The sequence below is a fragment of the Oryctolagus cuniculus genome, chromosome 8 (genome assembly GCF_051225735.1).
Source record: "Oryctolagus cuniculus isolate XC-2025 breed Fujian yellow rabbit chromosome 8, ASM5122573v1, whole genome shotgun sequence".
NCBI classification, from domain to species: domain Eukaryota; kingdom Metazoa; phylum Chordata; class Mammalia; order Lagomorpha; family Leporidae; genus Oryctolagus; species Oryctolagus cuniculus.
In genome coordinates this window covers 29955940-30205939 of record NC_142874.1, presented here as the reverse complement: position 1 = coordinate 30205939, position 250000 = coordinate 29955940, and the positions used below count along the sequence as shown (strand labels likewise).

General features: G+C 59.0%; 9 protein-coding genes, 2 long non-coding RNA genes and 1 pseudogene across 51 annotated transcripts in view; 6 read left to right on the top strand and 6 right to left on the bottom strand.

Moving 5' to 3' along the window:
• PPP3CC (protein phosphatase 3 catalytic subunit gamma) overlaps positions 1 to 19259 on the top strand; it is a 112348-nt gene extending 93089 nt beyond the window's left edge. For 8 of the 21 annotated variants that reach the window (XM_070047317.2, XM_089302240.1, XM_089302243.1 and 5 more), the window contains 6 exons: positions 353 to 424; positions 10150 to 10176; positions 11073 to 11154; positions 11762 to 11859; positions 17301 to 17330; positions 18760 to 19259. In XM_070047317.2, coding sequence (XP_069903418.2) covers positions 353 to 424; positions 10150 to 10176; positions 11073 to 11154; positions 11762 to 11859; positions 17301 to 17330; positions 18760 to 18947 — 497 coding nt within the window. In that variant the 3' untranslated portion in view covers positions 18948 to 19259. Of the gene's footprint in view, positions 1 to 352; positions 425 to 10090; positions 10177 to 11072; positions 11155 to 11761; positions 11860 to 17300; positions 17331 to 18759 lie in introns of all 21 variants that reach the window. The other 13 variants (XR_016211792.1, XR_016211795.1, XR_016211794.1 and 10 more) reach the window with 6 other exon arrangements.
• Positions 4465 to 4913, bottom strand: LOC149124955 (uncharacterized). Its single transcript, XR_016211796.1, has 2 exons — positions 4824 to 4913; positions 4465 to 4693 (listed from the first exon to the last, which is right to left on the bottom strand). It is a non-coding gene; the product is annotated as an uncharacterized LOC149124955 (long non-coding RNA).
• Positions 19260 to 27772: 8513 nt separating the features above from the next.
• SORBS3 (sorbin and SH3 domain containing 3) lies at positions 27773 to 54464 on the top strand. 4 transcript variants are annotated; one of them, XM_070047322.2, is made up of 21 exons: positions 27773 to 28002; positions 31746 to 31902; positions 32081 to 32198; positions 33440 to 33633; positions 35427 to 35490; positions 38240 to 38278; positions 38606 to 38672; positions 40041 to 40131; positions 40296 to 40385; positions 40484 to 40540; positions 41459 to 41545; positions 41978 to 42024; positions 42406 to 42545; positions 42651 to 42703; positions 42823 to 42869; positions 42988 to 43102; positions 50134 to 50259; positions 51144 to 51449; positions 51879 to 51982; positions 52413 to 52519; positions 53724 to 54464. In XM_070047322.2, exons 1-21 carry the CDS (start codon positions 27896 to 27898, stop codon positions 53783 to 53785), a joined length of 2178 nt encoding a protein of 725 aa, XP_069903423.2. In that variant the 5' UTR covers positions 27773 to 27895; the 3' UTR covers positions 53786 to 54464. The 4 variants fall into 4 exon arrangements, with proteins under 4 accessions (XP_069903423.2, XP_051692700.2, XP_089158372.1 ...); XM_051836740.3 differs by lacking the exon at positions 27773 to 28002 and adding an exon at positions 29516 to 29655; XM_089302245.1 differs by lacking the exon at positions 27773 to 28002 and having other exon boundaries at positions 32126 to 32198.
• LOC149124954 (uncharacterized) lies at positions 28752 to 31555 on the bottom strand (annotated as a pseudogene).
• LOC149124953 (uncharacterized) lies at positions 40676 to 42404 on the bottom strand. The gene is made up of 2 exons (XR_016211797.1): positions 42273 to 42404; positions 40676 to 41031 (listed from the first exon to the last, which is right to left on the bottom strand). It is a non-coding gene; the product is annotated as an uncharacterized LOC149124953 (long non-coding RNA).
• Positions 54465 to 57122: 2658 nt separating the features above from the next.
• Positions 57123 to 66504, top strand: PDLIM2 (PDZ and LIM domain 2). Its single transcript, XM_008249871.5, has 10 exons — positions 57123 to 57278; positions 58577 to 58671; positions 59106 to 59257; positions 60927 to 60990; positions 61074 to 61225; positions 61356 to 61434; positions 64127 to 64209; positions 64341 to 64468; positions 65182 to 65299; positions 66015 to 66504. The coding sequence occupies exons 1-10, from the start codon at positions 57125 to 57127 to the stop codon at positions 66190 to 66192; spliced, it is 1203 nt and encodes a 400-aa protein (XP_008248093.3). The 5' UTR covers positions 57123 to 57124; the 3' UTR covers positions 66193 to 66504.
• On the top strand, positions 66388 to 72799 carry C8H8orf58 (chromosome 8 C8orf58 homolog). Of its 5 annotated transcripts, none has more exons than XM_089302230.1 (7): positions 66388 to 67123; positions 69955 to 70439; positions 70733 to 70873; positions 70979 to 71087; positions 71209 to 71318; positions 71512 to 71618; positions 72005 to 72799. In XM_089302230.1, exons 1-7 carry the CDS (start codon positions 66388 to 66390, stop codon positions 72114 to 72116), a joined length of 1800 nt encoding a protein of 599 aa, XP_089158356.1. In that variant the 3' UTR covers positions 72117 to 72799. The 5 variants fall into 5 exon arrangements, with proteins under 5 accessions (XP_089158356.1, XP_089158358.1, XP_089158357.1 ...); XM_089302232.1 differs by having other exon boundaries at positions 71206 to 71318; XM_089302231.1 differs by having other exon boundaries at positions 71206 to 71318; positions 71536 to 71618; positions 72005 to 72179.
• Positions 72800 to 73302: 503 nt separating this feature from the next.
• On the top strand, positions 73303 to 85109 carry CCAR2 (cell cycle and apoptosis regulator 2). 4 transcript variants are annotated; one of them, XM_089302229.1, is made up of 21 exons: positions 73303 to 73550; positions 74230 to 74325; positions 74631 to 74722; positions 74959 to 75050; positions 75188 to 75302; positions 75432 to 75561; positions 75715 to 75811; positions 79409 to 79528; positions 80276 to 80498; positions 80582 to 80695; positions 80966 to 81129; positions 81444 to 81615; positions 81699 to 81908; positions 81985 to 82203; positions 82649 to 82793; positions 82878 to 82957; positions 83194 to 83340; positions 83576 to 83687; positions 83769 to 83957; positions 84038 to 84243; positions 84335 to 85109. In XM_089302229.1, the coding sequence occupies exons 2-21, from the start codon at positions 74268 to 74270 to the stop codon at positions 84377 to 84379; spliced, it is 2730 nt and encodes a 909-aa protein (XP_089158355.1). In that variant the 5' UTR covers positions 73303 to 73550; positions 74230 to 74267; the 3' UTR covers positions 84380 to 85109. The 4 variants fall into 4 exon arrangements, with proteins under 4 accessions (XP_089158355.1, XP_002722459.2, XP_008248091.2 ...); XM_002722413.6 differs by having other exon boundaries at positions 82875 to 82957; XM_008249869.5 differs by lacking the exon at positions 73303 to 73550 and adding an exon at positions 73773 to 73947.
• Positions 85110 to 85200: 91 nt separating this feature from the next.
• On the bottom strand, positions 85201 to 127495 carry BIN3 (bridging integrator 3). 3 transcript variants are annotated; one of them, XM_017338320.4, is made up of 10 exons: positions 127418 to 127495; positions 106733 to 106874; positions 102416 to 102464; positions 97738 to 97778; positions 97314 to 97375; positions 92369 to 92505; positions 91603 to 91643; positions 87399 to 87540; positions 87169 to 87303; positions 85201 to 85848 (listed from the first exon to the last, which is right to left on the bottom strand). In XM_017338320.4, the coding sequence occupies exons 2-10, from the start codon at positions 106819 to 106821 to the stop codon at positions 85702 to 85704; spliced, it is 843 nt and encodes a 280-aa protein (XP_017193809.2). In that variant the 5' UTR covers positions 106822 to 106874; positions 127418 to 127495; the 3' UTR covers positions 85201 to 85701. The 3 variants fall into 3 exon arrangements, with proteins under 3 accessions (XP_017193809.2, XP_008248089.1, XP_051692709.1); XM_008249867.5 differs by lacking the exon at positions 106733 to 106874; XM_051836749.3 differs by lacking the exon at positions 106733 to 106874 and having other exon boundaries at positions 127436 to 127495.
• A 15764-nt stretch (positions 127496 to 143259) lies between these two features.
• EGR3 (early growth response 3) lies at positions 143260 to 148718 on the bottom strand. Of its 4 annotated transcripts, XM_070047314.2 has the most exons (3): positions 148081 to 148213; positions 147559 to 147611; positions 143260 to 146682 (listed from the first exon to the last, which is right to left on the bottom strand). In XM_070047314.2, exons 2-3 carry the CDS (start codon positions 147596 to 147598, stop codon positions 145673 to 145675), a joined length of 1050 nt encoding a protein of 349 aa, XP_069903415.1. In that variant the 5' UTR covers positions 147599 to 147611; positions 148081 to 148213; the 3' UTR covers positions 143260 to 145672. The 4 variants fall into 4 exon arrangements, with proteins under 4 accessions (XP_069903415.1, XP_008248088.3, XP_051692710.1 ...); XM_008249866.5 differs by lacking the exon at positions 147559 to 147611 and having other exon boundaries at positions 148081 to 148718; XM_051836750.3 differs by lacking the exons at positions 147559 to 147611; positions 148081 to 148213 and adding an exon at positions 147915 to 148021.
• A 550-nt stretch (positions 148719 to 149268) lies between these two features.
• On the top strand, positions 149269 to 150718 carry LOC149124952 (uncharacterized). Its single transcript, XM_089301765.1, is given in 4 exon segments — positions 149269 to 150273; positions 150275 to 150430; positions 150432 to 150476; positions 150479 to 150718. Coding segments are annotated over 4 exon segments (573 nt in total). The 5' UTR covers positions 149269 to 150141.
• Positions 150719 to 169556: 18838 nt separating this feature from the next.
• The window catches only part of PEBP4 (phosphatidylethanolamine binding protein 4), a 218188-nt gene continuing 137744 nt past the window's right edge, over positions 169557 to 250000 (bottom strand). For all 6 annotated transcript variants that reach the window (XM_051836751.3, XM_089302227.1, XM_051836752.3 and 3 more), the window contains 3 exons: positions 181552 to 181597; positions 179742 to 179855; positions 169557 to 169850 (listed from right to left, as the gene is read on the bottom strand). In XM_051836751.3, the coding sequence (XP_051692711.1) occupies positions 169708 to 169850; positions 179742 to 179855; positions 181552 to 181597 (303 nt within the window). In that variant the 3' untranslated portion in view covers positions 169557 to 169707. The remainder of the gene's footprint in view (positions 169851 to 179741; positions 179856 to 181551; positions 181598 to 250000) is intronic.

The window sequence follows — 250000 nt, the reverse complement described above, 5'->3', positions numbered from 1 at the left end:
GAGACAGAGCTCCCCATGCCTACAGTGGCTAAAGCTGGAAGCCAGGAACTACACCCAGGCCCCCCACGTGGTGGCAGGGCCCTAACTGCTTGAGCCATCACTGCTGCCCCCCAGGGTGCGCATGCGCAGGAAGTGGACTCCCTAAGGGAGCAGGACTGGAGCCCGGCACTCACGATGGATGCGGGCGAACCAAGTGGCGTCTTAACTGCTAGACCAGACTGGCACCGGTGCTTCTCTCTAAAGCTGCTTTTTCGGACTATGGAATGTGCGTGTTTACTAGATGCTCACGTTATGTTAGGGACAGTGTCTCACTAACCATGTAACTTGTGGCTGATTTTGTCTTATCTTGTAGTCACAGAGATGCTGGTTAACATCCTGAACATATGCTCTGATGATGAACTGATTTCAGATGAGGAAGCAGAAGGTAAACGTTTCCTTATTTGAACTAAAGAACTTTTGGGTTGGATTTTAGTTTGTTAGGAATAATTTTCTTTGTCTTACTAAAACAGATTATGTTCACTGTAAAAAAATAAAATTTGAAAAATATAGGAAATCATAAATAAAAAAGTCACCCATAATCCCACCATCTTATAGATATCCATTGTTAACATCTTGATGTCTGTTGTGTTGGCTTTCTTTTTTCTTTGCATGTATTTTTCCTTTTCCTTTTCAACAGAAATGAACTCATGTAATGGTATCAAGAACATGTACTTTTTTTTGCATTTGCACACTAGTTTCTGATGGTTACAAAGTTGTCCATGTTGATCGCCAATATCATATACTGTACTGGTGGATATTGGATTTTTTTAAGAATTTCTTTTATTATTCATTTGGAAGGCGGAGTGACAAAGAGGCAGAGTTCTTCCATAGCTGGTTCACTCCAAGATGGCTGCAACAGCCAGGTCTGGGGCAGACCAAAGCCAGGAGCCAGGAGCCAGGAGCCAGGAGCTCCATCTGAGTTTCCCACACGGGTGCAAGGGGCCCAGACACTTGGGCCGTCCTTTGCTTCCTTCTCAGGCCCGTTAGTTGGGAGCTGGATCGGAAGCGGAGCAGCCAGGACTCCAACCTGCACTCTGATGTGGAACACCTGGGTCTCAAGCAGCTGCTTGTCCCACTGCACCTCAGTGCCAGGCCTGGATGGTTGATGTTTTCTAATGTAGTGCTTTTAAAACCCCTGCCATTTTGAAAATCCACATAGATAAATCTTTGCACATGCTGTCAACAACCAGTATTTATTACATGCCTGATATGTACCAAGTACCATTTAGTTCTTGTTCTATTAAGAGCTTATAATTATTTAAAAAAAAAAAAAAGATTGATTTCTCTATTTGAAAGGCAGAATTACAGAGAAAGAGAGAGATCTTCCATTTGCTGGTTCACTCTCCAAATGGCCACAAAGTCTGGGGCTGGGCCAGGCCGAAGCTGCGAGTCTGGAACTTCGTCTGCGTCTCCTATGTGGGTGTCAGGGTCCCAAGCATGTAGGCCATCTTCTGCTGTGTTCCCAGGCTCATTGGCAGGGAGCTGGATCGGAAGTAGAGCGGTTAGGACCAGCGCCCATCTGGGATACGAAGGTCGCAGGCAGCTGTGTGACCTTCTGTGCACAGCACCAGCCCCATAAGCTTACATTCTAGTGTGGGGAAACAAATGAGAACTGATGTCAGCGGGTAGGGGTGTATACAGTGAGACTGACGCACAGCCACTGTGAAATCACTGAGTATCGCCGTGGTATAAATGTCTGAAACCGAGGATCTCTGCCAAATACTTACAAGCTCAATCACACAAACAGCCTCTGGGCAGGCCGCACCTGGTAGCATTTTGGTGGGGTCAGATTTCACTGTGACTGCCCCACTAGTGTTTGTAGAGCTGGGGTTTGGTGTTTTCGTTTTTGTTTGTGTTTTTATGATGGCTGGTGGGCATTTTTTCCTTGTGTTTATTGGCCACGTTTCTTTCTTTTTGAGAACTTGTCAATTCAGATTTTGTATCCATTTTTGTATTGAACTATATGCCTCTATTATACGTATAATATACATTTTTTACGAAAGGAAATTTAAAAATATCTTTATGTTAAGGAGGTGAATTCAACACACTTTAATTCCGTCTGCCCTGAAATCATACTAAAACCACAAAAAAATTGAGCTTTTTGAGAAGTGATATAAACGAAGGAGTTCCACTTTAGCAATGGCAAACTAAGTTGTTTAGATCAGCCCTGTTAAGACAACTAGAAAACCTACACAAAATACTGTGTTTCATTGACTTTGCTCCTGAGAACATTTAGTGAATTTCAGAAGAGGGGCTAAAAGGGTGAGAGCTTTGTGTGAGGAGGCTGAGAAGGCTGCCGTTCAGGGCTTGCTGAGGGCCACGTGAGTGTTAGCAAGCCTCTGCCCGTCCCTTTGGAGCCCTCGAAGGCTGCGTCTGTGCTGGAGTAAAGGAGAACTGGAAACAGGGCCGCCCTGGAAGGGGAGAGAGCCTACCTTCCTTCAATCCCTGAAATTTGAAAAAGCACCTGACGAAGCAAACCTCTCTAGACATAAGGTGGCAGCATGCAGGACTTTCAGTGAAGTCTACACACAGTCTGTAACAAAGATAACCAGGCATGTGAGTACATACAGCAACGGAAACAATAGCAACAACAGCCAGCAGACGCGAAGCCACCCGGACATCGGCTTTATCAGATCACACTTTATGTTGAGAAGCAAAACTATGCTGACTGTGTTCAGGAACATAAAAGACTGTATTGAAATAGTGAAATTTTGGCAGAGAACTGTGAATGGCGAAGGAGGATGGGAGTGGGTATTGGGGTACAGCAGGTTAAGCTGCTGCTTGGGTACCTGCATCCCAAATCAGAGTGCCCGGCTGGAAGCCCCCCTACTCCACTTCTAACCCAGCTTTCTGCTGACTTGATCCTGGAGGCAGCAGGAGGTGGCTGAAGTGGTTGGGTCCTTGACACCTAAACATAAGATCCAGGTGGAGTTCCTGGCTCCTGTCTTTGGGCTAGCCTAGCCCTGGCTGATGCAGACATTTGGGGAGTGAACCAATGGGTGGAAGATTTTTGTTTCTCTCTCTGCCTTTCAGGTAGGTAGGTAGGTAGGTAGGTAGATTTAAAAAATAAAAAGGGGCAGATAGCAGAGTTGATAAAACACCAAAAGAAAATTCTAGGACTGAAAAGTAATCAATTTATAATGAAACAGATGGGGGCCGGCACTGTAGCATAGTAGGCTAAACCTCTACTCCCAGCACCGGCATAGACTCTAGTTCGAGTCCCGACTGCTCCTCTTGCGATCCAGCTCTCTGCTTATGGCCTGGGAAAGCAGTGGAGGATGACCAAAGTTCTTGGGCCCCTGCACCCACGTGGGAGACCTGGAAGAAGCTCCTGGCTCCCAGCTTTGTATTGGTGCAGCTCTGGTCGTTGCAGCCGTTTGGGGAGTGAATCGGCAGATAGAAGACCTTTCTCTCTGTCTCTCCCTTTCTCTGTCTGTAACTCTCCCTGAGATAAATAAAATCTTTAAAAGAATGCAACTGATTCACAGTAGATCCAGTAAAGCTGAACATAGAATAAGTGAACTGGAAAATATGTCTGAAGAAATAATCCAGTATGAAGCATGAAGAAAGAAAAGGGAAAGAAACTTTAAAGCACAGAGGAGTACAGTGGGTGGGCATAGCATGCGTGTGTGTTTGGAGCAAGAGAAGAAGAAAAATCAATATTTGAAAGCAAAATGAATGAAGATTTTCTGAAACTGCTAAGAAATTAATCACAAATTGGAGAAGCTCTGTAACTGCAAAGTAGCAGAAACAGAAGAAAGCAGCATCTAACCGCATCGTCGGAGAAGTTCACACAGCCACCAAAAGCGATGCCTTGTCACAGAGAACGGGTAAGCCAGCAGCTGATTCTTCACGGAAGCAGGAAGCAACAGGGTAACCCATCAGTGCGGAGAGACCGTACCTGGGCACTTGGAATTTCACACCGCAGGAGTGCCTTTGAAGGGTGAGTGAGAGAAGTGTTTTCAGACACCCTCTCCCACGCCTCAAGCTTTCCCTGAGACAGTTACCAGCAGCGTGGGCCAGTGTTGTGTCACAGAGGCTTAAGTCGCCGCCTCTAACAATGGATCCCTCATGAGTACCGGTTAGCGTCCTGGCTGCTCCACTTCCAGTCCAGATCTCTCCTGATGCCCCTGGGAAAGTGGCAGCAGATGGCCAGTGCTTGGGCCCCTGCATCCCTGTGGGAGATCCAGATGGAGCTCCTGCCCGCAGGCTGGCCCAGGTGAACCAGCAAATGGGTGACCCCTCCCTCCCTCCCTCCCTCCCTCCCTCTGTCACTCTGCCTTCAAATTATAAATAAAATAAGTCTGTTTAAAAAAAAAATTACCAGGAATCACATACCAAATGGAATTCCGACGGATACCGTTCAAGCAGAGGGAAAATAGCCAGGGGAGCTGGAAGGTCCAGGAGGACATGAAGAGTTCGTAGAGCACAAAATCTGTGGGCAGATGCGTGTAGACTTTATTCAAGAGTGACTAATGATTTTGGATTTAAAAGAGCTAAAGTACATGGCAGTGGTGAGCTAAATAGAGTAAAAGCTCCCTTACCTGGGAAGCGAGGGAAGGTGCCCGTTGACATTACACTTTCCCATGTGATAGACTCGTGCTGTCCTCTCCAGGGTGGCCTGGGAGGAAGCGCCCCCGTTACGTGGGCACGCCTTGTGTTGTGCCTCGTGGCACTGCGTGTGGCCTGGGAGGAAGCGCCCCTGTTACGTGGGCACGCCTTGTGTTGTGCCTCGTGGCACTGCGTGTGGCCTGGGAGGAAGTGCCCCTGTTACGTGGGCACGCCTTGTCGTGTTGTGCCTCATGGCACTGCGTGTGGCCTGGGAGGAAGCACCCCCGTTACGTGGGCACGCCTTGTCGTGTTGTGCCTCATGGCACTGCGTGTGGCCTGGGAAGAAGCGCCCCTGTTACGTGGGCACTCCATTTGCAGATCCTGCATTGTTTGCACATTGGAAGCCTCTGGCAACCCTAAGTGGGACAAGTCTGTTGCACTATTTTCCCAAAACCTTGAACTTACTTCATGTCTCTTTTTTATAATTCTCAGATGTTTCAACCTTTTCATTATGAGTCTGTTTGCTATGATGCTTTGTGATCAGTGATCTTTATGTTATTATTATAATTGATTTGGGGTGCCATGGACCATGCCCGTATGAGACAATGAACTTAATTGATGAGTTTTGTGTCTCTTCTGATTGCTTCACTGACCACCCTCACACACACACACACACACACACACACACACACACACACCATGTCTCTTCTCTGTCTCTATTTCTCTGTCTCTCCTCTGGCCTTCCTATATTCCATGAGATACAACAATATTGAAAGTAGGCCAACCAGTTAACCCCCACAGTGGCCTCTAAGAGTTCAAGCTGAATGCATCAGAGTTCTCTTGGTTTAAATCAAAGGCTAGAAGTGGTTAAGCTTAATGGAAAAGGCAGGTTGAAAACCCCCGTAAGCTTTGAAAGCACAGCCTTTTGTGCCAAGCAGCCCAGCCGTGGATGCAAATGAAAAAAAAAATTAGTTTTAAGTTTTATTTATTTGAAAGGCAGAGTGACAGAGAAAGAGCTTTTCCACCTGTTGGTTCACTCCCCCAATGACCACAATGGCCGGGGCTAAAGCCAGGAGCCTGGAGCTCCGCCTGGTCTCCCACATGGGTGGCCATCTGCTGCTGCCTTCGCAGCTGCATTGGCAGGGAACAGGATCAGAAGCCACACCAGGACTGGAACTGGTACTCTGGTGTGGGATGCTGGCACTGCAAGCACGGCTTAGCCTGCTGCACCATGACGTTGGCCCTAGGAACAGTTCTTGAAGAAAACCAAGTGTTACTGCAGTGAACACACAGATGATACGAAAGCAAGCCAGCCTCATTGCTGATCCGAAGAAAGCTCTAGTGATCGGGGTCGAAGATCAGAGCGGCCAAAGCCTCGCTCTGGGCAAGGCCCTAACTCGTCACTGTGAATGCTGAAAGAGGTAAGGAGACTGCAGAAGCGAAGCTGGTGCCCAGCAGGCGTGGGTCCCTGCGGGTCAAGGAGAGAGGCTGCCCTGTGGTGTGAAAGCGCAGGCTGAGCAGCGAGCTGCCGCGGATCTGGCGAGACCTTGCATGCAGGGGGCACCTGCAGCACCGGCTGCAGTGTAGATGAGAGGCCCTCATGCTGGGCGGTGCCGTGACGCAGAAGCAGCGTCAGATAAGCACTGTCTTTCGTGTACAGTAGAGCCCTTACACTAACCTAACCTTAGAAAGGGATTTCCTTAATTTGACAAATGTGTCTTCATAAACCTAGAGCAAATATCTTATGGTGAAATGCTGAAAGCTCTCCTTCATGATTGGCAACCAGACAAGGAAGCCTACTGTTAATACTGCTGCACGTTGGGGCCGGCGCTGTGGCACAGTGGGTTAAAGCCCTGGCCTGCAGCGCTGGCATCTCATATGGGTGCTAGATCAAGTCCTAGCTACTCCACTTCCCATCCAGCTCACTGTTAATGTGCCTGGGAAAGCAGCGGAGGATGAGCCAAGTCCTTGGGCCCCTTCTCCCAAGTGGGAGACTCGGAAGAAGCTCCTGGCTCCTGGCTCCTGGCTTCAGATCGGCTCAACTCCTGCCCTTGTGACCATTTGGGGAATGAACCAGTAGATGGAAGACTCTCTCTCTCTCTCTCTTTCTCTCTCTCTGCCTACCTGTCTCTGTAACTCTTTCAAATAAATGTTTTTTTAAAAGTTGCTGCACGTTAGACATCCTAGCCAGTAATACACTGAAGCAAAAGCAAACCACAACAGAAAACAAGGGTTAATGGCTGAAAAGAAAGAAACAGATCTCAGCGATATATGTGATCACCTGTGGAGAAATCTTACGGGAGCCCACAGATTATTAGGGCAACACATACATTAGTTGACCTACTGGATACAAAGTCAGTGTGCAGAAGTCATTTGGATCTCTGTTTACTGGCAACAAGCAAAATGAAAGTTTAAAATGGTTTCCATTACAGTATTATCTCTAATAATGAATCTAACAGATGATGTTTAATAATACCTTTAAGCAACAAACTACCAATTAAACTAGAAATTAAAGCAGATCAAAATAAATGGGAAGAAATATTCATGCATTATTGGAAAGCTCAATACTGTAAAGATGTAAATGTTTCCTAAATTGATATATGAATTCAGTGCAAAGTTAGTCAAATCTTAACAGGAAAGTCTGATCTGAAAGTTTATATGCAGATGCTAAGGACTGACTCAAAAACTTATGTAGTAGTAGCTTGTCTTTTTTTTAATATTTTTATCTATTTATTTGAAAGGCAGAGTTACAGAGAGTCAAAGGCAAAGAGAGAGAGAGGTCTTCTGTCCTCTGGTTCACTCCCCAAATAGCGGCAATGACCTGAGCTGGGCCAATCTGAATCCAGGAGCCAGAAGCTTCTTCCAGGTCTCCCATGTGGGTGCAGGGGCCTATAGGCTTGGGCCTTCTCCTGCTTTTCCAGGCACATTAGCAGAAAGACCTGGATCAGAAGTGGAGCAGCTATGACTTAAACCGGTGCCCATGTGGGTTGCCAACACTGCAGGCAGTGGCTTTACCCACTACTCCACAGCGCTGGCCCCAGGAATAGCTCAAGTCTTAAGGTGAGAAGACTTTCTCTGTAGATGTTTGAATTTTCTATAAAGCCGGAGTAATTGGAATTATTGGTGCAAGCACACTCCCCTGAAGCAGATCTGCACATCTGGGACACTTGTTTATACCAGAGGTGGCATCACAGAACAGAGGAAAATCATAGGAATTTTTAATAAATAAATATTTTATTTATTGTCATTTACTTTTATTTTGTTTGAAAGATATAGAGAGATAGACAGAGGTCTTCCATCTGCTGGTTCACTCCCCACATGTCCATACCGACCAGCTTGACACCAGTACCTCAGAACTCTGTCTGCATCTCCTACTGCGTGGCAGGGGCCCAAGAACTGAGCCAGCGTCTGCTGCTTCCCAGAGTGCACTTTTTCAGGAAGCTGGCTGGGAAGTGGAGCAGCCAGAACTTGAACCGGGCACCGTACTGTGGAACGCATGCGTCCGTGCAACAGCTTAACTGCTGTGCCAAATACCCACCTGAACGCTTCTAGTACATAGTTTGAGGATATCTGTTTTAGAAAAAATTAAATTGTATGCTATCAAATTGCAAATATTAAAAAAAAAACCTGCAGGTGAATTTAGTGATTGAAATATGAAAGCAAAACAGTAAGACTTGTAGTGTTTAGAATGTAGGACATCTTCATGACCCTGGAGCAAAAGAAAATCTCTGAGGACCCAAAAAGTACTAACCTTATAAGAAACTATGACTAAAACTCGACAGATTAACATCAGGAGTTGAGTCCATCAGAAGACTCGAGTAAGCATGTGAAAAGACAAACTGTGCGGTGAACTATGGAATGGGAGAGGATATTTGCAACAAAAAGTCCACTTGCAGGGGGACAGAACTCAGGGCAGTGAGATCTGAACAGACACCTCACCCAAAGATGATACCCACACTGCCGGTGAAAATACATTCAGCCGCGTTAGTCCGCACAGAAATGCAAATGAAAACCACAGTGGCATGTCACCACTCACGCACTAGGTTGGCTAAAATTAGAGATGAGGAATGCCAGTGCTGCCGGCTGGGCAGCAACAGGAAGTCTCTTACAAAGCCATGGAAATTGGCGTGTCCACTGCGGATAATATCAAACTGTGACCCAGAGCCTAACACACGGGAGTACACACCCGTAGCTGAGCAGTCCAGCCCCAAGGGTGTACTCAACAGATCGGGTGTGTCTGTGCAGCAACGAGAAGTGTTCTGGGATGTTCACAGCAGCCTGATCCAGAATAGCCGAGGAATCAACCAACCCAAATGACCACAGCCAGGAAAAAGGACATGTTGTTGGTAGACAGGTCGCGCAATAAGGATGATGAGAATGAACTTCAGCAGCTGGAAACCAAGGCTGAATCTCACGAACAGAATGCTGAGTTACAGAGAGCGACACTAAAAAAGAACATGAAATTCAGAACCGATGAGAACCGTACCGCTGGCGGCAAAGCAGTGGCGAGCGTCAAGGGTGATTCCAGAGAAAGCCACGGGGCGATTTTCTCTGGAAAGGAGAGAAGCTAGGTGATAGGCGTGGACTGCCGGGACGGGCCTCCGTGTCCTGGCGCTGTGTGCTGGTTGACCTGAGTGGTGGCTGTAGCTCTGTGCACTTGCCTGTGTGTTTTTAGTCACAGTGAGAGGTCTTGTTCTCACCTACAATCATGGAGGCAGTTTTGTAAGAATTTTTTAGAAGTGCAAAGCAAATGCATTGTTCTTATTGATGTAACGGATCCAGGAAAACCGAAGCCTGGCTTAGCAGTAGGGAATGCTTAGTTCCTCGAAAAGCAGAGGGATCAGCAGCACCAGGTGCTAGGATTGGGAGCTGCTGGTGGGGGAAGGGCAGCGCTGGGAGACAGCAGTCAGGGACAGACACCACCTTCTGAGGCGCTTAAAAGTCCCCCAGTTGCTGCTTTGAAAATAGACAGGTGAATTAAGTGCCTGTAAGTTGCATACGCAGGTTCCCAACCAGCCACTCGGGGTGAAGTCCAGAGTCGGGCGTCTCCAGCCACGAGCTCTGAGGTCAGGAGGCAGCGCTGAGGACCACCAGACACATAGGGGGGAGGTTGCTGCGAAGCCCCAGGAAGCCCCAGCTTGGAAGAAGGTGGAATTCCAGGGGCCACTTCCAACTTGCAAAGGGAGAGCTAGACTGAGCCCATGACACAGAGGCAGCCCCGGGCGTCTGTTGGTTTCCTTCCTTGCCTTGCCACACAGAGGGTCCCTTTTCCTTTGTCTAATTTATTTCTGTGGTTTGTACCAGGATGGGAAATGTTGGGCAATAATGGTTGCAAACTGATGTTAAACTGTATCCAGAAACCTCTGAACCGTGGAAGCAGCTACTGGCAGTGCCCTCTGTATGCAGCCTTCCGTGGGGACCCCAAGGCTGTGGTCAGGAGCCAGTGCAGCCTCATTGCGTTTCACTTTGGTTTTTTTCTCTCTTCCATGTAAACCTAAAGTTCTCCTTTCACATTTCTGTCTTCATCTGCTTGTTTCTTGGTGTCTGTTCCCCCTGGAGATCACTACATTTCAAGTTCTCAGAAAGGTATCCGACAAAAATCTGTGCTCAGAGCTTGTTTGATCTGGCTGTCTGTTCTGCCGCAACCTCTCAGCGAGACGTTTTACGGTTGGTAGCTGGGTGATTTCCCATGGTTCTCCAGCCTCCCTTTCAGTGTCGGTGGCTAAGTCTCCTTTGCACCTGCTGCTTGATCCGGCAGGATGTCGAGAGCTGGAGGTGAGGAAGGAGCGGCCATGCTTCCTCTGACTTTGGAATGCCGTCACCTGGTGCATGCCTGGCCCTTAGCTTCTCACGTGTGGGCTGTTGCCTAAGTCTTGGTTGAGAAAAAGCCGTAAAATTTTGCACTTTTTCAGTGATGCTTCTTAAGGCAGCTTGCCCGTCCCTGTCCTGTGCTGCTCGGTTGAGAGTAGCACTCTGAGGAAATAACTCGCCGTGTCCGTGAAGAGTGTAGGATGAAAGTGGCCCTCACCAAGTTCAGGAGAGCAAGCTGGCGGCGCTGTTGGCACGCACCAGACAGCTGCTTGAATGACCGCTTGCCGAGGGGCGGGCCAGAGCCTCACCCTCAGGTGGCCACGGCATTCTCAAAAGAGATCCTTGCTGTAGCGACTGTCCTTGTGAGGTCTGTCGGTGTGTGTGTGTTTCACTCTCGGCTGTGTTGTTATCTCAGATCCACGTAAACCTACAGTCTCACTTTCTGTGGCCCTTCCATTTTTTGACTTCATCTTTTGTTCTGGATTATTTTTTTCCTCTTACTCCAGACTTTCTGCAATTTTTGTTTGTTTAGGCAAACTTAGGCTTTGATTTCTTTTTTTGAAAAAAAAAATAATAGTTTTTAAAATCAGAAAAACGCTTCATCCTGCATTTTTAAAAACCAGCTTGTGAATACGTTCCTTTGACTCACCCTGTTCTCTGTATTCTCCAAGGAGGCACTTCAGTTCGGAAAGAAATCATCAAGAATAAGATCAGAGCCATTGGAAAGATGGCGCGGGTCTTTTCAATCCTGCGGTAAGGCTGTCTGTCATTCAGTGTGCTATAAAGGGGTTTTGAGCGTACGTTGGAAGTCCATTTCAGAACAGCTTTTTAAGAACTGGAATTTGGTAGTAGAACTGCCTGCAGGTCTTCAGGTTGCGCGCAGAGCACCCGATTCGCAGAGTGAAGTGACTGGAGATGTCCTGGCAGACCGCCCCGGGCCAGCCTCCGATGCAGTGGGTGTGCTGGCTCAGATTTTGAAGTCAGATTGCCTGTACTCAGATTCTGGCTCTGCCTCTTCTTAGCCACGTGAGCTAATCTCCAGGCCTTGGCTTCTTTGTCTGAAAACTGACCTAACAGGACCTACCTCATAAGCTTGCTAGGTGGACTCGTTGGGATAATATATGGGAACATGAGAACAATGCCTGCTTCGCAGGGGCCTCTAATTGGAAAGCAAGAGCTGTCTGGTCGTGTAAAATGGAAATACTTACAGAACACATGCCTTTCTTGAGTCAGGGGAAGGAGTGGAGGTGGGAGAGCTGCCCTCATCTCTGCTGCTTTCCCTTGCTGTGCGTTCTGGAGGTCTCTGTGCTGCTGAGCCGTGTCCCTGGCGTTAACCCAGGGCTTTGGTCTTCCTTTGCAGGGAAGAGAGTGAGAGTGTGCTGGCTCTCAAGGGCCTGACCCCCACAGGCACCCTCCCCCTGGGCGTCCTGTCTGGAGGGAAGCAGACTATCGAGACGGGTGAGTATGAGGCCGTTTCTTTCTCTGAAGCGTGCGTCCGCACGCAGCAGTCAGCGTGCCTCTGTAAACTGGGGCTTCTCCCGATGAGTGGTGCCAGAGTCGTCGGGTATCCACCTGGGGGAGGGGGGGGATGATTAATCTTGACCCTTCTTCCTAGACACAAAATCAATTCAAAATAGACTGTAACTTAAGTGTAAGAAGTGAAACAATAAAACTCCTAGAAGAAAACCTGGCGAGTAGGCGTTGGGGGAGGCAGGGAGTCCTTAAGTAGAAAAAAGTCCTAACCTTAAAAACTTAATAAATCAAATCCACTAAAATTAAGGGTGTCTTCTCATAAAACACATGATTAAAAGAAAAAGAAGGCAAGCCACAAACTGGGAGAAGATTTTTACCGTGCACATGCCTGATAAAGGACTTGTGTCCTGAATATATAAAAGAACTACAAAGCAGTAAGATGAAAGCAAGTAAAAAGGTCAAAGGGTCATATTAGATACGGCACCAAGGAGGATACCAGAAGGGCCAGTAAGCATATGAAAAAGTACCTGATGTAGTTACAGTCATTCTTTTTGGAAATGGATATTAAAACCACGGTGCAATACCACTTCAAACACACTAGAATTTTAGGACAGTAGAATGGCTAAAAAAAAAAAATGGCAAAAAAAAGTGTCAGTATGCTGGTGGGGAACTGAAACTAGATGCATCGTAGTAACTTGGTTCAACCACTTTGTCAAGCTGCTGGACTAAAAGCTGTCTGCCCTGTAACCCAGCAGCTCCACTTCTGGGTGCATCCGAGAGAAAGCAGTGTCCAGTCCACGTGAGGATCTGCACCACGGCTTTCTCATAATTACACCTGACTGGCCCACGTGTCTGTCAGTAGTAGAATAAATACATCGAGTCATTAATACAGCAGAATATTGCTCAGCAAGTATAAAGCAAGTTGTCTTGGACTCATGTAACAGCATACTTGAACCTCACAGATGGTAAACGAAAGAAACCAGACACACACAGCAAGAGCCGACCGTGGTGATCCTTGATGTTTAAGAACAGCCCGTCCGTGCCGGTCGAAGTCAGAATGGCGCCTCCGCCGATGGTGGACATTAGCTCAGGCACAGGGACATTGGAGTGGTGGGCACGCTCTACCGCTCTGGGCAGTCGCTCTGCGTGGGTGTCTATGTAAAAGCGTGCTGAGCTGCACATTCCACCGTATGCACATGGTACTCCTCACGTGTTTACCTCCTACCCTAACGAGGAGCATTCTGGGAGTTCGTGTGTCTGAGAGGGCATTTGCCTCTGCGTGCAGCCGTCCACCCCAGGGCCACGGCACGGTTCAGTGAGTGTCGGTTCTAGAGACCTGAGGAGGCAGCGCTGTGGAGTCTTGGAATGAAGATGCTGGTGTTTTTCAGAATAAACATGGATCTTGTCAACCAGGGGAAGAGGCAGGAATCGCATCATTGGCAAGAAAACCAGAGTTGAAGTTTTAGTACCTTAAAAGTTAACTGTTTTTGTCCTCTGGCTTTTACTGGACTCTTTCTACTTTTTTCTTTCTGTGGAAATTTTACTGCTGTTTGCTCTAGGGACAAACCCACTGTAGAACTGAATGCCTCCTCCTCTTTCAAATCGGATATTGAAATTGATTTAGCTGTTTAGAAAGAAGACCAGCCGGTGCCGCAGCTCACTAGGCTAATCCTCTGCCTGTGGCGCCGGCACCCCGGGTTCTAGTCCCGGTCGGGGCGCCGGATTCTGTCCTGGTTGCTCCTCTTCCTGTCCAGCTCTCTGCTGTGGCCCAGCAGTGCAGTGGAGGATGGCCCAGGTGCTTGGGCCCTGCACCTGCATGGGAGACCAGGAGGAAGCACCTGGTTCCAGGCTTCGGATCAGCGCAGCGCCAGCTGTAGCGGCCATTTGGGGGGTGAACCAATGGAAGGAAGACCTTTCTCTCTGTTTTTCTCACTGTCTAACTCTTCCTGTCAAAAAAAAAAAAAAAAAAAAGACATTTTCTTCTTGGAAGTACACGATTTGTTTTCTTAATCCCTTTAATTCCCTTTAATTTCAAAAAGATTGGTAAACTATTTCAGATTAAAGGTTTTTTTCCTCTCAAACAAATATACAATTATTTTGTAAGCAAAATTCTGTTCCACCGTTGCTTTGGTAATTACTCATGTTGAGATATTAGAGAGCAGCTCTGAACAGGATTTTTTTTAAAGATTTATTTATTTGAAAGAGTTACATAGAAAAGGAGGCAGAGAGAGAAAGAGAGGTCTTCCATCCGCTGGTTCATTCCCCAAATGGCCACAACGGCCAGAGCTGGGCTGATCCGAAGCCAGGAGCCAGGAGCTTCCTCCATAGTTCCCATGTGGGTGCAGGGGCCCAAGGAATTGGTCCATCTTCCACTGCTTTCCCAGGCCGTAGCAGAGAGCTGGATTGGAAGTGGAGCAGCCGGGACTCGAACCGGCATCCATATGGAATGCTGGCACCGCAGGTGGCAGCTTTACCGGCTACACCACAATGCCGATCCCTGAACAGGATATTTTAAGAGTAATTGGAAGTTACAAAGGTAAAGAAAAAATGGGATGTTCTATGGAATACTTATTTGAAAAGTTTTGAGAATTTGCCATCCCACAAGTTTTTGTTTTTAATTGAAACCACTTTTTTCTAGAGGAAATCTGGATCAAGTAATTGAGAGTATTTTATGTCCACGTTGTTAGTTTATAATTCTTGGCCACGTTTTGGGCTGAGTCCAGTTGTATCCAGTTTCTCTTCAGCCCTGGTTTGATTATGAATGCTTTAGTGAGTACAGATTGCTCATTGATATTTGCAAAGCTGATGGAAATGTTCAGGAATGGTGAGAACAAAACTAAAGTTGGAGCCAGCTCTTCAGAGCGTCCTGCACTCCCGTTGATGGGCAGGTGCTGAGTTTCCTCTGTACTTTCATGTCAGAGTCTGAGTTCCGCAGGTTCATGGGCAAACGGGAGCATCGGCTGCAAAAGACCTTGCGTTGTTGGTGTCACTTGGGAGCACTTTCATCCACCAGCTCCCAGATGGCCTTTTAACACACACTCATGTGGCCCAACTTGCTCCGAGGATTTGAGTGAGTTCTGTCTACAACACAGTGACATGAGGAGAACATGCTTAGAAATGGGAGGACAAAGGCAGTCAAAACCAAAGTAGCAGTCAGCCGCACATGGACTCCCAGCTTCCTAGTAGCCAAATAGAGAGGAAAACTAAGAACAGAGATTAAAAAAAAAACCAGATCCGTTGTTATAAAATGGACTGCATCAAAATGAAAAACCCTTGTGTGCTGTCAGTGGGACTGTCAAGAAAGTAAAAAGACAACCCATAGAGTGGGGGAAGATATTTGGGAATTTCATTTCTCATAAGGGCCTCGTATCTCGAAAATACAAAGAACGCTTACAACTGAAGTAAAAAAGAGACATCCCACTGCAAGGTGGTACAAGCATTGAATTGAGTTTTTCCCGAAGAAGCCATAGAAATGGCACACGCAAAGATGTTCTGCATCATTAGACATTCAGGAAGTACAGATCAAAACTGCAGTGAGAGACCACTGTCCACCCACCAAGGTGGCTGCAGTAAAAAAGACAGCTAAGCAGAAGTGTTGGCGGGAATGCAGAGACACTGGGACTCAGAACTGCTGATGGGGACGTGGAGCAGGGCAGCTGCCTTGGAAAGTGTTCTGGCAGTTTCCCAAACAACCAGAAATGAAATTCCAGCCCTGGTTGTCGCCACCTGCCCAGAGAAATGAAAACAAACCCATGCAGTAGTGTTTGGCGTTCTCCACAATGGCAAAGGAGCTGACGCAGCCCAAGTTCCCGCCAACTGGTTTGACAAACCAGGGTCCATACGATGGCACACCATACACCCGGGCTTCTGCACGGGACGTTGTGAAAGTAGAACCTGTCATCAGGGGGGAGCCCTTGTGTCATTCCAGGTCTGTAGCATACAGAACAGGAGAGTAGATTAGTTGAGCGAGAGGATGAGGTAAGGATGGACAGTGGGCCGTTAGTACTGACGAGCTGGGGGTTTCTTTCTGGGTGATGAAACATTCCAAAGACAGTGGTGATGGCTGCACACCTCTAAATATACGAAACCATTAACTTGTGTAAGTGTATTGGGTAGTTCATGAATTACACTTCTGTAAAGATCTTCAGGAGGAATGAAACAGCTTAGTTTTGTGTGTCTGTTTCTTATCGCGGCCCTCCGTGATAGCAGATGGCTGCTCTCTTAATATTTAATGCAGAGAGCAGTCCTCGGAGCACCGCCCGTGCCCCCTGTACCTCGCGGCTGGTGGACGCTGCTGGGAGCCGCGGCCCAGCTGTGCAGCTCCGGGCCCAGCGCCGCTCTCTCCTCCCAGCAGCGGCCTGGCTGGTGTGCTGTGGGAAGGCACTGCTGCTTCCCTTGCTGTGTGTTCCACTGCAGGAGACTAGGGAAGGTGCGGCCCTGCCCTGACAGTGCCTGCGGCTGGTGGGCCAGAGTCCACGCGAGAAGCCGGCACCCGCTGTGCGTCTTTCACCCTCTCTCCTCGTGCAGGGACATGTAAAGCCTCAGAGGCAGTAACCTGTTGCTGTCCCTTGTTCTTCCCTGCTGCCTTTATAACAGCAGCCCCGGGCAGCTGACAGGGTTCTCCTAATAGGATCTTTCCCGCTACACCCTCCAACCTTTTCGTATATTAGGGGTTTTCCTGTCTGGAAAAAAAAAAAGGCGCAAGGTTGATCTCACGGTACTAATTTGCTTCCTTTTCCATGACTGGAGGAGAGGGGCCTGCTCCCGCCCACTGGGTGGAAGCCGTGTGGGCCGGAAATGTCAGGCGCGGCCGCATCTCGAATCCCAGATGGGTTTGTGAGTTCTCGTGGGGAGCTGAGTAGTTCTGTGCCTTTGCTTGCTTAGTGCTCCACCCCCAGGCAAGAAATGGTCCCTCACTTGGAACCTGTGTCTTCTCTCTCCAAATCCCAGTCTAGTATTCAAAGGCCATTTTTAAAAAATTAAGTAATTCCAAAGGTCCATTGGACCCCCCTCAAATCCCTTGAGAGCAACAGGTAGTGATTGTTCATAAGGTTTTCCAGTAGGACACAGCAGCGGCTCATGCAATGTTACCTGAGTTACGACAAACTAAAGAGTGCTTGTGATGTTACCTTACTGGACAGGACAAATGACTGCGACAGTGAACGTCAGGACAGAAACTGCCAGCTGAGTGTTTGAAATGAATCGAGCAGGTCCCACGCCCCTGAGGTGTGAGTGCAGAAGCTCCCCCCGCCTCAGCTGCCCGGTCTCCAGTTAGGTCCCTGCGGTCCTCCTGTCCTTTCTCCAGCCGCGTGCCTTTCTCGGTGGTGAGGGTAGGCGCAGAGGCGGGGCCGGGGTGTCTGTGCTGTGGGTTACTCACTCTTTTTCTGTCTTCATTTTTGCATGCCACCACTCCTGCCCTCTCACAGCCACAGTAGAAGCCGTAGAGGCCCGGGAAGGTATGGCCGCATTCCTCTGATGGATGTCATTCTGTGTCTGTCTGCTAGTTTTGAAAAGGTTCATGGACATTTCCAGTCGTTTATTTTCACATCACTAGAACTGTAACAGTGAGAAGAGGCGTGTTCACAAAGCAAGTGTGCGCTGTGTCCTGTCCGTGTCCCTCGCGGTCACCTTTGCCAGACGTCCTTACAGGCCTCTGTCAGTGCTCATGCAATGGCTGAAGCTTAAGCAGCCGGCATGAGGGTGTCCGGAGGTTAAGTCCTACGCCCCTGCCGTGTGGCAGAGACATCCATTGGGTTCCAGGAGCCTCTTAATGACCCTAAGGGAGCTCCAGAGCAGAGGCGAGAGTACACTGGAGCTTAGTTTGGTTCATTTCTGAAGTTGCCCCAAGGCAGTCAAGGCAAATTATCTTTGTTTCTATGGAAACATTTTAGGAATGTTATCTATGAATTTGTGGATGAACACCATTGGAATGAATAAACTTACATTATAAGTACATTAGGTAGGATTGCTCAGACTGGGAATGTCTTTCCTTGGTTAGACAGCTTGAATCAGGAGGAAAATACTAGACGTTATTTTGACGGCTTTGAATGTAACATCCCGCACCTGGTTGTGCGAGATAAAAAGCTGGCCTAAACCAGAAGAGCAGCCCTCCTGTTTTGTGTTTTGTCTCGTGGTCAGCGTGATGTAGTCTGTCTCACTAGTTCTGTTATTCTGGTGCGCCCTTTTTCTCCTGTCCAGCACATTTCTGGCCTGTAAGAGAATCCTTCTCAAATGTGGTGGGGCCGAGAGCTGGTTGGCTCTTGGTCAGGTCTACTCCGCTGCCTCTCGGGCCTAAAGGAAGCAGTAGCTTCGGAGAAGGCTGCTTGGCGCACTCCCCCCGGGAGGAGTGCTCCCTGGCCGCCTCTGTGTTCCTCCAGGACCCCTCGGGAGGAGTGCTCCCTGGCCGCCCCTCTGTGTTCCTCCAGGACCTCCCAGGAGGAGTGCTCCCTGGCCGCCCCTCTGTGTTCCTCCAGGACCCCCCCTGGAGGAGTGCTCCCTGGCCGCCTCTGTGTTCCTCCAGGACCCCTCGGGAGGAGTGCTCCCTGGCCGCCTCTGTGTTCCTCCAGGACCCCTCGGGAGGAGTGCTCCCTGGCCGCCCCTCTGTGTTCCTCCAGGACCTCCCGGGAGGAGTGCTCCCTGGCCGCCCCTCTGTGTTCCTCCAGGACCTCCCGGGAGGAGTGCTCCCTGGCCGCCCCTCTGTGTTCCTCCAGGACCTCCCGGGAGGGGTGCTCCCTGGCCGCCTCTGTGTTCCTCCAGGACCTCCCGGAGGAGTGCTCCCTGGCCGCCTCTGTGTTCCTCCAGGGCCTTGCTGCATGCTGGTAAGAACTCGTCGAGCTGGGGCTGCCCTGCCTAACAGCACAACCCACCTTTCCTGTGTTTCTGCAGCCATCCGAGGGTTTTCGCTTCCGCACAAGATCCGGAGTTTTGAAGAAGCCCGAGGTCTGGACCGAATTAACGAGCGAATGCCACCCCGGAAAGATGGCGTGCACTCGGCTGGGCCAGTGAAGTCAGCGACGCCGGCGCACCCGGACACAGCGCACAGGAGCGAGCTGGGGAGGAAAGCCCAGCAGTGACTCCGAGGCCGGCTGTGGCGCAGGGGAGTCAACACCCAGAACAAGCTTAATTTATTTATTGTTGGAAAAGGCGACGGCGGCCACTCAGCCGCACCTGGAGGTGCATCCAGATCCAGTCGGCATTCATTCTGTACGGAAGGTGACCATTTTGTAATTCCTTTTAACTTATGTTCAGTATATATGTACATAGACAAAAGTGCATCTATTTTGTTTTGCCCTGAGTTTTAGAAACAAATCTCGTTGTTGTCGGAACGTATGTGGAGTCTTGTGTATAAAGGGGGCTTCCCCTAATAAAAGGGCCTTGGAAACCTCCGTCCTGGGTTTCTCACTCACACTAGCCATCGCCTTTACTCTTCCTTCTTAGAAGCGCATAGCGTTCATCTAAGACTAACAACTTTTCAGATACGAGAATGTTTCTTCCTTGTCATTTTTACCCGGTCCTGCTGGGTGCCGTGGGAGAAAGTCCTCGTAGATTTCAGCCGGAAGCTGTTTCCTGCAGGTGCGAGACTCGTTGTACCAGAACCTGTAAGGGAGTAACTGGCCCAGCGCTCTCGGGCCGAGGGGGGTGATTTCCATGAGAACCCACTTTTTCTGGACTCCCAGTTCCTTTTACTATGTTCTAGGAGGGAAACATTTAAAACCAGGAAGGATTTTCCTAGAGTTACTTAAAATTTGTCGATCTAACCATGGACATGATTGATTTATAGAATTTCCTTAGAGCCTTGGAGACGATTTTGAAAAGAACTTGAAATATTGCCAGATTCTTTGGCCTTCATTTTCGGCCCCAGGTGACCTGGCCATGTGCAAGGCGGGTTCCATTTCTAAGTTTCTCACAGCGCCCTCCACAGAGCCGTCAACAGCAAGGAGTACGTGTGCCCGCTCTGCTTGCCTGGGCGGTCACTTCTGTCTCGTGTCTGTCATTCCGAAATCACGGGGGCCAGTGGACGCTGATGCACGGGGTGATCCCCCTGGGATCTCAGAGTCTTGCTACAGGGCATCGGACGAGAGAGGATTTCCTGTCTACCAAGCACTGGGGGTTTCTCCGTCTCCAACACTCATTAGGTTGAACCATATGTCAACCTCCATAGCATATTCTGGAATATGAAACCAAGTATTCAGATAAAGGGAATGATCTTCCCTTGTTTTCCACGTGACAGCCAACTAGTGAAGGAAATTTGGGGGACACCTGGGCCCCTGTTTTTGGTTTCTGCTGGTCACAGGTCCCGTGTCATAATTGCCATTGTCAGCTCTGCAGCAAATGCCCGCACTGTGCACGCGGCAGCAGAGCGTGGAAGATGCACGTGTCTGGAACCGCGTAGTGCGCCCTTGGAAGGTGAGACTCCAGCGTCGAAGCAGGGATCACAGACGGTCGTGACGCATGCTGGGAGCTTCAAGGAAACAATAAGGAGACATCATTGCTTTGTAAGTTTTCATAAGAAGAGTGAAGACAGCCCAGCTTTCTGAGTTTTCTTACACCTTTTGCTGATAGCACCGAGTTTGCTTATGCAAGAGATCACAACATTTTGAAGGGCTGGGGTGCGCCTGCGTGGACTGCCCTGTTAGTAAGAAGCTGGGAAGAGACGCAGGTTCCTCCGCTGGTTGTGAGTCAGCGCTGTGAAAGGAGAAAGTCCCCAGCAGCTGTCCTTGCTGGCCTTCCTGTCGTGCTCAGAGGAAAGCAGCCGCTGTGTTTCCTCCTCCTGCTCGCTCCTGCAGCCCCAGGGGGTGAAAGGTGCCTTGGGGAATCTTTCCCGATGGCGCGTGGTGGAGATGAGAGTCCCACACCCCGTTCTTGTCATGGAAGCCAGGGTTACCCACACAGCGCACAGGGCGGGAACCACCCTGCAGGGCCTCCATCTGCAGGCTGTGGTGAAGTAGTTATTGCAAATCCTTAGTAGCAAAGCCGGGTCTATTTAGCTTACCAGGATGAGTACTTGGGAAAGTCTTCGTATCTTCTCAAGTGTCCTGTGATAAAGCCAGCTTCCTGGAGGGTGTGTTCCCCAGGTACTGCGCTGTTGAGGGGTCGGCCACAGGAGACAGGTGAGAAGCCACGATTTAAGATAATGGAGCATCAGCTCTTGATGGAAGCTAGTTTGAAAATTTTGTTGAGGTGTGTTTTTTTTTTTAATTTTTTTTTTTTTTTTTTTTGGACAGGCAGAGTGGACAGTGAGAGAGAGAGACAGAGAGAAAGGTCTTCCTTTGCCGTTGGTTCACCCTCCAATGGCTGCCGCGGCCAGCGAGTTGCGGCCGGCGCACCACGCTGATCCGATGGCAGGAGCCAGGAGCCAGGTGCTTTTCCTGGTCTCCCATGGGGTGCAGGGCCCAAGCACCTGGGCCATCCTCCACTGCACTCCCTGGCCACAGCAGAGAGCTGGGCTGGAAGAAGGGCAACTGGGACAGAATCCGGCGCCCCAACCGGGACTAGAACCCGGTGTGCCGGCGCTACAAGGCAGAGGATTAGCCTAGTGAGCCGCGGCGCCGGCTGTTTTTTTTTTTGTTGTTGTTGTTGTTTTTGTTTGTTTGTTTGTTTTTTAAAGATTTATATATTTGAAAGAGTTCCAGAGAGGGAAAGACAGAGAGAGAGAGAGATCTTTCATCTGCTGGTTCATTCCTCAGATGGCCACAACGACCAGGTCTGGGCCAAGCCGGAGCCAGGAGCTTCTTGCGGGTGTCGCCTGTGGGTAGCAAGGGCTGAAGCACCTGGGCCGACTTCCACTGCTTTCCCAGGCATTAGCAGGGAGCTGGATGGGAAGCAGAGCAGCTGGGACACGAACCGGTGCCTGTAACATGGGATGCTGGTGGCCCAAGCAGCAGCTTTACCAGCTGTGCCACAACAATGGCCCCTGAAAATTCTGTTGAGTTCTAAGGGAACGATACTTCTTTAGAACGGGTGGGAGTGCATTTCAGCATGATACAGGTGGCCTTTTAAAGTGAGGCTCCCTTGGGGCTAGTGCTGTGGCTCAGCAGGATAAGCTTCTGCCTGCAGTGCCAGCATCCCATATGGGCGCTGGTTCGAGTCCCAGCTGTTCCGCTTCCACTCCAGCTCCCTGCTGATGCACCTGGGAAAGCAGAGGAAGATGGCCGAAGTGCTCGGCACCCTTGTGGGAGACCAGGAAGCAGCTCCTGACTGGCCTGGCTGTGGCAGCCATTCAGGGAGTGAACCTCCTCTCTCCTCTCTCTGTGTAACTTTGACTTTCAAGTAAATAAATAAATAAATCTTTAAAAATAAATAAGTAAATAAAGTGAGGCTCTCAGCCGACGTATAGTCCCTACATAGGTGTCTGCACCTGTGACTCCAAACAGGAGACAGCGTGACCCTTGGAGTACCAAGTTCAAGACCCCCTGCGTTAGTGTCTGTGTTCTGAATGTTTTATAGCAGAGGCAAAACAGGAAGCCAAGGCGTGCCCACGCATAGGATGCTAAAACAAAAACCCCCCTCGCTCCCCTTAGAACTTCAGGGTGGCAGCTTGGTTATGGTACAGACACTGCTGATTGCTGGCCTGCTGTGACGAGATATGGACCACAAGGTGAAAGCTGCATCATATACTCTGGGGGCTTGGGGCGGCTCCTTGCCCAGGCGCAGGGAGTCTGTGTTCCGTGCCCTTTACCATACCTGCACTGCCTGTCTCTGTTCTTCCCTGAACAGCTGCAACTCAGTGGAGTACTAGCAAAGGTTGGCTTTCCTCACCGACAGCTAACTTAGGGATGACTTCCTGACGCTGTTCCAAATGGGAAGTGAAAAGCCCGGGGCTGTTTGTCAGTGGAGGAGTAGAATTTAATGTCCTTGGGAAGCGGTGGCTGATTTCTTGAAACTGGCCTTGGCATTGTCCCTTAGATCCTCTTCTGAGTGGTTTATTTTCTTTTAAAGATTCATTTATTTTTATTTGAAAGGCAGAGTTACAGAGGGGCAGAGGCAGAGAGAGGTCTTCCATCCGCTGGTTCACTCCCCAGACGGCCGCAATGGCTGGAGCTGGACCAATTCGAAGCCAGGAGTTTCTTCCAGGTCTCCCACACGGGTGTAGGGGCCCCAGCACTGGGGCCGTCTTCCACTGCTTTCCCGGGCCACAGCAGAGAGCTGGATGGGAAGTGAAGCAGCCGGGACAGTGCCATGTGGGATGCCTGCGCCAGCCCCTTCTGAGTGGTTCAGGACCTCTCAGAAAGATGGAAGGCGTGCCTGCAGGGGATAGGGCTTGGCCATCGCTCACGGGTCTCTGCAGCCCCTCAGAGCGGAGAGGCCGAAATCTGTTCCCTCCGCCCTCCCTCGCTCTGTAAATATTGTAGCTGATCTCTAGAATTTTAGCATACCACATCAGTCAATACAAAATTCAAATTCTTGAGAACTGTGTGCATCCTGACCCGTCGGGGTGACCGACCAGCCAGCCAGCCAGCCCAGGGTGGCTAAGCCCGCTAACACGGGGTTTAGGAAGACCTCCCCGAGACTGACTTCATTCTAGTTTTGCTTTGCATCATCAGCTTCTCCCCAAGCTGTAGAGAAGGAATCTCCGAACCCATGAAGCCTTGTGCAGTACCCTTCTAGAACCCCCAGTGTTACTCTGGTTGCTACAGTAACGACAGAACCCGAGTTTCTTTCAGAGCATTTTTCAGCTTTCTCTACAGAGGCAGAAAAGTCCCCGGCGGGAGGGAGACCCCAGAGCCCCCGTGGGTAGGCAGCTCCGTTCCCTGCAGTATCTGTGGTTATAACTGTGGGTCCCATCTTGTGTGGCACCGGCCCCCGTCTTTCCTGAGTCTGTCAGGAAGGGAGTGAGGGGCAGCCGAGGAAGCCCCAGCAATGGGTTGAGGAGGTCCGGGTTCCACAGGGGACAGTTCCGAAGCATTGTGTTGCCATAGTCCCGTCGGGGCACTGCCGCCATCAGCCGCTCGTTACGAGCGAGCAGATGTGTGTAGAGGTAGCAAGTGGTAGTCGGAGGCCAGGGCTGTCGCAGAGGACTGTGCTAACAACGGGGCTTTGTGCTGCTGGCAGAGTGTAAAAGAGGGCGCCCATGTTACCCTGGGCCTCGGGACCTGGCCTGCCTCTCTCCAGCCCGCCCGAGTGAATGGGGTCAGTGCTGGCTGTCTCATCTATGCAGTCACAAAGGTAAACAGAGGCTCTTCCCTCCGGGGAGGCCTTGGCCTCAGGCCCCAGAGCCTCGGGAGACTTGCTGAATAACACCTTTGTCCGAGACAGGGTTCTGCGTCTTCTCTTCTGCGCCCTCATGACCAATCTAGGTGGCTTAAGATCGAGAAGAGAGGACACGGACGTGGGCCACCCCCTGAGCAGCTGTAAAGTGGGGCCATGCACACTGCCTGCCCGTAAGTTCTTGCCCCATGCTTCCCTCCCTCCACGGAGTTCTCTCTGGATACCCACCCCACTCCCTGCTTTTGTGGGTTCCTCTGCGTGTTTAAGTGAAGTGCATATAATGAGGAGGCCTACCGTGGCCTTGGATTTGGGAGCAATGCAGGTGCATTCTTAGCTGCCACACAACCTTCTCGGACATGCCGTCGTGAGCACTTGACTTTCCCCCTCTCGGTAGGCCGTGGCCCAGAGCTGTTCTTCCCAGCGGGCATGTCAGCAAACCTTTTCCGAGGGAGGCTCCCAGGTGGCCAGCTGTAGGAGACTGGCTGCGGCGTCACTTTTCCTGAGGTTCTTCTGGGTGATGGATAGATTATGTGTTGTGCTTGGAGATTGCCTTGTTTCCTGGTTGCAGTCATGTTAACGAAAATGTTGGCCGTGTTATTTATTGGAAAGAAACCATTTAGTCAGTCTCTTTGTGCACCAGAAATTACTTTGTCGGAACTTTCTTACTGTGTATTAGAAGTTATCTTTAAGATGGGAGGGAAAAAAAAAAAAAACCTTTAAAATTAAATGGTGACTTTAATGGCTCTCGTGTCATTATTTCTTGTACTTCCTGGTGGAGGTGCTTGTTGGCTCTTGCTCGCTTCGTAGTTCCAGAAGTCAAGGGAAGGCCTGGCTTCCGCTGCCTGCGCTGGGCTCTAACCATGCTCAGCCGGTGCCCTCTGCCCTCCGCCCCCAGGAGGGACTTCCAGCGCCGCAAGGACCTCTTTCTGTCACCTGCAGCCGGCTCGTGGGAGAGCAGTCTGGTGGCTGCCCAGCGTTTCTCTGTTGCCCATCAGAATCGGTCCCCTCGGCCCGGCCTCCTTCCTGGCATCTTGCCCCCCACTAACTGATACTCGAGTCGCAGCTGCTGGGCGGCTTCTCCAGCAGAGGCCGCTCCGGGGAGAAAAGGCAGCAAGCTCCCAGTCCTTACAGAGCCTAGAAGTAGCTTCCACGATAGAAGCAGACGCACTCCGCGTGTGCCCCTACGCGCAGGGATGCTGGAGAGGAGTTGGACTACTAAGAACAAAGCGGTAGAGCAGCCCGGGTGCCTTTGAGAAACAGTATCACGGGTGCTGTGGGTTCACACGGAGGAGTAGGCTGTGCGGGGCGAGCTGGGGCTGGGGGCTCGGGAAAGCCCCCGTGGCAGGTGATGCCCGCAGAGGTCAGAAGGCGCCACCCAGCACTGTTGGGTCTGCTCACGGCGACTTTGACATCACACAGACAGCCATGTTATGCTAACGGGCCCGCAGGTGAGCCCACGTTCCTATCTTCAAATAAGGTGAGTGTGCATCTGGGTTCTTCATTATCCCGATCGCATCGTGACGTAGCGATGTCTTTGGACCTCAGCCCAGGCTTTCGTGAAGTGAAGTGACGTTGGCCCGGTTTCGCAGAGTTGTGAAGAACCTTTTAAAAGCCTGGCAGTTCAGGACTTGGGATCAAAGTCGTGCTGACCTCTTGCTGGATCTGGATCAGATCCGGTCCCCACCTGCAGCCTGCTCTGCATGGAGTCTTGAATCACAGTGTCCAGGTTTTAGAAAGAATCACGTGGGCGGAGACAGTGCAGTTTCAACAGGAGAAGTGAAGTCGTCTCTCGGACGGTGCAGTTAGGGAGCAAGTGGCTGACAGAACCCAAGGAGGTGGGGAGACAAGGTTAGTCTTTGTCCGGGGGCCAGAGCACTACCTCATGGTGTCCCCTGGCCAACACCCCGCCCCTTATCTTGCCTCTCTGTTTCTGCGCGCTGGGAGACCTCGTTTTCCCGCTGTTGGTTCTGCGCCCTTCTTTGTGGCCGAGGGGACTTGGCTGGGTTTTCGCTCTGAGCTCATCTCTCATTATCCTCCCCTTACAAAACGGACTGTCTGAAGAGCTGAGCGCCACTGGCCTCGCCGTCCTCAGCGGCTCTGGCCCTGGGTTCTCAGAGGCACCCCATGGCACATTGTACTTGCCCCCCCACCCCACCCCGTGACAAGAGGAGAGGCATTGCTGTGGTGTCGCCTGGAGGACCGGCAAACTAGGCAAAAGACCGTGTCCCCTCACAGCTGTCAGGCTTCGGGTGGGGTCTCAGCCCCTCCCCTGAGACCCTCGTGTGGGTTCCCGTCGCATCCTGTGTGCACAGGGAGGCCCCAAAGCATCACCACCGTCTCTCCATACGGCGCTATGGCGCACACACGCTCCCTCTGCACTGCCGGCTCCGACACAGAGCGTCTTTCACTCACAGACTGTGCCCAGAGGGGCCAGGCCATGTCGCTGCCAGCTTCAGGGGGGCCTTTCAAAAGCCCCAAAGTGGGTCACTTGCATTTTGGCACCCCGCTTGCCCCTGTTCCCACGAGTGGCCCGTGCAGACAAGGGCCATCAGTAGCATTAGCGGGCACCGGAGTCGGGAAGGGGCCCGGGAGAAAGGGAGGGGGCCCGGGGGAGGAGACACAGTGCGGATTCGGGACTTGGTTTCGGTTCCTCCCTGTTGTGTCACTGTGGCCTTCACCCCCACCCCTCCCCCGAGAAGTGCACACTGCTGGAAAGGGCTGGCGCTTCCCTAGCTGGTCCATCCTCTTCTGCTTGCTCAGGTCCCGTCTGCCAGCACAAACACAAAACAGGCTTAAAGGACACCCCAGGGTTCACCCCCTGGGAAGGGACAGGGAGCAGCAGGTGCCCTTTTTTTATCTAAAACGGGAGCACCAAGGGTGCTCAGGGTGGATGTGAAACTGGCCGGGTGGACAGCAGCCTCCCAGTGCTGGGCCAAGACCCCCCTCCAGAAAACAGAGTCCGGCTTATGCCCCTCCTCTCAGCCCACCGTCCGCACCCCAGAGGCAGTTCTCTGTGAGTTGGGGGGGGGGGTTTCCCAGCAGGGGTATCCACAGGTGGCAGCCTCCAGGGGGTGACGCTGGTGATGGGAGCCCCGAAGACCGCAGTTACGTGGTTCTGTAGTTGTGTCTACTGTGGTTGAGATGACCATGGAAGGCAGAGGAGCCCAGAGGTGGGTCCCTCTCACATAGGCAAGTGTGGGGTGGAGAGAGTGCACGTTGGGATAGAGGACTCTGTTGATATCTAGGACAGCCTGCCCTCAACCCGTGCCAGCTGTGGAGGCAGTGCGGCCAGGGGGAGGGGCTGCGAAACCAGACCCCTGGCTCCCGGTCAGAATCCTGACCCTCCTGTTTCCCCACCCCTCTTCTTAATCTGCGTTTCAAAGAGGAGGGATTATTCTCACTAAATATGGGCAGCGAAGGAGGAGCAGGTCAGCTTTGCGAATGTTTTCCCTGGCCCGCGGCCCCACCAGCCTCTTTCCCGCCTCCCTTCTGTGAGGCCAGATGGGTCGCACGGAGAGGAGGGTGGGCTCTGAGCCGGGAGAGGGGGTGGGCGCCGCCCAGGCCAGGCCCAGGTGGACAGGCCCCAGTCCACCGCTGAAGGAATAGGCCCAGGTCTCCGCTCTTCCGAAGCTGCTTACTGAGCTCCCATTCCCACGGAGATGAGGCTGCGGGCCGGCCCTAGCTCTTCGCCCCTTTTGTGAGAAACAGGAAGTTGGGATCTTTGTCAGCTGGCGGCCCCCTCTACATTAAATATTTATCTTGGAGTCCAGGTCAGAGCCCTGGAGAGTAAGAAGCTCGTGGCTGGGCAGAGGGCATGGCCAGGATTCCTGCAATTGGAAGATCTTCAGCCGCACCAACTTTGGAGAACAAGGAAGAAAATGAAAGTGAAATGGCCCTCCTTAGTCCCAAGGAGCCTAACAGGTGGGAACAGCTCCTGACCAGGGAAACGGGCCCCTCCTTGGTGTCAGAGGCGGGGAGGAGGATGGCGCCGCCGCCAAGGGGCCGAGTGGGAATCCCAGCTTCAGGCGTGTGCCAAGGCTCCCCACTCCAGCTGCGGCCAGGCAGGGATTCCTTGAAGGGACCCTACAGGCTACTGGGTGCAACCCCCCTGCACAGTGCAATACCTGCTTTTATAAAGATAACCCCACCCACACAGACCTGGAGCCCCTGGAGCCTTGGAAGCCTTGGCTCTGCGCTCTGCCTGCACCCAACAGTTCTGCATCCGCGTGGCCGCAGGCCGACCCTGGGGAGCGAGCTGGCATGCCCATCTTCTTCAGCCTGCATGGCTGAGCTGTTTCCGCACAACCCAGGGGCTCTTGGACCCGGACCGGGGAAAACACGGCACTAAGTAGCAGTGTTGGGGGTTGGGATGGACCCGGCTCCGTGTCTTCTTGTGAACTGAGTGGTGTGCTGGGGAAACGGAAGCACGCGGTGACCTCCCACGCCAGCCCCTCCCCCAGCAGGTGTGCAGTAGGAGTTGTCATCTTTTCCTGACTCCTGATCGACCGCTCCCAACATGGAGTTGAGGTTGATCAATAACTTTGCCTGATGGCTGCTGTGGCGCTCCAGGGTCCCAGAGGCAAGCCGAGGGCTGGAGGTACTCTGGGGTCAGTGTCCACTCTCAGTGCCCAGTCCCAAGCACCCTCACTTTCTGGAAACTTCAAGAGAGCATGGCTCCAGGGAACGTAGAGCCAGTGGGCGGGGCAGCAGGAACAGCGGAAGACCAGGAACATCAAAATAAACAGGGTGTATGGGAACACCGAGACCCTCCTAACCCCGTCCCCGCCCAAGGGACCCCACCCTCATCCTCTCAGGGGCGCGGCACGCCGGGGGGGGGGGGGGGGGCGCTCCCTCGGGGTGATTTCCTCCCGGGGCTTGCACGTGTGTGAGCGTCCGCCGGCCGCCAGGTGCACGCGCGCGCGCGTGTGTCTGACCCAGGCGACGCGGCACCCACTCGTCCCGCGGGGGCGGGCGGCGGGGTGCTTCCTCGGGTCCTCCAGGCGCCTCCCCAGGGCCCCGGGGCGCACGGCTCGCTCGCGTTCGGCACTCGCGTCCTGTCCTGGCTCCGCCGGCGCAGAACCTCGTTTCCCACACTCTGGAAATGTCGCTGGAAACTCTGAGTGGCCCTCGCCGGCCCGCCCTCCCCCTTCCCGACGCCAGCCCAGCGGTGGGGACCGGGGAGGGCGGCTGGGAAACCAGAGCGGGCTCCCCGGGGACCCTCGGCGGCCCCTCCCGGCGCCGCCTCCCCGCCGGCCCGGCCCCTCGGGCAGGGGGCCACCGGCGTCCCGCGGCGCGGCTCGCCAGGACCGAGCGCGCTCGCAGCCCCGCGGGAGTGAGGGGAGTAGCTGTCGCACACGCAAACTCCACCCGCGCCGCGCCGCGCCGCGCCACTCTCACGGTCCCGGTCCTGCCTCCCTCTTCCTCCTCGGGCGCCCAGTCTGGCCGAGCCCTCTCCTGACCCGGTCACGCGCGCCGCCGGGGCCCGCCAAGGCCGCGCCAGGCAGGAGCCGGGCGGGGATGCCCCTGCCCTCCTCCAGGGCGGCCTCGGCCCCCGCCACCTGCTCGCCAGGCAAGGTAGGTGTGGGGGGAAGCAGAGGGGGCGTGGGAGGAGGCGAGGCGGCGGCGGGGGCGGGACCCACGGCCCGTGGCGACGAAGGCACGGAGCCCCTCCTCCGGGGTTTGGTCCTGAACTCCGCACTACGCAGAGGTGTGAGGTCCCGGCTTCCCAATCCAGAAAGGGCGAACTTGGAGAAAACCCGCCTCGCCCACGTGGACTTGTGGCTGGAGAATACCTGGGACAGCGTACAGGGCCGAGCCCCCACCCCCCCGCTCCCCTTCCCATCAGAACAGCCCTAGGGCGGGGGTGGGGGTGGGGGTGGGGCCGCTCAGAGTTGCCCTGGTGAGAAGCTCTTCCTGCTGTCCTGGGGCAGAGAAAACTGGGACCCCCACAGCCCCTGCCCTGCGCGCTCCTGCGGGGTGCGTCACGGAGCGCAGAGCTGGGGAGGGACAGTTGCGGTAGCCCCTGAAAGTGGGGGCCGTGTGGGGAGGCTCCTGCGGGGGTCAGCCCTCCCCGAGCTGGCCGCTGGCTGGGGCTGGGGCTGGGGCTGGAGCAGGAAGGCGCGGGGCAGCTGACGTTGGGGACCTCGGGGCTGAGCCTGCAGCTTGGCCTCCAGGCGTGGCCCTTTGGGGAGGGGTCCCGGCCAGGGCCGCTGGCTCGGGGCAAGCCTGCTCCCTTCGATCTTCCACTCTTGCCCTGCCTCGATTTCCCCTTCGAGGAGTCAGGGCAGCAGGAATGGGGTGTGTCTGTGTGTTGCTTTTGGTAGGAGTCCTAATTGGTTCCAGCTGGAGAGCAGCCCCTCCTCCAGCACAGCCGGGTCCTTCGTCTCCCCCCGCCCCAGTCAGGGATGGGCACAGAAGGGCTGCAGACCCCACAGCTGGCTCAGAGGCCCCCAGAAGCCAGGGGCTGCCCCCAGCCTGGGCGCTACCCCCGCCGGCCTCCCAGGCTGGAGCAGGAAGTCGGCTCAGGAGAGGAATCAGCCTCCTCTCAGCCCCCAGGCCCGGGCTGCACCGCTCATGTGACTGCCCACCACACACGCACACCCGATTCAGCTGACAGCCCCTGTGCCCGCCCCAGCGCTGCCCACGCGGTCCCCTGGCAGCCTCCCCTCCCCCACAGAGTCATCCCCCCTGCCCCACAGCATCTCCCAGGGAGCCTCCTCGGACGTCACACGCCCATCCAGGATCCAGGTCTGGTTGGGGCCAGCCCTGAAGCTGGCAGAGGCTGGCTCAATCCAGCAAGCACAGGGGAGAAGGGGCAGCTTCTGTGCCCCAGCCCTCAGCCGCTCTACCCCGAGACCCCCTAGCAACCTCCTCTGGGCTCCTGGAGCCCCCCTAGCCTCTGCCCGGGGCCAATCAGGGGTGCTGCTGCCAGAGACCACCAAGCAGCTTGGAGGTGCAGGAAAAAGTGCGGAGGGTGTGTGTTTGCACGCACACACCCAAGGGGGCTCAGCCCCACCCCTCCATGAGCCTGAGCAGGCCCAGCCTGGGCGGCTCTCTCACCCCACCCCTCCCTGGCACCGGGAGTCCGCTGAGTCGTCCAGAGTGGATCACGAGGAGTGGTTCCTGCTGCCGGGAAATGCCCCCCACGCTCTGGACTTGGGGCACCACCAGCTGCTTCCCAGCGGCAGTGGGCGGTGGCCTTGCCCTTGGCGGGGCCTTCCCCCTCCCCCGCCTCGTCCCAGCTGGAGCGATCGCTTGTGCCCGTGGGCAAGCAGATGCTCCCACAGGGCCTGGAGGAGGCAGAGGGAACTGAAACAAAGTCCCCTCTCTGCCTGTGCGCCCCAGTTCCCCGTGCCTGGCCTGCAGGCCCGCAGGTCCTCAGGCTGGCCACCTTCCCTCTCCTCCTCCTCCTCCTCCTCCTCCTGGCCCAGGCCTCCCCTCCCCCCTTCCCACCGGGGCCTAACAAGCAGCCCATTGTGCCTCCGGGAGCCGGCACGGGCAGCCTGCAGGCCGGTGCCCACAGTTTCCTGGGTCCTTGAGCTCCCACCCAGCTGGGCCCAACCCTCCCGTAGCCAGCCCCTCCCCCCAGACTCCAGGGTTGAACCGAGAGGGCAGAGGTGGCCCAGGCCCGAGCTGGGCTTTCCCTTCCTTCCTCTTCCCCGCAGAGGACACTCGGAGGAGCAGCGGGCGCACACCGCGGCCTCTGACCTTGACGCCAGCATGCAGGGCGCCCCCTGCAGCCTCACCGCTGGGCTCAGCCTGGACGACTTCATCCCTGGGCACCTGCGGGCCCGCGTGGGCTCAGCATCCCAGGGCACACGGGTGAGTGCGGCAGCACCGGGGGCCCCAGCTGCCAGGGCACCGGCTGATCAGGTGGCGGGCAGGGGTGGAGCAGGGAGGCGGGCGAGTTCCACAGAGCGGTCGGGCTGGCCGCCTTCCCTCCCTGCCTCATGCAGGCCCTTCTGGGCCCTGAGCGGCCGCTCCTGGCCCCTTCCCACAGGTGCCTGTGATCCGGAATGGTGGCTCCAACACCCTTAATTTCCAGTTCCACGATCCCGCGCCCAGGACCGTGTGCAATGGCTACTACCCACCCAGGAGGGATGCTGTCCGGCATCCAGGTAGATTTGCAAAGACCTGCTCCTGGAGTCCCTGGGCAGGGGTGGGCGGGACCCCGGGCCCACCATGTAGCACCAGCCTATTCCGGGGGTGGGGGAGTGAAGGGGAGTCTCACAGCCATGAGGAAGTTCCCTAGAGGCTTCTGGGAGCCTGCTGACCCTGCGAGAGAGAGCCACAGGAGTGGAGAGAGTAGGCTGACGCATCCCTTCTCTCTCCCGCCTCCTGGAAGCGGAAGGAAGTGTGTAGGAGCCATGAGGGCCAGGCAGAGGGAGTAGGGGCACCTCTGGCAGGCCAGGCGTCACTTGGCTTGGGGCTGGACGGGTGGAGGGGTGTGGGCATTTGCGGCTCCAGGAGGCCTGCAGGTGGAGCCCCTACGAGCCACGTAAGGGTCTGTGCCCAGGCCGCCCCGGGAGCCTGGCAGCCTGGCTCTGGGGTCCAGCAGAGCCTGGCCCTCTGCTGAGGAGGGAGTGCAAAGGGGGCTTTGTTCACCTAACAAAGGATAGTCGCGCACTTGGAGCCCGCTGGGCGCTGTGAAGACAGTCCCCAAGCTTTGCCTCATTTAGTTGCTCCGTATCCTGGCACAGTAAGGGACGGTGATGGATGTCTCCCAGTGACAAACCCAAGTGTCGCAGGCGTGGAGCTGACAGTCAAAGCCTTGTCCGTCTGGCCCCGAAGGCCCCAAGCCGCCGCTCTGGCTGCCTAAGGGGGCACATGGTGGCTGTGTCTTGGGAATCGAGCTTCCGACCTGCCCTGAGAGCCTAGTGGGCATGCTGGGCACAGCAGGTGTCACTGAGTCTTGGCCACGGTCACCCTGGGGTGACAGAAGTGGCAGCCGAGGCCCTGAGTGGGTGATTGACATCGAAGTCACCCAGCTGGTGGCTCGCAGAGCTGGCATCTGACTTGGCACCATTGCAGCCACACCCTGGCTGGGATGTCCCCAGCGTGCTCTACAAAGTTCCTGAACAAGCTCAGGACGGTCCCAGGAAAGCCAGAGTGGGCGGGGACAGGCACAGAGCTCGCAAAACAAAATCCGCTTTAGTTCACTGTAGCTAAGAAGTAAACAAACAGAGGCCTGCGCTGCGGCCAGGGACCGGCTGGCTTGCAGAGGCTGCGTCACTGCTCAGACAAACAAATGTTGAAACTTTGACCCCACGGGGCTCGCTGTTGGGAGCAGCAAGGGGGCAAGGCGGGTGCAGGTGGGCACCCCTGCCTTCGGCTAACGCTCAGCTGCCCATGCCCACAGAGCCTGCCTGGTATCAGACCTGGCCAGGCCCTGGGAGCCGGCCCTCTGCCAGCCCGAAGACCCCTGCCTCCCCGCACGCCCAGAACTGGTCAGCCACGTGGACCAAGGACAGCAGGCGCCGGGACAAGCGCTGGGTCAAGTACGAAGGCATTGGGCCCGTGGATGAGAGCGGCATGCCCATCGCCCCCCGATCCGTGAGTCCAGGGACCTACCCTGACCTCCGAGTCTGTGAGCTGAAGCCTGAGGTGGGGGGGAAGGGTGGGGCGGGGTGGGGGGGGGCACAAGGTGACAAAGGCTGTCTCCATGTCATTCCAGACAAAACAGGGATTCAACTGCCATGGCCTCCAGGGCAGAGTTCCAGGCCCTCTGTGTTTCTGAATTGCACAAGGGCTGTGCTTATGTGGGGGTGGGGTGGAGTGGGGGATGGGTGGGGGTGGGGGGGTAGAGTTCTTATCTAGAACCCTCCCCAGGGTTTCTTAAGATGCATTTGAAAGGCAGACTTAGAGGAAGGCAGAGGAGAGAGAGAGAGAGAGAACCATCCACTGGTTCTGTCCAAATAGCCAGGCACCAGGAGCCTGGAACTCCATCTGGGTCTCCCACGTGGGTGGCAGGGACCCAGGCACTTGGACCATCTTCTGCTGCTTTTCCCAGGTGCATTAGCAGGGAGCTGGATCAGAAGTGGAGCAGCCAGGACTCGAACCGGCACCCATATGGGATGCCAGTGTCTCAGGCTTATTTAACCCTCCGTGCCCCTGTCCCCTAGCCCCGGCTTTCAAAGGTGGAGCACCTTAGCTGTAGGACTAAGCCGGCCAGGGACTCACTGTTACAGCCCCCGGGCCTCAGTGCTGAGTCCTGAGTGAGAAGCCCAGTGCTAGGGCAGCGTGGAGGGATCCTGGGATCCCTGGGAGAGGCAGGCCCTGTCCTTCTCCCTTCCGCCCAGCCTTCGCCAGCTGTGTGTTGGTACTGGGACGCTGGAGTTGGTACCATGCCTTTCCCACCCGACCCAGGGCAGCCTGGAGGCTCAGGTGAGGCAGGTGGCAAGAAGTACCACCCGCTACAGGTTCTTTGTAGAAGCACTAGGAATATAGAAAAGTGAAGAGAAAAACAGGTAAGTCATGGGGGAGGCGTGGCACAGCTGTTGATGCCACATGGGTTGCCCACGTCCCATATCGGAACACCAGGTTCAAGTCCCACCTCCGCTTCCCGTGCAGCGCCCGGGTGCTCACCTGGCAGCAGGTGATGGCTCCAGTACTTGGGCCACTGCTGCCCACGTGGGAGACCAGGATTGAGTTCCTGGCTTCTGCCTTTGGCCTGACCCTGCCATAGCCCCAGCTATTCTAGGCTTGTGGGGAGTGAACCAGCAGATGGAAGATCTCTGTCTTTCGAATAAGGAAAAACAAATAAATAAAAGTGGAAGGAACTGTGCTCTCTCTCTGCCTCTCTTTTCTTTTTTTTTTTTTTTCTAATTTATTTTTACTTATTTGAAAGGCAGAGTTAGAGAGAGAGAGAGAGAGAGGGAGAGACAGAGACAGAGAGAGCTTGCATCTGCTGGTTCACTCCTCAAATGGCTGCAACAGTCGGGGCTGGGCCAGGCCGAAGCCAGGAGCCAGGAGCTTCTTCCAGGTCTCCCACATGGGTGCAGGGGCCCAAGCACTTGGGGTCATCTTGTACTGCTTTCTCAGGTGCATTAGCAGGGAGCTGGATCAGAAATGGGGCAGCTGGGATTTGAACTGGCACCCATATGGGATGCTGACGCCACAGGTGGCAGCTTAACCCTCTATGCCACAGTGCCGGCCTCTCTGCCTTTCAAATAAATAAATAAATCTTAAACAAACAAATAAATAAAAACACACTGTGTGATGTTAGAAGCGAGCCTGCACACCGGGGCTCCAGGGGCGTCCAGAGAGGCCTCACTGGGGAGAACGCTGGGGCTGGGCGTGGGGAGCCTGGGAGGGCGGGGCTCTGACTTGGTGTCTCCTGGTCGCAGAGTGTCGACAGCCCCCGGGACTGGTACCGGAGGATGTTCCAGCAGATTCACCGCAAGATGCCAGGTCAGACCCCCATCCAGGGCCCCGTGCCCGACAGAAAAGGGTACTCGCTGCCCAGGGGGTCCTCCCCTCAGGCTCTGGGGAGAGGATAGTCCCGAACTAGGGCCGGACAGGGCTTCACCCACGCACCGTCTCCCCGAGACCCTTCTCACTGAGCTGAGGGCTCGGCCGCTCCGACGGGGCGCCGGTGGCACTGAGCAGTGTACAGATAGCGTCCGCTCTAAGCGAGTCCTGCTGGTCGGTTTGCTTCGGCTTTGGGGTGTCCTGTTTCTGTGAGGTGCTTCTGAAAACACTTTAGACATGATAAAATGACACCAACAAGAAAGGGCCAGAACACAGTCCGCCCTGTCCCCTGTGGGTCCGTGGGACCCCCCACCCGGAGCACCCACGCCCTCTTCCCCGGTGCCCCCCGCAGGTGCTGGAATAGCAGTGTTTCCCTGAGATGCCTTGCATCCCCCTCTGGGCTGTAATGCCCCCAGGAGTGGCTGATCTTCCTTGCTGGGCACGGCTCACCCTCACCACCCGGAATGCAGCCAGCCCTGGGGAGGGCGTGGCAAGTGGCCAGGCACCCGCTCGGCCAGCTCGGTCAGCCCTTGACTGTCTATTGAGCTCTTGCTGGGTGCCAGGCACTACTGTAGGTGCTCAAGACAAAGGGGAGACCTCCTGGCCATGGCAGGAGGTGGGAGAGACTGGGGGGAGGCAGCGCTAGGGACCCACAACTAAGTGGCCTTTGAGCCCACAGCTGGGGGAGGAATGTCCAGCAGAGGGCGCTCCCACCAGGAGGAGAAGCCTGCCTGCAGGTTCTAGGCCAGCAAGGAGCACCTGGGTGGGACTGGAGTCACAGTGGCAGGGCCGTTGGGGCCAGCATAAGGGCTTTGGTTTTACTCTGCAAGAGATGAGCCACGGGGAGGTTCTGAACAGAGGTGTGTGCTGATGGCGACAGCTGAAAAGGCTCCCCCTGGCTGCCACGTGGAGAAGGGCAGGCAGATGCACCAGCCGTTTGTCCCGTGCTTGGTATGGGCTAGGGGGGCAGAGGCCACCGTGGAGGCTTTGCTTTGACTCAGGCTCGAGACCCTCTTGTCTCAGCCCAGGGCGGAGGCAGTGGACACGGTGGGCGTGGATGGACGTCCAGGACAGTCCCTGGAATCTGTAGACGGATTGGACGGTGCCGTGAAGGGGGAGGAGTCAGGGTGAGCGTCTGCCTGAGCTGGGTGGAGGTTGGAGAGGCCGAGACGCCTGCAGGGGCAGCAGATGCCAGAGGGGTTCGTTTGCAGGTGTGTTTTACGTCTGCAGGCACGTGTCTGCCCCAGTCTGTAGTTCAAGGACGCTGGACTCCTCCCAGGAAGGTTCTCCTGCTTTTTAAGATTTATTTTATTTATTTATTTATATATTTATGTTAAAAGCAGAGCAACGGGGGCAGAGGGAGTGAGAATAGGGAGAGACGGGGGGGGGGGGTCTTGCATTCGTTGGTTCACTTCCCACATGGCCACAGTAGCCTGGACTGGGCCAGGCTGAAGCCAGGAGCCTGGCCCTCCATCTGCGCCTCCTACATGGCTGGCAGAGGCCCAGGCACTCGGGCCGTCTTCCCTGCCTTCTCAGGCATGTTAGCAGGGAGCTGGATCAGAAGAGGGGTAGCAGGGACTCCGATGTGGGGGGCCAGTGTCACAAGCCCGTTGCAACACAACACCAGCCCCACCCCCAAAGAGGTTTTGATGAATAGTTCGTCCGGTAGGTCTAAGGTGCCGCCAGGGCTGTGAATCGGGAACAGAGGGCACAGATGGTCCCTCGGGATCTGCAGGGGCTCTGTCCCAAGACATCCATGGATACCCAGATCCGTAGCCGCTAAAATGTGGCAGCATTTGCTTACCCACCCCCACCGGCTGCTTTAAATCCTCTCTCCATTACTTAAAACACCTGGTACCCTGGCCACGCCACGGGGCTGGCTGCTGCGCTGGGTTGTTTAGGGAACAATGACGAGGAAAACAAATCCAAACATGTTCAGAGCAAGCACAGAGACGCCTTTCTGAGTACTTTGGCTTGGACCCAGTGGGTTGGGGGCTGGGAGGGGGGAGTGTGACGGCATCTTTTAAATCCGTAAGAGCAGATGAGCTGATCTAGGGAGATGGAGAGACAAGGAGTCCCCGCAAAAAAAAAAAAAACTGAGCCCCCAGGCACCTGCAGGCTGAGAACTCCAGAGAGGTGTGTTTCCGGGGCCAGAGTGGCGGGCCGACGAAAGCAGGAGCATCCGGCAGGGGGACAAGTGTGGGCTGTGGCGACCGGGGTGGGGGGTTTGCGTGGAAGGTAGTTACTGCAGCAGGCGTGTGTGAGGGGCAGCTGCACCCTGCGGGCGGGGGCAGGGCATGGGGGAGCGCATCTCTCAGAAGCCCGCGCGCAGAGGACAGAGCCCAGTCGGCCTGACATCCCCGGCTCGCTTGCGAGTGAGGGCAGGCCCGCAGAGGTCAGCAGAGGGCGGGTGTGGGAACAGAGGGGAGGGGCGGGAGGCTTTGGGCCCGGCGCCGCTGCCCGGTTGGCTCGCTCAGGCCCTCGGTCTGCCAGAGGCATCTCAAGCCCTCTCGAGGGCTGCCCTCCTAATTCCTCCCCTCCCTGGGACATTCTTCAGGCCCTGACTCAGCTCTCGGCTCCATGCTGCGGGTGGGAGGGAGGGAGGCTGGGAGCGGCCCAGGCGGCCTCCCAGGGTGCCCGGCCCTGCCTTCTTCCCCATCTGTGACCTGGGCCTTTTCCCTTCCTGCAGACCTGCAGCTGGACTGGACCTCCGAGGAGCCACCCAAAGGTGCGTGGGTGTGGGCACAGACGCTCCCAGGTAGTGCTGCCAGACACGTCCCTGCAGCTCCTGTCCCGTGAGCTCCCGGGCCCCTGGGCGTGGTTTCTCTGCACTTTTCTCTGCTCATCTGCCAAAAGGGGGACAATACCCACCCCAGAGTTGTGTTGCAGGTTCAGTACAGGGTGTCAAGATGTTGGGACAAAACCCGGAGTGCCACTCCATCCCCACAAGCCGGCCACAGAGAAGCTCAGTTGGTCACGGGTGCGGGAACCGGATGTGGCCACCCATCCCGGCTTCTCCCACCTTCAGGGCTTTCTTCCCTTCTCTCATCTGCAGACCCCCGACATCCAGGGCCGCAGCAAAGACCCAGCTCCAGGCCCAGCCCAGTGGGGACTTCGAGCCGGTGAGCAAGGATGGGGCGGGCACTGCCCTGCAGGGACTGGTGCCCCCTAGTGGTCACAGCAGGCACAGCTTGGCACAGGCCCGACAGTGTCTGGGTCAGAGACCCCTCCCCACTGCCAGGGGCAAAGGCAGGTGGTGGGGGGGGTGCAGGATCTAGAACCCTGGTCAGGAATGCCTGGGACAAGTAGGTGCTCAGCAGGAAGATCTCGTTCGTCATCCTGTAGATCCGCAGGTCACCCAGGTGTCGGGGGAAGGGGTGGCCGGAGGTGTGGGGGGGGGGCGGAGGACAGAACCATGCAGGCCCTCTACTTCAAAGCCTGAGGCTGCAGAGAGAGGAGCCCCACCAGGAGTGAAGGGAGGGCTTCCTGTACTATGCTGGCCACCGGGGCCATGGAGGGGCCCAGCCCGACCTTGGGGAATGAGGAGCCTTGCTCTCAAAGTCAAATCCATAAATCCATGACTCTCTTCTTTGCCTGCAGCTCAGTAGCACGGCCCTACCTGACCCGTGGCTCCTGGCCGAATCAGTGAGGCAGAGATGCAGAGCGCTCAAGTTTCGGGCCCAGAGATCTGGGTTCAGGGCCCCGTGCGCTGCTCCTGGCCAGGGCACCCTGGGTGACTTCACCCATCTGAGCCTCGCTCTCCCTGTCACTTCAGCAGGGGTCACGAGGCGACTGAGAGGAGTCAGTGGAATGGTGTGGCTCGCACAGAGCCATCCTACACAAACACCAGCGAGAGGCGGGGGCATGGTGATGACCGGAGCTCTTCTGGAATTAGGAACGCTAAATTCCATATTCATGAGCAGTCTTGTTGTCCTAAAGTCAGAACAGCGTCACAGCCAGCGAACGCTGATCTCCGGTCAGGCAGCTCCCCCGCTTGCTAAGCCGCGTGCAGTGGCTCCACTGGCTCCGCTGTAGCCACTGCTACAGAGACATTGGGCAAGTTAAGGCAGCCAGGGAGGGGTCCCCGGAGGAGGGCTGGGGTGGACGTGACCGCGCAAGTGCCTCAGTGGACACAGATGAGGTCACCAAGTTCAGTGCCTTCAGACGGAGCAGAAGCGACTTTCCCAGGGTGCCTGGGTTTTCCTTGGGACAGCATTGCAGCCCTGTTCCCTGAGGTGGAAGAGCACTCGGTGATGGGAGCCACAGGCTTTGTCAAAGTTGCACAGACAGCCACGGCCACGGCCACAGCCACAGGCCAGCAGGAGGGGGACACACGAGTGTGTCAGGCCTTCATTCCCCAGCCCGGTCATTCCGGGTGTTCCCAGGAAGGGGCAGGGGGCAGGCAGAGCAGGTGGAGGCGGGGCCGGATGCTCACTCCTGCCTCAGTTTCCCTAAAAGGGGCCTGAAGAGACTGCCTTCCCTTTCTCCAGGAAAATCTGGGACCACACTGGAGAGCTACCGAGCAGCACCTTTACCTGCAGTCCTGGAGTGTCCTCCTCTGGACCCCCGCCTCCAAATCAGGTAGCCCGTCCGCGCAGCACCCTTCCCGGCTCCCCTCTGCTGGCAGCACAGCAAAGCGGAGGGGGGAGCACTAGGGGGGCCAGAGAGGGTGGGGCAAGGGCCCCAAAAACCTGCTTTGTGAGCCTGGCCAGTCTCCCGAACAATGCCCACGGACCCCCATCCAGGCGCCGGTACCCAGACACCGGGAGAAAGACAGCGTCTGGGCAGAAGACTCGTGGAACCAGTTTCTGCATGAAATAGAGACTGGGCAGAAGGTGAGTGCCGGCCTGGGCCTCTGGGAGCGGACACGGGGCCTTGGCAGGTGCATTTTGGGGTTCCTCCAGCCTCTGACACGCCCTCCCCTCCCCTTCAGCCAAAGAAACCCCTGGTGGACAACAACCCTGTGGAGAAGCCCTCCCAGCCCATCGAGGTAAGTGCTGGGGGTGAGGGGCAGGGAGACTGTGTGGTCCCGTCACAGCTCACCTCTGCTCCCGGCACCAAGCACGGGGCCTGGTGTCCAGTGGGCACTCGGTGAACACACTGCACAGAAATGGTGGTGGTGGTGTTGTTTTTAAGATTTATTTATTTATTCAAAAGAGTTACCCAGAGAGAGAGAGAGAGGCAGAAAGAGAGAGAGAAAGAGAAAGAGAGAGAGGTCTTCCATCTGCTGGTTCACTCCCCAGTTGGCTGCAATGGCTGGAGCTGGGCCAATCCGAAGCCAGGAGCCAGGAGCTTCTTCCAGGTCTTCCACGTGGGTGCAGGGGCCCAAGGTCTTGGGCTATCTTCCACTGCTATCCCAGGCCATAACAGAGAGCTGGATCAGAAGTGGAGCAGCCGGGACTAGAACCGGCGTCCATATGGGATGCTGGCGCTTCAGGCCAGGGCATTAACCCGCTGTGTCACAGCGCCGGCCCCAGAAACCTGTGTTGACCAAATCAGGAGCTGAGAAGGCAGGCACTAGCGTGGACTGCGACTGGCAGAAGTTCTGGCTGCAGACCTGGTCTCTAAGAAAAGGGAAAGGCTGGGCCAGGCAGACAGGGGCACCCCGGGGGAGGAGCAGAAGCAGCAATGGGGTAGGGGTGTGCACCTGTTCGTGGTGCTGAGCCGCAGGGCCCCACTGGCACTGCCGAGGCCGCGGTGAGGCCAGGCCTCGGGAGAGGGAGCGTGGGGGCCCTGGGGCAGAGAAGGAAGGTGGCAGGAAGGGGCTGTGTCTGCAGCCTGACACCGGGAGCCCCACCTCCCTGCAGGCTGGCAGGCCAGGGGCTGGCCTCGCACTCACTCGCAGGCTCCCGCATCAGACCTTTGGCCACCCCCCCCCCCCACTGCCCAAGTGTGTCCCCACCCCCAGGTCCTGCTGGAGAGGGAGCTGGCCAAGCTGAGCGCTGAGCTGGACAAGGACCTGCGGGCCATCGAGACTCGGCTGCCATCCCCCAAGGTACCAGTTCCCTCCGTGGGATGCGGCCGCCGTCACCCGCGCTCCGCGCCGGCCAACCTCAGCCCAGTCTGCGCTCTCTTTCTCTGAAACTTCAGGGCGGTGGCTTTCCCAAGGGACCCCTAGCAACCCTGCCCCGCCAACTCCACGTCAGCCCGCCGGCTCCCCGCCCCCACGCCGCCCCGCCCACTCGGGGGACCCCGGACCTCCGGGGCTCGGCTGCCTGTGGCCCGCGCGCGCCTTCCCTGTCCGCGCCGGGGCTCCGGCCTGCCTGCGCGCGGCTCACTCTAGGACCCCGCGTCCCTGCCCTGCCCGGCCCTCCTTCCCTCCCGAGCCGAGCCGGCCGCCAACTTTTCCGGAGCGGCGGCGGCGGCGGCGGCTACCGCAGGGCCCCGAGGTCCCGCGTCCTGATCGCGCCCGGTCTCCCCCGCACAGAGCTCGCAGGCGCCCCGACGGACCCCGGAGCCGCGGCCCGCAGCCGGGTGAGTGGCGGGCATGGGGGCGGGAGGAGGGGGTCTGTGCGGGGGTGGGGGTGGGGACGTGGCGCGGAGTGGGGGGAGGAGGGCTCTCGGGCCCGCCCCTCTCCGCAGGGGGCTGCCCTGTCGCCCACAGCGGGCGGCCTGCCGCAAACCCAGGACTCCAGTGGCGGCTCAGGGCGGCCAGGGGAGCCCCGCCGCTCCCCCACTCCTCCCCACGCGCTGGCCCAGCCGCTCCCGGCCCCGGGCCTCACCCTTTCCCGGTCTTGGCCACTACTCGGGAAGTGGGACATCCTGTCCAGAGCCCCGGACCTGGGAGCCGCCTTAGGGCGAGCGGGCTGGCGTGGGACAGCCCTGCCCGGCTGCTCACCCGGTGCCCCTGCGCAGCACGGCCTCCGCCTGGAGCTCCAGCACCCCGCATGCGTCTCACCTGGCTTCCTCGCGACCCCTGAGCCCCCACAGAATGGCGGATGGAGGAAGCCCTTTCCTGGGGCGGAGGGATTTTGTCTACCCCTCCTCAGCCCGAGGTGAGGCCCGCAGCCCGCCCAGGCCAGATGTGCTGGTGCGCCCGTGGGTGGCAGGAGGGTCCCCGCCTGGCCCCGGGCATGTCCTCAGCGGGTGCTCCTCCACAGACCCCGTGGCCGCCGACCGAGGGGGCAGCCCCGCCAGGAGGGACGAGAAGAAGGTGAGGGAGGCGCACCTGGGTCAGGCAACCTGCAGGGAGGGCCTGGGGGGGCTCCCAGGGACAGCGGGTCCTCATCTGCCACCAGACTGAGGCACCACTCTGTCCCCTCCCCTGCCCAGAGGAAGGCCGCCCGGCTCAAGTTCGACTTCCAGGCGCAGTCCCCCAAGTAAGTTCCGACCTCTGCCTTCCCCTGCGGGGGTGGGGGTGGGCGACGGGCTGCACCTGGGGCGCCAGAGGAGGGGCAGGGCCTGGGCTTGCTGTGACGTCCTGGCTGTGGCCTGCAGGGAGCTGACTCTGCAGAAAGGTGACATTGTCTACATCCACAAGGAGGTGGACAAGAACTGGCTGGAAGGGGAGCACCATGGCCGACTAGGCATCTTCCCTGCTAACTACGTGGAGGTGAGCCCGAGGGACTGGAGCCGGCAAGGGAGGGCCCGCGGGCTGGGAAAGACACCCCGGGTTTCCTGGGCTGTGACACGGGGAGCCTGGGGAGCCCGGGGACCGTACCTGCTGAATCTCCTTGACCCTCTTCACCGTCTGATCCAGTGCACTGACTGCAGTTGGCCAGGAAGTGTTTGCTGTTTGTGGGTGGAGCCCAGTGCCTGGGGCCGGGGCATGGGGGGAGGGGTGGCCAAGTGACCCAGCTCCTAAACCAGAAGCCATCCGTGTCCCAGGCTGTCACCACTCAGAAGCCATCTTTCCATAGCTGGTTGGGAGTGATTCTAATTGCAGCTAACGAGAGTGTGACAGGTGTAACAGTTTACAAATCACGTGTATGTGGGTCACCTCTTCCAGGTCTATTACCCACTCACTTCCCTGGGGTGTAATGGATTGTCCCCATTTGAAAGACAGGGCTTCTCTCTTTGTTAACAAAAATTTATTTGGGGCTGGCATCATGGTGTAGCAGGTAATGCTGCTGCCTGCGACACCAACATCCATATGGATGGCTCTTCAGGTCCCGGCTGCTCCACTTCTGATCCAGCTCCCTGCTAATGCACCTGGGAAATCAGTGGGAGATAGCACAGGTGTCTGGCCCCTGCTACCTCTGTGGGAGACTTGGATGAAGCTCCTGGCTCCTGGCTTGAGCCTGGCCCAGCGCTGACCATTGCAGCCAACTGGGGAGTGGACCAGTAGTGGGAAGATTCTCTCTCTGTTTGTCTCTCCCTCTCTGTAACTCTGACTTTCAAATAAATAAATATTTAAAGGTAAATCAATAAAAAAGATTTATTGATTTAATTTGAAAGGCAGAGTGGCACACAGAGAGAGGGAAAGACAGAGAGATCTTCCATCCGCTGGTTCACTCCCCAGATGGCCACAATGGCCAGAGCTGGGTCAGGCTGAAACCAGGAACCAGGAACTGCACCTGGGTCTCCCATGTGGATGGCAGTGGGGACCCAAGTACTTGAGTCACTGTTGGCTGCCTCCTGGGCACTTCAGCAGGAAGCTGGATCCGACTCGAACCGGGCACTCTGGTGTGGGATAAGCGCATCCGAAGGCGGGAGCTTAACCTGTGCACCACAGTGCCCAGCCCACAGGTGAACTTTCTAAGGTTTGGTAACAAGTTATTAAGTGGAAACTCTAGAATCTGAACCCAGGTTTTTCTTTTCTTTTTTTTTTTTTTTTTTTTTTTTTTTTTTTTTTGACAGGCAGAGTGGACAGTGAGAGAGAGAGACAGAGAGAAAGGTCTTCCTTTGCCGTTGGTTCACCCTCCAATGGCCGGCGCACCGCGCTGATCCGATGACAGGAGCCAGGTGCTTTTCCTGGTCTCCCATGGGGTGCAGGGCCCAAGCACCTGGGCCATCCTCACTGCACTCCCTGGCCACAGCAGAGAGCTGGCCTGGAAGAGGGGCAACTGGGACAGAATCCGGCGCCCCGACCGGGAGTAGAACCCGGTGTGCCGGCGCCGCTAGACGGAGGATTAGCCTAGTGAGCCGCGGCGCCGGCCTGAACCCAGGTTTTTCAGTACCAGAACCAGGTTCTGGACTTGCTTACAGGTTTTCTTTGGGACTAGCATTTGTGCCTTTTAAGCAATGTCAGCTGTCTACTTTATGGACATAAAGTTGTCCATAATGTTCCCTGATTGTCCTTTAATGCCGGTAAGGTCTGTAATGATGTTCTCTCTTTGATCAAAGTTTATTTATTTGAAAGGCAGAGTGATGGGGGGAGGGGGTGTCTTCCATCCACTCTGAAAGCTGAGCAGCTAGGACTGGAACCAGCACTCTGCATTGCCAGCAGCAGTTTAACTCACAGCTCCGTGATGCTGGCCCCTTTCTCTTTCATTTTTGGATGAGCAATTTTATCTTCTCTTATTCCGGCTAGAAATGTACTGATTTTCTTGATCTTTTCAAAGAACCAGCTTTTGATCTCATTGATTTTTCTCCATTGTTTTTGTTTTTTATTTCATTGGATTCTGCCTCTTATTTCCTTTGTTATACTTGCTTTAGGTTTAATTTGCTCTTCATTTTGTGTTGTTTTTAAGATTTATTTATTTATTTGAGAGCAGAGTTAGAGGGAGGGAGAGAGAGAGGTCTTCCATTTGCTGGTTCACTCCCCATTTGGCCACAATGGCTGGAGCTGGACTGATCTGAAGCCAGGAGCCAGGAGCTTCTTGTGGGTCTCCCACTCGGGTGCAGGAGTACAATCACTTGGGCCATCTTCCACTGCTTTCCTAGGCCATCATCAGGGAGCTGGATCAGAAGTGGAGCTGCTGGGACTTGAACCAGCACACATACGAGGTGCCAGCACCACAGGCACAGGCTTAATCTACCATGCCACGGCACCAGCCCTACTGGTTTCTTAAAAAAAAAAAAAAGACTTTTTTTTTTTTTTATTTGAAAAGCAAAGTCAGAGAGAGAGAGACAGAGAGAGACCTTCCATCCACTTGTTCACTTCTCAAATGGCTATACCTGCTGCAGCTGGGCCAGGCTGACGCCAGGAGCCAGGAAATTCATCCGGGTCTCCCACGTGGGTGCAGGGGCCCAAGCACTTGGGCCATCTGCTGTTGCTTTCCCAGGCGCATTAGCAGGGAGCTGGATCAGAAGTGGAGCAGCCGGGACTGAATCTGGCACCCATCTGGGACGGTGGCGTCATAGGCAGCGGCTCAATCCACTGTGCCAGAATGCTGGGCCCCCATTTTCTGTTTTTTTAGGGTGAAAATTTGGGTGATTGATTTAAAATCTTTTTTTATTGTTTTTTTATTTATTTTTTATTTTTTGACAGGCAAAGTGGACAGTGAGAGACAGAGAGAAAGGTCTTCCTTTGCCGTTGGTTCACCCTCCAATGGCCACCGCGGCCGGCGCACCGCGCTGATCCAATGGCAGGAGCCAGGTACTTCTCCTGGTCTCCCATGGGGTGCAGGGCCCAAGCACTTGGGGCATCCTCCACTGCACTCCCTGGCCACAGCAGAGAGCTGGCCTGGAAGAGGGGCAACTGGGACAGAATCCGGCGCCCCGACCGGGACTAGAACCCGGTGTGCTGGCGCCATAAGGCGGAGGATTAACCTAGTGAGTCGCGGCGCCGGCCTGATTTAAAAATCTTTTAGTATAAGAATTTAGTGCTATGAATTTCCCTATCAGTGTTGCATTGGTTGCATCCTACATGTTTTGATTTTCAAAAGGAAACATGTGTTGTTTTATGTCTGTGAAAGGCAAAGAGACAGAGCTCGCCCATCTGATTGACTCCCCAAATGCCTGCCACAGCCAGGGGTGGGATGGGCTAAAGCCAGGTCAGAGCTCAGCCTGGTCTCCCATGTGCGTGTCGGGGTCCCATGAACTTGAGCCATCACCTGCTACCTCCTGGGGTGTGCATTAGCAGGAAAACTGGCATGAGACCTATGCTCAAACCTGGGTGCTCCCAGGGATGCAGGTGTCCTGTAGGGGCGTCTTAACCAGCACCGCAGGTGTCTGCACCCACGTTTTTTCTCATTCAACTTGAATCATGTTCTCATTCCCTCTGTGACTCGCTCGTTGATGATGGGTGGGCTTGTTGATTTAGGATCTTGATTTGAGAGGCATCATTAGGCCTCCCCTGTCCGCACAGTGATCTCCGGAGCCTGAAATTTCACAAAGCACAAGTGGACTTGAAAATGTTCATGGAAGGGGCCGGAGCTGTGGCGTTGCAGGCAGCATGGCAGTAAAGCCGCTACCTGCAGTGCCGGCATCCCATATGGGCGCTGGTTCAAGTCCCGGATGTTCCACTTCCTATCCGGCTCTCTGCGGTGGCCTGGGAAAGCAGTAGAAGATGGCCCAAGTCCTTGGGCCCCTGCATCTGCGTGGGAGACCCAGAGGAAACTTTTGGCTCCTGGTTTGGGATCAGCTCAGCTCTGGTCTTTGCAGCCATTTAGGGAGTGAACCAGTGCATGGATGACCCTTCTTTCTCTCTCTCCCTCTCTGTACCTCTCAAATAAAAAAAATTGTTAAAAAATGTTTATGGAAATTTTGAATTAAAAGATAAAAATAGGGGGCAGCATCCTGGCACACCAGGTTAAACCACTGCCAGCAATGCCAGCATCCCATATCGGAGCAATGGTTCAAGTCCCAACTGCTCTGCTTCTAATCCAGCTCCCTTCTAATGCACCTGGGAAGGCAGCAGAAGACAGCCCAAGTTCTTGGGACCCCTGCCACCCACCTGGGAAACCCCGAGGGAATTCCAGGCCCTTGGCTTTGGCCTGGACCTATCTATCCCAGACATCGCAGCTGTTTGTGGGAGTGAACCAGTGGATGCAAGTTCTTATCTTCCTCTCTCCCTTTCTTTCTTGTCGCTCTGCCTTTCAAATAAATAAGTCTTTTAAAAAAGAGAAGAATATTGGCCAGTGCTGCGGCTCACTAGGCTAATCCTCCACCTTGTGGCGCCGGCACACCGGGTTCTAGTCCCGGTTGGGGCGCCGGAGTCTGTCCCGGTTGCCCCTCTTCCAGGCCAGCTCTCTGCTGTGGCCAGGGAGTGCAGTGGAGGATGGCCCAAGTGCTTGGGCCCTGCACCCCATGGGAGACCAGGATAAGTACCTGGCTCCTGCCATCGGATCAGCGCGGTGCGCCGGCCGCTGCGGCCATTGGAGGGTGAACCAACGGCAAAAAGGAAGTCCTTTCTCTCTCTCTCTCTCTCTCTCTCACTGTCCACTCTGCCTGTCTAAATAAATAAATAAATAAATAAACGAATATAAAACATAAACTTTATTTCACAACATGAGCTCCATCTAGTGCGAGCAATGTGTGTAACTGAGGCACCAGCCATTGAGTCCGTCTGACGAGCCTGGGAACCCAGCCGTATGAGTGCAGCATTTTTATGTCATTAGAATGGCTTAAAAATGGGTGCCCTTAAATGATTATTTTTCACAAGTGAGAAACAAGAAGTCAGAAGGCACCAAATCAAGGCTTTAAGGAGGAGCCGGTGCTGGGGCGTAGCAGGTGAAGCCACTAGTTGCATCCTTTATGGGCACTGGTTTGTGTCCCGGCTGCTCCTCTTCCAGTCCAGCTCTCTGCTGTGCCTGGGAAAGCAGTGGAAGATGGCCCAAGTGCTTGGGGCCCTGCACCCCATGGGAGACCCGGAAGAAGCTCCTGGCTCCTGGCTACAGCCATTTGGAGAGAGAACCAGCAGAAAAATGGAAGAAATCTCTCTCTGTCTCTGTCTCTGTCTCTGCCTCTCTGTAGCTCTGACTTTCAAATGAATAAATAAATCTCTTTTTAAGAAAAAGACTTCAGGGTGGATTTCTTTCTTTTTCTTTTTTTTTTTAATTTAATTGACAGGCAGAGTTAGAGACAGAGAGAAAGGTTTTCCTTCCGTTGGTTCACTCCCCAAATGGCTGCCATGCTGATCGGAAGGCAGGAGCCAGGTGCTTCCTCCTGGTCTCCCATGGGTGCAGGGCCCAAGCACTTGGGCCATCCTCCACTGCATTCCCGGGCCACAGCAGAGAGCTGGCCTGGAAGAGGAGTAACCAGGACTAGAACCCGGCGCCCATATGGGATGCAGGCGCCGCAAGCGGAGGATTAACCAAGTGAGCCACGGCGCTGGCCCCTTCAGGGTGGATTTCTGATGGTCTCTTCTGGGGACTCAGGAACTCGCCTGGTGTGGCGAGAGGACTGAGCAGGAGCACTGCGGTGACGGAGAACTCTCCCGGCTGTTTCTCTCCTCACTCCTCGGCTTTCTCTGAGCATTTCCAGGAAAGCAGATACTGCCCGTCTGTGCCCTCCCCCACACCCCCAAAAGCCAAACAAACAAAACGCCCTGAGCGTCCTCAAAAGCTGTTGCTGCGACTTTTGCCCCGCGCTGATTCCCTCGTGCTGTGCCTGGACCACTGTGCCGCTTGGTAGCCGTGGCTTTGCTTGTGCTTTGCCTTCAGGATTGTACGTTACATCTCCTGTTCCAGTTCTTCCCCCTGTTTAAAATGTCCGTCGAAAGCTCCGCTCCTGGCCGCGGCTGACCTGGGCACGGCGGTGTTGGTGCTCAGCCCGTGGACAGTTTGATCCACTTTTCCTTTTTAGGTTAGGCTTGTATCAGTGGAACCAATGAGCTGTCTGTGCTGTCGGCCGCGGTTTCTTTGATGAATCCTTGGTCCAAAAATGATCAACTTTGCCTCGCCCTTGCCGTGGGTGGCTGCCGCTGTGGGCTCTGTCTTTGGCATCTCCCGCCTTCTTCCACGTGACTGACAGATGGAGTAGGATACGGTGCACACTAGGGCCCTTCACAAAGCTCGTGGGAAATGAGCTCTGAACTGCAGATCTCTTTGGGGGCGTCGTTCCGTGAGCTTTCTGTAAAGCACCACCAGTGACCATAAGTTTGAGGTTTGTTCTCGCTTCTGTGTTCTGCTAATAGACTCTCACCATCTCATTGTCTCACACTGGGTCCTGTCTGGACGGGTTGGGACAACTTAGCGTGAGTTTTCTGGAAATCCATGCGTGGTGTTTTCCGTGAATTTTGTGAAGAACCCGCATAAATCCAGCATTCCACCCTGTCCATTGTCTATACGTTAGAGTGAAACCATTGATTGTTAGGAGCGGGGGACGCAAAGAGAAATGGGGGGGGGGGGGCTGGGCACCTGGGTGGGAGCGGGCAGAAGGGGGAGAGGACCCGGGACTCCTGACACAGGGGATGCTTGGTCCCCATGAGAGGTCAGAGGTGAAGTCCTCAGCGTTCCCGCAGACCAGGGTGCTGCCTGCTCCTTGCAATGTTTCCTTCTGTGATTCAAGTTCAACTCCTGATCTGACTGGCTTCCGCCGTTTGCACTCGCCATTCTGCGCTCCACACACCTCTCCGTAGCCCCCTCTCCTCTCCGCCTCCCCCGGTTGTGCCTCCTCCCTCCCCCCACCCCCACCCCCAGGGCTTGTGTCCGAGTCTGGGGTCCATCAATGTCTTTTCTGGCCTCGCTCCCCCAGCAGCCCTGCGTGTGCCCAGCTGATGCGCAGGCTGAGTCTTGTCATGGCCCCTTCTTCCCGCAGGTGCTGCCCGCAGATGAGATCCCCAAGCCCATCAAACCACCGACCTACCAGGTGGTGGAGTACGGGGAAGCCGTGGCCCAGTACACCTTCAAGGGGGACCTGGAAGTGGAGCTGTGCTTCCGCAAGGTGAGCCGGGCGGGAGGCGGCGGCCCGGGCTGGGACAGGGGAAGACGCAGCGGAGTCTGTACTGTAAGGCGTTTTCTTCAAAGAGTCGGGTGGACCCAACTCTGCCAGCGTCTCTCCCTTTCCCCAGTCTCCTCGGGTGTCTGTTCCTTAATTGAATCCATTTCAGAAGGTGATCATGAATGGATGTGGGTGTGCTGAATGATGTGGTTGGTAGTGCTGCAGCGATCATAAACAGCATTTCTCTTTTTAAAAAAAAAAAAAAGATTTATTTATTTATTTGAAAGGCAGAATTACAGAGAGGCAGAAAGAGAGAGAGAATCTTCCATCCACTGGTTCACTCTCAAATGGCCGCAATGGCCAGAGCTGGGCCGATCTGAAGCCAGGAGCTTCTTCCGGGTCTCCCATGCAGGTGCAGGGGCCCAGGGACTTGGGCCATCTTCTACTGCTTTCCCAGGCCATAACAGAGAACTGGATCAGAATTGGAGCAGCCAGGACTTGAACTGGCGCCCACATGGGACGTGGGTGCTGCAGGCGGCAGCCTTACGCACTACGCCACAGCGCCGGCCCCATAAACAGCATCTTTAAAGAAGCGGATGGACGTGGTGGATAGACAGCGAGGACTTCCGTGCAGACAGGGTGCTTATCAGACTCCCAGCAGCCCCATGCACACATGTCCATACGTGTTCTGGCTTGTGGCTACAATTTTTTTTTTTTAAATTAGAGATTGTGTTGAGAAAGCTTGGAGGATGCTGGCCTAGAGAGCAGGGAGCTGGTCTCCCGTGGGACAGCCTCGGGCAGCAGCCGTGAGCGCCTCCCCCGGAGGAGGAGGAGGACGTGGGCCCTGCTGACACCAGGCCTCCCCCCCCCACCCCCCACCCCCGCAGGGAGAGCGCATCTGCCTGATCCGCAAGGTGAACGAGAACTGGTACGAGGGCCGCATCACGGGCACCGGGCGCCAGGGCATCTTCCCCGCCAGCTACGTGCAGGTGTGCCGCGAGCCCCGCCTGCGGGTCTGCGACGACGGCCCGCAGCTGCCCGCCGCCGCCGCCGCCGCCACCCGGCTGGCCCGGCAGCCCAGCTCCCCCTCGGGGCCGCGCAGCCCCGCCGACCCCACCGACTGGGGGGGCCGCACCTCCCCCCGCCGCACCAGCCTCTCCTTCCCCACCCAGGAGCCCAGACCGCAGGCTCAGGTGAGGCCGCCCCGCAGCACAGCCCCCCTGCCCCTGGCCCCTGGGGTCCCTCCCCCTCCTCAGCCACCCTGTCCTGGTTGGCCCGCGTCTGCCTCCGGCAGGGACATGAGTGGAGCTGAGCAGGACGTAGGGAAGCAGGTGGGCTTGAAGGCAGAGGGTCGCAGTTTGTGGGGAAGAGGGTCGTTAGGCCTGGCACGCAGTGGAGGTCCCTGTGTTCTGGGAGCCCGGCACGGCCGGTGCCTAGTGCCATCCCTGCCGGTGGTCGGATTCCAGGTGCTTTCTGTATCTGGGCAGGGAAACGGGCAAAGCAGCTGCTGTCAGACCTGGGGCCCGTGTGAGCAGGGGCCGTGGGAAGCTTCAGCCAGGGTGGGCCCGCCCCGCCCCGCCCCGCCCCGCCCCCTCTGACCCTCCTCTCCTGGGCACCCCTAGAGCCTCAGCACCCCTGGGCCAGCGCTGTCCCATCCTCGAGGCTCCAGCCGTCCCCTGGACCCGGGGGCCCCCACCCCCCACACCGCTCAGATACACTGGACCCCGTGAGTACCGCGCGTGGGTGGGGGCATTTGGTCTGGGGCCTGCCCAGCAGGCAGTGCTAAGTTCACAGACCCCCTGCATGGGCTCAGGAAGCCCCCACTAGGTCTGCTTGTCTTCGCCAGCTTCTAGGCCGTGGGGGCGGGCAAGCAGGTTTCTCATCTGGGGGTCCCCGGCCCTTCCCTGTCTTAAACAGGGCCCCCAGCGCTCCACCTCTGAGCCTGCAGCCTGAGGTCTGAGCTGGGAGGATTGTAGCCCTGGGGCTCTGAGGGGGCGTGGCTTGGGTAGTCAGGAGGGGCTGTGGTCCTGGGAGCTGGCTGGCAGCTGCAGAGTGCACAGAGGGAGGGAGCGTTGGGAAGTCCCCGGGGAGGGGCAGCCCTGGGGTTTGGGCGGGGCCAGGTCCCTGGCGGCAGTGCATGACGGTGTCTCCCGCAGGTACCGGGCCATGTACCAGTACAGGCCACAGAATGATGACGAACTGGAACTCCGCGAGGGGGACCGCGTGGATGTCATGCAGCAGTGTGACGACGGCTGGTTTGTGGGTGCGTGGGCCGGGGCACCCCAGGGGGCCCGTGGGGGAGCCAGGAGAGGGAGTGCTGTGGCCCGCCAGCCAGCGCTGCCTCAGCACAGACCTGTGCCTGCCCAGCTGCCCCCAGCTCCCACGGGCAGGCCTGGCCCTGGACCCTTCCCCAAACCAGCACTTCTCCCAAGAGGGGAGGGGCCCGGGACAAACCAGCAGCAGCCCGCCCTCACTGACGGGCTCTCTGTGGAGCCAGGGCAGGGTTCCTCAGCCCCTGGGTGCCTGTTCCTCCCCCTGCACCCTTCTGCTGGGGGGAGGCGCAGGCCTCACACCTGCTGTGCCCCGCCCCACCCCAGCCAGCCCCGTTCAGGGTTCCCATGGCCTCAGCTTCAAAGGCTGTGTCGTCCCCCAAAAGAAGACGGTGGCCCGCAGAACCCCTGCTGCCCCACGCGGGCTCCAGGGCCTGAGGTTTGGGGGGCTGCCTGAGCAGGGGTGGACACAGGCTTGGACCCTTGGCCTGGCCGCCACGCCTTTCTGATGGGAGTCCTGCTGAGCAAGGCCTGGACACACGAGTGGTCACGAAGCTCCTGGCCTGGGGGACACTTCATACAGCTCTGCCAGGGGGCGTAGACAAGAAGTGCAAGATCCCATTGGTAGCATAACAGCCACAAGTGCTTGGTAACCATCTTGGGCCGTGTGCAGGTCCGGGAAGGCTTCCTGGAGGAAGTGGTTAAACAGGGCCTGGAAGAGTTTGGGAGGTCGAGATGAAAGGGAGGGCATGGGCTGCTTCCAGGTGCCAGCCTAGAGGGGAGACCCAGGAGCCCCGGTTTATCCGAGCCTCTCGCCCTGCCCCTCCGTGATGCTCCTCACAGGCCCGTCCTCCAGCGGAGAACACAGGACCTCTGAGGCTGTAGCAGGGCCAAGGCCCGGGTTGTCTGGGTCACTCGCCCAGCCACAGGCCCTCCCTGCCGGTGTCTGGAATGAGAGCGCCTGACCAGGCTGCTCGCTTACTGACTGCGGCCCTCCTTGGATTGAGTGGAGGAGGTGTGGCTTTGCCGCGCTGAGGGCCTACCACTAGGGGGCAGGCATGAGGCAAGCGACTCAAACCCCACCCTGGAAAAGGGACTCCACTTGCAGTTCAGGGCACTGCCATGAGGGGGCGGAGCTTCCCCCCAACTCCCAGCCCCTGGCATCCCGGGCAATGCTGTTCTGTTTTTCTGTTCCAGGTGTCTCCCGCAGGACTCAGAAGTTCGGGACATTCCCTGGCAATTATGTAGCTCCGGTGTGAGTGGTGTGTATGGGAACCGGGAGCCGGCCAGGATGGGGCGGGGAGCCGCAGCCCTTCAGGACGGGGAGAGAGGACTGCCACGCCCTCCTCCCCCAGGACCTGCGCTCCCAGCTCCACGCACACCCCCGGCAGCCTTTCCCTCGGAGCCCCCTGGAAGCCCCTGGACTGGCTGCCACCCACAGCTTACAGGCGTCCCTACAGCCCTTTCATCCCCCCTGCCCCCAAATACAGAGGTCTGCTTTGAAGTGGAGACTGTTGGCAGGCCTTATTGGGGCCAGACCCTGCGTCCCCTAGCCCCACCCTACTGCGGTGCTTCCTGTAACAGGGGCTGGCTCCCAGCTTCACCCCCATGGGGTCCCTCTAACAAGGACCGGTTTTCTAGGCTAACAGAGACCAAAGGCGTCCCGTCTCTCCAGCTTGCCTGCTGGCCCCTCTGCCTTCTTGCCCCCAGCTGAGCCTGGGAGCCAAGTGGGAGCCAGAGGCAGCCCCCTCTGTAGCGTCTGAGGCCTAGCCAGAGGCTGCCACGCCCTGGGCCTGAGCTCCACACCGCCCCCTGCTGGCCTGACCCAGGCGCTGTGCAGGGGACACTCACTTTGCTGGCCTCCTGCCTCCCAGCTCTCCCACCCGACGCCCAAGTCCCCTCTGGAAGAGAATGTACAATAAAGCTGGACTCCGGGCACCTTGCCTCCAAGTCTCTTTGCTGTGGGACAGGCGAAAGAGGCCTGGGGCCATGGGACTCATTGCCACAGAGGGCTGCGCCGGGAAGGAGGCGAGACGGATGCTTGCGTGTGTGCGTGTGTGTGTCAGAGGCACCGTTATCGGTTCTGAGGATCTCAGCCCCCAGCACTGGGCAGCTGCTGTCCCCGGGGAGGGGGGACGGACGCCACAGGCACCGGGGCCAGGGCTGACCGTGGGGAGAAACCAGCGACGGGACTGAATGTGACCTCGTTCGGCTGTTTTGCTTCTGGGGCCGCCACTGTGGGGCTAATGGACTTGATGACATCTGTGACTCATCCCAAACGTGGTCTCCGAGAGGGGCGGAGAGATTCCAGAGGTTGCGTGCCGTGGGCAAAGGTGCAGGCTTAGCCATCGCTTCCGTCCTTGGATTACTGAGTGAAGGAAGTGTGGCTTCGCCCGGCGGAGGTCCTGCCACTAGGGGGCGGGCACGAGGCAAGCGAGACAAACTGCTAATGTTTTTCTTCTGGGCGCTCCATTTCCATTTTGAGCCATGGGCTGTGGGAATCTGGGAGTGGTGGGCACAGCCAGCCAGGGCGGCTCTTCCCGCCCCTGGGGACTTGGAGGCGTGGGGAGTGGCGGCCCCTGTGGGTGTCTCCTGGGCCCAGCTGCTCGTGAGGCTGGCGTCCAGAAGGGTTCTGAAGTGCCGGAGGAGGGGCCGCCTCTCTGCACGAGATCCACCTGGTGGGCAGGCATCGCTCCTTCGGCCGCCCTTGGAGAAGGACGCCAGTGCACGGGCTCAGGGACTTCCCAGGGCTGGGTTGCTTTTCTGGTCTTCCCGGCACCCCTGGCGTCTAGACCTGCCACTTCAGGCACTCTAACCCCAGGTGGGTGGGACAGGCTGCCGTGAGGGGTGGGGCCTGGCTCTGTCAAGGTGGAGGGGAGGGGCCGGCCCTGGCAGATTCCTGGAGTCTGGGAGTGGCCCCCCCGCCCCCCCCTGCGCTGGATTAAGCAGCTTTCGGAATGAAACCCACGGGGCCTGCTCCACCCAGCTACGCCCGTCCTCACTGCCCTCACCAGGCTGGCCTCTCAGGTGCCAGGGTCAGCCCAGGCTGGACAGTGTCCAGGCACTGCTGGCCTGTGATGGCCTGTCCCCTCCTACTCTGTTTATGTTCCCTGGTGCCCTTGTATAAATCGTAGCCGGCTTGAGGCTTCTTCCTCCTCGCAACAGAAAGCAAATCCACCCCCTGTCTGTGCTGGGGCCCCGGGCTCCTCTGCAAACAAACCTTGTGCCTGGGGCCGCCCACCGCCGCGGCCCTGCCTGTAAGATGGCCACGCCTGTGCCCCCACCTGGCATGAGACGCGAGGGCAAAGGAGAGCCAGGGGCTACCGGGCATAGCTCACCCCATCCGAGACGAGGGCCAGAGTCGCCCCCAGCAAGACAGCCCTCCTGTGTACTGGGGGGGGTAGCTCCACCCACTTGGTGGTGGGTTTAGTGACTGCACAAGCCACGGGGCAGAAAACTCTAGAACTTTCTAGAAAGCAGAGCACAGCAGAAGCAGTGTGGGTCCCTGCTTGGCTTCCAGAGCCTGGCACTTGGCACCTGTGGAATGAGTGGGGGGAATGAACTGAGTGGGTGGATGTCCCCCACCCCCTGCAGGAGCTGGGCGGGGGCTCTGGCCTATAGCTTTCAGACATCCTTGGGCTGTGCCTAAAGAAGAGCAGTTTGCACAACGTGGGGGGCGGGACTAAGGTGTGCATGATCCCCATTTTACACGTAGGGAAACTGAGGCACGGGGCGCTGAGGAAGCTGCCTAAGGCCACACAGCTGGAAAGAGGCAGGTGTGGCAGCTGAGGGACCCCAAGGCTGGGCTTACCCTGCAGGCAGTTTGCTGCTCTCTCCTGGCTACTTAGGGAAGTAGAACAGGTGTACGCGGCAAGGTGGCCATGCGGGAGGCATGGGACTAGTCCACCACGGGAGAGCGGTTTACACACCCAGGACAGAGGGGAGGTGGCCTCGCTGGAGGAGCCCTGGGAGAATGACACAGGGCACCTGCAGGTCAGGAGAGGAATGACTCACTGCTGAGGCAGGCGAGTTACAGCTGTACCCACAGCTGTGCTCCCTAAAGACAGACCAGCCGGCCACGGCCACCAGCGCAGACCCAGGAGGCCGCGGGGCCCCCAGGGCGCAGGTTGCCAGGTATGGTCACAGCCTCCTCCTCCCCGAGCTGCCACCTGTGGTCCCGGGGCCCAGGTGGTTGCGGGTGGGGGTGGGGATGCAGGTCCCGGCAGAGAGGGTGAGGTGGGGCAGCGGGGATGGGAAAGCATCCGTGGGGAGCCCCAGCCAGGAATCCGCGTCTCTCCCGAGGCGCGGGCAGTTGTGCGGGAAAGAGCCGCAGCGGCCCGTGGGCGTTCAGGGAGGGCGGAGGGGCGGGCCCCGGCTCGGGGTTTGCGGGGGTCGAGGCGGCGCGCGAAGAGGGCGCGGGACCTGGCACGGCACCGGCTCTCCGAGATGCGCTCCGGGGCGGTCGGCAAGATGCGGGCACCTCGGGCTGGACCGCCGAAGCCCGAGGGGCTTAGGGCGGAGTCTGAGCCGGCGGCAGCGCCCCGGCTCGGCGGCGCGGAGGAGGCGGCTTCCCGGGCCAGGGGCGGCCCCGGGATCACATGGGTGGAGGCAGGTCCCGGAGCCCCGGGCGGGCTCTCCCCAGAGCCGCGCAGACGGCGGCGGCTCGAGCCGCGCTGCCTTTTCACCCTGCCTCCCTCCTGGCCTTCCCTTCCCGGGCCGGGCCGCCCAGCCCTACAGGTGAGCCGCATCCAGGTGAGCGCACACCCACCTGCGCGCCCTCCGCGCCGCCAACGCTCTTCCCGGCGCCGGCTTCTCCAGTCCCTGGGGGCTGGGGTCTCCCTGACCAGGGCGCTCCTCTTCCAGCACCCTGGGGCGCGCGGGGTCCTTTGGCCTTTGAGGCAGGGAGGCTCCGGAACCGGGAGAGCCGGGCGGACGGGCCGGGCACCTCCCCGCGGCGCGGAGTCCACGGCCGGCTCAAAGGTCCGAGAAACTCAGCGCGGCTGCGAGCCGCCAGCGTCCGGCCTCGGGGCCTCCCGGCCTGGGGAGGGCATGGGGCGACAGACCTGCGGGCCCAGGTGGCCCCCTGCGTGCTGGGGACCCTGGTGTCCTCAGGGACTTGGCAGCACCCGTGAGTTCTGGACGTCCCAGGGGCAGCCCGAGGATGAGTGCCGGGCTGGGTGGTGCCAAGCCTGGCATTGCAGCTTCCTGCCTGGGTTGGCTCCTGGCTCCAGACCTAGAGGCTCAGGAAGTCCTACAGGGTTGCTCTGTGAGGACACTCCCCTGCCCGGCCAAAGGGGCAGTGGACAGGAGGCCTGTGCCCCCGCGAGGAGGTGGCATCTGTCCCTTCATTGTGTTGCCCGGCCCCAGAGGCTGGGTGTGCCCAGCTTGGCTCTAGAGCCCTGGTCTCCTGGCGGGAGGGGCTGTTCAGAGAGCAGCGGGCCCCCGGGGGAGGTGGAAGGCCCTGCTCCTGCCCGTCTGAACCGCACTCTCAGGGGCTGGGCAGGCAGCCAGGAGGTCCCTCGGGGAGACACAGCCCGGTCCCTGGTATCGTCTGTGGCGGGCCACTCTGTTCTGTGGCTGTCACTGCTGTGCCGGAGCCCTGCCCTCTCACGGCCGCCACCTGCCCGCCCCTCCGCAGCGGGAGGAAGTGTCTTGTGCTGTGGGTTTTGGGGACAGGAAGCAAGCCCCAGCGGGACTCTGCCTTGGTGGTGGAGGAGGGGTAAGGGGGGCAGTGGCGACCTCTCCTGCCACCTGTCACCCCTATCTTCCCTTCCCGCAGACCCCTGCCTGGCATCCCAGACAGCAGCCTCCCGGGAGCCACTGGCTAAAGACTGCGGGAAGGGGAACTTGGTGGCTTCCCAGGGTGGGGGGAAGTGAAACTGGGTGAGGGAGGGACTTCGTCACTTCCTCTGTGACGTGATGGGTGGCGCTGGGACCTGCCCCCCACCCCTTCCCCAGCCACCTCTGTGCCTCTGCCCGGCCATCTGACGGGGTTTCTGGGGTGGGCTGGGGGAGTGGGCTCCAGCTATCTGCTCCTCCCCTTCCCCCAGGTATGGCACTGACCGTGGATGTGGTGGGGCCGGCGCCCTGGGGCTTCCGCATCACAGGGGGCCGGGATTTCCATGCGCCCATCATGGTGACCAAGGTGAGCCAGGGGCTGCACGGTGAGGGGTGGCCGCTTTGGGAACAGGCTGCTCTGGGAGGGACAGGGCGTGGGCCACTAACCCCGCACCTGCTGGCAGCCACTTGGGGTGGTGGGAGATCAAGGGCACCCGGAGTTGGTAGCCGAATGCCCCTGGCCCAGGCCTGGCCCAGCCTGTTTGCAGGTAGAGCTGCCTGCAAGGTGCGATTTGCACGGGCAGGGCTCTCTCTATCCAAAAGTATTTCCAAGCACCCACAAGCACCTGAAATTCCGCCACCCCACATTGCTGGGGAGGTGTCCGCCAGAGGCCAGGGCGGGAGGGGCTGCTCACTGACGCCGCCTTCTGGGTGGGCTCTGGTTGGGGGGCGGTGGGCAGAGCAGGAAGTCCCCTCCCCGCTGCCCCTGCTCCGAGGGCACCTGAAACTCATCCCCTGTAGGTAACTGAACGAGGCAAGGCCCAGGCTGCTGACCTCCGGCCTGGAGACATCATCGTGGCCATCAACGGGGAGAGGGCGGAAGGCATGCTGCATGCAGAGGCCCAGAGCAAGATCCGGCAGAGCCCCTCACCCCTGCGGCTGCAGCTCGAGCGGTAGGCCCCTCCCTCTGGTCTGCGCACAGCACCTGCCCGCAGCCTAGGGCTCTAACCCCTTGTGGCCTTCCTGGGCCCTTTGGCCCTGTCTGCCCGAGGAGACCAGCTTCGGGCTCCACTGGAGGGCAGAGGGAGACCAGCTGGGCTGAGAGTGTCCCCGTCCAGCTGGGCGAGGTGGGCGCTGGGCTGGGCACACAGCCACAGGCTGGGCAGGGTGAGCTGGCACAGCCTCCTGGAAGCCCGGGTCTGACTGGTTCCCAAGAGTGTGCAAGGTACAGGGTGTGGGTGTGGAGTGGGCTGAAGAGAGGAGACGCTGGGAGAGGTGTACCCTAGGCTGGGCATCCGGGACCCCTGCCCCCAGAGGGGTGGGGCTCCGAGAGCACCCCTCCCTACCCAGCGCCACCCTGAGCCCTCCTTAGTGAAGGCACCTTCCCAGGCTGCCAGCATCAGGGGCCTGGAGGCCAGCGCCGCCGTGGGGGGAACAGGTGGCTGGCAGAGGTGAGGGGTGGCGGTGAGTCACAGAGCAGAAACGCCAGGAGATTCCTGAGTCGGGAGAGCCCTGGAGCCCGAGTTAGAGCCGCCTGCCTCTCCTTGCCCCCTTGCCACCCAGCTGCAGAGGCTGCCGCCCTGGCCCCGGCCCCTGGCTGGGCCGCTCCGGCCCCTGCATGCTTGCAGGGTGGAGCCCGGAGGAAGGGGAGAGGAGGGGACGTGGTGGCATCTGAGGATGGGACTGGGGTCTTCAGGGGGCTGCTGTGTGGGGCAAAGGAGGGGTGGGAGCTACAGGCGCGCTGTCACTTCCTCGGAAGGAACCACCCCAGCAACAAGGGGGCCCGGCCACCCCCTGCACGCCTTCTCTTGTGGGATCCTCCCTTCTCACTCCTTCCAAGACCCCTGGGAGACCACGTGGTGCTCAGAAGCCCTAATCAGTGAGCAGAATCCGGGCGGGGGCTGCCACAGCCCTCCCCGGGCGAGGCTGCGGCTGACTGGACCCCTGGGAATCGGCCGGTGGCCCAGCGACAGTGTCGTGAGGCTGGGGAGCGGTGGGCTCAGCCGCGCCCTCGCTCCCGCCCTCAGCTCCTGGCTTTCTGCAGGCCTCCCGGGCCGGGGTCCCTGGGGAGGTGGGCCCTGTCCCACTGCCTCTCCAGGTCCTTCCACGGCTGGTGTCGGAGGGAGGGGGGTCTGGGGGAGGGACAGTGGGTGACCCTGGCACACGTGCTCTGGGCATCAGCTGCGGTGGGGCCGTGTCTGAGTGGGGCGGCTGGGGCCTACTGGCTCCCCTCGCTGGCTGCAGCCGCTCGTGGCTGCAGTATGAACGGTTGTTCCCATGAAGCCGGCCATCTTTCCTGGCCAGCACTGATCTATGAAGTGCTGCTGGCCCAGTGACAAAGTCCAGATGAAGTGGAAAAAAAGGGGGTGGGCGTGCATAACGGCCTTGGAGCCAGCCAACCGTTTCTCTCCCTGCTCCTTGGCACCAAGGCAGCCATCTTTTTTGCGAAACCATGGGGGGTGTTGAGCATGGCGGGTTGGTTTGGACTCTGGCATCTGAAAGTTGACCACCTGGTGCCTGAGCCGTCCCAGGGTTGACACTCAGGTCTGGGGACAGCAGCGCAGCTGGTGGGTGAGGGTCCCAGGACCCCTGTGACGCCCCCTCCCTTACCCCTCCTCCCAGGTCTCAGGCTGCCTCGACTGGGCAAGCCAATGGGGACGTGGAAGTGCTGGCGTCTCGCTTCCAGGTAAGCAAGTGCCTTGCAACCAGGACGGAGCAGCAGCGCGGGGGGCGAGGGTGAGATGCTTCCCCAGGCCCCTCTCTCCACAGGGCTCCGTGAGGACACAGAGTGGCAGCCAGTCCTCACTGAGGTCCGCCTGCTCCAGCCCCGCCTCCCTCAGCCCCCGGGCAGGCAGCCCCTTCTCCACACCGCCCCCCACCAGCTCACACACCCTCGCCCAAGAGGGCATGGTCAGCCGCAGGTGAGCTACCAGTTCCGGCCCTGCCCTCTAGTCAGTGTCTTGGCGGTGGCGGCCATGTCTGGGGGACCCCCAGTGCCGCCCCCTGTTGCTCCTGGGTGCACACACACACCATCCCTTCCCCATGTCTCAGTTTCCAGAGTCTGGCACATGCTACACACCTCACTGCTGCCGACCGCGTGTCCTACGGGGGCCACCCCGGGAGCCGACAGGTAAGGCTACCTGGAGGGGAAGAGACAGAAGCAGCTCGCCTTCCCTGGGAGGCTCCTGCCCAAGCCAGGACGGCCGCTGCCTCTGGTGGGGGCCACACGGGCAGCCAGTCCTCCTCCTCCTCCTCCTTCCCGGGCCTGCTGGCGTCCTCCCTTCTCCGTGTGTTTCTCTTGGGCTGGAGCTGAAATACTTTTGCTGCTGTTGTTGGAAGGTTCCCTCTGGGCCCGGGCTGCAGCTCTGCATCGCATTCCTCTCCATTCCAGTCCTGCTATCTGCCCCTGACTCCCGGCCCTCGGCCCCCCTCTTCCTCTCTGACTCGGCCTGAAGAACCCCCTGTGGGACTGTGGTCCTGCCTCAGGCTGCCCTTGGCTTTGCCTCTGTCTGCCCCCAGCCCCCAGCCCCGGAGAGGCTCGCCCGCTCCCACTGGTGACGGCCACCCCACCCCTGTGGTATTTCTCTACTCAAGGGCAGGGGTAGGGAGGTGAGGGGGTGAGGTGGCCCACAGCCCTGGGCCACAGCTGCTGGGGGCAGGTCCAGCCTTGGGGGTGGAGGAGATGGAGCCCAGCTGCTGGAATCCTACCTCAGGAGATGGCGCATTCCAGACGGCAGAGCCTGGGGTGGGGGTGGCCGGGGGAGGCTCTGGAGTGCCTCCCTCATGGCCAGCTGGCCCGGCTGTGCGTGGAGAGAGGGGATCCCGTGGGTTGCCGGTCTTTAAACTGCCTTACATGCAACTGTGGAGATAAGACAGACGTGCGGAACAATTTTGGAACAATTAAGCACTCACCGCCGTGGTATTAATTACAGAAGCAGGAGGCTGGGGGGGGGGGGGCGTGTGGGCTGCCCGCCTCCACCCAGAAGGCTGCATCAGGGCCGGGTGGCATGAGGATGGGACAGGAGGAGCAGCCGCTGGATACGCTGGGGGGGTGGAGAGACCGCGGCGCGAGTTTGGGGTGGGAGTGGGGATTTTTTCTGAGGGGAAGCTTTGGGCCTAGGACACACTGGGAATGAGCTTGGCCTGGGGCCCCAACCAGCCTGGCTCCTCTAAGCTAAGGGTTAGGGTTAGGGTTAGGTCCTTGTGGCTGCTGGGGGCCCGGCCTTCCTGGGTTCCTTCCCATGATGCCCCAGGCCCAACAAAGGGGGCTTTGCCCCCAAGCCAGGAGCAGAAGCACCTAAGACTTTTCAGGAACGTAAATTTTGAGGCCCCAACCTGGACATCTGGAACTGGACTCGGATGGAGGCAGCAACCTGTGTGCGTGTGTGCGCGTGTGTATGCATGTGTGTGTGCCTGTGTGTTAATTTGTGAATACGCTTGAAACCATATCTGAAAGGCAAAGTGTGACAGACAGAAGCACAGAGAAATCTCCCATCTGCCCGTTTGCTCCCTAAACGCCTATGACAGCCAGGCCTGGGCCACGAGGAAGCTGGGAGCCAGGAACTCAGCCCGGGTCTCCCGTAGAGGTGGAAGGGATCCGAACGCTTGGGCCATCCCCTGCTGTCTTCCAGGGTGTGCATGAGCAGGGAGCTGGAATTGGAAATGGGTCCAGGCAGTCTGCTAAGGGATGCAGGCGTCCCAAGGGGCATCTTCATGGCCGGGGCCGGAAGTGTGGCCGTCTGTGTTGAACCCTGCAGAGGGAGGAGCAGGAGCTGGCCAGGGGCAGACGACGCTCTGAGCTCCCTCCTGTTCTGGAGCAGCTGCTCGATGTCAGGCGCCTTCCTAGCCCCTGGGGATGCAGCGGTGGGAAACCAGGAATTCTTCACTCCGTGGAGCTTCCACTCGGGTCTGCCAGTGAGGCTCCCACAAGGAGCCACAGGCCCCCTAGCTCCCTCCCTCTCGGGGGTCACTGTGAAAGAAACACACTCCACACTCTGCATTTCCCAAGCTTGTCTAACCGCAGAATGTCTCCTGGCCTTCTTCCACCTGTCCCCGCCCCTCCCCCACTCACCGACACCCTCAACGCGCTGTGAGAAGTGTTGGCTCCACCCACACGCTCGCTGGGCAGGCGAGGAGGGGGCAGCTTGCCTGGGCTCGGACATGAGGGGTCCCCTCTGTGTCAGTGACGGCAGGGGCAGGTGGTGTGGTGTCTGCTAGCACCAGCCCTCGTGGTGGTACCCTTCTAGAAAGTACAGTGGCCCACCCGGGGTCAGCCTGGTCCTGGTGGACAGATATGGAGTGAGAACAGTGGCTTCCCGGGAACCTGTACACAAGGCCCTCCCAGCTGTCCCCGAGCGTCCTCTTCCATTGGCTGGCTCGCCAGTGCTCCCTGGCCCATCCTGGGGGTCCCGCCCCCCACCCCTTTATGTTCCCATTGCTCCCTGCCTAGGGAATGGGTCCGTGGGGGAGGGACCAGGCTCCGGGGGGCTGCGTCTTTGGGAATACCCAGCAAGGCGTCGCAGACTGGGCAGGACAGGGGGAGGATGGTGGGGACTCTCTGCCTGCCAGCTGCATCTTGCCCCACGTCCAGTCCCCTTGCGGCCCCCTTCCCTCTCCCTGCCCATGCCGGCTTTGCTGGGTGCTGACTGCCCCACCCAGGACCCCAGCAGCCCTTGTGCGCCAGCCCTGGAGCCTGCTGGTCACCAAGGGCCGGGAGCCCTCTGCTGTTGGGCCTGGGAACAGCTGGGCTTGAGACCCACAGGGCTGCGTGGTGGGCCAAAGGCTGCGGCCGCTGACTCCTCCCCGCTCGCTCCTCCCCTCAGGCCGGCCAGGGCCGCGCTGGTGACTCGGCGGTGCTGGTGCTGCCTGCTTCGCCCCGGCCCCGTTCCTCCAGCCCCAGGCTCAGGTACTGGCGGGCCCTGGAGGGTTGGGTGGGGTCCCCTCCCCTCTGAGCCCCTCAGCTTTCCTCGGGCTCCTGGGACACAGCCCTCTGCCCCTGGGCTCGGGCTGACGGCGGGGCCGCCCCGCGTCCTGCAGTGTAGACCTCCTGGAGGAGGACTCCGAAGTCTTCAAGATGCTGCAAGAGAACCGGGAGTCGCGCCTGGCGCCCCGGCAGTCTAGCTCCTTCCGGCTCCTGCAGGAAGCCCTGGAGGCTGAGGAGAGAGGTGAGGCCCCGGCGGCGGCTCCGGCATGGGTGTCAGGCGTCCTGTAGGTGTCCACCAGTGGGACTGGGTGGGGGCCAGCTCCCCGCCTGTGGGTGCATCCGGTGTGGGAGGGCTGGCCCGGTGTGCACCCAGAGGTAGGAAGCAGAGCCTCCTGGGCCCCGGGAAGGCACCAAGGGAATGGTGATGGCCGGTGGTGGGCCAGGGTGGGGGTGGGGGTCTCCAAGGAGGCCTTCTTGGAGGAGGAGGGGTCTGATGTGGCCCTGGGAGAAAAGATATCAAGACTTCCACAAGCAGCCTTAAGATGGTGGCAGGGAGCAGCCGCAGGCTCTGGGCGTGGCCGTGTGCACAGGCAGAACGGTGGTGGGACAGGCCAGTGCAGGCGGGTGTCGACTGCCACGGGAATGTCGGTGTCCTTGGCCGAGGCCTTGGGGGTGGTGGTGCATGGAAAAGCCCTTTCCCAGCCGTGCAGCGGGGCTGGCAGTGTTATCTGCTCCTAGCGTCGCTCCCAGGTCTCGGGAGTGGGACCGTCAGCTCCGCTTGCCAGACCCTGGGCTCGGCTGCTCCCCAGCGCCGTTAGACGGGCAGATGTGGCCTCGGCCTGTCTTTGCCCTGCCTTGCTCCATCCCTGCTCCACAGCCGGCGTCAGCCCGTGCTACCGGCGCTGCTGCGGCCGGTGGATGAGCTCCCATGTGTCTGTCTGTCTGTCCCTCTAGGCGGCACACCTGCCTTCCTGCCCAGCTCGCTGAGCCCCCAGTCCTCCCTGCCCACCGCCAGGGCCCTGGCCACCCCACCCAAGCTCCACACGTGCGAGAAGTGTGGCACCAGCATCGCGTGAGTGGGGGGCAGGGCCGGGCCCACCAGGGGCCAGCAGCAGCAGGCGGGCAGCACAGCCAGGGAGCCCAGAGGGAAGCTCCTGTGTGGCCTTGCGAGGGGTTATTTGCAGCGTCCTGGGGCTGCCTGGGCTGGCTTCTTTCTTCCTTGTCCCCAGAGGAATCTGAGATGCTGCTGTGTTAGAGAGAGAGAGAGAAAGAGAGAGAGAGAGAGAAATCTTCATCTGCTGGCTCCTTCCCAAATGCCTGCAACTACTAGTGGCTGGGCCAGGCCAAACCCAGGAGCCAGGAGCTCCCTCCAGGGGTCTCGTCCATGGGTGGCAGGAACTCGAGTGCTGAGCCTGGGTGCACTAACAGGAAGCTGACTCACAGCAGATCAGCTGGAACTCCTATGTGTGACGTGTGGTGTTCCGAGCAGCAGGCTAAGTTTCTGCACTGTGACGCGTACCCCGGTGAGACTGGCACTTCTAATGCTGGCGCTGCCAGTCCCAGGAGCTGGGGTCACACTTTGGGTACCACTTCTCCCTTGCAAACCGAGAAAATCTGGCCGGGTTTGTCAGTCCGTGCGGGGACTGATGTGCGGCTGTGCGCAGGCGTGGTGGGGGGTGGAAGGAGATTACTGAGTGCAGGTGGAGTCATGTCGCTGAGGCTGTAGGGTCGTCCCAGGCTCCAGGGCGGTGGTGGCCTCCCAGCAGGAACCATTCCCTCTCCTGCAGGAACCAGGCCGTGCGCATCCAGGAGGGGAGGTACCGCCATGCCGGCTGCTACACCTGCACGGACTGCGGCTTGAACTTGAAGATGCGAGGGCACTTCTGGGTGGGCGACGAGCTGTTCTGTGAGAAGCACGCCCGCCAGCGCTACTCCACAGCCCCGGCCCTCGGCTCCCGGGCCTGAGCCCACAGAAGGGGCCACGGCAGGTGGCGGCTCCTCCCGGGAACTAAGCGTGGGCCTGACTGGGTGAAGTCCAGGGCTGGGACCTGTCTCGGGCTGCAGGTGCCGAGGCAGCCTCACCTTCCTGGCATCTTCGCCCCTGCAGGGCAGGCCCTGTTCCCCAGGCTGAGTTGGCTGCTGCCTTTGACATCTTGGCAAATGCGGGGTGGGATGCTGGGAGGTATCTCAGAGGAGAGCGAAGTGCTAGCAGTTCTTTGTTCTTCCCTGTGTAACGCTGGTCATATGCGCTCCGTAAACATGCACACAAGCACAAAAGAGACACCTTGCTTCTCTCTCCTTCCCCGCCCCTCCCTCGGGGACCCCCAGCCCAGTGCCACCTTCCCAACACTCCCCGTGGAAGATGCTCACCAGAGACAATCGCGGATAGGCCATGGCGGGTGGCCTTGCCTGGGATGGAAGCAGCAGAGCCCCCAAAGCCCCCCAACCCCCGGGGCCTGGCCTGGGGGTACCTGTCCTGGATCCAGAGGCCGGTGCAGCAGCCCCAGCCCTGTTCTCACAGGAAAGATCAAAGCCAGCGCTGGTGGCAGCTTGGTGCTTATCTGGCTGCCTTTGGAGGGGATCTTGGCACCCACTGTGGTGCCTCCTCAGGCACCTGGTGATATAATTTACACCTTGATATCATCGTCTCAACTTTTGCCTGGATGGCTGCCTGAGGACCAGCCTTTATTTTTATGGGGAAGATCAAGGCGGCCGGCCTGCTGGGGAGTCTGGCTAGAGTCTTGGGCAGAAATGGGGCAGCCTCTTTGGCGCCACCTAGTGCCAGGTGCTGCCTATGGCGAGGAGGTTCCCACTGATCCACCGGCACACTTGGTGATGGGCTGGGCATCATGGTCAATGACAGACTGCCAGGGGTTTGAACTTCACCTTGACAACTGTAAGTGGGGATCTGACAGATTGGAAGGGGTGGGCTGATGCTATGCAGGACAAGGACAGGTCGGGAGTGAGGCTGCCTGTGAAGCTGGCATCCAGGGGGCTGTGGACTTTGGGGAGGACACAGGTGGTCAAGGGAAAAGCCACAGCTCCTGCCGGCCACCAAGGGAGGTCAGCCTGGCCCCCGGCCCTCTCCAGCTGCTCTTGGCTTTGTCCTGCCTCCTCCGAGGGCCATGCTAAGTGCCAAGCTTGCAGGAAACCTGCTTCCTGGAGCTGGGACTTCCCCATGGGGAGTGCAGGGGCTCCTAGGCATGGCTGGCCCCAGGCCACTGCCTGCGTGGTCAGGAACTCGGGGCAGCTGCTCACTTGGCCAGGTGCGCAGCGAGGGGTGGGTGGCTGTGCCGCCCCTCCCATTCCTCCTGCGTGGCTCAGAGGCTGGTAGATGCTGCAGGCACGCAGGGCCATGGAGCCCTCTACTTGGTGGAGGCTTGGCACAGGATGCCAGTCCAGGGCAGCAGAATGCAAGTGGCAGGGAAGCTGGGAAGTGCGCAGCCCCCGTGTCAGGGTGGCCCTGAGCTGGCGCTGGTGTTGGGAGGGGAGCCTGTGTCGGGGCGTGGGTGGGGGAGTCCTTGGGAGCCACACACAAAGCTTGTGCTGAGACACCGCATTCCTGCTGGCCTGGCTTCCTGTTTCCAGATGCATTCTTGTCCCGGAGTCACCGCAGAGACCCACGTTCTGCAGACTCGGGACGGGATTCGCGTGGGCTGCCTCCCTGCACCTCCCCGCCCTCTCACCGGGGCCCCCAGGCCGCCTCACCTCCTACCCAGGGAGGGCAGAGCTGGGGTTCGGCATGGCTGGGGGTTTGATGCTGCACGGCCCGCCTCCTGGGCTGGTGGAAAGCGCTTCCTGCCAAGCCGGCATTCTTGGTTTCCCTCTGACGGTGGGGAAGGGGTGGGGTGGAGTTGGACCAGGGCTTGCAGGCGGTTCAGGCTCTTGGCTCTCCTGCCTGCCTGGGGCGTGGCTTTGGGCCACAGTCTCCCCATGTCACCAGCAACAGGGCACAGAAACTAACTGGTGGTTTGTGGGTCTCTGCAGAACGCTGGGGGCGGGGCGGGGAGGGTGTGTCCGGTTGGAGGGCCCCAGGAGGGTGCAGAGTGAGGCAGATTGGCTTCTCCCTCCTAGTGAGTGAACAGCCACTGGTCCCCGGGGCCCCAGTCCCGCCCCCCAGAGGCCCAGGTGCAAGTTTGCACGTCCACCTGCTCCCTTAGCTGTCTCCAGGGCATTCGGCCCCGTTAGGGTTCCCCAGCCCTGACCCTCGTCCAGGGAGAGCGAGCTCAGAGGCCACCAGTCCCTGGCTGGTCACCTGGTGGTTTACCTGCCTGGGCTCCATTTAAAACCAGGAAGCAGTGGCAGCAGCATCCTAGGGAGACACGGGCCCCCTCCTGCGGCCTCCAGGCTACTCCCCGCGCTGCACGCTTCTCCCCCAGCCCCCGCGCCCAACTTTGGAAGAGGCAAGGCCAGGCACGGAGTGAAAGGTCCCCCCAGGCAGGCAGCATCCCCTTCCTTCCCCTCCGCCGCCGCTGGGAGCCTGGCAACGCTCTCTTCCCATTTCCTCCCGGGCTTGCGCGCGCGGCAGGAAGCGCCCGGCGAGAGGGGCGGCGCGGCGGGCCCTTACGGTAGCCCCAGCCGGCACTGGTGGGACGCGGTGGAGACGGGGCAGGGAGGTGCTATCCGGCTCGCGGCCCGGACCACCCCGCCCGCCTGCGCGCGCGCACCTGCGTGCCCCTCCCCCGCTGGGAGTGTCCGGGGGCCGCTCCCGGTCCCGGCGCTCGGCGGGGACGCGGCGGGCACCGCCTGGGCGAGCGCCGGGACCCCGGAGCGGGCCATGCGGGGCCGGCGGCGCGTGTACGGCGTGGAGCCGCTTGGCGGCCGGGGTGAGTCGCCCCTCTCGCACTCGGGCAGGGGCAGCCTCTCCGCGTTCCCGGTTCGGAGGGGCCGAGTGATTGGGCTGGGAACGCCTCGCACGGCGGAGCCCCTCCGGGTCTGGGCATGAAACCGGTCGCCAACGCTACCCCCGCTTCCCCCGAGTCCGCTTCCCGTTCGCGCCCGACCTGGAGCCTCCCCATGCGCGGGAGGAGGTCTGGATCCGCCGTCCCGCCCCACCCCGCCCCACCCCGCCGCGGCTGGCAGCTCCGCGAAGCCCCGCACGGCGGCGGACCCCTCCCTGCTAGTCCACAGGCCGCCGCGCCCGGAGGGGGCGCGGGTGGCACCTGGTGCCGCGCGCCGGGCAGGGAGATGTGGGCAGCCCGGTCTGGGCACCACCCCCGGAGGGGGGCCTGGTGCACAGGTGACAGTCCCTGGGGTTCCTGCTGCCTGCGCCAGGTTCCTCTTCCTTCCACCTCGCTTGTCCTTGCCCCAATCCCCAGTGTTTCTGGGTCCACCGAAGAAGTGGTGGCTGTAGCTGTTTTCACCACTGCCTCTCGGGAGGGACAGACCCTCTCTTGCATCCTCACGGAGGGCAGATTGGATCCCAGACTTGCCCTGCTCCCTCCTTGACTTGGAGTTTCCAGGCGACTTTGGAGGTGGTGGGGGGCGCAGAAGGCGTGGCCATCAAGGGAGCTGGGTGGCCACCCCACATCGCCAAGGGGGCTCCTGCGGCTGACATCCCTGCGGTGAGGGCAACCCCTTCGGATGTCTCCTCAGAAGCGCCGCAGATCCGGGGGCGGGGCCGGCTGCCAGGTGCCCTCCCCCCAGCACAGGACGCCCCTCCCGGCGCCGGGAATGCTGGGGGCAGTGAGGACCGCCCGCCTAGCGCGGTGCTCATTCTATTTGCAGATGGGGCAGCGGAGGGCCTGGCACGTGGCTGCGTAGCGCCGGGAGTCGCCAGCACCTACCGCCGGATCGCAGAGGCTACTCCCGCGCGCTCCTCGGGCTCCTGGAAGGGAGATGGCGACCTGAGCGCCCTGCGGCGGCAGGTGCCCCTTCTCAAACTGGCCTCCCGGGACTCGGGAGTGGAGATGGCAGTGGGGGACAGCCCCCTGGCCACCTTGCCTGCCTCTTCTCAGGACTCTCTGGACTTGGAGCCCGCCGGGAGCGCTGAGCCCCCCGCCCGGCGAGGCCGGACGCTGGCCAGCCAGAAGCTGCAGCAGGTGTTGGAGCGCTCCCGCCGCCTCCCACCTCCCCCTGCCGACTTGGCAGGACAGCGCGACTCCCCGCAGCCACCAGGCAAGCCTGAGTGTGGCGTGTACCTTTTTGAAGCAACAGAACAGGAGTGCACTGGGGCAGAAACCGACCCAGAGGCAGGCCTAGAAGAAGAGGTGGTGAGTGTCCCGGTGCAGGGGGGCAGGTGGGGACTCCCAACCCCCTCCCCTTCTCCCTGGAGCTCTCTCGGGGTGGGGCAGTGCTTGTCTCTAATTGACGGCTTCTGGCCTCGCTCCACTCCCAGCTGTGTGTAGCACCCCCGCAGAGGGGGTGGGCAGGTATGAGACCTGCCTGGCGCCACGCCCAGCTGGCTGTGTGTTCCTCCTCTGCCCGCCACTCCGCCCTTGCCGGCTGGCTGAGCAGGTGGGCGGCTGGGGAGCCGAGTGGTCTCTACCCGGCTGTGTTCCCACAGGTGGCGCAGTTGGAGCCTGGAACGTGGGCCTGCCTCCCAGGGCAGGGTCTTCGCTACCTGGAACACCTGTGCCTGGTGCTGGAGCAGCTGGCCAGGCTCCAGCAGCTTTACCTACAGCTGTGGAGCCAGAGGCTCCCCGGGGTGAGTGAGTCCCAGCTGGGCACTCAGTGAGCAAGGGAGGCGGAGGTGGGACAGCAGCGGCCCCTTCCGTCCCGGCCCTGATTACCCTGCCTCTTCTGCACACAGGATCCCGAGGGGGAGGAGTCGGCCCTGGCTCCTGCACCTCTCTCCTCGGACAGCCTGGGAAGCGGGGTGCAGGGGCCGTGGGAGCTGCTGCACCAGACACGGCAGGCAGGTGAGGCGCAGCTGTGTCACCCTCTGTGTCCTGCTCCTCATCCCACTAGAAGATCCCGAACCACAGCTCGAGGGGTGGCTCCTTGTTCCTGGCCCTGGCTTACCTGATTCTCTCTCAGAAGGGGCGGAGGCCGCTTTACCCCCAAAGGTGTGGGTGCCCACTGCCAACCCTCCCAGGCTGCCGGAGGCCCCCGTGGAGCCAGCTAACTCCCCATCCTCTCAGGGACATAAGGTAGCTGGTGGCTACATGCGGGCAGGTGGTAGGGTGGGCCGGGCTGGGGGTGGTCGGAGGCCAGAGACCCCGAGCAAACAACGGGATTCCTGTTTGCAGCCCACGACTTGTGCTGGTGGCTGTCTCTGGGAGCTCTGTTGGGGGTGTGTGTGGGGGGGGAGGGCTCTGTGGTGACTCCTTGCCCTCTGCTCAGCGAGACATCTCCCATTGGGACAAGGTCAAGGTCTTGCTCAACCGGCTCCGCTGGAGGAACCCCCGACACCCGGAGCCCCTTGCCCCTCCTGGTGGTTCTGGGTCAAGGTGGGTCCCGTGCCCATCCTGGGTGAGGCAGGGGGAGGGGGAGGAGACTGGAGACTGTGTGGGGTTGAGGGCAGTGGCTTTCCCAAAGCGCACAGGGTGAGTCAGTGACGTACTCAGGACCAGAATATGGGAAGTCACCTCATCTTAACCCCCACCCCCCTGCCGCTGAAATTTATGCCACCTCCCTGGGTCTGTGGGCGGGGCAAGGGGGAGGTAAAAAGGATTCCACAGTGGGCAGAGTGGACCATGCTGGAGTGTGTGTGTGTCCTACTGAACGGTTCTCCCTGGGGAACTAATGGGATGTCTGTATTTTGCACCGAAGCTAAGCAATGCTACCCCAACTCCTTTGGTTCTTCCAGCCTCGATTCTTCTCTTCTCTTTGACAGGACTGGGTCTAGGGACCTCCCTGAAGGGCCTCAGTACCACCCCCACCGGAACACCTATATGCCATCCTCAGTGGCTAAGAAGCAACGAGCCAAAAACCTTTCTGTATGTTGAGCCCTCCTGGGGCACCTGGTGATCCCGGGTGGAGCCTCCCTGGCCCTTGGTCCCGCTGCTGCTTTCTCTGCACTGCCAAGGATCGGCTGCCGCCGCCTGTTCTTGTCTCTGGGCTCAGGGCTGAGTCTTTCTCCCGCCAACAGCTCGCAGCGGCTCCAGGCCTCCCCCTCTTTGCCAGAAGCTCCCGGCTTAGACCGTGAGAACAAACTTATTTATCAGGTGCCGGTGGCATGCGTCTGGGCCCAGCACGTTGCAGCTGTGTGTATGCACAATAATCTATCAGTCTTTGCTGGGCCGTCAGTGGTGTCAACTGGCTGGACCCAACCACTTGTGCTGGAATCATGCGTCCCAAGCGCTGGTCCTCTGGCCCTTCTGAGCTGTGAAAGAACTGACCTCCAGACGGCAGTGAGCTGATCCGATACCGACTTGCGTCCTTGCACCTGCACGGGGGCCAGGGGACAGCTTTGGCTTGTCTGCGCCCTGCGTTGCGTCTTGCCCCTGGAGCAGGGCACCCTGAGCGGGGAGGGTCTGGGACCACGCGGGACGTCGAAGTTCTCGGTTGCTCTGCTCCTTGCTGGCTTTACCACGTCAGAGCTGAAAGCAGAGGCCCACGGCGACAGATCTCTGAGCCACAGCCTCCCACTCGGGGTGATGCCAGCCCTACCTACCTCACAGTCTTGTAATGAGGATCAAGTGAGATTAAACCGCCTCAAAGTGCCTTGTGGATGTTAAATGACGGGGAGAGCGAGGGTGCGGGTGCCGGAGGGAGTTGGATGGGGCTAGTAACTGGGAGCCCAGGGGGATCGGGGCCGCTAACGGGGACTAAAATGGCCAGTTTCCCGGCCAGGGTTTGGGCAGGTTATTTTACCCAGGTCTCTGAGGCGTCGCATTTGAGCATTAGGGACTTAGTCCTGACCTGCTAACCTCCTCCCCCTCCCCACCCCGCCATGGGCGCGGTCAATGGACGGTCTAGGGTAGGGGCGGGGGTCGTTGGCTTGAGTCAGGCCTAGGAATGACGACTAGAAACGGCTGCTTCTCAGGCTTCTCCTCTCCATGCTGCAGCCATGGGGCTGCGAGGGGAAGGGGGTGCGAGCCCCTCGCGCTTTGGCCCCAGCCGCGTCGGGACCAGGAACCGATGCTCCGAGGCTTCCTTTTCCAAGGGGAACGCTTAGGCGGGGACACCGCCGAGGCGGCGGCTTCCCAACGCGCAGCCGATCCCGAAGGCGCACTTCCGCTCCGCCGCGGCCGCGGGATGGCAGGCCGGCGTGGGGGGCAGGGAGAGGTCGGCGCAGACGGGGGAGGGACCATATCCGGAAGAGTGGCAGCTTCCGACCAGTGGTCGCGCTTCCGGCGCGGCGCTTCCGGCGGCGGCGGCGGCAGCGGCGGCGGTTCCGGGTGCCTTTGTCCCCCCGGTGTTGCGGCCCTGGCCCGCAGGTGGGTCGGGGCGCCCCCCCAGCCGCCCCTCTGCCGTTGGGCCTCGTCGTCGGCCGAGGGGCCGCGTAGGGCCGGGCGGCGGAGCTGCCCCGGGGGCGCGGAAGGGGCCGAGCCCCCCTCGCAGTGCACGTCCCGTTTCCCTGGCAACGGCCTCGGCCCCGGGGGCGGGCGGAGGAGGAAGAGGAAGCTCGCGCCGTCGTCCTCCCGCGGTGGGCTGGTCGGCCCGGGAGACGCGGCGGAGGCGGGCACGCGAGGCCGCGGGGACAGCGGGCCGGGCTTCCGGGGAGCGGGCCCACGCCGGCCGCCGCCTCCATTTTCCCGGGCCCGGCGCGGAGCGGCGTGTCGGCGGCTGTTTCTGAATGAATGGCTGTCGTCCCGGCCGCCGGCCGCTCCGGGGGTGGGTGGCCCCGTGCGGGGAGCGCCGGGTGCGGTGCGTCCCCGGTTTGGCGGGTCTCCTGGCGTTGTCTGGGAGGGTGGGTTCTGTCTCCGCGAGCCGGCGGGGCAGGGGCACCTGCCGCCGGCCGTGCGGGCAGCGGGCGCGCTGTCACCGCTGACTTCATTTCCTGCTGCTGCTCGCGCCCTGCCGTCCGCCTCCTCCATTCATTCCCAGGCTCCCGATGCTCCGCTTCCTGGGACGTTGGCTGTCCGAGCGGTGCACCCACTTCTCTTCCCATTGCAGGTTTCCCCCCGAGACTCAGAGAGAGGACCGCCTTCCCCATGTCCCAGTTTAAGCGCCAGCGGATCAGCCCGCTGCCGGGGGGCCGCAGCTTCTCAGGTGATGCCTGTCTCCCTTACCTGGGCTCAGGCTGGGACCTCCGGGCGGCGGGGGGCGGGGGTGGGGGGCTCCTTTCCAGAAGTATGGCTGCTGGGTTTGCTGGTGCGCTCCGGTTAGTTTCCTTTGCGCTTGGCTGCAAATATCTCCCAGGGAAAGAAGAGGCGCCCGTGGGGATGGCCTGGGAAGCCCTGAGGAGGAGCTGGCCGGAGCCCGCGAGCCCTCCCGGGGTCTCCGCATCCCCCAGCTAACTCCCGGGCATCATGTGGCGCGTGGACTTGCTGGAGATTGTTCCTCTGTCCCCTTAGGCGCGGCCTCCACGTCGCTTCTGGGCCCTCCTCCTGGTCTGCTCACTCCTCCTGTGGCCACAGACTTGTCCCAGAATGCCCGGCACCTGCAGGTAGGTTGGGCTGCCCAGCATTCCCAACCCCGACCTGGTGCAGTTCACGTCTTAGACTGGCGAGTCTGAGTTTCTGGCACTGGGGTGCCTTTTGGAGTTCGGGAAGAACAGGAACTCCCAGAAGCAGCTCCTGAGCCCAGGGCCAGCTTGTTGTCCCCGTGTGCAGGGCAGGCTCTCTGCACGACCGCGTCTCTGTGTGGATCTGGGGGCTCCCTGTTCACAGCCCTCTCTTCCAGGGCGGGGAGAAGCAGCGGGTCTTCACCGGCATCGTTACCAGCTTGCACGACTACTTCGGGGTGGTGGACGAAGAGGTCTTCTTCCAGCTGAGGTAGGCTGAGGCTGGCCTCTGTGCCGGCAGCCCGCTGGCAGGGGGCACCACGCAAGGTGGGAGACATCCCGACGGGCCGATGGGAAGGGCCTTGCGAGGGCCCGGGCGGCGCTGCTCACGGGGCCTGTGTGCTGCAGCGTGGTGAAGGGCCGGTTGCCCCAGCTGGGCGAGAAGGTGCTGGTGAAGGCGGCGTACAACCCCGGCCAGGCGGTGCCCTGGAACGCCGTCAAGGTGCAGACGCTCTCCAACCAGGTACTCACGCGTCTCCCCCGAGCGTGTGCGGTGGGGAGGGAGGCGGGGGCCGAGGGATGGGCTGCATCTCTCCGAGCGAGTGGGTGCAGCAGCCGTGGGGTCCTGAGTTGCCTGGCTCCTGTCCCGCAGCCCCTGCTGAAGTCCCCAGCACCTCCCCTTCTGCACGTGGCAGCCCTGGGCCAGAAGCAAGGGATTCTGGGAGCTCAGCCCCAGTTGATCTTCCAGCCTCACCGGATTCCTCCCCTCTTTCCTCAGAAGCGTGAGTGCCAGCGGCGTGGACGCTGGGGCGGGCCTCACGGGGCACTTGGGCTGCTCTCGGGACAGAAGTGGGCACTTTGGGGCCCTGGAAGAAAGGGGGGGCACGCTGGCGGGTGTTTAGGGTTCTGCAGTCACTGGCGTTTCCTTTCTGCAGCGCTGAGTCTCTTCCAGACATCGCACACGCTGCACCTGAGCCACCTGAACCGCTTTCCCGCCAGGGGCCCGCACGGACGGCTGGATCAGGGCCGAAGGTAAGGTTGGTCTGCCCTTAGGAGCGGTGCCCCTGCGCTACCTGTTGGTGCTAGCGTTCTTTTTTTTGCAGCTAGGTCCTAGCTGTGTTATGAAGTAGGCAGGCGCTGAGCTGTGTATGCACAGGTGGGAACTTTACACACCGGCTCAGTAGGGGTTTGACACAGTTCATCTTTCCAGATGTCACGTTGAGGTGTGTTTTCAATACATGACTTCGGTTCTTGGCCCTTAAGACTGAGATGCCAAGAATGAAAATTGTCAGGAGAACGCTAAGGTGTGAAGGAAGGTAGCACTGAAGTGTCTCCCGCGTGCACCAGGTGGTTAGTGTGTGTGACGGTGGGCACGCGGCCCTGCCTCGGGCTTGGACACAGCTCTCTTGGCTGTCTGTGGAGCAGGCATGGGGCCCTGCTGGCTGGCCCTGGGCTGCGTGGCAGCGTCAGGGACCTGCACAGGAGCAGGCCAGCTGTCCTCTTTCCGGGTCACGTGTCCTGTACCCTGCCTGAAATCCTTGTATACTCTAGGAATCTTCAGAAAGTTCACGAAAAAGGAGTGCTGTAAATAAGCTGTGCGCGGATTTCAAAATGAGTTTGTACCACAGTAAACTGACTTTGAGCTCCGGTTCTCGAGCTCTGTGCAGGCCCCTGTGTCTAGTCTGAGACGCAGCCTGGTCGTGTGTGTGTGTTCCTCTTCACGTTTTATGGGGCAAGGTGTCAGTCAGTGCAAAGTAAACAGGAAGGCACGCTGTGCCCCCACCCGCCGTCGCCCCGCTCCGCGTGTGTCACATCTGCCCACTGCCCCTGCGTGATGGTTGTAAGGTGAGATTTCTGTAGATGGCAGAGCACGAATCCCAGCCGGACGATTTTGACAAATGGAAAGTCCCACGCTGCCCTCACCCCTGTTCAGATCGGGACGTCCGGAAGGCTCCCTCGTGCTGTTGGAGCTCTCCTGTGGAGTGTGAGCTGGTCAGAGCAGGGAGCCGCTGTCCCACACGGCTGTAGGTTGTCGCGTGGCGAGGCTGGCGGTGGGAACCCGCGGCCGTGTCCCGAGGGGCTGGGCTACCGTGATGCCCCCACCTCCCCGGCAGCCGGTGCTTGAGCTCTGGTTTTCGCATGGTGTCTGCTCCGGCACCTGGTCCCGTGCGTGGCCTCTGATGCCTGCTGCACACAGCTGTCTCCCGTCCTGGGCCTCTCCCTGGGCTTCGAGCCTCGCCTGTGTCTATGAAAGGCGGCGTCATTGCAGTCACCGCACAAGTACTGGTGGTGGTGTGGCCAGCGTAGAGCTCCATGGCCGCGGTGCGCTCTGCAGCAGGTTCACGTTCAGGTTCTCCATCCAGTCTGTTGGATTTGATTGTCCTGGAGACGCCAAGGCCCATGTAGGGCCTGCTGGCCATCGTGCTGCCATGTCACAGCTCGCGGGAAAAGGAAGTATGACGGGTGGAGGGAGACGGCGCTGTCAGGCGGGAGAGGGGACTTGCAGTTGAGGAGGGGGTGGGTGGAGATGGGGGCCCGGGGGGCCGTTACTTTAGGAAGGGCCTGGCCACGGTGGCGCGCACGGGTGCTGAGGTTTTGGCGCGCAGGGAGCCATGTCTGCGTGGGCCACGCCTGCTGAGCTGCCGAGGTTTTAGGCAGGGCGCATCTGGCTCGTTTGCGTGGCTGTGGCTGCAGGGGTGTTCGCACTGGGGTGCTGCCTGACCGTGCCGTGGACGCCGCGTGATCGGGCGGTTCCTCACGAGCAGTTGTCAGAACGGCTGGGGGACACTTCCTGCCTTGCAAGACAGACGCAGTGACGTCTGCTGGGGGAGCAGCAGGCTGTGCCCGGATGCAGATGCTTCTGTGTGGGGAGGTGAGAGCAGAGACCTCGCGTCGCTGTGGCTGGCCTGGTCACTCGGGGGCAGTGAACAGGAAAGCGGCCCCGGTTCGTCTAAGAGGAAAGCAGAAATAGAGCGTCTGGTGAACGTTGACCGGCTCGGTCGCCGGGGCGTGAACAGCTGCCGGCGGTTTTATTCCTCCTGTGGTGGGCCGGCCTCCTCTCCCCGGTCTGGCGTGATGCGGGCCCGGCGCCTTCTCGTTCTGTTTGTCCTGCGTCCGTGATAGAACACTGTATGCTGAGTGATTCCTGGAGATGCACCAGGTAGCAGGCACTGTTACGTAAGGTCAGAGTAACCAGAGCGCGTAGTTCCCGCTCACTAACAGGCAGGTGTTGGGGAGCTTCAGAAGGAATTCTGGGGAGGGAAGTCGCTCGCTGCTGTGTTTCTGTGTTGCTGGTTGTGGCTGTGCACGTCCTCTGCAGTTGTGTTATCTTTGTGCAGTTGTAAACATCGTTCCCATATTTGCAGCATAATCCTCATGATTGTTTTATTAACTACAAACCTTCAGGTGTTGTTGGTATGTTTGTGGTTTTCTTTCTTTATTTACTTGGAAGGCAGAGTTGGAAGGAGAGACAGAGATCTTCCTTCTGCTGGTTCACTCCCCAGATGGCCATACTGGCTGGGGCTGGGCCAGGCCTAAGGCGGGAGCCAGGAGCTGCTGCCCGGTGTCCTGCGGAGGTGGCAGGGGCCTAAGCACTTGAGCCGTCCTCCACTGCTTTCCCAGGCCTTTAGCAAGGAGCTGGGTGGGAAGCGCAGCAGCCAGGATTTGCGTGGGTGCCCCCGTGGGCTGCCGGCACTGCAGGCGGTGGCTTTACGTGCTGTGTGCAGCGCCAGCCCAGCTTTCTCTCGAGTTAACTTTCTTGTGATATATTTTTTCCTTCTGCGCCCCCCTCTTCCTAGCTCCCATATTTTCCATAGAATGCCTTGATCAGGCAACGTTTTGCAAGTATTTTCTCCTCGTTGAGGTTTGCTGCTTTCTAAAATGAGTGCTTCAGAAAATGGTTTTATTCTCGTTATTTTGTGTTTTTGGTTAGTTTTTGCTATTCCTCTTAAGCAATTCTGTTATCAGTGGGGAGGTAAGTGAGGAGGGGCAGGCTCCCAGCTGCAGGCCTGGGATGGAGTGGGCCCTTCCCAGCCAGGCCTGTGGCCACCAGCTACCCCTGAGAGCTGAGATTCCTCTCGGAGATCAGTCTCCAAGAGTAGAAGTACCGGAGCCAAAGCTTTGAGCCTCTGAATGTGTCCTGCTAAGAGTTTGTTGCTAAGAAATATTTCCTTATGGACCCTATAGCATGTTCCTGTAAACGTGTCATTTGGTAGAAAACAAAAGCCACTTACGTTGTTTTCCTCATTTAAAAACAATTTTATGTTAACCCAGATGATTAATCAAGTTCAGAGAAATACAAGAAAATTATAAGCCTATCAATGCATCCACCATTAATATTTTATTTCAGTCTTTTCAAGCTTTTGTTTTGCACAGCAGAGGCCTACTATATATGAAGCATTGCACGCTGGGCTCTTTGCTAACCGCGAGCATTTTTTGGGCAGTTAGAGTTAAGACGCCCACATGGACGTCTTGGTGACGATCCGTCCTGTGGCTGTTGGCACGGCTGCTCTCTCCCTCTCTTCAGTGTTGGGGGCTCATGTCGTCTGCAGCTTTCTTTGTAGACGAGTGTGTACTGAATGCATAAATGACAGTGTGGTTTCTTACTCCTGGCGATGGATGAACCTCCAGCGATGACCACGACTCCAAGAAACGCAAACAGCGGGCTGGTGGAGAGCCTTGGGGTGCTAAGAAACCAAGGCATGACCTGCCTCCCTACCGTGTCCACCTCACTCCCTACACAGTGGACAGGTGAGTGGCAGAGCTGGGGGCGGGGCCCGAGCTTGGGCTGCTAACGGTTCTTGTGTCAGGGAGGCCCAGCCCATGCCTGTGAGTTCTGACAGCCCTTTGTAAAAAGGCACAAGAGCAGTGGAAGCCTGTTCTACATACTGTTCGGTGCTTTGCTGCTTTGCCTACTAGAGCTTAGAGTTTGTCCCACGGTAACGTTAGATCAAGTTCATTGTTTCCGGTTTGCATCTAGTCATCCTACATCCTGTTGTAACCGTTGTCCCTGTGTGCGCAAGTGCAGAGCGCCTCACTGAGACCAGGGCCCGTCTCACGCTCCTCCAGGAGCCTGGCCTGCGTCCCTGTGGACAGCTGCCGCCACGTGCCTTCAGACGTTTTCATCTTTGTCAGTCTAACGGGTGAAGCCTGATACTCTGATTCGCTTTAACTATAAATAAGATGGAGCCTGTTTTCATGGGCTTTTAAGTCTTACATTCTTGTTGCTGTTGGCGTCAGTTTTCCCAGTTTTGGCTTAGGCTTTTGGACTTCTGGTTACGGACTTTGTACGTTCTTATAAATCCAGACGGCGGCAGTTTCTGCCGTGTACTGTCCGTCCCCCGCCCCTGCCCGGTTTGACTTGCTTTGACCTGATCTGAGACGAGATCTGATCAGCGTTGGTCTTTTGAGGTGCCCTCGGCAGTTCTGGGACAGATCGGCTTGCCCGTCCCTTCTCCGACGCGCGGGCCCCGAGTGTGGAACCCTTGTGTCTTGCAGCCCCAGCTGCGACTTCCTAGAACTCCAGCGCCGGTACCGCAGCCTCCTGGTGCCGTCCGACTTCCTGTGCGTGCACCTGAGCTGGCTGGCGGCTTTCCCTCTGAGCCAGCCCTTCCCCCTCCACCACCCGAGCCGGATCCAGGTCTCTGCAGAGGCGGCGGCAGCTCCGGAGCCGGCTGCGGAGCCCAGCCCTGCCGACAGCGCCGCCGCCTACAGCTCCAAGGTAGATGGACCGCGCCCGCCCCTCTGCCCCATCACTGGGGGCTGGGGAAGGCGCTGAGTCTCCTCCGTGCCGCCCCCGCCCAGGTCCTGCTGCTCTCCTCCCCGGGCTTAGAGGAACTGTACCGCTGCTGCCTGCAATTTGTGGATGACATGGCTGAGCCAAGGGAGACGCCGGAACATCCTCTGAAGCAGATTAAGGTGGGAGCTGGAGTGTGAAATTGACTGATGACGTCTAGCGCCTGCCAGGCTCTCGGCAGCTGGCAGCTCAGGTCTGGTCTGTAACCTGGAGAACCCAGGCTCCTACCCAGGGGGACAGCTCCCCTCAGGGTTGTCCTCCCTTGTGAGAGCAGAGCGCCCCCTTGTGTGGAGGACTCGTCACCACTGCCTGTGCCTTCACTCCTGGGTGGTGCGGTGAGGGAGAGCCAGGGAAGTGGGCCTGTGTCTCCCATCCCTCCTCTCTTTTTGTAGTTCTTGCTGGGCCGGAAAGAAGAAGAGGCAGTGCTGGTGGGGGGTGAGTGGTCTCCCTCCCTGGACGGCCTCGACCCCCAGGCCGACCCGCAGGTGCTGGTGCGCACGGCCATCCGCTGTGCACAGGCCCAGACCGGCATCGACTTGAGCATTTGCACCAAGTGGTGAGTGGCCTTGCCTGAGCCCGAGCCCGAGGGCGGGGCCTGCGCTCTCCCATGCCTGCCTGCCTCCCTCCCCTGCAGCTGCCGCACAGGTGCAGGGCTGGGGCCTAAGCCCGAGCAGGGCTGTGCGCGCTCTGGCCCCAGCCAGTGTCCCGGGCTGGCTGCCGCCTCTGGCTCCCCGCTGTTTGAGGGCTCGGTCGGTGTCTCTCACGGCAGCACGCGGATTGTGCTGTTGTGAGCTGGCCCGGGAGGGTGGCAGCTGCCTGTGTGCACGGTGTGTAAGGCGAGGACGGCCTCTCTCCTGTCGCCGGGAGCAGGTGGCGCTTTGCCGAGTTCCAGTACCTGCAGCCGGGCCCGCCTCGGCGGCTGCACACGGTGGTGGTGTACCTGCCAGACGTCTGGAGCATCATGCCCACGCTGGAGGAGTGGGAGGCCCAGTGCCAGCAGAGAGCTGCAGAGGCAGCCGCCGCGCCCCAGCAGGCATCAGGGGTGAGGCTGCGCCTGGGGGGAGCCGGGGCGGGAGGGGCCCTGAGCCCGCGCCCCTGAGCCTCACGTCCTGGCTGGTGTTGCAGGAAGCAGAGCCTGCTGAACAGGCCCCCGCCACGGCGGAGCAGGCAGCAGACCCTCCCGAGGCCGGCACCCAGCAGGACGCGGACGCCGACCTCCCGGAAGCCCCCCCACCCCCTCTGGAGCCTGCGGTCACCGCACGTCCCGGCTGTGTGAACCTGTCGCTCCAGGGCATTGTGGAGGACCGGAGGCCCAAAGAAAGGGTCTCCTTTGAGGCAGGTGTCGGGCCTGGGGAGTCGGGGGTGGTGCGCGGGGGAGCACTCACTCCAGCCCCTGCCGCCTCGCCCCCAGGTGATGGTGTTGGCCGAGCTGTTCCTGGAGATGCTGCAGCGGGACTTCGGCTACAGGATTTACAAGATGCTGCTGAGCCTTCCGGAGAAGGCCGCGTCCCCCCCGGACCCCGAGAAGGAGGAGGCGGCCAAGGACGAAGCGGCCAAAGAGGCGGCGGCCAAGGAGTCGAAGGAGGAGGTGCAGAGCGAGGGTGCGGCTGCCGAGTCCGACGCCCCCCTGGTGAGTGCCCTCACCTGGGCCGGGCACCGCTGCCAGCACTCCCCGCTCCTGGGAAACCTGGCGCAGGTGCAGGCGCAGGCCTAGGGAGGCCAGGCCCGCGCCAGCTCAGCGTGCCTGAGAGAACAGAGGGGTATCTACCTCCGTGAGGGCGCCCGACCCGGGCTCGGGCCTGGTTAGCACTGGGGTGGGAGGAGAGGGGGGCATTTCGAATGCCTGAGAGTTATTTTTCCTTGTTAAGGGTGTTTTTTAAAAGCTTTTCTAAAACCCAACTCTCCTCCTCGCTCGAGTACCTGCCCAGTAAACGTGGTTTCTCCTGGGACTGGGACTACGGCCAGGTGGCTGGCGAGTGCCCTGGGGGCCCCGGTCTCGGGCAGTGAGGCGGCGCCGGCACGGTGGCACTGAGCTCTCGCAGCCGCCGCCGCCTCACCCCCGGCCGCGTCCGCAGAAGGAAGACGGGCTGCTGCCCAAGCCGCCCCCTGCCGGCGGGGAGGAGGAGGAGAAGCCGCGGGCGGAGGCAGCCGAGGACCTGTGCGAGATGGCCCTGGACCCCGAGCTGCTGCTGCTCCGGGATGAAGGCGAGGAGGAGTTCGGTGAGGCCGGCGGCGGGCGGCGGGCGGCGGGTGCGGGCTCCGGGGTGCCCCCTGCCCCGGGTGAGCTGAGGCTTTGTGTAGCAGGAGCAAAGCTGGAGGACGCCGAGGTGCGCTCCGTCGCCTCCAACCAGTCGGAGGTGGAGTTCTCCTCGCTCCAGGACATGGTGAGGCCTCTCCCGCTCTGTCCACTGGGGGGTGCTCCCAGGAACTTGCTCTCCCGAGGCGCGTGGCAAGAGCTGTGGTTCTTGGCCCACGGTGGGCGCCAGGGTACAGGAAGAAGGGCACTGAGGCCCAGCGTTTCCCAGCTACCCCACGGGCACAGTACCGCAGTTGTAGGTGAGCACCGAGTCAGCCGCCTGGAGGACGGTTCGTGAGCCTCGCTCACCGGTTTCCTTCGCAGCCCAAGGAGCTGGACCCTTCCGCGGTGCTCCCCTTGGACTGCCTCCTTGCTTTCGTCTTCTTCGATGCCAACTGGTGTGGCTACCTGCACCGGCGGGACTTGGAGAGGATCCTGCTCACCCTGGGGATCCGGCTCAGCGCAGAGCAGGTAGGAGGCAGAGCCGGAGGTCTTCCAGCTGCTGGCTCACGCCCTGGATGCCTGGAACCCAGCGGGGTCTCCCGTGGGGGTGGCAGGGACCTCTGCTGCCGCCTCTCAGGCGCCGGGTGCGTCAGCAGGGAGCTGGGTCAGAAGGCCAGGCGGGACTCTGACGGGGGGTGGGGGGCGTAGCCCGCCCGCGCAGGGCCGCTCCTGATCAGCGGTGTCTGCTCCCCGTGTGTTGCAGGCCCAGCAGCTGGTCAGCAGGGCGGTGACCCAGCACATCTGCCAGTACCGCAGCCTGCAGTACAGCCGCCAGGAGGGCGTGGACGGCGGGGCCTGCGAGGAGCTGCTCTGCGGTACGTCGTGCTGCCCGCGGGCCGCCGCCGCCTCCCGAGACCCGGCCTCACGTCCTCTTCCCACCTCCACCCCCACCCCAGGAAACCTGGACCTGCTGCCGCCTCCTGGGAAGGGCGCGGAGGCCGGCGCCGCCCCCGCGGAGCACGAAGGCCTGGTGCCCCACAATGGCAGCCTCATCAACGTGGGCAGCCTGCTGCAGCGCGCCGAGCAGCAGGACAGCGGGCGGCTCTACCTGGAGAACAAGATCCACACGCTGGAGCTGAAGCTGGGTGAGTGGCCGGGCCTCGGGGCCCCGTGCGCGGTCCGGGGCCCGACTGAGCGGCGGTCTCTGTCGCGTTCCTGCCCTTAGAGGAGAGCCATAGCCGCTTCTCAGCCGCCGAAGTGACCAACAAGACGCTGGCGGCCGAGATGCAGGAGCTGCGAGGCCGGCTGGCCGAGGCCGAGGAGACGGCGCGGACGGCCGAGCGGCAGCGGGCCCAGCTTCAGCGGCTGCTGCAGGACTTCCGCCGGCGCCTCACGCCCCTGCAGCTCGAGGTGCAGCGCATGGTGGAGAAGGTGAGGCGCTGGGCTCAGGAGCCCCCGGAGACAGCGGGTCGGCGGCCCCGGCCACCACGCCTGCCCCTCCGCTGCTCCCCGTCTCCCGCAGGCTGACGGCTGGGTCGAGAGGGAGGAGCCGGCGCCCAGCAACTGAGACTGGCGCAGCTGCGACGCTGGGAGGCCAGCGTGGAGCCCGGTGGCGTCAGAGCCCTGTTGGTACGGGAGCGCAGCCGCGGCAGGCCCCGGGAGCCCGAGGAGCGGCGGCTGACCCTGCCCCTGGGCTCAGCCGCTGCGGGGGACGGCGGCCATCAGCACGGGGGCCCGGGCGACGTGGAATGGATGTGAGAGGAACCCAGTTCCCGTTACAGCTAAATACAACATCTTCTGCACCCCCTAGAATGTCATTTTGCCCCCAAACCTTGGAATTCTCCTGGGGCCTTGGTAGTCTTGTGCTTTCTCTCCTGCCCTCTCCGGTTTAGCTCAGGCAGGGGAGGTGCAGGCTGGAGTCTGTGACGAGGGAGGTCTGAGCAGCAGAGGCGGGGCCCGGCGGGCGGCTGAGCAGCCCCCCGTGGCCGTGGCGTGACGCCTGTGGGTTCCAGGTGCAGGCTCCCGGGGGCAGGGGCTCCCGCGGCCGTCAGGGACGGAGCCTGTGCAGAGAGCTCTCGGTGCGGGGCTGCGGGGGCCAGGCAGCCACCCCAGGAGGAACCAGCACCCCTCCCGGCTCCTGTGTTCAGAATGTGGTATTGGCTCCGGCCCAGCCCTTGCCCCCGTAATTCTCACCCCTTTCCATAATCCGTGGTTTCTGTTTGACTTTGTATATAAAGTTGGTTTTTTTTTTTTTTTTTGGCTTTTTGTTTTTTAAATAAACCAAAGTCAAAAACAAAGCAAGCGCGTCAGCTGTAGCTCTCCCCTACTCCAGGCTTGCCCGTGTGCCCTCCCCGGCCTCACCTTAATTTACAAGCACAAAACGATGTGGCTATTTCATTGGAAACTTTACTTGAAAAAATAGAATTCCAGATATTCCGGTGAGACACCAACCTCCTGCTCTCGTGTGGAGGCCTGGGCTGGATGGAACGCTGCTGGGGGAGTCACAGGAGGCCGAATGCCAGCCCTTAGGGGCTCACCTCTGTAGTGCTCGGGCGCCCAGGGGGCCGTCAGGACCCGCGGAGCGCAGTGGCGAGGGGCCGGGCGCACCCCACGGTGGGCAGGTCTTCGGAGGTAGATGGCCCTGCCGTGCGAGCAGGGCTGAGGCTGGCTCCTGCCCAAGGCCAGGACAAACTGGACGGTTCAGGACGTGACACCCCCAGGGTCTTCCTACGCAGCTTACCTGGGCCTGGGGGGTGGCAGCCAGCTTGGGGCTCAAGGGAGCCAAGACCGCAGGTCGAGGGGCTGCCTCTCCCTGGCCCGCCAGGTGCCGCACGGCTGCCGGACAGGACAGCGCAAGCAGAGCGATGGACACGTCCCAGGAGGCCCCGCTCAGTCGTCGGCCACGATCGAGAGGGCTCGGAGCTCGCTCAGTTTGGCCTCGTTCTCCTGCTCCCGCTGCTCGTCCGAGTGGCCTGGCTGGTCAAGCTGTCGGGCGAGGTCTCCGAAGATTTTATGCATTTCTGAGTAGTACACGACCTGGGGGAGGCCAGGGCCGGGCGGTGAGGGGGCCCGCAGGCAGCAGCTGGGGAGGCCGAGGGGCGGCGGGTGTGGACGGAGGCTGTGCTGCTGCCTCTCACAACCTTTATGGAGGAGCCCTGTCGGCCACTCCCCCAATGGCTGAGGGCCATGCTGGCCTCAGTTTCCCCTCCCGACAGAGCGACAGCACGCACTTTGATGGGAGTGTGCCAAGCGCAGGGCCAGGGGACTCCCTGTCCACTGCAGAAATGCACAGCCCAGCACTGGGGGGGCCAGGTGAGCAGCACCTGGGGGAGCCCCGTCAAGGTGGGCTCAAGCACAGCTGTCCCCCCAGGGCGGGGGCCGCTGTGCACTGAGTCACCAGGAATGCTCACTTGTGCAGTGACTAACGGCAGGAGGCTGGTGCGGGGGAGCGTAAGCAAGCCGGCTGCCCTGCTGCGCGGTGACAGGGCCGCCTGGCCGAGCCCAGGCCCCCGCACCTGGCCCCCGCGGCAGGGGCAGAGGGAGGGCACAGCTGCTGGCAGGACGCCACGCCCCACGGGCCCAGGTGGGAAAAATGCGTCTCACTGCCCTACACATGGCACGGCACGGCACAGCGCCAAGAAAACAAGTCCCAAACAGGTGCCAGCTCCAGCGTCAGTCCTGACACCCAGTGCCCCGCCCCTAGGCTCTGCTGACCTCCAAGGCCAGCAGGGTGGGGGTGGGCAGTGGGCTTTTCCAGGGCTCTGTCAAGGATGGATGGTGACCACTGGAGGGCGCCAGATGCCCAGCTGAGAACCACCAGACAGGCAGTGGCTGAAATGGGATCCTTCAGCTTGGTGACTTGGTGCCAGGGAGTGGGGAGAACAGTGGGGGTTCTGAGATCTGGCTATGGACCCCAACTGCTCCCATTTGCCAAAGGACTGGAGATGGGTGGCGTGGAGGTGGGAGCCGCCCAGTTCCGCTCTGCCAGGAGATACAGGGCCAGAGCCTGCCCCTCCCCGACTGCTGGCCCCAAGTCCTAGTCTGGCTTGGGAGGTGTGTGTGCTGCAGCCCCTGGGGCTTAGGGACCTGTCTGGGAGTTCAAGGCCAGCCTCCTGGGGGTCTGGGAGGGGTGCTGGGACCTCTGGAGCCCACCTCTGCTCTGGCCCACCCACACTGGACAAAGACCAAAGTGCTACTTAGGATCAGACGCGGGAGCAGAGGACTGTGGCTAGAGCTGGAAGGTAGAGAGGGCCCTCAGCTTCGCTTGGCCCTGCCACCGCGCGAAGCCACTGGCGTGGGGGGAGGAGCCCGAGGCAGGGGAGTGGCGGTGTCCCTCCCCGTGGGGCTGGGCCTCACCTGGGCCCGGATCAGGGACTCGAAGCTGGGCTGGAAGTAGCTGAGGCGGCTGCTGTGGAACCGCGGCATCTCGTCCAGCAGCTGCTTGTTCTTGGCTTCGAAGTCTTCCCGCACGGGCCGGAGCTCCTCCCGCGCCTGGAGCGGGACCCGGGTCAGAGCTCTGGCTTCCTGGTCCCCGGCACAGGGAGGCGCCTGCCGCCCCGCCGCCCCCGTCCCGCCCCGCTCAGCACCTGGTGGAGCTTGGCCAGCACAGGCCCCGTCTTCTCCTTCTCCTCGTACTTCTCCACCTTGGCCTGCAGCCTGCGGTAGTCCTGCAAGGCCTGCTCCCGCCGCTTCACGGCCATGTTGAGGCTCGGGAAGACGCTGCCGAACCTGCGTGACAGGGACAGCCTCCGTGTCGGGGGCTTCGCTTCCCGCGGGCGAGGCCAGGGCTGCTGGACCCCCACTACGGTGCAGCATGCACTTAGCCAGCCCCTGCCCTGCTCACACACCTGGAGCACAGGCGTGCAGAGCTGGAAGCCAGAGAGGTCATGACCTATGGCTGCCCAAGGTCACGGTTAGGCCAAGTTCTCCGGCAGGCGACAGAACCGAACTCTGAACCTAATTCTGGCCAATGGCCTCTCCTCTCCCTCCTCCTCCTCTTCTTCCCAGGGCTCCTTCGCCACACAGGAGAGGGGCCACCCTGAGGTCCCGCCGTGGAGATGGTGCCTCAAACTGATGCCTCAGGGACACAGCTCAAGGCCCTCCTCCTCCCTCTCCACGACAGGCCATCCAGAGCCAGCCACAGGGAGGCTTGGCTTTCTGGTCCCCGTGGGCATCACCACGACAGGTGTCGTCACCTCGGACTCGGAAGGGCCTTTGGCTGACGCGAGGGCTGGGGAGGACCAGGCGAAGCTGCCAGCAGGCTGAGGGCTGCCCACGCGCCACTCAAGGCCGAGGGGCAGGGCCGGTGGCTCGGGACCAGGGGGAGAGCTGGTTCCTCCTAGAATGTCTGAGGAACAGGGCCGGGGGCCCACCGCAGCCTCTCAGAGGTGCTCCTGGCCTGGCCCAGCAGGCACGGTCTCCCACACTGGCCTCTCCAAGGAGCTTGACTGCCAATCTGCTGTTTACGGCCTCAGCAAGGCAAGAGCCCATGTGAGATGAGGGTAATGAATGTTTTGGCCCCAGAATAAAGAATACGAACTTGACCAAGGTTAAATACCCCAGATTAGGCTTTAGAGCCAGAGGGCAGGTGGCCACAGAGCAGAGGGCTCGTCCACAGGAAAGCTGTTCACATGAGCTCCCCTAAGTTAACAGGCGGCTGTTCCGGGCTCAGGACCTGGTGGAAACGCCAGACCGGGCAGCGACCCCCCAGCCATGCCCGCTCCTAACAGGGATCAAACCAACACGCACACAACCGACTCGGCACACAGACGTGGGCCCACAGGGTGCCATGGAGATGTCCATGGCAAACTGAAGGTGGGAGCGGACGCCACGAGGACACGTGGCCGCCCGCAGGGCGGGTCTGAGGGAGGAAAGCCCTGGGAGGGGCTGGTCCCACGGCCTTGCCTGAGGCAGCTGCGCTGATGGAGCCGCAGCTGCTGGGAGCCCCTACCCCTTCCTGGGCAGCTGAGACACCCGGGGGTCGAGGCAGCAGGTGCATCTGGGCCTGAGAAGCTACTCCGTGACCGTTCCCCCACCCCAAACGGCTAAGGGGCAGCAGCGGCCACCGTGACCCTCAGTCCCCTCATCAGTGGCCAGTGCCTGGGAGACGCGGGGGGGTGCAGGAGCAGGGACGGGAACGGGAGGCGGGGCAGTGGCGGCGCAGTTTGTGCCCTGGCCACGGCCACGCCCGTCACGCTGAGCTCACACCCTCAGGAGAGGGACCCTCCCCTCATAGGTTGATGCGTGCGCGAGGTGTGTACGGCGGGGGCAGCACAGGACGGGCGCTGGGCAGCCAGGTTTCCAGGGCCAGGGCTGGACCCACCAGGAGCGCTGACCACACGGAGGGGCCTGTCGGCCTACAAAGGAAACCACAGTGCAGGCACGGGCACAGGCACAGGCAGAGCCGGCTGGGGACTTCCGGCAGGCCGTGTTTGCAGGACACCTAACCAGAGCTCCTTCCTCCTTGTCAGCCTCCTGGAGCCGGGAGCACCTGTCCTGGGGTGGGGTGGGGGGGGTGGCTGCAGTGGAAAGGGTGCCACAGAGGCATCTCCCACGGCAGCACCCGGAAGCTCGGGACAGGTAGCACATCCTGCTACAGCCAGGGGGCACCACCCTCAGGTAGGGCAGAGCTCCTGACAGAGGGGGAGAGGGCAGCCCTGGCTCTCCCCACTGCCCCCCTAAGCATGGGGCCCGCTTCTCCACTCTGCAGCCCCAGGAGGGGCCCGGGGAGCAGCAGGGACTTCTCTGCCCTGGGGACCCTACACCAGTCCCCGCTGGTGCCCCCAAGGCACCCAGCCTGTGCTCCCACTGGTCTGCCTGCCTCAGGGGAGCACCAGGGCCCGGGGGCACCCTGCTCTCTGCCCTGCGCAGCCCCCACCTCCCCCTGCCCACCGCAGCCCTCGTGCTGAGAGCGTTTGGCACGGCTCCCTCCATAGATGAGGTGGGGCCGGGCAGAGCAGGCTGGGTTTCTCGGAGCCGGGCTGTGAGCCCCTAAGGTCTGTCTCACACTTATCTGGGGGGGGGGGCGCTGGCCCACAAGGCCCTCCTCAAGGCTCAACCTCAGGTTCAATACCAAGCTGGCTGCCCTGGGAAGCGAGGGGCTGGAGCGGGAGAGGGAGGAGGGAGGAGGGAGGAGGGAGGAGGGAGGAGGGAGGAGGGAGGAGGGAGGAGGGAGGAGGGAGGAGGGAGGAGGGCAGGGGCTGGGGCAGCCGGCCGGCGGGGATGCCTGCCATTCCTCGCCCTGCGCCCCCGCAGCCGGGATCTGCCACCCACCAGGAAAGGGAAATTGAAAGCATCCCCGTCCGTCCGACACAACACGTGGAAGGGCCCGGGGCTGGGGATTAGGGGCCGAGCCCTGGGGAGGCTGGGGGCGGCGCGGCCATGTGGCCGTGATCTTCATCAGAGGACAGGAAAGCTGCAGTTTCCTGTTTCCGGTGCCGGGGTCCCTGGGAGCTGTGCTCTTGGCACGAGGGAGCAAATGGGGAGGAGGCGACAGGCAGTGGGGTTTCATGTGGTCGGGGGCACTGCACAGGCTGGCGGGGCACCGGGCAGAAGGTCAGCGGATCTGCTGCGGAGACAGGGCCACCCCCTCAGCCCCGCCCACACCTTCCTGGCAGGTGGTGGGCTGCCCCCGAGGTGTCTCTCCATTTGGCTCTAGAAACCAGGGATGGATTTCAAGGCCGCCTCGCTGGTTGTGAAATCAAGACAGCAAGTCAGCTCCCCGGTTCTGGGCTGGTGTCCCCCGCCTCACTCTGCCAACCGTGGGTGCCGGGGGCGCCGTCTGTGACTGACGGTGGGGCCCCCACGGTCCTGGCACAGCAGAGTTCCTGGGGGCAGGCTCTGCTCGGCCTGGCTCAGTCCAGGACAGACAACTGCGAGCACTCGGGTGCCCAGGGTGCCGGGCGGCAGTGGTGCGGGCCCGGGGCAGGACAGGCAGGAGCAGCCCCTTCCCCGCGGCAGGTGGGCCCGGGCCAAGGCTGTGCTGTCGGCCTGTGGTGAGGCGCTCGCGGAGGCCGGCAGGGCCCTCTCCTAACCCCGCGCCTGGAGCCTGCATGCGAATGCACGGCTCTCAACCACCCCAGACACCAGGGGCCGGAGGATCAAAAACCGCTCTCCTCATTCCCCTCCGGGCCCCGGGCCAGGCCTAGCGCTAATTAAGCGGAGCCTCAGTCCCCGGCCGGCGAGGAGCTGCCAGGGACCACCGCAGGAGAGGTAATAGCGCGCAGCTGCTGGGCTGGGCAGGCGCCTTTCTAGGTCAGAGCGCTGGGGAGAGGCCAGGCGAGGAGACGCGGTCGCGGGAGCTTCAAGGCCGGCCCCCTGCCTGCGCCCCTCACCCCTGGGGGGCCCAGGGAGTAGCCTGACTGATCACAACCAGGGCCTGCCCTGACACAAGGTGAGTCTCACACAAGAATTCCTGACCCCTCAGGTCACCAGTTAGGGGACCTTCCCCAGCAGGGCCCTGGCGGCCGCTCCCTTCTCCATGTGCGGCCGCCCCCACACGTCCCAAGCCGAGAGCTGCAGGCAGCTGCGCTCCCGATCCGGCCGAGATGAAAGGCCTTGCTCATGTCCGCTGAGGGCTGGCCAAGATCTCTGCTAGCTCAATCCAGCCAGAAGCCACGGGGCACACGGCCAGATGGCCCTCGGACCAGCACCGGGGCCGCTGTGCAGGGCTCGGCCGTGCCCCGGGGCTGCCCTGGGGCTGCCAGGACCACCCCCCCCCCCCGGGCCTCCCGGTCAGGTTTCCCAGGGAATCTGGGGTGCTGGCAGTGTGTGGTCCCGCGGCTTACTCACTTTTTTAAGGGTTCAATCACAGTCTTTTGGATCTGGTTCACCTGTCAAAAGCCAAGAACAGACGACATCAAACCTGGGGCAAGGAGCAGGTGCGGTGGCTGCGTCCCCTGTTGAGGCGCTGGTTCGAGGCCTGGTTGCCCCAACACCGATCCAGTTTCTGGCCAGTGCATCCTGGGAGGCAGCAGATGGCTCAAGCGCTTGGGCCCTGACACCCACAGGGGAAACCTGGATGGAGTCGCGAACTCCTGGTTCTGGCCTGGCCCAGCCCTGGGCGTTGTGGGCATTTGGGGGAACGAAGCAGGGGACGGCAGATCTCTGTCCCTCCGCCTTCCCAAACACCACAACAGGGGCAGGCAGATTCCTCCTGAGAGGATGAGGCTGCATCCCCTCGGAAGAGGGAGACCTGGGAGGGGTCCCTGGAGCGCCCGAGTGAGGCAGAGATGGCGGCCAGGAAGCGGTGAGGGCACAGGGCGCTGCACTGTCCCGTCCCAGGGTGCTGCCCGTTCTGCTGCCTGCTGTGCACCAAGGCTTGTCAGGGCCTTGCTGAGCAGCGGGGGTGGTGGCCTGGTGGCTGAGAGAACTGGGGGGGCTCTGGGTGTGCCAAGCCACCACGAGTGTTCCTCATGGGAGCCTTGGGGGAGCCACCAGTGCCAAAGCGGAGGAGACTGGGGCAAGCAGGCATGGGCTTGTGACACAGGGTCCCAGAGGGCAGGGGTAGCCCCGCGAGGGCTCTCCGCGGTCAGGGACGGGAGGTGGCAGCAGTCACCTTCTCCTGGTTGAAGGCGTCCATCCGCTTCATGGCCGTGTCCAGGGCTGTCGCCATGTTCAGGAAGTCCTGGTCCTGCTCGCAGAGGGGGTTGGAGAGCAGGTCCAGGGATATCTTCACGGCCGACTTGGACATGGCTGCAAGAAGTCAGAGCTCAGTGAGTCTGGGAGGGGCAGGCGTCCTGCTCTCTAGGCCCGTGGCCAGCGGAACCACGGAGCGCCGCAGCCACACGACGGCACGCTCGGCGGAACCACAGAGTGCCACAGCCACATGACGGCACGCTTGGCGGAACCACGGAGCGCCGCAGCCACACGACGGCACGCTCGGCGTGTGCTCCTCCCTCCTGGCCGCCACGCTGCTCAGGGAACCCTTCAGAGCCGCTTCCCGGGCCGTGCTGACTTGATTTCCCAAACTCTGGCCTCTCACGGGATCATCTGGGTGGGCAGCTGGGAGACACGTTATTTCTGGCTCCAGAGGGTTTGACCTCACCAACCGGAGCCAGTGAAACACTCCAAGACTGTGCCTTTCCAAAGAGCTCTCAGGGAACCGGGGTCGACAGGCAGGGAGTCCGCTGGCAGAGGCCCGGCTCTGCAGAGCGCCCCGTGGGGCTGGGACGGGCCTGAGGGAACTGCCGCCGCCTTTGTGAGCCCTCCCGCTGCAGCTCCATGGAACAGCCAGAGCCAGCAGAAAGAAGGCGGGTGGCTGCGTTTCCATAAAACTTCATTGACAAAACCCGGGCAGTCCGGGCCCGCAGCGTGGCTTCCCCACCGGTTCAATGACACACGGTAGTAAGAAGCCCACAGGAAACCGTGTTCTCCTGAGGCTCACCTGGACACCCTGAAGATGGACAGCCAGTGCTGAGCCGGCGTGAGCCCGCCTATCTCTGCCCTTGACCCTCTAGAAGTCCATCTGCAAACAATGCAGACCTGGACACTGGTGTGGCCTGAGGACTCCGGAGCTGCCGGCAGGCTCCAGTGAGCCTCATGCCCCAACTTGCCTGCACCCATTATTTCAGTGAGGGTTCACACAGCCACGATGAATTCTGGTTCCATTTCTATGGTCTGTGACGTGGCCAAGGTCAAGGAGCCGCAAGGGCTGAGCTGGGACCTGACCGCGGGTGCCTTGATCCCTGCTCCCTGCTCCCCGTGGGATCTGGCCTAAAGGAAGCAAGTGGACAGATCCCACGAGGCTCAACTGAGAGGTCCACTTTAAAACAAAATATTTATTTACTTGAAAGGTAGGGTGACAGAGAGAGAGAGAGAAAGAGAATCTTCCCTCTGCTGGGTTACTCCCCACAAGGCAGTAACAGCCAAGAGCTGAAGCCAGGAGCCAGGAGCCCCATCCAGGTCTCTCCCGTGGGTAGCAGGGGCCCACACACTTGGGCCACCCTCTGCCTCCCTAGGCACATTATCAGGAAGCTGGCCTGGAAGCATGGAGCAGCCGCAACTTGGAGCAGCACTCGGATACGGGACGCCGGCATTGTAAGCAGTGGCTTAACCTGCTGGGCAATGGGGCCAGCCCCTGGGAGGTCCCCTGGGTGGCACCAGCGGCCCCCAGCGGCCCTGTCAGCCAGCAGGGCAGCCTGGAGCTCACGCGGCAGCTCAGAGGCAGGATGGAGACTGCTGGGAGCTTTGGAGTCTGGCCCTGCGCGAGCGTTCAGGTCTCCACGATGTGCAAGCAGAATTCTAGCAGGGCAGGGAGCGAGGCTCCACACCGCCCGCCCCGAGTGCGTCCGGGTGCTGGATACACGTCACCGAGTTTACTGCGCCGAGTGCTTCCGGCCTGTTGCTTACGTGTGTGGCACCAAGAAAAACAGTGCTCTCCATCAGATGGCGGCACGCCGTCAGGAACTCGGCGCACAGAACTCAGAGATGCTCTGTGTGGACAGTGCCTCCCAATCAACGCCCGCCGTGCCCCCAGGGCCGACCCCTGAGGGTCCCTGCATGAGCCAGCAGAGCAGGCCCGCGCGGACACACGGCCTGTGCACGGTGTCACCCTGGGAGAGGCTGGTCACCCAGTAAAAGGGCAAAATGTGTGCGAAGCCTAGAAATGAGAGAACTTTCCAGAAACGTTGAAGCACTGGAAGGAAAAAAAACAACAAAAAAGTCTGTGAAGTAATTTTGCGGGTTTGGAACAAATTTTATATGTATTTTTAAATTTTTTTTTTTTTAATTTGAAAGGTGGAGAGAGAGTGACAGAGAGCAAGAGAGTGAGCGCCCACCTGCTGGTTCACTCCCCGGCACCTACAGCAGACAGAGCTGGGCTCGGCTGCGGCTGGGAGGTGGGAACACAAGCCCGGTCGCCCACGTGGGTGGCAGGGACCCAACCAGTAAAGCTATCGCCACTGCCCCCCAGGGTGTGCACGTGCAGGAAGCTGGGACTTGCTCAGGCACCTGGGCAGGGGACAGGGGTGTCCCGGGCAGCACCTTCACTGCTGTGTGCACCCCTGCCCCCGGCATGTGTGACTCGATGTGGCTGTGAAGTGACCCCATGCGACACAAGGAAAACAAAAACCTGGATGAAGCCGCAAGTGTTTCTGCACAAAATCCAGGAAGTCAGAGGCTGGGGGAGACTCCTCCTGCGTTTCCCAGTGCCCCTCCCCCAACGCCGGCGTTTGCTGCGATGGAGTGAGAACCATGGCCTGACTCCGCCACAAGGCAGGGGAGCAGAGCAGCGCCCCAACATGGAGATCACGGCGGCCCAGCTCACAGCCCCCGGCACAAGCCCAGAGTGGGGTCTCGGCCCCACTCGGGTCCCTGGAGTCCTTACGCTGCCGCCAGCGTGCGGGGGGCAAAGGCCCAACGGGGACCGACCAAGCCGAGTGATAAAATTCTCTGAAAGAGCTCTCTGCTGTGGCCTGGGAGGGCAGTGGAGGATGGCCCAGGTGCTCCCGCACCCGCATGGGAGACCAGGAGGAAGCACCTGGCTCCTGGCTTCGGATCAGCGCAGCGACGGCCGTGGCGGCCATTTGGGGGGTGAACCAATGGAAGGAAGACCTTTCTTTCTGTCTCTCTGTCTATAACACTATCTGTCAAATTAAAAAAAAATTTTTTTAAATTCTCTGAAAGGTCTTTTTTGGCACGACAGCTGGGGCTTCCCCGCCCTGTGTGCGGAGCTCAGGGAGGCCATCCCGGCACCTCCGGGCCGTACCACCACACCACCGGGCGGCTCAGTAGCAACCTTTTCGGGCCTCGCCCACATCGGACAGCCCGGCGGGGCCAGCCCCACCCCCTCCCCCGTCTCGGGAGCCACTGGTCCAGAGGTACCTTCTCCGCCCACACTCCTGGGTTCCAGGAACCACCTGCTGTCTTGGTTTCTTTGGTGGCAGACTAAGGTGTCCCCCACCACATGCCACTCTTCACTGCCCTGCAGTGCGAGTGCTGCCACAGCCTGACTGGAACGCAAGGGGACGAGCAGTCCAGGCCCCTCACATCTGCCATCGCCACGGTGACAAACTCCCAAACCCACCCGAGCCCGGGACACACCGTGTTTGGAGACGCTAGGGGCCGGCAGTGAGGGGCAGGTCCCATTCAGACGAGCCCGGGTCCTGGGAGTGAGCCGTCCCCAGACCTGTGGCACCGACAGAAACTGGCACAGGGGCACAGGGCAGGAACCGTCCCTTCGTCAGCAGCTCTGAAGGCGCCGTCTCAGCACCCGGGGGTGAGCCGAACCTCTGCTATGGCAGCACCTAGCGCGGGGTTCCTTCATCCTGGTACCGAGGCGGCCCAGGGTGGTCTTCAACACCCACCGGGGGCAGTGACACCGCCCACCACTTGGACTTGCTGCTGAGCCAGCCGTGCCAACACTGAGATGGGAGGAAGAGCTAACCCTCACGGAGAGCAGGCCGTGGCTAGACATGGTTCCAGCGCACTGCGTTAACCAACCCGCGTTGTCCTAGCCCGCCGGCAGGGTGGGGAGCAGGTGAGGGCGCCGAGAGCCCAGCGCAGTGCCCGCGTGGACACAGCAGCGGCCGACCTCTGGCCAAAGGCCTGGCATTCTGGGCTGGGGGAGCAAGGGCCTCGAGGGCCCCCTCTCGCCTCCACCCAGCGCCCCGCAGCCCTGCGTTTCTCCCGGTTGCTCACGGCCTCTTGCGAGCGCACAGCCTGGGGATAAGGCACCCAGTGCTCCTGACGCCAGGGCTGCCTGTGTCTCTGGGCTGCTGGGCCCAGCTCCTCCTCATTTCGGCCAACTGAGCCTTCCCAGGCCACTGGCTGCTTCCTGGCACCACACGCTCCCACGCACAGCCCCTCAGAGCCCTCTGGGATGGCGGAGTTATCCTGAGGCAGCGCTGGCTCTACACTGCAACTCGGCTCTCAAACACCATGGCAGCCAGCCCCCCCGGGCCAAGGACGGTCATTGCTCAGTTTCTAAATCGGAGAGGCAGAAGGAGAGGGGGACAGAGACACATCTCCCCTTTACTGGTTCCTTTGGGGCTGGGCCAGGCAGAGGCCGGGAATGGGAACTCCATCTGTCTCCCACAGGGGTGGCAGGGCCCCCAGCACGGGAGCCATCATGACTGCCTCCCAGGGGACGCATCAGCAGGAAGCTGGAACTGGAAGCAGAGCAGAGCCCTGAACCCAGGCGCTGGGACATGGGACGCAGGCAAATCAAGCAGCATCGTGACCCCTGGGCCACTCGCCCAGCCCAGGGACTGCTGTCTGCGCCAGGACAGAACGTGCCGCCTCTTCCCTCCGGGCAGCCTGAGCTGGCAGGGAGATGTCTACCTACCCTAACTGGGCCCTAGGCGGGCCTGGCAGCCAGCACCCGCCCACAGAACTCTGTGGGGACTGGCGACCACCTGCCGGGGACCGGCCTCCGGGCACTTTGCTCAGGCTGCCTAGTCTCCGCCCCCCACGCAGAGACTCCCGAGTGAGCCCTCTAGGGGCCGCGGGAGGAAGCGCCCCGCACCCGGCCTCCCTGCCAGGGCACAGCGGGCGGCACCTACCCAGGTCGGCGTCGGCACTCTTCTTCATGTCCTTCTGCAGCTTCCTGGTCTGCTCTTCCAGCCTGCAAGGCAGGGCACAAGCCTGGGCGCCGGGCCTCCTTTCGTCACCTCTCCCGGGTTACGCAGATACTCCGGAACGCCCACCAGGGAGGAGAGGGGCCCTTTCACCCGGGGACCCTTCCCGCTGTCTGCAGTGCCACGGCCAACTCTGCATGAGGCCAGCCCCCAAGTGCTGCACGTCCCGCAGGGCCACGCGCTGGGGGCGGATTGGTGGCAGTGGGGGTGGCCTAGGCTGCCCTCAGCTCCCAGGGTGCTGAGGCCACAGAGAGCCACTGGCGCGCTATGAGGAGACAAGGCAGGGTGCCGAGTGAGGCCTGGCGGGGTCCCAAGCTCCCGCCTCACCCTTGTGGGGTCTGACACTCACTGTTGCAGTTTTCCATACTCCCTTTCAAAGTCTCTCTCCACCTGTAACAAAAGAGCGAGCTCAATCATCGAGAAATGACAGCACGTCGGAAAAAATCTCCCAGCCTCCTGAAACTCCCTCCACACCCTGCCCCGGTCTGCAGCAAACACCACCACCCAGTTCCTACAAGCACCAGCAGATCGCTAACGACACAGCACCCCTGTGTTCCCAAATTAATTAAGTGTGTGATTGAGGAAGCGAGACTCCCTCCCAGCCGGGCCGGCCAGACAAGTAGCGGCGCATTGTGGCTCTGCTCCTCCACCGTGGGGAGCAGGGAGCCAAGCTGGGTGCCGCTTCTCAACAGTCCCCCCCCCCGGGGGGGGGCGTAGGCAGCCACGGGGCTGTGAACGCGGCTGAGATTCACCCAGGGAGGTGGGAGGAGGCAGAGGCAGAGGTGGGTCTGGGTGTAGGGCGGCTCTAGCCGGCAGACCCAAGCAGCTCTCAGTCTCCTCGGCTCAGCCTGCTGCCCGGCTCAGGGTGGGCCGACAAAGACCACGCCCACGCCTGCAGGTGGGAGAGGGGGCTCTGCCTGGGCCTTCCCGGGCTGCACCTGGCTGTCACTCCAGTCCCTTCTCCGTGGCGGAACGTGCAGATGCAGATCACACATGGAATTTTTTTTTTTTTTTTTTTTTTTGTAATTAGAAAAGGAGAGAGCAAGTTCCCCCTTACCTCTGCCCCACGCACTGGTTCATTCAGTCCCCAAGTGCCTACAATGGCTGGGGCTGGGCCAGGGCCGGGGCTAGGCCAGGGCCGAGGCTGGGAATTCAATCCAGGTCTCCCATGCGGTGGCAGGAGGCTCCTCACTAGTCACCAGTGCTGCCCCCCAGCGTCTGTATCAGGAAGCAGGACCCAGCGGTGGAACCCAGGCATTCCAAGGTGGGGTGTGGGCATCAGCTCCCTGGCTGTCCAGTGGGGGGCCTTCACATAGTCAGGCGGCTTCCCAGGGGAGGTGTCAGCCCTCCCCATGTGTGGGGGTGGGGGATCCTCTCCTGCTCACTGCAGTGGGGGAGGCCAGGGCCGTCCAGAGGCACTGGCGGGGCTGACAACCCCAGGGCAGAGAGAAGCCCAGCAAACACTGGCCAGGCCAAGCTTGGCGCCCCGTGCCATCACATGGTCACCGCTCCTGTCGCTGGACACAGCTCCTTTCTTACATGGGCGAGTGTGAGTGTGACCAGCGTCTCCACACATTATAAGCACTTATTGCCACGAAGGTGAAACTGACGCTAAGCATTCCTTGGCCAAACTCCCGTGGAGAGCCAGGACCCAGTGGAGGTGCTGTCTTGGTGTGCCCAACCCCAGAGGCAGCCTCGCTTTTGCAATCCCCCAAGTGTGCTGCAATGTGTGGGATGGCCACGAACACCTGGCTCCGCGGCTGGGGACTGCTCGGACTTGCACAGGTTTCCGACAAGGCTGGCTCGTTCTGGCTGACGACAAGCTCGATCGAGGTCTCACGCTGGCCGCTGAGCAGCGTGCCAGGGCCACTCAAAGCCACCTGACAGCCCCAGGCAAGTTCAGGACCTTTCGCCTGCCCTGCTCCCAGGAGCCAGGGGCAGCTCGCGCTACAGCTCGCTGCCCCCAGTCTGTCTCTGCCGCTGGGAAAGAGCGAGGAGGGGCAACGGCAGAATTCCAGCCCCTCACATAAGGCTACGGGAACAAAGGGACACACTGGAGCACATTCCGAGGTATATGGACTCTCAGGGAAAGAGCCAAGGAGAAAAGATCTGAACATCTTCGCTTGATGCCGCTGCCAAAAGGCAGCTGGAGCCCAGTCAACAACGCAAGTGCAAACACATGTGCACGGCCGGCCAGGGGCTTGGGCCGGCCAGGCCAGGCTGGCGAGCTCAGCGCGTGGAGACTCGGGCACCTGGAGGCTACCTCGGCTGGCCCCTGCATTCCCCAAGGCTCGGGTGGGAGGGAGGGCTGTGCTGGCCACTGCTCCATCCACAGTGCCTAGGTCAGGCCCTGGCACACAGCAGGAACTCAGTATGTGTTGAATGAATGAACAGGCTGACTTCCCACCCTGACTTCCACTCACGGTGAGGCGAGAAAGGAGACACGTGGGCGGGGCTAGGGTTCAGGTGAACGGGAGCAGAGCTAGGGTGGAGGGGCCATCTGGAGAACCCCTGGCAGACGCTGCCTCCCCCTCGGGACGTCCCTACAGAATTAAGGTGGGCTCACAAGGCTGAAAGACCCTCCACGGGGGACGTGAACCCCTTTTCGAGTGGGAAGGTTCAGTGGATCCTTTTCCTGTGATGTCGCAGGGCACCTGCCTCGCTAGGAATCCTGGGGCACAAGACCCAGGCTAGCCCTGGCTTCGGAGGCCCATGGCGGGCAAAAGCCGGAAAGAGCTCCTCCACCCTCCCCAGTTATGCGGGCAGGCGCGGCTCCTTTCTCCACACCAAGACACTGCCGCCACTTTTATGGGACCTGGGGGAGTGGGAGGGGCCGGAGCGGAGGTGGGGGCGCCTTTGCTCTTGCGGCTGTGTGCTAACGGTCAGCCTGCGCACAGCGCACGCCGGAGCAGCCGGAGCAGCCGGAGCCTTGGCAATACTGGCGTGTGCATGAAGAACCTGGGCACGGGAGAGCAGCAGAGCACAGACACAATGCTCCCTTTGTGTCTGACAGTCGGGTGCCTCGGGCCAAAACCTTCCTGAAACTCCCTGCAGATAACAGGAACATTTCTTCCCATGACAGGGGCGCTGTGACTCCCAGTAACCCAGGCGGCCACATCTGCCCCCTCCCTGGAAGTGCCTGGGCAAGAACAACAGAGCGCGTCACCGCTGTTCGGGGGCAGCTGCCAGAGATGCCGAGACAACCACGCGGCCCAGGCCTGTCCTGGGGACCAGGAGGGGGTGCCGGGGTGGGGCCCGAGGCCCAAGGAGGCAGGGTCTTGCTGCATACACTTCAGCACCTCTGGGAAGGTGAGGAGAGCAAGCCAAGGAAGTGTGTCACTCTATCCCAAGCTGTACCTTGGCCTGGCCTCCAACTTCACTGCAGTGAGGAGTGAGCTGCCCGGGACAGGCTGGTCCTTGATGGCTTACAAACAGCCAGACCCACGAGCTCCCTGGACGGCAGTCGGTATCCCCCTGGTGTGTAACTTGGTGTGTGCGTGACACAGTTACTACTGTCATCTCATCTCACAATTGAGAGACCACGGCTCAGAGGCTGAGGACCTCACCCAGGGTCACAGGTGCCTCCCTGCCACCCAGTCTGTCAGGGGACTACAGTTCCGTGTCAAGTGAGCCAGTGGAGGGAAGGCGCGGGTGCACCTGCCGCCCCAGCCTCAGATGAAAGGGCCTGGAGGTCTCTCCGTGAGCCAATCTGGCAAAGGGGCTGGAGGCTGCATCCTAGCCTCTGCTGCTCAGTGGAGAACAAAGTCCATTTCAACAAAGGCTGGGGTGTGGGAGGGCCGAGTGTTCGCAGTGAGTGAAGGAATAAAAGACCCTTCTCAAAACCACTTCGCTTTCAGATCTGCCATGGATTAAACTCTGGAGACTCCAAGCCACACCTTCCCACTTCCTGTAACCGCCAGAGCCCAGCGTTCGCACGCCCAGATCCTCTGGGCTTCTGCTGAGCGCCTCTGCAGATGGTCAGCCTCTGCATGGGGGGGAGCGCTGGCTCTGCTGACCACCTGCCCCGCTCGAAGCAGGGAGAGCTCTTTTAACTCGGGCCCACTTCCTTTCGGGGGATCTAACTTTGGATTTCCCAAAGATGGAGGCCTGGTCAGATGTGTGCCCAACTCCCCGCCAAGCGGAGGCAGCATCTTCCCCGTAGTTCTGAGAGCTGAGCCAAGGAGGGGAGAAGTCAGTAAGGCAGGGAGGACAGCCGGGGGCTGGGATGACGGAGACGAGGGCCTGCACCCCTGCAGCGCTGGGTTCTCTGAGCTGCCATGCGAGACAGGTCCTACGCGATGGTCTTCCATGTCAGAGCATGTCGTGGCTCAGATTGGTGGGCAAGGGTGCTGAAGAGGCTGCACTGTGCTCCAATGCCCAACCCTGGGAGACGGGGCACTGCCCAGGGCAGCGTAAAACGAGGGGAGGAGTGCGGATCTGCAGCCCAAACCTGGGCTCTGATTCCAGCCACGCCAGGGTGGGGCTGTGACAGCCCTAGACGCTCCTGCAGCACCAGGAGGAAAACTCAGGCAGTTGTATGCAAGTCCAGCTCTCACTTTCCAAGGATCTGCGATTCTTCTCCTCTCCCATCGTCCGGGTCAAATAAGGCTAAGGACTGTGGGCCTTCCGGGGGTAGGAGTCAGCCACGCCTTCCCGCCGAGCGACTGCAGCACAGCCAGGAACACAGCGGGCAGTGGGGCAAGGGACCCGGGCTGCCCTGGAAGCTGCCTGGGCTGCCGTGCAGCAGAGGGGCTCAAAGGAAAGGCCTGGGCGTGTCCGGCGCACTCTGTGCTTCGGGAACTCTGCTGGGATAAGAGCTAGTGGCCGGTTCAGGAGCAGAGCCGTCCTCCACACCTTCGCTATCCACTTCTTCCCTGCCCCCAGACGGGAGGCCCCTGCAAACACAGTCAGACCTACACGATGGGGAACGAGGTCCGGGTTGCCCTGGTGTTGTTAAATCTCTGGTTCTACGCAAAGGCCGCGTGAGACGGCACTGACTTTCAAGAGTGCAAGACTGGGTTACTCACTGTTTTGGGAACGATCTGCTTCTTGGGCTGTCCAATCTTAAAAGGAATCCTACAAGAGAAAGAGACAAAGAGGGATACCGTGAGATGCGGGTGGGGTGAGGGGGGGACTGACACTCTCCCCAGGAGGGTGTGGACGAGGTGCCCGCATGCCATGCCCTGAGGGTGAGGGCCATGGGCACGGGCGGAGCTGAGTTCTAGGACAGCCATCTTCCCAGGGCCTCTGACAGATGCAGGATCAGGCACCAGCTCCTGCCCTGAGGACCTTCGTGCTAACAGTCTGAAGTTTATATGCCTTGAAAAGGAGAGGCCAGCAAAGGGCAGACACCCCACAAACAGCTGTACCGCGCACCTTGTGTCTGGAGGAGCTGCAACGTGGGAAATTACAGGCTTGCTGTACTAGCTATCACCCTGGAAAACACGCCTTTAAAGCCACCACCACACCACCCGTCGGCTGTGCTGGCGCTCCTCTGCTGCTCCACAGCACAGCGACTGCGGGTATGCAGGGCTGCTTGGGAGAGATGACCGATCACAGGGCCATCGACGCCCGCCAGGCCGGGGTACGTCCCCGGGAAATGCACTGAGTCTGAAGGTGGCTAACGAGAAGGCTATGGAGCCCAGCTGTGGCTGGCCTTGGACCTGCCACGGTGCTCTGCGAGCAGACTGCCCACTTGGACGGAGGGCGGCCTGGCCCAACAGAAGCAGGGTCCCAGTCCAGGAGGGGGTCTGAGGTCAAGGGCTAGCTCAGCAGCTCTGAGAAGCAGGCCGCCCTGGGGCTTCATTTCCTACTTTGTAAGATCAGGAGGGAATTAAACTAGATAACGTAGAAGCTTCCTCAAGGCACAGAAACGCCTAGGATTCAAACAGGCAACAAACAGTGGCCAGGCCAGGAAGCAAACACAGTGTCTCCCAGCAGCTACAGGGACAGCAGGTGCGCACTCCCCGCAGGCACGTCAGGAGCCCCTGGGGTCAGCCCAGGCACAGGCTGTGCCCAGCCCCGCTCACTACCCTCCTTTGGGCTCCCAGGCCCTGGCAGAAGCGCTGCCATTCAAAGCTCCCGCTCGCCGGCCACCCCACCTCCACACCGCTTCTCTGCTTCCATTTGGCCCAAACTGACCAGCTCTGTTGCTAAACCCAACGGTATAATTAACCACCGATAATAACCCCAGACAACGATCCGTTGAGGGGTTGGCCCCGCCTGAGTCACAGTGGTTTAAATTTAATTTCTGGAGGACATCCTGTTTATTGTTCACCCAGCCCCGTAATTTAGGCGCGTTAACCCTTTCAGGGCTAGCTGATTCACGTGGCTTCTGTAAACAAATCATCTCTGGCTATGTAATTACTGGGGGGAGGTGAGGAGAGGGGGGCACAGAGCCGAAAAGAAAAAAATGAAATTGCTGTCCCCTTTCTCAGACCTGAAGGGGAAAGGCTCCAGGGGAGAGAAGCCCTTCCTGGCCTGGGCCCCAGGGGCCTTTCCCCAAACAGGGCCTGGAGCTGCTGGGCACCCAGGGGCAGCCGAGCAGGGTCCCGCGGGTGCTGCCTGTGCCCAGCTCCCGGGCTGAACCAATCACAACCTGCCCCGCGCCCAGGATCTTCAACTGTACAACAAAGGAAGATCCCCGGGGTCTAGGAATCTCCAGGCCAAGGGCGAGGGGAGGAGGGCGAGAACTGTGGAGACTTGTCCGAGAAGTCTTCCAAACGACTCTGCCTCCGGGTGAGCACGCCAGGCGAGGGGCTAGCACCAGCAATGCAACTCTATTCCGTGTACAGCCGCCTTCTCTGTCTCAGGAATCACAGGCTTTTTCCCAGGGTGGAAGTCACCACAGAAATGTCCTCTCCGCCTAGTTCAGCCTCTCATTGTTTAGATGAGGAAGCAAGCAGAGGTTCAGTGACCGGTCCAGGCCACGGTGCCCGTCCACATGAAACCCAGGACAGCCTGGGCTCCTGCCTTCTCCCTCCCACTCACTGGTCATGCTCTTTCCACAGGAACTTGTTACCCGTATCTGATCAAAACACTGTGGGAGCCGGCGCTGTGGTGTAGCGGGTAAAGCTGCTGCCTGCAGTGCCGGCATCCCATATGGGCGCCAGTTCGAGTCCTGGTTGTTCCACTTCTGATCCAGCTCTCTGCTATGGCCTGGGAAAGCAGCAGAAGATGGCCCAAGCCCTTGGGCCCCTGCACCTGTGTGGGAGACCTGGAGGAAGCTCCTGGCTCCTGTTGGCACAGCTCTGGCTATTGCGGCCATCTGGGGAGTGAACCAGCAGATGGAAGACCTTTCTCTCTCTCTCTCTCTCTCTCTGTTTCTCTGTAACTCTTTCAAATAAATAAATAAATCCCCCCACCCCCACCCCATGGCATCAGAAAGGGCCATTGTCCCTCAAGCCACAGACGTGAGAGGAGGGTTCCTGCAGAACAGAGTGCACTGGCGCACGCCACTTATGTGTGCCACGCAGGCCCCACGAGGTCCCCCTGCATTTCCGCCGCACCTAGTGGCCGTCACCCATTACTTCCCGTGGCTTTCAACTTGCTGAGTCAAAAGCTGTCTCCACCTCCTAGAAGAACATCTTGCAAGTACTTTCATTTTAAAAGTTCATGTTCCCAACTTGTAAAAGATTGCAGTTCACTGTGAAGAAAACACGTTAACTACCCCCCCCCCCCGCCCCATTCTCTCGCCAATGCCTTCTATTAGTGTGGTACATTTATCAATCAACACGGCAGACTGACGTCTAGACCTTATTCGGATTTCCTTAGTTTTCTCTGATGCCCATTTTATTTATTTCTTAAAGATTTATTTATTTACTTGAAAGTCAGAGTTACACAGAGAGAAGGAGAGGCAGAGAGAGGGAGGGAGGGAGGGAGGTCCTTTATCCGCTAGCTCACTCCCCAGTTGGCTGCAACGTCTAGAGCTATGCTGATCTGAAGCCAGGAGCCTCTTCTGGGTTTCCCATGCTGGTGCAAGGACTTGGGCCACCTTCCACTGCTTTCCCAGGCCGCAGCCGAGAGCTGGATCAGAAGTGGGGCAGCCGGGTCTCGAACTGGCGCCTGTATGGGATGCCGGCACCGCAGGCGGTGGCTTTACCTGCTACGCCACAGCATCGGCTCCTGACGCCCGTTTTAAACCCCAGGAGCCCCTCCGGGTCCCCACATTACACTCAGTCACCACGTCTCCTCCGACTTCTCCTGGCTGTGCAATTTCTCAGAACCCTCATCATTTTTAAGGAGTGCTGATCAGGCTGTAAGGACTGCCCACCTGGGCTGTCTGCTGTCTCTCTCCTGACCAGGCCGAGGAGCCACGCTCACATGTCATGGAGCCACACGCCATCGACTGCAGAGCTGTGGGTGGGGCCTGGTCACCACGCTGAGGTGTGCTTGCCAGCTTTCTCCCCACACGTACTCTGCGGGAGAACCCACCGTGCTGAGCCCCGCTCCACCATCCAGAACCCTGGGGATTTCACCCAGCACCACCTTATTCCAGTGCTCAAACTGTTCCAGCGCGGCCCGCTGCCGCACTTCCGCATCGACGTGTGTGCGTGTGTGCGTGGGTATTTGGCACTTCTGTACTTCCGGGTACTTCAAGAGGCTCGAGGCCACCTTGTGCGCTTCCTGCCCAGCCCCGAGCCGGAGCAGGCGTCTACACCACCGTTCAGCCTCTGCAAGGCGGTGTGAACCTTCCTTTCCGCCTTCTCTCCCACCCCACCCCACCCCACCCAACAACTCCGCCAATGGCTGCTTGTTAATCTCACACAGACTCCTTATCCTCTCCTGACCCAAATGGGGGCATTTCTGAGTTCATGTCACCAGGATAACCTGGACCCTCATGAGGACAACAGGGACATACGGCCACACCACTGAAGAGGGCTGCCTCCCTCTTTCCTAGCTTAACCAAAGCTCGTCCTCAAGTCCAGAACCTCGCCTACCTTCTCTGAAAATGTCTACTACAGGGTTCTATGCTGTGGCATTGTAGGTTAAGCCTCTACCTGTGATGTCTGCATCCCATATGGGCACAGGTTTGAGTCCCAGCTGTGCCACTTCCAATCCAGCTCCCTGCTAATGTGCCTGAGAAAAGCAGTGGAAGATGGCCCAAGTACTTGGGCCCCTGCCCCCCACATAGGAGACTTGGCTGGAGCTCCAGGCTCCTGGCTTCAGCCTGGCCCATCCCCAGCAGCTGCAGCCATTTGGGGAGTGAACTCGCAATGGAAGATCTTTCTCTCAGTCTCTCCAATTCTTTCAAACAAATTTTTTAAAATGCCTAATAAAACTTATTTGGCATTTAAAAATATTTTATCTAATTAATTCCCTTACAAAGAAAAAAGCACGCTCACCAGAGAAAGCCTGAGACGTACAGAGAAGAGCAGAGGAAGGCGGTGGGGGAGTGGGGAGAAAGGGAGAGCAGACGATCTCTGGCTACCATCTCTAGTGAGGACTGAGGTCAAGGCTCAGTGTTGGTAAGGAGATTTTTAAAACCTGCAGAAAGAAAAGCAACTGAGGCAAGTATGTCGACTGCTCGTGGTGGCCAACTCTGCTTGCTGCTTTGTACCTTCCACTTTTGCCCCAACTAAACAAACCACCACCCATGGTTACAGAAATAGCACCTGATCCGTATTAAAAACTTGGCATGCGTACACGCACACACACAGAACCCAAGGGGAAAATCAATATCGCAAATCTCAGTGTGCCTATGTGTGTACACATGTGTACACGTATATAGTGAAAATTTACACAACTTTAAAGTGTAACCATATATCATGTTTATTTGCCATTCTATACTTCTAATCATCTTTTAAAAAATTTTTTTAAATTTTATTTGAAAGGCAGAGCATCAGTGAGAGACAGAGAGTCTTCCATCTGCTGGTTCATTCCCCAAACGCCCACCACAGCCAGGGCTGGGGCCAACCTGAGGTTGAGAAGATGGAACTCTGGCCTGGTCGCCACCGCGGATGGCGGGGACCTAAAGCACTGGAGATGCCATCTGCCGTCTCCCAGGATGCATCAGCAGGGAGCGGGAACAGAAGTGGAGCAGCTGGGGGTCGGCATTGCAGCGCACTGGGTTAGGCCACTGCCTATGACACTGGCATCCCACATGAGCACCAGTTCAAGTCCTGGCTGCTTTGCTTTCAACCCAACTCCCTGCTAATGCACCTGGGAAAGCAATGGAGGATGGCCCAAGTGCTTGGGTCCCTGTCACCTCCGTGAGAGACCAGGATGCTGTTCCAGGCTCCTGGCTTCCGTCTGGCCCAGCCCTGACCACTGCAGACATCTGGGGAGATGAATGAGCTCTCTCTTCTTCTCTCTCCCTAACTCTGCCTTTGAAATAAATAAATCAATCTTAAAAAGAAAAAAAAAAAAGAGTGACTGGGATTCAAACAGCACTCCCAGATATGATGCAGGCACCCCAAGTGGTGGCTTCCCCTGCTGTACCACAACACCCACATCACTTACTGCTGGTCTTTTCAACTGAATCAAACGTTTCTTTTTCTATAAACACAAATTCTTCTTGTGTACTCCAAGGATTAGTCAAGGAGGGTAAGATCTTGGCCTGGCTGGGTCAAGGATGTACACCTACATTCTGTGTTTAAGGCTTTGATATACTTTGCCAAACTGCCCTAGAGGCAGATGGAAACATTTTACATTTTTAAAAGATTGAAACAGCAGGACTTCCCCCTGGCTGGACAGAGTTCTTGATTAGTGTGAAGGCAGGTCTATCAATTCTACCTTCTCTCCTGTGCTTCCTACTTCTGGTCTCAGACTGAGAAAGACCCGCTTCCTGCACCCTCACGTCGTGTCAGGTGTTCACCCATGCTTGCTTCACCATTACTACGACTTCCTTGTGGTCACTGAAGCGCTGCTTTTATCAAAGCCATACGTGTGCACGTGTGCACGGTCTGATGAGGCAAGGAGGCTCGTGGAGTGAAACTTCACCCTAGAATGCCCGGCCCCGGCGCCCCCTGCCTGCCCCGGCCAAGACGACCTCTCTCAAGCTCAGCAGGTTTGAGCCTTCTCTTTGCACTTATTGTACCGCAGCCTCTGGAGGATCAGGTCTTCAGGCTCTAGCTACTGACTTTTGTACTTTGGAAGACAGGATTTAACTACACGAGCAAATAAAACACTCTTTAGGGTGCTCGTCCCTACTGACACACACTTGCAGTACAGTCAGGTATCGCAGCGTGGCTAGGCAGCATTAGCCGTTACACTAAGTCAAGAGTATGGTGACGTGTCCTCCATTCTGCATGTGGGAGCCGGCAGGCTCTTCTGCCTCAGTCCAACCTTACGAGGTAAACGTGCTCAACTCAACCTCGTGAGGCTTCCCAAGCCAAACCTCAGCCAAGTCATTACCAAATTCTCAACCACGTGGAACCGTCCGTTGCTGTCTGGAGCCTCCAAGTTGTGGAATAATTTCTGGTGCAGCAGTGCCCAACAGTAACAGTACATAATCTTTTATCTTCCTTTCATTTGCTTCAAGTCTACTAAGTCCCGAGCTTTCAATTCTGCTACTATTTCTATGGCACATTTACTCCAAAGCTAACTAAGTGGCATACTTACTGCTCCATTTGGGCTTTTCCAGGTCTTCTATACGCAGGACGAGGGTACACAGTGAGGTCTGGGTGGTCTCCGCACCTACTTCCACTCTGAATTCACTCCTGCACACCAGGCCTCCTCCACGGGAGCCTGTGCCCACCTCCATGCTGGGCCGGCTGCCCCTCAGCACGGTGCACAGCCGCTGTCCTCACTGGGACTCCCGACTTTTCCCCATGATCCACCCCTGCTGCTCCTCTTCCCTCTGTCTACTCCTTATTTTATGGGGAGTGGGGGAGTGTGTGGAGATAACTTCTGAGACTTTTCATGTCCCCCAGACTGTTTATTCCTTCCCTCGGCTAGTTAGTCTGGCTGGGTATAAAATCCCAGGCTGGACGTGGCACCATTTAAATTTGCAGGGCACGGTGCCCTGGCTCTGGCTGCCCAGCTCTGGGGCTGGGGTGAGGCTGCAGGACATCTGACTCCCATCCCTTGTATCTGACCTGCTTTTCCTCAGGCAAGCTCACAGGGCCCTGTGTCTGCTAGGGCTGTGAAGTGCTACAGCGATGTACCTCACAGGTCTAGTTGAATCCATCTTTGCTGGGTATTCCCAGAACCCCTTGGATTTTTAATAATTTGTAATCTTTGGCTCTGGGATTAAAATAACTTTGTCATCAATGGTTTCTCCTCCATTTCCTGCTTCTGAAATTGTTATAACTTTGATGTCACCCCTCCTTGGCTTGGTGGTCCTTTGTTTTCCAATTATTCTTAACTTTATAACACTTCTAAAGAGTCTTTTATCTCTGCTATCAAAATTTTAATTTCCAAGACTTTTTCTAAATTTTCAGGATGTCCTTTTCTTTAAAAAAAAATCTTGTTTTTATTTCATTGATGCCTTCTTATCTGAGGATCTTAATGACAGCTTTAAAAACATTTCTTCTCTTTATAGTCTGTTTCCCTCCAAGTTGTTTCTGCTTGTTTAGTCTATATATTTATTTAAATACTAAACGCTTTCTCTGGATGTGTGGCAATTCTGGTGCCACCTACTCACATACAGGACTGGAGGACCAAAAAAGCTGATTGGAAGCTCTGAGCATGTGGACGTGGACCTAGTGTACGGTGTGGCCTGGCTGAAGTTTTGTGGGCAAATCCTCAATGTCAGTATAATTTTGGTCTTTTCTCCTGGGCAGATAAAAATCCTTGGGAAAAATTCCTCCACAGTCTCCTGTCTCAGGAGTAGGAGAGGCGGGGTGTGTGTGCTGGGGAGGGGAAGGGGTGCTCATGTTCACTTCATCATGGCTGTCCTGCCCTCCACCGTGCTAACTGCACTCCCAGATGTGAGTCTGGGTTTTGTAGGCCTCAAGCTGATATAATTTTACCTGCCCTTTGAAACCAAAGTGAAAATATTTAGAAAAAGAACAGATGATCACGGTTGGCGCAGTGACATAGCAGGTAAAGCTGCCACCTGCAGTCCCAGCAACCGATATGGGCACCAGTTCAAGTCCTGGCTGCTCCTCTTCTAGTCCAGCTCCCTGCTGTGGCCTGGGAAAGCAGTAGAAGATGGCCCAGGTCCTTGGGCCCTGCACCTGCATGGGAGACCCGGAGGAAGCTCCTGGCTTCGGATCGGCATAGCTCTGGCCGTTGTGGCCATCTGGGGAGGGAACCAGTGGATGGAAGACCTCTCTCTCCCTCTCTGCAACTCTGTCTTTCAAATACATAAATAATTCTAAAAAAAAAAAAAAAAAAAAAAAGAACAAATGGCAACTTCTAAAATGCCTGCCTGTTCATGTGACACAAGGCTGGTAGTACCATGTTGCTGGAGTGGAGATCACTCAGCCAGAAGGGCTGACTGAAAAGTGGCTACCACTGACAGTTCAGAAATGTTTTTTTCAGCCGGCGCTGTGGCTCACTAGGCTAATCCTCCGCCTTGCGGCGCCGGCACACCGGGTTCTAGTCCTGGTCGGGGCGCCGGATTCTGTCCCAGTTGCCCCTCTTCCAGGCCAGCTCTCTGCTGTGGCCAGGGAGTGCAGTGGAGGATGGCCCAAGTACTTGGGCCCTGCACCCCATGGGAGACCAGGATAAGTACCTGGCTCCTGCCATCGGATCAGTGTGGTGCGCCGGCCACAGCGCGCGGGCCGCAGTGGTCATTGGAGGGTGAACCAATGGCAAAAGGAAGGCCTTTCTCTCTGTCTCTCTCTCTCTCACTGTCCACTCTGCCTGTCCAAAAAAAATTTTTTTTTTCCTCCCCAAATTATTGGTAAGAGAGCAACATAAATTTTAAGACTGTTGCAGAGTTTAGGAAAGATCCTGTGTTTCTTTCACAAATAGATGGTAAGGTTTCAGGGCACATTTCAAGACTTTTTGTACCGTGACTAACCCTAAGTGCTCTCTGAATTAATGACAGTAACCAGCCCGTCACGGATGGCCTAGGGGAGGGCATGTCGTGAGTTCTATCTTCATGTTGTCTTTCACGGTAAATCCACCAGAAATGTCAATGTTTTATCAACGTGTCCTACGACTTGCTCCTCTTTGTCATTAACTAGATGCTCAAACAATTGTCACTCCAATTTACAGCTGGTCCCATCCTCTTAATGGATCGTGCCAGTTTTGAGTACAAGCTGAAGATACTTGGTTGCACTTGCCTTGGTTCCTATTGATTGAATTCTCACCTTTATCACTTTCATGCCCTATTATTTTTTACCCGATTTTTCTTTTAGTTTTTAAATAAATTTAAAGCTTACCAAAACAGGGATGTTCTGAATATTTCCAACTCTTTGGTCTGTAATTTTCCCCAAGGGGCTGGTGCTGTGGTGTAGCAGGTAAAGCCGCCACCTACAGTGCCAACATTCCATGTGGGCACCAGTTCGAGTCTTGGCTGCTCCACTTCTGATCCAGCTCTCTGCTGTGGCCTGGGAGAACAGCAGAGGATGGCCCAAGTCCTTGGGCCCCTGCACCCGTGTGGGAGACCAGGAAGAAGCGCCTGGCTCCTGGCTTCAGATCAGCATAGCTCCGGCCATTGCAGTCAACTGGGGAGTGAACCAGTGGATGGAAGACCCCTCTCTCTCTCTCTCTGCCTCTCCTTCTCTATGTAACTGTTTCATATAAATAAATCTTTAAAAAAAAAATTCCCCCAAAACATCTCCACAAACTGCAGTTGAAACAGTACACCCCCAACTCAAACCCCACGCCCCACCCCTGCCCCCGAGTGCTAGGCCCTGAAAGGTCCCGGGTGTTCCAAAGCTGTCTGACATGACGAGTAGTAGGAAAAAAAAAAATATCAAGACAGAGGTGCTCTGAACGGACGGCCGTGAAACAAGGGATGTCTCCAGTTTATGAAACCATGGGCTGAGCAAACACATGGCTAAGGGCCCTCAAGCCCCAGCCCGATTGCTTTCCCACGACCAACTCACCTGGGTGTCCCCCTCGACAGAGCTCCCTGGGGGTGGGGGAGCGCCAGGGTCGGGCAGGGGCTCAATCACAACAGCTTTCAACCAGCAGCGACCTGGGCACTCGGCTTCACCCCACTGCCCCGACTGAGGGCTCTGTGATGTACAGGGCCAGCTCTCCCAGAACCGCGTTCCAGTTCTCAAATGCTGTTGCTGACGGCTCTTCTGTTCTCCCGGAACTTGGAGGGGGTGTGTACAGAAGCACGTGGTTGCATTTCTTGCGGGATCGTGAGGGGGATAAATCGGGTGCATGTATTCACCCTGTCATCTTTACTCAGAACCCAGTTTCTTTTTAAGTGACAGCCGACACAGCACTGCCCCGACTCTTTGAAAGTGCTCGGTTTGGTGGTTTCCGTACACCCTCAGCCTTGGGCCACCACCACCAGTGTCTCATGGCAGGACGCTGGATCATGGATCACACCACAAAGAAACCCCACACCTACGAGCAAGTGACTCCCTCCCCGCCAAGCCCTGGTGGCCACCGCTCCACTTCCTGTCTCTATGGATTCGCCTATTTGCCGCGTTACATGTAAATGTAATCGCGTGTGGCTTTTTGCTTGGGTTTCTTTCATTTAGCAAAATTCAAAGATGGTCCGTGTGGCAGCACGTCTCCGTCCTTCACCCCGCCCCTCACTAATCACAGGATGGTGCTTCTGTGTATGGCGACACCGCACTGTCTATCCCCTCACAAGTTGCTGGGTACGCGGCTGTTTCCCCTCCTGGGCTATTAATGAAGAATGTTGCCATGAACACTTGTGGGCAAGATTCTGTATGGACACGTCTGCCTATCTAGGAGAAAGCTGAGTCACATGGTGCCTCTATGTCTAACCTTTTGAGGATCTGCCAGATTGTTTTCCAAAGTGGCTGTACCCCCTCCATTCCCACCCGTGCTAAATGTGGTATCTAATTACCACTTGCTACTGTCTTTCTGATTTTCTCCATCCTGGTAAGTTAGAAGTATATTTCACTATGGCATTCATTTGCAGCTCTCTAATGACTAAAAATGGTGAGCATTTTTTCAAGTGTTTTCCCCCCCTTTGGAGAAACAACTATTCAGCTCCTCTGCCCATTCTAAAATGGCAATGTCTTTTCTATTGTTCAGTCATAAGAATTATTTTCATAGTCTCAGGACAAGTCCCTAATCAGATAGGTGATTTGGCAAATATTTTCTCTCAACCGCATCTTGTTTTTTTATTTTTTTTTTCACTTTGTTAATGGTATCCTTTGTAAATTTTGAAGTCCAATTTTTTTTTAACTGACAATTTTGGATCACTTTTGTTTATGATATGAGGTAGGATTCTTTTTTTTTTTTTTAAAGATTTATTTATCGGGCTGGCGCTATGGCTCACTAGGCTAATCCTCCGCCTTGCGGCACCGGATTCTGTCCCGGTTGCCCCTCTTCCAGGCCAGCTCTCTGCTGTGGCCAGGGAGTGCAGTGGAGGATGGCCCAGGTGCTTGGGCCCTGCACCCCATGGGAGACCAGGATAAGTACCTGGCTCCTGCCATCGGATCAGCGTGGTGCGCCGGCCGTGGCAGCCATTGGAGGGTGAACCAACGGCAAAGGAAGACCTTTCTCTCTGTCTCTATCTCTCACTGTCCACTCTCAAATAAATATTTATTTATTTATTTGAAGATCAGAGTTACACAGAGAGAGGAGAGGCAGAGAGAAAGAGGTCTTCCTTCCGTTGGCTCACTCCCCAGATGGCTGAAATGGCCGGAGCTGCACTGATCTGAAGCCAGGAGCCAGGAGCTTCCTCCAGGTCTCCCACGTGGGTGCAGGGGCCCAAGGATTTGGGCCATCTTGTACTGCTTTCCCAGGCCACAGCAGAGAACTGGGTTGGAAGAAGAGCAGCCGGGACTAGAACTGGCGCCCATATGGGATGCTGGCACTTCAGGCCAGGGCTTCAACCCGCTGCGCCACAGCGCCGGCCCAGAGGCAGGGTTCTAACTTCACTCCTTGCCAGGTGGCTCTCCAGTGTGTGAAAAAGACTGCTCTCCCCGCTGGCCTGTCCTGGCATCTCTGTTAATGCTAGCGGGCGTTTCCGGCCCGTTTCCTCCCATTCCTTTCTATGCTCACCTGAATGAGCGCTAACCCTGGCAAGAGCGTCCCCACAGGAGCTCTTCTCCACCAAGACGGACGTGGCTGCTCCGTGTCACTGGCATTTTCACAATGTCAGTGGTTAGTTTTTTTAGACTGAAATCTTTACTACATTTAGAGCTTGCATGTATGGTCAACCAGCTGTTTTAACACGTTTCAAAAATACTCCCTCTCTGAAAAACCATTTTATTAGTGCAAGCTACTTCTATTTCATGTCAGAGACCAGTCTACTCTTTTGCCAATAACACAGATTTAATTATTTAGGTTTAGAAAAGCTGTTAATACCTAGTAAGTCAAATCTCTCCTCATTGGTTTTCTTCTTCAGGTAATTTCTTGGCTATTTTAATTTGCTTTATTATTGGAGATGAATTTCAAAATCATCTGCCTTGTGCCTCCTTCCTGTCCCTGCCCAAAAACCCCATAAGGATATTTATTACTGGAAATATAGGACATTTATAGATTAATTTTAAAGGACCCACATGGTTTTTATTATTATTATTAGGCACACACAGAGCTCTCATCTGCTAGTTCACTCTCCCCAAATGCTCCAGTGGCCGGGGCTGGATCAGGCTGCAGCCAAGAGCCGGGGACTCCACCCAGGTCTCCTAAGTGTGTGGTAGGGATCCAGCTCCATGAGCCATCACCTGTGGCCTCCCAGGGTCTACATTAGCAGGAAGCTGGAATCAGGAGCTGGAGCTGGGATTTGAACTCAGGCACTGAGGCATGGATATGGGCATCTTACCCAGCATCTTCACTGTTCAGCCAGACGTCCCCTCCAAAGACCTTCATCTTTCCAGGCCCTAGGCTTGTTCACTCAGGGTCATTATATCTCTTTCCACCCACTGGAGGCTTTCTATTATGTCCCTCGGTCTTAAGTTTTGGCTTTTGTTTTGTTTTTCATTTAGATTCTCTGGACTCATTTTGTTAAAATATTAAGGTCCCAAAAAAACATATGTGAAATTTTTAGCCTTACACATGTCTAAAGTGCATTTCATGAAACTTTGTATTTTTGCATTATACTCTAAATGGGATTTTCTTTTTCAGCTTATCTTCTGTACACTTATCCTGAGCCCAGGTACATCTACATATGTAGCCTATGTAGCCTAAGACGTTCAACTGGGAAAAACAAATGAAGTAGATTTTTCAGATAAAATCTTATCATTTGAAAATAACGATCAAGTTTCCCTTTTCTTTCTCAATATTCATATCTAATTTTTTGTCTTCTGTTACTGCATTAACTAGAAAATGCAGAAAATTTTCTGGCTTTAGTAAGAAAACTTATAGTCTGATCTTTCACTCCTGAATATGAGGAAAATTCCCAACAGTAAGGAAATATCTTTGTTCCTGGTTTACTCAAAGATACAAAGATTGGATTTTTATCTTTTTTTTTTTTTTTTTTTTTTTAAGATCGATTTATTTGAAAGGCAGAGTTACAGAGAAAAAGGGAATGAAAGACAGATCTACCTACAGGTTCACTCCCCAGATGGCCGCAATGACTGGGACAGGGCACCTGGAAGCCAGGAGCCTAAAACTCCACCTGGGTCTCCCATGTGGGTGGGCCATCTTCCGCTGCTTTCCCAGGCTTTCAGCGGGGAGCTGGATCAGAAGTGGAGCAGCCAGGCCTTGAACTGGCGCTCCCAGGGGATGCCAGCGTCGCCGACAGCAGTTTAACCGGCTGCACCCCAGCACCGGCACCAAAGGCTGGACTTCCGCAACACACTGGTGACTTCTCAGCTCCATTCGGAGGACCGGCTGGTCTCCTCTGACCTGCTGCTGTGATGAACGGTGCAGGTGCTTTCCGAGCACGGGGCCAGCCTTCGCTACTGAAGTAGCCCTGCTGCTGGAAGGGCACAGGCTACCGTGCCTGACGGTGTGGCTGTGCTCTCTGATAGAGACACAGCACCCCCAGGGCAGGGGCTGAATACCAGGCCTCTCCCTGACCTCCGCAAGTAGCGTGCGAGGCCCAGCGCTGCTCCCCATCTTCCGCTGGATAAACAGCCCGTGACTCTTTTCTGAGGGTTCCGTGCTCGGCCCGAGACACGGGGTGAGGACGACAGGGTCGTGCACGCGGTGAGCAGCGAATGGACGATCAGTGAGTCAGTCAGTGTGCTGCCCCCGAGGCCTTACTCTCTGGAAGGCTCCTGAAAAAGCTGCTCTTCAGGAGGGAAGAAGAGCGCCGCGGTGGCTGTCAGAGCCCAGGCCCCGTCCGGAAACACCTGGAGAAGAGCCTGCCAGCGGCAGTGCGCTCAGCGGGGACTGAGAGCGGGGAGCGGGCCTTTGGCCGCAGGAGCTAAGCCCGGGGAAGCTTCACAGGGGAAATATCCTAGGAGCCGAGAGAATGCAGCAGGAAGAGGCGTCTCTCGGGTCCATCCGTGGCTGCCAAATGGCAGATGTCAGCCCATTCTGCCGGAGAAGGAGCCAGAAAACGGGCCAGGTGTCCCGGTGGGAGACCAGACTCTCCCTGCCACTCAACAGAGCGCCCTGAGAGGGGAGCGAGGGAGGACAGCACAGCTACGCGGCCGCAGCCCTTCCGCCGCCTCTCCCTCCAATCCCGACCCCTCCCCGGGCTCTGGTCCCAGCTGGCGTGCGCGACGCTGGCGCAGCATCCCCGGGGCTCTGGGCCTCGGGACTCTCGCTCCTCCTGCTCCCGGCTCCCCCTCAGCACCCTGCCCTGGGCGCCAGGAGGTGAGCAGAGGTCCGGAGAGAAGACAAGGCTGCTCCCAGGGGGTGAGCTCTACGCCTGGCGGAGACCCAGAGGGCCGGGCCCCGCCTCTGCGGGAAGAGGCCTCCCTGGGTTCCACTGGCAGCTCCACTCCACACATACGAGTCCCAGGGGCCGGCCGAAGGGATATTTTGGTCTCAGCAACAAAGTGGAGAAAACATTTCTCTGAACCCTACCCTCTCCAACCTCTGACATGCCCCACCTTCAAGAAGAAAAAAAGTTCTGTGTGTGCAGAGGGAAGGGGGATGGGGCGGGGTGGGGAAGTTATTTTCTTCCACAATAAAGAAAAGTCAACAGGATGTTCTCCAAAGCTACAAATATACTTTTGCAAACAGTAAATATCTCCATTAGCAGCATGATGCCAGTTGGCTAATTCTGTCTCAGTAAAACCCTTCCAAAAACACTCCTGCTCTTGTGTAACGTCTATTTACAACAACAGCTCTTCTGCATTTTGCATTCGCTGGGTTTCTCAATCTTTTGTTCCTCACCCCCTCTGTTGCAGAGGCAGAGACAAGAGGCAGGCCCAGATGGCAGCTAGGTGGGGATCCCCTGGTCACCCCGGCCTTCTCCGGAGGCTCCAGCACTCGCATCACACGGAGAGTCAAGGACGCGGAGACCCAGGCGTGCCTCCCTCGAGTCCCTGGCCTCTAGAGTGCGCCTGGGCCTGGCCTAGGGGTGGAGAGAATCCTGAACCGGTCCGATCCATCTACCCCACCCTGGATCTCTCTGGTAGCTCAAGCTGGCCAAGATTCCCCAGTGTTGGGGGAGGGGGAAGGGCGGGCGGGCTCAGCAGAGTAGGCGGCAGTTGATAGTGGCTGAAATCCTGGCTCCCCCGGGAGTGGTCTGGGCCTGAGTCACTGTCTCGGCAGAGCAGGAAGGTGGGCGAGAGGCAGCAGCTTCTGCAGGCTGGGAAGACGGGCCCTTCCCCCACCTTCTGCGACTCCATCCTTGGGCTGCCTGCACTGGTCGGCCAGGGCAGGGCTCATCCAGAGTCATCTGGCTCGGGCACAACAGCTGCTTGCAGGGTGCCATCCTCCTGTCTGAGGGGCCAGCTGGCCAGGATGCCCAGGGCCACGGAGAGTTCAGCCTGAGCCGGGGCGTGCGCGACGCCGCCAGAGGAGGGGAAATGAACCGAGCTGGAAGGCATCCATGTCAGCGCCCATGCCCACCGTCTCCGCCCCCCAGATCAGCCGGGTCCAGAGCCAGAGCGCGCGGAACGGGCCGCCAGTCTGCGGAGGTATGTGTGGGTTTAAAAATAAAAGGCATGACTCTGCCTTGGCTGACTGGTTCCTGGGACTGCAGCACTCCCCTAGCTCAGCTGTGAGTCCCTCCTCCCCCGCCACTCCCCCAGGCTGACCTCTGGAGTGAGTCACGCCACGTGAAGTCATACAACCACAGGGAGCGCGCGGTGAAGGCAGGCGGCTGTGTGTCGAGCACCTATGACTGTCAGGGTCTGTGCCAGTGCACGTGGCACACGGGCTCACTTCAAAGCACTCCACACCTGCACCGCACGCCAAGGGGCCAAGCCGGGAGACCTTGCCTGAGTTACCTAACCTCCTCGGGTCTCAGGCTCCTCGGCTCACAGGCGAGCCGTGAAGACTCCGTGAACTGCATGCCTACAGCAGCTCCCGAGAGTCAGTAGGTGGTCTGAACGCGGTGCGAAGGAGCGGAGGGTGGTAGCTGGATGATGGCCAAGAACCCGAGGCTCCGAAGGGGTGCGACTTGCACGGTCACACGGAGATGCGTACACTCCAAAGAACCAGGAGGAGACCTGGAATGCTCTTCTGTTTCGGGGGCAAGCAGCTGCCCTATACCATACGGCACCACAGACTGCCCAAGTTACACACGTGCTTAAAATGGAGTGGCGGTAACTCTGTCCTAACTAGCAAGAGGATCCGTGAGGCTGACGGGGCGTAAAAAGTCAGGAAGAGAAAGACAGGCAGCTCAGGCCCTTTGGTGGTTTTGGAGGGGGAGGAGCAGCTATAGAAGAAACACCTTCAGATCCGATTGACAAGTTACCACCTATTCTCATCCCATTCTCTGAGACGGGGAGGGGGAGGGAGACAAGGCTCTGTGACGTGCAAGTCGTGGAAGTGGAAGTCCTCCTGCTCTCTTTACAAGCCAGAGGGAAGCCTCCGGGCCTCAGCTCCTCCGACAGCTCGCGGTGGCTCGGATGCACCTGCCAGGAGCAGCGGACCAGCGGGCTTGCACATCTGTCCCTCACCAGCCAGGGACTGGGACAGCGCTGCCACACGACCCGTCTCCTCTTTCCTCTCAAACTGCCAGCTGGAAAGCAGGAAGTAGAAGGGACACTGAGAAAGGAAAATGACTTCTACTGCATCTTTTTAAAAATTATTTATGATTTATTTATTTATCTATCTGAAAGGCAGACTTATGGAGACAGAGATGGAGAGAGAGCGAGTGAGAGAGAGCACTTCCATCCACTGGTTCACTCCCTAAATGGCTGGGCTAGGCCAAAGCCAGGAGTCAGGAATTTCTTCCAGGCTTCCCACAGGGGCGCAGGGGCCCAAGCACTTGGCCATCCTCCGCTGCTTTCCCAGGTGAATTACCAGGGAGCTGGATCAGAAGTGGAGCAGCCAGGTCTTGAACCAGCGCCAATAAGGGATGCCGGCATCGCAGCCAGAGGTGTGACCCATTATGCCACGACGCTGGTCCTAGAAACTGACTTCTGTGCCCTTGTCTAGGTCATCTACCCATCTTGGCCACAGTGGTTAACCACTGTCTCTGTCATAGCAATGATGAAAAAGTAAAGAGAATTATGGGAGCAGGTGTTTACCCTAGTGGTTAAGACATCGGTGACCCACACTGGGGTGCCTGGGTTCGATTCCTGGCTCTGGCTCCTGACTCCAGCTGTTTGCCAACAGACACCCTGGAAGGCAGCAGTGATGGCTCAGGTAGTGGGGTTCCTGCCACCCACATGGGAGACCCGGATGGAGCACTTGGATCCCAGGTTTGGCCCTAGCCCAGCCCCGGCTGTTGTGGGCATCTGGAGAGCAAACCAACAGATGGCAGCTCCCTGTCTTTCAAATAAACAAAAAATTTAAAAAGCATTACGAAATATCATAAACACTCAAAAAACCACAGAGAATCCATACTAAATACTCAAGTATCCACCACCTGACTTTGTCAAACCCTGACCTGAAGTCACACTTGCTGCAGGGCTTCCTCTCTGAGCCACGTTCACGTTCACGGTAGGATCCTGCTGACGCTCTGAGGACCACACCCTGGCACCTGCTCCTCCTCCCCTCCCTTGTTACCCTAGAGCAGGGGTGGGGAACCTTCTTCCTGCCAATGGCCATACAAAATACCAGCTTAGAACTTTGCCTGCTATTTGGAGTCCTCCTGGCAGGGCCAGGCCAAAGGATTCCGTGGGCCCTACAGAAACCACTGCTCCGAGGTCAGTACTGATGGTTTCCATACTTTCACCACGCAAGTTGCAGCCCACAGGCAAGATGTAGTACAGTTTACAGGTGCACAGCTCACCATTCCGAGGCAGCGGACCTCTGAGGTCCGCCCAAGTCGGCACACTCAGTTCTCTCACTCCTAACTGTGACATGTACTTCTGCGTGTAGAGATGTCGCACTGTAGCTCTGACTCCCCCAGGCTGGGCATCTGCACGTTAAGACGAAGGGGAGGCTCTGGCTGCACGAATGCACGACTTTCTCTGGGGTGGGGGGAGCTGCCTCTCTGAGGACAGAATCTCCAAGGGACAGTCCCCCCTGGGGGCGCGCTCAGTACCCCTGGGGGCATGCACAGTCCCCCTCAGGGGCATGCGCAGTCCCCCCTAGGGGCATGGACCGTCTCCCTCTGGGGGAGCGCTCAGTCCCCCCTGGGGGCATGGACAGTCTCCCTCTGGGGGCACATTCAGTCCCCCTCTGGGGCATGCACAGTCCCCCTCTTGGGGCATGCACAGTCCCCTCTGGGGGCACGTACAGTACCCCCCTGGGGGTGTGCTCAGTTCCCTCTGGGGGCACGCTCAGTACCCCTGGGGGCATGCACAGTCCCCCTCTAGGGGCGCACTCAGTCCCCTCTGGGGGCATAGACAGTCCCCCTCAGGGGCATGGACAGTCTCCCTATGGGGGCGCACACAGTCCCTTCTGGGGGTGCGCTCAGTCCCACTGCTCCCACCTTCAGGTACTCCCTACTGCCACATTTCCAAGTTTTTTGCCAGTCTGATGCCTGTGACATGGCAACTTACTGCTGCCTCAACTGCTTCTCCCCGATTACTACAATGACTGAAAATCTTTGTATAAGCTTTTGTCCACTCGGGTGTTCTGTTCTACAACATGACTGGCAGCTTTCAAATCTGTGGATTCAGTCCCCCTCTGCATTTCATGTCTTGTCTTGTCTTGTCTTTTCTTTCTTTCTTTTTTTTTCTTTTTTTTTTTCTTTTCTTTTTTTTTTTTTTTTTTTTTGACAGCCAGAGTGGACAGAGACAGAGAGACAGAGAAAAAGGTCTTCCTTCTGTTGGTTCACCCTCCAATGGCTGCTGCGGCCAGTGCACCATGCTGATCGGAAGCCAGGAGGCAGGTGCTTCTCCTGGTCTCCCATGCAGGTGCAGGGCCCAGGACTCGGGCCATCCTCCACTGCCCTCCCTGGCCACAGCAGAGAGCTGGCCTGGAAGAGGGGCAACCGGGACAGAATCCGGCGCCCCGACCGGGACTAGAACCCGGTGTGCCGGCGCTGCAGGTGGAGGATTAGCCTATTGAGCCGCGGCACCAGCCTCCCCTCTGCATTTCTTATAACCCCACAGAAAACCACCAACCCAGCCACCCACGCACCCTATCTTCAGCTCACTGGAGTACAGGTTCTAGTCTCAGTTATTCGTAACGATGTTCTGAGATGGCTGTTTAGAAACATGGTGCGTTTCGAGTAACTATCATTCCCTACATGTCATTCCACTGTATACCAGTGTCAAAATTAGCCGTGACCATAGTGGGGAAAGCCGCTGCCTGCAGTGCAAGCATCCGTAATGGGCACCGGTTCGAGACCCAGCTGCTTCACTTCTGATGCAACTCTCTGCTGTGGCCTGGGAAAGCAGGAGAAGATGGCCCAAGTGCTTGGGCCCCTGCACCACGTGGGAGACCTGGAAGAAACTCCTGGCTCCAGATTGGTGCAGCTCTGGCCATGGTGGCCAATTGGGGAGTGAACCAGTGAATGGAAGACCTCTCTCTCTCTGTCTCTGCCTCTCCTCCTCTCTCTGTGTAACTCTTTCAAATAAATAAATCTTTCAAAAAAAAAATTCGCCATGACATTAACTGATGTGGGTCATTCTTTAAAAAAATGAAAAAGAACATAAAACAGAAAATGTCAGTGTATTACACATATGTGTTTACTGTGTAAAATTTTTACTTCATATGGGCACCGGGTTCCAGTCCCGGCTGCCCCTCTTCCAGGCCAGCTCTCTGCTGTGGCCCGGGAGTGCAGTGCAGGACGGCCCAGGTACTTGGGCCTTGCACTCGCATGGGAGACCAGGAAAAGCACCTGGTTCCTGGCTTCGGATCAGCACAGTGCACCGGCCATAGAGGCCATTTTGGGGGGGTGAACCAACGGAAGAAAGACCTTTCTGTATCTCTCACTGTCTAATTCTGCCTGTTAAATTAAAAAACAAAACAAAACAAAAACAACTTTTACTTCAAGCATGTATGTGACGTATGTATGTGGATGCATGTGTGTGACATGTGATTTTTCTAACTCTGACTTGCAGTCAAAAAATCTTGCAAACCACCACCCAAGTGAGCCTGCCTGTGCCCAGTCCTCTCTTCAGAGCCGTCGGGCAGGCTACTGCCACGGCGACATGACTGAACACCATCTTTCGTCACGCCACATCCCTGCTCCACAGCCTTCCACTGCAAAAGCCTTGGCTCAATTTCAGCCCCTCAGCACGACACCGTGAGCACCGCGCAGTGCGGCTCCGAGCCAGGGTGCCAAAGGCCCTTGCCAAACCATGGCTGCTGACACCCGGAGGGGCCTCCTGACCCCCAAGCCCGGGCTGCGTTCCGTCTCTGCACCTTTTCCACGCCCTCCTTTCTCCCGGATCCCTCTCAGTCCCCACAGAAACAGCGCGTTCCCGCCAAGCCGAGGCTCAGGTAGCACAGGCCGAGTTCTGGCTCCTGCTTACATTGCTTACACTGCTCCTGGCTGCTGCACGCTGCTGTTCAACGACCGGGTTTTGTTCTGAATCCCCAGAACTTTCCGTACGCGGGTCTTTTAAATGTCCCCCAACAGCAGACTTGCCGACACACCCTGGCTAAGTCAAAGACCCTCAGCGATCTGACCAACCTGGGAACGCGCTGCCACTTTTCTAATGCTCTTGTTTGACAGAACACTCCAGAGATGTGGAGGTTTTAGTTCTGGTTCTGCCAGGCACTCACTGAGAAAATTCTACCGAAGGGTGGATGTGAGAATGAAGTCAGACGATGGAAGGAAACTGTATTTGAAAAGTTACCGCTGGGAGTGCGTGTGTGGCCTTGACCTAAGGTGCCAGTGCCTGGGTTCGGCTCCTGGCTCCAGCTTCCCAACAACGCAGACCCTGGGGGGCGCTGGGTCATGCCACTTAGTCAGTTAGTCCTTGCCACCCTAATGGGCACCCTCAATTGAGCTCCTGACTCCAGGCTCCAGCCCTGGCCTACCCAGGCTGTTGGGGACATTCGGAGAGTGCACCAGCAGATGGGAACCCTGTCTCTCTGCCTCCACTCCTCATCCCAAACACACACACAGCAAAGTGCACACGGCAGATGTGGGGCAATAATGGTAATCATGGGGGCAGAGACTCCACTGAGAATGTCTGGAACTAAACACGGTTTAACGTTTGAAAGTAAACATGGCTTTAACGGCTCCTTCTGACCCAGGAGTTCACTCACTGCATTCGACAGAGACCTATCAGACATGTGCTGTGTGCATGATGGTTGGAGCTGATGGGAGAGAGGCGCATACTGGCCACACCTGGAAGACCCTGGAAGTGCCCTGAGGGAGGCTGTCTGGTTGTACAGAACACTCTAGCACAGCAGCAGGGAGAAGCCACTTCCGACAGCCAGGTGAACAAGGCCACCTGAACAGGCTTGCAGAGTTGCGTGCGCAGGAGGGAACAGAGCCAGCCAGACCCAGGGGGGCCTAATGGGCCACACCCAGACTTGGGCCTTTATCAGGACAAAGAACGATGGAGAGGGCGCGGGGATGCCCACCTCCAGGAATGCAATATTCAAGGGGCAGACGGAGGCAGAGGACCCAGCAGAGTCGGAAAAAGCCCCTATCTGCAGACGGGCTCTGCTTTCTCCACAGCAAACTTGGGCAGCAAGTGTCAACTGGGATCACCCATCTCATGTGACAGACGGGAAAAAGAAGTCAAAGACAGGTCAGAGGCCGGCGCCGCGGCTCACTAGGCTAATCCTCCGCCTAGCGGCGCCGGCACACCGGGTTCTAGTCCCGGTTGGGGTGCCGGGTTCTGTCCCGGTTGCCCCTCTTCCAGGCCAGCCCTCTGCTGTGGCCCGGGAGTGCAGTGGAGGATGGCCCAGGTGCTTGGGCCCTGCACCCCATGGGAGACCAGGAAAAGCACCTGGCTCCTGGCTCCTGCCATCGGATCAGCGCGGTGCGCCGGCCACATCGCGCTGGCCGCGGCGGCCATTGGAGGGTGAACCAACGGCAAAGGAAGACCTTTCTCTCTGTTTCTCTCTCTCACTGTCCACTCTGCCTGTCAAAAATAAAAAAAAATAAAAATAAAAAAAAAAAAAAAAAAAAAAAGACAGGTCAGAGGTCTGACGAGGCCAGCCTGGGAGTGATGGACCCGGAACCAGAACCAGAACGCAGCAGCCGCCTCCTGGCCAAATCCATCTGTGCTGCCCCTCACCGCCCTCCTTCCCAGGATAATGCCCTTTCCCGAGGACCATCAAGGTGTGAGCTTCCAGGCCCCGGTCATCAATTCTATGTCCAGAATTCTCTGTCCAGATCATAATGAAGACACAGGAGAGGGGGACAGAGAAGCCTCTGGCCCGCGGCCAGAAGGTCAATCAATGATCTAATCATCGCCTGCCTTCTTCATGGCTGAAAGGTAGGTGGGCAGGTGGTTCAGGAAGGCGGCAGGTATCCACTAAACAAACAGGGGGTGGGTGGGCTGCCTGCAGAGAGGAAGCAGAGAATAAAGGCCTCTCACTCTTCACGCGAAGTCCAGTGTGCAAAGGGCATCAATACTGGCCGTTTCTCACTGTGACATTTTGAAAGCCCGGCCTGGCACAGAACAATGGTTACCCTCGGGAGACCACGGGCCTTGTGCCCCTAGGCCTTGATTCATGATGACTGGCATAGCCCGTGTACTTGGTGAACTTGACCTTGGCCGTCAGCCTCCCATGATGGTTCTACGTCACTCTGAGCTCTCTCCCTACAGAGAAGTCCAGTTTCAGATGAATGGATGGATTCATGCTGCGAGCAGGAAAACCACTCTGGGAGTGAATCAGAAGGGCCCGGCCCTGGTCCTCTTGCCAGCGACTGAGTTAGGAACTGAGTTGTAATTGTGTGCCCAGGCGCCGGTGCCGTTCCCCTCTCGGGGAGAGAGGGTCAGGGTCCACGCAAGAGATGACGCGGAAGCCCCGCTGAGCAGGAAGAGCAAAGAATCTCCGCTCTGAGGGACAAAGGCACCCTTTTGGTTGTGACCCCGGTGCCAAGAGGTACCAGGGTGTGCATGTACGGGTCCATCAACTCTACTCAGTAAAAACCTCAGCTCGTGCTGGGCAGCTAGCCGCCAATTTCAACGCTCTCCCACCCGGCGGACGGCAGGACATCGGTGACGCGTTTTTCAGAAAAAGCAGCTTTCTCCAAGACAGGTGGAAGCCACTGGCCTCAGATTACCCAGAAGCCCGTGGGTGGCCGCAGCGGTCTCTGCTCTGCTGCCCTCCCTCCCAGCTTGATTTGGCTCTGGAAGCTGTCAACGCCAACCCGAGCAGCCAAGCATCCGCACTTTGCACTTTTTACTCCCAAAACCGAGGCAGGAGGACGCCCCCGGTTCACGACGCATGCTCCAAGGGAGTAGGGAACTAAAGAACTGCCGCTTGCCTGTTGTTAACTAGGTTAGGACAAGACGGGAAGGTTCCTTTTTAGGGCTCCAGCCCCTAGCAGCTCCTGCCGGGGCTTATTAGGGCCTTGCTCCCCGCTGGCCGCCATGCGCAGCTCACGGCTCTAGGACATCTGTCAGTCAATGAGTTTCAGAAGCAGCCGCGGAAGGGGAGAGTGGGCCTTGACGCTAACTGACATCAGCGGCTTCCAATGGGTGCGCCTTCTGTGAGGCGGGCACATGGTAGCCGGGCAAAGCCTCCCTGATGGGTATCCTGCCTTCTCCCTGCGTTCCTGCCTGGTTATCGTGCAGCTAACTTTGCAGAAACAAACAGGCTGCACTCTGGGAACACAGCGGCAAACCAATGGCCCCTGGGTTCTAAAAGGAACCGACTCACACAGGTGCACTTTAAGCGGGATCTCCGAGGTCTGGGGTTCTGGTGGAGTTTCTAGGACATGAGAGGAAGGTAAAGCCCTTGGCATGAGCAGCCCCCAAGGACGGCCCAGGCAGGCAGGCAGGCAGGCTGGCCACCACGGCTCTCTCCTGTAATCCAGAGCCAGCAACACGGCCAGGGCGAACTGAGTCCCACTAAAGAAATCAACCACTGGCAGCACTACGAGAGCGTCCACTCCGAGCCAGGGTTCGGCCAGTGCTGCGGCACCTGGAGTTGGGGTCTGCCCCACCCTGGCTGCTTTTCCCCTAGTTGGCCAACTCCCTGACGCTTAGGCTTGACTTCCTGTCTTTCGGAGGGCACCCGGGAAGCAGTGCGGCGAGCTGCCCGTCTGGCCCCTTCCTAAGCACCAGCACGCTTGCCTCGTCCTCCGAGGAGCTAGCGGTGCAAAGCGAAGCCGGGCCCCGACCGCCAGAGCTGAGCTCTGGGGCGCCCGGCGCGGGGTGGGGGACGGAGGCACCGGCTCCGCCTGGAGGGGCAGTTACACGACAACGGGGGCAGAAAAGCCCCCTCACTTCAAGGCGCCGGGCAGGGGTGGTGGCGAGGCGGGTCCGGCTCGTCGGGAAGAGTCGGACGCGGGGTCCCCGGCTACGGGGACGCTCCGGTCCATCACCCCGGGGGGACCTCCGGACGACCCCAGGGCGAGGGTAGAAGGGGCCGGCGCGCGCCGGGCCCGGGGCTCCAAGCGCCCCTGGCCGTGGAGCCTCACTCACCAGCTCATGGTCCCGCACCTGGCTCGGCCGCCGGGGTCCTCAGCCGCAACCCGGTCCTCGGGGATCACTTCCGGATTCAGCCAGTCTCCAGGAAGTGACGCGCCGCCCCCTCCGCCCGGAAGAGGCGTCGGGGGGCGGGGCCCGGCCGTTAACCTGTTGGCTGCCGGGAGCGCGCGGCGCCTCTCGCTTGCTGGCGACCCTGGCGTGCTGGCCCCAGCGATGGTGGACCCCCGTGCTGTCCCCGCCTCCTCGCCTCAGCCTCTGTGTGCGAGGTGGTTTCTGACTCAGAGAGCGGGGCTTTGGCCGTGGGCTCCGCGTGTCTTTCCGACTTTGCATTTGCACAGCCTCTTGCAAACAAATGGATCTGGGCGGCTTCCAAGGGGCTCAGGGCTCTGCATACACGTAGAACAGGCGCTTTGTGGGTTGGGGTAGATTTTTCTCCACGTGCCTTCCTCTGCGGAACGCAAATGATAGGAAGGACCCCATTCTTTCTGTTCCTTCCTTTCCCAAATGTCAGAAGTTTCAGCCTCTTGCCCTGGGGCCCTCCCACAGCTGCTACCCTGCAGGGAGCCCATAAACAGGCACTTACAATAGTGATAGTAATAGTAGTAAGGGTGAGATCTAGAAAAAGTCCGGGCTCTCGCTCCATCCTTGACACCACAAGTCACATCCCTTCCCTGGGGCTGGGTCCTCTCATCCCTAGGATGGCCATCGCCCAAGTCTCCACCTCTGACACAGCCAGCGAGATCTTCAGGGTTACTGGGGGGGATGCCGGCCTTGGAGGAGTCCGTCTGGAAAGTGGCTGCTCTGAACTGAGTCGGTCTCCCACCGTGGCCGGGGGCTCGGCTGGGCCTCTTGTCCTGTGCACCCCTGCACTGCGCCCACGAGTCTGATGCTCGGAGCGCTGGACCCTGGGCTGAACAAACACCTCCCTGTGCTGTGGGGAGCTCAGCCTGCAGGCTCAGCAGAGATGCAGGGCAAGGGTGGGTTTCCCAGTGAAAGCCGAGGGGCCTGGGTGCCAGGAGCCCATGCTGGAGTTAAGGGAGCAGAGGTCTACGTGGGGGACAAGGCTGTTTCCAGGAGGGAAAGCTGCCCAAGAACCGGCTTGTTCCTCGGTCCCTCGACCTCTCCTGGTGAAGTTTACGGGTGCTCCTCATTGAGCCTGTCTCAGGTTCGTCCTGTGCCACACAGATGACTAAGTCTGAGGGACACAAGCGCTTAACACCTTCCATTGCTTTCCCAGGCGCATCAGCATGGATGCTGGATCGGAAGTGGAGCAGCCGGGACTTGAACCGGTGCCCATATGGGACGAGGCAGTGGCTTAACCTGCTGCACCACAATGCCAGCCCCTAGGCATTGGGTTTTTATATGGTTTCGTTGCCTTGATGCTTCCTGCTCTGCACCTGCTCAGCACAATGTCCCAGAACACCTGGGGCAGCCAGGCCAAGGGTGTGGGGGGTCGGGAAGACAGAGGATGAGTCTAGTGGTGGGGAGCCCACACAGATTACCCAAAGATCAGATGCCCAGCTGGCAAGCAGCAGTCAGGGCCAGGGATACCTGTCTGGACCCTGGCTCCACCTCCAACTGACTTCAGGGGGTCTCTGCTCCTGCAGGCTTCATCTTCCTTGGTTGCAATATGAAGTGTCCAGGGTAGATCTGAGAGGGCAGGTGAGTGTCCTCCCATGTGCCACCTTGACTTGTTCACCACTGGTTACCTGGAGCGCCATCTTGGAGTGTCTCAAGACTGCCATTGGTGGGGAAGTTCTGTGATTGCCTAGTAATGTCTGCCTTGGACATGCAAGGGGCGCTTGATGGCGTCTATTCCACTTTGTTGCTTTGTTACAGTTTTTGTTATGAGTTATTATCTGAGCACTCTTGACAGCCAGGCACTACTCTAACCGTTCACATTTAGTTCCCACAACAACCCTGTGAGACAGGTGCTGTGGTTATGACTACCAGTTTATAGATGCAAGTGAGAAGTCTCAATTCTACCCTGGGCAACCTGGCTTGGACCTTGGATGCTGTGCACCATCAGGGTACAGCACCTCTCCTCCAGGATCCTGAGTCCCTGCCACCTCTGACAGTGTGTAGTTCTGTTAAGGCACAGCAGGCTGGGAGGCCGGCAGGGAGGTGGAGCCAGGAGAAGCCCCTGGGATTGGGCACCCCCAGGCACCCAGAGCTGCTCAGCTTCCTGCAGCCTGGGGCACTCAGGCCCGGCAGGTGGCAGCACCTGGCCTGGCCTGGAAGTCCTTCAGGGAGCCCAGATGTCCAGGGAAGCAGCAACAGATGAGGGCCCAGAGGGGGAGGAGCCCCAGGCCCGCAGAGAGCTGCCACGCTGGGGTCCCACCCTGCCGCAGCACCCAGGGCCTCTCAGCTTGCATTTCGTGGTGCCGGCTGTGGGCTTTTTTTTTTTTTCCCCTCTCCACTCTGGAAGAATGACTAACTTTAAGGACTAAAAAAAAAATGTGTTTTGATTACACTGCCTTTTTACCAACTGGGAGCATTAGTCACCACGGATTGCTGCAGATAACGGGGAAGGCAGGCAGCAGCCCCCTCCTCCCCCTCCTGCCCTCTGATTAGCTCCCAAGCCCAGGGAGGAGACTAGAGTGTACCCAGGAGGCAAAACAATCCCCCCCCCAACCATGTATTCCCCAGGCACCCAGCCAAGGGCTGCCTGGGGGCGGGCAGTGTGCTAAGTGGAGGCTGTGCAGGCCCGGAGGTGTTCCCAGGCCCTCGCTTGGTAGGAGGCGCCCACCAGAGAGAACTGGCAGGGAGACCACCGAGCCTCTGGCTCCTGGGGTCCGAGTTGGGCTTGAGGGGACCTATTCCTCCAGGTGAGGCCAGGATACACCCCGGAGGGGGATGTCAGAGACCGTCGAGATGAAGACGTGGCTACTGGGGCGGGGCCGTGCTGGCTGTGACAGGGGGCTGTGGCAGGGCTCCGGCTGGGGTTAGGAAGTCACTGGCAGGTGGGGCTGGTACTTGGCCTTGCTCCCTGCACTTGGCCACTCTGCCTGCCTCTCTCTTTCCACAGGGCCAAAATCTAGTGCTTTGGGCCGACTCTCCCTGAAGCTCCCTTTTTTTTTGCCCCCAGTTTGGTGTGTGTGTGTGTGTGTGTGTGTAAAGGTGCTTTCCCATGGGAACTGGGGGCCTTGCTGGGGACGGGACTGGTACTGGGAGGGGTGCAGCTGGGCTCTCCGGGACAGGCCCACCTATGAGTCCTGCTCTTCTGGCCTCGCGCCACCCTGGAAAGACCTTTATCTGAGCGGCCCTCCAAGGGTCAGGGCCGTGCCTATGTGTGCACAGATCTCCAGCACTAGGACCGGTAATTTTGACTACCACAGTATAGAAAAGGAAAGGAACCCGATTTTATTTCTCGGTCTCCCAAGATCAGAAGCCTTCCCTTTGGACGCTGCTGCTGCCGCCTCTCTTTAGAAACCTCAGCACTCACAGGTGTTTTCTGTTCTCCGACCTCAAAAGCTTCTGTGGTGCCATCTTAGGCAAACAGGGAGGGGGAGGGGAGGCGGGGCTTCCCTGTAGGTGGAGCAGACCTGCAGGCCAGCTGCCACAGAGAGTGGCCCACCCTGGCCCCTCCGCCCTGCCTGTCTTGTGTCGCTGTTCTGAGCATCTCACAACCAGGGAGGGGCACCCACCCCACTCTCTGCCCTGGCACCTCCCAGGAATAATCCCCCCCCCCCACTGTAGAATCTTGTTGGCACCCAGGCAAGCCTTTGGCATGTGTTAGATAAGGCCAGGCAGCTTCTCTGATGGTCTCTATTTCACAGCTGAGGAAACAGAGGCTGGACTCATTGCCCAAGGTCAAGGCGTTCGCGAAATCAGGCCAGGCAATTTAAACCCAGGTTGCCTAAATGGCCTTGGAGTGGAAAAGAAAGTGGTCAAAGCGGGCTGGATCTGGGGCTGGGGGTGGGAGCTGGCGTTTGTGGAAGACTCACTGTCCCCCTTGGGGCCGGCTGGGCTGCAGGTGACCCGGAGTCCCTCTTGCTCCGACGGCTAACCCACCCGGGGAGCAGTTTGCCAGTGTTGCCAAGCGGCAAGGCGAGAACGGGCTTTGGGCTGATCGTAGGGGAGCAGAGTAGCTTCGGGCTGTTGTCCTCTGGCTGGGACAGCCATCCACCCCCAGCTGAAGCCGCAGGGTGTCCCAGGTAAGCAGAGCTCCTGGGAGCCTGTGGCTTTCCTTGGGATTCCTGGCAGGTCCCACGCGAGTGAGCGACAGACCTGGGGAGTGGGCAGGACTGCCCCAGCCTGACCTCACTCCAGGCCTGGCTGCCCAGTGTCCGCCCCCTGCTGCTGTGGCCGAGACAGCCCCCAGACACTGGCAGGGCAGGTGGCAATTATCCCTGGGCACTGATTATACTGCAGGACCGGCAGGGCCCCAAATAGCACGGCAGTGCTGCCTGGCACAGGGAGTGGGGGAGGAGAGTGGGCCAGCTGGGGAGGAAGGGGCAGGACCAAGGGGCGTGTGGGGTGTGTGAGCCAGGAGACACTGCAGGGCACGAGGGCTTCATGCAAAGGCCTCTGTCTTCTGGACATGTCTGGACCCCCGAAGAAAGGGGCCAGTTCCCACGGCAGCTGCTAGCCCAGAGAAATGTGGTCTTGGATGAAGGCGGTGCCTGGGATGCATCTGGAGGGGACAAGAAGAAGCAGGGTGCCAGCCAGGCCCGGCCAGCTGCTCCCCTCCTGCCCTGCTGAACCTCTGGACAGGTCATGAAGGGATCCCCATAGAAGGTGCATGGTGGGGAGGGGGCTGAGTAAGTGGGAGTCCAGCTCTCAGCACTTCTTCTTCGACCAGATGGGAGCCAAGCACCTGCTGGGGCCACAGCTGCTACTGGGGTCACAGCCTTTTAGGTGGGGTCTTGTGAACGGACCGACTCCTGGGCTGGCGATCTGGCTTAGCAGGATAAGCCACTGCCTGCGGAGCCAGCAGCCCCTGTGGGCACTGGTTCGAGTCTTGGCTGCTCCACTTGCCCTCCAGCTCCCTGCTAATGCACCTGGGAAAGCAGCAGAAGCCATCTTCTGCTTGGACACCTACATCTACAAGGAAGACTTGGAGGGAGCTCCTGGCTTAGCCCTGGCCATTGTGGCCATATGGGGAATGAACCAGCAGATGGAAGACCTCTCTCTCTCTCTCTCTTTCTAACTCTGACTTTCAAATAAATACATATTTTTTGAAAAATCATGAACAAAAGAAAAGAACTGTCCTCAGGCCAGGGAGACCCGGCTTGCTGCAAACCCACCCCCCACCTCCCACCCCCCACCCCACCCCCGCCATGTAACTGCTCTCCCTGCTGCCAGACTGTGTATTGCTGGCCTCAGTCTCCCTGACAAGTCAGAGAGGGACTTGAGATGGGCTGGGCTAGCACCTCCCTGGCGAGGACCCAAGGACCGGGGGAAGATGGGGGAAGCCCAGCATTCTCCCCGCCCCCAGCTCAGGAGTGGGGAGCAGAATGGCTTCCCAGAGGTGTGTGACTGAGGGCGTCAGGGCGACCCAGCTGCCCAGTGCCTGTGTCCCTTCTCTCCACCCCGAGGGACCCAGCACCCATCAGGAAGTACCATCTCAGAAGCCACCTGTGTGTTCTGTGGACCCAGGGCGGAGAGGGAGGCTGTCGGTGGCTCCCAACCACCTCTCCCAGCAACTCTGCTAATCCAAATAAGATAGGGAAAAGGCAGTGGGAGGAAATGATAGTTTCATGGTTATTTTCAGAAAGGAAACAAAAAAAAATGCAAACAGGAGCACACCCTGCATTTTGGTACAAAATCTAAGAGTCTCAGGGAAAAGAACCCACAGTTCTGCCTTCTTCTCGTCCTCTCGCCAGATGCTGGGGAGGGGCTGCCCAGGCTGTGGGGGCCTCGGGCTACTTTTCCAAGCAGGGAAGGGGAGGCGAGGGGCCGGGGGAGGCAGGTGTCTTGGGGGAAGCCAGCGGAGACCCCTGCCAAGAAGGCCTGCGCGGAGAAGCTGAGGCCTCTTCCTCCTGGGCAGACAGGAGCCCACCCTTTGGGGGCGGAGGAGCTGGAGCTGGGGTGGGGAGCGAGAGGAGCGCTGGGAGATTCTGGGGTGGTGCTGGGAGAGAGAGAGCAGTGGCGGGTGCAGGATTGGTGGGCCGGGAGGGTGTGTTCTGGGAGCACAGTGCTGGGGAGAGGAGAGGAGAGGGGGAGGGAAGGCAGCAGCGGGTGCTCGCTCCCTCGCTGGCTCGTGGGAGAAGGGAGTAGGGTTTCTGTGCGCATGGGAGCGCAGGGTGTGTGTGCCGATGGGAGCCGCCAGGCCCAAGGCAGGCAGGAGGGCTTGCTAAGGGCCCCCCACAGCTCCCAGAGCTGGGTGGGCACACTGGCTTCTGTCCCCAGGGGGACTAACCTTTGAGTTCTAACCCCTGGGTTTCTCCCCCGGGAGGCAGAGGGGGAAGGGAGGTTGGCCTGGGCTTCAGGGAGCTTTGCCTGCAGGCTTGGTCTCAGCCCTGCAGCCTGGAGTGTGTGCACGGGAGGGGGCTGGTGCAGGGGGACTGGGGACGTGGCAATCTGGGAATTCCCAGGGCTTGCAGTTGAGGAATTCTAAAATTAAGGGGCAGAGAGAGTGAGTAGTAGGCCTAAGAGAACTGGAAGGAGAGAAGACCTTGGGCGATGAGCTGGCTCCGTGACCTGGGCCCATTTTAGAGCTGTGTCATCTGAGGCCCATTGCTGGGTCCAGTTTCCATGACCAGTGAGAGATGGGGGCGCAGTGGGGAGCAAGCTCAGGTGAGCTGTTAGGTGGTCTGGCTGATGACAGGGCGTCTTCAAGGAAGAACAAAATGACGCCGGCGCCGTGGCTCAATAGGCTAATCCTCCACCTTGCGGCGCCGGCACACCGGGTTCTAGTCCCGGTTGGGGCGCCGGATTCTGTCCCGGTTGCCCCTCTTCCAGGCCAGCTCTCTGCTATGGCCAGGGAGTGCAGTGGAGGATGGCCCAGGTGCTTGGGCCCTGCACCCCATGGGAGACCAGGAAAAGCACCTGGCTCCTGGCTCCTGCCAGGATCAGCGCGGTGCGCCGGCTGCAGCGGCGGCCATTGGAGGGTGAACCAACGGCAAAAGGAAGACCTTTCTCTCTGTCTCTCTCTCTCACTGTCCACTCTGCCTGTCAAAAAAAAAAAAAAAAAAAAAAAAAAAAAACAAAATGAGGCTGAACTTCAGGAAAATCCTGGTCCAGGCAGCCCCTGCACGGAAGGGATGTGCCCTCCATCCCTCCCAGCCTGCTGAACCAGACCCGGCCTGGGACCTGGGAGGCTTGGAGAGGAGATGGAACCCATGACTCAACCTATGGGACACGGGCTTGACCCAGGCGCGGTTGGGAAACCAGCTGACGCTGTGGTGGGGTGAGGGAGGGAATAAGTGGCTGATGCCCTAGATAAGGGCAAGAGGGTGTGCCGGCAGGGAGGGGCTGCTGTTCTGGGCAGCTGCGTTGGGAGGAGCAGCCCGGCTTGGGGGATGGAGAGAAAGAGTGAGCTTCCAGGATCTTCCGAGAGGCCTCTGCTGGGATGAGGCGCCGATGCTGGGCTTGGGGCTAAAACCCGAAAACCGAGGCCTCCCAGCAGGAGGAAGTGTCAGGGTGGAGCCCAAAGACCGACTCCAGGGGAGCCTACAGGCATGGCGTCCTGTGGGACCCCAGACCAGGGGACCTCACTACTCCGTCCATTTCCATACACTTTTCAGGCAAATACATTGAAAATGAATTTGCATTTTAATTTGAGTTTTAAAATGAAAATGCATTTAAAGACCCAGGGGCTGGTGTTGTGGCGCAGGGAAAAGAACCCACAGTTCTGCCTTCTTCTCTGCCTCTCGCTGATGCTGGGGAGGGGCTGCCCAGGCTGTGGGTTAAGCCACCACCTTCCACACCGCCATCCCATATGGGTGTGGGTTGGAGTCCCGGCTGCTCCACTTCTAAGGTAGATCAGCTCCCTGCTAATGTGCCTGGGGAAGCATCAGAAGATGGCCCGGGTACTTCAGTCCCGGCCCCTGATGAAGCTTCTGGCTCCTGGCTTTAGCCTGGCCCAGCCCTGGTCTTTACGGCCATTTGGGGATGGAAGATCCCTTCCTCTACAGAGGGCGTGTGGAGCCCCAGAGAGGGGACGTGGGCTTGCTGCTGTGGTCACTCCCGCTGCAGCGGAGCCAGAGCTGTACGTCCGTTTGATGACACAGTCTCCCGGGAGAGGGTACCATTCCCGGCACGACTTCCGGGTTTGCACAGCTGACCTGAGCAGTGACTGTAGTCGGACCTGGCTCCCAGCTCTGCCTTCCCAGGGGTTCCTGTGTGGAAGGAGGAAAGCATCACCCTCCCCACCCCCCAGCGGTGGTCTCCTACGACGGGAAGATCTCCTTCATACCTTTACTTTCCCACAGCCCCGAGGAGTAGCGTGTTGGCCCCATTGTACAGGTCGGGGAATTGAGGCTCGGCCAAGGGAAGAGACTTGCCCCATGGTCTCACATGCTGGGCTTGAAGCCACTGCTTTCTCTTTTGGTGGAGAGACCAGAGCTGCAAGGGAGGCGCAGGTAGGTGGGCTGGGAGAGGGGAGGGCGGAGGTCTTGTGCATGTTTGTAAGGGTGGGAGCAGGCTCCAGGCACACCAAGAGGAAGAGGACGTGGGGTGCCTTCCTCCCAGCTCACCCGCAGGTCCTGCGCTGAGGCAGGGAGTGGAGAGGTCGGCTGTGGGAGGCTCTACTCAGATCCACAGAATCTGAGGCTGGATCCCTCCCCTTCTAAGCCCCCTCCTAGCCCTGGGAAAGAATGCCCTCTAGCCAGGAGAAGGCTCCAGAATGCAACACAGGACGTGTCATCTGTGCCGGGCACCTCCACCAAGCCAGCTGGGCACGCTCCAAAGACGCCAAGCTGCTATGTTCCCGGGGCCTGTGGGCCTCTGGGACTTTTCTCTTCCCCCTCCAGGAAAAGGACAAAAGACCAAGCAGCCCCACGGGCCACCAAGTGGGCGTCTGGGGCCAGCTCAGCTCTAGCTGGAGTCCAGCAGGATGATCCATGTGGAGTCTGGGACACAGCCCCTGGCATGTTGGAAGCACTCAGTGTGCCGGAGGTCTTGGTATTATCGGGGCGGGGGTGCTTTCTGGGATTCTCTGGGAGATTCCTCTCCCCGACTCTTCTGCCTGCCCCTCACCCACCCTGCTCCCTCCAGACCTGGTTTAGCTGTCTTCCCGCGGGGAACTACCACTCCCACGACACCAGTGCCAACGCGTGGACATCAGCCCTGTCTGTGTCTGCCTCCCCGGATGGAAGGCAACGTCCTAAGGGCGGGAACGCATCTAATTCATCTTTGCACCGCATGACCCCTCCCCTGGCCCCGCCTGTGCCCCAGCGCTGTCCCTGGCTGGATGCAGTCTTGCTAAATGTACTGGATGAACGAATGAACTGTGAAGGCATTCTGGATGATGATGCCAAGTTGTCAGGGAAAGACAGAGACTGAAGGGAGCTTTGGGAGAAACATGAAATGGAAGACAAAAAAAATTGGGAGAAAAGAGCAGGGTTTTTTTTCCCTCAGCAGTGAACTACTTAGCCGTGACTGTACAGTGATGCTACAAGACTGAGACTTGTGTTGCAAGATAAGGTGCTGCTGGTGACACCGGCATCGCATTCTGGAGCACCAGTTCGAGTCCCGGCAGCTCCACTTCTGATCTAGCTCCCTGCTAATGTGCCTGGGAAAGCAGCGGATGATGGCCCAGAGATCCTTGGATCTCTGCACCCGTGTGGGAGATTGGGATGGAGTCTGACCATATTGGAAGAACCCAGCCATTCATTGGCCTTTTGACAAGGCAAGAAACATGGCCACCCAGCCATGGACAAAGCAGGGAGCTGGCTTAGCAGGAGCCATTTGTGAGGGATGAGGCTGGAGGGGGTTTCCACTGCCAGGCTGGCCAGCAGAAAACAGTCACCCACGTCGCTGGGGCCTGGGCACCCAGGCAGAGGTCGACAGGTGGGGAGAAGGCTCTCCGGCCAGGTGGTTCTGTCTCTCATTGGCCATCAGTGGCCTCTGACCTCTCAGACAAGAAGGAAGGTTAGGAAGGTGGCAGTCAGGGGGATTAGAAGCCACACAGAGGGACGGGAGGCTTCAGGGGCAAAGAGGAGAGGCAGCTTGGGGAGAGGAACAAGGCGACTACCCCAGGCCCAGGGCTGGGGCAGGGGGCGGGGGTAGGCTTCAGGGTCCGTCGGGTTCCCCTCTTCCTTCCTCCTCCTCCTCATTCTTCTTTTAAAAAGTTGCTTACTTATTTGAAAGGCAGAGTTACACAGAGAGAGGGGCAGAGCGTGAGAGAGATCTTTCGTCTGCTGGTCCACTCCCCAAATGGCTGTGGCTGGGCAGAGGTGATGCCAGGAGACAGGAACTCCATCCAGGTCTCCCATGTGGGTGCAGGGGTCCAAGCACTCGGGCCATCCTCCACTGCTTTCCCAGGCGCATGAGCAGGGAGCTGGACCGGAAGTGGAGCAGCCGGATCCAAAACTCGCACTCATTTGGGATGCTGGAGTCACAGGCGGCGGCTTAACCTCCCGAGCAACAACACTGGCCCCTGTCTGCTTCTTCCGGACACGTTAGTTCCCTTTATAGAGTTCCCAAGACCTGGTCTCGCACTGCCTCTCTGACCTCGGCTTCTGCTACTGACCCTGTCCTCAATTCTCTCCAGCCACTCTGGCCCCCAGCCTCCCTTGAACAGTCCAACAACGCTGCCTGCTCAGGACATTTGCATATGCTGTCCCTCCTGCCTGGTCTACCTGGCCTGTCCCGTCACCACCTGGGCTCCGGTTCTAAGGGTCCCTTTGTGTGAGGTTTCCTGGACCACCCACAAGGAACTGAACCAGCTCCCCTTCTTTCTTCGCTGAGTGTTCCTGCACCACACGTATCACAGTTGGACACAGCACACATCTGCTTGCTCGTTGATGTGTTTCTGCCCTGGGGAAGGTGAGTGTTGAGAATGCAGGACCCCCAGTGCCTGGAAGAATGTGTTGCGTGTGCCAAACCCTCAACACGTATTTACTAAATAAATGAGGCAAGCGCCGACTTTCCATGGACTCCCCCCCCCCCATAGTCTGGATCTGTGCAGGCTCGGACGAGTCACAGACCTCTGTCTCCTGATCTGGACCAGGCGATTCCCCGTATCTGGGGGGAAGGGAGGAGGGGGAGGGGAGGGCCCCGAGCACCGCGGCTGTCTCACACACCATCACTGCCGTGGAAGTCTCGCTCCTCCCCACCCAGCCCCACGGCCGGGAGCTGGGACTTGGGGTGAAGGATGACTAAGCGTCGGATGAAGGCAGAGCAGTGGCTGGGGCAGGACTGGGGCTGCTGCGTTTTATTTAAATCCATGATAAGGATCAGGAAGCAGGCCACAGCCCAGTGACACAGACACTAACCCTGCAGTTGATACAGGGTCAGGAGTCTGTTGTAACCACCCATCTCGGAAAGAGAGAGAGAGAGAGAGGCCAGAAACTAGGCAACAATGAACCTCAGCTGTGGCCCACAAGAGGGAGAATTCTTGCTCCCTTTGGGTGAACTGGAAGGCTGGGGGGTTGCGGGGGAACCCCATGCTCAACAGGCAGAACCCTAGTGGACAGCACTAGCAGGGACTGGGAGGTGCACCTGCTGGGTCAGAATGGATGCTCTGGTCCTTGGGGAGGACCAGGGCCCTCTTTCTCACAGGTGTGTTAGAATGGGCAAAGGGGCCAGGGGCCAGGCCAGGAAGGTAAGTATCGGACAGAGCACCTGCAGTGAGCCAGGTACCAGCTGTGTGGCCTCAGGTGAACCGCACGGCAGCCACGACTTCGATGGGCGGAAACCCAGGCTCAGACGCTCACACTGCGAGGCGGGGGCAGAGCCGAGATTCAGATCTCGGAGGGAGGAGATGGTTCCGAAGCAGGTTCAGGGCCGCTGGGCAAGAGCTGGGTTATCCAACTGCCTCCTCGTTTGCAGGCTGAGCCCGAGTCAGTAACAGGAGGCCCACTGGGCAGCCTGGCGTGGGCACCTGGAGTGTTCTGCCCTCCTGCTGGGACAACCTGACCTTCCTAAGCGGTGACGAGAAGGGAGCCGAGGGACTCGGATACAGACATCCGGGCAGCCTGGAAGGGCCACGTGCTAAGGAACAGAAGGTGCCGGAACTCTTGCAGCCTGTCGCTGAGCAGGTGTCAAAGGAGCCGGAAACTCAGTCCCATCCTGGTCCACGACCCTCTCCCGTTTTGGTGGATTCTGGGTGGGTTGACAGGCGACCCCTGGGGCGAGCCGTCTCACAGCACACAGCCCCACACAGACCATGGTGCTCACCTGGCCAGGCCTTGTCCCTAGCCTCAGGGCTGGCCGGTACCTGTCTTCCTCCACGGACTGGAGAGCTGGAGGCATAGCCGTGACACGATCACCAGGAACCCAGTGGATGACCCCAAGGGAACTGAAATCCGCTGGAGAACAGATTTCCTGACGAAAGGTTCAAGGCGGAGATGGCTGCTGGCCCTGGGCAGGGGCGCTGGGGAGAAGCAGCCTCAAAGACCAGCTTCCTACAAAACGAGCAGGGGCAGCCGCAGAGTTGGGGGCCACCCCTGAGCCCCCCGTGGCCAGAGGGAAGGAGGAGGCTGTAGAAACAGCCAAGCCTCTCCCTGCTAAGGCCCAGCGAAAGGTCCGTCTTCATCCAGGGAGCTCGCCCCCGTCAACCAAGGAAGCCACACGTCCCGGCGCCGCGCCGAGAGAATGCCCCGGGAGGCCAGGCCAGAGAGCGAGTGAGGCCACGTTCAAGAGTCCCCGTGATGGCCTAGAACCAGAAGCAGCCACGCTGACATCGTTGGCCTCCTGTGTTTGTATCGGCCCTTTAGGAAGACTGCTCACCAGCCTCTCTTCTGGTCGGCTGTGTGCCTGCCAGACGGATGGGAAGAAACAGTGCTCCTGTGCTGGGGTGTCCTGGTGACCGCGAGAGGTGGTGGCGGCAGGGACGGCCAGGCCAGGGGCACGTGGTACGGGAGACTCTCGGGGCAGGAAGAATTAGGTCAGGTCCTGTCCCACCTGGGCCTGGACATGCCACAGAAGGCCTCACGCCCTGGCCCACGCCTCTTCTCGTGCGAGGCCGTGAAAATGTCCAATGCTTGAAAATGCTGCAGATGGACTAGGCGGAAGCCACCCAGCTAACACACTGCTGGGGTTGTAAGAGCTGGGATGCAGGGGCCAGATGTCCCCCTGGCCTCTGTGGGTGACCCATTGGGTGGGCAAGACGGTGCTGCCCTCGACCTGTTCCAGGGACCGCTCGGGCCAAGGGTCTCTGAAGACCTCACTCCTCTCCATACAAAAAGTGGCTTCCTGAAAAGACCCTCCTTCGCGTAAACGGAGGATCAGGGCCTGTTTTTAAAACCCCACGGCACCCTGTGATTTTGCCAGCGTGATTGCTAGCCTCTGGGACATGCAGAGTCCTCCAGGTCTCGGCTTCTTCTACCAGCACACCCCTGGGGAGCCTGCCTGGGACATGACAGGCAGCCCACGACTCCCCTCACTGTAACACCCAGCCACAAGCCACTGCCTCACTCCCCCAAGTCCACCTGGCGATTCCTTTGTACGTACTCCTGAATACACACTCCCGCTCCCATCATGGAAACCCTGCTGCTCCCCGCCCCTCAACCTCATCTCCACCCAACCTCGGTTCGGCAAGTCCAGTTTTGCAAAGTCATCCCAGAACACTACGTCCAAGGTGTGGGAGCACGCTGAGGAGTGAGTTCATATGTCGGGGGGCATCCTTTCGCTCACCCCCATGTACCTAGGGCATGGCTTGGCTCTGTCTCTGTTGTTATTTTATTTTATTTTTTATGCCTGATTTAATTGGGACCTCTTCTTTGCAAAGCTGCCACTTTCTCACGGTTGCCCCATCTGGCTCCTTCCTCCACCATCTCTCCCTTTTGCCCCTTAGTTTCAGGGTTGAGTCGCCTCTCTCTCCATACTTACAAAAACCCGGGCAGGTTGGGTAGCTGGTGTGATGCTATCTGGGACAATGTTATCTAGCTCCAAAATGTGAATCAGTGATTGCACCACACAGGGCTGGTGCCAGCCAGGCGGGCTGCCATCTTACCAAGTAAGCCAGTGGTTGCACCAGGTTGGGTTGAGTAACGTCCACCAATGGGAAGTGAGTTTGTTAATCATGCAACATAGTACACTGTTGACGAAAGCCTAGCTCCGGAGACCTGGTTTGATTGGAGAAGGTGCAGGTGGGGCTGCCTGCATACAAACAAGAAGACACCCAGAGATGGTATCTCCCTCTGATAATATTCTCCTGAAAACCCAGATACCTGGAAGGCCACATCCAGTTTAGCAGAGAGACGAATTACGTGCCCAATCGCTGGGACCCTTCGGCCATCTTTGATTCTCGTTGTTAAGGGAGTAGGGTCTTTCCTGCGGCTGCCAATTGGGATTTGTGGTTTCACGAGGTGAGCAGAGGGAATTCAAGATGGCAGCCGGTGCCCCAGAATTGTGTGGGCGCGAAAACGAAAGATTCCATACTGCGTTCTCGTTATTTCTCTCTCTCCCTTCAAAAACTTTCTTCTCTCTGGCCACAGCCCAGCTCTTCCACCCATCTGGCCTGAAAGGACAGTCCTACAGAAACACCACCCATGGTTTTCGCTTGTGGTGGACGGGCGTTTGGGGCAGCATGAGCAGTTTCTGAGCAGGACCCAAGACGTTGTGACTTTGTGGCTACCCTGGCCGGCACCCCAGGGACTGAGAGCCAGTGACTTGGTACCAGGTCGACTCAGCTCAGTGCTAACCTTTGGAGAGGCAGCTCGGGGGTGAACTGCCTGGCGGAGGTGTCCTGGTGATGAGGGGGAGGGAGAGGGGACTGACCTGCCTCAGAAGGAGAAAGAATTCTAAAGACCACAGAGAACGAGGTGAGCGGAGCAGGATGGAGTTGTAGACGCAAGACACGGCGGGCACCTAGTTCCTTAAGAGACATGGAGAAAACCCTAGGGCTGGCCAACAAACTCAGCACAGGGTGAGGAATGTTCTGGGGTAGGGCAAAGAGTGCAAGACAGAAACCACGAGACGTGCAGGGCGGATGTTCAACAGCCACCCTCTGTGGGTTCCCCCGAATCCCCCATGTGTCTTTCCTCCCCTTCAGACTTTAGAACCTCAGAGACCTTCCCAAGAATGATCTTCCAACCAGGTCCCCTCTGACAGGCCGTGAGAGAGTGAGGCCAGGGGACTCCTGTCCAAGGGAGATTTGAGCCACAGAACTTTAAAACCTGACTCTCTGCACCCACCCCCCCCAATTACCTGACCACAAAAGAGGCTGCCAATCTCTCTGGTTATCTTGCCAACCCTAAAGAACCCCTATCAAGTCTCCACCTGTTTTTCAGGCTTCAAAAGCTTTAGCAAGACAACTACTTAGCATGGCTGTGCAGGCCTGCCTCCCCCCTCGCCCCAGGACCCTGCTCCTCAAGACCACCAGAGAGACAGTTCACAAACCAGGGGGGTCCCACCCCTCCCATCTACTCCCCAAACACCCACGGGAATCCAAGTTTCACAAGGCTCCAGTCACTGGCCCTGACTCCCACGAGTTCACCCAACCTGTTCCCCTAATCCTTCGGGCAGTTTGAGGCTCCCAGGAGGGCAGAAAGGAATCATTATTACTCTCCCTGGAGTCCAAGAAACACTCACCCCTGGATGTGAGAGGCCGGACCCACACACAATTCCAGTAGCCAGAGTGACCAAACCCGGCACGAGAGCCAAACCAACCAACCACCTGCCCGAACAAAACCAGGCAAAAAGCAGGCCAAACCAAAACCAAAACCAAGACTTTATGCCATGGAATCAAACAAGGAATCAAAGAAGATTTCTAGGCCGGCTGATTGTCAGCAAACAGAATATATTTACTGTTTTAGCATTTGCTCACAGCGCAAATGATACCACATTACACCATTTCAATATTTCATTTTTAAAAATGCTGTTTTCATCAACTATTATATTGGCATAACAATGTGACAAAGGAGCTAATGAAATGTTGGTGAAGAATTTCACCTTTTCACAATATCAAGCATATTTTTTTAACCTTAGTATAAGGTACTATAAATCCAAGAAATAAAAACATCCACAAAATATATTACATCTGGTTTGTCTTTTTCTAAGTACTCAACTTTATACAAAAGTCTTTCAAAAAATATCATTCCCCGTAGGTTTTCCTGTTTGAAACCCAATTTTTTTTCTCTCAGTTCACATAAGTTAGAGTGCATTTTCTCTTGTTGCTGTTTTTGTTTTTTTAAAACATGCAGACATATAAAAAATCTGGATAGCACGACCTTTTGGCAACAAAGTTATTTTTTTCTCTTAGTTTAGCTTAAATGTCTGAGAACAGTTTTATTAAAACAAAGGAAAACTCGGAGTTATCATGCAGTGACATGCATAGGCCAGAAGGAGCAGGAAAAAATATTAAAGGAAATCTGATTCCTCCTTCCAGCTTTGAAGTGACCAAAATTTTTGTTTTGTAATAATCATCACATTATAAAAAGTAGTCAGCAAAATACTGTCTCTGCAATGAAAGATTTCACCCTTCAGCTGAAAAAAATATGGGCCCTCCTGGCAAACTTCGTCTTCTCTCTCCTTCTACAAAAAGTCCAAGTACCGGGAAACTCACAACCCCTGCTCTCTGATCTGCCCCCTCCTTTCACTAGCATCCTTGTAGTATTATTTATCCACCACCAAAAAAAAAAAAAGTGATTTTTTTTCCTTTAAAAAAAAAAGTGGGAGATGCATAAAGTGACTTTAAAAACATTCTGTAAACTCCAAACCTTTGTTCCTTCTCTCTGGGCGGGGCGGAGTGACCTCAGGAGAAATCACGCTAAAAGGAAGCAATACATTCAGTGGGCTGGAGGCCCCATCAAAGCAGCCACGTTGGGCGGGCAAGGGCTGGGCGGGACAGCGGGGGAGAGAGGGTGCCTGAGCCGAGGTAAGGGGGCAGGGCAGGGAGAAGCCCAGACAGGGGTCTGGAAAAGATACACCTCATTCACCCACAAGGGGTGAATGGGGGAAAAAATCCCTGTGCTTGTTGAGGGACGCTGGGACTGCGAGGTGTGTCTATATATTCCCACACGCACGCACGTGTAGATATCAGCTCATCAGTTCCAATTCTCATAAAAAATAAAGCATTTAAAGCTGTATCCGCCTACAAATTCTCTAGACTCCCATGCACCGCAATGGATGCCCAAGTACCTTAGAGGAATACAAACTGTGTGTATATTGTGTGGCACCACACACACATATACATACACACCATGCACACACGCACGCGCACGCACACACACACACCATAGACACAGACTTAAATTCTACCTGTCGTGTCGGCGCTGACCTGGGAAGTACCAGGGAGCCTCCCCGTGTGTGGTGGGAAGGAGAAATGGGCACGTGAGTGACGCAAATCAAGATGGGGCAACGGGCTGAGGCCTGACTTTGGGGTGGGGGGAGGCAGGATTTTGAAAGGGGTGGGTTGACAGCTTAGAGGGGGAGAAGGGAGAGAAAGGGGGTGGCAGGAGCAGAGAGCACACGCAGGCACAGAGCCTTGGAAAAGTGGGGCTGACGCCAGAGACACGTTCCAAAGGCAGGTTCAGTGGTCCCCAGGCTGGGGCAGGCCCCAGCGGCCTGGGGGCTCGGACATGCTGCTAGAGTTAAAGGTACACACAGCCCAGTTCAGCTCCAGAATCTCACGCACACGCGCGCGCGCGCACACCCACCCCCCTCACGGGCACACACACTCACACGCGAGCAGGCACACACTCGCGCGCATCCCCGCACGCAGCCGCCCTTCGGTGCTCTCCTTACCCCCTCCCCCTCGCGAGGAGGGAGACGCGGGGCAAGCAGTGAGGTGCTCGGGTCGGGCGAGGGTTGTTGGGTGGGCCCCCGTCTTCAGTCCCCCTTTCAGGTCCTTGGCACGGCCCCGCGGCCCCTGGATCAAGGCGATCCGAACTGAACAAAGCGGGCTAGACGCCACCTTTCCGCCCCCACGCCTTGGCTAAGGTGGTGGTGGTGGTGGTGGGGTGTGGACAGCCAAGGGAAGCCGCCTCGGGCCCCGGCCCCCGACCGCTGGTCGGCGTGAAACGATGGGAACCGGGGTGTCCGGGGAGGGGGCGTCGAAGGGGAGCAAGGGGCCGCACGTCCACGGAGCGGCCAGGACTCGGCCCCTGAGCCTCCGAGGCCGGCTCTCCCGCTGATTTCAAGCGAGCAGCCGGGAGGCACTGGAGGGGTTAAAGCGGGGATCTGGGCGCCCGAGCCTCAGGCGCAGGTGGTGACCACAGGGGCCAGGGACACCGGGGGCGCCGAGGACGCGGAGGGCGCGCCCCCTTTCTCCGCCTTCTTCTCCTTCTGCTTGAGGTGGATCTTGGCATGGCGCTTGCGCTCGTCGCTGCGCGCAAACTTGCGCCCGCAGAACTCGCAGGCGAAGGGCTTCTCGCCCGTGTGGGTGCGGATGTGAGTGGTGAGGTGGTCGCTGCGGCTGAAGCTCCGCATGCAGATCCGGCACTGGAAGGGCTTGTGGCCGGTGTGGATGCGTAGGTGCCGAGTCAGCTCGTCCGAGCGGCTGAAGCGGCGGTCGCAGCCCTCGGCCGGGCAGGCGTGCGGCCGCTCGTGCAGCGGGGTCTTGCTAGGCCGGTTGGGGTACTTGCGGGGCCGGATGGGCTTGAGCGTGAGCGGCGGCTGGGGCAGGCTGCCGAAGCCCGGGTGGATCTGCTTGTCCTTGAACGCCTTGATGGTCTCCAGCGGGGTGATAGGGGGCGGGTTGACGCGGATGGGGTCCATGCCCTGGAAGGGCTTGTGCTCCGGGATGGAGCCCATGTCGTTGGGGTGGTGGTACAGGTTGTAGTCGGGGATCATGGGAAAGAGGTTGCTGTCCAGGGCCGGCTTGGCCGATTGGTAATCCTGGGGGGAATAGGCGAGCCCGGGGTTGCCCTGGGGGTCGTGGAAAGGCACGGGCTCCGAGTAGAGATCGCCACAGTTGGAATAGGGGGGCAGCGCCGGGTACATGGCCTCCACGTCGCCCTGCGGCGGCTGCACCATGCTGGCGGTGGACGTCTGCGTGCTGAGCGCCCCCGAGGCCGGGGGCACCCCCAAGATGCCGGCGCTCATGAGGCTGATGATGTTGTCTTGGCACCAGTTGGAAGGGGAGTCAAACGCGAACTTTCCCAAGTAGGTCACGGTCTTGTTGCCGGGGGCCGGCTGGAAGGAGCCGGAGTACGAGAGTTCCGGGTTGGGCTTCTCGTTGGTCAGACCGATGTCCATCACATTCTCTGCGGAGAGCGGGGAAGAGAGGGCAGGCGTGAGTGAGGCCGAGCCGGCTCCGGGCCGCGGCGCCCAGGTCCTGGCCCAGGTACTGAGGGTGCGGCCGGGTGGAGTGCGCAGCGCATGGGGTAAGACGAACGCCGATCCCGGCGCAATGCGGGCGGTGCCGAGCTCCCGAGCGCAACCTGGATACAGCAAAATACTACGGATCGGGGTGTGGAGCGGCTGCGGCACACACGCGGCACACGCCGCGCACACACTCACGTACCACACACACACGCGCGCGCACGCGCTGGAGAAGCATTGTTGTTCTTGTTCCTCCCGAGGTGGGGCGGGCAGGTAGCTGCAGCCACAGGTAGTTTCAGACCCGAAGCGCGCCGGGCTCAGGCTCTCCAGTGCGCACTATTCGGCCTCTTTCCCCGGCCCTGTCCGCTCCGGCACGCCGCGCCTTCCCCGCCCCAAGGATGCCCCCTACGCGCGCTGCGCCCAGGTCGCCGACCCGGAGCGCTCCGACGCTTTGTCCTCCGAGTGTAGAAGGGTGCCGCCCGCCAAGGGAGCTCGCCCGTCGCCACCCCCCATCCAGCTTGCCACCCCCAACCTCCACCCCCACCCCCTCAACCAGCCCCAGCCTCAGCCTCCTCCGGGCCTGGAGATTTCAGCCATCCTGCCGGGAGGGGAAAAAGCCCAGCCCCAGCCCAGGGAGGGTGGAGAGCGGCGGAGAATCGGCCCGCGTCCCCTGCTCAGGCGCCCCCTGGCCCCGGGATCACCCCCAGGGGGCAGTTCCCCCCACCACCCCGCCCTGCAGGTGCGCCCCCTCCCTCTCCCCGCCGGCCCCACACCCCCATGGCGTTGCTGAACGCCGGGGAAAGGCAGCGTCGCAGTACCTCTCCCACCGCGGGGACTCCACGCCGCACATGGCTCCATCCCGGGTGGGAGGCTGAAGGAGTAAGGGGGGGGGGAGAGCGCGGGTCAAAAAAGACGCCGGGCTCCTCCCGGGAAAGGGGGCGACGGCACCACGCCTTGCGCGCAGCCCAGCGATCGAGCCCCCTCGCGTGGGGAAGGGAGCGCCCCGGAGCCGCTCGCACGCACCTACCTCCCTCCGGTCGGCGGCCGCCCCCACCCGGGAGAACCGAAGCCTCTAATCGTGGCGTCGCCAAGCGAGCCTTCCCGATCGGGGAGGGCGGGAGGAGTGGGTGGGCAAAGCGGCTCGCCCCCCGGAAAATTCCCAGCGCGCCCCCACCTCGCCTTCCATCCATGCATCCATTCGCGTCTCCATCCGTCCGCCCGTCCCTGCAGCCATCCGTCGCCGGCTCGCTCTCTCCTCCTCCTCCTCCTTCTCCTCCTCCTCCTCCTCCTCCTCCTCCTCTTCCTCCCCGGCTTCCCCGCCGCGCGCCCGCCGCCCTTACCTGTAGCCATCTGACTGTAATGGGCCACCGAGTCGCCGCTGCTGCCGGAGAAGAGGTTGAGCGCGCTGGGAATCTCCTCGGGGTACAGACTGTCAGGCAGTTGGTTTAGCAAACTGCTCATGGTCGCCGCCAGCTTATCCGCGACTTTGCCGGTCATAGCACTCCCGAGCCGCCGCCGCCGCCGCCGCCCGCTCCTAACGCAGCCTCCAGGCGAGCGGCATCCGAGAGGCGATCCGTGGTGCAGGGGAACAGCATGCGAGAGCGAAAGTTCGGGGGGAAGGGGAGGGAGAAGGGGAAGGGTGGGTTCGGGGAGCTCAGCTCTCTTTTTGGGGGGTAAATCCAGGTGGGAGCCGCCGCTGGTGCAGTCGGAGGCTGGGTCCGGGGTTGGGGAGGGGTGGGGGTGGGGGGGGTGGGGCGTGTGCAGGGGGTGGGGTGGGGGCTGGGCCAGGGGCGATCTGGGCTTCGGGGGGTCGCACGCCGCCTCGGGATTGATCTCACAAACAGACGCGCGCCCGCGGCCCCCCGCCCCCTCCCCCGAGCCACCGCCGCCGCCGCCGCCGCCGCTGCCACCAGCCACCAGCACCACCACCAGCCCCGCCGCTACCTAGCAAGCTCACTGCTGCCCAAAAGCTCGCAGCCAGGGAACTCCAGCAGCCTATTTATCCGAGCCCCGGGAAAGCTCCGTGACGTAGCTGCCCATATATGGACAGACAAAGCCCAGCCGAAGGGGTGCGACGTCACAATGGAAGCTCCTCACAATGGAACATTAGAAAGCAGGAAGCGGGCCGCGGCCGACGTGCAGCGCCCGCACCGCTCGCCGCTCGGGGAAAAAAATAAAATAAAATAAAATAAAAAAGGCGGGGTGAGGGAAGGAGGAACGGAGGAGAGGAGAAGGGAGGGAGATGCGGGAGCAGAGAGCGCCGCGCCGCCGCGCAGCGCGCGCACTCCGAACCCCGGCTCTGAGGGTGTGCTTGGACTTCAGGGCTATGTTTCTGGGGGGTGCTGCTTGCAAGTGACCCTCTGACACCTCCAGCAGGGAGACAGGCTTGAAAACGCCCGGCCGGGTCCCCTTGCAGCAGCTGACCGATTGCTGGGGCACCCGGAGGGCGAGTGCTCTGACCCGCCCCCCCGCCCCCTCCCCCCGGCCCGCGTTCAGGACCCTGCCTGCCCCGGACTGGGGGAACGGGAGTGTTCCCGTGAGACAGGGAGCTTCCAGCGTGTCGTGCTGCTGGGTCCAGGGTCCTGAGGACTTTCATGCGGACTTTACTCTGCCCGGCCGCCCACGCCCCTGCCCCTCCCTGGGCCCTCTGTGCGGACCCCCGGCGGGGCGCTGCGTGGCCCGGAGATCCGTAGCAGCCCAGGGCTGCACTGAGCAGGGGGTGGGGGGGCCAGAGCCCCGCACAGCGAGGTCGAGGATGCGCAGTTACGGCGGTGGAGAAAGAGTGAAGTTGAGGGCACCGACAACACGTGCACGCAGCTCGCTCCCCGGCAAATCTCCTAACGGTCCCACAGCAACCCCTTTGGTCACAGGGTGGCAGGAGGAGCCAGCAGCAGGCTCGGGCGCCGCCGCCGCCGCCGCGCGCCGCGGAGCTCACAGTCCGCGAGCCACCACGGCGGCCTCCCCCTCGCCTTCCACCGGGCTGTCCTCATGGCTGCCTGCGGGCGCCCCGCAGTCAAGGGCGGCCTGTGTGCCGACCCGCGCGGCGGCGGATTCCGGGGGCGGCTGCGTTCCCCGGGGCCTGCTCTAGGAGCGAGCGCGGCCGGGCGGCGGGAGAGGGGGAGAGCGCGGGAGCCTGGGGAGGGGGGGTGCGACCCCAAGTCACACCGGCTTGGCGCGGGAGGATTCCCTCGCCGGTGGCCGCGTGGGCGCGGTGAATCCCGCGTCCCCCGCCAGCGAGTCGGGGTCGGGGGGTGGGGAAGGTGCATCCCTCGGGGAGGGGGGGAAGTGGGAGTGTTGACAAGGAGGAAGAGCGGCTAGCCGGGCCTCGCGCCGTGGGAGGGCCACGCGGGCCGGGGACGTGTGGGAGGAACTCCCGAGCGCACAATTGCGCCCGGGGGTGGATGACAGCCCCGCTCCCTCCCCTCCCCTCCCCTCGGCGGAGAGCCGGGGACGGGAGGGCCCGGCCTCCCCCGGATCCTCTCCGGCTCTTGGGAAAGGAGGGATTCCCGTCGCCCGCGAGCCCCTCTCCCCCGCGCCAGGCTCCCCTCTCCTCCGGCGGGGAGGCGCAGCGCCCTCCGGCTCGCCTCCGCCCGCGCGGCGCGGGGAGCCAGCGCGCCGCAGCGGTCCCGGGCTCCGGCCGGAATCAGGGCATGCAGCGCCTCCCGCCCCCGGCTCCCTCCCTGGCCGGTCGGGGGGCGTGGGCGGCGGTGCGAGCCGGGCTGGGTGCGGGAGGGGCCCCCCGGCGGCTGCAGGGAGGGTCGCGGGGCGGCGGGCCGAGCCGGGAAGAGCCATACAAGGAGCGGATCCGGTGACGCGCCGGCCGCGCCCCTACTCCTGCCCGATTTGGCTGCCGATTCCGGTCTCCGGATTTGCATATTTTGGCATCCAGTGGAAAAGGGAAGAAGAGCGGAACCCGCAGCCTTTAAAGGAACCGCACAGACTGTAGCGTCACCCAGGGAGGCGGTCTGGGGGGCGTGAAAAATCGGCCGGCTGCTCCGGCCTCCGGCCGTGGAACTCGGCGGCAGGCGGCGACCCGCGAGCTTCTGAGGCTCCAGGGCCGGCCCCGGCTCCTCCAGCGCGCTCTCTGCTGCGCGTGCATGCACGGGGTGGGGTGGGGGGCTCAGTGGGTTCCCGTCTCGGGGTCAGGAACCGGAGCGCGAGGTCCGTGTTCCTGGGCGAGCGGCAGGCGCCCCAGACTGGCTGCAGTGCCCACGTCTCGCCGCGCGAGGCCGAGAGCTCGGCCTGCGGGGGTGGTGGGAAGGAAGTGACAGGCTTCCCGCCGGCCGCCCGGCTCACCTGCGAGGACCCCACGGGGCGCCCCCTCTGCACCTGTCGGGAGGGTGGGCAGCGTGAGGAGCTAGAAACCCTCTTCCTGTTCCATAGGGGTCAGCATTGGGAAAGGCAGAGGCAGTTGGAGCATCCTTGAAGGTTTCCGGAGCCGGAGAGACGGCGGAGCCCTGCAGAGATGACCCCCAAACTCTGATGGCTAGCTGGGCCAGCTGCACCCAGGAAGTGCACTGGGAGAGCTGGCCGCGGGCGCCAGGGCCTGCTGGCTTGAACTGGCCCACACTGGATGAGTCTTCCCCTAGAATGGGAGCATTCGATTCCATTGCATAGCCATTCCAGCTTCAGTTCAACTTTGGACACATGTCTGAATTTCTTCCTTGGCCTCAGTCTGCTTGTCTGTGCGTTGGGAGACCAACAAGTGCTGGCTCCGGGGAAAGAGTTAGACTCTTCCTAGGGACTTAGGCCAGACCCCTAGCAAACACTCACTAAAGGGCAAGTTTTGTGGTTGAACCACATTCTCCCTGACCCAGTGGAGAGATGGTAGGGAATAGCCTTCGAGGACTGAGCCCTCCGCAGCTGGTGGGGACAGAGGCTGGGGACACAGATGTCACTCAGCTGTTCCGTGCTATTTTCAGACTTTTCAGCGGGGTGCAGTGGGGCATTCTGCTGCCTTTCCTTTTCCCCTCTGGCACAGGGAGAGCCACCCTACAATAATTTTTTAAAAAGATTGATTTATTTGGAAGTTCAGAATATATATATATATATATAGAGAGAGAGAGAGAGAGGGAGTGGGAGAGACTGAGAAAGACAGAGAGGTCTTCCATCTGCTGGTTCACTCCCCAGATGGCTACAACGGCCAGCACTGGGCTGAGCCAAAGCCAGGAGCTTCTTCCAGGTCTCCCACACAGGTGCAGGGGCCCAGGCACTTGGGCCATCTTCCGCTGCGTTAGCAGGGAGCTGGATCAGAAGCAGAGCAGTTGGAACTCAAACCGGCACCCATATGGGATGCTTGTATACAACACCGACCCCCAGCCCTACAGTCTGAAACCCTGGTCAGGTTGTAGCCCCAACAGGTATCTCCCCCCCCCCCCCCGCCCCAGTGGTAGTGGTGGCGACAGGCGGCCGCCCAGTTCTGTGGCAGAAGGAGGAAGCCCTGGGTGTGCTGTGGAGGTGCTGTGTTTGGAGAGGCCGCTTTGCACACTAACAGCGTTCTGCCTCCTGCTCGCCAGGCCTTGATTTGGGGCTCAGAAAACAGTTTCTCTGCCCCTCCCCCTCTCGCTTCCTCTCTCCCCCCAAAAGAGGGGCTGAGCGTGTTTGTCTCAGCTTTATTGGCAGGCTCAGGTGAGATTGCCAAAGACCTAATTACCTGAACTCGGAGCCCCGAACTTGTTGGGAAGCGAGTAGGCACTGGCTCCGGGCGTCTTGGCTCTGGGGCTGCCGCGAGGCAGGCTGCCCAGGCCCTCACTGCTCTGCTCCAGCCCCTGGAATCCAGCTGCACCCCACCACCGCCTCCTGGGGGAGACAGGTGTGTTTGTCTCCGTGAAGGAGGCGGAGGGGGAGCATGGCACCTGAAACCCACCGCAGACAAAGGCAAAGTCCTGGCTGGGGCCTGGGCCTTCATTCTGTAGTCACCTCTGTGGCCTTGCAGGAGAGTTGTCCCCACCTGCAGGCCAAGGGAGCCTGGGGTGTTCCCACAGGACACACAGCACTGTCTGTTTGAAAAGACCTGGGGAAATGCTCAGAGACAGCCTGGCTGTGGGCCGTCCACCCCAGGAGCCAGGAGGGGGAGATTTGGGGCCCAGAGATGGTTTGGCTCACACTGAGCACCTGTATCCGGGGCCCATCCTGGGGGCTCAGCTCTCCTGGGGGTCCTCAGAGGTTTGTGGGAGATGCATAGGTCAACAGCAGACTGCCTGGCCAGCACTCCCCGGAGCTCTAGATTGGTTATTGTCATCTTTTCTTTGAGAGAGAGAGAGAGAGAATGATCTTCCATTTGCTGGTTCACTCCCCAAATGGCTGCAATGGCCAGGCCTGAGCCAGGCTGAAGCCAGGAGCCAGGAGCTTCCTGCAGGTGGCAGGGGCCCAAGCGCTCAGGTCATCCCCCGCTGCCTTCCCCAGGGAGCCAGATCAGAAGTGGAGCACCCAGACTCGAACCGGTGCCTGTTTTACCCGCTGTGCCACAGCACCAGCCCCTGAGGCCATGCCTCCGGCAATGATGGCCAGACTAGAGACCAGGCGGGTTCTGCTTGGAAGTCTGCAGAAAGGAGAGCTTGCTGGTGACACAGCAGAGCCCCCAGGCTTCAGAAAGACCTTGCGGCTGGTGCTGCAGGTGGAGCCCAAGCCGGGTGTCGTCTGGGCAGGTGGAGGAGGCCATGACTTGCAACGCTTCCAGGCTGTAGCCACAGAAGGTGGAGGCAACAGATGTCCAATGCCTGTCCTGCCCAGGCCCTGGGACACTTTTTTTTTAAGGGACTGGTGTGTGCTGCACAGTTAGACCATCTGAGATACCGGCATCCCCTATGGTAGTGCCTGGCTTCAAGTCCCAGCACAACTTCTGACTCCAGCCTCCTATGCCCATGCACCCGGGGAGGCAGCACTGATGGCTCAAATCCTTGGGTTCTTGCCACCTCCTTGGGAGACCTGGATTGAGCTCCTGGCTCCTGGCCTTGGCTTGGCCCAGGCCCTGAGTGTTATGGACATTTAGGGAATGAAGCAGCTAACGGAAGACCTCTCTCTCTCTCTCTGGTTCTTGGCCTTTCAAATAAATAATAAGTAAACAATTAGAAGATCTGACCTGGTGTGTAGAGGCTGAATAGGTTTCTGGAGGTGTCTGGACTACAAAGTAGCTGATCGGACAGTGAACGCACCCTGCGCGACTCTGGATTGATGGTTCTCAATTTCATCCTCTGTCCCTTCATGGCTGTGCCGGGGAAAGAAATGAGATGTGGGTGAGAGAGGCCCGTGTTGTGGCACAGCGGGTTAATGATGCCAGCATCCTATATGAGTGCCCGTTAGAGTCCTGGCTGTTCCTCTTGCTGATCCAGCTCCTAATGGGCCTGGGAAAGCAGCAGAAGATGGTCCAAGTGCTTGGGTGCCTGCACCCACGTGGGAGACCTGAGTGGCATTCCAGACTCCTGGCTTCGGCCTGGCCCAGCCCTGGCCATTACAGCCATTTGGGGAGTGAACCAGCAGATGGAAGATCTTTCTCTCTCATCTCTCCATCTCTCAGTGTAACTCTGCCTTTCAAATACACAATCTGTTTTTTTAAAGAGAGAGATGTGGGTGACAGGATGCCTCGGGATAAAACCCGTAGAGAAAGCAAGAAGTAGAAGAAAGGCATGCTTGAATACTGGGCCCCAGCACTGCCTCGGGGGTAGAGGGAGCCCTGGCCATTCTCGGAGAGGTCAGTGCTACTGCACCTCTGCCTGGGCCCATCAGCAGGTGTGCTGGCAGCTGTGCCTCCTGGTGCCAGCCCACTTCCCTAGATTGTCCCAGAGGCCACAGGATCCTCTCTAAGCCACTCATACACTTTTTTTTTTTTTTTTTGACAGGCAGAGTGGACAGTGAGAGAGAGAGACAGAGAGAAAGGTCTTCCTTTGCCGTTGGTTCACCCTCCAATGGCCGCCGCGGCCGGCGCGCTGCGGCCGGCGCACCGCGCTGATCCGATGGCAGGAGCCAGGAGCCAGGTGCTTTTCCTGGTCTCCCATGGGGTGCAGGGCCCAAGCACCTGGGCCATCCTCCACTGCACTCCCTGGCCACAGCAGAGGGCTGGCCTGGAAGAGGGGCAACCGGGACAGAATCCGGCGCCCCGACCGGGACTAGAACCCGGTGTGCCGGCGCCGCTAGGCGGAGGATTAGCCTAGTGAGCCGCGGCGCCGGCCCCACTTTTTGTTTTTTTTTTAAGATTTATTTATTTTACTTGAAAGTCACAGTTACACACAGAGAGAAGGAGAGGCAGAGAGAGAGAGAGAAAGAGGTCTTCCTTCTATTGGTTCACTCCCCAATTGGCTGCAACAGCCGGAGCTGTGCTGATCCGAAGCCAAAAGCCAGGAGCCAGGAGCTTCTTCCAGGTCTCCTATGCAGGTGCAGGGGCCCAAGGACTTAGGCCATCTTCTACTGCTTTCCCAAGCCACAGCAGAGAGCTGGATCGGAAATGGAGCAGCCGGGTCTCGAACCAGCGCCCATATGGGATGCTGGCACTGCAGGTGGTGGCTTTACCCACTATGCCAGCCCGTCACATACTTTCATAAAAAAATTATGTATGTGTTTGGTGGGGAGGAGGGAGGTAGGGAGAGAGAAAGAGAGAGAGAGGGAGAGGCAGAGAGAGGGAGAGAGAGGGAGATCTTCCATCTGCTGGTTCACTCTCCAGATGGTTGCAATGGCCAGGCCTGGGATAGATGGAAGACAGGAGCCAGGAGCTTCTTCTGGGTCTCCCATGTGTGTGCTTGGGCCACCTTCATTTCCTTTCCCAGGCCATTAGCAGGGAGCTGGATGGGAAGTGGAGGAGCCGGGACAGGAACTGGCACCCATAAGGGCTGCTGGCCGCTCGGGCAGTGGCTTTACCTGCTACGCCACAGCACCCGTCCCCAGCACTTTGATTTTAAATGCTTGTGTGTGTCCAATCCAAATGAACTCAGGGTGTTTCTGGTCATGCTTTCAGCAGCTTCAAGGGGACGCTGGAGGCCGTGTGGAAATCCCGGTCCAGAGAAGCACCTGCGGGCCCAGGTGGCTTGTCTGGGAGACCCCTGCTGAGAAACAAGTCCCATGCTGGCTGGAGGGTGGAGGAAGGGGAGACTTGAGAAACTGTAGTGCTGGGGGAAATATCTAGACCAGCGCTGGCCTGGGGGCAGGAGTCCTGGGCCCTGCCGTAATGGATCTATGACTTTGCGCCAGGCCCTTGGCCTTGAGAAAGGGGTTGGACTGCATCACCTTCCTCTCCGTTCCTTCCAGCTCTGTTACCCACGAGTTCTGGGCCCACTGCCCAAAGCACTGGGGGAGACATGGGCCGGAGTCCCCTCTGCGGGGTTTGGGCTGGGGCTCCTCAGAGAGCAAGGAGAATGGGTTGGGGCCAGCGCTTGTCATGGAGCCCAGGGTGCCACAGAGGGTAAGTGGTGTCATGTGCTCTGAGTACCCGTCGCTCCCCCGGGGGCCACCGTGGGACAGCCCCTGGCAGCACAGAGCGGTGGGTATCTCTGCAGAAAGGGCTCTCAGTGGGTGGGGCTCTTTGGAAAGAGGAACTTTGTGATTTGAAATGAACCAGAAAAGCCCTGAGTGTGTGGGGACCAAGGGGGAGGTGGCCGGGAGGTGGGGGGTGGGGCATAAAGAAGGAGTGATAGAAAAGGGGAGGGGGGAGAGGGGAGAGAGGAGAGAGAGTTCTCACCTCCATTGCTTGCTTGGTAACTGTTGTGTTGCTGGGTGCAGGCTTCGCCCGTGGAACAGATGCTGAGCCCGAGGGCCGGTAGGTCCCTTCCCTCCCTGTACGAAAACCTTCAGGGAACCAGAGTGAATTGCACTCCCTCATTGTCTTATCCACTTCCAGCCTCAGCTGAAAACAAGGAGCCCCTCGGCTCCTACCCTCCTGCTGTGGGGTTGAAGCCAGGTGTTTTGGTTTCCTCCGTGTAGCCCAGAACCTGGGTCAAGGGAGGAGCAGTCGGTGACACTTTGGGGCCCAGAGCTCCGGCCCCTGGACTGTCTGTGCACCTTCTTGCACCACACAGCACAAGAGGGACTCCCCTGGGAAATAAACTCTTTGTCCAGCCTCGGCAGGACAGGATTGAGGCTTCCTCCAGCCCCCTCCCGTTACCCCGAGGGCTGGGGAACACCCTGGAGGCCTGCAAGCAGGCCCACCGCCCCAGGAGGATGGCAGCAGCCCCGTGCAGGGCTCAGGCACATGGGTGGAGGGCGAGGGCCTTCACTGGTCTGCCTTAGCCACTGCAGGGGTCTTTGGGTTGTTCACAAGTCGTTGGCCCTGGGACGGCTCGGAAAGTTGCTGAAAGATCTTGCTCAACTCTGTCTTCCCAGCGCTTAGCACCGCGCCATCTCTAGCAGGTGCTCACCGAGGGCTTGTTGATCCAATCCAAACGAGCAAGTCGGTGATGCTCAAATGGACCTCCTGTTGTATTCCTAGACACACGTGCCCACCTCGCCCTCACTGTAAACTCTTGTTCACCAGAGCTGCTTTTTGTAAAAAAATTATTTATTTGAAAGGCAGAGTGATACACACACACACACACACACACAGATATATATCTTCCATCTCCTGGCTTACGCCCCAGAGGGTCACAACAGCCAAGCCTGGGCCAGGCTGAAGCCAAGAGCCAGGAACTCCATGTGGATCTCCCAAGCACTCGGCCAGCTTCTGCTGCCTTCCGGGTCATCAGCAGGAAGTTGCATTGGAAGCAAAGCACTGGAGCAGCCGGGACGCGAACCGGCACTGCCCCGAATGGGATCCTAGCGGCACATCACGGTTCCTTTTGGAGTGGGGCCCCTGCAGCTGGGGATTAGCTCTTTCCTCTCAGTGGGATCCACACCTACCGGGCACTTCTGTGCACTCTCGGGAGAAGGAAACAGACTTGAGATTAGGTAGACTCCTGCTTTTAGAAATAGGCAGTTTAAGGCCAAGTGCAGGACAAGGCTCCGGGAGCCATGATGGCGTGTTAGGCGGGAAAATGTCCTGCGGGAGTTCAGTAGGTCGGGGCCCACTGCAGGCTGGGAGGAGGGAGTTGTTCAGGACAAGGGGGAGGCCTGATGCCTCCAGGAGGGGCTGAGACCGAGTCAGGAGCAGAGGGCCAGGGGGTCCCAGGCAAGGAGCTGTGAGTCCCCCCTCCTCTTCACTCTGAAATCAGAACTCAGTAGCACTGTGCTTCCGGAACACGCTAGGGTGAGTGGCTTAGGCCCTGTTGTTTGTGGCCTGGATGAACAGGGAAACCCAGAGGGAAAGGTGGGCACAGCAGGGAGCCCTGGGTATTCAGCAGCTCGTGAACTCCAGGAGGGCAAGGGCTTGGGTCCATGAACTTCACCGCCAGCCGCTGGCTCACGGGGGAGCTCAGAACCTGCTTACCCAAGGGGGCGTGTGAGGCACACTCAGCAGGCCCCATTCCTTGTGCCACGAGCGGGAACAGGGCACGGTGGGTTACAATCCAGGAGGAAGAAGGGGCCCCGGGGAGTCTGAGGAGAGGGCACAGGGGCAGCGCGGGTCCCTGGTTGCAGGCAGGGGCTGGGTTAATCAGACATAAACTCAAGTGGTAATGGCCCCGTTAATTGAGCGGTAATGATCCTTGGTATTTTTTATCTTCAAAGTCAAGAGCAAACTGTAATTAATACTCCCGCCACCCGAGGGCAGGGTATGGGGGGGAAGGGAGGGTGGAGTGGAGAATCTTGAGCTATGCCACTCAGTAGGGGAAACTGAGGCAGTGGCTGAGTGACAGTCCATTAGAGTCCAGCAGACCTGGAATCTTCTTCTTTTTTTTAAAAAAAAAAAAGATTTATTTTATTTATTTGAAAGGCAGAGTTAAGGAGAGAGTGAGGAGAGATAGAGATCTTTTTAACTGCCAGTTCACTTCCTAAATGGCCGCAACAGCCAGGGCTGGGCCAGGCTGAAGCCAGGAGCCAAGAACTTCATCTGGGTCTCCCACGGGAGTGCAGGGGCCCAAGCACTTGGACCCTCCTCCGCTGCTTGCCCAGGCCCATTAGCAGGGAGCTGGATTGGAAGAGGGGCAGCCGGGACTCCATCTGGCTTCCAAATGGGATGCTGGCACTGCAGACGGTGGCTTAACCCGTTATGCCACAGTGCTGGCCTGGAATCTTCGCAAACACAGCACTCCAGGGCGTGGCCTCTCCGAAGCCCAGGAGCCAAGGTCATGAATTGGGGGTGGGGGGCGCTGGGAGAGTTGGGTCAGCGGGTGTCTTGGCCACAGGGGAGCTGGGCTTCCCCGGGTCTGGGGGGGGGGTCGACCTCACAGTGCACCCCTGGCTGCAGGGCTGGCGGGGCGCAGGGAGTGCTGCGCGCCCGCCCGGCGGAGGCCGGCTCCACGCACACTCAGCCACTCAGCGTGACTCACCGGCGGCTCCGAAATGCCTCCTGGTTTCCTCCTCACAGTCTGGCTGCCCCGAGCCCCGAGGGAGTTTTTCATTAGGATGATTATCCCGCAGTCATTAAAAGCCAGTAAATAGCAGCCAGGGACCAGGCAGGCCACGCAGCCGCCTCTGAACTGCAGTAGGGGTCACAGGCCCCTCCTCGGGGCCATGGGTTACAGCCCCGGGGGGGCTGCCGGTGCCAAGGGGCCAAGCTCTCTACGATGGGGACCTCGGAGAGGGCAGGGCAGGCGCTGGGTCTTGGCAGAGTTAATTAACCCCCACGGGGCAGCCACGGGCACCCAGCAAAGCCTTCCCGCCCACGGCTGATGCCCCCTCGCAGGTGACCCCGGAACACCTCTCCCCAGTGTGAGCCTTTGGCCAGAGCCTGCCTCCCGCCAGCCTCCAAAAAGGGCGGGGATCGAGGCCACCCTGCATCCCTCCCCTGGGTCTGGCACGTGGCAGGCAGGCCTCCCCTCCGCTCCGGGCTCTTTCCCAATATTTGATGATTATTGGTTGGGCGTCTCCTGCGTTGACTGACACAGGGGCTATGTGGTGTGGACGCTTGCACTCTGGGCGTGCTAGGTGCCGATGCTGCACGCATAGGCGCACAGGAGGTGGGGCGAGGCGTGGGATGGGGCAGGGGTGCGGAGATCCCGTCTGCCCTAGAAATTCTCGGCCAGCCCCTGCCTTTCAGAGCTATAGCGCGGGCACCGCCGAGGTGGTCTCGTGCGGAAGCGGGACACGTGGGCCTGTGCTTCAGTCCAGCCTGGCTGAATTCTCTGTCCTTTGAAGCAGTCGGTGTACGGGGACCCTTGCGGAAAACCAAAGTGCGCCAGGGTCTGCCAGGCAAAGTGTGGCCTCTGATGGGGCTGTCACCTGCCCCTCAGCCCCTCTTCTCCCTGTCTGCTTTCCCGCCCTGCCACCAGGTGGCCGGAGGTGAAATTCTGGCGGTGCCAGCCTGAGGTCAGGGTTTTCAGAGGCCGCCTGGCTGCGGTAGGCGGTGGCCCGGGGTGGGCAGCGGGACGATGGCGGCTGTGGGCACCCCAGCCCCGCATCTCAGAGCCGCAGCCCCTCTCTCGGGCCAGCGAGAACACTTCTTCTAGACCCCAAATGAAAGAAAAAGTCGCCGCAGTGGAAACTCGAGCTAGCCTCCCCTCTCTCGCCCCACTTCCCTCCGCGGTCACACTTCCGGAGGCCACCACAGGGTATTTTGGGCTCACAAACAAAGCGTCAGATCTATTTGAGCAACTTTTTGTTCCATGGAGTAGGAGCCCAGGGGCCTGTGGCTGCCTGGGCTCGGCCACTTCCCCAGGGAACGGATGGGTTTCCCCGCTCTGCCAAGAGGTCCGATTTAGCAGCTCAGACCGGCCGCTTTTAGCTTTTCCTTTCTCTGGCTGGCAGTGGGCCCAGCGGGCGGCCAAGGGGCCAGAGGTAGGGCCACTGGGAGGATGGGCATGTGTCTGGGTGCCTTCCTCGTGGGCCTCGGGGGAAAGCTGGCTCCCTTCTCCTGCCGGAACCTCCTCCTCTTCACCTCTGCCTGTCTTCCCTCCCCCTGAAACTCCCCTAAAACCACACACAAGCAGCCTCCTCTGCTGCCACCCCAACTCCTCGTGCAGCGCCTGGAGACTACAGAGTGAGAATGGAGGCTAGGCCACATCTGGTCCCAGTGCGGGCGTGTGTCTCCCCGTGTCGGTGGCGTGCGGTATGGGGCTGGCGTGTGCATGCTGCCGCCATGGTCTCTCGTTTGCAGGGGTTGCACAGTGCGTGCCGACACAGCTTGCATGGATGTCTAGAAGGAACTTGGCAGAGTTGACACCCCGGCGTGTCTAGCGGGTGCGTACACCATGTGATTTTGCGTGGGCTGCTGTATTTACAGTGTGTGTGTGCGTGTGCACACAGGAAGGTTGCATACAACAGAGGCACGTGGGAATGGGTGCGTGCATTGTTTGCCGAGGCCTGGCTCTTGGGGAGCGGGGAAGGAGGACAGGTGAGGTCAGGGTGGGAGTGACGGTGTCCGTGCGGACAGATGCTGGACCGTAGCGTGCCAGCGGGAGCACCCATGTATCTGGCCTTTCTCCCCAAGCCCCTCCCCCCCCGGGGCAGCCACACCCCCTCCCAGCCTGGAATGCCCTCCCCACTGGCCTGTTAGCCTGGCCGCTCCCGTGGGCCGCTCAGCCTCGCGACTCCTGACTCCTGCCTGGGTCTGAATGGGGATGTGTGCGTCCCGCTGTGTCTGGATGTGGTTGTGGCTCCGAGGGGGATGGTGACGGTGGTAGGCGGAGGGCGTTGGGTTCCTGGGATGCCTGGGCCCTAAAGGAGGTGCACTTGTCCTGTTTGTTGCCGCTGTCGCGAGACTGCAAGTGCAAGTCCCACCTCCCGGCCTTTCTCGCTGCTCCTGCCTCTCTGGCAGGGTCAGCCTCTTTCCCTTTGGCTTTCTAGCCCCTGCCCGGCTGACTTTCGCCAAGCTCTGGCCCACGAGGAGCAGAGTGGGTGCCGGGTGTCCCGGGTGTCCCGCCCACTCCATCCCCCGGGGGTGCTGAGGGTCCCTGCGTGGGTTTCTGCTGGTTGGGGTCTAGGGAGCGTGAACTGGCAGCGGCTCCTGAGAAACCCCAGTCTTCAGCTCCCCACCTTGTAAGTTCCTCTGTAATGCGGATCAACCCCCAATCCCGCCCCGCCCCGCCCCACCCAGGGGTGTTCTGGCTCCTGCAGCCAAACCCGCGCAGCTCTTCAGCATTCTTTTTTTTTTTTTTTTTTTTTTTTTTTTTTTTTTTTTGACAGGAAGAGTTAGACAGTGAGAGAGAGAGACAGAGAGAAAGGTCTTCTTTCCGTTGGTTCACTCCCCAAATGGCCGCTGTGGCCGGCGCACCGCGCTGATCCAAAGCCAGGAGCCAGGTGCTTCTCCTGGTCTCCCATGCGGGTGCAGGGCCCAAGCACCTGGGCCATCCTCCACTGCACTCCCGGGAGCTGGCCTGGAAGAGGGGCAACCAGGACAGAATCCGGTGCCCCGACCAGGACTAGAACCCGGTGTGCCGGTGCCGCAGGCAGAGGATTAGCCTATTGAGCCGTTGCACCGGCCTCTTTTTAGCATTCTTGATTGGGACAGAGCTGGTTCTACCCAGTCCGGGTGGCTTCCACTCACTCACAGCCAGAGGGAGGGTGTCTTATTCAGGCAAGCTCCCCGACCCCGACAAAGCCATTCACCCAAGGAACACGCAGCTGGAGGGGGCCTCGGAGGACACCCATCCAAAACTAGCTTATAGATGAGAGGCCTGAGGCCCAGAGAGGGAGGCTCACTCATCCTGGCACACACAGCAGTGGGTGGCTGGGCTGGTCCTGCACCCACCTCTCAACTCCTGGTGGGCAGCACTCTCACCTGCATTGCTCTCCCCAACTCAGGCTCCGTCTCTTTCTACAGTAACACTTGGCTTTTTCCCTTTCAAATGTCCTCTCAGCGCCAGGCAGGACGACTTGGACCTGGTGCTCCAAGTTGGTGCTCAGAGAGGAGACAGCTGTGCCCCCTCCTGTTCCTCCTCTCCCAAGATCCACAGGGGCCCAGGCCTCAGAGCGGCTGGGGGCAGGGAGCCTTGTGAGTGAAGGGTCTTTGTCTCTACGGGGAAATGCTTGCTAGTTGCTAAGGAACGGGGTTGTCTTTTCTGATCCAAGCTTCCCCATGTTTTGCTTAGCTTGGGAGGGGTTTTCTGGGCTCGGGCTTGAGGCTCCCGTGGTGTTTGGTCCTTCCCCTGGGGCTGCTGAGGGTCTGATGGATCTCTTAGAAAGGAGTTTGAACCTGGAGAAAGGGTTCTTTACCACTACCCTAGCCCCCGTGGCTGTCTCCGGCTGGAGCTGGGAGAACAGGTGAGGTGGAGGCAGGGAGGGAGAGGAAAAACACACGTACCGAGCGGCCTGTCCCGCAGGCATTGTGTTGCTGCCTCTCCTGACATCGCGTTGAACCATCGCAACAAATCTTGGAAGGAAGGCACTGGTTCCCGCTTTTTCCCATTGTATTGTTTGTTTTCAATGAAACACAAGTCCAGAACATTTACGTAAGTTGCTCCAAGTCCTAGGGCTATCAGATGACAGCAATTGTGTTTGAATTTATATCTGCTAGGTAGGAAAATCTGTGTTTTCAAAACTACACCCCCAATGCATAGATGAGGCTTCCTTTTTATCCTGGGCTACTCAGCTGACCCTTCATCATGATCAGCACCATCGTCATCCCCACCATCAGCATCATCACCATCATCACCCTCACTATCACCATAACCATCACCAACACCAGCATCATTATCAAATCCACCACCACCACCACCACCATCCTGACCACTACTGTCACCACCACCACCACCACTATTGTCACCACCATCACCACCACTACCACCACCACTATCCCGATCACTATCATCACTACCACCATCACCATCACCACAATCACCACCACCATGCTCACTACTGTCATCACCATCACCACCACTATCTTGACCACTATTGTCATCACCACCACCACCACTATCCTGACCACTGCTGTCACCACCACCACCACCATCACCCCATCACCACCATTACCACCACTATCCTGACCACTACTGTCACCACCACACCACCACCACAATCACCACCACCATGCTCACTACTGTCGTCACCATCACCACCACTATCTTGACCACTATTGTTGTCACCACCACCATCACCACCACCACCACCACCTCTATCCTGATCACTATTGTCACTACCACCATCACCATTACCACCATCACCACCATGCTCACTACTGTCATCACCATCACCACCACCACCACCACTATCCTGACCACTATTGTCATTACCACCATCACCACCATCATCACTACTATCGTTACCATCACCACCACCATCACCACCACCATCACCATCGCCACCACCACCATCACCACTATCCTCACTACTGTCATCACCATCACCACCACCACCACTACCATCACCACCATCCTCACTATTATCGTCCCCATCACCACCACCACCACCATCACCACCACCACCATCACCACTATCCTCACTACTATCATCCCCATCACCACCACCACTATCACCACCACCATCACCACCACCATCACCACCACCATCACTACCACTACCACCACCACCACCACCACCACCATCCTCACTACTATCATCCCCATCACCACCACCAGTATCACCAACATCACCACCACCAGCACCACCACCATCGCCACCACCACCAACACCACTATCCTCACTACTGTCATCACCATCAACACCACCACCACCACCACCACCATCCTCACTACTATCATCCCCATCACCACCACCACTATCACCACCACCACCACCACCACCATCATTACCACCACCACCATCACCACTATCCTCACTACTATCATCACCATCACCACCACCATCACCATCACCATCACCACCACCATCACTACCACCACCACCACCACCACCATCATCATCCACACTGAGTCTTCCTAAGTAACTTTCCCTCCCTTTCCACCTCTCTTCCTTACCTAAGAGCAGTTATCATACAGGTGTGGAGGGGTGGGGGAGGGGTGCCTCCATGGATCCCAGGATGGGAAACAGATGAGGCTGTGGCGCTGGGCTGGGCCAGGCTATTGACTTCGGTCTCTAGGAACCCTTGGCCCTTCCCACAAATCCCATTCAGTTTGGGATGGCTAGCGCCTTCAGTTCTTCTGAACTTCCAGCTTTCCCTCTGACCCATCCCAGCTGCTGGCTGCATAAACGAGCTGGCCTTTATTTCCTATAGCCTGCTGGCCTCTAACCACTGTTTGTGAGAAGGCTCGTGCTAACACCAGATTCCACCACTGCTCATTATGGCGCTGGGAGCAGGTTCAGTAGGGAATCTGACCTCACCCAGGCAGCAAGAACACACGGTCTGCGTTGTCAGGTTATTGTGACAATCGGAGGAGAGACAGGCCGGAAGGCCTCCGGGGACGCTGTGAAGCCAGTGGGGTTGTGTTCAATGAGATACAACGCGCTACGTGTGTGGCACAGTGCCTGGTACACAGACAGAGCTCCATACACGGTATATGGGAATGGTGATGAGAGAATAATCGCGTCAGACCTCAAGTATTTTTCTTGGCTACTCCGTTAGCAATCTCAAAGCAATTTTTTTTTTATCTTGTTTCCTCCTGCAGGAGGGAGTGAGAAGCAAAGAGGTGAGAGGCCCAGCAGGCTGTATCGAGGGTGGGTTCCCCCAAGGTCCCACGAGATGTTTCCCCTGTCTGCCACCGTGACCACCACTGTGGCTTCCAGGGGCCTCCTGCCTGGGCCAGCTTTGTTCTTTTCCCACATTTTGGGGCCAGGAGGGGATGTGTGTGTGTGTGTGTGCGCGCGCGTAGTGGGTGGTTTCTCTGGCCATTGTGGACTCAAAGCATCCAAAGCTCAAAAAGACACGGGTGAAAGAAAGGCGGGCAGGGGGAGGTGGCGGCGGGGCGGGGGGAGCAAGCCAGCCGATAATTTCCTCGAAGGATAAACATCCGATTTTTTTTCCTCACCCAAAATAAACATGCTGGCCACAAAGAATTAAAAGCAGAAGGGGGGGGATGTGTCTCCGCTTGGGGCGGCTCTAGGAAGCTGACCTTCTGTTTATCCTGGCCTGGGCCCCGACCGGAGCTGCCAATTACACTGCAGATCTGGTGGTGCAGGAGCTGGGGGAGAGGTCCCCTCGGAGGCTCTGTCCACCACACCGCAATCGGACTTTTGCCTCTTGTTAGAGCTCCGTGGGGCAGCCTGCCTGGTAGGGCAGGAGGGAGTGTGTGCGTGCGTGTGTGGGGGAGGGGGGTTCAGTAGCTCCCACTTTCTGGGTTTCCTTTTGTCCTGAGTGGCACCAAATGCCTTTCTTTATTTCCTTCTTTTTTTTTTAAGATTGATTTATTTATATGAAAGGTAGAGTTAGAGAGAGGCAGAGGCAGACGCAGAGAGAGATAGAGGTCTTCCATCTGCTGGTTCACTCTACAAATGACTGTAACAGTCAGAGCTGCGCTGATCTGAAGCCAGGAGCCAGGAGCTTCTTCCAGGTCTCCCATGTGCGTGCAGGGGCCCAAGCACTTGGCTCATCCTCCACTGCTTTCCCAGGCCATAGCAGAGAGCATCAGTCCCTATTTCCTTCTTTTAAAGGAAGATTTACTGGGGTCAGCGCTGTGGCATAGTGGTAAAGCTGCCGTCTGCAGTGCCAGCATCCCATATGGGCGCCGGTTCAAGTCCTGGCTGCTCTACTTCCAATCCGGCTCTCTGCTATGGCCTGGGAAAGCAGTGGAAGATGGCCCAGATGCTTGGGCCCCTGCACCCACATGGGAGACCTGGAAGAAGCTCCTGGCTCTGGATCGGTGCAGCTCTGGCCATTGTGGCCATCTGGGGAGTGAACCAGTGGATGGAAGACCTCCCTCTCTCCCTTTCTCCCTCTCTCCCTCTCTCTCTCTCCCTCTCTCCCTCTCTCCCTCTCTCCCTCTCTCTGTTTCTGCCTCTCTGTAACTCTGCCTTTACAATAAGTAAATAAATCTTTTAAAAAAGACTTACTTATTTGAAAAGCAGAGTGGCAGAGAGAGACAGACAGAGAGAGAGAGAGAGACAGAGAGAGAGAGAGAGAATATCTTCCATTCCCTGGTGCATACCCCAAATGCTGGGGCTGGCCCTGGATGAAGCCAGGAGCCCAGAACTCCATCTGGGTCTCCAAACGGGTGGCAGATGCCCAAGCACTTTGGCCTTGATCCACTGCCTTCCCAAGTGCATTAGCGGGAAGCTGCATTGGAAGCTGAGCAGCTGGGCTTTCAACTTGGCTCCGAGATGGGATGCAGGCGGCATCTTAACTCGCTACGTGACAATGCTGGCCCCCAGATGCCTTTCCAGGACCCAAACATTTGGTGCCGATCATCTGGACACCCAAACCTATCAATGGGAGGGTGTTGGTGGGAGCGGGGCTGGGGATGGGGTATCATCCGATTCCCTGGCTATTCACAAATTCTGTCTCCCGTGCCCATTGCATTCTTTCCATCCCCACCACCAAAACTGTTGGAGTGGTTACAAGTCGCTCAGCTGGGCTGGAAGGCTGGCTAGGGCCCCTCTGTCTTCAGCACGTATGGGGCCTGCCCCTAAGAAGGCTATAACCCGGGTCCTGCCGAAGCCTGCTGCTTTCATCCGGGCATCTCAAAGCACCTTGCGTGTGAGTCCCCCAGGTGGCCGCGTCCTAGCCGAGGAGGGGGTGTTGGAGGGAAATTGCGCTGAAGGGGCTGAGTGGAAGCGGGCTCTGAGGACTGGCGTGGGGGGTGGGCTTTGAGAGTGAGACGGGAGGAGCGGCCTCTCCAGGGGTCCTTGGGGGAAAAGCGGGGGCCTCCAGAGGGCGCAGGGGGAAGCGGGGTGCCACAGAGCCCGCAGAGCCCTCCCCTGCAGACCCACACCTGCCCCTCCCGCTGGCTCGACGCTCGGTGATTTCCCGGCGCTCGGTGGACGTGGCTCCGAGGGCTGGCGTGGTCTGGCCTCTTCCTCCTCGCCCAGCTTATTTCATCTTAGCCGCATTCCCGGCCTTTCACTTCCTGGGGGAAGGCCGTGCATGCTGGAGCCAGGCACAGCGGCTCCTGTGTGTGTGTGTGTGTGTGTGTGTGTGAGCGTGTACATGTGTGGGCATGTGTATGTGTATATGTGTGGGTATGTGAGTATGTGTTTATGTGTATGTGTGCATGTGTATATTTGTGTGAATGTGTGTATATGTGTGGGTATGTGAGTATGTGTATGTGTGCATGTGTATATGTGTGTGAATGTGTGTGTATGTGAGTATGTGTATATGTGTGTATGTATGTGTATATATGTGTGTGAATGTGTGTTGTGTGCGTGTATGTGTGTATGAGTGTGCATGTGTATGTGTATGTGCATGTATATGTGTATATGTGTGTATGAATGTGTGTATATGCGTATATGCATGTGTATATATGTACATGCATGTATGTGTGTATGGTTGTGTGCGTGTGTATGTATGTGTATATATCTGTGTGTGTACATGTGTGTATGGGTGTATGCATGTATGTGTACATCAATGCGTGTATGTATGTGTGGGTGGGTGTATGCGTGTGTATGTGTGTGCACGTGAATGTGTGTATATGTGTGAATGTGTGTATATGTGTGTGTATGTGTGTATGTGAATGTGTATATATGTATATGTGTATGTGCATATATGTGCATATGTGAATGTGTGTATATGTGCATATGGTGTGTATGTGAATGTGTGTATATGTGTGTGAATATGTGTATATGTGTGAATATGTGTATAAATATGTGTGTATGTGTATATGTGTGTATGTATATGTGTGTATGTATGTATGTGAATGTATGTATATGTGTATGTATGTATATGTGTGTATGTATGTATGTGCATGTGTGTATATGTGTGTATGTGAATGTGTATGTATGTGTATGTGTGTATATGTGAATGTGTGTATATGTGTGTATGTGAATGTGTGTATATGTGAATGTATGTATGTATGTATGTATGTGAATGTGTTTTTAGGTGTATGTGTATGTGTGTATGTGTATATATGTGAATGTGTGTATGTGTGTATGTGTGAATGTTTATGTGTGTATGTGAACGTGTGTATATGTGTATATGTGTGTGTACGTGTGTATGTATGTGTGTGTATGTGTGTATGTATGTGTGTGTATGTGTGTATGTGAATGTGTGTGTATGTGTGTATATGCATGTGAATGTGTGTACATGTGTATGTGTGTATATGTGAATGTGTGTATGTGTGTATATGTGAATGTGTGTATGTGTGTATGTGTGAATGTTTATGTGTGTATGTGAACGTGTGTATATGTGTATATGTGTGTGTACGTGTGTATGTATGTGTGTGTATGTGTGTATGTGAATGTGTGTGTATGTGTGTATATGTATGTGGATGTGTGTACATGTGTATGTGTGTATATGTGAATGTGTGTGTATGTGTGTATGTGAATGTGTGTGTATGTGTGTATATGTATGTGAATGTGTGTATATGTATATGTAGGTATATGTATGTGTATGTATGTGTGTACACGGGGCATCCGGCATGCACTCTGCTCCTGTTACTACTCCTACTATTACCCGTCGCCATCCCCCCCTTTCCAGCCCTGAGGTCCCGAGGCCTTCTCTGAGCCTCAATGTTTCCCTTCATCCGTCCACCCATCGTACCCCCAGACCCAGCCGGGGCCAGGCACGGAGCCGGTGCCAGTGGTCACAAATGGTGTCGAAGGTGGAAGCTGGGGGCGGCCGTAGGATCAAGCAGCTGCCCCCTGGCCCAGCACCCCAGCCCAAGACGGACAGTGCCTGGCTGCAGCTCAGGCCCCGGAGCCCCACCTCCTGCTCCTCCGTGCCCCACCCCCAGCAAAATCCCCAACCCCGGTGCCGATCGGCTTCCTCTGGCTGGCTCTCTGAAAGAGGATGGGAAACAAGACACCAGGGCCTGGATGATTTTCGTTGTTTTTAATCAGGAGGAGAAGGGTTCCGTACCCAGAGGGGCTCCCACAGCCAGGCCGTAGGTGGTAGGCGTGGGCGGTGTGGACTCGCGGCTGTTAGGTGACCCCGGCGGTCTGGCAGGCAGGCAGGCAGGCAGTCCTCTCTAGTTGCGTCTGTCCTTGGCCTTGTCGCTGCCCGGAGCCTGGAACCTGGGCGAATCTTGGTAGTTCTGGGTCATGAACTGGGTGCTTGCTTCTGGTTCATTCAGGTGGTAACGGTTCAGGAAGATGTCCATTTTCCAAGAGGCTGGAAGGACAAACCGACAATGGGGAGGCGGGCGGGCAGTGAGAGGGAAGGCAGGGGCAGGGGGCCCCGGGAGGGTGGCCAGCTCTGGGGCAGTGGAGATGGCACCTGACAAGCTTGGCCACCGGGCCGAGGTGGGCAGTGTGTCTAGCTCCTGGATGCAGGGGCCCCGGGACGGGGCCCAGGCTGAGTCCAGGACCCCTTGGGTCTCCCTCCCCCAGTGGCCTGTATTTAGCACAGCTCTGCCACCCTGTTCTCATGACAAAGGAAGTGCCCAGACGGGTGGGCTCCTGTGCCCACGCCCTCCACGCGCCCCACGCTCCCTGACCCCATGACCGAGGCTCTGAGGATGCCCGCCCACCTGGCCACACCAGCTGCCCAGATGAGATCGGCCCAACGGTCTGTGCTATCCCCTCAACAAGACCCAGATCACCTCCTTCTCCTGGGACAGGTTCCTGGAGGCATGGGGGGAACACCCCTAGGAGTGGGGCCTGGAGAAGCCCACCCAGTACCCAGACTGGAAGGGGCCTCACTAGGGGAAAGACAACGGTTGCACAAAGGGACATGGTCTGGGCCAGGTGTGAGTAGGCTCTGTGAGTAGGCTGGGCAAGGAACACACAGCCCAGCCCTGGGGAGAGGCCCCCGGGGAAGGGGTGAGAGGCATATTCCCATGCTCTTGTTTCTCAAACCCTGGGCCTCAGGCACCCTGGGGCAGGAGGTTGCTAGGAAAAAGCGCAGGGAACCCAGTGGGGTCTGAATGCCAGAATGAACGGTGTGTCAGTGTGACTCTGCCCCATGCGTGGCGTGGAGCGTACCTACTTTTCTTAGGGGCGTGCAGAGTTTGGCTTCTGTCCTTTTGTTCTCTGGGTGCAGGGAGTGGCTGGGGAGGACCTTGCCCGGGGCCCAGCTGGGCAGGGGTCAGTAGGCTGTGGGCAGTGGAGACCCGTTGTGTCTGATGCCCACAGAGCAGGAGCCCGGAGGCTCCTGGGACTTGCACGCCACTCGCTCCCCGACCCGTGCTCCTCCCGTCAGCACCCATCACCCCTTTCACGACAGGGCAGAATGCCAGGTCGCTGATGCCTCCTCTCCACTTACCCTCCCCCTGGAGGGCTGCAGGCATTTCAAGGAGGGGACAGTTTTCCATCCCCAAACCAAAACGACAATAGCAACAAGGCAAGCGCTAAAAGTAATAGTAACAGCAGTGGCAATGACGCACCCACTTAGGGCTTCCTGTGTGTCAGGAGCTCTACACCAACGCCCTCACTCCGCGCTACCGGGAGAACCCTGTCACTCTCCAGGTCACGGCGGGGCTGATGGAGGCCCAGCACGGGGCACGGGGGTCAGGGAACTTCTTGGGGGGCGGGGGGGCGGTGATGGCCCCCTGGGGTTCCCTCGGATCCCACCCGACTTAGCGGCTGTGCACTGACTGCCAAGAGCCGGGGTCGCCTGAGGGTCCAATCAGAGGCCAGGGACCCCAGGGACCTGGCTGGCTGGGGTCTCACCCCTTGCCCGGGGTGGGGTAGCATGCTTGTGTGTGTGTGTGTGTGTGTGTGTTCGTGGGCGAGCTGGCGTGTGGCAGGCACGAGGGCACGGGGCCTTCCTCGCTGGGTGGGAAGGAGGGAATTGAAACCCACCACGAGATCAGGGCAGGCCGGCGGGGAGAAATCCCCTGCGCCTGACAGAGCCCAGCTCCCCTCTGCAGCACAGCAGGGAGGAACAGGAGCTGAGTGCCCCGGGGGCCGTGGGCTCCCTCCCAGACCTGCTGCCAAGGTCTCTGTGGTTCTCGGGCTCCTGAGACCCAGGGCTGCGGCTGCCAAGCCTTCCGCCTCCTCCCTGGCTTGGCTGCGACTCCTTACACTGCCCCCCTGCCCCTGCCCTGTCCCCTCTCCACCCCCACCCCCGGCCCCCGGACTGCTTCCTGCCACAGAGGCAAGAGGAACTGACCCTGAGCAAGTTCTAGAAGGAAGAGGGTGAGTCAGGCCCTCGGGGGTGTGTGGGGTGAGATGGGAGCTGTGGCTTCTGTGGTCACCGCAGGGAGGAAAGCCCCTTCCTGCATGGCACTGCTCTGGCCTGGACTGCAGGACACGCAGGAAGAGGGTGGTGTTGCCGCGTGTGCCCCCGGCCACCGCACTGCTTCCCTGGACCCACGCAGGCTGGGGCTGGGCAGGGCCCCAGCAGGAGGAGGAGGCTGGCTGAGCCCGTCTCCGACGCCGCCCAGTGGCTGGGCTGCTCAGAGCGGGGTGCTGGGATGGGCCGCTCCCCGCACAACCCTAAGGGGCGCTGTCCCCGTCCCGCGGAGCCAGGGGCAGCGGCAGTCGCCTCACTCCCGTTCAGGGCTCGGATGTTTGGGAATGGCCTTGACAGGGCCGCTCTCTGCTCCTAGCTTCCTGTCTGGAGGCTGAGGACAACTGGACAGGCCCCTCAGGCATGCAGGGCTCTGCAGGCCTCCCAGAGGTGACAAAGGGATGCTCCCTCCAGTCTAGTCCTGCCGACCCCCTCGCAGGGGCCTGGGGACTCGGTGGGGGGTGGCTGCTCTGCTAGAATACGCCTTGCTGGGGGAGTCGCAGACTCGGGGGGCGGGGGCCCTTTTAACCCCTCCTGGGCCTCTGTCAGGTCTGTGTGTTGTGGGGAGCCCAGGCCCTTGTCTGCTCTCACTCCTGCCCTCTGTGAGTTTCCAATACAATACAGTTGACAGTGTGCTAACAACCAGTGAGGCCTTGGAAGTGAGCCTTTGGCCAGCAGTGGGAACCTTGCTCTTTTTAAAGATTTATTTGAAAGGCAGAGTGACATCTATCTATCTATCTATTATCTATCTATCTATCTATCTATCTATCTATCTATCTATCTATCGCTTCCATCTGCTGGTTCACTTCCCGGATGGCCACAACAGCCAGGAGCCTGAAGCTCCATCTGGGTCTCCCATGTGGGTGGCAGGGGCCCAAGCACTTGGGTCATCTTCCACTGCCTTCCCGCTAGCAGGGAGCTGGCCTGGAAGTGGAACAGCCAGGACACGTAGCAGTGCCCACAGGCGTCGCCGGCCCCGAGGGGCAGTCTCTGTGGGGACCCTGGGCTCCCGGCTCTGAGCTGCCCCATCCCCCCAGGCAGGGAACCTGCGCCTGACCCAGCTGCCTGAGCTATGCTCTTCTCCGGTCTTGCTCTCTTCTCTGCCGCGGCAGCTTCTTGTTAGGGTACAGTGGCCCTGGAGGGGGAAAAAAAAAACCACAAAAATTCCAGGGCGACCTAATAGCGGGCGGCACAGCGCGGCTCGGCTGTAATTTGTCTGGTGCGTCCGAGCCGGTGGCAGTGATAGAAGCGCTGATGCTTTCTGCTGAGATTAATGATGTCGTGGCGGTGGTGGGCGGGAGGCCCGAGCCTTTCATTTTTTGTGCCTTAAATGATATCCAGAGACTTCCACTCAGGAGCTCAACGGTCCTCTTCCCATCGCGTCCAATTACTCGTGGAGAATACTTGCTGACGGGCTGATGCTGCTGGCTCCAGAAACTCCGGGGCCGGACGGGACCGCCTTGACGCTGGCAGGGGTGCAGGGGGCACCCCTGTGTCCTACAGAGATCCGGAGAGCAGACTTCAGGCCTGACCACCGGGGACGCCTTCCTCCACCACGGCGGCAGGGAAGGGGCGAGACGAGCGGCGGCTCCCAGCTGCCAGTCTAGCTCCCACTTCGCCGCCCTTGTCTCTGTAGCCGTGGCCATGCCTGGCTGGAGTTGGCCTAGGGCAGCCGGGGTGTAACTGTGCCTTGTCTGTCTCACCTTGGGGGCTCAGAAGTCTGCAGGCCTGGGTTCCCGGGAGAGCTGGTGACAGGTGCACACAGGCCAAGTGTGTGTGTCGGGGGCTTCTCTGTGCCTTCTCCCTCGTCGTCTGCCTGACCTTTGGGTGGTGGGATGCTTGGCTTCATTCCAGGCAGTTCCTGGCCTGGGCACCGGAGAGCGGCCCCCAGACCCCCAGTTCTCCTGCTCTGCCAGGTGGGTGGGCCCTTTGAGGCAGCAGAGAGCGGCCTGCCACAAGCCCACACGGGGATCAGAGGCTGGGCCCTGGGGGATTCGAGCCTGGGCCAGGTGAACCACCATGGGAGGTCACGGTGGGGAGGGCACGGGGAAGCTGTGTGTTTGTGTGTGTCTGTGTGTGCGCTGGTGGGAGGGGCCCCTTCCTTCCACGGGGCGCTGTCCCAGCCCTGCGGGCTTTCCCCCAGTCCCTCCAGGCCTGGTCCCTGTGTCAGTGCCTCCTATTTGCCAGTGCTGCTTGGGGCTCTGCTGCTTTCATGCCCTTGGCTCCACCACAGGCCAGACTCAACCCCACTGGGTGGCACGTCCCTGCCCATCCCTCCTCTCTGGCCTCTGTGGGTGGGTGGTCCCATCCGGAGCTGCTGATGTCAGGTGCTTGTGGCGTGGCTATGGCTGCCTGGGCCAGGGGACCCTGTCCCGACTGTTATCTGGTGGGATAAAAGGCAGATTTCCTCCCTTGTAGGCAAGAAGGGCACGGGTCCAGCTCGTGCCGCCTCTGTGTGAGGTGGCCAAGGCGTGGTGTGGCACAGACCACAGCTCCCTGGGAGTTTCGCTTCAGCCACGGCCTTCACCAGGGAGGGGGCTTCTTTGGGCAGTGTGTCTGTCTCACACCGCATCTCAGGGTCTGCAGGCCTGGGTCGCCGGGAGAAGGAACACGGGAGAGCTGGTGACAGGTGCATGGAGCCCTGCCCAGAAGTCAGGAGGAAGTGACTTCCCCTGGTCAGCTGGGCCTCGTGGTTCCTTCATTCGCTCCGTGGGGATGAAGGTAGAGGGGCTGGTGGGGAGGTGGTGCTGCCCGCCTGGGGTTGGGACACAGTGGATGTGGAAGAGGCGACTCCCAGAGGTGGCTGCCTCTCAGGTGTCGGAGGCAGCTGACGTGTGTTCGTGGGTGTGGGGGTGTGAGAACGTGCAGCCTGTGTGTGTGTGTGTGTGTGTGTGTGTGTGTGTGTGAATTAGTAATATGCAGGAGATGACAGTGCCCGTGATGCTGTGCTGAAGGGGTGAGTTGCTAGGGACAGTGACAGGGCCGCGGAGAGAGGGGCAGGGAGCCGGACTAGCGCTCAGCAGGGGGCAGGCAGGGGCAGGGTGGCTCTGGCCCTGTGTGACGGGGCTGTTCTGTCCCTATGTGTCCCTTCTCAGGCCATCCCTCTCGGTAGCATTCAGTTGGCTCCTGAATCTACAAGCCCATCTCTGGATGCCCAACCCTGGGGGAAGCTGGGAGAAACTGGGCAGCCAGCTGGGGGCTTTGGGGGCAGGAGGCAGGAGGGTGAGGATGGGGCTGTGAGACGGGCAGTTCACCTGGAAGGAGGTCACCGCCCAGCGCATCCCAGGCCTGACGCAAGGTCATGGTCGGCTCTAAATCCGGAAATGCAAAGCGTGGCTTTTGGGACAGACAGCAGGGAAACGGGGCCAGCCCTGGCCAGAGGCGGCAGCTCAGGGTCTGCTCTGCTGGCTTCCGAGGTCGCCCCTGCTCCTGCCGCTCTGCCTGGGCTCTTTGTGTTCCCAAGTGTGTGTGTGTGTGTGTGTGTGTGCACTCCAGCTCTGCAGGGTGTTTCCAGGAGTACAGAGCGCACAGCTCCCCTGCTCCAGTGCTCATGCGCTCAGCGCTCAGCACCCGCCCTGCACCTGCTGCGCACGGTGGGGGTGGGGGTGGGGAATACAGAGGGCATTGGCGAGTTCTGCCCAGTGTGGCGGGGAGATGGCCCGGAGTGGAAGGAGCCAGGGGAGGCGAGAGGGGTTGGGCAGCCCATAAACCAGAAGCAGGGCAGCTCTGAGCACTCCCCCGACCCAGGCCTGTCCGTGGGTCTGGCACCCTGGTGGGAAGCCTGCTGGGGGGCCTGCACCTAGCACTCTCTGGGCTTGGTGCACAGGGCCAGCCTCCCTGGCTGCTCTGCATTTGTCCAGAAGTCAGAGGACGGGTGAGTGCAGGGGTCGGGAGCCCGTCCGTGTGGGCTCACTTGATTGCAGACTGGCTGGTCCTATGCCTTGTCTCACGGAGATAGAAGTCCAAGTCCAGACACGGGGTGGGAGTTTGTCCACGGCCACACAAAAACGAGACTCAGGCCGTCAAGATCTCATTGGCTGGGGCTGGCATGGTGGCACAGGGGGCTAAGCTGCTCTTTGCAACACTGACCTCCCATATGGGAGTCCTGAGTCTGGCCTGGCTGCTCCACTTCCCAGCCAGCTCCCTGCTAACGCACCTGGGAAAGCAGCGGAAGATGGCACAAGTGCTTGGGCCCCTGCCACCTGTGTGGGAGACCAGGATGGAGTTCCTGGCTCTGGCTTGGCTTGGCCCAGACCCGGCTGTTGTGGCCATTTGGGGAGTGAAACAGCGCATGGAAAAGTCTCTCTCTCTGTCACCCCACCTTTCAAATCCCAAGCCACGGTTGGGAGAGGAATCCCAGGGAGGGATTTGCCCCCTCAGTTCAGAACAGCGTCACCCTGTCTCCCTCCACACGCTCCTGCAGGTGCCCCTGGGATAATCCCCAGCTCTCTTTCTCTCTCTCTCTCTCTCTCTTTTTTTTTTTTTTTTGACAGGCAGAGTGGACAGTGAGAGAGAGAGAGAAAGAGAAAGGTCTTCCTTTTGCCGTTGGTTCACTCTCCAATGGCCGCCGTGGCCGGCGCGCTACGGCCGGTGTACCACGCTGATCCGATGGCAGGAGCCAGGTGCTTCTCCTGGTCTCCCATGGAGTGCAGGGCCCAAGTACTTGGGCCATCCTCCACTGCACTCCCGGGCCACAGCAGAGAGCCGGCTGGAAGAGGGGCAACCGGGACAGAATCCGGCACCCTGACCGGGACTAGAACCCAGTGTGCCAGTGCTGCAAGGCGGAGGATTAGCCTAGTGAGCCGCGGCGCCGGCCCCCAGCTCTCTTGTGCTCAGCCTGCTGGAGGGAAGGGGCCTGCATGGGGCAGGGTTCAGGTGAGGGTCTTCCCTGGCTGCCCGTTTCTCCCCGGGCAGGGGGCTGGCTGCACGCACCCTCTCTCACAGCTCCTTCCCACGGAGGGAAAACCAGACTACGGCAAGTCTTGGGGCCTGTGATCATTGGCAGGTCCCCGTGTGGTGTCACCTGAGTGTTGGTGCAGCCTGGGAGTCCCCGGGCACCATCCGGGTGCTGCAGGGAGCGCCAGCCCATTGTGCAAGGAAGGCCTCCTGCTTCTGCAGCTGCTCTGGGTTCCTCCTGCCAGGGTGGGCCCCCACCACCTCCCATCTCGGCGCCCCTGTTCCCCCCTTGTCCTGTCACTCTGGGGTCTCTAAAGACTGTCATGTGTTACTCCAGCAGTGAGCAATCTCTCTTGGCTCCCTATGGTCCACTCACCAAAGCCACGCCTCTGTCGGGCATTCTAGAACCTCCTCCTTCCCTCCCTATTTTCTCACTTAAAAAAAAAATCTGGAGGCAGCTTTGTGGTGTAGTGGGTTAAGGCACTGCCATATGAGCACGGGTTCCCGTCCTGGCTGCTCTGCTTCCAATTCGGCTCCCTGCTACTGTGCCTGGGAAAGCAGCGGAAGACGGCCAAGTACTTGGGCTCCTGCCATCCATGTGGGAGACCTGGATGGAGTTCCAGGCTCTGGGCTTCAAGCCTGGTGCAGTCCCACCCATTGTGGTTGTCTGGGGAGTGGACCAGCAGATGGAAGATCTCTCTCCTTCTCTCTCCCTCCCTTCTTCTCTCTCTGTAACTCTGCCTTTCAAATAAAGTAATTTAAAAGAAAAAAAAGAAAACCCTTTGCACCTACAGTTTCCCTACCCTTTTTATCCAGGGCCCAGCCCCCAGCCCATTTTCCTATGGAATCCACCAAGATTGGTCCATCGTGTAGGGAGACCTCTTGTTTTCCTGGTGAGGAAAGTGAGGCAGAGAGAGGGGGGAGAGGAGGGGGGAGAGAGAGAGAGAGAGAGAGAGAGAGCGAGTGCCTCACTGATCTGCCCTAAAGTCAAATCCGTAGCTCCCGGAAGGAGGGGCTTCTGCCCCAAGTCCACAGCATGAGGGCCAGCTCTGCTCATGTGCACAACCACACTATTACATACTTAATCACAAGCTGCCCCGCATGGTGATTTCGTTGCTTCCAAAGCCGACAACGGTAAGCTCCTGGAAGGCAGGGAACATTCCCTATGCCCTGGGATCCTGTCCTCTCCACGCCCCCCTAGCACAGGGCTAGGCACACGGCAGGCCTGGCCCTTGGCTGGAGCTCACCTCTGGGAGGGTGATTTCCTGGGCGCCAACAGGACGGCACAGCCGCCAGCCAGGATCTGGCCAGACGCGATCCAGGTTCTGGGTTTTCCACAGACACCCAAGGCGGGTGGTTTGCAGTGGGGCAGGGGACAAGGAACCTCAGTGTTGGCAAAGATACAAAGGGAGTCGTGATGGATTCCAGACTCTAGAGTCTTCCAGCTCCTGTGCCTTGGCTCCGTGTCCCAGGAGGGCACTCGGGCCCGCGTTGCCTGGAAGCAGGCTGTGGGCAGGCCTCAGGAGCCGCGGCAGCACACAGAGAGGGGAGTGTCTTGGGGGTATACGGCTTCCTCTGCTCCCTTGCCCCCTTCGCTGCCTCTCCCAACGCTCCCCCTACTCTCCTACTGCCCCAGAAAGCACTGGCGCCCTGACTGCTCATTCTCCTACCCGGGACCTTGGTGTTGTGACCCTGAGGTCCAGCCGAGAACCCAGAGGCACTGCCCGGTCCCATGAGGCTCTCACAGGTTCGGACGTCGTAGGCTGAGCAGTGAGTGCCCGGGCCTGACATTCTTGGTGAGACGGGCACCAGGGCGCTGGGTGAGTTCCGCCTGGCCTGGGCACAGTACCTTTTTTTTTTTTTTTTTTTTTTTTTTTTGCTTCTTTCTCTCGTTGTTTCCAGACTTAGAAGCATGCCCTTGGCAGAGCTGTTTAAGGAGACTGGCAGATTGGCAAGGGCCTGACGGCACCTGGGGAGGGTTCACGGGTGGAAAGGTTGCACCGACTCGGCTCCCAGGGCAGCTGGAGCCCTCCGTGATTGGCGGCCCCTGCTCGGCACACATCTGCAGGCCTCCGCTGCCCAGCCAGTGCCGTTCTGGGGCCTCGGGCCCTGGAGTCGTAACCCTCCCTGTGCCAGCTTCCCAGTGGTTGGAGCTGTGCGGGGTCACTGGGCGAGAGCAGCTGGCTGGTGGCCCCCGCCCTCCCACTCACCTTCCCAGCAGCCTGGGGGATGTACCCTTTCCCTTCCCTGCAACCGGGAGGTGACGGAGTGCATGGGGCTTACTTTACTTCCCGTTTTCCCGAAAGAGATCTGAGTCTCTGAGAGTGGTGGTGGGGACGTGGCCCCCACCAGGGGGTCACCAGTGGTGGGCTGCCGTGGCCACGTGGCCCAGGGGGCAGGAGGAGCGAGGCCTGGCAGGCTGCACGAGCCATCGGGAGGCTCCAGGGTGTGGGTCCCGTCCAGAGAACGGAGGAGGAGGTGGAGGGCAGCTCAGGGGAGCTGGTGGCGGGGTGTGGCTGGGGATGCCTTTGCCCCAGCACCGAGATAGCCCGGGAGCAATTAGGGACCAATGAAGACAGACTGGCACGGTGGCATTCCAAGGCCCTCTGGCTCAGATTGGCCTCAATTACAGGTGCAATTAACCTGCTGGGGTGTTGTGGGGTAGCTGCCCGCACATGCCGGGCGAGGTTTCGGGGGTGCTTGCCGCCCCGGCTCCAGGTGCTCCCTTTGGGACCGACCTACCCAGCTAAATGCTGCTGTCTTGGTCTGTAGGGCTTGCTCCTGGGGGCGGGGCCGGGGGAGACCCCACAGAAGTCAACGTCTCCTTCAGCCTGCTCGTTCTGGTTCACCCGAGGCCAGGCTGCCAGGCCGACGTCCTCGCCAACGTGGGGGGACCGCAGGACTGCCCCCAGAACTCACCTGGGGAGCTCTTACCTCGAGTTTTGTTTTCTTTAGGAAGGAGAGAAATGGCCCTTCCTTCTTGGAGGTAGACGAAGAACTGGTACCGATGGAAGCCACTGTGCACCGGCGGGGAGGGAGGCTGGTAGGCTGTGAGCAGGGGCAGAAGAGAGCTGGGTGCACGGCTCCCGCCCCCCGCCCCCCCGCCATGCTCCCCGCTGACTTCCCTGCAGTCCCCCAGTGGGGCCCCACCCATCACAGGCCACCCGGATGTGCCTTTGGCAGGCTCTCAACTGCAGTATCTCCCTTTAGGAAGTACATTTTTGGGGGCTTTGGGGGCGGCGGAGGAGGTGATGCGGGAGGAAGCCCTTGGGGCTGGCGTGCAGGCCCTGGGCGCCCGTGTAGCTCCCAGGCCTTCCTCCCGTCTCTGCTTTTGTCTCCTGCCCGCAGAGAAACCCATCTCCCTCCGTGGAGTGCGTCTGCCAGTGGATTTCTATTTATTTATTTATTTATTTATTTTAGCATTTCCTTATGAAGTCCAAGAAGCCAGATTTCTTGGCTTGGCCCTGGAGGATCTGGAAGTGGTTACGGGGGTGGGTGGGACGGGGTTCAAAGGTTTGATCATGGGAGCCGGAGGAGCTGGGCGTTCGGGGCACTGGGGAAGAGGCCTGTCTTCCTCCTCCTCACTCTCCCTGGGCGAGGCTGGGGAACGGTGGGGGGCAGGGGGCAGCTCTCACTCACCCCACCTCCAGGCACGTACAGGGAGAGGGGGATTTGCCAGCCCAGACCGAAGCCAGGCTTCCTCCTAAGGTCGCTTTGCCCCTTCCCACTGCTCTTCCCCGCTTCTCCATGGCCCTTCCTGGGGAGTGGTGGGGCAGCAGCATCTGCCGTGGGGCCGCTGGTGGCCCCCTCCCTCCTTTGCTCTCTTGCTCACAAGGGCGCCTGCAGCCAGGGGAATTCCTGCCTATTCATCCTTCCCCAGGGTTGGGGCCTGCAGATGTGTGTGAGTGTGTGCGCGCGAGCTCACAGTGGGAACGGAGCCGGCTGTGCTGGGAGCCTTGTGCGTCGCCGTGGTTCTGGGTGCAGCCTCGGGCGAGGTGTGTGCCATGGCCCGGGTGCCAGGGCTACCAGGCGCGTTGGAGGCCCTGTCACTGGGGAGAAAGACGTCCGAGCCTGGGGTGGGAAGCCGCGGCGTGCGGAGGGCTGGTGTGGCGGGCCCGCTGAGGGCCAGAGAGGGGTGACCAGGGCAAGTCCGGGGGTGGGGGACACGTCTGGAGTCAGAGCTCACTGGCTGGCTGCAGTGGGGGTTTATTCCCAGGGGAGATGGAGACTGCGCCCCCTCCTGCCTCTGGCCCAGGCTACACGCGTTCTCCACATCTCAGTGGGGAAATGGGGACTCTGGGCGTTAAGCCACGCCCACAGCCAGTGGCCGAGCAGGGCGTGAGAGCCAACCCACGGGCTGCCCCAAGTTCGGCTGCCTCCCTGTGCCGTGAGGCTCAGTCTTATGCTGCCGTTTGCAGGAAGGGGATCTGAGAGGGAGGGGAGCTGGGGGGGTAGTTGGGGAAGGGGAGGGCACCCCAGTTAGGAGCGAGGGCTCTCCAGTCTGGACGGCCCCTTGCTGGCCCTGTGCCCGGCCAACCATGCCACCTGGGGCCGACAGTCTGCCCGTTTCATCCTTTTGAAAAACGGAGCCACTGCCGGTGGCGGGCTGGACCAGCTGCTGCAGGAGAAACCAGAGCCCCCGGTGGACGGTGCGGGAGGGGTTTGCCTGGTGAAGAGCACCAGGGCACTGCCTCACCAGATCGGCCCCTGCTGCGGGCCCCGGGGTGCCGGTGTCGGCGCCTACCTGTTAACACCTGGCCCTGAATCTTCCCTTTCTTCAAGTCAGCACCCTGGAAGAAGACAGGCAGGGCCCTGGGTCACTCCAGGGGCACTACACTTCAGTGCCCAGGGTCCTGGGGAGCGGGGGACCCCTGTGGGGTTTGCAGTGGGTGCCTCAGGGCTGAGGGTGGCTTGGAGGGGCTGGCCAGACCGCCTGACCTCTGGGGAATCCCAGTGGGACCCTCCTGGGCACAAAGTCACCATCAGCCTGCAGAGTCTGCTCCCAGCGGGGGCAGGGGCTGGGGGCCCTCGGGGCTCCCTCGGGGCTCCCTCGTTGGCCCAGTCCCCTCTCTGGGGCACTCAGAACTTCAGGCCACCTGAGTTGGGGGGGTTTAGGGGGAACGCCGATTCTGCAGCAGTTTCTCCCTCAGCCTCGAGCTGACTTGGCCCCTGAGCCCCGGGCGGTTTTTTGGCTACTGAGGCAGCCTCAGTTTCCCTCCCCCCATCCCTCCCCTCCGCTCAGTGTCTGTGGGATAATGAGCACCCCCCCTCCGGGGGCGGTTGCTAATTACTGTTTGTGCAGGACGGGGAGAGGCTCAGATGAAAGCGACTGGAGCCGGGCCCCTGGGTCCGTGCCACGGCTCACGGCCTCGGGCCATGCCAGGGAGCCCTGCGGGCCCCTAGGTGTGGGGTTTTATAGCCTTAATGATGGTGATTAGCGTGGCTCTTAATTGATTCTGCCAACACCTAACTGTGCCCTGGCCCCCTGTCCTCCAAGCCCTTTTGGGTGCAGCCCCTGCCCTGGCCTCCCAGAGGTGCTCAGGTGGGGGGCGGGGATGGGTGAACGTGGGAGGCCCCCTGGAGTGGGGAGAACAGGGTTGGGGGGAGAGTCAACCCTTGGCTCCCCCTTTGCCCCTTCCAAAATCCACCTGGCCTCCTCCCATTCAGGCTGCAGCTCGCCTACTGCGGCTCTCACTTGGGGCCACTTGTGCCAGAGATCCCGCTGCCCCAGGCTTGTCCCTGTCTGAACCGGCCACCTTCAGCCGGGAGAAGGGGCAGGAGACTAGCGGGACAGACCCTCCACGCTTGCTTGTCATACCTTGTGAAGGTGGTGTCTCTGCCCTGCAACGCCCAGCCACTGTCTCTGACCCTGATCTTTCCTGCTTGGGAGCCTTGACCTTGAGGCCCCCATGGATGCCAGCTCCGCCCTGACCCTCTCCCCATGCAGGCTGGACCTGGGCCCCAGGACAAGGCCAAGGGGTTGGAGAGTGGAGGCCCTTCCCCTCGACACCCATCTCTTCTGGAAGGAAGAGGTAAGGACCCGCAGGGACCAAGCAGCTCCTCTCCTAGAACAGCTCCTCTGGCCGCACTCCCCGGCTGGACAGAGCCTGGGGCCCGGCCCAGAGAAGCCAGCCCAGCCTCCCTCCTGGTTCTTTTCCAAGGCAGCCCAGCCAGCGGTTTGTTGAAATCAAACAATGGTAACCCAAGCAGGCTGTTCTTTGCAATCCCCCGCCGGCGGCAAGGGTCCCGCCCTTGGTGACGAACAAGTCCTCTCTCTTCCCAGAGGGGGCTGGGGCGGGGAGCTCCATGGAAAGTGTGACCTGTAGCCTTGCTCAGGGTGGGAAGTCTGACCCTCCCCTCCCTGTCATCACGGGGGCCAGCCCGGCTGACACTGTGAGAACCCTTGGGGCTCGGTTCGCCGAGGCCAGTGTTGGCCCTTCCTGCCCGCCTTCCCTGCCCTCCACTGGGGCACGGATGGCATGTAGACCACTCAGTCCTGCCAGGGAGCAGGATCTGTCCCGGCTGGTCCTCGCTGGTGGGAAGAGCAGGGACAGACGCGGTGGCGGAGTGGGGTCAGCATGGCTTCCAGTTACTCAGGTTGGGCTGAGGATTGGCCAAGCTCCCTGCAGCTGTGAGCCTTCCCTCCCTGGTAAGTCCGAGAACTGATACCTGGGAGGAGCTTAGGAAACCCGTTGAGGCCAGAGATGGAGTGACATGTGCAGTGAGTGGAGGATGCTGGGACCCGGGGCTGTGTGGCCTGGCTCCCTGAGCTCTTCCTGTGGCTCCTCTGGGGTGGGGGAGGTTCTGCTTTTGGAAGACCATATTTAAAATAGCTAACACCAGGACCCATCCCATGTCAGGTCTCCTAACGTCTCCAGGGGTCAGCCTATCACATCGAGGGGGCGGGGCTTTGCCTCAGTGGTGAAGATGCCAGTTGGCCCGCTCACATCACACGGCAAGTGCCTGGGTTCCTTCCTGGCCCACAGCTGTCCGCGAGGCAGCAGTGACGGCTCAAGTGCTCTGGGCCCCTGCTGTCCCCGTGGGAGACCCAGGCTGTTCAGTTCCTGACTCCCGGCCTTGGCCTGCTCCAGCCCTTGGTGTTACAGACGTTTAGGGTGTGAGCCAGTGGGCGGCAGCTCTGTCTGTCCGTCTCTGCCTCTCAAATTAATGAATGTTCTAAAGGATGTCCCATCTAGCCTGTGGTCACTGCAGGAAGCCGGGGCTCTCTGGGATTGGATGAGAACCCGGCTAAATTTCGGGGAGAGTCCAGGGTGCGGTAAGGTTTGGGCGCACTGCTTGGGGCACTGGACTAGGAGGGGGTCCTGGAGAGGCGGGGGTGTGCACTTGGGGAACACACGCAGCGTCCCTGTCCCTTTGGAAGGAGGACCTGCAGGAGGGGGCAGTGGCCCCACAACCTCGGGTCTCCTCAGCTTGGCGGGCTGCCCCCACTAATGCCCTCCCCCCAGTGCCAGGTGCCCTGCCGCCAGCCTGCAGGTGTGCTGGCACCTCTTAAAGGCGACGACGGGTCCTTTTCCTTACCAGAGCTCAGACAGCTGCACTTTTAAAAAGGAGGGAAAGGGGGGACGTTCATGCAGAACCCGCAGGCAGCGTAGATGTCGTTCTGACTCTCTGAGCACGGGGAAGCTCACGACAGCAGGTCACGAGCACCCCAGGTACCGGGGAGTGCGCCTGGGGGGACGTTCTGGGTTCCTCCATGTGCCAGGGACTGGGTGGCTTAGGGAGGCGACTCTTTTCCTTATCAGCATCCCCTGGGGACAGGAAGTCTGGTGCCCGTGACCTTCCTGTCTAGGGCAGGGGTAGGGGAAACCACGCCATAGAACCTGAAATGCACAGGATGTGAGCAAACAGTAGAGGGGCCAGTGCTGTGGCACAGTGAGTAAAGCCGCCGCCTGCATTCCATATGGGCTCCAGTTCGAGTCCTGGCTGCTCCACTTCCCATCCAGCTCTCTGCTATGGCCTGACAAAGCAGCGGAAGATGGCCCAAGTCCTTGGGCCCCAGCACCCACATGGGAGACCCGGAAGAAGCTCCTGCTCCTGGCTTTGGCCTAGTCCAGTCCTTGGTTGTTGCAGCCATTTGGGGAGTGAACCAGCAAATGGAAGACCTCTCTCTCTCTCTCTCTCTCTCTCTCTCTCTCTCTCCCCCTATTTCTGTAACTCTACCTTTCAAATAAATGAATAAATCTTTTTTCCCCCACCCATGTGGGAGCAGGGGCCCAAGCACTTGGCAATCCTCCGTTCCTTTTCCAGTTACATTAACAGAGAACTGGATCAGAAGTGGGGCAGCCGGGTCTTGAACTGGTGCCCATATGGGATGCCGGCTTTGCAGGCGGTGGGTTAACCCACTGCACCACAGTGGCGGCTCCATAAATAAATCTTTAAATAATTTTCACAAAGAGAGTAGGGGCTTCTTTTCCTTAGCAGTCAGTTCTGGAGGTACACTCACCCGCGGGCACCTGTGCATACGTGTGTGTTCGTGCACGTGTGTCTAGGGTACTGGGTGCCGGCTCAACCGCCTGGCCTAGGAATCAACACAAAGTGCTCTACTTGCAGAGAAGGGGCAGGACCCTGGACCCTGAGGTTTCCTTCCCAGCTCCGCCCCGCCTCAGGGCCCACTTGGTGAAACACTTGGGCAGAGACGGGGCTCATCGAGGGTCGCAGCACCGTATTCCAGGACCAGGGTGACACAGACCATCCCACGGGACTTGTTCTGAGTGACTTGGCTCAGATCAAGATAGAGCACCATGCGGCCGTGCGGGAAGCCAGCACAATAGTCCATCCCCACCGTTATGATCTTATTCCTGATGAGCGTTCAGTGAAGATTCTCCAAGGTGCTGCCCAACCCACTGACCTCACAATGTCCCATGTCCGGAAGGGCGTGCACTGGACTGGAAAGAGCCCAGAGACCGTGCAGCGGCCCAAGGGCAGGGGCTGTGTCCTGCCTGCCCTTGTAGTTCCTGGGATGCTTTGCGTATGATGGGTGGGGCGCCCTGGCCCCCTCCACCTCCCCTTGCCCTTGCCGGGTCAATAAACTCTACTCCCACCCCTACTGTTGGTTTCCTGTCCCCATGGGGACACCCCGAGGGCTGCAGAATTGGTGGTGGTGGGGTGGCCTCCAGCGGTACTCCTCCCTGCCCGGGGACACCCCTTACGTAGGTGAAGGCTCTGTGCCTGGAGTTTGTCTGTGAGGCCTGCTGGGTGGGGAAAGGCCCGGCTGTCGCTGGTCCCAGCAGGGATGCAGGCCTGGTGTCTCGTTCCCCTTCAATTACCTGCAGGCAGCCGGCCGCCCACCTGGGCCTCTGCTCAGGCCCCGGGCACTCGCGGGGGCTCGGGCTCGCTGACCCCCGGCTGCAGGAGGTCAGTGCGCATTTCCTCGAGTGCGAGGGAGATGATTTAATCTCCTCACCCACCTCTTCCCATTTGGCCAGGAGGAGCCAGTCGCTCTCCAGGCTGGCTTCAAAGCCGCTTTTGGGTCTCTGGGAAGTGAGGGGAGTGGGCGTCTAAGGAGTCCCTACCTAGAAAGGTGAGGCAAAGAAAGGTGTCGTGGGGATAAGGGGAGATGGGAGAGAGACCCTCGAGGGGGCAGGGCAGGGAGAGAAGAGACGTTGGGAGCAGGGTTCCGGGTTCCCCCGCGCTGGCACCCCGCAGGGAGGCTCCTTGCAGCCTGTGAGCTGCCAAGGGCAAAGGTCAGGAAACAGCTCAGGACTGGGTGCATGTCCTGCTGCCCCCTCCCCGGCGGCCCATGCATCCTGCAGGTAGCAAAGGGCCAGCCGGGCGCTGGGGCCCTCCCCCAGCCTGGGGAAGACCCTGCCCCAGGGAAAACACTTCCAGGCCGTTAGCCCATGGCTGCTGTTCTGCCCTGGGCCTGGGGAAAGCCGCCAAGGTGGATGCAGTGGGTCTGCTGGAAGGGGGGCGAGGCGCAGGGGCGAGCCCCCGGGAGCTGCGTGCTCCAGGCTCCAGGCTGAGGCATGCCCAGTTATTCTGTACACCAGAGTCCCTCAAGCAATACAGCCTCGTAGTCCTGATAGGACCCCTCCCGGTACCTGCGTGGGCGGTGGGTCAGTGGTGGGGGCTGTCTTCAGGATATGCCAACAGACAGGGCAGCAGGGTGTGTGGTCTTGGCACAGAGGGGGCAGTGGGACCCCCAGGTTCTGATAACTAGTCTGGAGTCGGCTGCTTCCCGGGGTCTACAGATATCCAAGTGGGGTGGGGCTGATTTGGTTCTTGGAGTTAGGAGTTACCTAGATGGGAGGAGTGTTGCCCACTGTTCCACTCTACTCCACGACACTGGCTTAGAAGCAAGATTTCTCAAGGCCAAGGTCGAGGTTGTCTATGGCATGGAAAGTATAGGCTGTCCAGGCCAAGTGGTTTCTGAATAAATCCTGCTTTGCACTTGTGTGTGTGTGCATGTATGTGTGCTTCAGTGTGTGCATGTATGTGTGGGCATGTGTGTCCATGTGTGTGTGTGATAATATCCAGCACAGGGTTGGCCTCGAGGAACGATACCCGAGGAGAGGCACAGATGAGCAAATGCATGCGAGTCTCTGGGTTGGAGATGGAAATATAAATAAGGCGGGGCCGGCGCTGTGGCTCAGTGGGTTAAAGCCCTGGCCTGAAGCACCGGCATCCCATATGGGTGCCGGTTCTAGACCCGGCTGCTCCATTTCCCATCCAGCTCTCTGCTATGGCCTGGGATAGCAGTAGAGGATGGCCCAGGTCCTTGGACCCCTGCACCCACATGGGAGACCTGGAAGAAGCTCCTGGCTCCTGGCTTTGGATCTGCCCAGCTCCAGCCATTGCAGCCAACTGGGGAGTGAACCAGTGGATGGAAGACCTCTCTCTCTGTCTCTACCTCTCTCTGTAACTCTTTCAAATAAATAAAATAAATCTTAAAGTAAATATAAATAAGGCACCGTGTGTGGTACTGAAGAGCTCCTGGCCTAGTGGGGGAGATCAATCAATGATCAATCAATTGATCACACTACCAGGTGAGGGAAGGTTTGCCTGCTTGGAGGTGGTGTTGGGAGCAAGCTGTGGGAGGGAGGCTGCACTCTGCCCGGGCCCTGGAGGATGTACAGGAGTTTTCTGGTTTTCCACTGCACGAGGCAGGGAAGGGGAAGGCACCTTACGCTGAGGAGACGGCCCCCTGAAGCCGGGAGCAGCGTGCAGGTCTGGAAGACTCCAGGCGAGGCAGGGCCGTGGGCTGGGGCGAGGCTTGACCGTTGGGCGACGCTTCAGGCTTCTGAGAATGGAAGCCACCAGCAGCCTCAACCTGGGGTCTGCAGACCCCCAGGGAGGCCTTTCCAGTGTTCCAAGTGCATGCCAGCAGCTGTGTCCCCGGGGGGTCACCAGGGCAGGCTGGCCCAGCTGCCTCTCCTGTCCAGGAAGGACGTGGGCAGGCCTGAGCCTGGGCAGCTGCATGCTAGCACTGAGGCCTCGCTCAGAGCAGGTGAGTCTGGGACTCCTGCCCCCCGCGCCCCCCCCAACACCTGCCTTGTGCAAATAATGACTATTATTATTACAAGAACCATGTGTGCATTCTCTCTCTTTTTCTCTCTCTCTCTCTTTTTTTTTTTTTTTTTGACAGGCAGAGTGGACAGTGAGAGAGAGAAACAGAGAGAAAGGTCTTCCTTCCGTTGGTTCACCCCCCAAATGGACGCCATGGCTGGCGCTGCGCCAATCTGAAGCCGGGAGCCCGGTACTTCTCCTGGTCTCCCATGGGGTACAGGGCCCAAGCACTTGGGCCATCCTCCACTGCCTTCCCGGGCTACAACAGAGAGCTGGACTGGAAGAGGAGCAACCTGGACAGAATCTGGCGCCCCGACCGGGACTAGAACCCGGGGTGCCGGCACCACAGGCGGAGGATTAGCCAAGTGAGCCACGGTGCCAGCCATTGTGTGTTCATTCTTTTAAACAACCAGAAAAAAAAAGTTTCAAAACACAGGAAAACCCTAGAAATGAAAAGAGCCTCCTACTTCACACCATGTAAGCTGGCCTGAGGACACCCCCACTTTCTTTAAATTTGGTTCCCCGAGTTCCTGCCATAAAGATACCAGCTTTGAGTCCCTGACGCCTCTGGGGCCTGTGCTGGCTGGGGCTCCCCTGTCCGGCTGCCTCGGGGATACCTCCTGCCCGGGGACCCTCGCTGGAGTCACTTTCAGGCGTGGGGGACAAGGAGGCTGCTCTCCACCTGTCACGGGTCCTCTAGCTCTGGGTGCAGGCTCAGGGGTAGGGGCAGCAGGAGAGTGGGAAGAGAACAAATCAAGAACACGACGTACGCGCTCATTAAACCCTTTCCACCTTGAGGCGGACGAGACGGACGAAGGCAGCTGGAGCGCTAACACCGTGAGTTGCCAGCTAACCGTGACGACGGTGCAGCGGGGTCAGCTGGGGCTAAAGACGGCCATTTCTAGATCCTCGGGACAGAAGTCAAAGCTCCGGCACCCCAGCGGGTTGCCAGCAGGCCTCGTTTATCTGCGATCATGTCGTGGAGGGGGGGGGGTAACTGGCTCTTCCTCCCCGGTACCTTCCTCTGATACCGCAAGCCTTCCATGTTTAGCTCCCCAGCGCCCTTGCTCTTGACTATTTGGGATGCCATCTCATTAAAACACCAGTGCTTGTCTCCTTGGCCGCAGTAGGTGGAGAACGCTTTCTGTACTTTTGATCACCACTGTGGCTGGCACCGCACCCGGCTCATAGCCACCAGACCTCCACGCTGAAAAGCCAATGCAGACGGCACGCCCCACAGCCTCCCACCTGCTCGCCCTCCTTGGGGGCCAGCCACTGAGTGTTAGTGAGTGGGCACCATGGAAAGGAAGGGGGACCCCCTCCCGCGGGGTGTGTAAGGGCAGCAGGTGCCTCACCAGGGCTGGGTACGAATTTCATGGCTGCACTGCTCTGGTGCCGTGCACTTGGGCTTCTCTGGTCTCTGGCAGCCGTGAGACCCGGCCAGCGAGGGGAGCTAGGCTGTGTCTAACACCGACCTGGGCTCCGAGCCCAGCGGTGTTACCCACGAGCTGCACCATTTGGAGCAGGACGTGGAATCCCACAGCACCCCGCTTTGCGTTCCTCTACAGTGCCAACAGGGTGACCGCATAGCCCTGGCTCCCTCACCGAGTTGTCGTAAAGATGCAGTTAGGAGCTGGCATGTCGTGAAGTCCAAGTGTGGAAGGGCCACGGCTGGGCTGAGCTCCCCACTGAACCCTGAGTGGCAGCTCGGAGGCTGCCCGGGGAGTGGACAGGCCCGGGGCTGAGGGGCAGACGCTGCCTCTGGCCGCCCGCGGAGACCCCAGACCCGCCCTGCCGGCGCTCTGGTTGTGTCCCCCGGTAGGGTCAGCCTAGTGAGGCTAATGGCCGTGCCGTGGGCTCTGAGGTCACTCAGCTGTGACTGTGGAACTCATCCCGCTGGGCCTGGCTCACCCAGGGCGCGCGGAGCGAGTGGCATGCGATGTTTGTTAATACGCTTTGATGAAGGGCATTAATATCTCTTTAATGATACCATCTGAGCCTGGCCTCCTTCCTGCTCGTCCTCCTCCCCAACTTCTCTCTCTGTCCCTACCCCCCGCCCCCCAAGCCCGTGGAGACACGGACCCACCCAGTGGCTCTGGGGAGGTTCGGAGCCACAGCTGTCGACTGGGCTTGGGGGGCGGCCTCAGAGACCAGAGAGAGGAGGACCCTGGGTGGGGAGCAAGTTGGACGCCACTGGCTCTGGTGTTTCATGGAAACTTGGCCAGAAACCGCTTGGCGATGGGAGGGACGGAACCAAAACAGTGGCGAGGCTTTTCCGAAACGGGTGGGGAGGGTGCAGCGGGGGTGGGGGTGAGACCGGCGCTTCAGCCCTGGGAGCAGGACCCAGGGGAGCTGCGTCCAAGAGGGCCCTGGTGGCAGCAGTGAGCCAGGCAGGGGAGGGTGGCAACGTGCCCACACAAGACGCGTGCACAGGTCCGCCTACGCTCACACGTGCCCTTACATGCTCAAGTTCACGCATGCTCACACACGCCCAAGTACAGGAGATGGAATTCCCTGAGGGCCCACGGCGCTGTCCAAGCGCAAGGGTCATCCACACTCTCCCTCGCCATACTCGCTTTCTCACACACACTGGCACACTCACACACTCACTCTTCCGGGCGGCCCTTCGGGGCCGAATGTCAGGGACCGAGCACGACGCAGATGACACAGGACCGCGGCGGGGGGCGCTGAGGACGGGGTCGGTGACAAGGCTGAGGATTGGACCGTGTGGTGAGGCCAGGTGGATGTGGGACTCTCTAGACCCCTGACAGATGGGTGGCGAGGACCGGGTGTGTGAGTCGGGACCCAGTGCCCGAGGGACAGGTGGGAGAGAGGTGGCTGCAGGCCCTGCCTGCCTCCCAGGGCCACAGGTAGGAGTGGCAGGTGCAGCGGGCAGGACAATTAGGAAAGGAGGCAGTTAATCCCTAAAACAAACAGGGCTTGGGCACCTGCAGCCCAGCCAGGGAAGAGGGAGCTGCAGGGCTCCCAGCCTGGCCGTGATGGCTGCCTGGGGACTCCCCCATCCTGCACAGCGTGGGCCTGGCCTCCCCGATCCTCCCAGCGCCCCTCGGCCCCCTCTCTCCCTCCCTCCCACCCTGGCTCTCTCTGCCAGCCAGGAAATGGCCAGCTACCTCTGCCTGCTCTGCCGCCGCCCTGTGCCATCTGTGGGGTGACGGTGGTCCCTGGGAAACCAGGCCACGAGGACTAGGCTTCGAGGGGTGGAATGCAGACTGGGAGCGGCCACCTTGGCCTCCCCGGGGGAAGTGGGCGGAGCCAGCTTCTTGGGTCCTGCTCCGGCCCTGTCGTCTCCTCTGCCCTACTTTACGCTTTCCTCCTCAGCTCCGGTCGGAGGAGGACGTGCAGTCCACATTCTCCCGCTCCCTCTGCCTCTCCTGGTCTCTGAGCCCAGGCCTGGGGCTGCCTGGTGAAGAGGGGGTGGGCTCTGTGGGAGAAGGATCCAGAATCTTGAGCAAAGTTCCATGCCCCCAGCGCTCTCCAGAAAGTGTGAGAATGAACAGGCACACGCAGTCCAAGCCCCCTCAACCGCTCTCTTTGCTTCTTTTATGGGCACCAACAGGGAGACAGGGGACTGAGACCACTGCCCCTAGCACCTGGCAGCTCAGGGTGTGCTGCGCCTCTGTGGCCTTGCCTGCCTGTGTCAAGCCAGGCTTCACTTGTCAGGGCCCAGGGAACGGCACGTGTGGCCCACCAGGGACTGCCGGGGCTGGGACCGGGGCTTGCGCTCGTGGCTGGGTCACCTTGCCTGTACAATCACCCCACAGAGCATGAGCATGGCTGAGTTCCGGAAGTACTGCCCCGACCTTAGGCTTGTCCCCTCTGTCTCTGGACAATGCCAGCAAGACGAAGGGAGACCTGTGGCCCAGCCTGGCAAGGCTGGCTGATCCTGCCTGCCCAGCTGAGCCTGGCCGCTTCTGGAGCTGCCAGCAAGGCCATGCTCCCCGCAGGCAGAGAGCAGGGCTGGGGTGGCACGCACTTGGCTCCCTCCCCCGTGCAGGACACGGCCGGTCTCTCAGTGTGTTGAAATGAGTGTTTTGCACAACATTGAGGAGGGCCCAGTCTTTCGAGGTGATTGTGCCTTGGGGGTGCGAGGGAGACGGGAGGAAAGGGCACGGGGTGACAGCAGGGAAGAACCCCGAAAGGGGCCAAGGGGCAGCCTGCCCACTTCCTGGGCCTCCCGTTCCGGGGCTTCCCCTCCCGCGCAAAGCCCACCGCACTGCAGTCCAGGGTGGGCCTCCGCCCAGGTGGAGGGGCCCCAGAGGAGTCAGGCTGGTCAGTGAGCTCTACCCCAGGGAGCTGAGAGATAGAGAGAGAGAGAGAGAGAGAGAGAGAGAGAGAGAGAGAAACTTTTCGCCGTGAGCAGTTAGTTGCCCTGGTGGCTAAGGTTGCAGCTGCACGCAGGCAAGGGGGCTTTAATGAATGCAAACGACAGCTGATTAATCTGCCAGCTCCGAGCCCCTGTTCCTCTCTGTGGGGTCTGGCCACGCTCCATTCAACCTCGCTAGCCTGCACCAGCGGGGTGGGCTTCAGCCTATTACCACCGGCGCCCCTCCCCCTCCCCTGGGCCTCGGGCCTGTCACGCAGGGGGGACTCTCTGGCTTTCCCCGGATCCAGGCCCCTGCTGGATCTGTCACTGTGGTCCCCTCTGGTCGTGTGGCTGCCTCTCTGGGGACAGGCAGGGGGCAGAGTGCAAGGGGCGCCCCCAGCTACCTGGGTCCTGGGGTTTATGTGCAGGGCTCCGTTCGGGAGGTAAGCGGGGCACAGCCTTGGCAGTGGCAGGTGGATTATCTGCGGGCCCTTCCTTTGGTGCCTGTGGCTCTGAAGAAGCAACCAGGCCAGGAGATACAGGAAAGAATTGGGGCGCGGAGGGAGGACCCCCTTTCTGTCCCAGTTCCCTCACCCTGCCCTGGCTCCTGGCTGCTGCCAGTTCAGCTCGCTGGTATGCAGCTCCTGCTAGGTGTGTGTGTGAGAGAGACACACACACTTAGACATGGGAGCGAAGACAGAGACACACGCCTGGGAACAGGATGCAGAGCAGGCTTTGTGGGGGTTCAGGGAAGGTGTCCTGGAGGAAGCCACACAGGTGCTACTAGGCAGAGGAAGGGGGGAAAGCTGCCAGCCAGGGTGGCGATGCCCCCTGTGCCAGACTCCAGCTCCCAGGGCAGGGCCCTGAACAGCACCCACCCCCTCCACTTCCTCAAGAAGTCCCAGGTCCTGTCTTGTCCGCTGTGAGCTGAAGGACCCTCCTGATTCCAAGGGGAGGAACGTGCAGAGCAGCGAGTCAGACCTGGGAGTGGAGAGGCCCCGGACCACCTCCTGGGCCAGACCCCGCCCAGCAGCAGAAGCAGAGCTCCCTTTTGGGGGGAGAACCCCCACCCCAGTTTCTACTGCAATAAAGAAGGGGCCCCAAGCGCTCACCACAGTCTCTAATGATGGGGTTGGGGTGTAATGAATATTTCTGAGCTCATAAAACAGCCTAATGACAGTCCTCACTTCTCCGACCTCTTTCATCCTCACCTGTTCCCAAAGCAGAAGGGACCATCCTGGGGGCTACCCCCTGCCCCCGCCCCGGGGGCCAGATGGCAGCCACAGACCATGCTGTACAGGGTGGGGGTCCCTGGGGAGGCTGGGCTTCCTCCTCCATGCCTTAGCTGGTCAGAAATGTAGGTCGATGGCTGATAGCGGCCGGCCTTAGGACTGGGCAGGGGTTGGGGAGGGACGAAGCGCATACACCCTGATTCTTAAGGAAGGGCATCAACGCTTCAGGATGGCAGGGAGGCTGAGAAAGAGCCCGCCCGCTGCGCCCCGCCCCCTTCCTCTGCCCAGTCCGGATAGGCATGGCCTGAGTCATTCCAGCCTCAACCTGGCACCTGAGCAGCGTGGCTCCCGCTCCCGCTGCTCCGGGCGGGGGGCGGGGCCACCTGCTGAATCACTAGCAACACCTGTGTTTTGCTTGGGAGGTCTCCGGGGCGCAGGGACCAGCCAAGCCTGACCCTGTTTGGCTTCCTGGAGCTTGGTGAGCTCACAGCCCCGGGTGTTGTGGCTGCAGGCCAGTGTGACCTGCTCTGCAGGGAGCATTTTTAAAGAGATACTTGCCCCTGTGTTCCCAGCTCAATGAGAAACTCAAGTCCTTCTGGGAATTCTGCCCCGGGCTCTCTGATTGGTCAGGGGGAGGTATATCACTCGGGGGTGAAACACATGGCAGGGACACGGGCGGGTGATCCAAGCCATTTGCCATGGACAAGCCCTTGGGGGTGGCCAACAGCAGCCCTTGGAGGAGGAGGGAGGCCCAGGCAGGTGCCTTTGTGCTTCCGAGGGTTCCGCTGGTGTCTAAATGTGGTCCCCTGGTCAGAGCCTGGGCAGGAGCCACGACCCACCAGGCTGGGGTCTGCCAGTGGCGAGAGACTTGTTGATGACTCAGTCTGCAGCCTCAATGTTCCCATGAGGCGTTGGCCCAGCCCTGCCTCTGGGCACTGTGTGGATAATTGGGGTCAGCAGAGGGTACGGGAGCCCGCGAATGCAGGTGCGCAGGCCCCTAACCAACCTCCCCTGTTTGTTTCCGTCAGCTTTCCTTGGAGGGGGTCACCCCCTGACAGTGCCACGTCCCCGGGGGCAGGGGGCAGGGGGCAGGGGGCAGGGGGCATGCACTTAGGCCTGACTGCAGGAAGGGGAGGTTCGGAGGGGCACAGGTTCTGGATATGGTACTCGCCCCTCTCGGCTGTGCAGGGGCTGGGAATCCTGCTTCCCAGCAAGCAGACAGGGTGGGGCCCAGCAGCCCCCCGTGTGCAGCCGGGGAGCCCGAAGCCCATATCACGCCCCGGTCTGGGTCCAGGTGTCCTGGCCGGCGATCTAAAGTCCTCCTGACTCATCGGCCAGCGTTTCTTTGCGCCAGCACCTTGGAACAAAGGGGTCTGTGTTCACAGCCGATTCTTTCCCCTCTGCTGGAATTTCTCTGGCGACCCTGGGCGTGCTCACCGTGTTGGGAAGGGCAGATCTGGATCTTCCTAAGACTCCTGGCTGCTGCCCAGGCCCGGGGGCACAGGACTTTTCAGAGGTGCACTCTAGCCAGCACCCTCTCGACCTAAGGGACTTGGTGGGAGTCGGGGCTGCGAGAGGGGTGGGCGGAGGGAGTCCACATGGCCCCGGCCTGGGGTCTCGGAGGTGTAACCTGGTGTGGGAGGGAGACATGGAGGGACATGGGGTGGCCTGGTGATTCTGGGGGCCCCAGGGGCAGCTGGCTAGAGGTTTCGCCCTGTCTAGGTCGACCAGTGAGAGAGGAAATCTGCCTCCAGCTGTTTTCAGTCTCCCGTGCCCTGCTCTGATTCCATTTCGCTGCAGCCCTGTTTGCACGACTTTCTCTCCACACAGCCTTCCTCTGTCACCCCTGTCTGTGCTTTGTCTCGGACCGTGGCTGCTCCCCTCTGATGAGTGCTGAGTGTTTGGGGCGCCAGGGGAGGAGCTCCCAGACACCCAGTTCCTGCCTGGCCCGAGACTTCTCCCTCTCCCCAGCACCCTGCAGAGCCACAGCAGGACCGGAATGAAAGGTGTTTTCCATCTCACAGGCGGATGCCCTTGGCCCAGCTCAGTGCTGTCTCTGCTTAAGAGAAGCTGGGTGCAGGCGACTAAATGGGGCGTTCAGGTGTCAGTGGGATCGAATCGAAGGGCAGCCCCCCCCCCGTCTGAAAAATGCACCCGACATGGGGTGGAGAAGCCTTTTCCCATCACTAGCTTCCCTTTCTTTCTTCTCTCTCTCCCTTCCTTTTGTATCCCAAGAAGCGTGTGGCTCGATGGAAACCATCAGCAGGACCCCCGGGTCCCACCTGTCGTATCTGGTCCCCCTCCTGCCTTCCCGTCTCTGCTGTTCCAGCCTCGCCCTCCCCACGCTCTCTCCTGTGTCCCTCCTCTTCTCCTCCACCCCTTCCCCAGCTCGCCACCAGGAGCAGGGCTCTCTGGACCTCCGACCACGCTCTCCTCCCCCAACGCGGGCGCTGTCCAGCACGGTGCGCTCGGCCACTTCCAGCACTGTCTCTCCCCTGCCATGTGGGGCCACCGGACGCTTCGAAGGCAGCCGGTGCACCCGAGGAACGGCGTTGTGGAAATAATCATTGCATTTTAGTCCAGCTCAGCGGGAGGAGCCCCGCGTAGCCAGTGGCCGTGGTGCCAAACGTCAAAACTGCAGGTGATACCCTGGGCTGGGGTCCCCGGGCTCCTCCAGCCCTTGTGCAGGCTGCCCTCGCTCCCCGAGTGTCTCACTGCCACCAGCCGGTGTCCCTCTCACACTCAGCCTCTTGGCCTAGGACCTGTGAGTGGACACAGAGATCTGGGTTCTGGGCCTGGAGCTGCATGGCCTTGGGTGAGTTGCTTGTTCTAGGGGTCACAGTGGGGAGGCTGCTGGGATCAGATCTGGGTGAGCCCATGTGAGCAGCCAGGCAGGTGGCATTGCATGTGTGTGCACGCATGTGCGCAGGTGCGTGTACACACACACACACCCCTGGGGGAGCAGGGTTAGCAGAGGCAGCCGCGGGTCCCTGGCAGTAATGCTCCTATTAGCTGGATGGTGCCTGAGCAGCCAGTTTCCCAGAGGAGGGCTGAAGGCTGACTCCCCTGCTGGCAGGCGCTTGCCTGCTCCCTGGCCCGGCTGCTCCAACGGTGCCTAGACTTCCTTTTTGGCCATAAAAGTCTCCCGGAAGAGGCTGCGCGCACAGTGCCCTCGGGGCGTTCTCAGGGAATGTGAGAGTGTGTGAACAGCCTGCGCCTGCGCAGTGGAGCGGGAGCCTGGGGCGTGCGCGCTCTCCCACAGAGCCACGGACCTGGCGGGGAGACGTCTGCCCCAGCTTGGGTGGAGGCAGGTTGGGGAGGGGGGAGAAGGCCGGTTTTCGGCTGGACGAGGGCCCGGGCTTACGCAAGGCTTATACTCAGTCAACTTGAGCAATGGGGATGCATGCGCGTGCACACACACACACACACACACAAGCATGCATGGGGGTAGGGAGGGAAGCGCTGGATCAGCCTCTGCCCTCCAGTGGCCTCCCCAGACCTGGACTGGTCCTAGGTTATTTGGCGTGATGGTGCCTCCCGCTGAGACTGGATGGCTCATTGAGTGGGTCCTGGATGGCAAGCGGAGAGCGGCCCCTCAGCCAGTGTTTAATGGACCGTGGTCTGGCACAGAGAGAAGAGACTGCCCTCTCTTCCTGCCCCGGGAGTCCTGGGTCCCAGACCTGCTTGGTTGGGGCACAGTGAAACTGGATACCGGGTGCCTGGGGCAGAGGATGTTGGAGGCTTGTGAGCCTCCTCGTCCACCATTCGGGTGCTCAAGTCCTTGGCCTCCACCAGAGGGCTGTCCTCTCCCCTCCCCACTCTCAAGTGCACTTAGACGAGGTGGTCCCTGGGGTGAGGCTCAGAGGCCACCAGCTTCCGTCAGCTGGGCGAGGACACCCACAAGTGGTCCTGGGTCCGCTCCCAACACAAGCAGCCGGCTCCCGATAAGCGGGCGAGGCCTTTTCCGGGCCATCTCATAGAGCCCAGCGGACAGGGAAACCAGCACCAACAAGGCTGGGGTGACCTGGTGCAGGCCTGTCTGGGGCCAGGGGACCAGGATGGGTGTGAGGACTGGGCGTGGGGGGACCCTGCAGAGCTCTGGGGCTGCATCTGCACCTGCGCCAGGGGTGTTGCCACCTTGGCTGGGAAGGTCTACAAGTGGCTTTTTTGGTCATGCGTGGCGTCAACAAGGAGGCTGGGGAGTGTGTGGCTGCTTCGTCCCGCTGCCCCTCCTCCTCTGAGCTCCTCTGGCTTTGCGTCTGTACCTCCCAGCTCCCAGCTATGGCCGGGCAGCCGTCTCCCCTGACTTACGACCGCCGTGTATCTTGCTAGAGCTGGAAGCCAAGCCTGCCCCAGGCTCTGCCCGTGTCCTCCCTCCCTGGACGGCGCTGCCACACACAAGGTACGGCCACCAAGCCTGGTGTGCTGACTTCCTCTCTGTCAACCTGAACGTGGCCGCTCCTCCCCTTGCTCTGAGCAGCTTCCCCGTCCAGGTGGGCAGCTGCGCTGGCTGCAGAGGCACGGGCGAACTGCAGGCGATGAGAGCCAGGTCCACCCTGCATTTTATAGGAGAGCAAACCCAGGGCCTCGGCACCTGCCAGGCCAGATACAGAGGGGCAGTGTGAGTCCAGAACCGAGCTCTCCGAGTCCCGCTTTGAGATCCTTTATAATAAATGCATGCTGTCATTTTCCTACGGGCTTGGATGTGCATGGGCTGGTGCTGTGATAAAGTTATCTGGGCAGAGGTGGGTGGTTCTGTGCACACGCTGGCATTTAAGGGGCTGTTGATGGGCCTGATTCTCCAGTGACTCCTGTCTCATTTTCTGTGGGAAGGTAGGACATGCCCCGTGGGGGCTTGGTTTGCCCCTCACTGTCCTCATCCTGGCTGTGGTCACTCCTTCGAGTAAGTTAGGTGGCAAGTAAGATATGCCAGCTGACCCACTCCCCCACCCCTAGGGTCACACGGTGCTCCCCTCCACCCCAGCTCCCCTTGGTACCAAGAGCTAAGGAGCCAATCAGTGCAGAGCATCCACCCTGATGAACTGTTAGAGAAATAAACAAGATGTGATTGTGCCGGGGGTGGGGGGGGAGGAGTTATATCAAAAGTATCTCAGAAAGGAAGAAAGCCAAAAAATATTTTTTTATATGAGATGCATGGATGGGGGGGTTGCGAGAGAAAGAGAGAGAGAGAGCAAGAGAGAGAGAGAGAGGGAAAAAAAAAAAAGCCTGGGTAATTAACTTAATAGGTTTCTTAAAGAATGCCCTTGTGAGTGATGTTCAACACATTCAAGTGTTGACAAGAAGGCATTGAACTTGACGCCCACACAGCGGGCAGAAGCATGCTCTCGGCTTCGACACACCTTCTTTGTCTGAAACTTGTAGTAAAACTCGGTGCCGGGGTTGTGAAATCTGCCCTGGTGAATCTGAGTGGCAGGGGCTCCAAGGTCAAGCCCCCCACCCCTCTAACCTCTCGGGACAGTTGGGACTGGCGGGGGTGGTCATTTTGAGCTAAGATCCCATGAATAGGAGAAGGGACGTGGATGCTACCACCGGGCAGCCTTGAGATGATCTTGTGCCCGGGAGAGACCTGGGGAGCTCCGAGGGCCCCCAGACGAGCTGCGCACTTGTGAGGTGGCCAGAACGCTGCTCTGCCACTCCCTCCCAGCCCCAGCTGCCTGGTGGGGAGAGCTTGGGTCTGATTCCCAGGGACGTTGGAGACTCTCAGCCTTCTCCATCTCAAGGAAAAACGAGTGGAGGAGTGTTGGAGCTATGCGGTTTCCCTTTGTCTTAAGTCTGCGTGCAGGGAGAAGTCCCAGACCACTGGTGGGTGGTGGAGCAGCAGGCCTTGCCTGGGAGAGGAAGTGTGTGTGTATGTGTGTGTGTGTGTGTGTGATGTGTTTATACCTTTGTGTTTAAGGAACACTTTGGACTGCTCTTGGTTGAGACCACAGGAGCCTAAATTGCCACTCCTGCGACAAAGGCCAGCCTCCTTTGTCCACGCAGCCTGCATCAAGGGCCCTGGGGAGGGACCAGGCTCTTGGCCTCTTTGCCCACTGCGCGCTCTGTTTGCCCTCCCTGCCCCAGCGCCACCCAGCCCTCTGGTAGGGCCGCACTCACCCACCCTCTCTCGCTGTTGCAGTATGCCTTATCAGGATATCCGAGTTTTCAGGCTGGGACCTGACTCACAGGGACTGCATCACCACGAGGGCAGCCCAACCCATAAGACGGAAAAAAAAAAAAAAAGGTGAGATACGGGTGCCTTTGTGCACCAACTCTTCTGTCTGACACTCGACAGAGAACTACTTTGCAAATGAAGTAACCCACGTCTGTGGTTACTTGGCCTGCCTTGAGACGGCGCATCTACAGGGAACCATCCAGAAACCCCCAGCTGATGCTCAGGGCTAATGGGTGTCCAGCCTGGCACCCAAGCTGATGCCTGAAGTCCTATACCAAGACTGCGTGTGTCCCAGGGTGTGGTGGGGAGACTGGGTGAACTGGACATTGCCCCTTTGCAAACGGTAGTCAGTCCTCGCTTGCATTGGCAAAGTCTGGACCAACCCTTGCTCTGGGGATGCAGTGCTGTGTGTAGACGCCGGACGCCCACAGGCAGTGCTGCTCTCCAGGGAACAGGGGATCTGGGAGTTTGCGCACACTCCTTGGGGAAGGGAGTGGTTTCTTGTCTCTCTGCCTAACTCCCAAATACACGAGGGCATGAGACAGTAATGCAGCAGGTGATGCCTGTTCATTTGCCAGCACAACTTCCCGCCCCGTTCTCCATCATGGAGAGGCGCGTGTCTCCTTGTTCTGACGGTCCCAGTGGACCATCTGAAAGCCTTTATCATATTCTGCACCTGCCCGACTGCTGCAGGTGTGCAGCGGCCACGCCCTGCCCGAGTGCCTGCCAGGTGCACAGCCAGCACTGGGAGCTGCAAGGTGTACAGATAGTACTATGTCCCACGGTTCCTGCCCTCCAGGAGAGTTCAGTCCCCGGGAGCCACAGAGCTGTCCACGCCGTCCCTGGGAGTCCCAGAGAATGGACGCTTCCTGTCCTGGAGCCAGGGCACACGTGACTATCCCAGAGACATGAAGGTTTGCAGAAACACCCCCACCTCCCCGCGTCGAGACTGGGGGTGGGGAGCACAGCTTCTGGTATTAAACTCCTCCTGAAAGTCATAAGTCATTTCCCGGGTGGACACCTGTGCACACTTCTTAGTCTCGATGAAACGGCAGGAGCAGAGCAGGGAAGCCATGAGGGTGTTGCACGAGGACAAAGGTGCAGGGCAGGGGGGGTTGCCCTGCAGAGTGGACCAGGCAAGGGCTCCATCTTGCTAAGTCCTTTCCAGGCCACCACTGCTTGTAAGGGGTGAGTAGGGGGCTGGGGAGGGGAGCGGGCAGGGCGGGAGCCAGGGACCTGGGCTTTGCTGTGCCGGTGGCCGCCTCAAGCATCAGGTTTTGGACTGAGACTGAAAAGTCTCTGGACCAGACTCCGCCGCTCCTGCGTGGGAGGTGTGAGGGGCTGGAGCTGGCAGGCAGGAAGCGGGTGCAGATGGGCTGTCCGGACAGCTGTGTGGGAACGGAGCACATCTGTCCGGCTGTGAGTCTGGCGGGGCCCCTCCCCACAACCTCACTGCCGAGGCCACGTGTTCCCAGGGTGGGGGTGGTCCGGGTTTGGGTCCCAGATGGGGAGAGGGACGGGAGAGGAAAGTCTGAGGATAGAGGCGGGAGTAAGAGGTTGCCCAGGCTCCTAGGTTCAGACGGAACAAAAGGATGACTCTGTGGTCTAGGGGGAGGCAAGGCGGGACAAAGAGACATAACTGTGCCTGCTTAGACATGGGCCCTGGGCTCTCAGTGGTTCCTGGAAGAAGCTCCAGGGTCTGATGCCTGCTCCTGGGGAGGCAGCCCCGTGGCCTCTGCTGTCCGGGCCACTCGCTCAGGTGCTCCCTGACGTCTTAGGCTGTGGCGGTCACGGTCCCTTTCCTATCTGGCCCGCTGGGCTGTGGGTGTGTTGGGACCCGCTGGGGCCTGGTCTCCTGCTTTGTAGGATGCGCAGGCTGTCCGGTTTGTTCAATGGGTGATTTCGTGGCCTGACGCGAGGCAGGGTTTCCTATTGAAGACCTTGGCATTCTTGCTTTGGCCTTCCGCACTGCTGGGAACGCTCGCCCGCCCGAGCAGAGCCTGGGAGAGATCTTGGGGTGATAGGCGCTAGGTCAGATGTCTGGGCAAGAATTCACTTGCAGGCCCCGGGGCAAGCTAGGCAGGGGAGGGGAGAAGACTGTTCTAGCAACTGTCCGCACTGACTTGGCCTCCTGGCCGCTTGCCTGGCCTCCTTGGGGGCCCTCTGTCCTCCCTCTGTGCAGGTGGTCACCTGCTTGGCGTGGAGCCAGAGGGGCAGGAAGTTTAGGGCTCAGAGCCCTCACCTGTCCCTCTGATGGCTTCCCCCATCTCTGCTTTCACAGAGACGGGAGTTTGAGGCCTAGATCTGCTGTGTGGCCCTGGCTGAGTCGTTTCTGCTCCCCCCTCCAGTGTTCCCATCTGTAGTGGGAAGGCTGGACTGGGTGCTCCCGAGATCCCTTCAGCTCTTTACTGCCAGGGGCTGCCGACTAGGGAACAGGGTCCTGAGAGCCTGGAAGGGGCTGGGGGCTTTCCTGTAGGTTAGGCCGTGGAGACCCCTGCCCTGCTTATGGACTCCCGACCTCACCCACTTGCTGCCATGGTCTCTTTCTGGATGGTTTGTTCAATTCCTGCCCCGGGGTCAAGAGATCTGTGGGAGTGACTCTGAAATCTTTCTCCCTCCACCTACTCCTGACTTTCCGTTATCTCCTAAGGATAGCAGAGGTGTGCAGAGGCAGTCAGGGAGGGCTGAAGTCCCCAAGGGGCCAAAGCATGCATGCCCAAGGCAGGCACTGTGGCACAGAGGCGGGCGGCCAGCATTCCATATGGGCGCTGGTTCGAGTCCTGGCTGCTCCATTTCTTTTTTTTTTTTTTTTAAGGTTTATTTATTTATTTGAAAGATTACACAGAGAGAGAAGGAGAGGCAGAGAGAGAGAGAGAGAGAGGTTTTCCATCCACTGGTTCACTACCCAATTGGCCGCAATGGCTGGAGCTGTGCCTATCTGAAGCCAGGAGCCAGGAGCTTCTTCTGGGTCTCCCATGCAGGTGCAGGGGCCCAAGGACCTGCACCATCTTCTACTGCTTTCCCAGGCCACAGTAGAGAGCTGGATTGAAAGTGGAGCAGCCAGGACTTGAACTGGTGCCCATATGGGATGCTGGTACTGCAGGCTGGGGCTTTAACCCATTGCGCCACAAAGCCGACCCCTGCTCCACTTCTGATCCAGCTCTCTGCTAATGCACCTGGGAAAGCAGCAGAAGATGGTCCTAGTACTTGGGCTCCTGCCACGCACATGGGAGACCCAGATGGAGTTCTGGGCTCCTAGCTCTGGCCTGGCCCAGCCCTGGCCTTTCAGTCATTTGGGGAGTGAACCAGCTGATGGAAGATTTTTCTCTCTCTTTCTTTGTCTCTCCCCTCTCTAACTCTACCTTTCAAATAAATATTTTTTTTGTATTTGACAGGCAGAGTTAGACAGTGTGAGAGAGAGACAGAGAGAAAGGCCTTCCTTCCGTTGGTTCACCCCCCAAACGGCTGCCACGGTCGGCGCGCTGCACCGATCTGAAGCCAGGAGCCAGGTGCTTCTTCCTGGTCTCCCATGCAGGTGCAGGGCCCAAGGACTTGGGCCATCCTCCTCAGCCTTCCCAGGCCACAGCAGAGAGCTGGATTGGAAGAGGAGCAACCGGGACTAGAACCCGGCACCCATATGGGATGCCGGCGCCACAGGCGGAGGATCAACCAAGTGAGCCATGGCGCTGGCCCAAATAAATAAAATTTTTAAAGACATGCATACCCTCCCCTAAGATCATTTCTTTCATCATCAGCTGTTATCACTACTGTGAAATGTCTACTCTTCTTAGTGTGGGTGACTGCCTCAGGCACAGCTCGCATGGGGGCTTCTGACTCCAAGACCGGCATGGGGTAAATGCAACCCCTGGCAGGAATCGGGGCCGTTGTCCAGAGCCCAGATCCTTGAGAGGGGCCTTCCTGTCTGGGGCACCTTCCCCGCTAGTGCCAAGAGCTGTGGGGTTGCAAGACCGGTGTGGGATTGCGTTGGAGGCAGTGGCAAGACACAGGCAGGAGGCGAACAGCTAGCGCCTCCTCCTGGCCCCATAGGGCTGGAGCAGGCCTGGGCAGAGCTGGCGCGGGGAACCTTGGCCCCTGGGGCTCCCAGAGGAGCATCCTCCCTCCCCTGAGACCCCTAACTCCGGGAGAGCCCCTGGCTCAGAAGTGCCAGCCAGAGCGAGCGAGGCAGCGGTTATGTAACCGGCTAAGCTGCTTGTCAACACTGGTGACTAATGCAGCCTGCTCTGGGTCTCGGTGCTTTGCTGTGAGCTGCACAGAGGCCACCGGAGCTTGTGGCAGCTTCTACCCACTCTGCTGGCCTCGGCCACTGTCGTGCTGCCCATCAGACCAGGGAGGCCTGTGCTCTGGGCCGGTTTGGGGGGATACCTGGCCTTGTCCAGTCCTCTGGCCTCGAGCCCCAGGCCCTGCAGGTCGCAGGCTCCCTGGGCGATGCTAGCAGCCTGTTGCTGCTGTTTCAGTTCCTGCTCTGAGGAGCACTGAGCCCATCCCCACGGCAGGGGGCTGCCCCGGGAGACACAGACATGGATGGAGGGCGCCGGCGTTCATCTGGGGCCAGGCCACGGAGGAGCGTTCGGCCCATAGCTTTCCCCATAGCCAAGGTTCCCCGGGTGCCGGGGATCACTTTTTTTTTATTCCCGCACGGCCGGTGGGAAAGCCGAAGCTGAAAGCGATCGTGTCTTTTGCCAAAGCTGCTGGGGTCTGAACTCCCACCTCGGGGACTGCGAAGGCCCTGCTGGCTCTGACGCTGCTGCCTCCCCCACCCTGTGGCGTTCCCCGAGCTGGCTCCTGACACCCTCGGCGATGGGCTCACGCATGGCGGTGACCTCATGGCAAACACCCAGCTCGACCCGGAAGATGACGCTGCGGCTTCCTGCCGCGAGCAGTCTCAGACATGACCTCACTCCGAGTCCCCCGGGTGGGCTGCAGCAGGGTGGGGAGTGGAAGAGGAAGGCACAGAGAGGGCCAGCAGCTCGCCTGAGGCCACACAGCCCCCCTGGCAGGAGCGCTACGCCTGCGAGACCTCTGGGGCAGTTAGTGAGCTAGATGGGTGTCACCCCCCCCACCCAGCCCCGAGATGCAGCAACTGGGGTGCTCCTCTTGGCGGGGGGGAGGGGGGCGGGGGCATGACTCAGAGGTGAACTTGCACTGTCAACTGGATCCACGTGAAGAGGGGGTGGCGTGGGGCTCTCAGCGCAGCCTCCTGCATGGCTGCCCAGCTTCCCTTGCCTGGCACACGTGGGTTCACGTGGCTGGGCTGCGAGGGGGCAGAACTTTGGCCCCTGGGGTCGTGGGAGCTTGGGAGGACATCCCTGTGACTCTCAGCTTTTCCATCTTTTGTTTGCAAACCAGATACCCCGACTCCATGACAGAGGATGTCGTGTGCGCAGTGTTCCTTCCAGCTGACCCCGCCTGGGTGCCCCGAGCCCCGTCTCGGCTCCTAGCTCAGCTCTACGTAGGCGCCTTGTGAAAAACGGCCTTGCAGCGACCGGGCATCCAGGGGGCATGGCTCTGCGTATGCGTCTCTTCCCTGTGGTGCCTTTTCCACGCGGTGACTATGGCACCCCTGGGCAGCCCCATGGGTGGGCGGGCTTTTTGGAAAAGCTCCGGTCATAAGGGTTGGTGGGCCACAGGTGGTTTTAGTCATATAATCTGTGCTTCCTTTTTTCTCACAACTCCTTTAAAATTATTATTACTATTATTTTTATTATTCTTAGAGAGAAGGGACAGGGGGAGTGCTCCCACCTGCTGGCTGACTCCTCAAATGCCTGCAGGGGTCAAGGCCCAGCCAGGCCAAGTCTGGGAGCTGGATCTCACTCTGTCTCCCACATGGGTGTCCGGGACCCCAACTACCTGAGCCATCACTGCTGCACCCCAGGAACCTGGGGTCGGGAGCTGGAGCCAAGAATAGAACCCGGACACTCTGATGTGGGACGCGGGTGTCTTAACTGCTAGGCCGGATGCCTGCTGCTTCTTAGGACTCTTTAAGCCTGTAAAAGCCGTTTGCCACTCATGGGCTTCACAGCCAAGCCCTGGATGGCCTGCAGGCTGCAGTGTGCGGGGACCAGCTTCCCTAGCATGAAGGTGACGGGGTGGGAGTCAGGGAGCAGACAGACAGAAGAGGCCGGGAACCCGAGCTTCCTCCTTGCCTGGCCGCAGGCCTTTGGAGCGCTCATGTAGCCTCCCGCAGACTTGCACCGTCTGCGCTGTGGCATGATTCCTGCCTGCTTGCCGATGGCTGCCGGGAGGGCAGGGTGTAAGAAGTGCCGGTCCTATGGCAGGTGCCTGGAGGACTCTCCAGGGGCGACTCTGTCCTTGCTGTGGTGGAGCGGACAGAACTCCTTCAGGGTCTGGGGCAGGTTAGCAGGTGACCGGGAGCCAGGATCGTGGGGCAAGGAGAGTGCCATGGGCGGTGGCTCTTCACCCGCTCTGGGCAGCACTGACGGGCTCTGCTGCAGCCCGGGGGCCGGGGACAGCGGCAGGACCCATGGGGCGGAGTGACCACAGCAGCATGGAGAGAGGCCCAAGAGGGAGGCAGGTGGCTATAGGCCCAGAGGAGACCGCTGTGGTGGGCAGAGGCCCAGGGCTTGGAGTCCAGGAGTCCAGGGTGGGCACAGTGCTACTAGTAGGGTTATGGCAGCTGCTCCGGCTCCCCACCACCACCAACCTCACCCCTACCCCGGGAGGTGGGGCCTGCCCTGTCCCCAAACCCGCAGCCTCCCAGCAAGCTCAGGAGTGCCTGGGAGGTCACTGCCCCCCAGACCTGGCAGTCCACAGCCATCGCCCCTTGCGGGTGAGCCTCTGGTCAGGGAGCCGCGAGCTGCACCGCGCGGCTGCTGGGACAGGCCCTTGGAGCCAACCCCGGAAAGCACTCAGCTTGCCCGGAAGAGAGAGGGAGGTGAGCCCCGGGGAAGGGGAGAGGCGGGGAGAGCGAGGACACCCCCCTGCGGGCCGCGTTCTACAAAATGCATTTGCCAGCGTCTTCCTCTGGTCTGTGAGGCCCTTCTGCTCACTGCTCTGTTTATACATGATAGACAACTAATTAACATCCAAACCTCTTGGAAGGTCTTCTCAGACGTAATGTTCTGACAGATTATGTCAGCAAGGAGCACTGATTTGTCTAAGCATGGATCACATTGTTTCAGATTGAATGAGGTGAATATTAAACTGCTTTAAATGTACTCTTCATAAAGTACTAATTACACACTCCCAAGGGAGAACAGCCAAGGAATACTAAACAGCAGAGAAGTCAACAGAGGGTTCTTTTTATAGTATGTTGCTGGGCTGTTTTTCTGTCTCCTTCCTTTTCTCTCTCTCTCTCTTTTTTTACAGTAAAATCACAGCACGCTAAAGAATACACATTTATAGCACAATGCTTCTCATCTAATTACATGGCAATCATTAGTCTTAAGCTGGATGCATTATATTTTCTTTGATATATTATGCCTAAGGCATAACTCTGCATTTATTGCCGCTACCGGCAGATCTGAGTTCCCGCACCCCCCGTTCCACACCCCAACTCCTCTCTAACCCCCAGCCCTTTATCAAATTATCCAGCCCCTGCCATTAGCTTGCTTCTTGTCTCGAAAGAAATCACAATTTCAATTGCCGAAAAAGGTGGGGAGGGGGGACCACAGACCCTTTGTTAATGTAAAGGAAAAGAGAGAAAGGAAGGGGTTCTCAGGTGCTCTGGGGAACTGTGCAATTTTGGGTTCACCAGGTGATGTCCCGAATACTCAGTGCCTCTGCCTCCCCCCAGTGCACTGCCTGCGCGGCAAATTGCCCCGGCTCACGGTGAACTCCCCGCTTGGCTGAGCTCCTTGTCCCTCGGGGAACGAGATATTTATATGTGGATAAATATATACCCGCAGGAGCAGCGCAGGAGTGGGAAGCCACGCGGCCGGGAGCACGCCCTCCAAGTGCCTGTTGGTGGATGCAGCGAGAATTCTGCCCCACACTTCTCTCTGACAGCTGCCCTTGCCCGTGGCTAGAAGAAGCAGGGTCAATGGGGAGGAGCCCCAGAGCTTCAGTCCTGCAGGTTCCGCGCAGACAGGGTGGGGCTGGTGTTGACCACCTCTCCCCCCATCCAGCTTCTCCTTGGAAGGGCCCCCCACGGCCACGGCCACGGCCACGGCCACGTCCACGTCCACGAAGGCCGCCGGGCTCACAGAGGCGGGACTACGTCTGAGCGGGTAGTGGAGTGAGGGCCCTGCCTCCCTACTGTAGCCTCCCCTGCCCTCTACTCCTCACGAGCGATGACCGGCTGCCTTGGAGGGACTGGGGAGTCCTTTGCTCTCCGTCTGACAGCAGAAGAGCCGCGACCCAGAGCAGGCTGTGTGTGTCACCTAACGTCACCGAGCTGCCCGTGAGGCCGGCGTCCATTTCCAACACAGGGGCAGACTGAGCAAGTCTTCTTCGGCAAGAACAGCACGAGCCATGGAATAAGACGACAGAGAGCTGAACGACGCCTTCAAAGCCATCGAGTCCACCCCTCCCCCCAGTTACTGCCGCCTTTTTTTTTTTTTTTAAGATTTATTTATTTGAGAGGTAGAGTTACAGAGAGAGGAAGGGAGAAACAGAGAGAGGGGTCTTCCACCTGCTGGTTCACTCCTTAGATGGCCGCAACAGCACGAGCTGGGCCGATCTGAAGCCAGGGGCCAGGAGCTTCCTCAGGGTCTCCCATGTGGGTGCAGGGGCCCAAGCACTTGGGCCATCTTCTACTGCTTTCCTAGACTATTAGCAGGAAGCTGGACGGGAAGAGGAGCAGCTGGGACGCGAACCTGCACCCAAATGGAATGCTGGTGCTGCTATGCCACAGTGCGAGCTTCCTCCATGGTATCCCCAACCAAGGACCTGTTCCTTGTTGGCTCTGGGTGCCCGCTCCCCGGGCGGTCAGGTCATCAGCACGTGGCCCTCAAGGTGAGAGGACAGAGCCTCGGAGGCTGCAGCGCCTGGCTCGGATGTCCCACTGCCGCCTGTGTGACCCCTGAGCCGTGGCTCTGCATCTGGAAATCGAGGACAACACGAGTGCCAGCCTCCTGGGATCGGGTGAGGACGATACACGGTGATACGGGTCAAGTGGTGTCCAGCACACCAGGCTCAGGCCGACCTTTGTCACCGTCAGAAAGTTCACGCTTTCAGCGGAGTTTCCTCTGCGCCCCCAAGACCTTTCCCAAGATCTGTCATGGCTCTGGCCCCACCTGGGGCCCTGCGGAACAAGAGTCCTCTTTCTGCCCCATAACTGCTTTCGGCAACTGCATTCCTTCCTATCACACGGCTTTCACGGGTGTGCACCTGCCCGCCAGGAGTTCACGGGCCAAGAATCTACCGTTCGGCAGCGTGTCGCGCCCCCAGTGGAAACAAACGCTCACCGCATCCTTTGCGTGTTCCCCTTTTCACATGTCAACCCATTCCCGGCCCACTGTGCTTAGGTATCACTATTCTTCTCTTTGCTCCAGAAGGCGTGGCACCTGCTGCCCGCCTCGGGGCTTGGAGGAGACCAACTCGGGTTAGCCTCTGTGTGGCCTCGGGCCGGTCACGTCACCTCTGCGTGCCTGAGTTTGATCCCATGCAAAGTGGGGGATACCGACATCACCCTCCTGAGGGGTCAAGGGCGTGCAGCACTCCGGATCCTGTGTCTGTCACCCTCACGGGTGCTGTGGACCTAACAGACTCTGTTCCCGCTGGGCCCACTGTACACCACGCAGTAGGTTGGGGCAGATCTTCAGGGGGAACGTGGCAGGGTGGGAGAAAGAGACATTTTAGGGCCAGGAAATGGCCTTCCCCTGTTTCGGAAGTCACACTCCGCAGCCGAGTGGTTCTCAGCCTCGAAGCTGTGACACGCTGGTGAGGGCCCGGCCGCGGTGAGATGTGTCACAACCGAGGATGTCGCTAATAATAAAAGGCTGCTTCTGCCCAGTTACCCCCCCCCCCCCTTTAGCCCGCTGCTGTTTTTCTTGCCACTGAGAGGGAATTTGAGGTCATCCCCACGACGTCATCCCCACTCTCGTTCCTGGGTGATTTCTCCAGTGAGTTAGGAAGGGGGGTGGGCAGCAGAGGCGAGGCCAGCCTGGGCGTGGATGGCTGCAGGGTCGGGGGGAGCCAGAGCAGGAAGCTGACAGCGTCGGAGAGAGCGAGCCGCCCTAGGGAGAAGGAACCGTGGCTTTCCGTAGCCAGCCACGCGCCTCCCGAGACAGAACACAGCCAGAGAGGCCAGGCGACGCCCACCACCCCGATTCCCCGCACAGGGACACGCTGACCGACGGGGCAGAGGTCCCCGTCAGCTTACGTTTCCAGGGGATCTGGACCGGGAAGCAGCGGTGTGGAGGATGGTTTCCGTCTCGGTGGTGGTGTCAAGGGTAGAAACCCCTACGAGGCTGTACACTGAAGATCTTCATACGTGGCCATGTGTATTTACAACTTCTTCCCTCCCTCCCTCCCTCCCTTCTCTTCTTCTTTTCTATTTTCCCTAAACAGAATGGAGGCTGTCGCTGTGGCTCACTAGGTTAATCCTCTGCCTGCGGTGCTGGCACCCCGGGTTCTAGTCCTGGTTGCTCCTCTTCAGTCCAGCTCTCTGCTGTGACCCGGGAAGGCAGTGGAGGGTGGCCCAAGTGCTTGGGCGCCTGCACCCACATGAGAGACCAGGAGAAGCACCTGGCTCCTGGCTTCGGATTGGCGCAACGCCGGCCATGGTGGCCATTTGGGGAGTGAACCAACAGAAGGAAAACCTTTCTCTCTGTCTCTTTCTCACTGTCTAACTCTGCCTGTCAAAAAAAAAAGTTCATGGAAAATGGAATCAAAAGATACATTTATTTTGGTGCAAAAAGGTGCTGCAATCCGTGAGTATAAGATATTGGCAAAATGATCATGGACAATGCATATCATGATGGAAGATACTATACATGGATTTCATTTTTTTGCACAAAAATAACCTTATCTTTTAATTTAATTTCCCACAAACTTTGTTATAAATATTTTAAATTTTATTATTTTTATTTTGAGAGTCAGACACAGAGAGAGAGAGAGAGAGAGAGAGAGAGAGAGAGAGAGATCCCATCCACTGGTTCATTCCCATAAATGTCTGCAATGGCTGGGACCAGCCTGGGGCAATGCCAGGAGCCAGGAACTCCATCCAGGCCTCCCACATGGGCGGCTGGGACCCAATTACTTGAGCCATCACTGAAGCCTCCCAGGGCCTGCCTTAGCAAGAAACAGGAACGGGGAGCCAGGGCCAGGACTTGAACCCAGGTACTCTGATGTGGGATGTGGGTGCCTTAACCACTAGGCAAAATGCCTGTTCCCTCCATTAGGCAAAATGCCTGTTCCCTCCATTAGGCTTTGGCCTTTCTTTATTTGAAAGAGAGACTGGCAGAAAAAAAGAAAGAACCAGAGAGAGAGAGAGAGAGAGAGAGAGAGAATCTTCTATCTGCTGGTTCACTCCCCAAATGCCCCCAAGAGTCAGCAGCCGGGAACTCCATCCAGGCCTCCCACCTGGGTGGTAGGGACCCAGCTGCCTGAGCCATCGCCTGCTGCCTCCCAGGCTGCACCTCAGCAGGAAGCTGCAATTGAACCCAGACCCTCCGACACGGGCTGTGGTTGTCCCAAGCGGTGCCACTGGCCTACCCCTCTGCAAACATAAGCACCCTTGTACATCTCTAAGGCATTTTTCTAAGGCACCCCTAAATGCTTGAGGGGCTTGGGCAAGGACAGGGGTGAAGGCATTAACTCAGGAGCCCTGGGAGTGGGAGGGTGTCTGGCAGGCCTGGGTCCTCCTGCAGGGACCGCCCGGGAGCTGTCCTGGCACCTCTCCCTCATGCTCCAATGAGTGGCCGTGCTGCTCCCCAAAGCTACACTGTGGCAGGCCATGTTTCCCACTCACCTCTCGCCTCCTGATCAGCAGAGCTGGCAGGGACGGGACCCTCCACAGATGTCTTATTGCTCCTGGCTACGGTCCACAGCCCAGCGCCAGCCTGCCCTGTACCATACCTCGCCTGGGGGTGGGGGTGCCATGGGAGTCCCCACGGCCTGAGAGAGAGGGAAGGAGCCGGGGTAGACAACAACCCCCTCCAACCACGGCCACATAAGGCCGGGGTTGCAGCTCCCAGGCCACCCAAGTGGAGCTAATTCTGTTTGCTTTGTGTCTTACTCTTCACCCAGCCTTTTGGTTGTCAAGGAAACAGGGATGCAGCCTCGGGTGGGGCCCAGGCCCCAGTCAGAACGGAGTCTTTTGAGGCAAGGGTTCAGTAAGTGAGCCTGGCGCCTGGGGCAGGATGGCGGTGGGCACAGGGATGGGTGTGCTCCTGGTATTCCACTCACAGCTGTGAGAGGGCCAGCCCTGCCCATGCCATGGATGGTTCTAGAAGCTGGAGGGCACAGGCCGCCCTGGCCCAGAACTGCCGGTCTCCAAAGCTCCATGAGGTCCAAAGCCTACACAGGCCTCAGTCAAACCAGGCTTCTGGGTTCATGGGCTCATGCTGGGGGGTGGGGTGGCGGCTGGGGATGAAGACTCAGGTGGGTCCTGGGTGACTTGGGAGGCAGCTCCAGGCATGAGCTCCCGACTCCCATCCTAACACCTCCAGGACACGGGAGCCTTGCAACAACCCAGCCCATGCATTTGTCTTCCTACGTCTCACTCGGGCCGGCCTCCCATCCAGCCCAGCCCCAGCTCCAGCCTCGCCATCGAGCCATCCTTGCCTCGCTCTGGCTCTGGCTCTCAGCATGCACTGAGTAGCCGGTGTCCCCCGGGGTGGCGGAGGTGGCCACACCCCCGGACTTTGTCTCAGGGACTGTTTTGTAAAGGCCTGGACGAGAGGCGGGGCTGTGTTGTGAAGCTCTGTTGCTTGAGCATTGTGGTTCTGCCCCTGCAACCTGGGGGTGGGCAGAGACCCTCCCCACCGCTCCTGCGGGCTGAATACCTCCACTGTCTTGCCAGCAGCTCCAACCTCACTGCCTGAAGCCGGAGGGACCTCCTCCGCACCCCCCACTCCCCGACCCCACCCTGCTCCCGGGTCCCATCTCATGGGAGTGCACCGGCCCCCCACCCCAGCAACCCCCCCCACCAGACTCCAAACCGAGGAGCTATTTCTGCTCATCTTCTTGCTCCTTTATCACTCTTATCTAGTCACTTATCAAATTCTGTCAGCTCTTCCTTCAAAATGTCTCTAGCATATGTCCCTTCCTTCTTAAAAATCAGTTTCATTGTTTTTCTTCGTGTAACAGAGAAATATGCTCAGTGCAGAAAATTTAGAAAATACCAATAACCAAAAAGAGAAAAGATGAAAATTGCCCGCAATCCCTCCGCCATCGCTCAGTCTTGGATCCCTGCCCAGTCTGTATCCTGCCAGAGCTGCATCCCTGCCCCCGCCCCTCCCTCTCCATCTCTCCCCCTTCCGGCCACTCCCCTCCCCGTGGGCTGTCCTCCGGTCCACCCTGCTCAAACACAACCTTCCCAGGGCTTCCATGCCCTACGCGTCAACTCCAGGGCAGCCGTGCGCCCACAGGAAGCAGGCACCCCCCTGGGCAGGAGCCCACAGCTTGGCTAGCATATGGCGGGCCGCTCCATGTGAATCAGAAAGAGGATGCCTCTCCCCCAGGGCAGGGGGAGCCCTGTGCTGTGCTGTGGGCTGCACGAGGCCCCCAGGGTCCACGTGCTAGGAAGGCAGAGCTCTTGGAGGGGGGACCCTTGGCGGTGGTGGGGTAACGGGTGGGATGAGGTCGTGAGGGTGGGACTCTGTGATGGCATTAATGGCTTGGCGACAAGAGGGAGGGAGGCCTGAGCCCCAGCAGAGCCCTTTGCTGCCCCTAGCCCTTCCTCACGGGGCTCCAACACTCCAGTCTGTTGCATGCTGTTCAAACACCCCCCCCCCCCATCCATTCCCTCCTCATACCTTCGCCAAAGCCACACCCTCCTCCTGCACAGTCTCCGAGGCCCAGCCGAGGGGCTCACCCTAAGTGTCCACGGCGGGGGCCAGTCAGGTCTCCTGAGCGCATCCATGGCCAGGGTGGGGTCAGTGTTGAGCAGGCAAAGGCCAGGGCTTCCCAGCATTGTCACCTGTGACAGGTGCTCCTCGACTCATGATGGGGTCACCCCCTAGAATCCCATCGTACGTTGAAAATACGGCAAATTGAAGATGCATCGAATCCACCTGACCTATGGGATGTCCTAACCGGGCAGCACAACCACTGTGGGGTTTCTCACGGGTCTCGCCTCGTGACTGCCGGGCCACCTGCTGCCTGCAGGTGCTGTCACCGGAGAGGGGCTCCCTGAGCGTAGCTGGCCCAGGATTTCAAACTTCAAGACTCCAAACCTGAAGGACCACACCGAGGCTGGGGGCGGCGGGGACTCTGCCCAGCCCCTACCTCCCGCCTCCTGGACCCACTTTGCTCCTCGTACACGGCCAGCACAGGAGCGCTGGCAGTTTAGGCCATGTGATTCAGGGGCAGGCACATTTATTTACTGAATTTTTTTTTCTCTTTTTATTTATCTGAAAGGCGGGGAGGGGGGACAGAAGGGAAGGAGAGGTCTCCCATCTCCTGGCTCACTCCTCCAACGCCTGCAACAGCCAGGATTTGGCTAAGCAGAGGCCATGTGGGTGTCAGGGACCCGAGTACTTGAGCTGTGCCCTGTTGCTTCCTACTGTGCACATTAGCAGGGAGCTGGAGTCAGGAATGGAGCTGGGACTCAAACCCAGGAGCTTCTAGACGGGACGCAGGCATCCCCAAGCGGTGCCTTAACCCCTGTGCTAAACACGCAGCCCGGGAAGCTTATGGATTTGTGCGTTCAACAGGTACTTATGCGGTGCCTCTCCACAAGTTACTGCGAAAACCTGGGTTTAGGCTCTGATTCTGGCACATTCTTGAGCAAGAAACTTCAATTCTCCAAGCCTCACTCTCCCACCTGTAACATGGGATGCAAAGTAATTTTCAACCCACTCGCTCGGTTTTAAGGCATTGGGACAGCTATTTGATTTTTTAAAGCATATTGATTGGGACCAGTGCCATGGCACATAGGTTAATCCTCCACCTGCAGTGCTGGCATCCCATATGGGCACCAGTTCTAGTCCCGGCTGCTCCTCTTCTGATCCAGCTCTCTGCTGTGGCCTGGGAAAGCAGTAGAAGATGGCCCAAGTCCTTGGGCCCCAGCACCCGCATGGGAGACCGGGAAGAAGCTCCTGGCTCCTGGCTTTGGATCGGCGCAGCTCAGGCCATTGCGGCCATTGGGGAGTGAACCAATAGAAGGAAGACCTCTCTCTCTGTCTCGGTCACGTAGGCGGAAGCATTCTGTAAGCCGTTGGGGCTTCATGAAGTGCCACGAGCGCTCCACCTCCCCGTGGAGCACCAGGCCCATGTCTACGTGGTACCAGGCCTGCATTCAATACTGGATTGCCTGCTAAAGTGTGCGGAGAGTACCGCATCTACCCACCCGCCTCCGCAGAGGGTCTGCAGACACCACGTGTGCAAAGTAACAGCAGAGTGGTACCGACCAGGACGAGGAACGCCAGCGGGGCTCCTGGCCACGGCTGGCTCTTACAGTACCTCCTCCCTGAAGCTGAGGCTCAGTGTGTCTAATTCCTTCAGGGCTGTCAAGCCTGGAAGAGGACAGGACAGGACAGGAGGGCACAGAGAGAAACTCACGCGCGAGCCAGCCTGGGGCTTCGGACCCCATGGCAGAGACCACATGAGTGAACGAGCATTCTGTACATCCAGAAGAGTGGCAGGCGAGCTGTGGGCACAACACCTGTTGTCGCTGGTTCTAGGCCACAGTCTACCTTAGGTCCTTGAACCCAAACACTTCCACGGCCGCGGGAGCCAGGTGTTCCCACGTCCCTTTCGCAAGCGTGGAAGCTGGTACTGAGAGGTTCTACGCCTCTGCCTGCCCAGCCCACGTGGCTGGGGGCTGAGGCTGGCTGGCCTGGTCCCCGACGCCCCTGGTCAGCCATGGGAGTCTCACAAACCCCTCCCTGGGCACAGGGCAAGGGCGCGGCTTCCCGGAGCACTGCTGGTGGGGCTTTGGCAGGCCTAGGAGCCAGAAGCTGCCTCTTTTTTTAAAAAATTTATTTGAGAGGGAGGGAGAGAGAGAGAGAGAGAAACAGTCTTCCCATCAGCTAGTTCACTCCCCAAATGACCGCAACAGCAAGAGCTGTGCCGATCCGAAGCCAGGAGCCAGGAGCCAGGAGCCAGGAGCCTGGAGCCAGGAGCCAGGAGCTTCCTCAGGGTCTCCGACACAGGAGCAGAGGCCCAAGCACTTGGGCCACCTTCTACTGCTTTCCCAGGCCACAGCTGAGAACTGGATCGGAAGAGGAGCAGCCGGGACTTGAACCGGCGCCCTTATGGGATACTGGCACTGCAGGTGGAGGCCTAGCCCACTCTTCCACAGCGCCGGCCCCTGGAAGCCTCCGTCAGAGTCACCTCACTCTCGGAACTACCTGTGCAACTCGGATGCTGAGGGGACGGTGGACTGGGAACCTCCTGGTTGCCAAGGGCCCTCCCCGCCAAACTTCCAGCGAACAAAGACTTTCAGAGCCCCTCTTGGCCTTCCCCGCCCCCTACTCATTTCCAGCCCCCCCACAAGAAAAATGAAAGAATCTGATAATTATTTCTATCTACCGCCCGACTGTACTAATTACCAACCTATTTCTTCACAGTGTGACAGACACCAGCTCTGGAAAACACATAGAGATAAATTAGCACTAATTGGTTTTCCTCTGGCTGTTTGAATTAGTATTTAAATCTCCAATTACAAAGCAGAATAATTGCTATTAACGTCCTATGGCAGTACAAAAGGCAGTTCGCGCGAAAACCAGCCCAGGTGGACGATTACCCTGATTACAGCATATTTAACCCGGCTCGTTACGGGGGAGACACGGGGGGGGGGACAATTCCAATATGGCGGACCGGCCACTTGCTGCAGGGCTGAGAGCTGGGAGAGCCGCCGGGGGAGGGCTGGGCACGGAGGCCCCTGGGGCTTCCCAGCAGGGCTCTGGAGGCTCTCCGTCATCCCTGCCTCCCCAGGGGAGCACCTGCCCCCTGCTCACACCCCTGGCAGATCTTCCTTGCCTGGCTATGAAGGGATGCCTGGGGAGGGGGCACAGACAGGAGGACCCGTGGGATGGTCCCAACATTGCTGTCGGACCATGGGTGCTTCGCTTCCGTCCACACCCCCCCCCCCGCCCCGGCGCGTTCCCAGGTGGGCTCTTCACCAAGGAGCGCACCTGCTTTTACAGCGTCAACCCGTCTTTGGCCTCCTCCGCCCTTCCCAGTAGCAAGTTGTTCTTTTTCCTCTACCATGGACCTCGGCCATCTGGGACAGACGACTGTGGGGAAGCTGGGGTGACGTGAGCTTAGGAGGGGCCTCGGTGGGGGTCTGGACAAGGGTCCTGGCCCTCCCACTCACCAGCTAGAAGGCGAGGCCGCCAACCTCCCAGAGCCTCAGTCCCTCTAACTGTAAAATGGGTACAGCCACCTCTCTCCAGCTTCACGGAGCCCCGAGGATCAGACGAGGCCAGAGGTGCAAGCGGCTCCTAAACCCAGCACTGCGCCTGAACCCAGGTGGGTGCTTCGCCGACCCTGGGACAGCGGCAGACCCTGGGACAGCGGCGGCTGGGGCTGGGTCCCACTCAGCAGATGCCCCTCCTGCTCTGCCGGCTCTTCCTCCACTTCCACTCTCTCCCTCCCCCACCCCGCTCCTGGATCTCAAATCGTCTCCCCATTCACGCCAGGATGTGAAAGACTCAATGAGCTACCCTCTCCCAGAGCAGCTGCGTGGAAGAAGGGAGGGCTATGTTTAACCCAAAGAAATGAGTCACTAATGGTGAACTTTCAGGCAAACCGAACTGGTGTTTTGTGGGGGAGCGTGAGGATTCTCACCGCGCTCCCCGGAGCCCCCTAGGCAGCTGTCTGCTCACTGACACACAGCTCTGGTGCCGGCCAGCGCCGGGCCCCGCCTTGGCGGGAGCAGGGGAGCAGGCCCCACGGGGCAGAAGGCAGCGTGAGAGGAACCTCCCACTGGGGACCAGAGACCCCTGCTGACCCCAGATGTCAAGGTCATGACTTCAGGCCTGGTGGGGAGGGGTCCTTTTTTGGAGGTGCCTGGCCCATGGTCCCCCCTCCAAGGGCAGTCAGCTGTGTTTCCTAGCCCGGGGCATCCCTGTGGCTGTCCCCAGGGATCGGGCCTGTCCCTGCCTTTACCTTCTGGGGCCCCGGCGTGTAGTCCCAGGCTCCCTTCTCACAAATCAATCTGCCTCCCCCAGGAAAGCCCCTGGGTCTGTCCCATCCCGGCTGGATTCCTCCTTCTTTGCGCCCCTCCCCTACGTGGAGTCCTGCCCTCCTCCGCCAGCCGCCTCCCTTCCCTGCCTGGGAGGTGCCAGGGGGCCGGCCCCGCAGGGTGCCTTTTCCTTCTCCCCTCCGGGCTCGGTTTCCCCACCTGCGCGTCCTGGCACAGGCGGGCCCCAGGCTCTCCCCTTGTATACCTCTGGGGCTCTCGTCCCCTTCCTTCCCTGCATTGCTCCGTCTCCTGTGCCTCCCAGCAGTGCCCTTTGGGGGGCCCCGGGGGCTGTGGCGAGGGGGGCATTCCCGAGGCGAGCCCTTGTGGAGGCCGTGGGCCGCCTGCCAGGGAGGATCCTCTGGGTGGTCTCGGCCGGGTGGGCCCGGATGTAGCAGGCCCGGCGAGGAGCAGCACTGCCAGCCAATCGCTCCTTTACAAGCGTGCTGGGAGGGATGTGCAAGGGCCCGTGGGTGGTGTTCACGTATGGGGGGGGGGATTTCTTTTTAAGAGACAAGGTGGGTGGAATGGGGGAAGCCAGCTGGCTGTGGGCTCTATTTCCACTGACAAGGCTTTACCCTGTAGGTGTGAGGAATTCCAATTAAACATGCAGCCTATTTGTCTGTGTGTGGGAAGGGTTTGCCGGCAGGGAGGGGGCCGAGGAGCGTCTCCACGGCACACCAGCAAACCAGAAATTAGCTCCGTTCATCACAGGCGCACGGGGCCTCCCTTAGCCCTCCTGTGCACTCACAGGAGTCGCGAGGAGGAGACAGACAGAGGAAGCGAGAGCGAGCGAGCAAGAGAGAGAGGTTGGGGAGGCGGGTTCCCCAGGCTGGAAGGGCTTCCGGAATCTCTGAGTGGGCAGGAAGGATTGCCCGACTCCTTGGTTCCTGGGGGGGTTTCCCCATCTGGGGGTGCCGCCTGTGAGCTCCTCGGGGCCACCTGAGCCCCCTGGCCATGGCCAGGGTGGCCTGGGATGACCCCTGGGACAGTGGAGGGCCCGCTGATGTACCTAGAGGGGTGCCTTCCACCCGGGAGGCAGGAGGGACTGCAGCCAGGGCTGCCGAGGGCGGACACAGTCACCTCAGTGGGGCCCCAGGCACCGGTGGGCCTTTCCCCTACCCTTTGCCTCCGACACTTGCCAAGCCCCCAGAACGGGCTGTCGCTTCTTCCAGGGATAGGATCTGAAATGCCGGGGCTGGGGCTCCCGTGTCAGGTGCAAGGGTCTTGCCCGGGTGTTTGGGGGGGCTACACAGGACCCCAGAAGCCATCGTCAACCTTTGGCCTTCTCCTCATCTCTCATTTTACTCACTCACGTGTGGGACTTGGTAGAAAACATGAGTGCTCTCTCATCATGTGGCTTTCGGGGCCAGGTGCCCGGCACGTGAGACCCCAGGAACATCAGCGAGGACCCCACCCCCGGCCCCCATCTGCCTTACTCTTCTCTTCAAATCGCTCGCCTTTGCTGCAGGCAGCCACTCCGGCCTGCGTTTGCTTGGCTCTCCCTGCCTGCCAGCCCTGATTCCTCCATACCTCGTGCTCCACCTCTATTTAAAACACAGTCACCTGCCGACTTGGGGGCCACACAGCTGGGTATAGAAGGGAAGAGGGAGACAGGCTGGCCAGCCAGTTTTCTCATCGAGGCCTCCAGATGTTGGCCACCCCCACCCACAATGTGCCAGCCCACTCCTGCTCCTCCCAGCAGATCAAAGTCACGCCTGCCTGGGGGTGGCTCGGGGCACAGCCAGGCACGGGTGGATGAGAGGGGCACACATAGGGCAGCTCTAACTGAGGCCTGGAGGGAGGTGCTGTGGGGAGGTGCCTGTGCTCAGAGTGGGTTAGAGCCAGCTAGGGAGAGCCAGGAGAGGCTTGGCCATGTACCATCTGCCGGGGAAGTGGAGAAGAGAGAGGGAGGAGGAGGAGGCAGATGGGGGGGGGGAGGGAGATGGGGAGGAGGAGGAAGAGGAGGAGGCAGCTCTGTTTTCTTCTCTCCCTCCCTGATTCTCTCATCCCTTCTCCCCACTTCCTGTCTGTCCCACTACTGGGTAGGAAGGAGGGCGTGGCCGCCCAGGAGAGCTCCCTGGGACAGAGAGGACCCGAGCATGGTAGATAGACAGCCACTGCCCTTGCCCCCCAATGTCCTTTTAGGGTCCCACGTTCGACACTGAAGACACGAGGCCTGGCGGTCCAGTCTCCCTCCGCTTCACCTCTCTCAACAGAAAATGGAACAGAGAGTGAGTCATTTGCAGGAGGGGCCTAGAGGGACAGTGGTGGCCAGAGGGGAGAGCAGGAGGAGAGGACACAGGGAGGGACGGGGCGCCCACAATGGAGGCCTTAAAATGTTAGCATCCAGCCAAGAGCAAGGGTTGGTCTGTTTTTGAGAAGTAACATCCCTTGGATCAGACAAGGCTTTTGGGGAACATCAGGGTCGGCTCCCTGCTGGGTCCAAGAGAGCGATAGAAACGGCACTGGGTTGTGTTCAGCCCCAGGGGAGGCTTCCTCGCCCTGGCCGTGGCCGAGGCTGAGCTCAGTGGACATCCGTGATGCTGTGTGCACCATGAGGCGCAGGTGCACCTGTAATGTGTGGCGCCAGTGGGGGCTGCCTGGATCGTGCAGAGGGTTACTGACACTGCCCTCCAGGAACTTGGAGACCAGAGGAAAGGGTGTCTCGGGGGGAGCAGGGCCCCCGTCTCTTCCTGCTGCCTAAGATCTGGGTTAAACAGGGCCTTTGGGCACATGGTGGGGCTTCGGGAGTAGGGTGCTTAGCAAGGCATGGCTGCAGGGGTTCTAGGAACCCAGCCTGGTGATAGACGGGACGTGGTGCTGTCCCAATGGCGACCTCCCTGGTCGTGGAGGAGAGAGAGCAACAGGGGCCTCTGGCATTGCCTTGGCACAGGTAGGGCTCGTGTTAGCCCGGGGGAGCCCAGGTGGGTGGGAGAGAGGACTCTGACCCTGAGCTGGCTTCCTGGCCCCGAGGGAGGATCACCTAGTGGGCGGCAGAGGGAATCCCGCCAGCCGGGAGGCTGGGGCGCCCTGGGAGATGATTCTTTCCAGCTTCTTTTCACTTCTGGCTCCTCCCCTCCCCCACCTCGGTCTTCTTTGAGAAATTCTGGCTCCCTTGTTCCAGCCTTGTGCTCCCTGCTTTCCCGGCCCTGTCATCGCGGTCTGATCCCTGCCCCCCACTGTCCTGTAGGAAGAGGTGACATGGGCCCACAGGGAAGACACCCAGGCAGTGGTCACCGCTGTCCCCTCCCTCTCTCCAGCTGCCTTCAACAGTGGCCGCCTCTTGTGCCCCCAAGGCCAGGGCCCCGCTAACCCTGGCTCTTGGCTGTGCTGTGAGACCCAGCTTGGCTGCGGCAGGGCACAGGCAAAGCAGCGAGGGACCCTGGTCCTTCCAGACCCAATGTCCCACGAGTGTCCACGTGAGACTAGGTCCTGTGGCCTGGAAGATGCCCCACAGGCACACGGTGCAGGAGGCGGCCAGGCTGGCCCGGGGCTGGCTGGCTGGGCCTCCAGCGCTCATGGAGGAGTGGGCTGCTCCGTGTTACCGGTCCCCTCTGCTCAGGGTGTGGGCTGGGCCGTGGCTTCTGCTGAGGCGGCTGGGCCCCTGAAGCTCTTTTTACCCCCGACGGATCCTCCTCACTGGGCGCCCTGTCCTGGCCCTCCCTCCTTTACTGACTGCGGCCGCCTGGAGGGGACCATTTCAGAGGACAGCCACTCCCCGGGCCGGTCTTGGGTGGCCGCCACGGGGCCCTGGCTCCTCTGTCGCTCTGTGAGGTGTGAGGATCGCCCAGGAAGCTCAGCCCGCCTGCGCCTGCGTGGGGGCCAGGCCGTGGGGGTGGCAGCCTCTCGCTGGCTCTGGTGCTAGCAGTGACTAATCCTCGCACCAGCAATTAGGGGCCTCTGCCGAGTGGGTGGTGGCAAGGTGGGAGGAGAGGCGGGGGCGGGGCGGGGCTTTCCTCACCCTGTCAGCTGCTTCCTGGCCCTGCGCGTGTCCTGGGGGCTGGGAGGGAGCACAGGACTCCACAACCCACTGAGCCGAGAGTGGCCTCCACTTATAGATTCCGAGGCTTCTCAAGGCACCCTGCTAGGGTGTGGCCGGACTGGGAGGCTGGTGGCTTCCGTGGCACTGGGGAGGCCAAGGACTCTGAATGTCCCCGCAGAGCCTCTGGGTCACAGGTCACAGGGGCTCCTGCCCACCCCTCACCCCCATCTCAAGGAGAGGCTGCAAAACCTGGGGTGCAGGCCGGGGCAGGCACCCTGGAGCCCCCACTCAGCCACCCACTGACAGGGAGGGGTCATTCATTCATTCATTCGGTGATTATCTGTTTATCACCTGCCAATCACTTAATAAGCAGGGGTGGGGGAATTTCTGAGACAGGCTTCTTTGTGGTGGGGTGAACATCAGGGAGGGACTCGGGCACCCCGAGATGGCTGGGACAACCCTAGGCGACCCAGTCTTTACGGGACCACCGGCACACATAGGGTCTGTTGTTGAGCGAGACGTGGCTGTGTGTGCTGTGTCCATCGGGGAAGACAAAGGACAGCCAGGCCTGGAATAAGACACACACAGGCCGCACTCGGAGCTCAACAATAGTGAGAGGTAAGGGGTGCTGAGGCTCCCTGAAGGAAACCCGGTCTGCCTTGCTAGGCCTGGGAGATGCTGGTATGGAGTGGGAGGGGACCGGCTACTGGGCTGGAGGGTTCTGGGTCAGGGCAGGTGCATCCCTCCCACCCAGGAGACCCTTTCAAGAGTAAATCTATGGGTGAAGCCCCACCTGTGACAAACAGCATCCCATATGGGAACACTGGTTCCAGTCCTGGCTGCTCTACTTCTGATCCAGCTCCCTGCTAGTGCACCTGAGAAGGCAGTGGAGGGTGGCCTAAGCGCTTGGGCCCCTGCCACACATGTGGGAGACCCAGAAGAAGCTCCGGCTCCTGGCTTTGGCCTGGCCTAGCCCTGGCCATTGAGGCTGTCTAGGGGAGAGAACCAGTGGATGGAAACTCTCTCTCTGTCTCTCCCTCTCTCTGTAACTCTGCTTTTCAGGTTAAAAAAAACTTTTTTTCTTAAAGTAAATCTGCAGTGGTATTTAACCTAGAGGTTAGGACAGCAGCCACACCCCACAACAGAGCGCCTGGGTTCGATTCTCAGCTCTGGCCCCTGACATCAGCTTCCTGCTTGTACAGCCCCTGGGAGGCAGTGGTGATGGTGCCAGTCATTGGGTTCCTGCCGCCCACACAGGGGCCCTGGCTTGGGTTCCTAGTTACCAGGTTTGGCCTTGCCTGTTGTGGGCATTTGGGGAATGAACCAGCCTATGGGAGCTTGCTCTCTGTCTGTCTCTCTGCCTCTCAAATAAATAATTACAAAAATACAGATAGTAAGTGCAAGAGAAGTGCTGAGAACAGTGGCCAAGGAGGAAGCGGGGGCGGGGGGCGGGGATTGGGACAGAGCCGGTTACGTCGCGGCTTGGACTGCCCGAACCCCATCAGGGCGCCTGGTTGAGTCCTGGCTCTGCCTCTGAGCCAGCTCCCCACTGATGTGCACCCTGGGAAGTGGCAGACAGTGGTTCAAGTACTTGGGGCCCTGCCACCCATGTGGGAGAGACTTGAATGGGATTCCAGGCTCCAGGCTTTGGCTTGGCCCTGCCCTGGCTGTTGTAGGCATTTGGGGAGTGAAACCAGCAGATGGAAGATTTCTCTTTCAAATCAATAAAAATAAGTAAATAATGAACTTTTTAAAAAAAAAACCCTAACTTATCCTTAAAAAAGAAGCAACGAAAGCTTTTCCCAATGCCTCGTGCTTCTGGGAAAATGTTAGGTTTCACACCTGGAGCCCTAAAAGAGATTTCCTCTTCCTGGGTTGGGCCGGTAAAGCAAACACATACAGACAGTGACGAGTGTTTGTATTGACAAGTGAGAGGAATGGGAGGGTTAGACGGGCGTGGAGAGGGGGTGGAGCCCAGGTCTCCGGAGGTGGGGCTGTGCAGCTCCCGCCCTCACTCAGGCCCTGGGCAGTGGCTGGTGGCAGCAGCGTTTTGCACAGCTCTCAGGGCCCAAGGAGCTCCCGCTGAAGTCCATTTGTCTCAAGGGACCTGCCAGGTCCTGTCGGTTAGCCGAGGGTGACAAGGACACACGGCTGGGGGGACGTGGGGGGTTGGAGGCATCGGGTCTGCATCTCGGCCGAACCACAGGTGAGGGCTGGAGTGTGACCACGCCTCGTTGGCCCTCTGAGGCCCCAGTGTTCTCCTGGATGGGAGAGGTGCGTGCATGCCCACCAGACAGACCAGGTGCCCGGATCAGGGGAGCCCTGGACAACGCGCGTGGGGAGAGGCGGACAGAGGGCCCTGTGACTCTCACGTGCTGCCTCAGACGTGCCATTCTGCAAAAGGCCCAGAGGGTTCCCGGGTTCCTCTGGCTCAGGGGAAAGGAACGGAACTCCCGAGCGCCCGCCGTGGGGCCCGCCCACCGGTCAGCTCCACGAGTCACCCTGAAACCTTGGGGGCCTGGCACCCCTGTTTGCAGCCCGGGATGCTGGCACAGAGAGGTGGGGAGTTTGCCCAGGGTCCCCGCAGAGAGCACACAGCAGCATGGGCTCCTTCACGTGGGGGACTCTGTCTTGGGGGTGTGCGGCCCTGATTCTAGGGCGGTGGGTGATGCTGTCCGGCTGGCCCTGAACAGAGGTCAGAGCAGAGGTCCCCGTCCATCACAGGGGTCCCCCCCACTCCAGGGGCCGGGGACGCATCTCCCTGGCCTCGCCGTGGCCTGGCCCGCCCTGCCCTGCCCCACGGGGCGGCTTCTCCTTGCAGTGCGGTGGAGAAGCAGGGAGTTCCGGGAGCAGAGCCGGGGGAAGGGGCAGAAACTCCCGGGGCTGGGGGTGGGGAGGAGGACACGGGGTGGGTGCCAGGCTTTTCCCCACACTTCCTCAGGGATCGCTTTACATAACCAGGGCTGCTTAGTCACCGCTTTTTACTTTTTTTTTTGGAAACAATTTTCTCAGCATCACAGCTCCGTCTCCATCCCTTACTAGTCACCGGTGCTAGGGAAGTCCCTTCTCTCCTGTTCCCTAGGCAACCCGGCACATTTGCCTTTCAAATGCTCCAAGGCCTGGGCGGGGGTAGGAGTTCCCTCCCCCTGTACCCGGGCCTCCCACACAGCCACTCCCGCCTCAGTGATGTCAGGTGGCCCAGCTGCCCGGAGACAGCTGGGGAGACCAAACGCCCTGCCCCCCGCCATCTACACCCTCACATTTGCTGTCCTTGCCTTTGGCTCAGAGCCCCCAGCTCAGGTCTGGAGGTGCCTGGTTGGATTTTGGACACAGTAGGCGGGCTCTCCTCTTTCCTCTGGGGTGGTGGTGGTGGTGGTGGTGGTGGTGGTGACAGAGCTGGGCCTGTCTCAGCGAGACCCAGGACCCTTGGGAGCTGGAGCTGCCCATGCTGCTACCACTCCCTGGGGACAGGGCCTGCTGGCCGTGGCAGAGGAGGGCAGATTTGCGATGGGCTAAGGAGGCCAGGGACCCTTCACTGCGGCGGCCGATTCTTCTACACGGAAGCCAGTTTGAAGGCAGCAGGTGCTGGCACGGGCTCCCTCTGACAGCTCCTTGTTGGCTTGGAGTCTGGACCCCCAGGAGGGACCCCCCACCCCCCACAGAGCGATTGTATAACCAGACTCACACGGCAGGAAGAAAGTCTAAAGTGGGTCCATGGGGTCGGCGCTGTAGCGTAGAGGGTAAATCCGCTGCCTGCAGTGCCGGCATCCCCTATGGGTACCGGTTCAAGTCCCGGCTGCTCCACTTACAATCCAGCTCTCTGCTGTGGCCTGAGAAAGCAGTAGAAGATGGCCCAAGTGCTTGGGTCCCTGCACCTGCGTGGGAGACCTGGAGGCGGCTCCTGGTTTTGGATTGGCACAGCTCTGGCCATTGTGGCCAATTGGGGAGTGAACCAGCGGATAGAAGACCTCTCTTTCTCTCTCTCTCTCTCTCTCTCTCTCTCTCTCTGCCTCTCCTTCTCTCTCTGTGTAACTCTTTCAAATAAATAAATAAATCTTAAAAAAACAAAGTGGGTCCACACAGCCAGACAGACGCCTGTCACTCACCACTGTCCCCTCCTCTGGAGCCACTTAACTTCCTACAAGAAACCATTCACAGTCCCTTGTTTGGCCCAACACACATTGTCCCAGGCCATTGGCAGTTTATCCCGGCCCACAGAGCTCCCCTAGAAAACCTTTCCTGTCCCCCTTGAAGGGCCTGCAGCCCATTGCCCCTTTCTCTCCATCCTTGTGCAGAGAGGGCGTGAGCCCCAAGCATCCGGCCCCACTCGTGACCGCTCCCCGACCCCATGCCCCCAAGTCCTAGTTCATAGCTGACTGCCAGGGCTGGCACTCCCCAGCAAGGTCTGGGCCCTTCTGTTTCCCTGGCGACCACCCAGGTTGGGACTTAGTTGCTGGGGGGGGGGGGTCCTTTGGAGCCGGTGCCAGAGAGGCTGGGCAGAGGTCTTGGGAGGACAGACCTGTTGTGCTCTTGCGCACGCCCCTCCCTGGGAAAAGCCAGGTGTTTGCTCCAACTGGCATCAGGCTCTTGCCGGATGGGCCTCCTGCTGTGAATTCAGCGAGGCGGTTATGGGAGCTGGGATGCCGAGTAAGTATTACAAAGTCATAGAGCACACAGGTGCCTCTCCCTCCCCCATTTCCACGCACATCTGTGGAGCACCCGCTATGTGCCACGCGCTGTGCTGGTTCTCAGACAACCGTCAGCTCAAGACCCCTGCCTGCGGGGGTGGAAATACCCAGGCTGTCGTCGGGGAGCTGCGGAGACTACAGCTTCTGGACAGGGCTGGGGGACCACATGTAGGGTGCTCCTCGGGAGGAAATGCCTCTCAGAGGGCCCTGCTTCCAGCAGCGTTCCTATTAAGCTGGGGCCCGTGAGCGGGCTCCGAGGGCCGGGGTGAGCATGCCCTGGAAAGCTGTCCGCCCGCGGAGATGTGGGTGCGTGTTTCCTCTAGACAGAGGCACCTCTGACCCCGCTGTGCAGACGCCGGCCTGGCTTTGGTAGAGCCCTGCTCTAGGGCCCCCCACTGGGAGGTTGCTGTCCACAGTGGCATCCTGGGAACCTACCTCCCAGGACTTCAGCTGTTGGCTTCTGTTAGGGTCACAGGGAGGCCTGCAGGGTCTCCACTCCCACCCCAGCCCCCAGCCTTTGTGTCTGGTCCCATAACAGGTGGCAACAGTTCCCGAAGGTTCTAGAAGCTGCCGGCAACCCCAGCCACAGGGCCTTGGGCAGGCACCTGCTGCCCGCAGCAGCTCACCTGGCTTCTCCTCTGCACACGGCCCCTGAGCTTTGGGTAGGGGGCTCCTGAGCCGGGCCCCAGCTCCCCCGGAGAAGGGTTGGGGTAACCCGGCCCTTCTCAGAGCTCTGTCTCCCCCATGCCAGCCTCACGTTTATTTCCCTTCTACATTCCGATCCTTTCTGTCTTGAGATTCAGTGCATAGCGCCACACAATTTGCTCTGTGCTTCCCCTCTGAGGGGAGGGGATGGCAGGGCTCTGCGGGCGTGCACCTCCTGGCATTTCTGCACCGTCAGCAGCCTCTGGCCTTGGGCTCAGGTCTCAGTTTCCTGCCTGGATGCTGGTGCCTGAGGCTACCTGCAAAGACTCACGAGGGGCGAAGGCCCCCCAGAACAGCTCCCTAGCCACTCTTGCAACCTCCCAGAAGCTTCCCCGTGGCTCTTTGGGCGAGAACCCTACAGGTTCTGGGTAGGACCTGATACTGGGACTCAATCAGGATTCTGCTGGGGCCATTGTTCTAGCAGCAGCCCTTGTGATGACAGTGCTAAATAAATACCCACGGGACACAAGCCTGGTTTCCAGGCCGCCTGTCTGCCAGGAGTGGACAGGGCACAGGCCTTGGAGCTAGAGCCAGACGCTCGAGCCCAGAGCGGCTCTCAGCGGCCAGGTGGCCTTAGGGGAAGGTTGTGTGACCCCAATGGGCTTCGGTTTTACAACACACAGCTCTAGGCTATCGGGGGGGTCATGGAGAGAGCCTCTGGCTGCAGCAGGCGTGCTCGCTCTTACCCGGGTCTGAGAGGCCGAGGGAGCCCAGGAAGGCTTGGAGGGAGAATAGCAGCGAAAGCAAACAAACAGCGCACCTGGAGAGGGAGGATGGGTGCAGAGAGGCAGAGGAAAGACGGGGACGGGCAGGAAGCAGCAGACGCCGTCATCTGACGGTCGCTTCGAAACATCAGCACCGATGCCCTGAGCCTACAGGGCCCGAGGCAGTGCGGTGGCCGCAATGGGCTTCCCAGTTAAGCTTGGAGTTGGAGCCCTGCTGCCAGAGACTGGACATGACCCCGCAGCCAACCTCCGGACCGCCTGTCCCGGGAGACGTGCCAGGCTTGGGTGCTGCCAGCCGGGAGCCTGATTTAGCACACGCCTTGTTAGGAGAAGCTAATTAACAAACCTGCATTTAAATAAGCAGCCGCCCGCCAGGGTGTTTGTAACCACCGCCTTATTGAATTGTGACAAGTTATTAGCCCTTGCATGTTAAATGAAACAGAAGCAGCCAGGAAAAACCCCTAAATCCAATCTGCATAAAGCAGACTCCTGCTGGGAAAATGACGGCAGCAAAAACTGATTCACTCGCAGCTTTGGGGAGAACTCCAGGTCTCCCCTCCTTCCAGGTTACATAACCCTCTGTCGCCGGGAGGGAGAGGCAGTGAGCCCGGGCGGAACGCTGTCCGCGACTCCGCTACCTTTCGGGGGTGCCGAGGTGCCCGCGTGTGCGGCTGTGGCCACGCCTGCTGCCTCAGCACCCCGGCGCGTGCAGAACACTTGGTCACCCAGCCCTGGAGGCTGCTCCCGCTGCAGAACCCACGGGTCGACCTGCTGACTTCACTCCGGGGACTCCTCTGCTAGGTTGCACCGACCGGAAGAAGACACGAGGCAGGGCTACCGCCAGGGCCATCGACGGTATTTTGAGGGGACAGAAGCCAGAAGCCCTCAACTGTGGCCCCACTGCCCCAGCCCAAGGACAGCAGGTCTCAGGAAACGGAATTGGGAGCTGCCACATCTCTGATCCCCTGGGATACCTGGAAGTCTGGCCCCGGCCCTCCCAAGTGCCCCGGCTCTCCCAAGTGCCCAGGACTGAACAGTGACCCTGTCAAGGCCCTGAACATCCCATTGTATGGCCGCCCAGAGGCTGGCTCTCCGGGACAGGGAGGGGGTGGGTGTGACACCTGCTGTCACAGAGCCTGCTCCTGCCTGTTTGTCAGAGAGGGAGGAGGGTTGGGGGTCGAGACAGAAGCCCAGAGAGGGAGGTAGGGCTGATTAGGGGTGCGGTAATTAGGTGACCAGGCTCTGCCACTTGCCAGCGACATGACCTGGGAGGGCTGCAGGTCCTCTGGGGGCCCGCTTCCTCACTGAGAGTGGGGACAGGGCTGCCATACAGGGTCCTGCTAGGAGCAAGTTCAATCCAGCGTGGAAGTAAGTCGTCCATGAATGCTAACGGAAGAGAAAGAGACAGGACCAAAGGCAGACATGGAACTGAGTTTCCCAGATGCTATGGTTTGCGTCTTTGTTTGGACGCTGAACGACCCCCAGGGGCCCATGTGTTATAAGTGTGATCCCCAAATGGCCAAGTTAATCTCATGAAGAGGATGCAAACCTAATCCAATTATGATGTTGGAGGTGGAGCCTTTGGGGGGTGATTGGATTGAATCTGGTCATTGGGGTGGAGCCCCCATGATGGACTCCTGGAGAGGGGGTGGGGAGAGAAAGACCTTCCTTCCACTGGTTCACGCCTCAAATGGCCACAACAGCTAGGGTTTGGGCCAAAGCCAGGAGCTGGGAACTCCATCCAGGTCTCCCCCATGGGTGGCAGGGGCCCAAGTACCTGGGCCGTCTTCTGCTTTCCCAGGCGCATTAGCAGGGAGCTGGATTGGAAGTGGAGCAGCCGGGACTGGAACGGATTCATATGGGTTGCCAGTGTCACAAGCAGCAGCTTAACCTGCCATGTGCCACAACACTGCACCCTCCCGATGGTTAAGTGACCACAGAACACACACATGCACACACACATGCACACACACACACAGAGTGACCCTTCTTGCCACGTGATGATGGCAGCAAGAACGCCATGGCCAGAGGCTGAGCCCAGAGGTGGATCTTGGCCTGTGAACCTCCAGGACTGTGAGTGAAGCAAACCTCCCTTCCTTATAATGTTAGCTGCCCCGGGCATTTTGTTGTGGTTAGGAACAGCTAGCTGGCTGCCCTGCTGTCCACAGTCCCCCCTGGGGACAACAGGGTCCGTGGAAGTCCTTGGGTGCTGGAGACAGGAGCAGCTGACCCTGTATGACCTAATCAACTTCTCTGTCCAGGGTTTCCCCGGACATCAGGTGGGGCTTGTCTCGCCTGGGGCTGTAGCGAGCCCGGCGCCTGGGGTGACAGCCTCGCTGTATCTCTGGACTCTAGACTCTTTTCAGAGTTGCTAGGGCAGCCTGAGGAAGCAGAAGGGGCACCATTTCTTGTCCTCCATTCCTTTTAGTGGTCACATCTTCATTCGAACCATCAAAGGTTCTTCAGGACACACAGTCCCCACCGAGCCCCAGGCTGGGCTGCACGGGCTGCACGGGGGTGTGGCAGTGAGCAGAGGACAGCGGGCTGCTCCTTCTAGCTGGGACCTGCCCTAGGGAGGGAGAGAGGGCTGTCCCCAGGCGGGTTTCGCAGGGAACACTCCCACCTGCCTCTCTCCCAGGGTGGGTTAGGGGAAGGTTCTCAGAGGACGGGCCATGGTGGAAAGACTGTGCTCTGGTTTCAGAATCTCACTCAGGGTGGAGAGAAGAGTCTGCAAAGCAAAGGAGGGCAGAGGACAATTACTCGGGTCTTAAACACCTCCAACTGACCCTGCCCGAGGGACAGCCTCCAGGTCTCGGAAACAGCAGGTGAGGAATGGGGAGGGGTGTTAACCAGACTCCTGACAAGTGAGCTTTGCTTTCTTTTCTTTCTTTTTTTTTTTTTTTTATTAGACAAGCAGAATTAGACAGTGAGAGAGAGACAGAGAGAAAGGTCTTCCTTCTGTTGGCTCACCCCCCCAAAGATGGCTGCCATGGCCGGCACGCTGTGCCTATCCAAAGCCAGGAGCGAGGTGCTTATCCTGGTCTCCCATGCGGGTGCAGGGCCCAAGCACTTGGGCCATCCTCCACTGTACTCCTGGGCCACAGCAGAGAGCTGAACTGCAAGAGGAGCAACCAGGACTAGAACCTGGCACCCATATGGGATACCAGTGCTGCAGGCTGAGGATTAGCCAAGTGAGCCATGGTGCCAGCCCCTGAGCTTTGCTTTCTTGGCACCCAAACCTTCTCCTTGGGGACTCCAGAGGAAGGTGGGGTTAGCCATTACCACACTGTCAGTCCCCCTCCACCATGGTTATGCAGTCAGCAAACACACACCAGGGTATGGCTTTTACTCTCAAGTACTTGGGTCTAGGTAGGTGCAGCCCCTATTGCATTGCTGAGTTGAGTTCCAAGGTGAAAGATGTGCACACCATAGAAGTGCCCCAGGCCAGGAGGGGGCTCAGTGACATAGGAAAGAAAGGTGCAGACAGACCTTGGGAAGGGAGCGCGCTCAGGCTCTGCCCTAAAAGACGCTCAGGGCAGAGGGGTGGCGGGAGGCTGCAGAAGGAAAGCTCTTAAGGAGTTTTGTTTCTGACGCACGGACAGTGGCCTCGCTGGGAGGGGCCGTATCCATTGGCTTCTTGTTACTATGACATAATACCCGAGACAAGCCACTTATGAAGCAAAGAGGTTAATTTGGCTCATGGTTCCGGGGGTGCAAGTCTCACATGGGTGACCCCATGGGTTTGGTGTCTGATGAGAGTAGGGGATGGTGATGGCAGAGTGTGTGGAAGAGTAGACGTGGTGAGCCAGGAAGCAGAGATGGTGACTGGGCCTGATTCAGACTTCTGCACAACCCTGTGGTGAAAACCACCTTCCAAGGACCTCCCCTCCGGACCCAACTCCTAAACACCCCAACTGGCTCAAGTGTCCACCCTCTTAGTGCCGCTAGCCTGAGACCTTGGGGTTTAAAGTCTTGCAAGAATTCAGAAGCCGACTCTTGTTCAAACCGCAGCAGGTGCACAGGTCTGGAGCCAGGCAGAGGTAAAGAGGGAGTGATGGGGCCATCGGGAGTGGATGAGCTTGTCAGGGAAGGTGCAGCGGGAGGAGTAGGAGCAACAGATGGGCAGAGTCGAGGAGAAGGAGGCAACCTCTGAGGGAGACCCAGGGCTGGGAGGAGAATCCTGGAAGCCCGAGGAGGCGGAGGACAGACTTGCAACACGGGAGACACCATTCATGGATATCAGAGATGCCACTGGGACACGGCCAGCGTGGCTCCACCACAGGGGCTCACGGGAGGGTCGAAGGAGGAGCCTCTTTAGCTGAGAAATGATGAACGGGAAGTGCAGGAGGAGAGGGTGCAGGCGCAGCCCGCTCTTAGAAGCAGCTTGGACCGGGAAAGGACACTGGTCGGGGGAGGGGGTGCCGAGGCGGGAGGGAGGTCCAGGAAACCAGAGTCGTGGCCGGGGGGGCTCACACGGGGTCTGCTGCCTGGAGGACCTGGGACAAGTGTGCAGTCTCCCCATCTTCTGGGCTGCGGCTTTCTCATTTGTAAGTTGAGTGGGCGGGACCATAGCCTTGCCGGGTGGTCTTCCCGTCCTAACGTTTGATTGTCCTGACGGCTGTTCACGTGCTGTGGATAGGGGCTTGACATGGATAGAAAATCCTAAATAATTCTGGATGGCATTGTGGTGATGTGCACCAAGAAACCATCTGCCTAGGGGAAAACTTGAACCTGTGAGACTGTCTTAGGAATGTCAGCACGGAAGTGAATGAAGGGTTGTATATTCACAACTCTCTTCATTGTAGCATTGGTGACAATTAAAAAAAAAAAAAGACACAACCTAATGTCCAATAGCAAAGGGTTGGCTGAGTCAATTATAGTACATCCATATGCTAAACTACTTCTGCACTGAGAAGCATGGTTTGGAAGATTCTGTGTTGACATGGGAAAATGTTAATGATATATTGCTAAGGAAAAAAGCAGACTACATTACAGAACGTACAGTATGATACATTCATTTTTAAAATCTTTGATTAGGACACAGACCAAATCTTTAATTAATGTCATTTTCCCCCCCTTCTCTTGGCGGGCAAGAAGAGTATTATCTGGAATAAAGTAGCTAAAAAATGAAACAGAGACAGAGACATACACTAAGCTTCTTCATGGAGGTTTTTTTTTTTTTTTTTTTTTAGAATGAGAGTTTATTAGGAAGAGGGAGAAAAACCTCCCATCTACTGGCTCGCTCCCCAATTGTCTGCAACAGCCAGGGCTGGGTCACACTGAAGCCAGGAGCCCAGAACTCCACCTCAGGCTCCCACGGGGTGGCAGGGACCCAGGGACCCAGTGCGCATCAGCAGGAAGCTGGAACTGGAAGTGGCGCAGGGATCTGAACCCAGGCCCTCTGAGATGGGGTGGCTGTCCCGAGTGGTGCCTTAGCACCGGGGTGGGAGGTGCTGGTGCCTCCAGGAGAGGCCGGGTCCTGAACCCGGAGCGTTTCAGGAGTGGGGATCATCTGGGGATCGCTGGGCTCTACACCAGGGACACTGCAGCTCAGTGCAAAGTACAGGGCATGCCCAGGTGAATGGGACAGGGGCTTAGAATTAGGGTCCCCACCCCCATTCCTGCCCTCACCAGGGCTGATGGGGCGACTTGACTCCTGGGCACCCTGAGCTGGGGCTGTGGGCGCCTCCACTCCTCTCAACCCTGGAGGCCTGTGCCACTCAGGGCTTCTTCAGGCCGCGAGATGGGATCTGGGGCGACCTCTCCATGGGCGTGGGGTCCTCTGCTGTGGGCCTAGTGCTCCCAGGGAAGTCAGTCCCCGGGGGACCCAGAGCTGGGCTCCGCCGTCTTTCTAGAGAGCACACGCTTACCCCGTCAGGCACACGACTGTCCTGTCCCCAGAAAAGCTCCCTTCTCCGCCCAGTCTGCTAACTTCCTCATCTGCCAGCTCCCCAGTCTGCAGCACAAAGACAGCCCTTCATCTACACCCAGCTCAACTGTGGGGAGGCAGCGGATGGGTCAGCTTTTTGTTACTACAATGCAATGCCTGAGATAAGCTACTTATGGAGGAAAGAGGGCTACATTTGGCTTACAGTGATGGAGGCTGAAAGTCCTGCTGGCCTGGCACAGGCTTGGGGAAGGCTCATGGTAGAAGGTAGGGCATGCTCAGAGGGGGGAGCCCGGGGAGAGGCAGTGGGTGGGCCCAAACTCCGGCCTTGAGAGGCCTGCCTCTCTCGGGAGAACTGCTTCCTAAAGCTTCGCCACTTCCTGGTACCTCCCCGCTGGGGACCAAACCTTGAACCTGTGGGCATTTGGGAGACACCAAACAATATTCAAGCCACACTGGGGCACAGGTGCAATTGCAGATGCACTATGGTATATGCCACCGTCTGGCCTGGCCTCCCAGGGAGCCCACTGCCTCTCCTCTGGCCCCATGCCTGCTCACCGCCATGGCCACCCCCGCATCTCTCACCTGGCTAATGCAGTAGTCTCCTAACAGATCTCCCTGCTCCTACCTCTTACCCCAGGCCCTCAGAGATCCTACTAAAACAAGCCCCTCCTCTACTCATCCGTCCCAGTGGCCCCTTTCCACCCTACACACAAAGTAGAAGCCTGTGCCATCACCAGGCCTACCTGGCCTGGTACCCTCCTTCTCCACCCCCTTCCCCGCTCCTCAGAGGCCACAATAGCCTCCCAGCTCCTTCTTGTGCACACAACCGTGCACCTGCCTCAGGCCCTTTGCACTGGCTGGCTCCTCTCCCTGGAGTCCTCTCCCAGATTTCTAAATGCCCAACTCCCTCACCTCCTCTGAGCCTTCTGAATCCATCTGCTCAGTGAGCCCCAGTTTAATCCCGCTCACCATGTATCTTGTTTTGCTCCTGTTCTCCTGTGTCCTGTTCTGCTCTCCCCAGACCCTGAGTGCTGAGATGAACACTTTCTTATTTATTTATTTACTTGGCTTGAGAGAGAGAGAGAGACAGAGAGAGAGAGGAGACAGGGAGACACACAGAAATCCCCCATCCACAGCTTGATTCCCAGCTGTCTGCAGTGGCTGTGGCTGAGCCAGGCTGAAGCTGGGAGCCAGCAAGTCCATCCGGGTCTCCCACGTGGGGGTCATGGACCCGACTACTTGAGCCATCACCTGCTGCCCTCAGGATGTGCGTGTGCATGGGAGTCAGGAGGTGGGGCCGGGACTCGAACCCAGGCACTGCAGTGTGGGATGCAGGTATCCCAAGCAGCGCCATAACCTCTAGACCAAACATCCTCCCCTGAACACTTGCCACAGAGGATCATTTATGTGTGCCTTATGTATCCTGTTTCCTCCCGTGCTCTCCAGAGGGTTAGCCTCGCGAGGGAGGGGCTCTTGCTCTGCTCATGGACGCATCCAAAGTGTCTAGGGAGAGGGAGGCACAGAGGAGCTGCCCAGAGACGTTTGTTGAATGAATGTGAAAACTAGGCGAATGTGAAGGGCTTGCAGGCATCTCCTCGGCCAGGAAGGCGTGCTGTGGAGGTTCCAGATGGCTCCCAGGGAGAGGGCTCTCAGTGTTGGGGCTTAAGTCTAAATAAAAAGTCTAGTTCCAAACTGCACCCTCCAACCGCGTCTCTACCATGCCACCCGGGAGCCCCAACTCTCCCTGCATATACCCCAGGACCTGTTTTTGGAAGCCTTCGCTGTCACGAGGGCAGCTGGGGTGGGGTGGGGGGGCACAATCACTCATCCCGCTCATTCATTTAAACACCACAGATGCAGGCACAGAGCTTCCTGTGGGGGTGGGGCAGGGACCCGAGGTGCCCGAGTGTCCCCAGGCCCTGCAGGAGCACCTGAGAGGCGACCACAGACAGCCCGGGGAGCAGAAGTGCTCCCTTGCGGTGCAGGGGTGGGGGAGAGGGAGCAGGGGAAGGGAGGTGTGCAGCGTGGGGGGACGCTGGGGAGACTCAGGGGTGGCCTTGGGAGGCTGGGGGGGACCCACGCGTGGGTGGGGACCGTCCTGGCTGGGCTGGGCCCTGGCCTGGAAGGTCTGGTGGCTACCTTTGCCGGCTTCGTGTTCCAGTTCCCAATTTGTACATTTTACAGGCTTCTGTGGAAACGGAGAGTTGGCTCCTTTCTCAGCAAACAGACGGGGTTTAATTGCTGTTACTGTCAGTATAGTTGCAAATATCATATAAAAAGGGCTCTTTGGCTAATTGTTTTTAGAATAAAAATGCACGGAACTATGTATAGATATTATGCATCCAGAGTACTTTAAAGATCAAACCGTTTATATCACCCTTAAATACATCTTCAGCGAGAGGCGCTGGGATGGGCTAGGGGCTGGGACTGGCGTTGCTCCCCAGGGGCAAGGGGGCAGGTCCTGGTGCAGGTGGGGTGGGGGCGGCGGAGCCAATGTCCTTTGGTTGGCCGCAGGCCCAGAAGCAGCGAAGCTGGGTGGTTTCATGGGCGCCACAGACCTCAAACGCTGCCTTCGTACCCACAGCCTTCCTCCCACCCCATGCACAGGGAGAGAGAGAGAGAGAGAGAGAGAGAGAGAGAGAGATGGAGTCCACGTGCTCGTGGGAGTGGGAGGGAAGGGGTTGCGCCGGTCCTTCGAGGGGCTTCCGCAGGTCCCCAGGCTGTGGGGCAGAGAGGGGGCAGGAGGCGGCCAGGTACAGGGGAGGCTGGGCACCTGCCAGCCGGTCTGTGCCTCTCCTGCCCCACCCCCTCTCCTCGCCCCCAGAGCCGTACAGAAGGGAGTGCCGAACTGCGCCGAGAAAGCAGATTATTCATACCTATTCATTGCCATCCTGTCCCCATGCTCAGAGCCTCTCAGATTTTAATTTGGGAGCTTTTAGAAAGGCAAATTTATTTGCGACACCATCCAAATTCTATTTTATTGGAATCCTATTCTCAAAGGAAGCAGTTGACTCCTGAGAAAGCTGTGGGCTTCTCCCTTTGATATTTTCCCAAACGCTGCGTGTGTGTGTGTGTGTGTGTGTGTGTGTGGTGCGCACACGCGCATGCGTGCACATTTGTTTTAGGGTTCTCTCCATATCTTATGTACAAACACATGACGCGTATTCACAAGGCAGCCCCAGAAGAGGGTGTGTGTGTGTGTGTGTGTGTGTATGGATTCTATGTATGTGTCATCCCATGCAGCCTCCTGGAAGCCAATGTTTAAGTCACCATTTTAAATGGATTCAACAAATATTTAATAAGTGCTTACTGTCCATTCAATACTCTCCTAGGCCCTGGCTCTAAAGCGAGGAACAAGCCAGAGCAAACCTCTGCCTTGGGGAGCTAACGTGGGAATCCGCCAGCTGCTCAGCAAGCGGCTTCCGACAGACGTGAGGCCTTGTGGGGCGCCCGCCGTGGACTGAGCTGGCTGCCCGTGTCAGTAGAACTGCACTCCCTTATCCAGGGGAGCAAGCATGCGGGGGCACCAAGGCGGCTCCTAGCCCGGCAGCAAACTTCCGGGTGCTCCAAGGTAGAGGTCAGAGTGGGGAGGGTAAGGAGGCGTGGGGGCGGAGGGGGGTCTCTCCTTTGTGACCTTTTTATTTCCGGTTTACTCCACAGTGACAGCAGACCACATCCTTGGCCACGTCCTCCATACTTCTAGGTGATTTCTGACCGCTTCTTCCTCCGTGAAGCCCTCCCCGCTCACCCCAGTCCCAACCAGAGTCTCCCTCCCCAAGCTCTTGCCACTGTCCATGCAATCCCCCAGCGCCTCACGTACCCTGCCTTGCGCTGAGCAGCGTGGTTCTTTGTTCTAAGTGCATCTTGCTCTTTCAAACAACACCCAGGCACATCCCCAAGGGACCCTGGCGCTGCCTGCGAGGCACACGGCCTGGAACTGCAAGTGGAACGCCAGGCCTGGGGTGCAGGTGTGCGTGGGGGCTTGTGGGGGCGGGCCGCTCTCAGGGGGAAGTGATGCTTGATTCCTCCCCCCAAAAACTGCGGGCTCCTTGGGGGGCAGGGATCTTACTTAATTCTCTTGATGCCGCAGGTCTTCAATAAGTTCATGAAAAATGCATATTATGCAAAAGGATTCATGGCTTTCAAAATTTTTTTTGCATCAAAATAAATTTAGTTTTTTTTTTTTTTTACATTTTTTTTCTTATTTTCTTTGAGAATCAGAGAGAGAGAGAGAGAGAGAGAACGAGCAAGCTCCCATCTGCTAGTTCACTCCCCAAATGCCTGCAGCAGCTGGGACTAGGTTGGCCGGAAGCTGGGAGCTGGCAACACAACCCAGGTCCCCCACGGGGGTCCAGTTTCAGTACCCTGCGCACACGAGTGTTTTCCCAGGCAACCACAATGGGTCGTGCTTAATCCTGTTATCTAGTTTTGTTTATGGCACTTGTATTTTATCGATGTCCTTCGACCCCTTTCACAGCAGCGTTAATCTCACACAGGCGCCATTCACTCACCAATCCCCTCTTGTTGGGCAAAGAGGTTGTTTCCAGGTTTTTAGCACTGCCGGTGACCCAGTTGGGAGCGGCACTGCGGATAAATGGCTGCTCGTGTCCACTGCGACTCTCTTGGTGAGTACCTGGCACTTCCTATGCCGTGCCTTGGTTTGACAGAGACCACTTTGGGGGGAGGGAGGCATACACTTAGTACAGATTTCTAGGAGGACATCACTGGGCCGAGGGTTTACCTGTTTTGGGGGTCTGCTCTTTGAGTGCAGGTACATCCAAGTTACCCCGTGAGAAGGAATCTTGTTTTCTTTTCTTTTCTTTTTTTTTTTTTTTTATAGGCAGAGTAGACAGTGAGAGAGAGAGAGAGAGAGAGAGAGAGACAGACAGAGAGAAAGGTCTTGCTTTACCATTGGTTCACCCTCCAATGACCACTGCGGCCGGCACACTGCGCTGATCCGAAGCTTGGAGCCAGGTGCTTCTCCTGGTCTTCCATGCGGGTACAGGGCCCAAGCATTTGGGCCATCCTCCACTGCACTCCCTGGCCACGGCAGAGAGCTGGCCTGGAAGAGGGGCAATCGGGACAGAGTCCGGCACCCCGACCGGGACTAGAACCTGGTGTGCCGGCGCTGCAAGGTGGAGGATTAGCCTATTGAGCCACGGTGACAGCCAGGAAGCTTGTGTTTTATACATCTCTCAGCACCATGAGAGGACACAGGGTGCTATTGATTTATTAAAAATAAAGATTGGGGGCCAAGGTTGTGGCGCCGAGGGTAAAGCCTCTGTGTGTGATCCTGGCATCCCACAGGGGCACTAGTTCGAGTCCCGGCTGCTCCACTGATGATCCAGCTCCCTGCTGATGGCCTGGGAAAGCAGCAGAAGATGCTCCCAGGGCCCCTGCTACCCACGTGGGAGACTGGGGTGAAGCACCTGGCCTCCGGCTTCAGCCTGGCTCAGCCCTGGCTGTGTGGTCATCTGGAGAGTGAACCAGCGGACGGAGGACATCTCTCTTTCTTTTTCTCTCTCTCTCCCTCCCTTCCTCTCTCTGTGTGTTTCTCACTCTCTGTAACTTTGACTTTCAAATAAATAAATCTTATAAAAAGAAAACCAACCAACCAAGCAAACAATTAGAATAAAACTCGAAATATTGCTGACTTAATGGCCAGAGTCGGTGCTGGGCAGGAAGAAGTGACATAATTTCTCCTTTTCGGCTGCATTTCTACCTGCCACGTAGATTTTCTTTCTTTTTCTCACATGTTTGTGCTGTATTTCATTTTAAAGAACTGCTTATTCATATTCCTATTCCTTTGCCCACTTTTCTACTTATTATTTTTTCAACTGATTAAAAATGAGTCACAGCCCACGTTTATCAAGGGCCCTCTCTGTGCCAGGCTCGGTACTGAGCACCTGATACCTGGCTTTATTTCCTTTATCACTTCCACAAGCCCGTGAGGGGTGCACAGTTACTGTCTGGTTCGTTGGTAAGGACGGTAACCCTCTGCCGTACACACGCACACGTTTCTCACAATGTGCTGACTGCCTTTTATCTTCTTGATTTGCAGAAAGTCGGATTGCTCAATGCTTTCACCTCTGCCCGTGTGTGTGTGTCTATACAGGTCTACGTGTCTGCATCTGTAGTCAAAGGTCTCCTGTGTGGAGGTCAGAGAAACACTAATGTATGGTTACTTATGATTTTTGTATGGCTTAATTTTTAACATTAAGATACCCAGTCCATCTAGAATTTGGACTGCGGCAGAACTAACTTTGACATATGTTGCCCCAGATGGATAGCCAATCATCCCCTGGTCATTTATGACATAATCCATTTCCCCCTTCTGTATTTATTTATTTGACAGGTAGAGTTAGAGAGAGAGAGACAGAGAGAAAATTCCCCTTCTGTCGGTTCACCCCCAGATGGCCGCTATGGCTGGCACTGCGCCGATCCGAAGCCAGGAACCAATGCCCCCTCCTGGTCTCCTATGCGGGCGTAGGGGCTCAAGCACCTGGGCCATCCTCCACTGCCTTCCTGGGCCACAGCAGAGAGCTGGACTGGAAGAGGAGCAACCGGGACTAGAACCCGGTACTCATATGGGACACTGGTGCCGCAGGTGGAGGATTAACCCAGTGAGCCGCACCACCAGCCCTTCCCCTTCTGTTTTGAAATGGCTCCTTTATCATGTGCTGTGTGCTTTCATCTGGTTCCGCTCTCTGTTTGGTTTCAGCGACAGGTCTGTGTGTTCTCTCACTAGAACCACACTTTCAAATCATCGTCATTTTACAGAACCTGTTGCTATTTCAAAGTGTTAGTGCCCCCTCCTACCACCCACCCATCGTCTTAGACAAAATTTTCTTGAGCCATCTTTGTAGGTACCCCCTCCCCACTTTCCAGGGTGTACTTTGGAGCTACCTGAAGTCCTGATCAACATCATTTTGTCAAGTTCCAATAAAAATCCCCCCTTTTTTATTGGCAAGGTGAATTCATTTGGGGGATATCTATTCATGAACTTACAGCATATGTCTCCTTATAGTCAACTCTTTTATATTCTCTGGAAAAGTTTTAAAAAACTGATGCTCTTTGGGCTGGTGCTGTGGTGTAGCAGGTAAAACCGCCGCCTGCAGTGCCGGCTCCCATATGGGCACCGGTTCAAGTCCTGGCTGCTCCACTTCCGATCCAGCTCTCTGCTATGGCCTGGGAAAGCAGTGGCAGATGGCCCAAGTGCTTGGGCCCCTGCACCCACGTGGGAGACCCAGAGGAAGCTCCTGGCTTTAGATCAGCCAAGCTCTGGCTGTTGTGAACCAGCAGACGGACGACCTCTCTCTCTCTCTCACTCTCTCACTCTCTGCCTCTCCTTTCTCTGTGTAACTCTGACTTTCAAATAAATAAATAAATCTTTAAAAAGTGTTTATTAAAAAAAAACTGATGCTCTTCACATTTATTGGGTAATGTTTTTATCAGTATTTCACACCATTTATTAGTATAGAATTTAAATGGATTGACCCTATTTTCTGAGCCAACAATTAATACAAACACTGATAAGTTCCTTCCATGCTCCTAAGAGCCCAAGGTCTTTGAGGAGGTCAGTTTATACGATGCAACGTGGGACTTCCCGACCATCTCCATGGTTGAGCCCGCAGGGTGGGGACGTTTAGAATGGGACAATTCCTAAAGGTCTCCAGGCCCACATGGCCCCTGGACACTGTCCTGCAATACGGCGGCCACTCAGTGTATACGGGATCCTGCTTTAACCTATGGGGTCCCCCGGTTCCCTTGGCCATTCTCACATCGGGGGTGCGTGCGCGTGACTCATTTCCGCCACTGGGCTCTCCCAGAGCCCCAGTGCCCAGCACAGAGCTGTACCCAGGGGGTGTGCTCGGTCGACAGCTGTTGGGTGGAGCGGACTATCTCTCGCTATCCTAAGTGTCAGTAGTGTGGTTCATGATGAGCAGTTGGGCACCACTCTGTGCTGGCTCTCAGGAGAGAAGACACCAGGCACCGCCAGCGCTGTGGGGTGGTGGGTAAAACCACCGCCAGCGCTTTGGGGTGGTGGGTCAAACCACCACCTGAGGGCTGGCACCGTGGCTTATTTGGTTAATCCTCCGCCTGCAGCGCCAGCATCCCAAATGGGTGCCGGGTTCTGTCCTGGTTGCTCCTTCCCCAGTCTTGCTCTCTGCTGTGGCCCGGGAAGGCAGTGGAGGATGGCCCAAGTGCTTGGGTCCTGCACCTGCATGGGAGACCAGGAGGAAGCACCTAGCTCCTGGCTTTGGATCGGTGCAGCGCCAGCCGTGGCGGCCATTTGGGGAGTGAACCAACAGAAGGAACACCTTTCTCTCTGTCTCTCTCATGGTCTGTAACTCTACCTGCCAAATTAAAAAAAAAAAAAAACCCATCCCATATGGGCCCTGGTTCATGTCCTAGCTGTCCCACTTCTGAGTCGGCTCCCTGCTAATGGCCTGGGAAAAGCAGTGGAGGATGGCCCAAGCACTTGGGCCCCGGCCACCTACATGGGAGACCTCGATGTAGTGTCTGGCTCCTGGCTCTGGCTTGGCTCAGTCCTGGCCGTTGCAGCCATCTGGGGAAGAAAACCAGCGAATGGAGGACTTCTTTCTCTCTCTCTCTAATTCTCACTTTAGGACGAATAAATAAATCTTTGAAAAAGAAGATACCAGCACAATGGCCCCTACTCTCTGCGCTTGGCACAAACCAAGGGACAGCTCTCAGAGAACCTCAGCACCACACATAGTGAGACCCAAAAGGGGTCCCCAGGACATAGCGCAGTCACCTCTTCTTTTTATCTGGGGGAACATGGGGCCAAGGCACACGGGCAGTTTGATTCCAAGTTCCTGAACCGTTGGCTGCCACGGCCGCTCTCAGTAGAGTGGGAATTGGATGAGGCGGGGCTTCGTTTGGGGAGAGAAGAAGGGAGAGGCTGTTTTGGGGTGGGGTTGGTAAGAGAGGGGGTTTGTGGGTGGGGGGCCCAGCGGGTGGTCGGTTGGCAGAGGGGCTGTTGCTGACTGCTGCTGTGGGGTGCGCCATCAGAGGGACCGCGGGGAGCCAGTCTTGCCACTGGCTGGGGAAGGGATAGCCTGGCTTGGACATGAAAGTGTGGCGAGGCGGGGAGAGAAAGGAGAGCGAGGACCCTGGCCGGGACGTGGCTGGGAAGGCGGGGCTCCTGCCGAGACGCGCGGCGCTGTGCTGGGTATCGGGCTGGGAAGGCGCCGGTGCTGGAGGGGGCGAGCAGAGTGGTCCCTAGGGGCTGGGAAAGTAGGGCGAGTGCCCAGGGACCACTAGGAAACAAGGCAGCGTGGAGGCAGGTGCCTGGCTGCACGGCGCTGACGGAGCGCCACGTGGGAGGCCGGGAAGGGGTGAAGAAGCCATCCTGAACTAGGACGATTCTGGCAGAACATCCGCCTTGTGGGAGAGGGCGGTTCTAGGTGGACGACTCGGGATTGGATTTTCCGTGTCGGTGGTGCTCTGACATCCTGGAGTCCAGCTAATTCCAAGACAGACGTCCACAACTTGCCCGCCCACACGCTCTCCGCATACTAACCAAGCAACCCAGCACCCATGCCTGCGACCACCTCTGTCATCCAAAGGTTGCACACGCATGCACAGGCCAAGGGGGGACTCCCTCTGCCCCAGGCCCCATAAAAAAGATAGCCGGCTCCGTGGCCCGGAGCTCCCTGGGAATGCGCAAGCTAGCCCATACAGGCTGTCCACACCTCCTGATCTGGCCTTGTCCTGTCCCTCCCGCCCAGACTGCAGCGACTGTCCCCTTACTGCTCCTACTCCCTGAGCGACCCCGTTGCTGCCCCCTGCACTGCACGCCTCTGTCTCTTGGGAGCTGTGAATAATCCAACTCCTTTCTTGGGCATGGGTCTGCCCATGGTACTGCGCAGGTGCACCATAAATGAAAACCAGCACACAATCAAATTCCTAGAAAGGGGATGGCCATGGTCTTCTGAGGCCGCTGCCACAGAGGGAGAGCAGGGGCTTTAGGGGAGAGCCCTGTCCTGGCCTTTGGTTCCCATCTCCCTGCTGCCACCTCCACTTCCCTGGCCTCCCTTTCTCGCCTGGTGGGTGCCCACTCCCAGGCCTCCGTCTGGGGGCCCAGCCAGCATTCTGCTGCTCTGAGGTTGGGGCTCAAGTCAGTCTGTGACCTCCTCCCCTGTCAATGGGGTCACGAGCTTTCACCCAGGGGACGCCCCGGGCCCGCCAACCGTGGGCAGCACAGCGGCTTCTCCCAGTCAGCAAGGTCGGGGCAGTGATCACGAGAGAGTGGTCCGACGGACACTGGGAGCGCCTCCCTTCTGGTCCGATCTGCTTGTGTGGCCTTGGGCCTCAGTTTCCTCACCTGTAAAATGGGAGAGTAGGAGCAGAGGTAGCCGAGGGCCTTTCCTTCTAGCTTTGAGGGTCAAGAAAGCTACGATGTGGGGAGGAAGAGCCCCTTCCTGGGCTGCCAACCTGGTCCCAATGTCAGCTGTGTCTCCCGCCACCCCTGCTCCCCGGGGCAAAGGGAAATACAGGCTGGGTCCTCCAGTCTCTGGTCTCCCGGGTCAAACGGCACCTAGGCTGCAGGGTTTCCAAAGCAGGGCCTCCCGGGGATGTTTCTCAGAGCCCCAGGCTTATTCCCTGGAGCCGGAGCCAGGCTGGCCTGGCCGTGTGGAAGCCGGAGCCAGGGGACGGGGCTGCCGAGGGCAGCAGGTGTGCGGGGCAGTGCTGGTTTCTTGCTCACCTCTCAGAACCTGGGAACAGCCCAGGCTTGGCTGCCTTTGCCTCGGCAGGTGACCACGCGTGCCTTTCCTTGGATATTCGTTCCCCTGCCTGCCCCAATACCAAGTCCACCTGCACCACGGCTGCCAAGGGCAGGTGCGTCGTCTTGACCCTCCTCTCTGCCTCCCCCAGAACCCCGTGGAGCACGGAGCTCACGGCAGCTACTGAGTGGAAGTTTGTTCCCTGAAGACAAAAGCCACGCCGGGGACCAGCAGACCAGCCTTGGTGCAGGCTCGGCTCTGCCTGAGAAGAGTGAGCCCCCTCCATATGTTGGGAGGAGGCTGGTCATGGGGTCAGCCTCTCCTCACCCCGTGAGGCGCCTTTGCAGGCCAGTGTCACCGAGGGAGACAGCTGATCCGAGTCAGCAAGCAGCCACATGGACCCAGTCTACATGGTGTCAGCATCCCTGTGCCAACCACTGCACTGCACTGCCTCCGGGGGGCAGAGCCTGGGCCCTGGGCTCCTGCTCCCTTGAGGCCGGTACCCGAGCTCATCAGCGGGGAAAAGATTTTGCAAAAAGCACCCGAAGATGGATATCCATGCACACACATGCACACGCGGCGCACACACATGCACACGCGTCTCCACGCCCCAAACCACGTTGGCACAGCTCCCCGCTACTGCGGCCCTCCCCCCACCAGTCCTGCTCTCCCTCCTACCCTATATGTGCAATCTTGTGAAAACGCCACCACTCTTAAGGTTAATAAGGCTCATTTGCTTAAGATAGCACCTGTTTCTATGGTGACTCCTGCCACCCAGAATCTGTTCATCAACCGAGACAAGAAAACAGTGACTTCCACTCTCTTTGAAAGGAGAAAGCGAGGCTCAGCGGAGGGCTCGACGGGCCGGCAGCCCGTGCGGCTCTGACATCGGCCCTTGCACCCGGCGGCAGGTCCCTCCCTCTCAGTGCTCGCCCACGTCCAGCCAGGGCCTCCGGATTCTGCCTGAGCGCTCTGATCCGCGCCTCCTCCTCCTCCTCCTCTCGCCTCTAGGGAGCCACAGGCCCACTGTGGGAAGAGGGTGCTGCTGTCTCTTGACTCCAGGCCAATGGCCACGCGCCCTTCTGCCTCTGAGCTCTGCACACTGGCTGCACCAGGGCCCTGCTGGGTGAAGACTGGCGGGAGGACCCCAAGAAGCTCGGTCCCCTGCCCCCTCGCTATGCTGCTGCCTCCCAACACAACTCCTGCCCCCGGCTCGGCCTCCTCTGTATGCAGACGGCTGCTGGCGGAGTGAGAGCCGTGCAGGCCTTGGCCTGGCTCCATGACCCCCTCTCGTCCTCCAGAACTGAGGTTTGCGACTCCGACCTGATGCTCATCCCAACTGGGTGTCGCAAATCATTTGGAAAGTAGCTTCCTAGGCAGGTGCCAGGGAGAACAGAGCTCTAGCGAGCGATTCACCTCCAGAAGCAAATGAGGCCGCCAGCCATGGTCTCCCTGCTCGCCGGCGTCCCGGAGTGCCTTGTTGGCGAGGAGCACCGGCACTAATGCCAGGGAAACCTCGTGGAGTGCCGTAGGGCTTACCTGCTGCGTTCCCGGGGCCCCGGGGGACATGAACGGCATTTGGCAGGGAAAAGGTGGAGGGCTGCGAGTAGGGGGTCGAGTGTGGAGTCGCGAGTGCTCAGAGCTTGGCATGGCCACCGCAATCTACCCACGTGTCTCAGATGGCAGCCTAGCGAGGGGCCTAGCGTTCAAGTTTGGTGCATCCCAGTCCCAAACTCTTTCCGAGGCACCACCGGGGCCCCAGCTAATCACAGCCGACTCCTCCCAGGAAGGTGCTCTGCCGAGATGGCTGGTGTCTGGTTCGCTCGCAAAGTCCCAGCACCCGGGGTGGGGGTAGGGGAGCACCTCACCCAGCCTCCTGCCCGTCCCTGCATTTGCTCCTCCTAGGACAACTCAGGAGACACGCGCTCACTCCCCCACCCCACCCCCAACCCCCCAGGAGGCAGCAGCCTCTTGACAGGGCCTCCCCTGGGATTCCAGGCTCATCTCAGGCTCCCCGACTTGAAGTCCCCACTTGGAGATCTGGACAGCATATTCCTATGGGCCGTGCTCGCCATGGTGACCCGAGGGGCCCTACAGGGGCTGGTGGGTGCCTGTCGCCTGCAGTCAGACGGAGCTTGTGATGACACAAGGTGGCTTCCCCGGGCTGACTGCCCCACAGCCTCTTCCCCGGGGTCTGGAGGAAGGCCCTGTGGTCAGGGCTCTCAACCCCAAATGTGCATTTTTTTAACAGTGGCCAGAACGGCGAACCCGGGACCCGCCCTCTTCAGGTGTACGGTGCAGTGTTGTCCACGGCAGGTGCAGTGTTGCTGTCTGGCAGACCCCAGGACGTACTGTCTTACAGAACGCACACTTCAGAGCTGTTGGACAGCATCGCCCCATCCCCTGCACCCCCACCCAGATGCACACCCCAGAGATCTGGATTTACCTGGCCTGGCATGTGGCTTCCCTGGGGCCTTAAGGAGGGATCGGGTGGAAGCTCCGAGCCTCATGGCCTCCCTCACTGCCCTCGCCTCCTGGACACCGTCCCCCAGCACTCCACGCGCTGGCTTCTGTCTGTCCCCAGAACACGCCCAGCTCCTGCATGCTGCTCCCTTGGCCTGGGTGCCGGCCGTCTCCTCCCCCCTCCGGCCCACCACCTCCTCTCCCTGCTCTGGGGACTCTGCCCCCACCCCACCCCAGCCTCCCCTGCTGTGTGTGGAGTCACTCCTCATCTGCACTCCTCTCACCAGACAGCTCCTGAATGGAAGGGGTTCGATTGTATAAACCTTTGGTCTGCAGTGAAGCTGAATGGAGCCATGGGCTGGGGCAGGCTGAATGAATGAAATGAATGAATGAATGAGTGAACACAGGTGGTCCGATGTGGAGAAAGGAGAGTTAGAACTCTTCAGCGACACAAAGCCTCGACTTGTTTTGATGCGGCCTAAGATTATATGAACTGTCTTAACTTCTGCAGTATGGTTTGACATTCTATTATTAGCTTAAAATGTAGATTAAAATTAGCTTAAAAACTAACTAGACTCCTCTTCATCTTTTCCCCTCCTGAACCTTTGACATGCTGGATCTTCCCTGTTCTCTGCGTGCCGTTGATTCGGAACCTAAATATAGAACTTTAGATTAATCCCTATTAGAATTACTTTTATTAATTTTATTCAAAAAATTTTTAAAAAATTTATTCAAGCAAGAGGGAGAGCGCTCCCATCTACTAATGCGTTCTACAGATGCCCGCAGTGCCTGGGGCTGGACACGGGCTGGAGCCAAGAGCCAGGGGTTGAGCCATCAGTGCCCCCTCCCAGGCTCTGCTCTGTGCGAAGCTGGATTCGAGCTGGAGCTGGAGAGAGACCCCAGGTACTCTTCCGTGGGACGTGGGTGTCCTAACCACTACGTCAACGGCAGCCCTAAGATTCATCTTTTTTAAGGGAGGTGCACCCTTCCAGTGTGGTGCAGTCAGCTGTCTCGTGTTACCCACTGTGTGCGCTGTTCCTTGAGCTTTGTGATCTGTAACTCTGGTGAGTATGCCGTCTATAAAATCATGGCACAAGGTACAGCATCTCGGGCTTGTCACTGGGGACCCACTTTCAGAGGGGTACTGAGTCGCTGGTTAACCCTCTGCACCAGCCACACACCCGCCTCACACACAGTGGCTGAGGCTGGGTCCCTCGCCCTTGTCTACAAGGTCGCCATGGTTGACCTGGCCCAGTGCCCCGTCGATGAGCTGTGCTGTGCTCCCTCATAGTTTCTCCTGGTCCAAGGGACCAGCGCCTTTGCTAACAAAGACATCTGAGTGGTCAGGCCTGACCTGCTTTGGATGAACCTGCGCTGGCTTCCCACATTTGCTCTTTTCCTCTCCGCGTTGTCTCAGACCATCTACTTATCCAACGACTTTTTTTTTTTTTTTTTTTTTTGACAGGCAGAGTGGACAGTGAGAGAGAGAGACAGAGAGAAAGGTCTTCCTTTTGCCGTTGGTTCACCTTCCAATGGCCGCTGCGGCCGGCACGCTGTGGCCAGCACGCTGTGGCCGGAGCACCGCGCTGATCCGAAGGCAGGAGCCAGGTGCTTCTCCTGGTCTCCCATGCGGGTGCAGGGCCCAAGCACTTGGGCCATCCTCCACTGCCTTCCCGGGCCACAGCAGAGAGCTGGCCTGGAAGAGGGGCAACCGGGACAGAATCCGGCGCCCCGACCGGGACTAGAACCTGGTGTGCCTGTGCCGCAAGGCAGAGGATTAGCCTATTGAGCCGCGGCGCCGGCCCCAATGACTTTTGAGTTGTGACACTCGCCAGGCTCAGTTCAGGAATCCACATGTGCCCTTCTCTGCTTCTGGAAATGATTTCAGAATTGTGACTCTGACTCTTTCTGGACTCTGAAGGTATAATCCGTCTAGAGAGCTAAACTCACTTAAAGCCATGATGTGTCTGCAGGTGGCAGAGGGCTGTTAGTGGGGAGGGGACAGCACAAGTAGAGGCCCATGGAGGCCCGGGACAGGGAAGAGGTTTGCAGCTCCACAAGCGGAGTCCTGGGATACCGTGAGGGCTGGGGCCAGGCAGGGGTCAAGGCCTCACCGGCCTTGAATAACACTGTGTGGAGAGAGAACCCTTTCCTGATGAGCACCTGTTACAAGGCGTCAAACTGGGAGGAATGTTATCATATTTAGATTTCTAAGAAATCACCCTGTGAAGGAACAGGGGAACAAGTCAGTAGACCTTTGCAGTAACAATCTGGAGACAAGTGACAAGGGCCTCAAGGGACTCAACCATCTTGGCTTTTCATTCTATGTTTAGGATTCTTTTTCTATCCCATTCAAACGCTCAGCTCTGGCTATGTCCTTTCCTTCATAAATGCACTCTCTTGTATCTCCTGTCTTTTGCAAGCCTACTCATAATTCAAGGTCCCATTCAAATAC

What these genes read in the sequence shown, in the direction of transcription:
- SORBS3 (XM_070047322.2), top strand. Translation starts at nt 27,896, where the DNA reads ATGGCCAGGATTCCTGCAATTGGAAGATCTTCAGCCGCACCAACTTTG. An exon ending in AAATAGAGACTGGGCAGAAG is followed by an intron (nt 40,386 to 40,483) that starts GTGAGTGCCGGC and finishes CCTCCCCTTCAG; the next exon opens with CCAAAGAAACCCCTGGTGGA. An exon ending in TTCCAGGCGCAGTCCCCCAA is followed by an intron (nt 42,870 to 42,987) that starts GTAAGTTCCGAC and finishes TGTGGCCTGCAG; the next exon opens with GGAGCTGACTCTGCAGAAAG.
- PDLIM2 (XM_008249871.5), top strand. Translation starts at nt 57,125, where the DNA reads ATGGGTGGAGGCAGGTCCCGGAGCCCCGGGCGGGCTCTCCCCAGAGCC. An exon ending in TACAGGTGAGCCGCATCCAG is followed by an intron (nt 57,279 to 58,576) that starts GTGAGCGCACAC and finishes CCCTTCCCCCAG; the next exon opens with GTATGGCACTGACCGTGGAT. An exon ending in CCTGGAGGCTGAGGAGAGAG is followed by an intron (nt 64,469 to 65,181) that starts GTGAGGCCCCGG and finishes CTGTCCCTCTAG; the next exon opens with GCGGCACACCTGCCTTCCTG.
- C8H8orf58 (XM_089302232.1), top strand. Translation starts at nt 66,388, where the DNA reads ATGCGGGGTGGGATGCTGGGAGGTATCTCAGAGGAGAGCGAAGTGCTA. An exon ending in TGAACTTCACCTTGACAACT is followed by an intron (nt 67,124 to 69,954) that starts GTAAGTGGGGAT and finishes TTCTATTTGCAG; the next exon opens with ATGGGGCAGCGGAGGGCCTG. An exon ending in CATCCTCTCAGGGACATAAG is followed by an intron (nt 71,319 to 71,511) that starts GTAGCTGGTGGC and finishes CCCTCTGCTCAG; the next exon opens with CGAGACATCTCCCATTGGGA.
- CCAR2 (XM_017338318.4), top strand. Translation starts at nt 73,914, where the DNA reads ATGGCTGTCGTCCCGGCCGCCGGCCGCTCCGGGG. An exon ending in AGAATGCCCGGCACCTGCAG is followed by an intron (nt 74,723 to 74,958) that starts GTAGGTTGGGCT and finishes CCTCTCTTCCAG; the next exon opens with GGCGGGGAGAAGCAGCGGGT. An exon ending in CCGAGTCCGACGCCCCCCTG is followed by an intron (nt 82,204 to 82,648) that starts GTGAGTGCCCTC and finishes CCGCGTCCGCAG; the next exon opens with AAGGAAGACGGGCTGCTGCC.
- BIN3 (XM_017338320.4), bottom strand. Translation starts at nt 106,821, where the DNA reads ATGGTAGCCAGAGATCGTCTGCTCTCCCTTTCTCCCCACTCCCCCACC. An exon ending in GAGTATGGAAAACTGCAACA is followed by an intron (nt 97,376 to 97,737) that starts GTGAGTGTCAGA and finishes CCTGCCTTGCAG; the next exon opens with GCTGGAAGAGCAGACCAGGA. An exon ending in ACGCCTTCAACCAGGAGAAG is followed by an intron (nt 91,644 to 92,368) that starts GTGACTGCTGCC and finishes GGCTTTTGACAG; the next exon opens with GTGAACCAGATCCAAAAGAC.
- EGR3 (XM_070047313.2), bottom strand. Translation starts at nt 147,930, where the DNA reads ATGGATGGAAGGCGAGGTGGGGGCGCGCTGGGAATTTTCCGGGGGGCG. An exon ending in CGGCCGCCGACCGGAGGGAG is followed by an intron (nt 146,683 to 147,767) that starts GTAGGTGCGTGC and finishes CGCTCTCCGCAG; the next exon opens with AGAATGTGATGGACATCGGT.